This window comes from Leucopleurus acutus (genome assembly GCF_964270905.1).
Source record: "Leucopleurus acutus genome assembly, chromosome: 4".
In the NCBI taxonomy this organism is placed as follows: Eukaryota; Metazoa; Chordata; class Mammalia; order Artiodactyla; family Delphinidae; genus Leucopleurus; species Leucopleurus acutus.
The window spans coordinates 3,487,996-3,773,016 of NC_139146.1; the positions used below are offsets into that span (position 1 = coordinate 3,487,996).

Consider the following 285,021-nt stretch of genomic DNA (forward strand, 5'->3'; position numbering starts at 1 on the left):
TGACAGGTGTGACTAGGGAATTAAGTTTTAAGTTTTCGTTAGTTTAAAGGTCAGTTTAAGTAGCCACGCGTGACTCGCAGCTGTCGATTAGACAGTGCGGACCTGGAAGATTAGACACTTCCAGTGTCCTGAGCGGGAAGACCGGCTGCTGCAGGAGGCTCGGGACCTGTCATTCTGGCTAGTGGAGAGTCCGTTCGGTGCCTGGTGTGTAGGGTCGTTTAGAGTACGTTTGCTGAGCTCCCGTCTGCGCCTGGCACTGTCCCGGGTGCTGGAGGTATGCACAGCCAGCCCGTGTCCCCCAGAGCTTACATCCCCACCTGAGCGCCAGCTGTCTCGGGTTCTAAGGGGCTGCCCACCCCAAAGTCCCAAGCCAAGTCCGGCCCCGTTCTCCACGCCAGCCTTGGAGTCTGCTAATGGCACCAACATTCCCGAATTGGCCCCAGCCTAGGCCTGTGTCAGGAGCGCCGAGACTCATGGGGCCGGGAGATGTCAGCCTACAGGCCTCCTTCCTGGACCCTTCTCCCCAGGGTAGCTATGCCTTCTAAGCCACTGGAATCTCAACCCAGTGCTTCAGAATTCACTGCTTTGAACGTGAGGACGAAGAGAGGCTGGCAGACCACACAGCCCATCCTAGGGTTTGGCTCAGAAGTGACACGTGTCGCCACCAGTCAGGCCCATTGTTCAGAGTTAGTCCCGTGGCTCCACGCAGCTGCAGAGGCATCTGGGAAGCACGGCACCTGTGTGTTAAGAAGGGGAGAGGACCCGCTGTATTGGTGGGCACTCCCAGCTCTACAGCCCAGGCTCCCCGAGGCCTTCTTGTCTCCATGTTCAGCCCCCCGTGCCTTCGGTGGCTCTTTGTAGGAATCGTCAGGAGGCCCCCGGCTGCCCCGGTCACCATCCTCTGCAGGTGAGCTGCTCTCACTCATCAGTACCCAGCTGCCCACCAGCACCACATGGACCCCAGTCCCTCCGAGGCTTTGCCACGTTCCGTGCCCCCTCCTTAATGCGCTTTACCCGCAAATCACCATGTCCTGCCCATGACCTGCTTCCCCCAGCACAGGTAACCAGACCAAGAATGGCCCCTGAGCCCCCTGCAGAGCAGACTCCCTGGTCACCCTGTGTGACATTTCTTCCCCAGGCCCAGCCCGAGAGGCTCCATTCTGCGTGGAGATGGTCTACCCAGTCAGCACTCTCTCAGGGAGCCAGACTGTGAGATGCATGAGTCAACCGGGGGGTGGACAGAAGCAGGGGACACCCAGCCACAGCGCAAGCCAGCAGGGGCCACGCGGTAAAGAGAGGGTGCAGAGAGAAGTCGGTCAGGAGAGCAGGAGGGGGAAGCAGGAAGGAGCTGGAGCTGGAGTGGCCCGTCACAAGCATGAAGGACATCGTGAGCGGCCCTGGGGGTGGCTTGGGGCTGGCCATAAGCCCACCCACCCCTGCGCTAAGTCCTGAGCCGGGTGAGAACCAACAGGAGACGGATGAGGAACCAGGGACTGTATCAGTTTCCTTAACGCACCAGAGTCTGAAGCGCCAATGCAGAGCTTCTGCAGCAGCTGAGTTGGGAGACGCTGCTTAGTGAGTGTTAGCTCAGAAAAGTCTGCAGGAATGGCCCACGCCCTACCCGACCCGCACCTGGACCTAAGGTCCCACCGGCTGACAGCTGGCGGCACAGGGGCTGGTGGAAGCACCCTCACCGGCCAGCACCACCAGGAGGGGACCTGCCTGCGAGCCCGCCTTCCCGGGGAAGCAGAGGGAGAAGGGCCTCCAGGCCCATCCCCAGGACCCAGGCCTGGGACCTGGCTTGGGCACAGCTCCTGCGGGAGGTGAAGAAGTGAATAGCGTCCCTTTACAGATCTCACTGTCTGTCCCGCCCTGTTCTGGGCACCTGAGGTCCTCACAATAATACTATGAGGCGGACCCTTCTGTAATCCCCACTTTGCAGATGAGGAAACTGAGGCACGGGGAATGTCAGATAAAAGATCTAAAGCCCGTCCTCTGCATTTGGATAAGGGGCGTTGTCTCCCGGGCGCCTGACCCGAGATCCCTGGGCAGAGCTTGGGCGCAGGTCGCCCTCAGACCAGGCCCGCAGCTACTCCATCTCACCATCCAGAGAAGCCTCGGTCTTTGTGGACAGTCAGGGACACTCTCGATCCCTAGACAGCCCGCCGGCCCCGGCCCCGAGGGCACTGAGCGTGCCCTGCTGCTCAGTCTTCGGCAAGTGGAGGGTGGGCTCCTTCTGGCCGAGCCCCAGCTGCCCCTCCCACTGCCACTGCCCCCGCCTCTCCCTGCCTCCTCCAAGGCCATCGACCCCACCTTCCTTCTGCTCCTTTCCAGGCCCCCCTCCCCTACATCACCTCCACCCCTTGCCATTGTCTTTCTTAGTTCCCAGGCTGCTGCTGCAGCAGAGGGAAAGCTGTCTACTAAACAGGTGAAATCTGGATCATTCCAGAAGCTAGTTCCCCTGGCCCCTTGTCTCCCCCTCCCCAGCCTCCACCTTCCCCACCTTCAAGAGTGGAAGAAGCCCTGGTATTGGGTAAGTCATCCACCTGTGCTACGCGAGCCAGAATCTGGCCCAGTTCCCAGCCCACGGGCTGAGAGGGCACGTCCCCAAGTGTGAGAGCACTTCTGACAAATTAAATGAGAAAGGAGATCAGTGCCTCCCTGGTGACCGCCAGAGGCTGACAGGCTATTACTGAGCCAGCTTTCATGAATAATAGAGGCTTCCTTTTCTCCTGTCTGCAGCGTGAGCGCCGTGAGCCCTCCTCAGCCGCACATCATTTCTGAGCGCTCCACAGAGCAGGCGCCACATCCTGCCCGTGCTTCCCGCCTCCAACACCCCGAATCTCTCTGTCCTAATACTTACGTGCCTTGTCATTCCTCCAGTCCACCCTGTGCTCAGAGGCCCACAGCAATTGGTCTGTAGTGCAGGCTTGACTGTGCTATCTCCTGCCTGGACACCTCACCACAGGGACCTCCATGGCCTGTCCTCCGACTCCTTCATGGGCACCATCTGGCCACTGATTCCCTCTCCAGACTCTTCTTTACTCCTCCATTCTGGCAGCCTTATTTCTTGAGCATCATCTTCTCACCTCCCTCCCAAACATGGCACCCTTAGCAAGGGCTCTTTTCTTTGCCCCATCTAGCAAACTCCTATTCATCCTTCAATACCCAGCTGAGACGTCATCCTCTCTGCAAAGACTTCCAGGATACGACCCCTCTCCCCAAACTGTTACCACCCTTCCTTCCATTCAGATAACCCTGTTCATGAACAAATATTACTGAGTTGGGTGTGACAAAGCAGAGATGAAGAAGATACTGTCCCTGACCTCAAGAACTGATCACAAACCCATGGAAGAGATGTGCTATGGACTAAATTGTGTCTCACACACACACACACCCAAATTAATATGTTGAAACCCTAACCCCCAGTGTGACTGTACGTGGAGACGGGCGTATAAGGTGGTAATTAAGGTTAAATGAGGTCATAAGGGTGGGGCCCTAATCCAATAGGGTCCGTGCCTTATAAGAAGTTTTCTTGCACAGGCCCTAGAAAAAGGCCATGGGAGGACACAGGAGAAGGTAGCCATCTACAAGCCAGAAAGAGAACTCTCTCCGGGAACTGAATCTGCCGGCATCGTGATCTCGGACTTCCCAGCTTCCAGAACGATGAGAAATAAAATAATGTTGTTTAAGTCCCTGTCTGGGTATTTTGTTATGCAGCCTGACTGACTGGTACAAGGGTCACAGGAACAGGCAACAGCAGCACAGGTAGAAATGCTGTGATGGAGGGTGGGGGCATGGGAAGGACCCTAACTGGGAGCGGGGCAGGCATCTGGGAAGGCTTCCTACACCCAGCCCCACTACAGCTGAGGTCAGAGGGGTGAGCAGGAGTTGGCCAGTGAAGGCCGGAGTGAGGACGGGTGGAAGAGGCATTCTAGGCCGAGGACACAGCACAGCAAAGGCTTAGGACCGGAAGCTGCCTGGAGCCTCCAGGAGCTGCACAGTATATCTGGGGTTTGGGGCCCCCCCTGCCCTGGGCTCCACAGTAGCCTGGCTGTGCCTGGGGTACTTTCCACCTCGGCTCCTAATGACCTGTACACCCTGCCAGGGAGACGCTGCCGGGCCTGCCTGGAGGCCTGGGGCCAGCAGGATCCGTGCATCTGGAGGCTCCTATGAGATCGTCTGCACCTCTGGCCTTGGGCTCTGCTCAGCCTACGTGAGGGGCAGGCCTGGAGCCCCAGGGAGTTAACCCACCTCCGGGGCAGCCCTTAACCACTGAGGCTCCCCAGACCCTCCCCCATGGGTGGGACATCTCTGAGGTTGTCCACACTGGGCTTGAGTTCCCGCTGCCCACGGCGGCCACCTGCTCCTGGACACGCCTCCCTTGGCATCTTCCTTACCTTCCCCGGCCCTTCCCTCCTCCATGCTTAAACCGTTTGTACAGAGTTCTGGTTTCTGGGGTTACTTCTGGGGACACCTGTCTTCCATCAGGCCGCCCCTGCCGGGGGGCGGGGAAAGAAACGTCTACTCTTACAGCCAGCCTAGGGCTCTGGCCTTCCCAGGTGTGAGCAGAGCCACGTGGCATAACCGTGCAGGGCCCCGGAGGGAGCCTGGGTGATGGGCACCGCTGCTGTTGCAGTAGGGCAGGGGCCCTGCGCCGTGGCCTCACCCCCACTGCTGATCCCAGACTCACTAACACACAGAGCTCTTTCTCTCTCTAGCCTACAGAAAACACTTTCCGCGTCTCACGATGGATCCTTCCGGAGCGCCCACAGGAAGCTTGGTAAACTAGGTAGTAGTATGTCCATTTTATAGCTGAGGCAGCTGAGGCTCAGAGAAGTTAGACAAATGGCCCGAGAGCACACAGCTAGTAACTGGCAGACGGATTCAGACCAAAGCCCATGTCTGTATCCTCTGTCATTGCCGTGTTGGAGAACGAATTGCATGTCAGGCGTGGGACTAGGAGTGTTACGTACCTTAGCATCTAGCTGAACAAGCACCCATTTTACAGATGAGCAAACTGAGGCTCAGAAACATTAGGTGACTTATCTACAGTCACATGGCTGCTTAGCAGAGGTGCTGGGATTCCAGCCCGGGACCACCGAGCGCTAACCCTCCTCCTTCCCTACCTCCCGCGCACAAGGCTCAAATTCAGCAACTTTGAATGCTGCCTGTTCTGTGCTTATTTTTTTCGATAAAGAGTCCCAGGGGAAAACTACGTATTGGTACAAGTTTCTGTGTGAATCATTTTCTTGTGTAAAGAGGCACAACTTACCACCGCCAGAAGATGAACATTGAATGAATGCATGCGTGCACCCGTGGGTTCACATTCAATCGATCACATTCATCCTAGTCCAGAGCAGAGTGATGGTGGTGGCGTAGAGGACCTTGGAGACCAGTCAGTCCCATATGGGGATACATTTAGGGCTTGGGGGACAAGGGCACCCATACCTTTATCTTGTCACTGGTAGGCTGGCTGGTCAGAAATCTATGTATGTACCAACCTGTGACTTAAACTCTTTTAAATAGTACAATACAGCTTGGTGGCTTTGGTTGAAGTGGCTTAATCCACTTGCTGGGTAAAAAAAGCATGTAAGGTTCTGGACAATGTGGTGAGAATACTGAGAGATTTAGCAGGTCTCTCCCCTTCTGTACCAGCCCCTTCTCTGCACTCCAAGCTGATGCAGGCAGGGACCAGCCCCCGCTTTACGGACCAAGAACTCCTCTCGCCCCAATTCTGTTCACACAAGGCTAGACTTCCACTGAAGGACAGGGAGAGAGGCCAAGGGATGAGCATCACGCTGCAACCTGGGGTTAGTGGAGGTGCTGGGCGAGGGACTGGCCTCTGGTCATCCCTGTTTAAAAAGTCGCAGGCTGACTATGGAGAACAGTATGGAGGTTCCTCAGAAAACTAAAAATAGAGCTACCGTACGATCCTGCAATCCCACTCCTGGGCATATACCCAGAGAAAAATATGGTCCAAAAGGATACATGCACCCCAATGTTCATCTGTTTTCATTAGCCAAGGCATGGAAACAACCTAAATGCCCATCAATAGAATGGATGAAGAAGATGTGGTACATATATACAATACTCAGCCATTAAAAAGAATGCAATAATGCCATCTGCAGCAACATGGATGGACCTAGAGATCGTCATACTGAGTGAAGTAAGTCAGGCAGAGAAAGAGAAATATTGTATGATATCGCTTACGTGCAGAATCTAAAAATAATGATACAAATGAACTTATTTACAAAACAGAAACAGACTCACAGACTTAAGAGAAGGAACTTCTGGTTATCGGGGTGGGGGAGAAGGGTGGGAGGGAGGGATAGTTAGGGAGTTTGGGATTAACATGTACGCACTGCTATATTTAAAATGGATAACCGACAAGGACCTACTGTAGAGCACAGGGAACTCTGCTTAATATTATGTTAACAACCTAAATGGGAAAAGCATTTGAAAAAGAATAGATACATGTGTATGTATAACTGAATCACTTTGCTGTACACCTGAAACTAACACAGCATTATTAATCAACTCTACTCCAATATAAAATGGAAAGTTAAAAAAAAAAGTCCCAGGCTGTACCTGCCACTAGACATTTCCCAGCAACCAGCTTCCCGCTACGGCCCCTTTCCTCTTCTCTGCCCGCTGCCCTCACCCCTCTGCCGTCTTTATTTCCCCTTCTCTGGGGGTGCTCCCAAATGCAGCTGCCCATCCGTCCTTGTCCAGAGCAGTTTAGCTCTCTTTGTTTCTCTGCCTCAGCCCCTCCACTGATGACCAGTGGGTCTTTATCATCAAAGCTAACCTTCCAGGTGGCTTCCCATACAAATATATGTGCTTTTCTCTGGGAAAGGACTTTTGAGGTTTGCTCTTAAAGCACTATCTCCGCCCCCTTCCTTTGCCTTGGGCTTCTCCCAGGAGAAGCGGTTGGAGGGGCCAGGCCTTGAGGCAGAGAGACTGATAGAGATGCTTTTGCCGTGATGCTGGGGAGAGATGCAGCCTGGGAGGAGGTCATGGCAGGGAGGCTGGGGTGGAGGATATGAGTTCCAGAAGGAGATTCAGCAGGATCTGCTGACTGGGCTGGAGGATGAGGGGCCAGGAGGAGTGCAGACTGGACCCTGCTTTCCCACGTGGCAATGGGAGAGATGGTGGAGGGGCGAGGAAATGGGGGGGACAGCAGGTTTGGGGTGCGTGGAAGAAGACAGTTCTGTCTACTGCATGTCACGCATGAGGTACCCACCTCCAGGGGGACGTGCTCAGGAGACAGCTGGCTGTGAGGCTCAGTGGATGTCTCAAATGTCCTCACGGATGTCTGCGAGGGATGAGCAGAGTCACGGGCTTGCGGGAGACTGTCCCGGGACATGGTACCGAGTAAGCAGAGTGAACCTTTCAGATTTGGTGGAGAAGAACAGAGTACAGAGGAGAGTAAGGAGGGGCAGCGAGACGTGGGCAGAGGACCAGGAGGGTGTGGTGTGACCGAGCTCAAGGGAAGAAAGGGGGTCCACGGAGGGAGGGATTCAGAGAGCAAATGGCGAGGTGAGGGCAGTCCGGTAGGACCCAAGGGCATACTTTGGGTTTACTCCCAACGAGTTCGTTGATGACCTCGACAAGGAGAGTCATGTGAGGTGACCGGGGGAGGTGGACAGCAGGCAGAGTGGACTGAGGCTTTCGGGGGAGACACGTTGGGAATACACATCTGAGTCCGCATGGGGGAGAGGCTCAGGGCAGTGGCTGGAAGGGTGAAGGGTGAGGCAGAGGGAGGGCCTGTTGGCATGGATGATGGTGTAGGGGATGTGTTCTTCTTTTAATGAGAGAGACCTGTGCATAAAAATACCAACGGGAAAGAGACAGGGGAGTGATGGAGGGAGAGAGGAAGTGAGAAGAGAAAGAGAAACCAGTATGGACTGGAATCACGTCCAGTCTTCCAGGCAGACTGGAAACGATTTGAATCTCTTCAACCCTATGAGACTAACTGACTAATTCAGCAATGATTGAGTGCCTACTGTGTGCCAGGCACTCTTTCGGGATCTCCAGATACAACAGTGAACGGGATAGATAAAAATCTGGAGCTTACCTTCTATCTGGGGTGGGAAGAGCAGACAGACAATACACGCGTCAGGAGAGGATCAATACTAAGGAAGAAACAAACAGGCTAAAGGGAGAGAGTGACAAGAGAGGGTGTTTTTTATACAGGGTGGTCAGTCCTGGGGGAGGGGAAGTCCCTTCTTCCATAGTGACAGGGAAGGAAGGAGGAAAGGAAGGCTGAGACACTGCTTAGTTTGTGTCTGGAATAGGCTCAGCAAAAGCACAAGGTCTGGACAACACGTTTTAACCCTAAATTGTTCCAATCAAATAACACATTTCCATCAAGCATGTACAATGGAGCCAGGTGCCTTGTGGGTACCAAGGAGATAAATATGAATCAAACACACCCTGCCCTGGAAGAGCTTGCTGTTACATGGGAGAGACAGATCTGGAAACAGACCATGACGGTGCAGGGTGTTAAATGTAATAATATAGGGCAGGTTGTTCAAGCAGCAGTGAGATCATGGTAGAGGCAAGGAGGCCTTCCTGGGGAGTGGAGGCAGCTTCACAGAGGCGATGACATTTAGCTGGGTCTTGAAGAATGAGTAGGAGTTTGCCAGGTCAGAGCTTCAGCTGGAAAGGAACTTACATCTATAAGGTGTCTACTAGGTGCCAGGCAATTTACATATAGGATCTCATTTAATTCCCAGAAAAATCCAGCATGGTGGGGATCATGCATATTTGACTGTTGTGTCTACTTAGGCTCAGAGAAGCTAAGAGACTTGCCAAGGTCATACAGGTGTTAGAGCTGGGTTTCAAGAGATGGTTGTTATTACTCTCAAACTTATTATTTCTCCAAACACCAAGCCACCATAATGACTTGTTGGACCAGCGTTTGCAAAGGCACCAAGCAGAGCAGGAGAATGACATGCTTAGGACCAGCTGGGAGGTGGCTCTTTTCCCATCATGCCATGTGCATGAAGGAGACAGAAAACAGTGCGTGTAAGTGGTTGTAGCTTTTGGAGGAGACGGATTAACAGTTTTGTTTTGTTTTTGTTTTTTCTTTCAACATTATGAGACTGTTATCCCATTGTCTTTTGACTTCCATTATTTCGGGTAAGAAGTTATCTGTAAGTCTTATTGTTATTCCCCAGAATATGATGGATGTTTGTTTTCTATGTCTGCTTTTAAGATTTTATTTTATTTTATTTCATTTCATTTCATTATTTTATTTTACTTTATTTTCCACCACGTGGCATGCGGGATCTTAGTTCCCTGACCAGGGATCGAATCTGTGCACCCTGCTGTGGAAGCATGGAGTGTTAACCACCAGACCGCCAGGGAAGTCCCAAGATTTTATTTTAATCATGAGTTTTCAGCAGCTTGGTAGGCAGCCTCTGAGAAGACCCCCAATGATCCCTGCTTCCTGGTGTTCCCACCCTTGTGTGGTCCCCTCCCATTGAGTGTGGGCTGGACCTTCTGACTTGCTTCTGATTGAACACAGTGAAGTTGATGGCATCTTCTGGTAACCTGTGTAGCTTCCATCTCAGGTGTTCTGGGGAAAGTCAGCTGCTGTGTTGCGAGTGGCCCTGCATAGCATTCACATCTTGTGAGGAATGTGGCCTGCAAGAAGCCATATGAGTGACTTGGAAACAGATCCGTCCCCCAGTCAAACCTTCACATCAGACCGTGGCCCCAGCTAACAGCTTGGTGGCAACCTTGTCAGAGACCTTGAACCAGAGGCACCCAGTTGAGCTGTGCCAGATTGCTGACCCACTAAAACTGTGAGATAATACTTATAAGTTGTTTTAAGTCTCTAGGTTTTGGGGTAATATGTTATGTAGCGATACATGACCAGTGCGGCAGCCCTGTGGGCTTTCAGTGCCTTGGTGAACTCACATCACATCCTAACCTGGGCTTGGATTTCCCACAGGTGCCCAGTTGCCATAGATGATATGTGCTCCCTCTAGGCTCCGGAATCTAGGAAGACTGCATCAAAGGTGTCATGGAAATGCACCTTACCTTGTGACATAAATAGTTTGTAATTAACTTTCTTCCTCAAGAGATGTGTTACTGGAAGGATCTGGAAGAGATCTCTGGTCACTAACCCTACCTCATAGCCCTTCACAGTATCAAACTAGGTCAGGAACTAGTGTTGGCCCAGCTCTTGGATCAATAAACCTTGATTTATTTTCCCATCAAATGAACACTCTCTTTACATCAGAAGGGCTGTGGTGGCAAAGAGGGATTGGACTTATTTTCTGAGGTTCAAGAGGTCCCAAAATTTCAGTTTTATATAGGGAAAAACTTTCTACTAGTCAGAGCTGTGCAATCGTACCCTGACTGGTTTAATGGGTGGTGAGTTTCTTGTTAGTGGACATAAGCCCAAACAGGATGACCACTGATGAGGAAGGATGGTCAGGCTGAGTTTATTAATTTGACAAACGTTTCTTGAATGTCTATACACTTCAGTTAGGAATTCTGTAAGTAACACAAAACTTGACTAACAGTGGCTTACATCAATAAGGTTTTTGTCTTTCCTACCTAATAGAGAATCTGGAGGTAGATGATTCCTGGTCTTGATTCAGTGGCTCCGGGGTAGGAGAGTCAGAATCTCTCTGATTCTGACTTTTGCTTGTCGTTGTGAGATGGCTGCTACAGCTCCAGACATCACATGTGTGTTCAAGGTACTAATCCCTGCTGCTTAGAAAAAGCTGTATCTATTCCTTTCCTGGCGGAGAAAAATCTTCCCTAGAAGATGTGCTGGTAAATCTTCAATTACCAGCATTCTAGGGGATGGAAGGAAGGAAGAAAGTCCTGACTTGTACCAATTACCAATTTCTGTGGTATAAATTCTCCTACCACATCTGATTTCAAGCTACCAACATGACATTGCTCGCTGCGGGTATGGGAAGAGATGACTGTAGCGCACCATCATATACTATTTCTATCGTACAGTTATGATAGATGTAATATCCTCAGTGGCATAGATCATTGTAAACTGCAGTGAAATAATTAGGAAGGAAGGAATTTTCAGTATTTATTATCTTTGCTTTTAATATGATTTTCATCGTAAGTTTATATAATTTAATTTTTGGGGTAATGATTGGGTTTAACAACTGACTTGCAAAATTCCTAAACAATGAGCAATTGGCTCTCATGGTCTGGTCCACATTGGCTCCAGGCCACCACTGCTGGAAACATTTCTGCCAACTTCCCCTGTGTCTCACTGGCCAGGACAATAACACATGGCCACCTTGGGCTATAAGGGAGGTTAGGAAGGCAGAAAACTATTTGAGTGTCTCTGATGGACTATGCCCAGGGAAAAGGGGGCTGGGAAGGACAGTAGGGCCAGCCGACCCACTGATGGGTTAGTCTACCTTTGACCAATTGCCTTAGAAGAAAACTGTGAGGTCATTTGAAGCACAACACACTCCATTTCTGTTCTCATGGGGATTTCATGCTGGTGGCAAGAGAGCAATGCTGAACAAATTAGTAGAATTGTGATGAATTCCAGAAAGAAGTACAGGGGGCTGTGAATGTATGTATTGGGGAGGGGACCCAGTCTTAGTTTTTTATTGTTTCATAACAAATAACCACAAATATAGCAGCTTCATGTAACACACATTTCTTAATTCAGTTTCTGTGGGTTGGAGTGTAGCCCATGTTAGCTGGGTCCTCTGCTCAGGGCTCACTCAGTGTTTTGTCTGGGCTGCATCCTCACCTGGAGGCTTGACTGGGGAAGAGTCCTGCCAAGCTCCTTTAGGTTGGTTCCAGATGTCGCTTCTGCAGGCCTGCCTGACCGGGGGCCCAGCTCTTTGCTGGCTGTCAGCTGGAGGCAATGCTCAGGTCCTACAACCATCCGCAGGTGACTTCTCCAAAGCCTGTAAGTAGAACCTCTCCTTATAGTCTAAGACAAATTCTTTTTTTAAATTAATTTTTATTGGAATATAGTTGATTTCCAATGTTGTGTTAGTTCCGCTGTACAGCAAAGTGAATCAGTTGTACATTCACATATATCAACTCTTTTTTTAGCTTCTTTCCCCAAATTGGTCATTACCGAGTACTGAGTAGAGTTCCCTGTGCTATACAGGAGGTACTTATTAGTTATCTATTTTATACATAGTAGAGTGTATATGTCAATCTCAATCTCCCAATGTATCCCTCCCCCCCTTACCCCTGGCAACCATAGTTTGTTTTCTACATTTGTAACTCTGTTTTGTAGATAAGTTCATTTGTACCCTTTAAGATGAATTCTTATGTAATGTAATGTGACCCGGGGAGTGACAATTCATCACCTCTGTCACCTGTATTGGCCAGAAGGTGGCACAGGTTCTGCCCGCACCCAAGAGGGGGAGATCATACAGGGGTGTGACTCATTGGGGGTCACCTCAGGGTGTGTCTGCCATGGTTGTACTTGGCGCAGAGGTGGCTACAAAGCCTTCCTGGGGAAATTGACACTGAAGGTGAGACATTGACGGGTCAGTGGGAGTTGGCCAGGTAGAGGGAGAAAAGTGTGTCAGGCAGAGGGCAGCATGAACAAAGAGGTCTGGGACTGGGTGCTGTCCTTTGCAGTAACTACTTCCCTTTCTGAGATTTTTTGTTCCTGATCTCTGAGTACATCCCCCAAACGTGGGGCCTGGCTGAAGGGGCATAGGGAAGTTTCTTATCTCCAGGGAGGAATTTGGCAAATCAGACTGGAAACTGGGCTTTCAGTGGTGTGCGTGTGCGCGCGCGCGTGTGAGTGTGTGTGTGTGTGTGTGTGTGTGTGTAGGGAGATGGGGATAGGGTCTGCCCCAGTCACTGTCAAGACCTTATCCATGCATCCGTTCCTTCTACCAGCAGCCCTGAGTGCCTTCAGGGTGCCAGGCTCTGTTCTGCACAAGAAATGACTCAGACCCCTGCCTTGTCCTAGAGGTCACACTTCACTGGAGGTGGGAGGAAACCACTCATAGGGAAAGCTCCAGCTGGTGCTGTAACTAAGGTGGCCACGGATGCATGGGGATGCAGAGAAGGCAGGCCTGGCGGGTGGGGGGTGGGGGAAGAACGTAGTCCAGGAGGATTTCAGGTTTCAAACTGAGCACCTGGGCGGATGGTGAGGCCATTTACTGAGAAAGAAGAACGTGGAGGGGCAGGTGGGGGGCATTGAGTAAAGCACTTTGTTTTGATGGTGAGACATTTGAGATGCCTCCTGGGCGTCCAGCTGCGTAGGCAGGGGAGGTCAGGGCTGGAGATACAGAGCTGGCAGTCACCGCAGCCTGTGGATGGTTGAAAGCCTGGGAGAGCCTGAGATTCTCGGCAGGAGGGTCCATGCCCGAGCCATGGGCCACCCTAACACCCCAGCACCGAGAGGTTGGGCAGAGAAGGGGTGTATCCTGGAGACTCCCGGAGGAGCCGCTAGTGATGGGGAGGAAAACTGGGAATGCGGGGTCACACGACGCCCAAAGATCAAAAAGACGGCGAGGACAGAGGTTTTATGGTTGATTGGTACTTGGATATACGGGGGGTGACAGGTGGGGAGAGGGGAGCATTGCAGATGCGGAACAGCGTAGCCACAAAAGCTTTGAGGTAGGAAAGGGTAACAGCTCTGCTCTGCGCTGCTTTATCGTGGGTTAAAGTAACTCCGAGAAATCTCTGGTCCTGCCTGGCGGAGCTCCTTAAGGGAGGGCCAAGTTTGCCTCTACTCCACTCCGACCGCACACCTTACGGGCTGCGAAAATGTTTGTTTAATGAATAAAAGATGAACGAGTGAATGGGACTTTGTGACGTGGGGGGCAGGTGGTCTCGCTCCTTGGGCCTCAGTTTCCCATTCTGTAAAGCAGGCCAATCCGATAAACTTGAGTTCCGGGTTTGGGATGAGCACGGCTTGCTGAGCGGATTCCAAGTGGACTTTACGCCCGGCCTCCCCGGGTCGGACCGGGTTGGACCGCGAATCCGGTCGCTCTGGGTCCGGCCCCCGCGGGACCCAGCAGCCCAGCCCTGGAACGGCCCCGCCCCACCTCCCTTTGTTTCTACAGGCCCCGCCCCCGGCGCTCAGCTCCCTCTCCATTGGTTGGGGGGCGGGCCCCGAGCGCCGGGCGCCGCCGGGGGCGGGGCGGAGGGGCGCGGGTGGGGCGAGTGCGCCTGCGCGTTGCCTGAGCCCAGTTGCAACCTCTCGCCGGCAGCTGCTCCTCGGGGAGCGGGAGACGGAGCCGGACCCTGAGCGCGAGACGGGCTGAGACGGCTGCGAGGCGGCCCCGCCCCGGGGCTCCATTGTTGCGGCGACTCCGGCTCTGCGGGCTGCTCGGCTCCGTCTCGCTCGGCCAGGGCACCTCCGGCAAGGAGTGAGTGCTGCCCGGGAGGCGGCCTGAGGTGAGGCGGCGGGCGGCGGGGCCGGGCCGGGCGGGGGTCCCCGGCGGACATGGGTTCCGGGGCTGGGAGAGGGTCCCACGGCCGGGCGGAGGTCCCGGGGCCGGACGGGGTCCCAGGCGGCAGGGGTCCCAGCCGGGCGGGGGGGGTCCTCGGGAGGCAGGGGTCCCGGAGCCGGGCGAGGTTCTGGGCCGGACAGGGGTCCCAGGCCGGGCGGGGGACTCAGGCGACAGGGGTCCCAGGCCGGGCGGGGGTCCCCGAGAGGACTGAGGTCCGCGAGCCGGACGAGGTTGCCGGGCGGAGGTCCCGGGGCTGGACGGGGGTCCCAGGCGGCAGGGGTCCTGGGCCGAGCTGGGGTCCCCGCCGGGTGTGGCAGGTCCGAGAGGGGCGCCGCGAGGTCGCTACCCGAGCTGGCGGCCGCCGCCCTGAGCGACTGTGGGACGGGGACGCAGAGGGGGACTGACCGGGCCGTCGCGCGTCTGGGCGCCGGGCATGGTCTCGGCCTCGGGGTGGCACCGAGGGGGCGCCGCGCCTGCCGCGACTCCGCGTGGATCCGCGCGTGAAGCCCCGCGCGGGGTCCTGGTGACCCTGAGGGTGGGGGACTGTCTCGGTCCCCACTCACTCCGTGGAGTGGCTGGTTCGCTGTGTCACCGAAGGTAGCTCTGCGTGGGCCCTCGCGCGTGGGGATCCCGGACATCCTGAGAGTGGGAGACTGTCTCTGTCCCCCCTCCCCTTCACCCCTGGTGTGACTGGTTCGCTGTGTTTCCTTGAGGGTGACCGCGTGGACCCTCGATTGTAGGGATCCTGGGCACTCTGAGAGTGGGGCCTTTTCTCGCTCCCCACCCCCATGACTGGTTCACTGAGTGTGTGTGTGTCACTGAGGGTGGCTCTGCGTGGACCCGCGCGCGCGGCGTCCTGGCCACCCTGCGAGTTGGAGGGCTGTGCCCCGTCCCCTCCCCCCGCATCTCGTCGGGGTGTGATCAGTACCGGGGGCAGGCTCCCCTCTGCCCCACGCGTGCGTGCGTGTGTGTTGGGGGTTTCATGTGTTTCGGGGTGTCTTTGTGCGGGTAGTGGCGCCCGTCGGGCTGTAGCCGGCTGTGCGTGGGGCACGCAGATGGCCTGCGTCTGACAGCTGACCCGCTATTTTATTTATTGCCTTATTTGCCACTTGAGCAGAAGCGGCTGCACTTCCCCGGGAACCCGCTCCTCTCCCCGGCCCGGTCCCCGGGGAGCGCGGGGCTGTCACCGCGCCTGGGGACCGCGAGTCAGGCCGCCGCGTTTCCTGCTCAGGCGCGAGGCTTGGCCGGCCCGGCGGGAGCCGGCTCTGATTGGAGGGAGCCTGGTCCCTCTGCCCGGCGCTTCTTGATTTCTTCCGTTAGGATTGGGAAAAAAAAAAAAAAAAAAAAAAGGTCTGGAAAGCCAGATTTAACTTTGCAGCTCTCTCAGCGCCTGGAGAGTGGAGGAAACTTTCCCAAGAATTTGGCGGGCTGGAAAGTGCGTTTGAAGGAGGGGAATCCACACCCACGGAATGAGGCCAAGGCAGTTACAGTTAGAGGTCAGGTTTACAGAAGGAATAGCAGGGGTGAGGTTGTGGATCGGGAGACTTGGATTTCAGCCTGATGGCAAGAAGATCTGCTACTACCCTGCAGGCTGTGTGTCTCTCAGCCACTTAAATAAACTGGGGTCATTCACTTACCCTTTTATCAAACTTATGAAAACACCTATTATGTTCCAGGGATGATTCTTTTCCCTGGGGAACGCGAAGTCTAACAAGCCTTGTTAGACTTGCAAGTCTAACAAGACTCTGAAAAGTCTTTTCCTTTTCAGAGTGTTCTGGTCCAAGACAGAAAACTGAGCTATAGGCACAAGTAGCTCTAATGCCCAAATGGAAATTCTTTGTGAACAAGATGGTGTATAAATAACAGGAATGCAAGATGAAAATGTGGTCCTAGCTGCAGCTGTCGCTGTTATGAAGTCCAGACAGCCTGCAGGCCCTTCACTCTGACTTCTCTGCCCTCTCTCTTCCATCTGCCCTACGCCCGGCTCCAGGCTTTCACCCATTCTTACAGTCTCAGTTTAGGTGACTTCTTTCTGAAGTCTTCCCTGACGTCCTCATGCCCAGCCCTCTGAGAGCTGTGGTCTTCAAGGACAGGGTGGTTTGCTGTAGTACCCAGAGAGGAAGAGGTGTATCAAAATGAGAGGTCCTTCTAAATGAGAGGTCCTTTTTCCGTACCACGGAGCCAAGTCTTTCCTGTGATTTAAAATCTGCAATTCTTCAATTCTCCTAAGGGTTTTTAGATTAACATTTGCTGTAACTTCCTAGTGTTTGTTGTACAGTGTAGAGTACTTGATTCGAATTTATTTGGTCTGATTCTGGCTCTGGAATAAAGTTGCCATTTGTTCCTGCAGAACCACTAGGCTTCAGTTTCCTCACCTTTGAGGTTTTTAAACTAGGTAAGAACCTTGTCAGCCCTAAACCTTTAAATTCTTTCAACCAAATAAAGCAGAGGAAAGTTCTCTTAGTGGCAGTTGTATAAATAATCGGGATCTTTGAAAATGTAGATTCTAAAGTAGAAGTTCTTTTTCCTTCTTTTCCTTTTTTTTTTCTTTCCACAGTTGCATGGGTGTATACTTTGTCTCAGAGTTGAAGGAGCAGGGCTATGATGGAAGCTTAGGCAACTATTTTTTTAAAATAAATTTATTTATTTATTTTTTGGCTGCGTTGGGTCTTCATTGCTACGTGCAGGCTTTCTCTAGTTGCGGCGAGCGGGGACTACTCTTCGTTGCGGTGGGTGGGCTTCTCATTGTGGTGACTTCTCTTTGTTGTGGAGCACAGGCTCTTGGCGTGCAGGCTTCAGTAGTTGTGGCGCATGGGCTCAGTAGTTGTGGCACGCAGGCTCAGTAGTTGTGGCTCGTGGGCACTAGAGCACAGGCTCAGTAGTTGTGGCACACAGGCTTCGTTGCCCCGCGGCATGTGAGATCTTCCCGGACCAGGGCTCAAACCCGTGTCCCCTGCATTGGCAGGTGGAGTCTTAACCACTGCGCCACCAGGGAAGGCCCTAGGCCACTTTTTGATATTGTCTTGCATCTTCTTCATAACCACATTTTGCTTGCAGCATCTGTGCTCTATCAAATTGGTTTGAAGTTTTCCTTAATGAAATTGTTGGATGCAGAACTCTTGGCAGGAGCATTTTGCTGATCTTTTGAGTGTCATATGAAGTCGGCCAACTGCAGGCTTCTCTTATGCCGCAGTCTCTAACAGAGATTTTAATGCGGAGACTCTGAAATAAGTGAATTTTGGCAGTACCTTGAGTAAGTGTATGTGGCTTTGTATAATGGTTTCAAGCATAGTTTAAAATTATTACTTGCAAAAATTTACATATGTTAAATGACCTATAAGGAAGCTGTACTTCTAAGGACTCTAGTAATAAATCCTGCAAAATATTAATCTCCCAATTCATCTGTTTGGCAAGATGGGAATTTGGTGTGCTCGGTTATTTTAAAGCCACATGTCTGTCAAAAGGATACACGATTTTCTCTGCTATTCTTTGTTTGTTTGTTTGTTTTTTGGCTGCGCTGCACAGCTTGTGGGATCTTAGTTCCCCAACCAGGGATTGAACCCGGGCCCTCGGCAGCGAGAGCACAGAGTCGTAACCACTGGAGCTCCAGGGAATTCCCTCTCTGCTATTCTTATTTGGATCATTACAGGGATTAAACATAGACGGTAGCTGTTTGGTCAAGGAGTGATGCCATCAAATTATATTTTCATGTTAGGTAGGATTTTTGTCCTTGTCTTGATTTGTGGTCTTTAATTAATTTTAAAAAAGCGCTCTGTTACATACTCCATGCGGTTTGTTCTGTTAGGGACCTTATTTTTTGGGAGGGGTCTTCAGAAACACAAATGGATCTTCTTTGTGGTTTCCTTAGATTGTCTTTTTTCTTTGAATTTTTCCTTAGATTGTCTTAATGTTTTCACTGAAAACTAGTTAATACTTGTTCTGCAAGAAGGCCTGATTTTTATATGGATTAAATGAAAAGGATGTTTCATGGAAGAGAATGCCTGGGGATGGAGAAGATAGCGTTTGAGCTCTGCTTTTCCATGTTGTTCCTCTTGTTCTTTACTGGAGGAAGAGGGTTAACCAGTTCTTCCCTGGTGGCCTAATCAGAGCACTGAATCCACCTCACCTTAAAGAACCGATGGTGCTTTCGCCATTGTTTAGATGATGATATTCTATACATCATCTTGTTTAAGCATTGTTTGCCTAGAACTACAGTGATAAATTTTTTTCTTAGACTATAAATCTAAGTCTTTGCTGTTACTTCCCCCCCATCCCACATCACCTACCAAATTTTTTTTTTAAAATTAATTAATTAATTAATTTTTGGCTGCGTTGGGTCTTCGTTGCTGCCTGCGGGTTTTCTCTAGTTGCGGCGAGTGGGGGCTACTCTTTGTTGTGGTGCGCGGGCTTCTCATTGCGGTGGCTTCTCTTGTTGTGGAGCACAGGCTCTAGGCACGCGGGCTCAATAGTTGTGGCACGAGGGTTCAGTAGTTGTGGCTCGTGGGCTCTAGAGCGCAGGCTCAGTAGTTGTGGCGCACGGGCTTAGTTGCTCCGCGGCATGTGGGATCTTCCTGGGCCAGGGCTCGAACCCATGTCCCCTGCATTGGCAGGCGGATTCTTTTTTTTTTTTTTTTTTTTTTTGGCAGGCGGATTCTTAACCACTGTGCCACCAGGGAAGCCCTACCAAATGGTTTTTTCTTCTTTCTTTTCCATTTTAAAGATCTTATCATGTACGTGTCTATCATTGCTGGCTACATCAAAACCGTTTTGAATGTTGACAGGATGTAATATGAATAGTGTAGTAAAGATAACTTACTCCTGTTCTTTTGCACAGGAAAGCTGGCCCCAGTAAGGCTTTTGTTAAGTCCAAGTACTTCTCTGAACTGCAGTTCCCACACTTGTAAAATGGAGTTAATCGTTGGTAGTACCTGCTCTATCTAGCTCAAGAGATTGTTCTGAGGATAAAATGAAATCATGAATGTAACGTAATTTTGTAAGTTGTAAAATATTATGTTGTCAAGGATTTAAAAAAAGTGCTTCATTAAGAATGTAATGAACCTGGGTTTTTTAAAACTCCAAATGTTTAATGTACAGATGATCCTTAACTTGAAGGGTGTCAGGCAACTTCATTTAGGATCGTTTTCTGTCTTTCATTGGCCCGTGTTGTTTGATATCTTAGCCTTTTGGGGGAACATCAAATTCAAGTTTCAGAGACGTTAATCTTTTGTAAGTAAGGTTACTGAATGTGCAGAAATGTAGCCTTTAACAGTCTGTCTCATACGTTTGTTCCTATGAACCTTTCTTTAATGAAGCATAATTGCTGGGCACTTTAGTTCCTAAGTGCCCTGTCTTGAGGGCTGGCCTGTTCACCTCTGAAACTTCCAGCAGAGTGAGCAGCAGGCATCAGGGTGAACCTGACCTCAGCACCACAGTGTCCTTGGCCTTCTGTCCTCAAGCCACCTTGGAAACTGCAGTGCACTTTATACTTTAGATGCAGATGGTACGTTGCACCGTCACATAGTTTGACAGCCATTCAGATAGATTACCCGTGATGTGCCCGAGTATGGGCTACATGCAGAGATTCGAAGGTGGGACCCAGTCCTCACTGGAGAATCGCTGGAGGCTCACAGTGTAGCGGGAGAAGCAGACCTGGTATCACTCAGTGCAGGTGGTAGGTGCTGCTAGGGGTACGCAGGAGAGTTTGGGAGCCGGGTTCGGTCACACAATCCAGCATTTATTCTCCTACGTGGCACTTAGAGTTTGTCAGGCAAGACAGGCAGTGACAGGTTTATAAATGAACGGAAGGGCAGTGAATTACCTGAAGCCTAGAATATGTAGATATTCTGGGCAATTTGTAATTCCCCAAATCTGCATTTATCAAAACAAGTCTATGGCCTGTTGTTTTGGATGGAGTATGGCCGTCCCTGTCTTTTGATTTAAGGAAGTCAGTTGACTCTTGTTGAACGTTGATGATGTGACAGACACTGCTGGGTATTTTCACATATATCACTGTATGAGTTTCCTGCTTCTGCTGTAACAAATTGCCCCACGCTGAGTGGCTTGAAACAGCACAGGTTTATCATCTTACAGTCTGTAGGCTAGAAGTCTGACTCGGGTCTCACCGGGCAAAGCAAGGTGTCTGCAGGGCTGTGTGCCATACTGGAGAATCTGGAGGAGAACTGCAGGGAAGCTCGTTCCGATGGTCCACCGAAATACCGATAGTAGCTGGCACTTGTAGGACCGGGGACCCTGCTTCCTTGCTGGCTGCCAGCCGGGAGGCTGCCCCCGGCTCCATAGGCGTCTTCCTGGACCTTGCTCTGAACCCCCTGGCTGCCAGAGCCAGCGAGCGCCAGCCAGTCCCGCGCCAGCTGTCTGGTGTCCCCTCTGCTTCATCTCTCTTCTGCCTGGAGAAAGTTCTCTGCTCTTAAGGGCTCATGCAGTGAGATTGGGCCCACCTAGAACCCCAGGATAATCCCCCTGTCTAATCCCCCTGTCTGAGGTCTGTAGCGAAGCCCCTTTAATGTGACAGATGTGACAAATGACAGGTTCCAGGGGATGCACACGGGCCTCCCACAGTTACCCAATCCATTTATGACAGCGTCCAGTGACACTGTTATTGTCACCCTCAGTTCACAGAGAAAGAAAAGGCATAGATATTTTAAGCAAATTGGCAGAACCGTTAAGATCGCTGTTAAATGGTGAGACAGTGCTTCTGACTTGACGTGGAGCTGATGGTGGGATTATAGCAGCAGGTCAGTCAGAAGCAGAGGAGACTTTGTGTTTTGGAGTACTTAAACGGGCCACTCTGATTACAGAAGTTTCGCCAAGAAGTCGTCAGAGTAATTGCTTTCTTAGAAAAAACACCCACCTGGGGGATTTGGGACGTGAAGGACTCTTCCTCACGGGGTGAAGAGTGCATAATTCCATGTCCGGTTCTAGAATGGAAACAGCTGAGTCAACCCAACAGGGATTCACATTCCTGAGCTTTAGAGAACCTGTTTCAAGGCCGAAGCAAAGTGCAGTAAACAGAGTTCATACTTCCGTTGATAGTTAGGAACGAGGTGCATCTTGTGGCCAAGGAAACCGCAGGTGATGGTCACCAGCATCGAAGACCAAGCATGATCTCATCTGATCGTGTAGGTGTTTTTAATAGTTTTTCATTAGGATTTCTCTTTTTTCCTTCTATAAGAAAGCAGAATCTAGAAATCCTAAGGCTTTTAACCTGGCCTTCAGGAATTTACCAACTGCCTGATACCCTTTGCAGAAATGTTGTGTGTCTGTGCCTGCGTGTGTGTGTACTGGGGGGAGGATTTACAGCTTTCCGTTCTTTTTCGAAGGGGTTGAATTCCAAAAAGTTTAAGAACACACCGCTTAATCTGATATTCTTGCCGGTCAAGTATCAGATTTTGTTTAAAAATTAAATACCCCATTTTAAACAAAGTTATACAGGCGCATAGTTTTAAGCGTCAAAAGTTCTGCAGGATTTAGAACAAAAACCCAGCAGTCACTACCCCACCCTTCTCCACCCTGATTCCTGCTCCCCAGAGGCTTCCCCTTTCAACATTTTAGCTATTTCTTCCAGATTTGGGGTGAGAGACATCCTGCTAAGGAAGAAGACGATTTAGGTCTCCTACCCACTCCTTTTTGCACTGCCCACTTCTTTTTTCCTCTGTCCTCTCAGTATAATTACGTTAAAGGTTTTGGTTAAATATTCAACAGCACTTATTATGATTATGGAAACATTATTCACAGCTGAGATATGTAGTCGATTTTGATTACGTTTCCCTTCTTCTACAGTTTTTTTTTCTTTTTCCTAGAGTTGAGAATTGCCCTGCTTTGTTTTGCTTCGTTTTCTGTGCTGTCACTTCTCCCCCTCCACCCCCCACAGTTGCAGTCTCCTCTTTGTATATTCACAGGCCACAGGGCATCATCCAGTTTGTGCTTTTCTTAGGATAATTCTTCCTGAACCGCTCACCAGCCTGCTTTCCTCTAAGTTGGTTGCTTCCTAGACCTGCTGCACATTCCCGATCACCCTGAGAATTCCTTTCACCTCTTTCCCGGGTAAGATGCCTCCTTCTAGTTTTCTCTCTGTTTTGGTTGAGCGTGTTCACCATAGCTTTGCAAGAAATAATTGTTTCTGAGATCTCGTGTAATGTTGGAACATTTTGCTCTCGTTTAATTGATAGTGTGGCTGAGTATAGAATCCTGGGTTAGAAATCATCTTCCTGAAGAATTGGGAAGGCACTGCTCCGTTGACTTCCAGCTTCATCGTGACAGGTGATGTGTCCAGAGCCATTCCTTTGTATGTGACCTGTGTTTTCCTCTGGGTGAGTTTTTAGGCTCTCGTAGATATTCCTCGCGTTTGCAGATGTCGTGGTGGCTGCGCCGTGACGTGGCTCTTGCCTCATTCACTGTGATGGGCACTGGGTGGGCGTCTTCCGTCTATAGACCGCCGGTCCTCTGTTCTGATCCCGAATGTCCTTAAATGTCTTCTCTTTTCCCATTTCTTTGTCTTTTTGTTTTCCTTTTTGGGATTTCTCCAACGTCTCCAGTAAACCCTTCTCTGAATTTTGTATTGCTCTGATTATTTTAATTTCAAAGGCTCCTTTATAGTCCCTGAAAATATTTTTCAAAAATACCGTCTTGCCTTGTTCCGAGGACGTGGTCAGAGGTTTATTACACCTGTATCCTGGGGGAAAGCTTTATCTTTTCATGGCATTTCAGCTTGATTATCTGATAAAGCCCGAAAGGTTTGAGAGTAGTTTCGTGATACTTCCGTAGTTCGAAAGAAAAATTTCTGTTCCACCCATTATCTATTCTTTAATATGGAAAAAAGACTTAATTTTCAGCCCTTGGTGGTATTAGAAGGTAGCTTTTTTTTTTTTTTTGGCGGTGCCGAGTGGCATGTAGGAATCTCAGTCCCCAACCAGGGATCGAACCCGTGCCCCTCTGCAGTGGAAGTGCAGAGTCCTAACCACTGGACCACCAGGGAATTCCCTAGAAGATAGCTTTTGTATGTCCTCAAACACCTCCATTGAAAACACTTCTTTCCATCCATGCCCACGCTGCAGCTGACTTCGCCTTTTGTTTTGTGTACTTAAGATCGTCGCTTAGTTTCCTGTGAGGAGCCGCCGCCCGTGAATTCAGGGTTTGGAAATCCAGTTTCCTTTTACCTGACCCAGTGTCCATGGTCTATGCCGCGTCTCTGGGGGCAGTAGCATTGAGGAGGCTCCTTTTGTGGGTTGTACTTTCATCATAAGTTTATCAAGAAAAGGAAAAAGAAGTAGTAAAAATGATGGATTCTTGCTCTGGACGTTAGATAGTGGTGTGAGAAACGAGGGTTTTTTTTTTTTTTTTTTTTGGCCGTGACGCACGGCTTGTGGGATCTTAGTTCCCCAACCAGGGATCGAACCTGGGCCCTTGGCAGTGAAAGCGAGGAATCCTAACCACTGGACCGCCAGGGAATTCCCAAACGAGGGGTATTTTTTGCCATGGTAGGTGGAGCTAGGTTTGGGGACTGTCATCGAGTCTGGACCTTTCTGTCAGATGGAGTTTACAGGAATGGCTTGTTGGGAGCGGGACACGGTGCCTCCTGGGCAGGTATTTGGTGAAGAGGTTTGCGGTGGACGTCTGAAGAGAAAGGAGAATATATCTGAAAACTGTTTGGGAGCCATACTTTTGGAATGACTTTCGAAACCTGTACAGGGTTTTCCCAAACATTGACAGCGTGTGCTTCCGAGTTACTTTTACTGAGAGTCAGGATGGCTCTTGAGGATGCGGGGCATGATGCTTTCTTTTTAAATCCCCTCTTCCCACGAATACAGATTTGTGTGTTGGGAGGTCCTAAGTTACGTGAGATTTTTCTCTCCAGATGGGTTGATTATTTGAGTTTTCCTGTGCTTGAAGTGCGACCCTCTGTCTTAGTTTGTTCAGGTTGCCATAGCAGAATGCCGTAGCCTGGGTGGCTCATAGACAACAGAAATTTGCTTCTCACAGTTCTGGAGGCTGGAAGTCGGAGATCAAGGTGCTGGCAGATTCGGTGTCTGGTGAGGACCTGGTTCACAGCCAGCATATTCTTGCCATGTCCTCGCATGGTGGAAGGGACAAGGATGCTGACTGGGGTCTCTTTTTTTTTTTTTTGGCGGTATGCGGCCCTCTCACTGTTGTGGCCTCTCCCGTTGCAGAGCAACAGGCTCCGGACGCGCAGGCTCAGCGGCCATGGCTCACGGGCCCAGCCGCTCTGCGGCATGTGGGATCCTCCCGGACTGGGGCACGAACCCGTGTCCCCTGCATCGGCAGGCGGACTCTCAACCACTGCGCCACCAGGGAAGCCCTGGGGTCTCTTCTATAAGGGAACTAATCCCATACAGGGGGACTCCACCCTTATGACCTATTCATTTCGAAAAGGCCCCCTTCCAAATACTGAGACACTGGAGATTATTGGAATTTTGAGGGGACACAGACATTCAGTCTGTAGGACCCTCTGAGAAGCTCAGACGTGCTCTGTCTTCACGATAAGGGAGACCAAATGGTTCCAAAAGGCTAATATTTATAGTCTTTTGGAGTTTGTATCACCACCCCCGTCACTACCGGCACTGTTTGCTGAGCGCTTACTATGTCCTAGGCACCGTGCCAGACACTTTACATCTGTATCTCTTCTAGTCTGTTCAGCAACTTTGTGGGGTAGGTAATGTTCTCAATTTGCAGTTGCCAAAATGAGACGGAAGTCTCGTGGTGGCCAGGGTTAACAATACTGTATCGTGTATTTAAAAGTCCCTGAGAGAGTAGATCTTGAGTTCACATCACACACACACACACACACACACACACACACACACATTGTTACTAAGTGCAGTGATGGATGCTAAGGGGACTTACTGTGATTCTTTCACAGTACACACATATGTCAGATCGTTATGTTGTCTGCCTGAAACTAATACAATGTTGTTAGTCAGTTACATGGCGATAAAAACAATGAGGTGAAGAGACAAGGGGGAACTCGCTCAAGATAACGTAGTAGGTGGGATCTGACTAGCGTGTGGCACGGCCTCTTTGTTAGGACTTTCCAGCGACTGACACCAGGTGACTGGTGTGCCCAAGAGCTGTTACAATGCAACCTCTCAGAGCCGGCCAGACCTAGCTGCACAAAGACGGCTGCCACCAGCGCCGAGAGACGTTTCACCTGAAAAGACAAGACCCAGAATATTTAGTGTGTCCCCCGAATGGGATAACCTCCCGGAATGGAAGGGTTTCTACTGATTCCCACCCTGCCTCCTTCCCGAGACTGGACCATCCTTCGTACCACAGCAGGAGGCATTTCTGAGGCCTCTGAAATACTGGCCATCTGTCAGCATCCATTGGGCCTTAGGGAGGGTGGCCAGCATCACAGGCCCTGTTGGACCGGGGCTGGCGTTCCGGCTCTGCCACCCAGTCATCAACAGTGTGGAATCTTGGGCTGGTCCCTTAACCTTCCATTAGCCGCTTCCATAGGAGGTCAGTGCAGTACCTGTCGCCAAAGGAAAAGGCCAAGATGGCCGGGCTGCCTCTCTGAGGGAAGCGGTGGACGTTGGGGGGGCGGGGGCGTCCGGTGAGCACTGAATGGAACGAGGCTGACTGGCCCTGTTGATAGTAGTTACAGCCTTTCCTCGTGAGGAAGCTGATGAGGGGTTCTCCTGGCCGGGCCACCTTGAGGTAGGAGCCAGTGAAAGAGCTTAGAAGAAGGTGACTTTGGGGAGAGCCTGTCGAGGAGCGAAGGGGTTTGTTACTGTAAATAGGTGAAGGTTGGGCTCTTCGCTAGCGGCCAGATGCCTGCTCTATCTCGGGACTCCCTGAGTCGTGCACAGCAGAGCTGGGGGATTGTGTCAGTGGGATTGGTGGCAATTTCAACTCAGCTAAAGCTGCCGGTCGAAAAATGCATCGATATGATGTGAGAAAACTTGGACTGCAAAGCAGAGCTGAGTCCAAGTTCTGGGTCTGTAACTTGAACTGTGACTTCGTAGGTAAAGGGAGGTCCACAGAACCCAAACGTTTTGTGTTATGACAGTAAGCAAGGGCTCGGAGCGTCTGCGCTGGTTGTGCACCAGCTCATTTAAATGACCTCAACGCATTTACACTGGAGCAAGACTTGATTTCTGGAATTTCGATTACTTTACCTTCCTGGAACAATCTCATTATGGCTCGAAGATTTTGGGGGTCAAAATCACATGGTCCAGCTACCTGTCTTGGAGCAAATTTAGGCACACACATTTGTTTAAATATTTCGGGTGATATAGGCATAGACACATAGAGTAAAATGCTGAAGTTTGCACCCCTCCAGGGTAACCACTGTTACTAGTGAAGCTTATATTCCACACGTTTTTTGTGCATTATAAATATAATGGGAGTATACATATGTATTTAATAATATCTACCGTTTATTCGGTATTCAGGACGTGTCTATGGAGTTCCCTCTCCATGCCAACTCATTTTATTTTTAGAGCAGCCTTTTATTTTTTTAAATTTTTATTTATTTATTTTATTTTTGGCTGTATTGGGTCTTTGTTGCTGCACACGGGCTTTCTCTAGTTGAGGCGAGTGGGGACTACTCTTCTTTGTGGTGCGTGGGCTTCTCATTACGGTGGCTTCTCTTGTTGCAGAGCACGGGCTCTAGGCACGCGGGCTTCAGTAGTTGTGGCACGCGGGCTCAGTAGTTGTGGCTCGCAGGCTCTAGAGTATAGGCTCAGTAGTTGTGGCACACGGGCCTAGCTGCTCGGCGGCATGTGGGATCTTCCCGGACCAGGGCTCGAACCCGTGTCCCCTGCATTGGCAGGTGGATTCTTAACCACTGCACCACCAGGGAAGTCCCTATTAGTCACAGCCCTATTACTGTGACTGTTTTACAGTGAGGAAACTGAGGCACAGAGAGGTTGGGGGCCTTGTCCACATCACACAGCCAGGAAGTGTTGGAGTTGGGTGTGAGCCCAGGCAGCCTGGCTCCAGAGCTCTGAGCGATCATTCTAGATTGCCCATGGAGACCTCATGCTCGCAAACCTTGCCTCCAGCAAGAGTCCACGTGATATTTGTCAAGGTGGTGTGTCTACCTGAGGTTTCTTTACCTCTTTAAGCCTGAGCCTAAATCTTGGAATTGTTCTAAACACTGGCTGGGACCCCTGAAGACTGAACAGAGGTACTCTGCAGGTTAGTCTAGCTGGTTGGAAGGTGGAGGGAGAAGGGTTAATATTGCCAGAGAAAGAGGCCAAGGTGGCTGGGCTCACTCCTCTGACGAAGAGGCCCTGGAGCAGCCTCAAGACCTGGACCCCTTGGACAGAAGAGGAAGGAGACCTTTACCCGTGATGGGTGACCTTGACTGCACGAACAACCTGTGTGCTGGTCCTTTTCCTGGAGCAGATGATACGAGGTGCCATAAACCCAGCTTCTGACCCTGCCAGGGCAGGGCAGGTGTTTGTCCAGCCCCCTGTGAACATAAGTAATGTTCTCACATTCTCACAGCCAGCCCAGTGTTCCAGAACCGCTTTCTTTTTTTCTTTAGACAAAAGTTCAATTTGTCTCATAGGTCCCTTTCTGCTTATAACAGTGTCACAGATTAAAGTTTTGTTTTTGGTTCTGAAGTGGATTTAGAGTTAATAAAGTCTGCTAAAAATACAACTATGGGGTTGTGTAGAAAAATGACTTCCTTATTATGGGTCGTATAATGTGAGTTAGAAGTGACCCATACCCAGCTGAACAAATCTTGTGGAAACAAAGTGGAAACAAATCTTGTCTTTTGGTAGCACTCTGGATACCACTGCGACTCGTGTGAATAAAAGGTACCCAGGTGCGGGGGTCACCAGTCTTCTCTTGGGGCGTCTTGTGTTTCTCCTTGTGGGGGAAGGTGGGCTGGGAGGAGGGGCCCACACCTGCTGAGCACCCAGTACTCGTCAGCTGCCTTGCATAAGTGTCCCATTTGATACAATCTTAGAGGTAAATATTTCTATTGCAGATGAAGACGGGGGCTTAGAGATGTTAAGTTGCTCAAGGTCACATAATTATAAGTGGAAAAATGAAATTCTTGGTGAACTCAGGGGTTTGACCTCAAAGCCCTTGGTCTTTCCTTAACACTTGGTTACTTCCCTGGACGGCGGGGGAGTGACTGAGAGCTCAAGAAAGTGAGGTTTCGCGGAAAGAGGGCCTGGCGGACAGGAAGTCTCTCCAGACTTGGAATCTGCCTCACTGGGCTTCTAAATTAGGGGCTGGCCGCCTGGAGGGAAGCCCCCGGTTTAAGACGTTCCTTTGTGGAAGTAAGGGAGTGGCCGCAATGGCCTGAGCCCGGCGGACACCCAGAGGCAGGCAGCGGCGCGGCGAGCTTCCGGGGGGAGGGGCTCAGGGCGCCTGCTGCGGCTGGAGGCCTGGAGGGCTGGCGGGTCTAGAAGGGGGCATCCCGGGTGACTGAAGGGGGCCGGCGGGGCCTTCTGCGGCTGGTCCCGAGTCGGAGGCAGGACGACGATTAGGGAGGCCGTCAGTGCTGATCGAGTCCCGGCCGATTGTCCAGCGGTGGCTGTTTGGCCTCCTGGCTTGTCACCAGAGACAGCAGCCTGCCCCCCGCAGGTCCGACTCCCAGCAGGCTGGCTCCCGGGGCTGGCGGCTGCGGCCCGAGGGCCAGAGCCCTGCTTTTATATGGTCTGGCCATTGTCATTGTATATTGTCTTTTCTTGCTGGTAAAAATATTAAATGAAAAACTAGATGTGTTAGGAGTTGTTTGGATGTCACGCCTTCAGGAAGAAGTTCTTCGCGCTCACATTCAGAGTGACTCTAAACTGTTGGGCTTGATCCCATTTTAAAGACTAGAGAACTGAAGCTAAGAGAGGTTAGGCAGAGCCCACAGTAGATGGTTAAGCTCAGACCTGAACTTGGTCTTCTAATTGCAAGTTTTGTTTTCTTTGGAGGCAAGCTGGTATGAAATATATATTGCCTTTGACAAGATAATCCTTACTCTCTACTTGGTCCTTCTCCTAGATTATAAGGCTTTTTTGGGGTGGGGATTTTTTGATTTAGAGAATTGTTTTTGAGAGCCTAGGACAGCCCTGAAACAGCAATGCAGATCATAAAATAATGTAGATATGTCAGCTTTTTACTCTCGAAACATATCTAAATTGTCTCTTGATGTTGCAAACCTTCTGCTATAAAGATATATTCTAAGGGAGAAGTCCAGGCCACTTGTCTTTTAAGGATTGCAATTTTCTTGGTAAGAGAAAGAGAACTTTGTTAGTAACCCTTTTAATTTGGGAAGGTCTTCTGTGTTCAGTGAACTCTATTTTCCATATGAGTTAGAAGATTGTCTTGAGACACAAATATAGCTTAGCAATGAAGTTCACTCCCTTGATAATTAAATTATCTTTCCTTCTTTCCTTTATCCATCATAGTGATAGCGTAAAGTCTGCTTCTAAAGCCACTGGGTTTTGCTGTCATCCAGAGGAGGGTGACCCCCAAATATGGAGCATTGAATGCCAAATTATAAATTTGGTCCAAAAAGATTGTGCATGCTTATTTTGATATTGTCAAACTTCCCACATATATGAACTGAATAATGTAATTCATATATGAATTGATTGTGTGTGTATATGACTATAAACCTATATTTATTTATTTATGATGTAGGAATCCAATAACGCTGTGTAAATAGCTTATCTTACAAATTCCAGGTAGCCCTCTTATTCCAAAAATGGGGAAGTTTTGCATTCACCCTTAAAGTGTACAGCGCTTATCTGATGCCTCTGTATTTTAACAATGATGGTACTAGTGTCATGGATCTGTTTTGTATCTTTCCTACTCAGGTGGGGCTTCTTTGTTTGGTTTTTGTTTTGGTTATTGAGCTCGTGATAACCTGTGTGAATTCCCTTGCCCATCTTGGCCACATTCTCTTTGTGATGGGTCATCGTTCTATCTCATTGGACTTTACTGTTTTTGTACCAGTGTGAGCTCAGGGCTCCGGGCCGAGCAGTTTCGCGAGAAGTCATCCTCATCTTCTATAGTGGTGCATGTGTTCAAGGCGGGAGAAACAGCAGTTCTCATGGGGCTGCTTATCAACCTGGGAGTCCCGAGACCTGGCTTTGCCCTGCTTCAAGCAGGTAACTAGTTGAGTTACCAAAAAAAGCCAGGTCCATTCCCTGGTCTGTGTCTCTGTAAGTAGAATGGCAGATGGTGTGTTTCCTAAGGTGCCTTCCAGCGTGGTCAGCCGCTGACCTGTTCTCTGCACCGTGCCAAGTACAGTGGAAACAACAAGGAAACGTCAGGCTCATTTGTAACCACTAGGGTTGCAATCTAGTTTCAGACACAGGACGGAAGCTGACAGCGCTGGGCAGGGGTACAGACCGAAGGCATTTGGAAGGGCGGTTCCAAATCCCTCAGGGTGCTTGATGTGACCTGAGGAAGACACATGCAAAAAGGCACGAGGTTGCTGAGAAAAATCTCAGTGTCCGTGTCCTGGATTATCTCACCAGCGGGAAGGTGGAGGACGGTGTCCTGAGTTTGCAGAAAGATGTGCTGTGGTTTACAGCGGCTTGCCCAGTCTGGACTCGACACTTAGGTTCATTCAGTTTTGTCTTGTGTTTCCACCTTCCTGATGCACCCCCTTGTTTCTCTAGAAAATTTGCAGTGAATTTTTTGGAAAAACTTTATAGAAGGAATAGAGGCTCACTGAAGGTAATTGAAATAGTATGTAAGATGAAGAGCAAAGGTAAATGTTTCTTTTCTTGCTGTCTTTGGGGTGACCACTATTGTTTTTTTTTTTTCTTTTGGCCATGTTGGGTCTCCATTGCTGCGCGCGGGCTTTCTCTAGTTGCGGTGAGTGGGGGCTACTCCTCGTGGTGTGCGGGCCTCTCATTACGATGGCTTCTCTTGTTGCTGAGCACGGGCTCTAGGCGTGTGGGCTTCAGTAGATGCAGCACGCGAGCTCAGTAGTTGCAGCATGTGGGCCCTAGAGCGCACGGGCTTCAGTAGTTGTGGTGCACGGGCTCAGTAGTTGTGGCCGGTGGGCTCTAGAGCGCAGGCTCTGTAGTTGAGACACACGGGCCTAGTTGCTCCGCGGCATGTGGGATCTTCCTGGACCAGGGATCGAACCCGTGTCCCCTGCATTGGCAGGTGGATTCCTAACCACTGTGCCACCAGGGAAGTCCCAGGGTGACCACTATTTAACAACTGCTGTATTTCCTTTCAGCTCTTTTCCAGTATGCATGCAAATATGTATGTACATTTTGGGGATATTTTTACAAAACAAAACAGTATTTGCTACATGCTGTCCCACGGCTCTGCCCCGGCAGTCCACAGGGACAGCCGTTTATGACGTACATTTGGATATGATATACTCCTTTTGCCCTTGGAGAGCCAGGTACTCATAGCTCATGACAGCCGGCACTTACTGGGCATTCGCCGTGTGCCAGGTCCTGTTTGCTAAGCTTGCCACACGAGTTGGGTCTTATGATTTTTCCCAACAACCCTATGGATGAACACTGCTACTATGAAGCATTTCACATGATAAAACTGTCCTCGAGAGCAGCTAAGCTGCTTGCTCCAGCTCGTGGCATTATTTCCGAGAGAGACAACACATTTTTAAAAAGTCTTGTTAAATTGAAGTAATTTACATTTGCTCATTTCAGGAAGTATTTATTGAGCGCATCCTGTGTGTTGGGTGCTGTCCTGGAAGCTTTTCTTGAAAGCACATTTGGGATGGGGTAACGGGCAGATGTCCACAGGCACGGGGCCCCACTTGTGCAAGGAGGGAGGGGCCCTGTGGGGAGCAGAGGGCACGGGGAGGGGGTCTCTGGACAGTGCTTGCGACATCCACGTTTGCGCCGGTCTGGCCCAAGGCCCAGTTCTTGTACAGATGCTTCCAGAGAGACCTGATTTTGATTTCGATTATGGCTCACCTGAGACTGAGTGACCGTTGATTTAAAACTGCCTGAGTCATGGCCTCCAAGGTTAGTGCCGGTGCCCCTGTAGCTGGCCTGCTGTCACCCCCCAGCTCCTATGGAAGGGGAGTCACCCAGGGACTAGCGTGGTGTGCCTGCAAGCAGCTATGTGGGTGTCTCCTCGTAAGTGGATTTGATGCTGTTGTGATGGATCAGACTTTCCTGCTCTTTCCCACTCGGAAGAAAATTTTTCACTTGTCTTTGGGTTTTGCTGCGAGGCTGCAGGGTTAGAGCAGGGCCTGGCATTTTGCTGGTTGATACACATGTTCTGCGAGCGCGATCACAGAGCTCTGGGAAACGTGGAAAGAGGTAGCACTCAGGGCAGCGGGGTCATTGGTTATAAATGTTTCTGTAGCAGCGGCATCAGACTTGCACACGATGGCGTGGGTTTCTGCTCTGTGCTTTCCCTGCTATTTTGGCACGTCTGATTTGGGTGTCTCCCGTACAGAAGCCATGACATCAGCTTCTGCCATCGAGTATTTATAGCAGTTGGCACCTCCTACATGGGTCACTTTTTGTGCCGTGATTTCTGTAAGGAAGTTGTGGCTCTCCTGTCCAAAGCCTGCTGCCCGTTTCAAGGTGTTCCCGACTTCTGAGCACCTTGGGAGACGGTGCTCTGGATAGAGGAAGTACCCCTCCCCATTTGGTGGTCTCTGATGACTGTGCAAGCCAACAAGTCCTGTAATGAGTGTCGTCCGGGCATTTGCGAGGTGCCAGACCCCTGTCCTTCCTGTGCCTCCTCTTCCTTCTCCCTGTTTTCTTGCTTTCTTTCTTTTTTAAAAACATTTCTTATTAAAAATTGCGCAAGTATTTTGGTTTCCTTCATTTGCCGTTCTTTGCTAATTGCATGTAGAGTGAGCCTGGGACAGTGAAAACGTTTTTACTTTCCTTCCATGATGATGATAGCTACTCTTTTTTTTTTTAGATTATTAATTAATTAATTAATTTTGGCTGCGTTGGGTCTTCGTTTCTGTGCGAGGGCGTCCTCTAGTTGCGGCAAGCGGGGGCCACTCTTCATCGCAGTGCACGGGCCTCTCACTATCGCGGCCCCTCTCGTTGCGGAGCACAGGCTCCAGACGCGCAGGCTCAGCAGCCATGGCTCACGGGCCCAGTTGCTCCGCGGCACGTGGGATCTTCCCAGACCAGGGCTTGAACCCATGTCCCCTGCCTTAGCAGGCGGATTCTCAACCACTGCGCCACCAGGGAAGCATGCTACTCTTAACTGAGAGGCTGACCTTGTACCAGGCATTGAGAAGTGGCTTTCAATCCTGACACTCAATCAGCTGGGATAGGTGGTGTTTACCCCCAGTTACTGAGGCGGGTGTTTAGCTCAGAGGGCTCGAGAGGCCCTCCCAAAGGCACACAGCTAGAAAGTGGCAAAGTAGAGCTAAACACAGATTGTCTGCGTCAGACAGATGGTCTGATTCCAAAATGGGCTCTTAAATCCTGGGGCCAAAGAGCTGAACTTGGATTGGAATTGCTATGACGTAGAGGGCCTTTTTGTATCTTTGTTATTGACCCTAGACATTTCCTTGAACTAAACCTTCCTGCCTTCGATAAATACGAAGTATTTGAAAGTTTAAATTTCAGCCCTGAATTTTGCAAGATAGAGAAATAACACTTTAGGTTTGCTTTGGATATAAATATTTATTATCCAGTCACAGGGCTTTACAATGATGACCTTTTCCCCCACAATTAGTGGGAAATAAAACCCTAATTAATAGACACACATACTAATCATTTTAATTTTTATACATTTTTAGCTGTTGTTCAGGCTTTGCTTGTGGTACGCATGTCAGCAGGATCTGATATCATAGGTAGAAATCAGAATATTTAGGAAAAAATACTTAGAGTTATATTTTTCAAACTTTCAAACTAGACATTTTACATTGTTCAGTATACAGTTGGAATTAAAGCTTCACAAAACAATACTTACCTGTAATATGGATGACACACTAGCATATTTTTAATTTCATTAAAAAAATGGAGCTCATTGCCTGGAGCAATTGGACATCCACAGACCAAAAAAACAAAACAAAACAAAACAAAACCTTGACCTAAACCTCATCACACCTTATATACAAAAATTAACTCAAAATGGATCACAGACTTAAATGTAAAACTATAAAGCTCTGAGGAAACAAAAACATAGAAACTCTTTGAGATTTAGAGCTAGGCAAAGAATTCTTCCTTGGACTCGACACAGAAAACACAGCCCATAAAAGGAAAAACTGGTAAGTTGGATGTCTTGTAGACCACAGAGAATATAGCCAATACTTTGTGATAACTTTAAATGGAGTATGATCTATAAAACATTGAATCACTATGTTGTACACCTGAAACTAATTTAATATTGTAAATCAGCTATACTTTAATAAAAATAAATAAATCAAACATGTCAGTTATCTGTGCAGAGGGAAAAGAAAAGACTGTGTTAAGAGGATGTAAAGACAAGCTACAGACCAGGAGAAAATATTTACAAACCACATGTGATAAAGGACTAGTATTTAGAATATATATTAAAAAAAACTCGAAATTCAACAGTAAAATAAACAATCTAATTAGCAAATGAGTAAAAGACATGAAGACATTTCATCAAAGAGGATGTACAGATGAGAAGTATGCACATGAAAATATTTTCAACATCATTAGCCATCAGGGAAGTGCAAATTAAGACCACAGTGAGGTATCACGACCCACCTCCAGGAACGGCTAAAATAAAAAATAGCGACACCACCAAATGCTGGTGAGGGAACATGAAGTGCTGCAGCCACCCTGGGAAACAGCTTAGCAGTTTCTTATAAAAAACTAAACATGCGGGATAGTTAGGGAGTTTGGGATTGACACGTACACACTGCTATATTTAAAATGGATAACCAACAAGGACCTACTGTATATAGCACAGGGAACTCTGCTCAATATTACGTTAACAACCTAAATGGGAAAAGAATTTGAAAAAGAATAGATACATGTATGTGTGTAACTGAATCACTTTGCTGTACACCTGAAACTAACACAACATTGTTAATCAACTATGCTCTAATATAAAATAAAAAGTTAAAAGACAACCAAACAAAAAACTAAACATGCAGCTACCATAGGACTCAGTATTTACAATCCGGGACAAATTTATCCAGGGAAGCGAAGACTGATGTTCACACAGAAACCTGAACCTGAATGTTCATACAGCTTTATTCGTAATACCCAGAACCTGGAGGCAACCCAGATGTTTTCAGGGGCTGAGTGGATTCATCCCTGAAGGGCTGTGGCACATCCACTTCCATGGAACACTACTCTGCAGTAAAAAGGAACATATTAATACACACAGCAAGCTGGATGAATCTCCAGAGAATTATACTGAGTGAAAAAGAAAGCCAATTCCCGAAGTTTAAATAAGTATAGGAATCCATTTATATATAGCATCCTTGAAATGACAAAATTGTAGAAATGGTGAACAGATTAGTGGGCCAGGGGTTAAGAAGGGGGAGTGACTATAAAAGGGCAACGTGAGGAATCCTTGTGGTGCTGGAAATGGTCTGTAGTTTGACTCTTCTGATGCCAGCATCCTGGTGTGAGATCGTACTACGGTTTTGCAAGATGTTACTGCTGGGATAAATTGGGCAAAGAGTATGTGGGATTCCATGTGTATGTATAAGTGAATCACTTTGCTATACCCCTGAAACTAACGCAGCATTCTAAATCAACTGTAGTCCAATATAAAATAAAAATTAAAAAGAAAAGTGTATGGGATTTCTTCTTCTTTCTTATAACTGCATGTAAATCTACAATTATTTCAAAATAAAAAGTTTAATTATTAAAAGCATGCCGGCTGCTACACATTCAACTGATTTCATTCTTTACTGGAAAACTCCTCTAGAGGAATTTAAATAAGAGCTTTTGGCTTTTTGAAAATCATTAAGGCTCTTCTGAGATTTTATTTGCTCATTGTAAAGAAATCAAACAATGCAGAAAAGCACACACGTGAATGTTTTAAAAATCACTCCAGGGCTTCCCTGGTGGCGCAGTGGTTGAGAGTCCGCCTGCCGATGCAGGGGACGCGGGTTCGTGCCCCGGTCCGGGAAGATCCCACGTGCCGCGGAGCGGCTGGGCCCGTGAGCCATGGCCACTGAGCCTGCGCGTCCGGAGCCTGTGCTCCGCAACGGGAGAGGCCGCAGCGGGGAGAGGCCCGCGTACCGCAAAAAAAATTTTTTTAAAAAATTAAAAAAAAAAATCACTCCAATCCCACCCTTCGGAAAGTACCGTAAATTTGAAAAGTGTAATATTTCCTTCAGCACACATTTAATTTGCTTTCCTTCTGACGGCTATCATGGCAGTGATTACTCTCATTTTGACATTAGGAAATCAAGGCTTGGAGAATTTAGATGACTTGATCAAGGGCAAATGCTAAGTGGCCAGGAGCAGAGCTGGCTCCTCTGCGTTAAGACCCTTCCCAGTATCTTGTCTCGGGCCAGCCCTGCCCGTCCCTCTCCTCATCCCTGGGAACCGTGATTCTCCAAGTGTGGTGCGCCGGCCCCCGCATCTCTGTCACTTGGGAGCTTGTTACAAACGCCCCACCTATGGAATCAGAATTTTTGTTTTGATGAGGCCTCTGAGTGGTTCTGAGGATACCCTGAAGGGTATCGCCTTGGTGATGTTTGAACAGCAGGCTGGTGCACGTTTAAAAACAGAAAATGAGGGGCTTCCCTGGTGGCGCAGTGGTTGGGGGTCCGCCTGCCAATGCAGGGGGCACGGCTTCGTGCCCCGGTCCGGGAGGATCCCGCGTGCCGTGGAGCGGCTGTGCCCGTGGACCATGGCCGCTGAGCCTGCGCGTCTGGAACCTGTTGCTCCGCAATGGGAGAGGCCACAACAGTGAGAGGCCCGCGTACCGCAGGAAAAAAAACCAAAAAACCCCCCAGAAAACAAGAATGAACTTTTGCCACTGCTTCTGCTGCCCCTTCACTGTGCTTACTTCTGTTGTGATTCATGGATTGTCTGGTCATGTGTGTCTCTTGTTCGGTTCTGAGCTCCAGGTTGTGTAACAGGTTCTGCGGGGTCATCCAGGCACTCAGATAGCTGTTGACTAGATAAAGGTGCCGGTGAACCTGACATTTTGATGATCGCTTAGTTTCTGTCCCAGCCTCCAGCATCTGGAGACTAGCCACCTAATGGTGGTTGCCACTGAGTTCATTTACGTGCCTTCCTTCCCTTCCACGATTTTAAGTGTCCAGTCTGGTCTGTGCTGGACTTGGGAAATCAAAAATGATCGCACGTGTCCCTCACCTGGAGTTGCTCCTGCATCTCAAATGCAGCCTATCCACATCGTTCTTCCAGACCTGCTTCTCCTGCCTGGTTTGTTTTTACTCCGTTTATGGCATCCTTACTCATCCGTCTTTCAGACTAGAAACCTCCATGTTCTTAATCCCCTTCTTTCACCTCTGGGTCTAATTGGACCTCACCGTACATTTCTTTCCACTGTATTTTTTTCCTCTATCTAGCCTCACTGGTATGGCCCCGGGCTAGAACCTCATCGTGTTGCATTTGTTGTAATAAACATTTAATTCCTCCTCTGCCTCATCAGAGAATACTTGCCGCACTGCGTTTCCACATCGCCACTAGAATGATCTTCCTGAAATGCAAACGAGCTCAGCCTACGTAACCATCTCAACAAGTGTATGCTTTTTGTTAGAAATTTTATTACCTATCTTTGGGCAGCCCAAGGATTCTAGGGAGACAAACGTGCTCATGTCTAAGATCATGTAAGAATCCCTGGAGGGACCATGTGGGATGTTGGCAACAGTACTGGTTCTAGAATTGACACATACGTGCCGCTGTATTGAAAATGGATAACCAACAAGGACCTACTGTAGAGCACAGGGAACTCTGCTCAGTATTCTGTAACAACCTAATTGGGAAAAGAATTTGAAAAAGAATAGATACATGTATATGTGTCAATGTAACTGAATCACTTTGCTGTACACCTGAAACTAACACAACATTGTAAATCAACTATACTCCAATGTAAAATAAAAACTTAAAAAAAAAAAGAGGCCTCTTGTTCTGGTTCTTGTCCTCTTTGCTGGAAAAGTTACTTGATTTCTGTGAGTTTTGGTTTCATTCTCTTAAAATAGGGCTGTGATGAAACATACTCTGCAGTCACACAGGGCTGCTGGGAGGAGCAGAGGAGATGCAGGGCGGAAATCCTTTGCAGCCTGTAAAGCGTTCCGTGCATGTGAGGGGCGGAGCGGTGTCAACAGCATTTCTGGAATAATTGTATGAAACGCTTTAAAGCACGGTCGTAGGTCTGCCTGATGACACCCGTGGGTGCCTGCCTGATGACACCCGTGGGTGCCTCCTATGACAGGGGAGGCCCAGCTCAGCTCAGTCTCTCTTGTTGCAGAGTCAGAGATGCCCAAGAGGATGCCCCCCTCCCCCAGCCCTCAGCCTAGAAAAGAGGCGGCTCTTTCCTGCCTATATTTGGTGGCATCAGCTCAGTGCTTTAGGGACGACGGGAATGAGCAGTGGATTGTGGAGAAGAGAGCTCACTGCCCACTAGCCAGTTAGCCTGCACCCCACGGTGATGGGGCGGGGCGGGGAGAACGGGGAGGGGAAGTCGCTTCATGGTAACTTGCCAAAGGCTTTCTGAACCCGTCTGCGCACAGAAGTGACCAGCGTGGAAAGTAAAAGAGCCGTTAGAGGCAGAGGGACTGTAACAGCCCCCGTACATTTATGGCTTCTGCGGCCTCAAAACAGCCCGTGACAGAGCTGCCAGGACTCGATAGCTTTCTGGGGAATGCTGGGTCAGCCAAGGGGCTGGGGAAGGGAGGGAAGACTGTGCGTGCTCTGCTGCTCTGACCTGGCTGTGGTTACTGAAAAGAGACGCCTAAGTGGGATCTCTCAAGTAATTTTCTTAACCACTTTAGGCTGCAGTAATTTTCATCGGTAACAGCAAAGGGCTTCTCTGACAATTAGATGTGATAATGCAGTAATGTATGTGGAAGTTTAGGAGGCTTGCAGGAAATGAGCTCGAATTAGGGGCGGTGGGGAGCATTTGGCACATAGAAGGTACTTCAGATATTTGAGGAATGAATGAATGAATGCATGAATGAATGTGCAAATGAATGATAATCCCTCAGCTGTTGGGGTGAGAACCAGAGCGTGTGTGTCCCGCTGTCCCAGGCTACTAAGTAGGATGGGTGCTTAGTTCTCTGCTTTCCCTTTGGACTTTTTAAGAATGGGAAAAGGTCCTTCCTTGAGTCATTTTTCTGGTCAATGGCAGAAGCTCCTTTTTATCACTGTTAGACTCTGGAGCTTGAAGTCACACCTGTCTTCTTTTATACTTGACCCTCTCATTTAACTGTTGGCCACCCTGAGACCAGAGAGGAGGATGGACTTACCTAAGGTGACATTGCAAATTGGCCCCGGGGCCAGGACTGGAGTCCCCAGCCCCTTGACTCCCAACAGCTCTGTTTTCTGTATTGTGCTGCTTTTCTGTTTCCATCCTTGACAAGACGGTAAATCTAAATTGTACTGTGCTCTTTTAGCGGGGAGGGTGCACTTTAAGAATGGCAGGTGGCCCAGACCTGAAGTTTTCTTTCGTGCTGTGTTCTCATGGCTCAGAGTTAATCCCCGGCTACTGGCGGGGAAGATAAAGGAAGTTGTTTTGTGTGTAAACTTACACAAGAGTATTTTTCCACCTGGGAGTTTATTTGGTTTCGACTGGAATAAATCTCTGGCACTGGTTTCTTCATCCCAAAAGCAGAAAGAACTGTAAACAATTTTTTAGGGGGTTGAGCCTGACTTGTCTTACTTGACCTGGGTCCCCAGTGCTTAGAGTCTCAATAGGTGTTGGTGAGCTGGGCAGAAGTGTGCGAGCGTCAGGGCGGTGGGTTGCACCGCCTCTCCTGAAGTGGGGGGTGCACACTCACTGCACACCTGTTGAAACAGAATGGCGCCTGGGCATCTGTAAGTTTTAAAAGAGCCCCAGGTGACTGTGGTAGACAGTGAGGGTTGAAAACCCCTGTCCAAGGTGAGTGAGAGTCCTAGGTGACACAAGTGTTGTCTGCTTTCGTCAGCTTCGAAGGGTTTTGGGTGCTTTGGGGTGATTAAAGAACATTGTGCAAATAGATGTGGAACTTACATAAACGCCGTATCCTGCTACCATCTGCCATGGATATGTTTACCAGTCCCTCAGTTTATTCTGATGTCTACGCATTCTACTTTCTCTTCACGAAATAACAATTTGACAGTTAGTTATGCAGGGCTACTACAAGTCTGGTTTGATTGGCATGGAATGACCTGGGGTGAAGTGCTGTGTAGGTATTTGTTGCACTCCTGTCTGGTCCAGCTCTGTGCCCAGCAGGTGATAAATATCACCTCTAAGCAAGGGCTGTGGAGTCAGGCTGCCTCGGTCTTGCTGACCAGCCGTGCAATTTGGGGAAAGTTGTTAAACTTGTCTGAACCTCACTTTCTTCCTCTATAAAATGGGAAAACAGGTGTCACTGTCATCTCACAGGATGGTTCAGAGGTTTAAGTGCAAACATGTATATAAGTGCATAGCGTAGCGCCTGTACCTAGCACATAGCAAGTGCTCAGTAAAGTTGTCATGATTATGTCATCCCATCATAGTTTTTCTTGTTTTATTAGGTTTTTTTTAATAGTTTAGTTTTTCAGTGTACGTATTCAAAGTTAATAAATTTGTCAAAGATAATTCATCCTTAGCCCTTGAACCAAGGATTTCTCTAGTTTAACTGGTAGGGTTAATTCACCACTTAAACACGGGCCTCTTTAGCACCTTGTTTCAAACGAGTGTAGCCAAGGGATTTCACAACTGGAGCCTTGCGTCTGAAAGCAAGGTTCCAGTAATCCGTATGGGTGACCAGTCCTGGAGCTCCATTGTTCCTTTGGTTTCTTCCTGGACACTCGTCTGCGGTGAGTTCTGGTGCGGAGGGGGTGGTTTTATTGCGGCTTCCTTAGGAACCTTCGGGGATGTGATCTTACGCTGTAGGGCGCGCTGAGATGGTGTCGTGTATGTGCCGTCTGGGCAAAGTGATGCGCTTCCCATGGCTACCTGTGCTTTTTCTTCTTAGCTCTCTCATCAAGCTGATATTTTTTTTGTCCGTTCCGCATTAGACTCGAAGTTCTGTTTGAACCAGGACTCTGGTTGCTCTTGTCACCGCCAGGTCCTCCGTGCTTAGCAATGTCTCGCACGTAGTAGGTGCTCACTAAATATTCAGCGAATGATAATCCAGCTGAACACAGGATAAATCCACAAGTGAAGATTCAAGCTGTGTGGTATGAATCTGACATCCACCCAACTTAGGACATCGGTTTTGTTAATGCAAGCTGAAAATGTTTTAGTAGCTAACGTACTTCAGTAGTCATTTATTGAGGGTCATACCGGCCAGGCATTGGGGATAGAAGGACGATATCTGATCCCTGCCCTCATGAACAAGCGGTCTGGTGAGGTGGATGGACACACAGCTGTGATATAAGATGGTACGGGGCACACCGTGTGCCCTTGGAGCAGAGGGTAGGGATTGTGCTTTGTGAACACGGGTGACAAGTCCAAACACAATGGAAGTCACTTGTTACATATTCATGCTTGTATATTTTACAGGAAGCACCTGCCTTCAAGTAGGTGCTAAATAAACTCTGATGGCTTTAATATGGATTGCATGGCTTCTGGCTGGGTCTCGTTTTTCTTTCCTTCGCTAGGAAAAAAAACACAGGGTAGCATTGCTGCAGGAGCTGTGGACCAGAGGCTAGGCGAGTAGCTTTTTTTCTGGCTCTGTCACTAAACCAGACTATTTGCTTCCGTTACCTGGGCACCAGGAGGGCTGGGCCATCTGATGTCGAAGCACCTTTGAGTTCTGCCTCTGAGACTGATCCTTTCAATCCATCTTCCTCGGGAGTGGAGAAAGGACAGGGCAATTTGGAAACTGTTTACCTCCGCTCCTGGGACTCTGCAGCCTAATTTTGGGTGAAGGTCGCCGTCAGCGAGCTCAGGGAGAAGCATCCGCAAGCTGTCTGCTTGGAGCTCGGCTGCGAGGGGTCCGCAGTGTCTTAACTTTCCTCGGCGTTAGTGGAAGCAGTGTTGAGGTCCGGGCGTTAGCGGGTGCTGAACGCATTGAAGCAGAACTCACGGAATCTCCGCCCTGAATGTGTTTTCGGGATTCCACCCAGCGTGATGTCTCTGGATTCAGCACAGGAAATTGAATATCATCATGTGACGTTCGAACACTCTTTTACCTTCGCTGCAGGAATGTGCAAACACAGCCGTTGAGTCTAGCGGAGGCAGACCGCTTCTCTGCTCAGCCCTGCTCTAAGTTTGGGTGACTTGAAGCCCGCGGAGGAGAAAACACGTGGTCTTGTATGTCAGCTTGCTTCTCTCTTGGAGGCCTTGGAGGGTGTGACACAGTGCCAGTCGCGGGCTGTTTGCACCCGAGCCCTAGACCCCGGCTGCATGTTCCGTTGCTTTCGGTTGGGAGAAGGCGGGGGTGAGGGAGGGGAGGCTCTCGTCCTAACTCGGTTTTACATGCTTGTTATTAATGGTAACCATGGTTTCTTACATTTGTGTTTTGCTTCATAGTTCACTAGGAATTTTTGAATCCATTATCTCATCTTATCCTCTCAGCAGTTCTGTGAAAAAGGCAGGTCCGCGTTCATGCCTCTGTTTTCCAGTGACTTTACCGTGACTTGCGGAAGTTGAGAGCCTTGATCGAGGTCGTGGGCTGAGTTAGCGGCCGAGCTGGGAGTAGATCTCGGACCTCTGGTGACCCCGTTCCTTCCTTGCTGTCACGCCAGTGCTCTGCACCCCATAACGGCACACGTTCGGGTTAGTCTTCTGTGGGTCCCTTACATCTGGGGAGGGGTTCTGGGAGGTTTCAGTTCAGTTCAGAGCCTTTCGATGTCCCGTCCTCTGTCTCCTTCCTCCCGATGCGTGGGCATCCCTGAAGGCCGCAGGCTGACCTTGTGTGTGGGGCTGTGTGAACCTTCTGAATGAGCTGTAGACGGGGGACCCCACCCTGTGCCCACCTCCACATGCCCGGCTTGGACTGACTTGAACATCTCTCTCGTTACAGGAATGGGGTTTGGTGTGTGCTAGGTTCTTTTCTTTTTGATTCAAGCTAGTGAGGGCCAAAGTGGAAACCAGTGATGGCAGTGAGCGAGCTGCCTTAAAATCGTGATGTAGAATCTTCCGCTCCCCAGTGTGAGCTACTCAGGGCCATGGCCGGGTCACGTTCATCTGTGTCACTGCCGCAGTGCTACCTGGTGTCTGAGTCGCAGTCAGCGTGTGATCAGTGCTCGCTATGCCTGAGTGTAAGGCCAGCAAAGGTAGTAAATTTGGAAAACGGCAAGTCAGTTAAAGGAATTTTTACTAAAGACTTTGCAAAAGAAATCTTTTTAGAAAAGTGGACCTGCTTCTCGGTTGGGATTTAATTTCAGCTCCGAAAAGCAGCTGTGTGCCCAGAGGGCTCTGGGGTTTCACTTCCTGACACGTGAACTTAATTCGATGTTGTATGACTTTGTTATCCTTTTGTGGCTTTACTGGACCTTTCTCCCAAATGCAGTAGATTTTTTCTATAAAATCACACTTCCTTTTTGAGAAGTCTAACAGTAATTTTGTGGGACGATCTCCTGCTTGTTCAACCCGAAAGATGACGACCCGCCAAGAACCAGGCACACTGCTTTCGGCTCTGGGAATGGGGTCTGGTTTCCGCCTCCGCAGCCGAAGGGAGAGGGATGCTGTCAGAGCTGAAAAACAAGACACGTGTCTGCATCCTGGTCCTTCCCCATTGCTGTTCCATGCCTCTAAGCTGGCATCTCTTTCAGCTTTGAGGAGCTGAATGGGTGTGTGTACACAGGCTGTAGGAAGTAAGGTGTCCTGGTTTTCTCCCGCCCGGATCTCTGACTTTGGATAAGTCACCTGGGGTCACTGAGTGACCTTCCCTTTCTGTCGTGCTTTCCTCGAAGGGTTTTTGGAAGAGTGAGTGAGGTAATATGTGTGAAAGTGCTTCGGACTTTTTAAAAAATTGAAGTATTGTTGATTAACACAATTATATTAGTTTCAGATGCGCAGTATAGTGATTCAGTATTTTTATAGATTACACTTCATTAAAAGTTATTGGAAGATAATGGCTCTAATTCCCTGTGCTTATGTGTATTTTTAAATTTTGGAAAATGTCAAGCCTGTGTGTATTTTTGAAGCATATGTAATCGGCTGGGCTCTGGGCACTTGGATCTCAGGACAGTCCCACCTCCCTACTGGTAAGGGCGCCTCCGGGGCCTTAGCTGTTGTGCGGACAGACAGCATGGTTCGTGCCTCAACGCCTGCTTTCCGTCTGGGCGTCTGGAGCTGGACACACCAGGCAGAGGGGGCCTGTGGGACCAGCCCCCACTGAGCTCGGCACGGGGTCTCTGTCGAGCTTCCCCGAAGGACAGTACTCCACATGTGTTGTCACCGTGTGACTCCACGGGGAGAGGATTCTGGAAGCTCGTGCCTGGTTTCCTCTGAATCTCGCCCCGTGTGCCTTGTCAGTTTGCCGACTCGCTTTGTACCTTCCCGCGGTAACAAATCACAGCTCCGAGTGCGCCTGTACACTCTCTTGTGAGTCCTCCTGGCCGACCGTCGACCCTGGGGGTGGTTGACAGAGGGAGGTCCTTTTCTTTTCTAAGCATTAATAAATATGTAGATGTTTTTAATAAAATGGGTATTGTATCTTTTTGAGATCTCTTTTATTCAACAAATACCAAGGAGCCTTTTATCATATCATTAAATATTCTTTCAAAACATGATTTATAATTTATCTCAAATTGTGTCTTAAAGGTTTATGCGATGTTAGGAGTTGGAATTTTCCAATTCATAGTGCTATTATAGGTAATGAAAATCCTCGTTTGTAGAACTTGGTGTTCATCTGTGATTGTTTTCCTGGGACAGATTGTTCTTGGAGTGAGAAGGTGACGGGAGGTGATCACGTGTGCGATCTGATAGACACGCTACATTGTTCGTCAGAAAGGTGGTCTCCGTCCACACCACTGTGCGCGGTGCACACGGGCAGCGCTCTCCATGCATCCTCGCTGATACTAAATATGATCATTTAAAACAGTTATTTGTCCATTTGATAAATAACTGACGGTATGTTTTAACTTGCATTTTTGAGTGTCAGCGAGGTTGAGTGGTTTGTCATGTGTTCGTTAGCTCTTTTTTCTAACTCATCTGTTCAGATCTTTTGGATCGAGAGTAGTGGGATTTTCCACCTTTTGCCCAGATATTTTCTGCCTCTTATTCTGGGCTGAAGGCCCTACACCCTCCCTCTGCTGTGTCTGCTGTATGCCTGCACAGCTGGACGTCCACGGCCGGTGCTGGAGAAGTGGGCTTTGGTTAGGATGAGAAGCGTGGCATCTGTCACCCACGGACTCAGCGCATCCTTAAGAAAGAAGGCAGCAAGTGTGCATCGCGGTTAGTATCTGCCGTGGGAAAGAGCCAGTGAAATCCCGGGGACGGCATGATGGCGGTGGCAGCTCTTGGGAAGAGACTGGACAGGAGGAGGCCCCCTACGTGTCACTGTGGCTGTAACGGTGTCAGTATCTCCACCAGGACGGCTGCACGCCTTTATCAGGAAGTATGAAAAAGACCCACAGAGCGAGAACCTGAATAAGTGAACTAATCCCGCAGAATTGTGAAGACAACTCAGGAGATGGTTGAGGGCAGAAGCGAAAAGTCAGTCGTGCTGAGGATGTCTTCAGGGGGAGTAGAGATCCCGGTACGGCTGGGTTCTGCGGAGGCACGTGTGGCTGCCGGAAGATGTTAGGGTCGGCGGCAAAGTACGACGCAGGCCTGGACCAGCTGCCACGGCGCCCCCTGCTGGCTAAAGTGGCCTGGCCTTTTACCTCCTTTCGGGGGACAGGCGTCCGTCCCCACGGACCGTCTGTTACTGTGCTCATTTGAGGTGGTCTGGAGGTGCCTCGTGGGTTGTGGGAGTGTCGCAGCTAAAGCCCCCTCAGGCCCCTTGGGTGATACAGCAGGGATAGCGCGTAGTGTTCATCCCACGTGTGTGCAGTTATTCCTGAATGCGAGGAGGACGCGCTGGAGGGACATGTGACGTTCGGTTACCATCAGCTGCCTCCGAGGATGGGATTGGGATTGGAGATTACAGTGAAGGGGGAGATTTCCCTGTCTTGTGTAAGTCTGAATGTTTATTGTGCTGTTTTATAATTCTCTGAGTCTCGACTACTTTTAAGTTTTGATAACATTTGCAACTAAAGCAAGATGTACTTTTGAAAATTTGAAAAAAAATACTGAATAACGTGTGACCATGGAGAAAATACGTGGTTGCCTCGTATTTTCCTCCTCGGTTTCCTCACCTATAACGTGGGGATGATGTGGGACTGATTTAATAGGGTTGGAGCGAGAGGAAACTCAGAGCCTGGCACCTTGTCAGTGCACAGTAAACGTTGTTATTATTTCAAGTTTTAGAGGAAAACGTATTATGGGCTGTTGCCGTGTTGGAAGGAACTTGCACTCGATGCCGTATAAATCGTGTGGTGGAGAGAGCATCACTTTAGGCGTCAGGAGACTGCAGCTGTGTAATCTGGGCAGCTTTCTGGATTCCCTGCTCCCTGTTCTCTCACCTGTAAAAGGGAAGCACGTCTGTGTTACAGGACCGCGGGGGAGGGTTACAGGACACGCGACAAACCTGAAAGTTGCCTGAGGTGATGGAGCAAGAAAACGCAGGAAGCAGTATTTATCGGGAGAGCAAAGTGTTGCCTGTGTGTGTGGCGAGCTGCTGCCTCCTGTTTTTCGCGCGTCAAGGAAAGAGGGGTGGCCTCGTGGAACCCATCTGACAGCCATCTGATTTGGCCACTTGTGGTTTGCTGTCATCAGAGCAGCAGTTGCCGAAGGGACAGCTTGCCCTGATCTGCATACTTGGGTGTTTGTGCTGTTTATAAACAATTAGAAAAGACGCGGAAGCCTGTGTACGCAAGCCGGCAAAGGCAGCAGGACACGGACTGTCTGTTAGCCCGGGTTGCACGCGCACAGGCACGAGGCAGTGAGATAAACAAACACGTTTGCCCCTATTTAAAAGTTTCTCTTAAAAAGAAAAAAAAGGCATTCAGCCATCGACCATATGGTTTCGAGATTTTTCCTTGAAACGTGTGAGTCGGACTGTCAGACATCTGAAATCTGAAGCTGTTTTAAAACCTTGCCCTAATTTTGATGAGTTCCCCGCCACCGCCTCAGCACACATTCACTTTTTTTTTTTCCATTATGAGGAGGGAAGGATGGAGGGGAGGAGAGTGTCAGTTTGAAAAGGCTTTTGTTCCAGTCGGTCTGTCCTGTCCTCCCTCTGGTACCCTGTTCCCTGTTTCCATTTCACACCGTGAGCCTCTCGGTGTCGTGTCCGGCGGTAGAGACATTCGTTCTCCCCTTTCCGGCTCTGTTCTTTCCTAGAGCATCTCTCGCTCTCTAGGGTGTGTTTTGGTTTGTCTGTCTCCGCCTCTCTGAAGGCCGAGATCACTGTCTGTTGTGTTCACGGCTTTGTCACGGTGCCTGGCAGTAGATTAATCAACACTGAATGAATGGGCTAAAAAAAACCTGTTCTTCTTCCTTCTGCCACGTCATGAAAAATGCTTTTGGACAAAGCTGTCTGAAAGGGAACGGGGAACAGTGTCAGCAGTTGGGGTTCTGCGGGTGGCTGCCGGATGGCTTTTCATCCCAAATACTTCACCTGGAGGAAGGTGTGTGGCTGGAGTACAAGCACGGAGAGGGGACCTTTGGGAAATTAGCTCAGTGCCCCAGCTTTTCAGGCAGGGATGCGATGTTGCCGTCTGTGTTATGTGCAGAGCTGCTGGAGCCTAGAATCTCAGGCTTATAAAACCCAGTGCAGGGCTTCCCTGGTGGCACAGTGGTTGAGAGTCCGCCTGCCGATGCAGGGGACGCGGGTTCGTGCCCCGGTCCGGGAGGATCCCACGTGCCGTGGAGCGGCTGGGCCCGTGAGCCATGGCCGCTGAGCCTGCGCGTCCGGAGCCTGGGCTCCACAGCGGGAGAGGCCACAGCAGTGAGAGGCCCGCGTACCGCAAAAAAACAAAAAAAAAAACAAAAAAAACCAGTGCAGATGAAAATCAAGCTTGAGGCACAAGAAGGTGATTTGCCCAAGGTCACCCAGGTAGAGTTGGGACCAGGACCTATGCCTGTCTTCCCAGAACCTTTTAACTGCTCACCACACGCCCTCTTTACTGCTAAAGCCATCCACCTTGGCTCTGAATGTGTAATAACAAGGGAGAAAATGTTCTCAGGTGTCCCAGGATGCAGAGAAAAAAAAAACAAACCCAGCAGCTTAAAATAATGTTCACAAAACTTGTATCCAGAGTGAGTGGCGGTTTTCCACAATTCCTTTACATTTCACAATGTGTTTCATTTTCTCATAAGTTTTATAAAACAAATAAGACCAAAGAAGGAGTTGGGGGAACAGCAACTTTAGAAAAAGGAAAATAATCAGATCAGAGAGTTACAATTTCTCTGTTATTTGCCCCCCCCCCCCCCCCCGTCTAGAGCTTGAGGCTCTGCCTGAGGCACAGCTGGGACCTGATGAGGAGCTACTGTGTGGCTGGTCACCCAACACGACTTTAGAACAGCAGATGCGGCTCCGACCCCGCCCTCTAACGGTGGTCTTATTAATTTTAAATTGGGATGACGGGGGAGCAGATGGCGAGGGGGCTGCGTATTTAGCTGTTTGGCCATCGCTAGCTGTTACTTCCGTGCATTGCACTGGGATTTGAGACTGGCTGAGCGCACGGAGCCCTGGTGGTTATCCGTCCCCTCACCAGCTGGGCTCTTTCATCGCCTACTGGGTGCAGAAGGATTGCTCCTGTAGTAGTTAGTAAAGATAGATTGCTGATCGTTTTGAAAGCATGAAAGTTTATTTGCACCACCCCAAATTCCGAAGCAGAGCTATGCAAAGGTTGTCTTCTCTAGTGTAGTTCAAATCTGGGTGATTTTTAAAAATTACATTAGCAAACAAAAGTCTTCTTTACTCGTTAATTGTGTATATTATTGACGTGAGTGAGGTATACTCCACTGCAGAGGCCCTGGGACTTTGTTGACACGAAGATGTGAAACTTCCAACATAAACTGGATTCTCTAAACGATTATCCGGGCATGACGCCGTGCACCAGAGACATACGTTTATTAAAGAGATCTTCTGTTTTGTCTGTGTTCACAGTTTACGTCAGTGTTTAAAAAACAGCAGTAGAAGTAGTCCAGCCCCCTGCTCATACCTCCATAAAATCCAAAGGAGCTTGCAGGGTGGCGCCTTCCCTGCCTCGCAGAGCTGGATGGCTCAGTCATTTGAAGGTCCTTTCCTGGCCACGCACCTTCCCCCTCCACCTCTGCGCTCTCATCAGAGGGATGGCGCTGCCGCAGTCTTCCGAGGCCCTGCAGGCCCGCGGGGTGAGGCACGGGGCTGCTGCAGCGCCTGCCGACCCGGCGGAGGTCAGTCTTGCCATTGCTGCTGCCTCTGGTCCTTGTGTTGCACAGTAAGCATACGTCGTTCCTCAGAATGAGAGATGAAGGTGGTGGGAATGGGATCTCTTCATCGCAGTGCTCCGGGTATTTTAATCGTGGGTGGAAAGCCATGGAAAAGTCTGTGATACCCGACATTTGATGTCAGAAGGAAGTCAGGGATGTGGAATGAGAATAGAGAAAGTTCCGGTGTAACGGGTGCACCAGCTTCATTAGATGAGCCCTTCTTCCGCCTCCTACGAGGCAGACACGGACGGTTGCTCCATCTCACATCTTACTTAAATCACGTGCAGAGTTACATGATTCAGTGATACTTGTAATCATCAAGCATGTCCTTCTTGCAGGTTCTAGGAGGTCAGGATCTATTCCGTGTTAATTTGGTATTGAGAGCTTTATTCCTGGTCAGATGTGTACGTTAGATGTTCTCCTGGCAGGGTTGTCGCAGGTGTTCGCTGTGGCTCAGACTTAAGGGAAGTACGGGAGTTTGAACACAGTTTAAACCATGATTAACCGAAACACAGCCAGGGGCTTTGGGCCGTATTGTTTACTAATCACTGTCATGCTTCTCAATCAGGCCTAATGAATTCTTTTTTTTTTTTAACATCTTTATTGGAGTATAATTGCTTTTACATTGTTGTGTTAGTTGCTGCTGGATAACAAAGTGAATCAGTTATACGTATACATATATCCCCAAATCTCTTCCCTCTTGTGTCTCCCTCCCACCCACCCTCCCTATCCCACCCCTCTAGGTGGTCACAAAGCACCGAGCTGATCTCCCTGTGCTATGCAGCTGCTTCCCACTAGCTATCTGTTTTACATTTGGTGGTGTATATATGTCCATGCCACTCTCACTTTGTCCCAGCTTACCCTTCCCCCTCCCCGTGTCCTCAAGTCCATTCTCTACATCTGCGTCTTTATTCCTGTCCTGCCCCTAGGTTCTTCAGAACCATTTTTTTTTTTTAGATTCCATATATCTGTGTTAGCATACGGTATTTGTTTTTCTCTTTCTGACTTAACTTCACTCTGTATGACAGTCTCTAGGACCATCCACCTCGCTAAAAATTACTCAATTTCGTTTCTTTTTATGGCTAACAGGCCTGATGAATTCTTGAGCCCTCCTACACACACACACACACACACACACACACACAGTTTTTTAAAAAAGACCATAGCCCCCCCCCCCCCCACTTTTTTAAAAACGACCGTAGCCCGTTGGGTGGCCACTATCATTCGGGCCCCTATTTGCCATCTCTGGTTCAAACGTATCCCAAGCCCAGTGTTCCTTCTGTTTCTCTCCCACTGCCCTGGTATCACCAGTCAGCGTGCCTCTGACATCTGTCCTCAGCTCTTGGAAGCCACGGGGGGGGGGGGGGGGGGGGGGGGCTGGGCGCGCCTTCACGATTACCAGGGTCTTATCCCGCCCTGGGGATGGGCGGGAGTCATCAGAGGCTGGGGCTTGTTAGGTGCATGTGCTATTTGTTAATGATGAGATTTTTTATTTTGTGCAGGAAACTCACAATGTGCTTAGTAGGGTGGGAAATGTTTTGACTTCTGCCCTTCTGAGGGAGAGAGAGCTTGTGAACCCACCCTTGCTTCCCACAAGAAAAATGCGATTTGCGTATCAGCACATCCTGTATTCCTGCACATGACTGACAACTGTTCTTGAGCTCGTCATTCACTCAGCCACTGCTTCTTGAGCAGTGCGTGTGGTCCTCCCATGGTAGGCACTCTGCTAGACTCTAGGACCAACCCGTATGAAACCATCGGTGCAGGGAACTAATATGCACAACAGTTAGATCTTTGTAAGTGCCGTTGCGGGGATGCTGTCGGGTGCAAGACAGCTCAGGTATCACCTCATCGAGGAGGTTGCACATCTTGTCAGCATGCTTCCATGGCTCTGCACACCCTGTAAAGTGCTCAACACATTGTTCTGAAATTTTCTGCTCATGTATCGCTCCTTTCTGTTCAGTTGAGAACTAAGGACAGGCTGTGGGCTCTGGGTCCAGTTTTTTGTTGTTGTTTTTTTATTCATACTGCCTAGCACAGTAGGACAAGATAGGCAAGGGCTTGTTAGTGTTTCATGAAACACTAGATGGACTTAAGGGAGTTTGTCCCCAGGTTGGCTGGGGGGACACAGGATGGGTTCACAGAGGGAGATAGTGGGTTTTGGTTGTTTCACAACTCTTCCATTTGAAATAATCCAGACTTACGGAAAAGCTGCAAAAACAGTGCAAAGAATTCTTGTGTGCTCTTCGCCCGGATTCCCCAAACATTTTACAACACTTGCTCCTTCTCCGTCTGTCTGTCTGTCTGTCTCTCTGTCTCTGTCTCTATTTTTTTTCCTGAAATGTTTGAGAGTGGAGGATAGGTTACAGGGGTGGGGTGCAGAGGTGGAAGAGAAGAGATGAGTCGGGAGCCTTTCCAGATGCAAGAAGGTGATGGCTTGGGCCTGGCTGGGAACAGCAAGGGAAGTGAGAAGTGGAAGTGGTTAGGCCTGGTCCATATTTTGAAGGGAGACCTTGTCAGATTTGCTGATGGGTTGGATGACGCGAGTGAGAGAAAGAAGTTTTGAGGATGGCTTCAGGAATTTTGACCTAAGTAACCAGAAGACCAGAGATGCTGTTACTGGGATGCAGGAGACATGGGGGAGGGGGAGGGGATTTTGGCAGTTTTTTGGGGGGGGCATGCTAAATCTGAGGTCCAAGTGCAGAGGCCATGAAGTGTCGGGGCGAGAAGACAGAAAGCAGGACGCCAAAGAACACGAGCAATTCATAAAGATAGAATCAGCTGCTTTTATCATTAAGCGAAACAATACTCTGCACGTAGAGCGGCTCCAATACCTGGGGTGAAAGCTGCCGTCTCTATACATTTTCCCTCCAGTAGTAAACGGCCGGTATTCAGCTTGCATCAGCCATCGCACTGAGCTCGCTCTGACCTCCTGGTTTTCGCAAGTCGCCATCAGTTTCCTCTGACCTCTTGTTTTCATGATTTGTTGCCACCACCGCCTGTCCTTTGCCCCCCCCCCCACATGTGATGCGCCATCTCCTTCAGCATCCCGAGCATCCCGCAGGAAGGTTAGATTCAGTTTGTTTCCCCACAGAAGGCGGCTGGAAATATGAGTTTGGAGTTGAGGGCAAGGTCTAAACTGAAGGCAGACATTTAGGGGTGACCACTGTAGTTAAAATCATGCGCTTGGAGGAAATCACCCAGGGACTGAGTGTAATTAGGGGAGAAGAAAAGCCCAAACCTGGGTCACTTCAACATTTGGAGATGGGAAAGATGAAAACAGCAGGGGAAGCAAGGCGACAGAAGTAAAGGAAGGGGTGCCCGGAAACCAGGCTAGGACGTGTTTCCAGAAGGGCGGGTGACGGGTACGCCGTCGGACGCCGCCAGGCGGGTGAAGTGAGGGTGGGGCTTGTGGTGGGTGCCACTGGTGGCTCTACAAGAGCTGTGTCGGGAGGGTGGGGACAGAGGGATGATGGAGCTGGACAGAGAGGGGGACGTGACGTAGACGTCTCTGTGGAGGTGGTTGGTTTGACTGAGTAAGGCTTATTTTAGATGCTTGGTCATGGTGGTGTGAAGTATGACTTAGTATATCTTTTAACCTCTGGACCCTCACCCTGGGGAGCAGATCAACATCCTTTAGCCAGAAAGCTAAATGTGTATAAAAAAAATCTCTCCTAATTGTGGGCTGGAGGTCTTTTGGGTTTTGCAAAGAAAATTATCTCTAGAAATGGGCTCTTTGGATTAATTCTAAAAAGAAATATTTTGCAGGAGGATACACATTTTATATGTAAATGGTAAGGTGAGAGAGTGGGTTTGTTTTTGTTTTGTTTTGTTTTTTTTTGTGCTACGCGGGCCTCTCACTGCTGAGTCCTCTCCCATTGCGGAGCACAGGCTCCGGACGTGCAGGCTCAGCGGCCATAGCTCATGGGCCCAGCCGCTCCGCGGCATGTGGGATCTTCCCGGACCGGGGCACGAACCCGTGTCCCCTGCATCGGCAGGCGGACTCTCAACCACTGCGCCACCAGGGAAGCCCCAAGAGAGTGGGGTTTTTAATTGAAGCAAAGATTATTGAGCTGGTAGTTGCTAAAACTGCTAATATTTTTGAGAAAGAGACGTTGTTAATGAGATGTCAGTCTGTTATATATTGGTTCTGTGTCCTTAGGTAAGTTATTTATCCTTTGTGAGAGTTTTGTCTGCTACGAAATGACAGTATCTACCCTGCAGATTAGATTGTTACTAAGTTTTTTTAATGACTTGTTTGGAAGAGCAGTTCTCCTTAGGTTTATTGGTGGTTTGTGGAATATACAGGGACAGTCGATTTGGTTTCTCTGGGGCAGGAGCAGCTATAGTTTATCGAGCGCTTACTATGTGCTGTGAATGCTCTATGTTAGGCAAGCTATTTAAAAAAGAAACAAAAAAAAAACCCAAGACCTGTTGACAAGGCTCTGCTCACCCTCTTTTTTGGGAGGGAGGGATGATAATGTCCCCGTGTACGCAAGGCCGCATCCAGGTAGTGGTGGAGCACAATTTCACCCCAGTCCCTTCAGCACCAGAGGCCGTGCTCTCTCGCTGCACGGGGACCATGCTGTCCCCCAGTTCAGTGGATCCCTCCTGGATCACGTGCATTCTCTGGGCGCCGCGGCCAAACCCTGAAAGCTCTTGTGAGACCACCCACCTTCCTTAATTGGCTTCCATTAACACATGGACATATGTCACCCAGACGTGGGTGCCCACTCCCTCCCCATCCGCACATCACAGTGCCGGGCCCCATCTGCCAGGGGAGCAGGGGCCGGGAGACAGACGGCCGTCCTGCCGCCTCCCTGGGGGTGAGCCCGGCAGCCCCTCCTTCCCCTCCAGTTTGAGCCTCCTTCTGTACCTGCTGTCAGGAGCCCTGGAGGCTTGCCCTCTTCTGCTGTCAGAGAGACCAGGATGGAAGAAGAGCCTGGGGCCTCAGCGTCTCATGCTGGCATGAGGTAGGAACCAGATTAATTCAGAAGCCCAACTTCGGGCTTGTCCATTGGAGGCCTGTCACGTAAGGGGGCCGTGAAGGAAAGGATGATGGACCAGATTTCCATAAGGAGTGGAAACAGTTACGGAGGCTGGTGGATTCAAACACAGATCATCCTCTGTCTCCCTGTGATGCAGAGTCAGCGTTAATAGCAGGAAAACGACTGCACTTGGGCAGTGGACTGGGCCTCTCATTTCTAACTGGCATCCCTGTTTTCTAGCTTTTACTAGGCTTGCCTTAAAATACAGTTCTTCCCCCCCCGCCCATTTCATGTATGCTTTATTGGTTGTAAATATTGGTACATATTGAATTTTTAAAATTACTGCACCATGATTTTTTAAAATGAGTTTTTTCTTGTCCCTCTTATTGGACCCGTCACAAGTTGACTAAGCGCTTCAATTCTGCTGTGTTCCTATCAGGAGAAGCCCCCTAAAATACAACTCTTTTCTGTCCCCGAGTTTGCACTGGTCTAGTTGCTTCTGCAATGTTGGAAGTGTTTCCAGGGTCTTGGATTTCAGGTTTTCCTTTTCGGAGTTTATCTCCCTGAATACCCAGATCAGAGGTGAACAAACTTTTCCTATAAAGGGTCACATTGTAAATGTTTTGGGCTTTAGGTCGCTGTTGCCTCCACTTTACTGTGCTCTCCTGGCGTGAAAGCAGCCTTAGACAATACATAAATGAAGGGGCGTGGATGTGCCCCAGTGAAACCGTATTTACAGAAATAGGCTTCCGGCCAGATTGGGCAGTTTCCCCTCCACCCCGTACCTTGCATGAGGCTGAGGCTAAGCTTATGCACACATTGAAGCCTGGTATCCAGTCATCTTAGATCCGGTTGAGCCTGACCGTTTGGAGAACGTCACCCAGATGCGAGCACGTCCCTGGGGGGCTGTTCTCTGTGGCGCTCTCTCCTCTCCTGCCTGCTCTGCTGGTGCTCTGGATGAGGGTTCTTTGAGGCCTCTGGTGCTCGCGGAGGCTGTGGCGGGAGGGTGAGTGAGGCAGCAGTGTTTCCGTTGTCTCTTTCAGGAGCGTTGTTGCTCTCCGTGTCTGCATTGGACACGCCCTTTCCTGGGTGCGTCAGACTCAGTGTGGCTTAGGGCCTGGCTTCTCTAAGTGGGACCCGGGGGCTGGGAGCTCCTGAGAAATGCAGGCTCTCAGGCCCCACCCCAGACCTGCTGAGTCGGCATCTGCACTTTCACCCGTCCGCTCGGTGAGCTGCAGCCCATGAAAGTTTGAGAGGAACCAGTTTACAGTATTCCCGCCTTGAGGATGGAAAGGAAGCGCTGAAAAAGACCCTTTCGTCTTCAGCTTTTTAGTATTGAAAGTGTAATCAACTGTAGAGCTGTGAAGGCAGTCTTACGTCTTTTCAGACATCCTGTAAGTGTCATAATTGACTGTTCTTCTCCTGACCGGAAGGGGATGTCATGGCCCACTGGTGGCGTGGTGTAAAAATTCTAGACTCGTTAAAGGACCCCCCTCGCAGCATGACCTGGGCAGATCCCTCCACCTCTCTGGGCCTGAGTGTCTCCTGCGTGGTGCACGACAGTCAGGACAGGCCGATGTGTAAAGCTCCTGTTGGTTGCAGGTATTCTGTTTTGTCTTTTACAGGCAGTGTGCTTTGATCCTTCTCCTGCTCCCGCCATCTCGGGGAGATTTGGAGATTTCCGTCCCCTGTTCTCATATATGCCCCCCTCCTCCCTTCCCACTTTTGACTGATGCTCTGCAATTTCAGCACAGCTGGCAGGGGTCAAGGGTGAGATCTAAGATGAGCTGTAATTGTAGAGCTTCAGAATTGCTGAAAGGAAAAGCCAGCATGCCGAGGAGTCGCCGTTTCCGTTTGTCGTTATGACATAGTCCTGGGGAGTTGCAGGCGATCGAGGCTTGCTTACTGGGAAGGTCTAAAGTCTTGGAGGTATCGTCAGCATCCAGGAAGCCTCTGCCTCGACTTCATCCACCAGATCCAAAGGTCTAGCTTCAGATGACTTAATTAGGGCGGGCTTTTTGATTCAAACAAAGTAGTGGCTGCAGAGATGCTATAATCCAGTTGGAAGTGTGAAGTGATGGCGTTTTATAGGAAATACCTATTGCCTCAGTTATGGGCAACACGATATCTTACAGCTGGCAGGGCATCCCAGTGACCCTGGACCCCCCTCCCCTCTGCCCTCAGGGAGTGCAGAGCCCTGTGAGCAGCCTTCTCACCCTGGAACCTCTTGCCGCTCCTTCCTCCACAAAGCCTGCTGTCCCAGTGGTCACTCTGGACATCTGCAGAGCCTTAGGTGTTCCGACTGGGCAGCTGGTGGCCGCAGCGCAGGCGGGCAGGGCAGTCTGTCATTCTGAGCAGAGGGGCCTCCGTGTGTTTTTAAATGACGCTTCTCCATTTAGAGGTGGTGCCAGGGCCCCTTTTGTGCCCGAGGGCTTGAATTAGCACCGTCCCCAGGGGCTTTAGGGGCAGGGCGGTGTTATAGGAAGCGCACTGTCAGAGCGTGTGCCGTCAGCTGGGCTGGGGCCTGGAAGTCCCTGTTCCTCCCTGAGCTCCCAGGACTACATCTGTGAACCCAGAGTTTTAGGTAAGGAGCCCTTGTCGTGTCGGGAGAATTCAGCCAGTAGGATGGCAGACGCTTAGCAAATGCTTCAGCCCCTCGCTGCCTCTGTGTGAAATTGATCACAGGAGGGATGCGTGCGGGGGGTGCAGGGCTGGGGGCTGGGAAGCGTCTCCCTCCCTGCACACCTGGCCTGGGTTTCGCTTCCTTGCCGGGTCTTTGGGGACCCAGGGGTGGCACGTGGCCTGTCTCCCTGCCTGATGGAGAGGGACCGTGAACTCATGTAGCCAGACGTCTCCCCTCCACCTGCCCAGCAGAGAGGCTTGCACTGCAACAGGGTCTTGTCACCTCTGGAAGGAGATAGAACTGGTTGGGGTGGAATTTGTTCCTTCCTCCCAGGGGTGCGGGCTGCGTTCATCCACCTCACAGGTAACACGATCGTAAAGCCTGTTGTTTCAACGAGACCATGTTTGTACGTCCAGCCTTCCTTTCCTTTGCGCTTTGTTTGTATTCCTTCTTCTGATGGGAAGGAAAACTCATTCATGAATAAAGATACAATGCAACTTTATGGTAACGAAGAGAACTCAGCTCATTAGAGCTTTCTGAGTTTCTGCCTAAGATTAGGAACCCCGCTTTCTTCCTTGTAAACGCAGAATTAGCTCTCCATGTACTGAGCCAGTCCAGTGCTCTTACGCCCTGTTTATTGCTGTTGTGTGGCAGAATCTTTTCTTAAAGTTCCATTTACCTAGATTTTCTTACAATTCCATTTATCCAGCATTATCAGATGAAATATGCAGTGTCTTCTGTTTAATTTTACTTCACCTTCACTAGTTAGGTTTTTTTTTTTCCCTCTGACCCTTAATTCCCACCTCGAATGTGCTTACCTTCAGCCCAGGGTCTCCGTCCATGGAGACACAGGAACGTGTCCATCACCCGCTCAGACCAAGGCAGCCACTGACCTGCTTTCTGTTAGCGCAGATTCGTTTTGCTGGCTCTGGAATTTCATAAAAATGGGATCATGCAAGTATGCCTTTTGTGTGCCTAGCTTCTTTCTCTTAGATTCTTTTTTGAGATTCCTCTGAGTTGTGCATTGGGTAGTTTGTTTCTTTTTATTGCTAAGAAATATTCCGTCGTATGAATCCTTTGTAATCTGTTACCCGTGTGTCTGTTACTGGCTGTTTAGGTTTTGTGCAGTTTTTGGCTATGATGAGTAAAGCTGCGAATGTTTTTGTGTGGACACGTGCAGTAATTTCTCCTGGGTAGATACCTGGCAGGGGAATTACTGGATCACATAGTAAACGTCCATTTAACTTTATAGGAAACTGCTAACTTTCCTAAAGTTGTACCTCGTGGACTCCCAGCAGGAGAGTGAGGATACAGCTGCCCAGCCTTGACATGAGCAGTCCTTCCAGTTCCCGCCATTCTGGTGGATGTACAGGGGTGCCTTGTGGTTTAAATTTGCATTAACCTGATGATTAATGATGTTAGCATCTTCTTATGTGCGTATTGGCCATCTGTGTCTTTTTGTGTGTGTGAAATGTATTTAGCTCCTTTGCCTGATTCTTTAGGCAAAGAATTAGGTTGTTTATCTGTATACATTCTCAGAATTGCGAGTATGTGTCGATATAGGTGCTCTGTCAGCCACGTGCATTGCAAATACGATTTCTCTCAAAAAGTCCAATTTATTAATTATTTTCTTTTAAAATGTGAGTATTTTTGGTGTCCTGAGAAATCTTGGCCCACTCCAAAGTCATAAATAATTTCTCCTCTGTTTTCTGCTAGACATTTGAAGTTTTACTTCTTATGTTTAGGTTTCTGGTCCATTGGAGTTCACTTTTGTGTATGGTGTGATGCACGGGGTGAGCTCAGTTTTTCCCACTTTGGGATCCACTCCGTGGGCACTATTTCTTCCAAGACCGTCCTCTCCTGTTGAATTGGCATCTTCGTCAGCAGTCATTTGGCCGTTTGTGTGGGGATGTCTTTCAGGACTTTGTTCTGTTCCGCTCATCTGTCCTGACGCCGAACCGCACTGGTTGGTTATCGTAGGTTGTACTGAGCCTTGAAACTAGGTGATTTGGGGTCTCCAACATTGTTCTTTTTTCTCCCCAGCGTTTGACTGTTCTAATTTGTTTCATTTTCATGTATTTTAGAATCAGCCGGTCAGTGCACTTTTGCAAAAAAAGCTGCTGGGATCTTGACTGGGATTGTGTTGCGTCTATAGGTTAATTTGGGGGGAGAGTCTCTCAAATCAATGACTGTGGCATCTCTCCTTTTGTTTAGATCTTCACTGTATTTTTTCAACAACGTTTCATGGTTGTCAGCTTATAGGCCTCTCCCTTATCTTGTTAAATTTATCCTTAAGTACTTCATGTATTTTAATGCTATTATTATAAGCAGTACTGGATTTTCTTTTTCTTTCACTTTTCAGTTGTCCCTCGCTAGTGAGGAGTTTATTGTTTTATAGACAAATTGAAAAATAAGTAGACAGATGAGGGGCATTCCCTCTCCACTGAGTTGGTTTGGGAAGGCTTTGCAGAAGAGGTGGCATTTGGTTGCACCTACAGAAGTCTCGGCTGGTAGAGAAGGTGAGTGCCAGGGCAAGGGTGTTTCAGAAGAGCGCGCGCTACGGTCAGGCGGGAACACAAGGAATGTTCTGAAAATGAGTGGTAGCTGGATCAGGCCACACCAAAGCACGAAAGGTGGAATATGGCAGGTGATGAGTTTCTAAGGACATTGGGGCCAGATCGACAAGAGGTTTACTGCTGGACAAGGTTAAAACTTTATTCAGCGGGTGCTTGGGAGCCCTTGTGTGTTTGTGAGCCCAGGAGATAAGCCATTCTTTTTTTTTTCATTTATTTATCAAAAATCATAGTAAATATATGTAACGAAATTTACCATTTTAACCATCTTGAAATATATAGTTCAGTGGCGTTAAGTATGTCCATGTCGTTGTGAGGCCATCACTACCATCCATCTCCAGGACTTTTCCATCTTACCCAGACTGAAACTGCACCCATTCAACAGTAACTCCCCATTCCCCCTCCCCCAGCCCCTGGCATCCACCATCCTACTTTCTGTCTCCAGGAGTGTGACTACTCTGGGGGCCTCATATAAGTGGAATCCTACAGTATTTGTCCTTTTGTAACTGGCTTATTAACTTAGCATTATGTCCTCAAGGTTCCCCCCTGTTGTAACATGTGTCAGAAGTTCCTTCCGTTTTAAGGCTGAATCGTATTTCATTGTCTGGATAAAACACATTTCATTTGCTCATTCATCTACTGATGGACACTCGTGTTGCTTCTCCGTTTTGGCTGTCGTGCATACAGAGCCGTTGTTAAAAGCAGGGGACCTCTGACATGAAGTAGGGATTTGGAGCCAGAAACTTTGACACAGAATTGTTGGTGGGAGCTTTTTTCATAGTTTCCATCATAATTTCTGGCTGTTTTTATTTGCATACTGTTTGTCTCTCTGATGTGAACATAAGATCATGTTTGTCTTGCTTAATAACATTGTATACCCCACAATTATGCCCTCAGGTATTTTTGCGAGTTTTTTTTAGTAAATAGTTTAAATATCTTACAATAAATAGAGCATCCATTTGCATTTTTCTTTTCCATCCTCCTATTGCTGTCATTCTCCATATCCTTTTTTTTTTTTAACATCTTTATGGGAGTATAATTGCTTTACAATGGTGTGTTCGTTTCTGCCGTATAACAGAATGAATCAGCTATACATATACCTATATCCCCATCTCTCCATATCCTTTTGACGGAGTGTGCCTATTCCTTCTCAAGCCCTTGACTACACCAGTCCATCCTTAGTGCCGCTGCCAGGATACATCATCTTTTCAGGGATAGAGCTCCATCAGCGGCACTTTTCCTGACAACCCGTGACTCTGTCTTTCATAGGATAATGGTTCTGTGAGTCCAGATGTTTATCTGCTGCTCTAGATTGTGAACCCTTGTGTGTCAGAGACTTGCCTTTGAAGACATCGAGTACAGTGTCTTAAACAAGCTCACGTTTAACAACTTGTTACTAAATTAACTTGAACCGATGGAAGTGGAATGAAACTATTTGCTCTTGATATCTTATTTGAAACTATTGTCAGCAACCAGCTTGGTTTTCGTCAAGTCTTCTTTTTATTTATTTATTCATTAACATCTTTATTGGAGTATAATTGCTTTACAGTGGTATGTTAGTTTCTGTGTCAAGTCTTCTGATAGCAGCCTAGGAATCAGGCTTCATGTATTAGGAAATCTGGTTCCTGTGGTGTTGTCAGGTTACACAGATTATTATGATTAATAAAGAACGTGTCCAGATCTAGGTTTTGTCTTTTACTTTCTACAAAACAATAGCACGATCTTTCTGCTAAGGCTTGCATCATCCATCCCTGTATTAGTCTGACCTTTGAGAATCATGATAATTTCCGGAAAGAATTTGTTCTGTGGGTTTCTATACCAGTGCCTTTGGGGACTTCTTGCTGGCTGCGTATAACCCAGAAGGGAGGAGTCTCAGGACTCAGAACGTACGTGTACGCACCTACCCTTTTAAAGGCACAGACTTTCCCTTAGGATATTGATAAAGCTTTTAAAGATTCAGAGTCAGTGCTGGAACGAAGCTGTGTTTGTCCTAAGTCCTGTTCAGAAACCTGACAAGGAGAGAAGAGACCTTATTTACTTTCTCTTTGCAGATTCAGATTAAACTAGCCTCGATCGAATGTCCCTGAACTCAGGGGCTTTTATTCACAGTGGCTTCTGGGTTCTCCGCTGCAGTCTTGCTGACACAGAACTGTTATTATCCCCAAGTTACAGACAAGGACCCCAGGAGTCAAAGAAGCTTAGTGGTTTGTGCTTCAAGTCATCTGGTCACTCCAACAGTGGTCGTCTAGAGTTTGAAGGAATTTTAGATGTAGTCTAGCCGAGGGAAACTTTCCAGCCAGACGGCATCTACAGCTGTGCGGCTTTTCGGAGATTTCTCAGATCAGCTTTTAGGCAGCCCGCTTGGATTATCTGCGGAGGCTGTGGAAATATTTGGAAGAGTCTGCATGAAGGGTCTTAACTGCAACCCTGTAAGGGAAAGTACGCAAGTGCTTTGCCTGAGTGTTGGCCACTTGGCCCAGTGCCACGCCAGTCCTGTCCCTAAGCCTCTTCCAAGTGCTCTCCTGCCGTGTCTCTGCAACCTTAGCAGAACAGGGCCCTGACCAGGTGCTGGTCAAACTGAGACCGTGAACTTGTCGGAACCATTCTTTTAACCGCTTTTGATGTGCACCCTCTAAGAACATCCCGGGAGACGCAGTTACTAACTGTGAGAGGACGATCCGTGGCCTTTTCCTCTGCGACTTCCTCCTCAGAGCAAAGCTCAGGAACTTTGTCTATTATGGAGATCCAGAAACAAGCAAGTGAAGTCATTCACCAGACGCGCACTGCGTGTTTGCTGTGTTCGAGCTTCCGTGCCAGGCGGTGTGCTCAGCGTTCTAGGTACAGAGAGAAGTCAAACGTGGTCCCCGACTTCAGCCTGCCTCGTGACGGGTGGAGGGAGGCACAGATGAACCCGTCGTTACAGCATGAGGTGAGAACGGCGATGCAGGTGGCCTAGAGTCTCCAGGGGTAACTAGGTGAGGGGTCGCTGGTAAAAGACGTGCGTGGGGTGTATTGGGGACGGGACGGGGGCCAGACAGGGACGCACAGGGTTAAGGCGCGGCGCAGAGAGCAGCAGCGCGAGCCGAGGTCCAGGGCAAGAGCAAGCCTGGTGTATGTGGGAAACTGAGTCGTTCAGAAGAGCTGCGGGTGGGAGGTGGAAGGAGGCGTCTGGAAAAATAAGCAAGGGCGAGCTAAGATTCCGCTCCAAGGTCAGGAGAGGTCGCTGAAAAGAAGAATGGGTGCAGGAGTCAGGGCAAGTTTCTGAGGCGCCTGCAGCGTAGCCCAGCGGTCCTCAGTGAGAGGGATGAGATGGGATTTTATGAAACCAGTTCTCCAGGGTGCTGACCCTGGACGCAGCCTCTGGAGACAGTCAGCGTACAGGGCAGGTGCGTGGCGGGCCAGGGATTTTCCATTGGCCCCAGGAGTTTATGGGATGCACTGTCTGTGAGTTCTGTGCAGGGCGGGTGGAGGGATGCAGTCCGTAATTCAGTCCTTATTCTGGGCGCTCAGACTTTTATTTTCTTATAGTCTCATCAGTCAGTCTTGTCTTTTATGTCTGATTTTGAGTCAGAGTTAGAAAATCTTTTCCCATACCAAGGTTACAAAGGAGTTCACCTACTCTTTTTTCTAGGACTGGAATGGTTTCATTTACATTCTCAGGTATCTTTGGTGTATTTTTCTGGTGTAAGATGTACTTAATTTTATCTTTTTTTTTTCCCCCCCCAAATGGCTACCAGTTGTCCTGGCCCCAGTCATCAAGAGGTCCATCTTTTCCCCACTGATCTGAGATACTAGCTTTATCATAGGCTATATTTCTATATGTATTTGGGTCTATATCTGGACTTTCTTTTCTATACTGTTGATCCTACTGGGGATTTATGTATTGCTGTAACCCCATTTAATGATAGACCCTTTATATTATCTTTTAACAGAGGATATGGCTGGACCCTCTTCATTGTTCTCAGGCATCCCTTATTTTTCCCTATGAACCTTGTAGAATCAATTCGTCTAGTTCGAGACACAAAACAAAACAGAATTTGTTATATATTTATTGGACTCGCATTAGATTTAGCTGTTACCTCGGAAAGAGTTGCCGTCTGTCGGAGGTTAAGTTGTTCTGTTCAAAGGCAAGGGGTACTTTCCGTTTGTTCAAGTTTCCTTCTTTGTCTTTCAGGAGTGTTTTAAAATTTTTCTTCTGTAAGTTTTACATGTTTCTTGCTAAATATAAGTATTTCACTTTTTTAGTTGCTTTTTTAAACAGAATTTTCTGTTCCATTTATACCTTCTGTTTATTGTTTGGTATAAACATCACGTGCAAAAGCAATAGTTTTTATGTATCTGACTTTATTAACATTTTTTTGGCAGTAGTTTTATCATTGATTCTCTTGGGTTTTCTAGGTATACTTTCACATCAGCTGCACATAGAGATAACTTTATTCTTTTCTATTCTGAAGTTTCTAATTGCATTGGCTAATACTTCCAGTGCAGTGTTAGAAGTGGTGGGGGAAATGGGCTTCCCTGACTTGTTTGCAACCTTACTGGGAATGCCCGCAGTGTTTCCTCATTAAGTAAGATGCAGTCTTTGTTTTATGTTAATGTCTTAGTCTGTTTGGGCTGCTGTAACAAAATACCACAGACAGGGTGGCTTATAGACAGCAGAAGTGCATTTCTCACGGTTCTGGAGGCTGGATATCCAAGGTCAGGGTGCCAGCGTGGTCCAAGTTCTGTTGAAGGCCCTCTTCTACAGTCGTTGCAGACGACTGTCTTTTCGTTGTGTCCTCACATGGTAGAAGGGGTGAGAGCGCTTTCTTGGGCCTCTTTTGTAAGGACACTGATCTTGGTCATGGGGGCTGCACCCTCATGACCTGGTCACCTCCCAGAGGCCCCCCCCTTCTGACGCCGTCACACTGGGGGTTGGGATTCAACAGAATGGCAGAGGGGATGCAAGCACTCAGCCTATAACAGTTAGTGCATGTATTTCATCAAACTAAAGAAGTACATATCAGTTCCCATTGTGTTGACTTAAGAAAATCAGGAGTGGGTATTGAATTTTCTTGAAGGCTTTTTCATCATTTGTGGATGATGAGAATCATGATCTTCCTGTTAGATCTGTTAATATGGTGAATGTATGTTAGTAGATCTTGTAATGTGGAGTCGTCCTTGCATTCCTGGAATGAATTTCATTTGGTCATGTGTGCCATTAAGGTAGTAGTGTTGGTTTCTGTTTGCTAATATTTTATTTAGGAGTTTTGCACTTGATATAAGTAAGATTGGTCTTTGGTTTTCTTTTTTGTGCTATCTCTACTAGGTTTAGGCATCATTTTTTTTTTTAATTTATTTTTGGCTGCTTTGGGTCTTCGTTGCTGCACAGGCTTTCTCTAGTTGTGGCGAGCGGGGGCCACTCTTCATTGCGGTGCGTGGGCTTCTCAGTGCAGTGGCTTCTCTTGTTGCAGAGCACGGGCTCTAGGTGCGCGGGCTTCAGTAGTTGCGACACGCAGGCTCAGTAGTTGTGGCGCACGGGCGTAGTTGCTCCGCGGCATGTGGGATCTTCCCGGACCAGGTCTCAAACCCGTGTCCCCTGCATTGGCAGGCGGATTCTTAACAACTACGCCACCAGGGAAGCCCCTAGGCATCATTTTTATACCTACTCCTAAAAAAGAAAGAATTAGAAAATTGTTTATCTGTTTCCATCTTCTGGAACAGTTTATGTATTGATAGTAGTCTTGATGTTTAAGGTTTGGTACAATTCCCCTATAAAACCATCTGGGTCTGGTACTTTTTTTGTGAGGACAATTCTTTGATAACTTTCTTTGCTTTCTCTGTGTAAGCTTTCTGGAATTTGGTAAATAGAGTTTGGTAAATTATATTCTTTTCTACAAAATTGTCTGTTTCACCTACTTTCAAATGTATTTGCATAGAGTTGTACAGAATAGTCTTTCATGACTTTTCTTAAGGAGGAGGTAGATATTTAAGGACTTGCTAGTTTTAGAAGACAGAAGTCATGGGTCATGTCCACTTGCTGTGTTTGTGGATCCCAAGGCTTAAAGTAAAGTTCTAATAAGATGAGCATATGCTATAATAATGGTAATAGCTACCATTTGTGAAATGCTTGCCTCTGTATGGATATCAGCTTATTTTAGCCTCATTACAATCCTGAGATACCTAATAATCATCTCATTTTAAGGATGACATAATTTGGGGGAGTTACCCACTCTTCCAAAATAGAAATAGACTCACAGACAGAGAAAACAAACTTACGGTTACCAAAGGGGAAAGGGAAGGGGGGAGGGGTAAATTAGTAGTTTGGGGATTAAAATGTATACACTACTATATATAAAATAGATAACCAACAAGGACATACTGTATAGCACAGGGAACTATATATAATCTACATTTCCATAAAAAGTTTTAAAAAATGGCCGTAGCCACTCACCAGGCCAGCGTTATCTCAACGTACTCCATGGAGTGATTCTCATGAAATAGTCAAAGCAGGGCCTTCGGAGTCAGAACTGCGTTCAGGTTCGTTCTGTTACGTTCCAGCCGTGTGGCTGTGAGCAAGTATATTATTACTTGGAGAGGCTCAGCCACTTATTTGCTTAGCAACCTTAGGCAACCTCTCCGAGCCTCAGTTTCTTCGCCTGTAAAATGGGGATAAGACCAGCTTCTACCTCCTGGGGTTGTTGGGAACACACACAAAGTCATACGTGTAAAGGGACTAGAAGTGTCCCATGCCTGTGATTGCCGTGTAAACATTTGCTTAAAGACAAGCAAACAAACGGGCCGTGGCTTCTAATTCCCCCGTGTAGGGGGCCGATCACGTCTTTGCAGCATTATTGTGAGAATTAAATAAAGTGTCATGTGTAGATGCCTAGGACAATGCCTTTGACACAGCAGATTCTCAGAAAATATTAATTCTCTTACTTTATTAATTTGCTCGTCAGAAATCCTTGCATGCTTTCTGGTGGCTTGTCCCGCTAGGCTGCTGTAAGGTGCTCGGAGACGAGCAAAGCATAAAGCCTGCTCTTAACCAGCTGACTAGCTATATTGAGAAAAGAAAAAAACATAACAGCTTAAGGTCACTCAGTACCCGGTTATCAGTACAGCTGGTAAGAGACAAAAGAATTCAGTAACTTGGGAGGAGTTTTTTGGGGAGGAGCTTGTGGAGGATGTTGAATTAGAGAAGGCTAGGAGAGAGGGGATGTAAGTTTAGGTGTTTGAAGGGCCTGTTGAGGGTAAAATGTGGTTTGTTTAGTCCATGCAGGTCCTGGAAAGGAGGAACTTTTTTAACAACTGCATCTCTCTGATTTGGGGACGTTTTGCTTTCTGAGGTGCAAAGAGCTTTGTTTGACAAGCTTTTGGGTGCAGTTTCAGGTGAAAAGAAAACCACACAGTAGCTTAATAAACAATGAAGTGAAAAATCATTAGAAGGATGCAGATACCTCAGGGAATTCAGTGCAGTCCAGGTTCACAGGTAACTGAGAAAAGTCCAGGAAGGTCTCAGGAATCCTTCCAGTGCCCTGTCTGTGCGGCGCTTCCTCTCTCTTGCCTCTGAGTATCTGTGTGTGCTCCTGAGGGTGTTAACTTCGTTCTTTCTTCCTCTATTAATGACTTTCCCCTGCTGGCACATACATGCCGAAACGTGGCAGCTCCGTAGCTCCTAGTTTACTCGTCTTCAGTTCAAGAGATCGCAACTGACTAAGAGTTCCTGTCCCAGGCAGTATATACAGGAAGGAGACTCTGATGGACCAGTTTGGGTTAAGGTGGTCCACTTATGACCTGGGAGCAGGAGGTGGCCTGCAGGGCCCGGTGGTGTAGCTGTAGCTGCCGAGGGCCCAGCTTGTAGCTGCGGGCGCTGCTCTCTGAGGAGCGTGGGCCGGGCGGGAAGCTGACTGTGGTTAGGATAAACTCCCAGCCCAGAGGGGTCTGCGTAAAATCCCCGATGGGGGCTCTGTAAGGGAAGCTCAGGTTGAAGACGAGATAGGACAGATGCATGCAGTCTTTGGTCCCCTTCAGATATTTTGATGCTGCTAGGTGAAACCCAGGTGAAATCCTGCAGGATTAATATGATTTGGCTACATGCAAGAGAAGCATTTTTGATGAGTATACGAATGGGATGGAGAATGGGTTCTGGAAGTTTAACATAGACCCATAAGCATTTTTAACGTTTTTGCTTATAGCTTTCAGCAGCCCTTCATTTTTGGACAAGGTTGATTTTGTTTTTATTGTGGTAAAATATACATAGCATAAAATTGACCATTTTAAACCTGTTTGAATATACAATTCAGGGTCGTTAAGTACATTCACATCACCACCATCCGTCACCAGAACTTTTATCGTCCCCAGCTGCAACTCTGTCCCTGGCAAAGGCTCACTCCCCGTTCCCCGCCCTGCCCCAGCACCTGGCACCTGCCGTTCTACTTCCTCTATGAGTTTGGTGACTCTAGCGACCTCACAGAAGTGGCAGCACACAGGATTTGTCCTTCTGCGTCGGGCTTATTTCACTCAGCAGAATGCCCTCAAGGTTGATCCATGGTGTGGCGCGTGTCAGGATTTTCTTCCTTTTTGAGACCGAATAATACATCACTGTATGGATGGACCACATTTTATTTATCCATTCATCCATCAGTGGACATTTGGGTTGTTTCCACATTTTGTTATTACGAATAACACTAGCAGCCCATCATTTTTAACGTATAGATGAGATTGTTTTCCACTTAGAATCATCGCGAAATTGTTCTCCTAATGAAAAAGACCTTAAAGGCTAACTTAATCCAGCCCCTTCATTTCATAGAGGGGAAATTAGGAGATTGCCCAATTAGGAAAAGTGCACAGCCTCGAACACATCTCGCCTACTCTGAACTCATTTGCAATTTCTCTGCCCACTTGTCTAAAATTGTGAGAGCTCTGGTAGCTATAAAAGGGTGGCCTCAGTTAGGATCTTGTATTCTGGAGTGTGTTGTAGGCGTGTGGAATTGTAAATTTGGGAAGAATTCCATAGACCAGTGGTTCTTGAACTTTTTTGCTTAGGACTTTTTGGCCTCAAAATATATGTTGAGGACCCCAAGAGCTTTTATTTACGTGGTTATATCTGTAGATGGTTATCATATTAGAATTTAAACCTGACAGATTTTTAAGGTATTTATTAATATATTTATGAAAAGTAACTGCATTACGAGATAATTTGTGAAAGAGTGGCATTGTTTATATTTCTACAAGTGTCTTCAGTATCCGGCTTAACAGAAGAAGCTGGCCTCTCATATCTATTTCTGCATTCTGATTGTGATGAGCCGCTGTTTTGGTGGAAGTACATAAAGACAATCTGGCCTCACAAAGCTGTGTACTTGGAAAAGAGAAGAGTAGTTTAGTGCCTTTGCAGAAAATGGTGAATATTCTTTGGTACTACACCGAAACTCAACAAGTGGTAGTTTCTTAAGGTTAGTTGCAACGTGGAATCTGGTGCTGTATCAAAGAACACTTCATTTTCTGTTACATGAAGATATTTCAGCTTATTTTACACATTAGATGGACCTTTACCCACGTGGGCTTTTATGACATCATGGTTTCCTGAGTTGTGTAGAGCTTCCAAATGTCAACACACTGCTTTATGCACCAGGAGATCAGGTACCTCAGTGTCGTTCCTGATCTCATTGGAAAAGTCTCTGTTGAGAAGCTGTCATGTTCCTAGTGGTGAATACACGTGTTCAAAATCCTCTTTTCCCGCGGAAGCTCAAATTGTGTCATTGGCAACAAATGCTGTCATTGTTTACCTGGACGTGATAAGCTTACTTTGTTCATTTTTGAGAAAATGTCGCTCACATACTCAACTCTGAATAATCGCGGTTTGTCTATCATTTCTTCTTTGGTGCTGCATGAAAACAGTGGCTTCGTGTAACTCACAGCTCAGAAGGTTGTACACGTGCTTCTTCTCTAGACGACCGTGGTACTTGAGTCCGCAAGAGAAGTGTTTCATGCGTACTTCCCACCTCACCACACAGCACCTGACAGAGGTGTATCCTCCAGGGTTGAGATCTAATGAAAGCAATGATTTTTACTGCTTCATCAAAGACACTCTTAAGTGAAAGTAGCATTTTAAAACTTTTATTTATTTACTTATTTTTACTGCTAGTGTGTAAGTGAAGGATACAGTATAGTATAGTTTGGTGTCACTGCTTTGACTTGCGCTAAGATGCCAGAAGTTTAACCACCCCTTCATTTGCACCATTAGCGCAGGAAAAAGTGAATAATGTCGTATATTATGAAAATAGTTTGACCTCGCGGACACCCTGAAAGGGCGTTGGCATCACTCAGAGGTTCACATCTTGGGGTAGAAATTGCTGACAGCAGCCCCATGGTGCAGTCTTACGGGTGTCAGAGGGGAAGTCTGCTGTAATCCCAGAAAGAAAAGACATGATGGAAGTCAGGATCTGAACTTACATCGAGGTCCTCCCCCGCACCCAGCATCATGTGGTAACTGTAAAGCGCTCACAATCTTCCTGGGGAGGGAACCAGCCCTGCAAAAGCACAGAGTTGGGTGTTGAGTTCCCACGTCCTATAGTAGCTATCTGAAGACTCTTTGGCATTTTAAACTCCCGTCTCCTTCCTGACACTGAAATTTAATATCATGCAGTTGACAGCAGATGATGCTGTCAGGCTCTTGGGTCGTGACTCCATCTGTTGGCAGTGTGGCTCTGGGGCTTCTCCCAGCCGAACACCTCTGCCTCAGAGCAGAAGTGATGGAGGAGCACATTTGTCTAGAAGATGATGCGTGAATCTTTTAGACGCCCCGGTTTCAGCTAACTTGTGTTTCCTGTTGGAAAACAATATTCAGCCATCAAGCTAAAAACGAAATACTTTGAGTAAAATTTAGCATTCCTGTTTTGACATTTGCAAATTGGTGGGTCTCATAGAACCTTCCCTTTCTCCTTTGTTTTCAGCAATGGAAGAGTTAATCGTTGAACTTCGTCTCTTTCTTGAACTCCTGGACCATGAATATCTAACCTCAACTGTCAGGGAGAAAAAGGCAGTTATCACAGACATCCTGCTGAGGATACAGTCATCCAAAGGTACGTCTCGTTCAAACCTCAAGTCTTTCTTCTTCCAGTCTCTTTTTGCCTCGAAGCCATCTTTAATTCTCATCTTTCCAAAACACATTCATGAATGAATGAATGTATTCATTCATCAAGTTGTCATCGAAGGCCTTACTACGTGCCAGGTACTGTGTTAGTCTCTGCGTTTAGAAAGATAAAGACCTTAAGGGGTTAGGCTTAAAGTAGGTGTGTCGGGCGGGTCCCTAAGAGCGCCCCAACACTGGGGGATTTGCTAGCAGGACTCAGCATGGAGTTGTACTTTCTCGTGCCTGGGATTCATCACACGGATAGTAAGGATTCAAGAAAAGATTGTAAGGGGAAGAGACTCAGGCCAAGCCTGGAGGGGCCCATGTGCAGGCTACTCATGTTCCTTCTCCCACGAGGGTCACACAGATCACAGTCTTCCCTCAGCAACAAAAATGCAGCAGCCTGTGTGCAAGGTTTCTGTTCAGGGAAGCTCACTGGAGACTCAGTGCCCAAGGACTTTACTGGGGGCGGGTCACATAGGCACCCTCCGCCTGGCACGTACCAAAAGCCCAGACACCCAGGAAAGCAGGTGTATTAGTCAGGGTTCCCCAGAGAAAGAGAACCGAGAGGATAGAGGGATAGAGATAGAGATAAAGAGGAGATTTGTTGTGGGGGTCGGCTTCTGTGATTACAGAGGCTCAGAAGTCCCACAGTCTGCCCTCTGCAAACTCGAGACTGAGGAAAGCCAGTTCTGTAGTTCAGTTCGAGTCCAAAGGCCTGAGCATCAGGGAGACTGATGGTTCAAGTGCTGGCCAGAGAACTAAGAACGCCAGCGTCCGAGGGCAGGAGAAGATGGGCGACTTGGCTCAAGCAGAGAGAGTGCGCCCGCCCTTCCTCGGCCTGTTTGTTCTGTTCAGGTCCTCAACAGGTTGGATGATGTCCACCCACACTGGGGAGGACCATCCCCTTTTGAGTTCTGCAACGCAAATGCTAATCTCTTCCAGAAACATTCTCACAGATACACCCAGAAATAACGTTCTACCAGCTCTCTGAGCATCCCTGAGCCTGGTCAGGTTGGCACACAGAATTCGCCATCACAGCAGGTGTTTGGCGTGAGATCATGTTGTTTGCCCAAACAGTCTAGGCAGAGTAGAACAACCTTATCGATTAGGGAATGGTGGGAACACTTCTGAAAGCCACATTCCCAGATGCCAGCCCTGGTAAAGACAGCAGCCTCAGGCCTGCTGTGTTAACTCTTTTGTGCACAGTGGGTAAGACAGAATAGCAGGGAGAGGGCATCAGTGTTAAGAGAACACCCAAGAGGAGTGTCCAAACCAGTTTAGTGAGAGAGAGAGTGGGGAGGGGGGCGGCTGGGGGCAGGTCTTGGAGGGTATGGTGTTAGAATCCTGACGGCTGGGTAGGAGATACCTGGATGAGACGTAGAGGTTTATTGTAAGCAGCTTCACTGAGATATAATTCACATACCGTGCACTTCACCCATTTGAATGTACAATTCGTTGATTTTTAGCCTACGAAGCCATGATTTGACGCAGTTAGATTTGCGTTCCAGAAAGCTCACCTTGTCAGTCTGGGCAGTGGGTTCAAAGATCTGGCTGCAGATTGAATGAGAGCTATGTGAGGCCCCGGGTGGATGGTGGGACCAATCCCTGAGGGTAGGAGTGCAGGATGAGGACCATGTCTGAGGAGCAGTAGGATAGATAGAGACAGTGACAGAGATAGAGATGAAGATAAAGACGGAGATGAAAGTTCGCTTTGAAATGATGTTGCCGCTTCCCTGCCTGGACCCTTTCAGTATCTTCCGTTGCCCGTGGCTGAACCCCAGGCCCCTATGACGTGTGGTCACGCCTGTCTACTGTACAGTCAAAGGGGCTTTGCTTTCTGTCTCTGCCTGTTACCCAGTCTGTGACCTCGAGCAGGTTACTTAATCCCTTCAGCCTCCTCACCTGTAAGAAGGGCGGACAGTAGCAACCACCTCGGAGGGATGCTGTACGGATTGACGAGATCATATAAAGCATTTCCAAGCAGTGCCTGACGCACGGCAGACGCTCAGCAGCTATTGGCTGCTATTTCCTCCTGTTGAGTTTACTGGTAGAAGGAGCGTTTCTTGCGACCTCATCTCCCCTGCGTACACCTGTTTCCCAGCCAGGAGTTTGGGAACACTGCAGTTTGGGCCTCCTGCCTCCGGCGTTGCCGTTTGCTTTCTCGTGATTTCCCTTCCGCTCTTGCTCTGCCCAATGAGTTTCGACCCCTTTTCTCTCCAGGCTTTGTTCTGGATGTTATTATCCAATTCATTGATTTGTCTCTTCAGCTCTTTAATTTGCTTAAAGCTCAGCCACTGATTGTTTGATGGTAGAGTTTCCATTTGTTCTTTTTCTTTCTTTCTTCTCTTTTTCTTATTGTTTCCAGGCCTCTGCCAAAATTCCAGTCTTGCTGTCGCTTCCGCAGGTCAGGGTCTTTGTCTTTTCCCAGCCTGCAGCGTCGTGCTTGACCCATCATAGGTGGTCATTGTTGAGCAGTTATTTTTCTAGATCTAGAAAGGTGAGTCCTTGGCATGTAAATAACACTGTGCCCAGATTAAAGTAGCTTCCTCCTCTTTCCTGCCTTCACTGGTACAGTGCTCCCCACGGTTTCTGAGAGCCTGTTGTGAACATGATGCCCTGAGGGTATGAGCTTATTATCAGCCTTGTCAACAATCAGCGTGTCTGTTACAGCATCGGACCTCAGGAGGGTCCTTGGTGCAGGTTTACTGATTCCCAGGAAAGCGTCTGCCCCCTTAGCACGTGGGGAAGCATCTATACTAACCTGAGTGGGCGTTCAGGAGAGGCCGCTCGCCTTTGAGAGGCTGCCTGGCCCTGGAAAGGATGTCGACTTTGGTGCCTGCGCCGTCATTTCTACCTGTCCGTGTTCCAATTAAGTACTTCAGCCTTTCGTTCCAGCACAGATCCTTCCCCTGTAGAATGGAGAAGAAGAATACCTGCCTTGCAGGATTGTTGTGAAGGATTAGAGAAAATAAAGACGTATCTGCCATGTATTCAGTGTGGGGCCAAGGAGGGGATAGCCGCCAGCAGTTGCCACCTTTCTCTTCCTTCTTCTCCTCACCCAGTTCTGTGGTTTTGGTTGGTACAGGTTTTGAAGTGAAAGATCATGCTGCGAAGCCAGAGACCCCCAACAGCCTGCCGGCCCCTCCCCAGATGCCTCTGCCAGAGATCCCGCAGCCGTGGCTGGTGAGTTCAAGTCCCACCATCACAAGAATCACCAGATGTCTGTGTTACTTTTGGTTCCAGGGGCAGGTGATACAAGCCCAATTCTGGAAGAAAGGAGGCCACGTGTTGCCCAAGGCACTCCTTTGAGTGTGTGTTTTGGATGCTAGTAATGGCTAAGTGGGAGGCTGCAAATGTACCTTCTCTTGGGAGGCTGATGGCTCTCTGAAAATCGCTGGAGATACAGGTCCATGGAAGTCTGGTGTTAACTTGGATTTTAAAAAACTCAGATGATTTAGCAGGCAAAATAATGACAGTAGAGCCTAGGGACTTGCCCCTCCTTCTGGGTTAACTCTGAATTTGAATACCTTAGCCTGAAACTTTAACGCTCATGCTTCTTCTGGGATTAAATATTCTTTTCTTCCCCCCAAGAAGAAAAATATGTACATGGTCCAGGAATGTGTGTTTTATTTGATTTTCTGCATTCACAATTGGTTTTGGAGTTCTTTTACTATTTTTGCAATCTGGGGTACTCACCTATGCCATTCTTCATGGACCATTCAGCTTTTTCTGCCTTTTGCTATTTTCTAATTTGCTTACTCAGGGAAATTAGGCTTTTATTCAAAATCAGAGCAAAATCAGTTACTTAGCAACTCTCTTCTTAACATTTGCTTTCTCTATGAATCATCTGATTTTCTCTCTACCAGGAAAGGAACTGCAGGAAAGCAGGGCCCCATCTCATTTGTTTCTGTTCTGCCTGGGCCCCAGCACATGGCTGATGTCCAGCGAGGACTCAGTAATTATCATTGTAAAGGAGATAGAAGGAAATCAGTGCTTACTGGGTCCCTACCACCTGTCGCAGATCATGTTTGCTCTTTTTTTCACTTATAATTTCATTTAATCCTTACAGCCTGACCTCAGGGAACCCCTAAAATACCCCTAAACATGTGAATAGTGTGTATTTCCATTTTCCAGAAAAGGAAGTGTGGGTCCAGTGAAGATGTGATTGCTAAGGGCAGTAGGAAAGGCAAAAATACAGTTTTTTGTAACGTATTCTTTTGATTTCAAATCCAGCCTTTTCTCAGCAATACTATTTGGGGAGGTATGGCAGCAACGCCGATGCCAGCGTGACTCACCGACGGGAGAAGGTTTTCTTAGGAACCTAAGCCTGTTCCCGAGCTGGGCTCTGGGGAGGCCGCGGGGTCCAGGGTGTGGATGGGAGCACGGTTCCTGCGTCCAGGCACCAGCTCTGACACTTCCTGTGTGAGTTCAGACTGTGGCTTTCACGTCTCTGTGCCTGAGATGCCGCATTCTGAAACGAGTGTGATAATAGTGCCCACTTAGTGCGATTCTTGTGGCGATGAAAAGAGTTGATGGACCTCCAGTGCTTGGAATAGATGCCTTGCGTCTGTTAAGCCCCCGTGCGACCGGCTCTCACTTTGTGGGGCTGTGCTTCTCAGACTTCCGGGGAGCGTGTTAAAAATGGACATTCTGATATGCTGGTAACGTGAATTATATTTTAGATATATTGAGTTAAAGAAGATGTATTAATAAGACCAATTTCATCCGTTTCTATGGCTACTAGAAAAATTTAAATTACATATGTAGCTTGCTTTATTTTTCTTTTGTTTTATACATTTAATCTTTCCACTGTGGAAAGCATATTGAATATATGATTTTTATATGCTGTTTTTATTTTTTTAACATTATGTATTTTTCCTTTATAAACTTATTTTTAATAATTGTTTTCCTTTTTTAAGAAATTCTTCCTGTTTCTTGTAGAAACTGTGACTCAATTATAGCTCTTTTTCATTGTCTTATTTGATGTTTTTAGATATAATACAGAATCATAGTATTAATCCTGTTTACTGATATATTGTTTGTCTACAAGATAAAGAACGAGATGTGAGAAATCGGTGGTTCGTGAAGCTCCTGGTCTTCGTGCTCTGGTTTACTTGTATTTTTCTTTCTAAACTGACTTCATGATCTGTCTCAATACGCTGTGTCTCGTACTTCATCAGCACAATGCAGGTTGGGAAAGGTGTTTCAAGACTGAAGGTGAAATGCAAACCTCTCGCAGCAGCCGGAACAGTAGTGGTGGTTATAGGAATGTCACGGACTGTTCTTTAGTGGCACCCAGCCGGCCTGGACTAAAATGCTTGTCTTTGGTGCGCCAGGCCGGGGGGGTGAATCTCAGTTTCAATGCCAGTTTCAAACAGAGTACTCATTGGATGGTCAACATTTTGTACCATTTTTGGCGGTTGAATAGTCAATCCCTTTCTATGGATTTTTCCTCGAATGCAATTTATTCTTCATCCACTATTTTCTCTCCCTCTTCTCTCCTTGTCTCCTGCCCATCTTTGGCTGCAGCGTGGCAAACTGCTGTGGTTTTAAGGTGGACGAGAAGCCGTCCTACCAGTGGCGTCGGAACTGGTAGCTGGTTAATTAAAAATGTTGGTTCAAGTGAGGAATTCTAAAAGGGGTATCATGTGCTTTAAACATTTCCGATTTAAACCAATCATTTTTGAGTAGGAGTTTGACCAGTGGGTAATTCCTCCCTACTGGTGCCCGACATGGGTGTCAAGAGAGTTTTCCAAACTCAGCCTCTAAGCCAATGCTGTTTCTTGATATAAAACTCCTAAGACCTTGATGTAGGGCCAAGAGCTGCGTCCTCTGAGTGTGGGGCTACGGGTTGTCTTTTCTGCATAATCCATACCTGTGATACAGGACTAACAATTCCCAGTTTTTGTTTCCTTAAAGTGGAGTTAAATTCAGACACTTGCGAAACGATCTGGTCTTGAGTCCCTAGAATTTTACCAGGCCCGCTCTTTCACAGCTGGCGTGACCACTCCTAACTGAATAACTGGGTCTTTTCCTTTTTTGCAGTTTGTCTTGACTGAACCTTTCTAAGGCATCTCAGAGAATCGTCAGCTCTCCTCTTGCACTTGTTTTTCACTGATTTATTTATGTAGTAGCTAACCAAATAAATAAAGTAAAATAAATAGTTATAAGTGTAAGGATGTAAAGAACAAAGCTGACTGTTGGTGGTGGTGCAGACTCAGCCGATGGCGCTGTTTCGTAGGCACTCGGAGAGGAGCCCGTTGGCCACGAAGGGTCAGCATTTTGTGGCTACCCGTCAGGGCGTTTTACGGACAGAATGAAGCACGTCTGTCAGCTCAGTGAGTCAGTGAAGTGGAGAGGGGTTAAGACAGCTCTGCTGTATTTTCCTGGTAGTTTATCAGGGAATTCGTCATTCAGCAAGTAAGCCTGTCTTTCAGTAAGTTGCCTTTGATGAGGTGGCTTTTGTCCAGTTGGTCACTCGCTGCTGGCACGGCTGGTAGTGGACAAGAAGTGGGATTGGGTAGGAGGCTACGCCAGGCAGAGGGCGTACCGCAAATTTTAAGGCACAGACCCGAGAAAGACCCCGACGGACTAGAGCATTACAGGCCCCTCTGCGCGGCTGAATAATAGGATTTGGATGAGTCGTCCGCGGATGAGGCCGGAACACGCCGCAGGGGTTAAACCTCGAGGGGCCCGTGGGCCTGCAGAGCAGTTTGGAATGGTCCTCAAGGCAACTGTGAATGACCGAAGGATTTGTTTTTAGTGTAAGACTTAGGATGCTCCAACCGGGTATTATTTCTTGCTCATTTGAACCACGGTTGCATTTTTTACTCTTTCATGGGATGTATTGAAGGAATACTGCCTTTTATCACAGCTCTGTGTGTTACAATCTCCGAGAAATGAGTCCGCTTCTATCTTTTTATCCCTTTTAGTGCCGAACAGTGCTCTATGCAGTTATTGTTAACTATCTCTTGACATCCTTTTTTTTCCCTGGACCCTCGAGAGGCTGGGCAGGAGGGTGGGGTCACACTGGCCGCTTTCCCGAGTACGCTCGGCACCCTTCACCCCCCATTTCGGGCCTGGCGCACCCCTGGCTGAGGGCCCTCACCCGGCTCTCTGCGGCGCTCTCAGGCATCAGCGCTCCCCTCTTGCTGGCTGACACGCAGGTGGGCCCCCCACACAGGTGTGGCAGAGACTGGCCAGGTCTCTGTGCCCCGGTTGGCTGGTGAATTACACTCAGGTGGTAGCAGTAAAAGGAAAAAAAAGGGCCCCAGTGGACCTCTAAAATGTGCCCATTTTGCGCAACTGAGACCTTATACCCGTTGATCCGCAATGCCTCATTTTGACATTCTCTTAATTAAACTTTAACCTTTTGAGGATGATGCTTGTTTCTCTCCTCCTTTGTGTTCCTCATATGACAAAGCAGAAGATGCCGACGGCCGCTCAAGGTCAGGAGCCACATCGAGAAGTCCGTCTTGTAACGTTGATGACGCTTCTGTACAGGAAGGGAAGAGTGCGTGTTTCTATTTTGCTCTTGGAGTCAATGCAGCTGCAGCCCAGGGACCTGGGCGATCCGGCGACCCCTTCAGTGTGGCCGGTGGAGCTCGGGCCGGGCGGCGGGAGTGTGGGTGTGCGCTCCGTGGAATTCAGAACTTCCCTTGACCTTTGAGAGCGAGGTACAGTGTGCAGCGTGTTTACAGACCCATCCGCCTCCCTTGCTTTCCAGGGGAGATTGGAGCGGGCCAAAATATGCATATGCATAATGAAAACATTTCCGGGAAGGGCTGTGCTTCTCGACAGATTTTGGGTTTTGTTTCACACCGAGAGCTGTGCAGCTATCAAAGGGACGGTACTGAGTTAGCATGCAGCCCATGCTGAGGGAGCATTTGCGAAGGCGGCCGGTTCATCCGGAAATGGGTCCCATCTGTGTTGACATTGGCCGCCAGGCCCCACCGCCCAGCCCACCAGCCGGCTCTGATCCAGACAGTCGGGAATTGTGCTTCCTGCCCTCCCCTCCTCCGCTTAGGGGAACAGTGGGTCTACGGGACAGGGAGACTTCAGACCTTCCTGGCTGAGAGAAGAGAGCAGGGAGACCCCTTTGGGGGCTGTATATGCTCTGTATGATATCCCATCAAGGCATTTTCTAGAAATACCTTTATTTGATCATTTAAACGGCAGACAGTTTAGATGTGTTTAGATGGGGTAGAAGACGCAATTTAGTGTTTTGCTATTTTAAGGCCAGACCTTATGTAAATGTGATGCCTTATTATATCAGCAGATAGCAGCAAGGTCGTTTTTTAAAAAATATTTATTTATTTATTTAGGCTGCGCCAGGTCTTAGTTGCGGCATGCGAGATCTTTAGTTGCAGCATGCGGGATGTTTAGTTGCAGCATGTGGACTTCTTAGTTTCGGCATGTGGACTCTTAGTTGCAGCACACAGACTCCTTAGTTGCGGCATGCATGTGGGATCTAGTTCCCCGCCTAAGGATCGAACCCAGACCCCTTGCGCTGGGAGTGCAGAGTCTTACCCACTGCACCAGGGAAGCCCCAGGTCGTTTTTTTATTGTGGTAAAATACACATGACACAGACTTTACCATTTTAACCACTTGCAAGTGCCCAGTTTAGTGGTGTAAGGTACGTACGTTGCTGTGCCACCATTGCCACGACCCATCTCCACAGCGTTTCATCTTTCCAAACTGAAACTCTGTCCGCAGTAAGCAATGCCTCGCACCCCCCTAGCCCCTGGTAGCCAGCATCCTACTTCCTGTCTCTAGGAAACAATGATGTTTTGGTCCCAGCCCTTACCGCCTGCCTGCTGATGGCAGTCTATCCTTCCTAAAGTGCTTTCACAGCAACTTCATTATCTCTATTTGACGGATGGGATTATGAGATTCTTTGAGATTGACTGACAAAATCAGGTATTTTGTCAGTTGCAGAGTTTCGACTAAAGCCCGAGATTTAAAACAACAAAACCATCCCGGAGAAGTCAGATGTGATCCTTTTAGTGGCCGTGAACCATCCTGTTCCTTTTCTCCTTGTCTTTCGATCGCAGAGTTTAGTGTCACGTCTCACTCCCGTGGCGTCTTCATCTTGGATTTATTCCGTGTCCCATTGCCACTGCTGTTGCACTGTCCTGCCTTCCCTGTGGGAGCCCGCCTCCGGGTAGAGAAGGAAGGGAAGAACATGTGCCCCATGGGCTCTCATTCTTAGTCGTGTATAAATAAAACTTGAGAAAATATGTGTGAATAATTTCCCAGTGTTTACTCAAGTGCTGTTGGAGTGCAAATTAAATAGTGATCAGAATGGAAGGGGGTGTCATTTGGATAAAAACTTTTATTTTGCCAAGAAGAGTATCTGCTCAAAATTCTTGACGTTAGGATTGAAACCATGTTTTGCACTTGAGGCCATCAGCTTTTGTTATCTGTTGACAATCCCTCCCTCCCGTCCTCGGGAAGCTTAGGTGATGCTGTGGAGTGCTGCTACCGTATTCTCTCAGCCAAAAAGGGCTTTGCCGATACGTGGCAGAGCTAGAGCGTGAACCCTCCCTGTCTTCTGTCAGATCATATCGTTTTTAGCTGCTACTCTTAACAGATTTTAATCACTGTAACCAGAAAGATAGAATCTGGATGTATCACTGTATGTACAGAATTAAAGTCAGAAAGCGATTCCAAATTCTAGGCTGGTGTTTTTCTCTGCTAAAATTAGGTCTCAAGTTCATTGGTGTGTCTGGTGCAAAGGACTGAGTGATTAATGGGGGCCGGAGGAGGGGAAGGTGGGGGGTAGCAGCAGAGAGGAGAGGGAGGAAGGGCAGAGTGGGCATGGAGGTAGAGCCGGTGTGGACGTGCCTTCCTCAGGAACGCACGGATCCCGCCATGCTGCAGGAGCCGGGAGCATCGGGTTGGATCCAGTGGCCTTGGTGGGTTGCACGGTTCCTTCCCTGCATCCTGTCTGGCTCGGCCGCCGCAGCAGTAAGTGCTCGTCTGTGCCCACCCGGCCGACTCCTGGCTTCTCCAGTAAGCAGCTCTGCAGCACGGGGGTGCTGGGCAGGGTCTTGCATCCCCCTCAGTTTCCTCGTTTGTAAATCAGAATCAGAATACCAATCTCTCAGCGTTGTTTTCTCAACAAGAGAAAAAATATATGAAGTGTTCCAGAACAATGCGTGACACACGGAAGGCAGACCGTAAACAGTCATTATTATTATTTTGTTGGAATAATAGCAATAACAATCATTGTATTTATGCCATATAATTATATCTTAATATTTATTATTATTAATGGAAAATATTTTCTATGAGGCTTTTCCTTAAAGTAGCAAAGACAAATATTGTGTTGGCCAAAAAGTTCATTTGGGTTACGGGAACGAACTTTTTTGGCCAACCCAATACTAATGGGCTTTTCTTTCCAAAAAGATAGAAATTAAATTATGGCCAATACTGTGAGCCAAGCAAGCCTGTCGATTATATTCCTATCCAGTTGTAAGTATTGGTCTTCTCTAATAAGACGCTGACACCTTAGAAGAGAAATTTACAATGCCTAAGGCAGATAAGATTTCCTGAAAAGAAAAGTCACAGTCACGTAAGCATTCATTCGTGGGAGAAATATTTCAGTGAATTTAAAGGTTATCTAGTAACCGGTACCATGTCATTTCTACTTTCCTGTCTAGGGCGCAGCACAGATCAGTCATTCCTTGAGGAAAACAGTTTCTCATCCTTCTTTGTCAGTATCTCAGAAGGCTGTGAGGGTTAGACTTGAGTCCCGTATTCTGTGAGCATGTGTCTTCTGAGAGCCAGTCCGGGAAGACTCTGGTGACCAGTGCCAGACGGTGCCGAGCTTTGCGCGCGGACTGGATCTCTTCTAGCATTGAAGGGAAGCTGTCAGATCCAAAGTAGAGTGGCGTCACGTGGGTGTGTAGCCTTGCTGTCAGAAGGTACCTTTGAGTATGTGCTCTGGCCAGAGATGACAGAGTCATCAAGCAGGTAGCGAGGACCCAAAGTCAACTCTCACTACAGTTTAGAAATGTGTAAAGTTGGCTTTGTTGACTGATGACCTGCAACCTTATGAGGATACTACAGTTGGAATCTTAGAGCCGGGATGGACATCAGAGGTTATATGATCCCACGCCCTCATGTACAGGGAGGAGATTGGTACCCAGATACAGAGGAAGGCTGCATAAACAAGGCCGAGGCTGGAGCTAGGCCTGCCACGTGCCAAGTATTGGAACATTGGTCTTCTTCACCCTACACGCTAGTGTCCTGCCTGTGCTCTGGTTTCCATGACCCCCTTTGGAAACTTGCCTTCCTCATTTTGTACTGTTTAAAATTCCTGTGAATTGTGATTTCAGCGAATTCTGACCTACTGGAAAGGATCTGACAGAAGTTTTTCCTCTGAAAGCAATGGTGCTAAATAGCGGTTCTGATCCACCCATGGCCTCTGTTCTCTTCCATTCTCAGTGACATCTTTCCTATTCGTTTATAGGATATAGGTGGTGTGAACTAGTTAGGAAAGGGAAAACATTTTTTCTGTCTCTCCCTCATTTGCCCTTTAACAAACCATCAGACCTCTGTCTGGAACCCGTGTGGCAGAATTTCAAGGACAAATGGTATTTGGGAGTGGAGTGTGAGATCCTTTTTGGAGAAAGAGAGTGCTTCTCTATAAGTATTATTTTTTGAGGGGTATTACTTCAAATGAAAGTCATTTTTTTTCCTGATTTTAAAAACAATATTATGTAGAAAATGCAAGCTATATGGATGTGCATGAAAAATCAGTAACCTTGTGTTAACATTTTGGTGAGTGACCTGCCCTTGTATAGATGTGAGTGTAAGCGCAGCTCTGATAGAAAGGCTAATAGTGTACCTGTTTTCTTTCACTTGGCAGTATCTAGTAGAGATTTTTCAAGTAAATGACTGCAGATGTGCACTGTCCTTTTACATGTCTGCACCTGGCTGTGTCAGGATACCTAAGCATTCTTCTCTCAGGGAATGTTTAGATTGTTTTTAACTTGGGAGGGAAACCCTTTTATTGAACATCCTTATATGTTTTTGCTTGTTTGACCAGTTGACCTTCCTGGCATATGTTTCTAGAAGTGGAATTGTGGATTTAAGGGCATATGTATCGAGTGGTTGTGTCGAAAGCACGACCACCAGCAGGGTCTGAAAGTCTGCTAAGTCCCATCAGCTGAGAGTCAGCGCCTGCCTTACACACCTTTGCAGCACTAGGAAGGGGCCTGTGCTAGTTCGTAAACATTTGTTCGATCCAGCCACTTGTAATGCTTTTCTAGAAACGTGAATAATCCGACTGTTTCAGCATACTAAGGGGAAGCTGAAACACCCTCGTTTCATGAGGGAATCAAACAGCCCCCTTCCAAAAGCACCACGCGGAGGCTTTAACCCTGGCCTGGACTCCTGTTCAGACCTCACCCGGGGAGGACAGTGTGTCAGGTTACATTGTAGGCACCACCTCTCCCCTCCAGATGATAGGAGTGGATGTGGTCCAGCGTGAGAGCGCAGGGTGATGGCGGGCGGGCCTCAGCCCGGGGAGGGGAGTGCAAGGGGATAACTGCCTTCGAGGACGGGGAGGAACGCTGCGCAGATGACCTGGAGTCAGTTATCTTCCTTCATCTGGCGAGAGGAAGGAGTGGGTTGAGCGCACAGCGGCGATTAGTCATTCGCAGAGGACTTCTTGGCTTCAGACTTGAGTTACAGGAAAAGTGGTGGAGTTTCACATTCTGTGGAGCATTGTTCTTGGAAACTGCACTTGGTCGATCCTCAGTTTGGGGCCTCTGTTCTCTTCCACTCTCAGCGACATCTCTCCCATTAGCTTATAGGATGTAGGTGGTGTGAACTAGTTAGGAAAGGGAAAGAGAGCGAGAAACAGAGAATATGAATATGAAAAAGCTCTTTACCGGACAGACCTGGTGCTCGAGAACCCCAGCTGGTCAGGGACAGTGTCTGATCTTGAGCACGAGGTTTTGGACTCTGAGCCTCGCTTCCCATATCTGTAAAGCATCGGGGGATGGAATATCGACCTGGAAGGGTCCCTGGGTGGATGACTGATGTAGCCTGTAACCAGTGCAGAGGCCGCTTAGGACAGTGCCAGGCAGATAGCAGGCGTTTGGAGGATGTTGGCTTTCGTGCCCTTCACCTGTTTCTGTTGACCTAAGGACCAGTGAGGGATGGAACGAGCAGATCCCATATGTGTTCACGGGAAGAAGAGGTGGGTCCGCTTTCGAGTCCTCAGGGACTTCTGAGGGAGTGGTGCTTCAGCCGGTCTTGCTTGAATCTGGGTGGTCCTGAGCCTGCCAGCTCTCCATGCTCTGAAGTTACGGCTTCAAAATCAGGGTGCCTCCGTCTCAGAGTCTGTCAGATTCCTTCTCCAGAGAATAATTTCCAGTTCCTTTCAGAGGTGGGCTCATAGGTGATTTCCTCTTCTCTTTTTTGAGAAGTTTCCCTGGCACACACGAGGAGTGTGGTGAGATTGTGGACAAACGTACTCACGTGTTCAGTCGCTGTGTCCCTGGTGCTTGCCCTGTGATGAGCATGGGTGGGCCTGAGCCGTCTCTGTGCCCCTCGGGGGTCTCCAGTGTAGGACGCAGGCCGTGAAGGGGAAAGTCAGCTTGGGCATCTGGGAGGGCGGTGGCGTGGGGCAGAGGCGGGGAGAGACGCCTGTCTCTGCTCTGGCGGAGGGGTCTGCGAGGGCCAGCGCGCATCTGGTGACAGCCGGCAGGTCGTGTGGATCGAGTGGCGTGGACAGGGCCAGGCTGAGGGTGGCCGTGAGCGGGCGGGCAGCGCAGATCCCGCCAAGAGCCGAACGTTGGGAGCTCTTTGGACGATGTTCTTTTTCTCCAGAGACTTTACAAAGGAGGGAGGAAAATGCCCATCGACACCTGTTAGGTGCAGACCCAGAATTTCCCCCTAACGATCGTGCTCTGTTGTTTCTTCCTTTCTTCGCTCAGCCGCCTGACAGCGGGCCACCACCGCTACCGACATCCTCTCTCCCGGAAGGCTACTACGAGGAGGCCGTGCCGCTGAGTCCCGGGAAGGCTCCGGAATACATCACCTCAAGTGAGTGGCCCCCCGACCTGCCGGGCTGTTGGGGAGCCCTCCCGCTTTTCGGGTGAAGGGGGGTAGGGGCATTACACAACACCGTGGAAATGTGGACTTCAGGAAATTCTGAACCCAAGGAGAGGGGGCTACAGAAAGGGTTTCGAAAAGTCTAAGGTGTCCACCAAGTACCTTCGGTAATTTCAGATCGTTGTCTTTCTTGTGACTCAGATTTCTTGTGAAATCTTGTTGCTGTGGGGGCATGCGTCAGCCAGTGAAACGTGTTCCCTGTGGTCAGAAGAGAATGACTTTCTGAGGCATGTTTTCATGCGGTCCCTCCCCGCCGCCTTGACCAGGGCACGTCCCTCTTAGGCTGCATTCATGGTGCCTCGGAGAAAGCGTGTCTATAAAATAAACACAGAGCAAGCAGGCGTCTCCTCGTAGCTGTTTGTTTGTTTTCAGTTTATTTTTTACTGGAGCGTAGTTGAATCACAATGTTGTGTTAATTCCTGCTGTACAGCAAAGTGACTCAGTTATACGTACATATACATCCTTTTTCCTATTCTTTTCCATTAGGGTTTATCCCAGGGTACTGAACCTAGTTCCCTGTGCTGTACAGTAGGACCTTGTTGTTTATCCGTCCTGTATACACCGGTTTCCATCTATAATCACAAAACCCCACTGCGACCCTCCCCCACCCCCCTTGGCAACCACCGGTCTGTTCTCTACGTCCCTGTTTCTGTTTCACAGACAGGTTCATCTGTGTCCTGTTTTAGATTCTACATGTAAGTGATGTCACATGGTGTTTGTCTTTCTCTCTCTGACTGACTTCAGTTAGTATGATCATCTCTGGTTGCATCCATGTTGCTGCAAATGGCATCATTTTGCCCTTTTTTATGGCCGAGTCATATTCCACTGCGTGTATGCACCACATCTCCTTTACCCATTCATCTGTCGACGGACATTTAGGTTGTTTCCTGTTTCTTTTTTTGTTCCCCATTCATACAGGTTTTACAGGAATGCTTTGGCCTACGTTAGGGCCGTCATGACACGATCGTTAGCTGCCTGCCGGCGCTCAGAAGTGCCCCTTTGTAGGCAGCCGGCCTTCACAGGCACAGAAGGGCAGTGGCGTTGAGCACCTGTTGTAACTACCTCTGGAGTTTGTTTTTAGATCCTTGCCTTTGCTTTTGCTCCCGATACTCTGGCAGCAGGCAGCGTGCTTTGTCTCGCCATGCGGCAGATGTGGCATATCTGAGTGTGCTGCCTTAGGGAATCCAGCTTGCCTTTCCTGTAGAACATGCGTAAAATGGGGAGCGAAGGCGTGATCTGCTCGTGTCACGGAGAGGCCTCCGTGTCTCCGCATCTTGTGTCCCGTTCTCCCACCTCCTCCCTCTGCTCACGGAAGCGCTCTCCGTTGTCGCCGTCGGCCTGTCCCCTGAAGTCTCTGCTTCGTGCAGACTTGGAGTTTTCTGATCTTTCTTTCCCCTGGCAGCAAACAAGCAGGGCCATTTCAGCAAAGCGGAATCTAACTTGATCGTTCCAGGAAATACCCCAGGATGTTTTCTGACCGTGAAGGGGGACACACAGAAGCCAGGCGAGCGGGACCTTAGGCCCTGGAGGGCAGTGGCCTCTCCCGCTCTCCTGTGCCTGTTTGCTCTGGAGCAGGCCGACACAGCCTCGGCCCAGCATCAGTAGAGACTTGAGGGCCTCTTAGTGAATTCTGAATGAGAGAAGGGACAGTTCTGACAAGGAGGCTGTGAAATACTGGGTTTTGAGATCCGAATATTAAATAGTTAAATTTCTCTTTCATTTTAGAACCATTTAGGAAAAATGCATTCAAGTAATTTCTAAGTGTCCACTGTTTCAGAAGATAGTAAATTAATGAGAAAACACGAAAAATTAAACGGCTTGATATAATTCAAAACTTCAGTGGATTCCTCTCTTTCTGAAAACAATGAATAAAGGAAGAACAGTTGCTGATGAGGGTATTTCCCACCGTTGGGAACGTTGGGTCCCAGCCTTCTCCCACCTTCCTTGTCCCGCTCCAACATACTTTCAAGACTAGAGACCGAGAGTAATTCTGTTTGACTTGCGGGGACCTTCGGTCGTCTTCGGTCCGAGAAGGCCCACGCGACCGGTGTGTCGTGTCCTTAACTGCTGAGGTCGGGCCCCTTTGGTTGAGCTAAGCCCAGAGGGAGGGCCGTGGAAGGACTGCTGCCTGGGGAGGGACAGTGGGTCCGCAGTGCCAGCACTTCGCTCAGACGTCTGTGCCTGAGCCTCGGCTGCCGGCCAGGACCCTCCGCGTGGGGAGCCGTGGCTGGGGTCTGCGGCCGGGTCGGGCCAGGGTCGCGCCGCCTTCGCTTACGCATGGGTTTCTGGCCGCTTTGTCGAGCCCCGAGTCAGGCCCGGTTTACTGGAGAAGCAGAACCACGTCGTGGGGCAGGGGCATGTTGTAGACGCGAGACCCTGTGGGGTCGTGGGAACCGGGGCAGACGCGTGCCGGGGGGCCGGCCGGCATCAAGGGGAGCTGCACGAGGCCCGGGGGCGAGGAAGGATGCTGGGAACCCCCCTGCCTCTCACTCCCCAACGCGGGGCCCCGTGCGGGAGGCCGGACCGCGGCTCCATGGAGCCGCACGCGCCTGGCCAGGACCCAGAGGCGCCGGGCAGGGGACCCTGCAGGAGCGCCGATGAGGAAGGCCTGCAGCCCAGCACTTGCGAGCGCAAGCTGCAGCGCCTGGCACCCTCCCGATGTCCAGGTTGCTCACAGACTTCTCTTGTGGCCAGTCCTAGCCCAGAAGCACCCAGCAAAGGGAGTCTGGGGGGGTGCGTCCCAGCCTTGCCGAGGGGATGCAGCGTAAGAGCACCACCACTGCTCCTGGGTCGGCTTGACATCCACGCACCTCTCTACCCGCAGTGGATTTGCAAACGGAGACGGCGGCAGAGTGGTGGTTCAGCGTAACACGGTTCAACTGTGACTGCTGTGACGGAAACTCCCCGACTCCCCAGAGGGTATGACGTCCTCTGTCCACTTTGGGGTGACCTCGTTCTCTTCTGGCCAAGTCACACTCTCCCCTTTGGGAGCCTGCCACTAGAAGATGAAGCCAGGGTCAACTGCCGTTAGCACTTCTCTGTTAGATGGTAGGGGACGTGAGAGGGAAGAAAAGGACTCGATTATACGTACACACATAGAGCCCTATCAGAATATGGACAAGAACCTCGTAAAGGGCTCAGTCCTCACTTCCACAAACGGTCCATGGTCCCAGCTGGTATTTATAACTTCCTGCACGTCCCCTTTGCCTTCAGCAAGCACCTTGGTTGATGGTCCAATACAGTGGCTCAGCTTTCCTTCCTGAAAGGTCTGGGCTCCAGCAGGACTGCCTGTACTGGACAGTGGCAGCGTCCCGCTGACTCGAGTGCTAAGGACGCCCCAGGGATCTGCTGGACCTGGATGTGCTCTTCTCCCCGTGTGTGGTCACAGCTTCTTGGTGGGCGGGACCAGTCACCCAGTCACTGCAGGGACCACTAGTTTGTCTGTTGTCTCCACTTCTCGGTCAGTGGAGCCATCGCTGTGTCCCTTAGAGGGGACATTCTGCCCCTAGAGAGTAAGACCTGTGCGCAGCAGAGCCAACATTTCCAGGAACGGAAGCAGAATTTTAGTGAGCGGATGCCTAGGGGTAATAGTGAGTGGAGTCACTACCATTTCACCCCTGGGTTCCCAGACCTGTGCTCGGAGATATTCTGGAAGATCCCACCCCCCAACCCCACAGGTGTGCCCAGTCAGGCCGGGCCTGAAACGGAATGTTCCGAAGGGACTGCGCTGGTCTCTGCTGCGTCGGCTGCTTCAGGGTGACGAAGACAAGGCGAGACCAGTGAGCTTCATGAGCACAAACCCATTGCCGTCAACTTCAGTTGCTGTAAAATGAGTTCCGGGGTCAGAAGCAAGGCTTCCAGCCCACGCATGACGGTTTCTGCAGGAGCGTCGTGGGCAGCGGGTTTACTTTATCCCCTCCAGTGAGAATAAAGCGCTGCCCCTTCCATGGTGCACGTGGTCCAGGCATAACCTGTGAGTAGGCGGCTGGCTGACAGCCCAGGGAACAGTGTCGTGTGCAGGCAGGACACTCACAAGTGCCAGGAGTCGGATGGCCCTTGTTGAGAGGAAGTCCATGTTGCCGAGTTCCATGTGTCACCTCCGCCCCTGACACCAGCTGCCTGTGCAGGAGTCCATTCACACAAGAAGTCTGGGCAGAGAAGCTCACTGACGTCTATGTAGCGGGTCGTGTGGTTACCTGATGGTGATTCTGGCGAGGCTGCCCCTTGCTAAGCATCCACCCGACGTGCAGGTGCTCACCTCGGGAGCCCTACTCGCAGCCCCTTCCGCAGACCTCCTTGCTGCCAGTCCCTCTCGAGTCTTGACCGTCCAAGCAAATGCCAGGCGTGCCCACGAACCAGTGCAGAGAGAATAGGGGCACAGGCTTCTGAGCCACTTGCTGACTCCCCTCGCTTACGTCTTCAGGGCCTGATGGAGCCCAGTGGACACACGCCTGCTTCGATGCGATGCCACGTGTTCCTCAGCGGGTTGGATGACCCGGAGCCCTTGCGGGGCAGCTCGGGTTGATGGTAACCTGGTGCTCTGCGATCTAGTGTTTAGACTGTACTAGGGCGGCGGCGGCGCGCCCAAGGCCATCTCTCACAATGAAGTGGTTCTCAGCAGAGGCTGCCAACGCTGCGCCCTGAGGTCCTGCGGGTCGGCCCTGAGCTTCACCTGTGAGAGCCTGCCAAAGGCTTCTGTTTCCAAGTTCTAGAGCAGGGTTTCAGCAGAGGAGAAGCAGCACCACGAGGTGGAACGGGAGATTGATTCCAGGGGTTCGACCTCACACGATGGCGGAGCTGTTGAAGGTGTGCCCGAGCACCTGGTCAGAACGGCCGTCGGGAAGGAGAGCTAGAGGAGATAAGGACACGCCGTCGGTGATTCTCTGCTCTCCTCCCCAGCTCTGTGTCTTTCTTAGCTTTCCACGGGACCCTCGTTACCTCCTAACGAAATCCCGACCCCAGCCCTGACACCGGACCCCTTGACATCCTGTTACAGCCCCCAGGAGGAACCCTGGACTCTGTTGGTCCCAAGAGACCTGCCAGTGAGCGGGTCGTCCTGTGGGCTCAGACTGTGGCCCCCGACTGCTTGGTTTGCTGCTAAGTTGGCTGACGTTCTTGTAACGTGATTCCATCAGTCCTGCTCTCTCAGAAGAAGGTGGGCCATGGATTCCAGGCGTGGATCTCAACCCCTGGGTAGCCAGGGGCACGGTCTACTTTTTCAGTTCAGAATCAGGTTTTCACTTCATCCTTCATCAGGATGGGGTCTCGGATGAGTCACCTGCTCTCTCAGCATCCTCGTTCCTTTCCTCTGAGATAAGGATACTGCTCTGTGCCCGCCTCCGGGCGGCTAAGACGGCCAGCAAGGCAGAGGGTGTAAGTGCAGAGCTGGCTTCCTCTTCTTACAGCCTTATCCCACAGCGTACAGATACAAGCATAAAAAATACTGCCTGACACATAGTGAGTGCTCAATAAATACTTGTTGCATGAATGAAATGAAATGTTCCCATTTCTGACTGATGTAGTCATTAATTCTTCTGTTCATTTGTTCGTTCAGTGTTTACTGAATTTGATGTTCTAGAAAATGAGCTAAGCACTGAGGGGTTCACGGCCCCCCAGGCTGCTGTGAGCAGCATCTTTCCAGGATAAACTAGGACTTGCCCCACCGTCCGTCTGAAATCTCTCAGCGAGCCCTGGGCCATGGGGCAGCACGTGGTCTTTCATGGTTTCGTACTTCCTTCCCCATGTGCCACGTGCCCACTGTGCTAAACTTAAAAAACCTTTTATTATAAAATATATTTATAAAAAAGTGCATAAAATATGACTTGCCAGAGTTACCTCTTCGGTCACCCTAGTCTCTTGCTTAAAATCTTTCCTTGACTACTTTATCAGGATTTAAAATTCAATCGAAACTACCAGTCTTTCCATTCCCCCCCCTTAGTAAATAAATCTTTGTGGGGAGAGTAACATGCAAGTGTGACCACGGACTACAAGTCACAGCCCAGTTTCCAGTGAGTTCTGCTGTGTGCAAGGTCAGCCTTTTCTGCCCCTTCTCCCGCCGTGTGCAGCCGCTTGCTTCATCCATGGTTTCTCCTTATCTGTCGCTCATTCCTCGTTTAGGTGTTCATTCCTCACGTGTGTTATGAAAGCAAATGTATTCCAGATGTGTCCGGGGGTTGAGGGGAGTGCAGAGATGAATCAGACACGGCCTCCAGGACCTCATGATCCAGCAGGGCTGAAATTAATAAGATCGCTCATAGTCACTAGTATTTATTCATCACTTTTAAGAAGCCAGCCATCCTTCTGAGGGCTTTGCATTGAATTTCAGTCGATCTAACAGTTCTCCCTTCTATAAATATTTGTTACTGGCCCTGTGCCAGGTAGTTTGTTAAGTGCTGGGACAATCGCATCCAACAGGGCGGCCTCCCTTCCTGCAGGGGACTTAACAGCCTGATGTGGGACAGGCAGACAAACAGAGGTGACAATACAGTGAGATAAGTTTTGTGTTGGGTAGTGTGGAAGCAGAGGGGAGGGGCATTTCACCTGGTGTCTTAGCTCAGGCTGCCGTAACAAAATAGCACAGACTGGGTGATAAAACAGTAGGCATTTATTTTCTCAGAGTTCTAGAGGCTGGAAGCCCACGATCAGGGCTCTGGCATGGTCAGCCTGTGGTGAGGGCTCTCTTCCTGGCTTATGTACATCCGCCTTCGCCCCGTGTCCTCACACGGTAGGGAGAGAGTGTGGGATCTCCCTCTTTCTTTTCTTCTAAGGGGATTGCGACCTCAGTTAACCGTAATTACCTCCTAAAAGTCCTTTCGCCAAATACAGTCACATTGGGATTTGAGCTTCAGCACGTGAATTTGGGGGCACCCAATTCAGTCTATAGCAGTCAGTGCTGGTGATCCAGGGAGGGCTTCAGGGAGGAGGTGCTGTGAGTTAAGTCCTGAGTGATGAGAGCACGTGCCCAGGCAAAGGCAGGAGTCTGAGTGGGATGAGTGCGAAGCCTGGGTGAGAGCGGCGTGTGAGACCCCGAGGTGAGGGAAAGTGGGATCTAGCTAGGAGACTACAGACAACCCGGTATTTAAGTGTGGGTGCATGGCAGAGCCAGAAGGAGGTGTGAACCTTTCTGAAAATTCCACGGATGACCTGGGCGAGGGGTGGCCTTGGGTTGGATCTCGAACCTTAGGAAGGGTTTGTGCGCGTGGCGATGCCCGGAAGGAAGAGGACATTGCAGACTTGAAAGGACTTTAACGTGAAGGCGTGGGTGGGAGTTTTCTCTGGCGAAACTCTCTGCGAGATGGGGGTCGTGGTGCCCGGCAAGAATGCAGCAAGGATTCGACAGCGTAGGGTCTGCAGGTGCTGGGCCCGTATGGAAGAGTCCAGAAGCGGTTTTTGTAAATATGGCATTCTTAGTCACTGCAGTTGAAAGCTCTTCGTTGAGCTTCCGCTGCCCAAGCCTTAGTTATTTTTCCCCTGTTTTTGCTAACTAACGTTTCCCCAGTTACTTGAAGGCAGAAGCCTCTTTCTCATTTATGAATATAATAATGTGCCCTGCAGCCCGTAGGTAGTTCTCAAGGTAAGGCTTTTGTAACCAGGGTTTTTACTTTTATTTCTTATTTTTGACAGATTATGACTCAGATGCAATGAGTAGCTCTTATGAATCATATGACGAAGAGGAGGAAGACGGAAAGGGGAAGAAAACGCGGCACCAGTGGCCCTCGGAGGAGGCCTCCATGGACCTGGTAAAGGACGCCAAGATCTGTGCCTTCCTGCTGCGGAAGAAACGCTTCGGGCAGTGGACCAAGTTACTCTGCGTCATCAAAGACACCAAACTACTGGTAAAGCCTTGCGACTTGGTTGCTCTTGTGTAGAGTCGGTAAGATGTGGTCGGCCGTCTAACTGGGTGGAATGTACACCCAGGCGGGTGGCGGTAACATCGGCGGGAGGGAGAGGGAACAGCGGTCAAGGGCTGGCCCGTGATGGGCCGTCAGTGAGCCCTGGCCGAGGCTACCATGGCTTTAACGCTGTTGGTTTCGCCAGCCCCCCTGAAGCAACCAGCGGGCAAAACCATCCCCATCTGGAGCCAGCGTCTGCGGTTCATGTCAGTGGAAATGCACGCTGCTTTAACTTGCCAGAGGTCGCAGGGTGGATTTTCTCATTTGTAGTGAGTCAGTGAATTCCTCAAAGCCAGGTCATCGAAGTGGGCCGGGCAGGCCAGGCGAGGTCTGGGGGAGAGTGCCCAGGAAAGGAAATTCTTTTGGAAAGCAAAAGGCTGACTCTTTTTTTTCTTTTCTTGTAACTCAGAGAGGCAGAATAGAAAGACAGAGTAAGTAACAGAGGAACGGAGACAGGAGGACAGAGACCCTTTGCTGTACGTGTTAGTCTACCAGGGAACCCAGTAAGGAAGCAAGAGCCTTTGAGACACACCGTCTGTCCCTCCTCCTTCCTTCCCAGCTGTAGAAACCATGGCTGGTTATTGGCATTGTGAATGTTAAGAGTGTGTTATTGTATTTTGTTTTCCCTTCAAATTAACCTTGAGGAAAAAAAATCACTCAGAAGTATATTAAAACAGAACACATGAGAATGGATGATTCTGTAAGTCACTTTTGGAGCAGATAACCCCCTTTAAAAAAAGAGTCTCATCTGTGAATTATGGGAATCTGATTTACTAGATTCTTAGGACATTGTATGTTTTTTAATTAATGGTTTTGTTAAAAAAAAATTTTTTTTTTAAACAGTGCAAGTACATGTTTTTTCCACATGTGTGGCCTGAATTTCTCCCAAATTTAGAATATGCCAAAAGTGATGATGCCATGGGGGAATTTTAAAGTAAAGAACGAAAGAAAAAAAAAGATGAAAAAGATTAATATGGTCCGTATTTACAATCTGACATAATGGCTGCAAGAAGTGGATATATTATATAAACATTTTAAAACTGCACAGTCGACTCTCATGTAAAACGCACTGTGGGCAGCTTGCGGTGGAGGGTAGGGTTAGCGGACATCGGACCCTCTGCCCAGCCCCCGCTCCACCACCCCTGCTCTCGTCTCCTCCCTCCCTCCCTCCCTCTTCATCTTCTGTTTCTTGCATCACCTACCGGGTTTCCCATCTTCCAAACCAGGATGATAATGCCTGCCATTCATAGGAGTCGTAAATATTTAAGAAGAGATTAATGGAAAGCCATGTGAAAGCACCGTCTTTGATGAAATGCAGAATCAAAGTTTCATTAAGAAGCATTTTTTCGTTCAAAAATGACCTATGATCCAACCGCCCAAATGACCCCTGTTGATGGTGAAAAAAAAAATCGACAGAACAGAAAGCCAGCCTCTTCCCCTAAGTGCTCCCGGCCTGTCTTCGCACAGGCACCACCATGACCAGCTGTTTTGAGTAGCCTTCCAGAACCTGTTCGTTTCTATGCCCAGGCAGCTCTCTGGTGGACAGACCCGTTCGGTTCCCTCACTTGTGGGGACGGCTGCCGGCAGACAGCTACCCAAGGTCACGTCCCTTCCCAGGGCGTCTGCATCCGCTGTGATCCTGAGTGTGAGTGCCCCGCCTCGTGGGACCAGCCTGCAGGCGCGGTCCAGCTCCAGATCTCCCGTGGGGTTCCTCAGGGCCTTGTATTTGGACTGCACTGAAGCGTACCTTCTTCCTGTACCCAGTCCCCGTCCTCCTACAGGTTTAGCTCTTAAATAAATGCCCCTTAATAAATACCCCGTTTTACAGTCATCTTCCCTGGGAATCCAACCTGCAGGGAGCTCCAGACGTTACTGTATGGTATTACTGATAACATGTCCATTTTGAAGTGTTTAACTTAAGCAAAAATATAAGCTATAAAATTTCCTGGGACTTCCCTGGTGGTGCAGTAGTTAAGAATCCGCCTCCCAGTTCAGGAGACACGGGTTCAAGCCCTGGTCCGGGAAGATCCCACATGCCGCGGAGCAACTAAGCCCGTGTGCCACAACTACTGAGCCTGTGCTCTAGAGCCCGCGAGCCACAACTGCTGAGGCCCAAGCGCCACAACTATTGAAGCCCGCGAGCCTAGAGCCCGTGCGCCCTAACAAGAGAAGCCACCGCAATGAGAAGCCCGCGCGCCACAACGAAGAGGAGTCCCTGCTCGCCACAGCTAGAGAAAGCCCGTGCGTAGCAATGAAGACCCAACACAGCCAAAAATAAATAAATAAATTCATTTAATTAAAAAAAAAAAATTTCCTTTCCAATTCCTCCTACTGTTAGTTTCCTTTTCACTTTTTTTTTTGCACATACCGAGAATGTGAAAAGTCTGGTAAATGGTAAACATTCATAGCAACCTGAGATTAGTTGTTTTTGGTGTATTTTTTTTTCCTTTTTAGGCAGGGTGGCCATCAGTTTTACTTCTTAAAAAAGTGGGTATCTTCCATACCTGTGCCATTTAGGAGCCAAGGTCTTAGAACCGTAAAACAGGAAAGGGCTCTAGAAAGCATTTCTGAAAAGAAGCATCTGTTTATTCATTCCTTCGTCAGTAGGTGGATTAGGGTCCTGGGTGCAGGCTCTGCACTCACAAAGTTTGGGGCCAGAGCCCTGGCTCTGCCACTGTTCAGGATGCCTGATTTTGGACTAGTTTCCCAACCACCAGAACCTCCATTTCCTAATCTGCAAAATGGACAAACGTGACGATTAAATGAGATGTATGAAATGCCTCACATAAGGTAGACACTCAATATTTGGTAGCCCCTGTTATTGTTGCTAATTCTTTAATAATAATGTAATTCAATAAAATAATAATAAAAACAGCAATAAATCATTTCACAAAAAAGGAAGCAGGCTCAGAAGTCTTAAACGACTTGTGGGAACCCGGATTAAATTAGTCGCAGAGCTGGGACCCAGACACCTGAACTCTTAGAGCACGTATTGCCATTACGGGCTGTGCTTTTGGTCCCCAGTAATGCAGTGAGCCCTGGGCAGGAGGGGAAGCCTTTGGACAAAGATCTGGTTTGAGAGGTCTAGATCAAGCGAGAGTGATGGGAACTCAGTGTCCGTGTCCCCACAGCACTGAAAGCTCTAGGGCGAATGTCAGTGATGCAGACGGAGCAGCGTGCGTTTTGGACCCTCTACTCAACCAGAAAGCACAGCTTTGCAGACTTTTTTGTCCGTTATATGTTGATATGTATACTCTTCATAAAATCATTCACCTGTCTTTCAGAAGGAGGATAGGGATGGGATAGGAGGACAGCAAACAACATAGGTTGTGGAGTAAAGTATCCAAGGTCCTGTCTGCCAATAGGGCGGCAGCGCCGTTTCAGCAATTCTAGTATCTTCGTGTCGCTTAATGGGGAAGCTCCACTAGAACATAAGCTCCATCAGAGCAGGGACTTTGTTTCCCACCGACTCATCTCCTGGGTGCTTGGTAAATTCTGCTGAATTAATGAGCAGATGTTTTTGCACGCACATGGAGGGGAGGTGCTGGTGTGGAGCGGTGCTCTGTATGTGAGTCCCAGTGTCTGCAGGTCGCTCTTCCCATCTCTGAGTATCTCCACCCTTCAGTCGGACCTCCAGGTGCTTCGCCAGTACTCCTGTTTTCATTGTGCCGGAGTTTTATCAGTGTTTCTGCTTGGACTTCCTTACAGCCTAACTTTGATTTCTCCTGTCCAATGCAGTGCTACAAAAGTTCCAAGGACCAGCAGCCCCAGATGGAACTGCCGCTCCAAGGTTGCAACATTACATACATCCCAAAAGACAGCAAAAAGAAGAAGCACGAATTGAAAATTACTCAGCAGGGAACAGACCCACTTGTTCTTGCTGTCCAGAGCAAGGAGCAGGCCGAACAGTGGCTGAAGGTAACTTGTTGCTTTTGTTTCTGAGACATTTTCTTTCCCAAACCTCTTTCTGAGATCTGTTTTATTGAATTTGTACTTTTTTCCAGGCGTAGGTGAACAATGGATTAACCTGAATAGTTTTGTCTTTGATAGTGGAATATTCTGATTACTTTGAGGTTAATCACTTTAAATTTTGTCTTCAAAAGGCAATATACCCCCTGTTTACAGGCTGCTTCTAGAGGTTTCTTTTTTTTTTTTAACAACTTTATTGGAATATAATTGCTTTACATTGTTGTGTTAGTTGCTGCTGTATAACAAAGTGAATCAGCTATACGTATACATATATCCCCATATCTCCTCCCTCTAGCGTCTCCCTCCCACCCTCCTTATCCCACCCCTCTAGGTGGTCACAAAGCACCGAGCTGATCTCCCTGTGCTATGCGGCTGCTTCCCACTAGCTATCTGTTTTACATTTGGTGCTGTATATATGTCCATGCCACTCTCTCACTTTGTCACAGCTTACCCTTCCTCCTCCCTGTGTCCTCAAGTCCGTTCTCTACGTCAGTGTCTTTATTCCTGTCCTGCCCCTAGGTTCTTCAGAACCTTTTTTTTTTAGATTCCATATATATGTGTTAGCATACGGTATTTGTTTTTCTCTTTCTGACTTACTTCACTGTGTATGACAGACTCTAGGTCTATCCACCTCACTACAAATAAATGAGTTTCGTTTCTTTTTATGGCTGAGTAATATTCCATTGTATATACGTGCCACATCTTCTTTATCCATTCATCTGTCGATGGACACTTAGGTTGCTTCCATGTCCTGGATATTGTAAATAGTGCTACAATGAACATTGTGGTACATGACTTTTTTAATTATGGTTTTCTCATGGTGTATGCCCAGTAGTGGGATTGCTGGGTCATATGGTAGTTCTATTTTTAGTTTTTGGTTTTTTATTTTGCGTTACGCGGGCCTCTCACTGTTGTGGCCTCTCCTGTTGCGGGGCACAGGTTCCGGACGCGCAGTCTCAGCGGCCACGGCTCACGGGCCCAGCCGCTCCGCGGCATGTGGGATCTTCCTGGACGGGGGAATGAACCTACGTCCCCTGCATCGGCAGGCGGACTCTCAACCACTGCGCCACCAGGGGAGCCCTATTTTTAGTTTTTTAAGGAACCTCCATACTGTTCTCCATAGTGGCTGTATCAGTTTACATTCCCAGTGCAAGAGGGTTCCCTTTTCTCCACACCCTCTCCAGCATTTACTGTTTGTAGATATTTTGATGATGGCCATTCTGGCCAGTGTGAGGTGATACCTCATTGTAGTTTTGATTTGCATTTCTCTAATGATTAGTGATGTTGAGCATCCTTTCATGTGTTTGTTGGCAATCTGTATATCTTCTTTGGAGAAATGTCTACAAAGCTACAGTAATCAAGACAGTATGGTACTGGCATAAAAACAGAAATATAGATCAATGGAACAGGATAGAAAGCCCAGAGATAAACCCATGCACATATGGTCACCTTATCTTTGATAAAGGAGGCAAGAATATACGATAGAGAAAAGACAGCCTCTTCAATAAGTGGTGCTGGGAAAACTGGACAGCTACATGTGAAAGAATGAAGTTAGAACACTCCCTAACACTATACACAAAAATAAACTCAAAATGGATTGAAGGCCTAAATGTAAGGCCAGACACTATAAAACTCTTAGAGGAAGACACAGGCAGAACACTCTATGACATAAATCACAGCAAGATCCTTTTTGATCCACCTCCTAGAGAAATGGAAATAAAACCAAAAATAAACAAATGGGACCTAATGAAACTTAAAAGCTTTTGCACAGCAAAGGAAACCATAACCAAGACGAAAAGACAACCCTCAGAATGGGAGGAAATATTTGCAAACGAAGCAGCTGACAAACGATTAATCTCCAAAGTATACAAGCAGCTCATGCAGCTCAATATCCAAAAAACAAACAACCCAATCCAAAAACGGGCAGAAGACCTAAATAGACATTTCTCCAAGGAGGATAGAGCTTTCTCTTTTACTTTGATTTTCTGGTTTCACTTTATTGTATCTGGATGTCAATTCTTTTTTATTTATTCTGCTTGGGATTCCCTGGGATTTTTAAATCTGTGGATTGGTATTTTTCTGTTTTAGAAACAATTTTCAGCCATTTCCCTTAAAATATAACTTTGCCCATTTCCTCCTCTCCCCCAACTAATTTAAATATATGTTAGACTTTTTCACTATATTCCACTTTTATCTTCTCTTTGTGTTTTACTATCCTTTTTTTCCCTTTAGTCTGGTTAATTTTTTCTTGTTACTTTCCAGCTCACTATGTCTCTCTTTAGCTGGCTCTAATCTGCTGTTAAGTTTGTTCCCGTTCACTGGATTCTTAATTTTGTTTATGGTAGTTTCCAGTTCTTGAATTTCTGGTTGTTTCTTTTTAGGAATGTTTGTTTGGCTTTTCTCTCCAATAACAAGCACATAACAGACATAATTGTTTTGACAGTGGTTTTGGTTGAGTTTGAACCTGGTTCTGTTATCTGTTGTGCCTTTTCTTGTTCATGTCATTTTGTCTTCTTGCATGCCCGGTTATCTAATGATCATGCTGGGCATTATATTTGGAAAAAAATATTATAATCATTTTTAATAACAGCTTATTGAAGTATAATTCACATTTCATGCAATTCATCCTTTTAACATCTGATTCAGTGGTTTTTAGTATATTCACAGAGTTGTGCAACTATCACCATAATCTAATTTCAGAACATTTTCATGAACCCAAAGAGAAAAGCTGTCCTCACTATGCTAGCGGTCATTTCCCCCAGCCCCATCCCCAGACAACCACTCATCTGCTTTCTGTCCCTACAGATTTGCCAATGCACTCATACAAAATATGTCCTTTTGTGACTGTCTTCTTTTACTTAGCATAATGTTCTCAAGGTTCACCCATGTTGTATATGGATTAATATCTCATTCCTTTTCATTGCTTTTTGTGTCATTTCTAAGAAACCATTGTTTAATCCTAGGCCTTAAGATTTACACCTATATTTTCTTGTAATAGCCTTATAGTGTTAGCTCATAAATATAGTCTGTGATCCATTTTGATGTAGTGTTTGCTTGTAGTGTGAGGTAGGGGTCCAATTTCATTCTTTTTCTTGTGTGTGTCTAGTTGTCCTTAAAGAAATAATTTGATTCTCAGCGCAGTGCTTTTTTCTATCCAAGAGCATTTGCCTGTGCCACATGCTTGAGGGGGCAGTAGGTCTCCAAAATCAGTTAAATTTAATTTCAGAGCTTGAGATTTTCAGAGCCATCCAGGTGACTTGAAGTCAGCCTGCAGTCCATTCAAGGGCAGGCTTATTTATTATTTTTTTTTGCGGTACACGGGCCTCTCACTGTTGTGGCCTCTCCCGTTGCGGAGCACAGGCTCCGGACGCGCAGGCTCAGCGGCCATGGCTCACAGGCCCAGCCGCTCCGCAGCATGTGGGATCTTCCCGGACCAGGGCACAAACCCGTGTCCCCTGCATCGGCAGGCGGACTCTCAACCACTGCGCCACCAGGGAAGCCCGGGCAGGCTTATTTTTATTACAGTCTTACTCTAGCTACTAATCTTGGGGCCCTAATATTAAGCGTGAGGGTTTTGCCAGGGGCCTTATCCTTGGCGAGCCCTGGACTCCAGCTTTCGGTCCCTATTCCGCCGGAGCTGTCAGGGTGCTACCTAGCTTCTTGGCTCCCTCCTCTGGGGGGTATCAAAGGCAGTCCCGGCTGCTGGGCTGCTTCTCTGGATTCCCGTATACTTTTGGATCATGACCAGGTAATTCCACACTATGATAATAGCTCTTTTCTTGCTCTTAGGAAGATGCTGTGTATATCTCATCTTGCTTTCCTCATTGTCTTTATCAGGAGAATTGGTCCAAACCTTCTAGTCCATCATTGCCTGCTAGTACTTGCTTTGAAAAACCGGTTGGGAGTGGGTGGGAAAGCCTCATGAGACATTTTATCACAATGATTCTTGTAACATGCCAGCATCCTTTAAACTTTGAGCCTCACTTCCCTCTCATCCCCCAGGAAAGTATAAGGGTCAGACTCTGTGATGACAGCAATGATGGTTTCTGTTGGCGCAGAACACATAGATGTGGCTTTTCTCATCTCTGTAATTTGGGAGATGGAGCAGAGCATTTTTTTATTTAATGGGAGTCCTGTGATCAGGAGTTTCTGCTGCTGAATTTGCTTAGCCTTCCAGACACAGAATCTTAATACGTTACATGTCAACCACTGGTGTTACCAAAGTACTTTTCCATCATTATTATCTCTTAATCCTCAAAACCGCTGCCTGAAAAAGGTGTTACTATTGGCCATTTCGTTTTACAGGTGAGATACCAAGTCCCAGGTAGACGGGATGTCACAGTGATCAACCGGTGATGGGGCCAGGAGTTGACCTCTGAATTTCCTGACGTCATTTTCATTTTCATTCTGCTGGGCCATCTTGACAATTTGCCGTTCTCTCTTTTTATTCCTCACTTCTAGGTTCTTAGCACCATTCCTTCAGTAAGGAGGGAGAGAATGAGGAGGTAAACGAGGAGCCTTATATGTGATTCTGTTTTCTTCACCTGGTCCCAGTCTTGGTTACCTGTATCTGGCCTTCTGCATTTTTGTGTTTACCTGTTCCCTAGTGGAGAACCCAAGAAAGGACACTCTGAAACCTAAGCTTTCTTCTCTTTTCCATCTGTTCTCGCAGTCTGTTGAGTATTTTATGCGTACTAACGAGCAGCTCCCTTGTTAATGGTATTGGTCTAACATGAAGTCATCTAGCGTTCACTGGGTTTTACTGTTTCACTGGGAAATAGGAATGAGCGGACAGTGCAGCTCACAAATAGACAAAGACAAAACTTTTTCAAGATGTCAGATGCTGATGGGGTGAAATAGTCTTACACCTTATTGCAGCAGATGTGAGATACAGATCACAGGCCCTTAGCTGATTATAGAGTGATGACTCTGTCAATGGGAGCTTAACTGCAAAAACTCTTTAGCATTTGCTGATATTGCTTTAAAAAGAAGTAAATACTTGGTAAGTTATCTTTTTCTAAAGGGTTTAACTTGATTAATTACTCCACTTAATGTTTGTGCTTTACTTCCATTGCATATTGTAATACAAGAACCTAAGAAGTCTTCATTAGAAATGGAAGTCTGATGACAAAACTGCTTTCAATCTATCAGTTACAGAATTTTAATTTTTTAAAATCAGCAGAGACCTGAGACGTTTTAGTTTAGTTTCATCCAGATATTGTTGTTAGATTGGCTGCCTTATCAGAATCAACTGGAAATTAAAAAAAAAAAACAACCAATAAACAAAAAAACAATCCTAATCCCTAATGATTAGATTCATTTGGGACCTAAGAACTTTTTTTCTTTTTACTTTATATCTTTTACCCTTTTTAAGATCCAAAAAGCCACAGATGTAATTGAAACATGCCTGCCCTATTAATTCTCTCTCCCTCCCTCGATTGTGTCTTTTTATTCTTTTTGAACCATTTATAAGGGCTTTATCATTAGTAAAGATGTTAATCATTAAAAATAAAAATTCTCTCCGTCTTCCAAGGTTACTTGTATCTTTGAATTTGGTCTTTATTATTATCTAGGTGTACTTTAGAAATACTTTTTACTTACAATGTCTGTACTCATAAACAAGAAATGATGTTATTTTTCGTGTTTAAAATTTCCACGTAAATGGCTTCAAACTGCACGTGTTCTGCATCCAGCTTTTTTCCCTCATTTGCTTGCACGCTCACTGTCACGGGCAGTGTTCAGTGAGCATTCTCGTGCGGGTCACCTGGTCTCGGCGTCCTGGTTTCTCTAGGATGGAGACTGTATGTTGGAATTGCTGGTGTTGATATGTGCACACCTTCAGCATTACTAGAGCCTCGCAAATTGTTCTCCAGGGTTGTTTGTACGGTTGTCCTTCTGCCAGCAATGTGTGAGAGCAATCACTTTGTATGTCTCTCTTGAGTTTCTTTGTACCTATGCAGCAAATAGAAATGCAAATTTCAATACCCGTCCCCCCACCCTCATAAAAAGGGTGCAGAAACAAGGTTCTGCACCTTGTTTTTTTTTCCTAAACAGAGTATCTTGGAGATTTTTTTTCTCCAAGTTAGAGGATAGAGCACTTTTCCCCTTTTACAATACATAGCATTTCATTTTATAAATAGAATATACTTTAAAAAAATCTTATCTTCTATTTGTGGATATGGGGTTGTTGTCATTCTTTTGATGTGACAGGGAGTTCTATAATGTTAATCCTGTGCCCGCATCATCTCACAGTTTTGCTAGTCTGTAGACTGTATTTCCAAACAGAGGAATTGTTTACATGAAGGTTATAAGCAATTGTAATTTTGAGATACAGTTGAATCACTTCGTAGGTTTACCAGTTTACCTTCCCACCAACAGTATGTGGGTGCGTTTCCCCCCACCAGTGTGTGAGTGCCTTTTCCTCCCAAAAGCATGTGAGTGCCTTTTCCCGCTACTGTCCTGCCAGCAGCCTGTGTTATCAACTTTTGAATTTTTGCCAGGCTGATAAGGGAAAATGATATCTCATCTAGCTTTAATCCGCATTTCTCTCATTATGAGTGACATTGAGCATCGTTTTATAGGGTTCAAGAGCCTATGGCTGTATTACTGTTTCCGTGAACTGTCTGTTTATATCCTTTGCCCTTTTTGTAGATATTCTGCGCAGTAATCTATTTTTAAGGAACCTCCTGATGCCCGATGCCAAGCCAGGTTTGGTAATCACAGCTCTAGCTCAGCCTACTCATTTCCACTCGGATAAAAGTCCTCATGGAAGAGAGCATTTGAGAGCAAGTAAGTGTTTCTGCAGGCAGATAGGCTGTTAAGGCAAATGGCATTCCACAGCCATTTCCACTAAAGTTTTATTTGACTCTTATAACTGCTTCTGAAGTTCATTATAATAAATATAAAGGAGCCGGGAAGGAGAAGGTGGTGAGCCAGCACTGTGTAGAAAGACAGTGTCACTAGAGCTCAGGTTGGAGTCCGACGCTGAGTTCTGACCTCAGCCCCGCCAGTCACTCGCTGAGTGTCTTAGATGAGCTATTTGACTTCTCCGTGCCTCAGTTTTCTCGTCTATGAAAATGCGAGGGGTTGAAAGTAGTGCCTGCTTTTTAGGGTTGCTGTGAGGCTGCAACCGTGTTAAGATATGAAGTGTTTAGAAGAGCAGCTCGCCTGTATGAGCACGTATGTAGGTGCGAGCTGCTGTTATTGGTGGTGTTAATAAACATACGAGCTCCTGTTGAAATCCGTTTGGAAATCAAGATGACAGCAGGATGTTTTTAGGGGCCAGAGCTACGAGTGTTCACAGCCCTTCCTCCCACCCTCCTTTGCCCAGACCTGCAGGGAGTCTGGGAAACATCCTCCTGTGTGCCCATAGGGAGGAAACCATGTGCCAGTCATCTGCCGTATCCCCTATTGCAAATAAATTAGTAAACATCCCAAAACAACTCTTAAAGGTCTATACCAAAGAGAATGTTCAAGGGAAATTGGCTGCACTGTAGACACCACTGTCCTTTTCTAGTGAGAATCCGTGAGAGTCCTAATGCTGACCTTGGTAAATTGCATCCGTCCTTTTCTTGCTTTTCCCCCCCATTCCCTGCTGGGGAATGTAGGGGTTTTACAGCACCTCCTGGTTTCAAGCAGTTTTAGAGGAATACAGTTGAAAAGAGTTTTCAGCATGATTTAATGTGCTGGGAGAGTATCGTTGTGGTTTTGCCAGACTTCTCAAGGAGGATCACAAACAAGTTTATCGTATACTTGAGCTCATAGAACCTGACCCTGTGTGTCCTTGAAGAAAGGTTGATCTTAGTTCCCCGACCAGGGATCAAACCTGCGCCCCCTGCAGTGGAAGAGTCTTAACCACTGGACTGCCAGGGAAGTCCCAAGAAAGGTCTTTCGTATTCTCCCAGGCATCTCCCCTTACTTTGTTTCTTCCTGAAGAAGGGCCTTCATGTAGTGTCATCATTTCATTTCACCCTAAAGAAATTAATAAAATAAAATGATTTCTTGTAGAGCAGACCTTCTGGAAATAACTCCTTTCAGCTTTTTGTTTGTTTGGTTTTTTCTTCTCCTTTCAGCTTTGACTAGAAATGTCTTTATTTCACCTTAACTTTTGGTGAGAAGTTAGCCATCACTTGTATCAATTGTGCCTTTGAATGTGATGTGTCATTTTTCTTTTTCGTGGCTCCCTTTAAGATTTGCTTTTTTAATCTTTGGTTTTCAGCACTTGACTGTGAGGTGTCTGGGTGTGGCTCTATAGGTTTTTATCTTTCTCAGAGCTTTTTTTTGTTCTGTGGGTTGATGTCTTTCATTGGTTTTGGACCGTTTTTGGCCATTATCTTTTCAAATATTTTTCTGGCTCATTTTTTCTCTCCTCTCCTTTTAAAATTTGTTGGTACATGTTAGGTCATTTGGAATATCCCATGGATTTTGGATTCTCTGTTCTGTTTTTCTTCACTCTTCTGTGTGTTTCAGTTTGGGTGGATACTTGAGATTTACCCATCCTCAAGTTTATTGGTCCTTTCCTCTTCTGTGTCCAGTGTGCCCTTAAGCCCATCTTATGAATTATTCTTTTGTGACATCCTATTTTTCATTTCTAGCATTCTTCTTTGGCTTTTTCAAAAAAAATAGTTTCCATCTCTCTTCTGAAATTCTGTATCTCTTCACACATGTCTTAATGCCTTTTTCACGATCCGTTTTGACTTCCTATCATAGTTATTTTAAAGTGTTTTGTAATTCTGGTATTTGGATCATCTCTAGGACTGTTTCTATTGAATTTGTCTCATGAGTTTACATTGTATTCCATCTGCTTTGTGTAAAAGAACAGTAGAGACTGAAGTAATTACTGTTTCCTCCAGAAAAGGATGTGCCCCTTCTCCCGTCTGCTGCTCATAGGTGGGCTGCCTCCGTCTCACTAGTTGAGGCAGACCTGGACTGGGCTGCAGCTTTACTTTCATTCACTTTGCTATTGCCTTCACATGGTTTCAGGGCTGGATCCGGAATTTTCCATCAGCGTGGCTCAGGTTCTGAGCTGTGGTGGAAGTCTGGAGGTCTCTGTGTGCTACAGACACATGCTAGCTTTCTGGACCAGCTTGGTTTTCTTTTTGGCCTGATGCTGGCCAGCTCTTTGGTTTGCTGGGGTATTCTCTCTGTTCTCTCTGAAAAATTCTCTCTGAATTTTTTTAGAGCTCACCCACCTTGTTTTAGTTGTCAAGGTGAGAGTGGTGGCCTGCGTGCCTTTCTATGTGGCAACCAGAAGTCAAGATACCATGTGCTGCCCCTTTTTCTTCATCAGTCTTGCCAGAAGTTTATCTATCTTATTAGTTCTTTCAAAAAAACCAAATTTTTCCTCTGTTGATTTTTCTCTATAGTACTGTTGTTTTCTATTTTATTAAGTTCTCTTCTTTCACTTTGTTTTGGCTTAATTTTCTGTAATTATCCCAACTTCTTGAATTGTGTACTTAGATAATTGATTGTTAGCCCTTTCCATATGTGTGTGTGTGTGTGTGTGTGTGTGTATATATATGGATTTAAAGCTATGCATTTCCCTCTAAGTACAGTTTTAGCTGCATCCTCTATTTTGATTTTTTTGTGTGCGTGTTTTTTTCATTCAGTTTAGTGGGTTTTTTTGTTTTGTTTTTTGGCTGCAGTGGGTCTTTGTTACTGAACGTGGGCCTTCTCTAGTTGCAGCGAGTGGGGACTACTCTTCGTTGCGGTGGTGGGCTTCTCATTGTAGCGGCTTCTCTTATTGCAGAGCATGGGCTCTAGGCGCATGGGCTTCAGTAGTTGTGGCATGTGGGCTCTAGAGCGTAGGCGCAGTAGCTGTGGCACACAGGCTTAGTTGCTCCACAGCACATGGGATCTTCCCAGACCAGGAATCAAATCCGTGTCCCCTGCATTGGCAGGCAGATTCTTAACCACGGCACCACCAGGGAAGTCCCCTATCATTCAATTGAAAATATTTCCTAATATCTGTTGTGATTCCCCTTTTTACTAATGGTTTATTTGGGAATATGTTGCATAGTTTCCAAGTATTCAGTGATTTTTTAAAGAATTACCTGATTGTTTTACATTTCTAGTTTAATTCCACTCTAGTCACAGAAGTTTATATGTTTCACAAAGTAGAAATTTATAGACTTGGTCTATTGCTCAGCATGTAGTCAGTTTTGGTAAGTGTTCAGTGTCTACTTGTAAGGGATGTGTATTATGCATTTGCTTGGTGTACTCTTCTATGTATGGCTGTTAGATCACAGTCATTAATTGTCATGTTCAAATCTTCTATATCCTTACTAATTTATTTATTTGTTTTATCAGTTACTCAGAGAGAGAGATGTGGGAATATCTACCACTTTGATTATGAATTTATCTATGTCTTTTTTATTTCTGTTAGTTTTTGCTTAGTATTTTTGAGGCTATGTTATTTGTTGCATACAAAATTTAAATGGTTATATTTACTGGTAGTTAAAACCTGAAATGTCCCTCTTCCTCTCAGTGTTTCTTGCCTTAAAGAATTACTCTCTGATTAATCTGTAGATTAATTATCTTCCTTAATGGTACCTTTTGATGAACAGGAATTGTTAAATCTGAAATCTGGTGTACCAGTCTTTACTTCTGTAGTCAGTACTTTTTGCATCCTGCCCACCCCACCCCCCCAATTTTAGCATATTCCAAGCCACCAAGATAGAACCTGCTATTTTCTTCCAGAATTTTACTGGCTCAGTCTTTACATTTAGGTCTCTGATTCATGCATGTTGGTTTTCATGTACAGGATGAGATACGGGAGTCCAGATTCATTTCCTTCCATATGCATAGTCCGTTGTTTTAGTACCATTGGAATGAGCTTAATTGCCACAATTGGAAATCAGTTGATTGTGTAATGCGTGGGTCCTTTTCTGGGCTCCTCGTTCTGTGTCGTTCGTCTGTTTGTATGTCCTCACGTCGCTGCCACGTTGTCGTGATTGCTGCAGCTTTAGAGAGAGCCTTGAAAACGGCTAGGACGTGGCTTCCAACTTTTTTTTCTAAACGATTAAAACCTTTGAAGTCATAGTTTTATGTGTAAGAAGTCAATGCTGTCATCATGTTTTTTTATTTCACCTTGTCAAGGCCACATCTTTATGATTGAAGTAGATTCTTCTTCTTAAAGAACTATCGTAAAAGAAGCAACCCTGCTTTATCTTGATGATAGCGTGTTAGAGTGGCAGAAGATTGAATGAAAAGTCTGGAAATCTGGAGTATATTCTGAGAATGCCTTTAACTCATTATGATATTTTTGGTCAGCAAACTCTTTCCCCTTTATCTATCAAGTGGAAATAACACTGACCAGAATGGTCCAAAAGCTAGAATGAAAAGGTTACATAAACGCACTCTTAGAACTGTAACAAACAGTTGAAATTTGTGATTTATTACTACCACGTCTTAGGATTCCTTCTGTGAAAATTCTGACAACTCTCTGTCATGAATTGCTTTGTAAGACAGATGCCAGGTCTTTTATTCATATAAACTCCTCTTCTCCCGCACTGTCCTAAACCTATTATCCAGGTGTTCAGTATTTCGAAACGTGGCTTCAGTGTAACAATTAAAGACCTTTTTGGTAAGTCACACGCACTCCCTCTGTCAGGTATGAGAAGCCTGGGGCCTCTGTTGGGCCAGTACAGGACTTGACAGACGCTTCTCCAAGGATCGTTACCAAATTTGTTTCTGTCCTTTTGGTCTGCAACTTCCATTACCAGCAGCTCTTGCCAGAGTTCCCTCTCGGTGCGTGTGTGTGCAGATGCTGAAAACATGAACCATCTTGTTGGGGTCACTCAGAAGACAAGAGTCAATATTCCCAGAAATGGAGTGGTCAGATTTCCTTAAAAAATGTGCAGAGATTGTGTTTCTGGAGATGCAGGCTCAAGTTAAAAGCAAACAAAAATACCACAGAACATATAACAATTTGTATTTTGAGGGATTTGTGATTCTGAATTTGGATCCAGTTCTCTTAAATACGTATTGAACTTCTCACAGAACATGGCTCTTTCAAAAGAAGTATATTAGTGTAAAAACCTCATTTGCAGCTATTTGAGAAATCGGGTGATAAACCTTTTATTTACTACTTCCGAATGAACTCTGCGGGGGCAATACGGCAATAAACAGCAATCAGAGAAGAAAGACAGTTCCGTGAAGATAACCTGAAATAATCCAACCGTTTGATAAAACCCATGGAAAGAAAGACTGGTTTCTCTCATTGATCTTTTCAGCAGTGCCTTTCTCTGTACCTGGGATGTAATTACTATTATTAAACAAACAGTCTCATGTTGCTGGGCTACCATGAATAACCCCACCTGGCCCCAGGCGTGCTGGGTCTCCTCTGGTCTACCGAACCCACCTCATTCTGTTCTCTCCACGAGGAATTCAAGTCCTAGACGGGAGAAACTAATAGGGAGGCAGGGGTATAGTTGATCTATGTACAGCATTGTAAGCGTGCGGGTATTTGGGTTGGCTTCATCAGGAAAGGCTTCTCAGAAGGGTGATTGCATTTCGTGAGCTGGCATTGACGGCTCGGTGGGCTCCCCTGGCTTCGGAGCTTCAGAGATTCCTCGGTTCCCCAGACGTTTGTTTGCGGGAAAAACAGGACCTGATATGGGACGGGGGAGAGTGGAGGGGACAGCCCAGTGACCAGGAGTGGGAGGAAGTGGGTGAGGCTGGGGTGTGTTGTGCTGCAGGCGTGGCTTTTAGCTGATGCTCTTTTTCTTTCTCTCTCTCTTTGGTTTTTTTAAATTAAGTAATTCATTCATTCATTAAATTTTTGGCTGCGTTGGGTCTTCGTTGCTGCGTGCTGGCTTTCTCCAGTTGTGGCGAGCAGGGGCTACTCCTCGTTGCTGCGTGTGGGCTTCTTATTGCGGTGGCTTCTCTTGTTGCGGAGCACAGGCTCCAGGTGTGTGGGCCCAGTAGTTGTGGCTCTCGAGCGCTAGAGCGCAGGCTCAGTCAGTAGTTATGGCGCACGGGCTTAGTTGCTCCACGGCATGTGGGATCTTCCCGGACAGGGCTCGAACCTGTATCCCCTGCATTGGCAGGCGGATTCTTAACCACTGCACCACCAGGGAAGCCCTCTCTCTCTTTTATTTTTTAAAACTTCCCCATCCCTGAGGATTTTAGGAATCTATGCAGAGGACTAGGGAAACTTTGTCACAAGGCTTTACTTTTCTCATGTGATGGCCTAGTCTCTTTCCTTCTGTTTTTCATTCACAGCTTTTTTTTTTTTTTCTCATAGGGAATTTCAGGTCGAATTTATCTCTTCATTCCCTCCTCTTTTTCTTTCATCAAACTTTTTTTTAGTCGCTGTTGTGTGCTAGACATTAGGAATGCCAGCCTAAGTGAGACAGAGCCCCTTCTCTCAAAATGAGCCTGGCTTGATAGAAGAAGCAGACCTGCAGGTCCAGGATGCCCGTGACCAGGGCCTGAGTGCAGTGCGTGGCCCGTGGAGGGGCAGCCGCGTTGTGTCCCATGCAGGAGGGTCCGAGCAGGCTTCCTGGTCACGGGGGACCCAGGCTGCTCATGAAGGATGAGTTCCGTCCAGCCGAGAGGGGAGCACACCTTCTCCAGGAGATACCTGAGATCTGACTGGAGCTTCGTAGATCCTTCTCCCTTTGGAAAAAAGAAAAAAAAAAGAAAGAAAAAAGACAACTGTGTTTTGCATAAGAGCTTTTGCCAGAGATAGGTTTCTGCAGGTAGTGTTTTGTGGGGTTTAGCCTTCTAGTCTGAAACAAGGGCCTCGAGACCCTTAGCAGTGTGTGTACAATTGAACGCATTTTCGCGGGAAGAGAGCACACGTTGGCATCCTCGTTGAGCTGTCCCAGTGGGCGTCGCTTTCACACGTTCTGGGCAGAGGTGGAGGCTCACAGCCTTGGTGGCTCAGCCGTGCCTCTGGAGCTGGTGGTGGCACTGGGGCTTCAGCCCTAGCTCCCATCAGATGCGAAAGCCCAGGAGTTTTCCATTGCATTATACTTTTTACCAAGAGGGAAGAAAACGTCTCATCCTTAGGTCAGATAAAAGTGTGCCTTGTCAGCTGAAGGCTTGATAAACACAGGGGAGGTGAGGGAATAAAGACCTGCTGCAGAAAAAGCAGCCGTAAATTAGCATGAAACGCAAAACTGAGGGAAACTTTTCTACTCGGAGACATTCAGGAGGTGCAGGTCACCTGGTTGGTGTCACCTTTGCTTACGTTTTCACACCTCAGGCTCAACAAGGAGAAAAACATTGCAGCAAGCTCTCTGGGTTTCTTCTTTTCCTTTTTTTCCTGTTTTATTCTGCAACGTGGACCTCACTCCATTGCTTTTTCGTAAAGCGGCTGGGCAGCAGGATGGCTGGAAATGCTGTCCCGGCCTCCTGTCCGTTCCTGGCTCCCATCCCAATCCCAGAGCAAGCCAAGGGAATCTGGATGTGTCTGCTGAGATCGTATTGCAAAGTTACTACACAGATAGCTGGGGCTTTGGCATGGCTTTTTTATTTTTTTCTCAGAAGGCACTTGGGTTGAACCCAAATTGCAGCTTAGTTCCAAAAAGAATAGAAGACATTTTGAAAGCTTTGCCTGCTAGCTCTTCATTCACCAGAGTGTAAGTTGCACCAACCCGGGAGCTTGTCTGTCTGGTTTGCTGCACGTCCCCAGTGATCAGAACCATGCCCACCTCCTTGCAGGAGCTCAGGAAGGACGGGAGGGACAGTGGGTGGCCGCAGGGGTGGCCGTGATTGCCAGTAGTGCCGCAAGATGGTCCTGACACCTGCGGGTCTGGGCCAGGATCCCTTTCTGAGCTCTCAGCGTAAACCGTGCAGGTGCTGGCAGTGATGATGGTGCTGGTGACAGTGTACACGTGCAGGTGCTGACTGAGGCATCTTGCATGCAGGGTCACGTTCTCTCTTCACTCAGCCATAAATACAAGGCACGTCATGTTGATGCGCCTTCCTTTGCTAGTGAGGATGCCGAGGTGAGAGGGGTGACGCCTCTCAGCCAGTACTGCTGTGCCTGCCTCACAGAGCAGTCAGGCGCCTTCTCAGACTCCTACTGCCACCCGCCCGCGCCGGCCTTCCTGCGCCCTCCCCCTGCTTCTCTAGAGCCCAGCCCGCCCCGTCTCTGCGGAGTCCTTCCTCTGCTCAGCTCCTCCCTAGGTGTCCCCTCCGGCCATGCCCACCGCCTCCCTCCCTCCTGCTCCCTCTTCTTGGAGGTGAGCTCTTCCGGTTTGCTTCTGGCTTCCCTGTCCATCGCAGCTCAGACTCTTCCAGCTGCTTCTCTCCTTTGGCCCCACCCCATGTACTGACTGGCTCGAGGTCTCCTCCTGGGTCTCCGTCCTGCTTTGTCTCACCCTCCCCCCGTTGGCTCATTCCATCCATGGCCATGAGCACCAGCCTGTTGACAGTGATCCCCTGGCTCCCGCTGGCCTCTCCCAGCCCATCTCCTGGCCCCTGGTACTCTGGGTCTTCCGTAAACTCTTCACATCCACCACAGGGCCTTGCACCTTGTCCCCTCTGCCTACAACCCTTTCTGCCGGTTCTTCACGTGGCTGCATCCTTCTGGTCATTGAGCTCAGCTTTCGGCTTACATGTCATCCCAGGAAGGCCTCTTTTGATCTAAATCAGCCACCCCTTTTTGTTAAAGACTCTCTTCTATCCTTTGTAGCGCTGACTGCTGTCTTACCTCCATTTTTTGGTGATATTCATTGTTTATCGTGGTATCTAACTTTTACTGGAGCGGAAGCCCCACGAGGGCAGGACTCTCACGTACACCGTTCCCTTCTGTATCCCAGAACCTCTGTCAGTACCAGGATGGGATAGACATTTGGTAAATGATGAGTGAAAGAATGAACAAACGAGTGCCTGGCATCCTGGAGCTTAAATCCAGATGCCTCTGACCCCTCGGAACTTTCCTACTGCACCTCCTGCCTCTGCTTGGACCCTTGTGTAACCATCTCTGCCCTTGTGCACTCACCACAGGTGGTCAGAGAGATCTACAGCGGCTGCAGCGGGCCAGCAGACTCGGAATGTCCTCCCCCCTCCAGCTCCCCGGTGCACAAGGCAGAACTGGAGAAGGTAAGGGGCGTGTTTCTTTCTAGGAATTAACCTTACAGTTAACTTGGACGTTCCTCAAAGTTTTCATAACACCTCTGATATTTCAGCACTTCTGGTTGAAAAAAGGAAAAAGATAATGCAGCCCTGCTTCCTCTCTGCCTGCTCTGTACGAAGCTCACACTGGGTGTTTTACAGACTGCATGGTTAGTTTTATGCTTCCCAGCTGTAGATGCAGGAATGGCTGTAAACGTGGCACAGGTTTAAGGTGATCAAGGTCACCTGCTGTTACACAGCAGCGTGAGATCCGCAGGCAGCTCTGTGTTCTTCCGGAATACAGCAGGTGCTTCGTCAGTGCACCTTCCCAGAGGTTTATTCCCAACAGACGGGTAACACTTCCTGTTCTTCTCTGCTCTGTACTTGGGCGCCGTGAGCACGCAGCAGGTGGGTAGGGCTAGCCCTCCTGCCAGAGCGCGTGAACCCGCCACTCCTGCTGTCTGTCCCTGATGGAGCTCTCTTGCCTGTATGTGCAGAGATCTCGTTTCCATGGAGATCCCTGGCTTTGTGCCCCACCGTGTTCTGTCGGTAGCCTCTGTCTCAGGAACTTCCTGAGCGCTCCCTGTTTGGCCCCTGCCCTGCCGGTGAACACATCCTTCTTTGTCTATTCCTGTTTTAGTCAGGGTTCTTCAGAGAAACAGAACCAGTGGGGTGTGTATGTATGTATATTATAAAATATACATAAAATTTCAATAAAGATAAAATTCTACACGCACAATTATATGCATACCGAGAGATTTATTGTGAGGAATTGGCTCACGAGGTTATGGAGACAGGTGAGCCCAAAATCTGCATCGTGGGGCCTTAGGCTGGAGACCTAGGAGAGCTGATGACGCAGGTGATGGGAGGACTGCCCCCCACCACCCCTTGCTTGGGAGGCCCGTTTTTTAGTTTTTTAATTCAGACCTTCAACTGCTTGGGTGAGACCCACCTACACTGTGGAGGGCAATCTGCTTACTCAAAGTCCACCAATTTATTTTTTTTATTTTTTAAAATTTATTTTATTCATTTATCTATTTATTTAGTTTGGGCTGTGTCGGGTCTTCGTTGAGGCGCGCGGGCTTTCTCTAGTTGTGGCGAGCCGGGGCTACTCTTTGTTGCGGTGCACGGGCTTCTCATTGCGGTGGCTTCTCTTGTTGTGGAGCACGGGCTGTAGGCACGCGGGCTTCAGTAGTTGTGGCACGTGGGCTCAGTAGTTGTGGCTCGCGGGCTCTAGAGCGCAGACTCAGTAGTTGGGGTGCACGGGCTTAGTTGCTCCACGGCCTGTGAGATCTTCCCGGACCAGGGCTCGAACCCATGTCCCCTGCATTGGCAGGCGGATTCTTAACCACTGCACCACCAGGGAAGCCCCAAAGTTCACCAGTTCAAATGTTAGTTTCATCCACAAACGCCCTCCAAGTTTTACTTATAAAGTTAACCTCACAGCCCTCACCCTGATATTGTGACATAGCAGGCCTATTTCTCTTTTTTTCCTGATTACAAAACTAATGCCTGCTCACTGCAGAAAATTTAGAAAGTAAAGAACCAGAAATAGGATGGGTAAAGTCACTTAGGAGTCTAGAGCTCCGCTCAAAGGTCTGCATGTTTTTAAACCAGTTTTCTTCTATTCATGTGTTTCTTTTACAGTTTGGATAATCTGATGCATAAAATTTCTTATGCTGCTTTTTCCTTTTTTCTTTTCAGTTAACCTTTATACTATTAGCAGTTTTCCAGGTTTTTGAAAACACATAACATGCAACGAGCATGTTTGCATTTTCATCACCTGAATAATATCAAATTCATATAACTCTATTATTTATATACCCCCCACTAGGCTCTCTTTTTTCTTTTCTGAGTCGTGTAAAATAACCTGACACTTTTGTGTAAATCTTTGCTGCTTCTCTGACTATTACCTGAGAAGAGATTCCTAGAAGCTGGCTTACTAGACCAAAGGATAGAATTTTTAAAGATTTTGATTCACGGGACTAAGCAAGTTACTTTCCGAAAGTTTGATCCTACTCTGTTTCTCATCAGCAACACGTCGGGGCTCTTCTCTCACCCACTCACGCGGGAGTTGGCGGTTCTCTTTTACTGTCTTGGTTTCTAAGGTGGCATTGTTAGTGCCTGGCCGGACCTGTTGACCCAGATCCCAGGGGTGCTTCCTGGCCTGAGAGCTGGGCTTTTAGTCCTTCTATCACTGGAATGTGGCACACACTAGGGTCCCGCTAAAGCCGTAATTCTTTTACTTTGTCTCTTGCCGGTACCACTGGGGGTTACTGGCACCTGCCTGCCATCTTGGCCCAGCACTGCCTGGACCTCTTATCACGAGGTGAGCGCATGTGTCCCTGTGTTCTGGTATCATCCGGGTATTTTGATTGTCTCCCGGCTGGCCAGTCTCTGTGGCCCTGGGGTGTAACTTGAGGTTCTGAGGAGGGGTGTTCTAGACCACTTCCTTCACTGTGACTCCACAGGGTCTCTGGGTGGAATGGAAGAGGTTCTGCCCAGAACTATGTTTCTTCTCCTGAAACTAACCTGGAATCCTAATTAGGCTCCTCAAATCCATATATTAGGATTAAAATAATTACGGGTATCCCTGTGCCCTTTGATGGCTTTGATAGTAACTCATCTCTCTGTGTATATTTCTGACTGTATTGCTGTGAGCAGATACTTGACACTCGCCCAGTTACTGGTGAATGCTGGGAGGAAATTAAATGAATGGTGTAGGATTTATTTCTGGAAGGATAATGTGGCTTGGTGAGGGGGAATATTTTATGTACTCCTAATATTGGGTTGGCCAGAAAAGTTAGTCTGGGTTTTTCCGTAAGATATTACGGAAAAACCCGAACAAATTTTTTGGCCAACCCAATATTTTTTTCAAAATTATTTGCAAGAAAAAGTGATTTGATTGAAACAAGCTTGGTACTATAGCGTGTGTTAGTATAACCTCAGCGACTTTTTTCTTTGTTCTTTCGATGCTTTTAAAGCCGTTGTAGCAAACCACCCTGGTAGCCCGTGTTACAGTTGGGCCCTGTCTCCAGATTATTAGGAATGCAGCCCACGTTTTCTTTCGCTTTTGAGATGACTTTTGATTGATCCATGACGCAACACTTGGTCAGTGTGGCCATTGTAAGAATAACTTAATCTTTTGATCCTCACAGAAACTGTCTTCAGAGAGACCAAGCTCAGATGGGGAGGGTGTTACAGAAAATGGAATTGCTGTGTGTAACGGAAAAGAACAAGGTGAGTTCTGTTCGTGCCAAAAATATATATATATAAAAAAAAACAACCCAAAACAAAAGCACTGCGGCCAGGTCTGTAAACTCTGTATGGAAAATGTCCTCGGTAGTTCAGTTATGCAGATGTCATCGTTCCGTGTTACACTTGCAGAAATCCAGAGAAACCCCTTTGGTTGATATACTCCTCCATGTCTTTCTTTCAGTCCTAGGTTTTCTCCCTACTGTTTTGATATGGGCCCTGCGTATATTTTAATTTATGACTTACAGCAGGTTACTTCCTCACCTGATTTCTCACTGAGACAAATTTGCTCTGGGGGGCCGCCAGCATCTTGCTGGGAGGCGTGGTTTTTAGGGAAAAGAGCTTTGGATGATGAGACCGGGAACCCCCGTGCCCATCCCAACGCTGCCTTTGCTGGAGCGCGAGATTGTGAGCAAGTGTTTCCTCTTTGCTGAGCCTCAGCTCCCCATCCTTAAAATGAGGAGGCCGGACTCACAGATTGCTGATCTTTTTAAAAAAGATTGTCTGGGGCTCCCCTGGTGGCGCAGTGGCGGGGAGTCCGCCTGCCGATGCAGGGGACGCGGGTTCGTGCCCCGGTCTGGGAGGATCCCGCGTGCCGCGGAGCGGCTGGGCCCGTGAGCCATGGCCGCTGAGCCTGCGCGTCCGGAGCCTGTGCTCCGCAACGGGAGAGGCCGCAGCGGGGAGAGGCCCGCGTGCCGCGAAGAAAAAAAAAAAGATTGTCTGAAAATATCTTTATTTCACCTTCATTAAAAAAAATTCTTTTTTAATTGTGGTAAAATACAGATAACATGAAGTTTACTGTCTTAACAATTTTTAAGCCCAGTTCAGCGGCATTAAGTATCTTCATAGTGTTGCGCAACTGTCCCCACCATGGGTCTCTAGAACTTTTCTCATCTTGTAAACTGCAGCTCTGTCCCCATGAAACACTAGCTCCCCATTCTCCCCTCCCCCCGCTCCTGGCAACTGCCATTCTACCTTCCGTCTCTATAATTTTTTTTTTTGCGGTACGCGGGCCTCTCACCGTTGCGGCCTCTCCCGTTGCGGAGCACAGGCTCCGGACGCGCAGGCTCAGCGGCCATGGCTCACGGGCCCAGCTGCTCCGCGGCATGTGGGATCTTCCCGGACCGGGGCACGAACCCGCGTCCCCTGCATCGGCAGGCGGACTCTCAACCACTGCGCCACCAGGGAAGCCCTGAATTCTTGTTTTTTTTTTTAAGTCAGCTTTATAAAGCTATAAATTACATAGACTCAAATTCACCCTTTTTGGTGTACGGTTCTTTGACAAACACATGCATGTAACCTTCATCACAATCGAGATGTAGAACATTTCTGTCACCCCAAAATGTTCCCTGGCAACCACTGGCCTGTTTTCTGTCCTGTAAGTGGAATCATACAGGGTGCAACCTCCCGGGTCTGGCTTCCGTCACTCAGTGTATTGCATTTGGGGTGCGTCCATGTGGTGGGTCAGTAGTCTGTCCCTTTTCTAGGCTGAGAGGATTCCAGTGTGGGTGGACCAGTTAGTTTATCCACGCCCCGACTGAAGAACAGCTGGGCTGCTTCCAGGTTTGAGTGGTTTACAAGTAAAGCCGTCGTAGACATCCACAAACAGGCTTTTGTGTGAACACGTTTTTATTTCTCTCAGCTGATACTGCAGAGCGGGGCTCTGTGGTCACAGGCATTCGTGTGCCTTCTCACCAGCCTTTCATTGTCATCTTTGTTTTGTTTTGTTCTTTTTATTTTAGCCATCTTAATAGGTGTGTAGTGCTGTGTAATTGTGACTTTAAAGCACATTTCCCTACGACTAACAATGTCGAACATTTTTTAGTGTGCTTTTTTGCCAGCCGTTCATTATCTTTGCATATTCTCACTGGATTTCTTTGTTCATACTGATTTCTGAGAATTCTTTATCTATTCTGAATGCAAGTCCTCTGTCACAGCGGTCCCCAGCCTTTTTGGCACCGGGGACCAGTTTCACGGAAAACAGTTCTTCCACGGCCGGGGCCGGGGCGGGGGATGATCCAGGTGGTAACGCGGGCGATGGGGAGAAGCTGTAAACACAGATGAAGCTTCGCTCGTTGCCCGCCACTCACCTTCTCCTCTGCAGCCTGGTTCCCAGCAGGCTGCGGACCGGTGCTGGCCCGCGGCCTGGGGGTTGGGGACCCCTGCTCTATCAGATGTCTTTTGCACACATCTTGTCCCAGTCTGTGGCCTGACTTCTAGTTTCCCACGCAGTGTGTGGGCCCAGAGGAGGGGTGGGGTTAGTGGGTGGTGAGGAAGTTTTCCCTGTGCAAGGCCAGGAGCCTCTGTGCTTCCCAGGTGAGTAGTTCTGCCTGTGCAGTTCAGTTGTACTCAGTTGCCAGGGTGGTGCAGGTGTCTTCTGGCTCAGAGACACACAGAGGTCTCCTGGCCTTAAACCGAATAGCAGTCCCGGCCACTAAGAACCTTGGAGCCTAAATCATCTGGGCTATTGTGATATTTCAAGGTTCACGCCAGAAGGTCGTGGTCTCTGCCTTGGCCCATGTGATTTTCCAACTCGGTTGCATCTTGAGTGTAATTTTAGTTCTTTGCGTCGGAAGTTATTCAGTGGAAGGTATCATCTGTGCCTTCACAGGGCACATTATGTGTAATCAAAGCCAGGAAAGCTATCTTTAAGTTTTGCCCTGAAACAGAACATGCAATCTGAGGGTTCCCGCTCACACGCCGAGGCTCAGCGGGCATTGCTTTGGCTGGTCTCTTTTCTTGTTTGTGATTTCCTCTCCCAGTGTCCCTGCATGAAATTAGGTTCTACAGAATGATATATATATGTGTCTAGATATACAGGTGAGTGAATATGTCTGATATTCTTCTGTTTCCTTTTAACAAGAGCAGCCTTCTGTGCTTTGTAAAGGTGACCTTGGTTCAGACACTTTTTGCCTGGCAATGGTGCTTTGCCTATAGTAGACCCCCAGTGAATAGTCACTGAAGGAAGCTAACAGCTTAAATACATTCTGACCGTCTACCTTAGCTTTTATCCTTGCTGTGCTGTCTTGATTAGTTTGCAGTTGAGAAGTTCTAGTAAAGCTCCCTTGATCCCAGCCATGTCGTGACTCAGACAGATTTCTCTGCATGGAAGAAATCCCCAACTCCTGCAGTTTCTCCTAAATGTTAGACTGTCAACTGTACATGGACACGATCCAGATTCTGTGACCAAAGCCGCAGGCAGTGACTCTAAAACTCTGGTTTCTTCTATCAAGGTGTCAGGCCCTGGCACACAATGAGCCAGTATGGTGTGATTTGGGGTGAATTCAGTAGAGCTGCTACGGATACTGCAGCTGACATGAGCAGAGAGCATGGAGTCCCTAGGGCTGATCTGTGTGGAAGTGACAGCTGTCCCCAACTAGCATTGAGCACGTGTACCATTTAATCACAGGTTAACGGGTCTGTTGGTAGACTTAGCATATCATTAGTTTGATGATATTCCTCCCACCTGCCTAAATACCAAAACACCTAGACTCCCACTTATGTAGGATTAGAGGGAACCCTCTGGGTTTATGACATTTACGGCTTTAAACGCTGCGAATTAGCTTTGCTTCAGTGCCTGTCAACACCGCCTCCACTCCAGCGCGCCACGTTGACAGTGATGCCATTTAAACTCTGCAGCCTTTCTGCTGTACACTTCAGTGAGTTGAGAGTTCTGAGTTTTTAGGTTTTCCTTCATAATTCTATTATATGTGCTAAATTTTGACTTTTGTTTATTGAATGGCATCAACATATTCTTGTGATTTCGTTCTCACGTTCCTACATCCTTTGGCTTTTTCTTCCAAGGACAGCCTCACTTTTGCTTTTGCAAAAAAGCAGTGGACATTCAAGGAATTAAAAGTCTTCATTATGTCCTTTCTTTGTAGCCAGAGCCCAGCAAGTACTTTCCCAACAGGAGCAAATCCTAGTAAAACTGGAAGTAAATCTAACAACTGGCTTTCTCACTTGTCACTTTGAGATGCAGGGAAGGACTGACTTGTGCTGCTGAGCTTCGCAGAAGGTCCCTTCCGGGCACTGAGTGTCCTCGCTGAGAGGATCTTCTTTTCTTAAAGCTTATTAGCTTGAGTGGTTCTGGTCAAAGGTCAACTTCAGGCTCTTTAGAAACAGCTAAGAAAGCTCATCCACTGCTGCTTTCACTGTGGGTTTGGTTGAACTGAAGTCAATGATACAGGTATTCCAACCTCGGACTCCATGTCTGATGGCAGCTGGGGAGGAGATGTGCCTTCAGACCAAGAGATCAAAGTGGTTTCTTGGTGCTTTATTTTACAAGGGGTTGCATGTGGTGGGAGAGTGTCAGGAGCGGGAGGGAGTGACAGTCCTGTGTTTCTAATATGACCTGATTTGTTTAAAATAACATAGAAGTGCTTGTACTCGTCAGCTCAGGCTTCCATAACAAGATACCCCAGACTGGGTGGCTTACACAACAGAAGTTTATTTCTCACAGTTCTGGAGGCCAGAAGCCCAAGATCAAGGTGCCGTCAGTGTCGGGTGCTGGTGAGGGCTCCCTTCCTGGCTTGCAGACGGCCACCCCTCACTGTGTCCTCATGTGGCCTTTCCCCACGAGTACACCAATCCTGTTGGATCAGGGCCCCACCCTTAAGACCTCGTTTAACCTTCAGTGCTTCCTTAGGGACCCCACCTCCAAATACAGCCACACTATGGGGTTAGGGCTTCAGCATGTGAATTCTGGGGAGATGCAAACATTCAGTCCGTAGTGCTGATTACCCTGAAGTTTAGTGCGGCTTCTTTTTAAAACTATAATGTAGCGCCTCCTGCCTCAGACATTGTTAACTGCCGCTTCTTTCTGAGAGGAAGTAAGTGTTCAAGCTCAGTGGCCGGCCTCACAGGGCCTCGCTGAGTCCGTGGGGGGTGGGGGGAAGAAGACCTGCAGAGCCCAGACGAGGCAGACCCGGGCGAGGGTGGATGCGCGCTGGCCTCGTTCCGTGGGCGCGGGGCGGCTGGCAGAGTGGAACTAGAGAAGGGGACGGCTTCCCCGCCCCCCACTGAGAGCAGCTGATGTGGCAGAAAGGAGGGGGGAGGGCGTACGCTTTTAGAGGGTAGGTTTAGGAATGAGGCCCATAGTTTATACTCTCACATCCCTGAATCCTCTTCCTCTGAAGTTATCCTGTGTGATGTTCGTGCATGTTCTGTGTCCACAGGGAGAGGGGTGGGGAAGGAATTCTTGACTTTCGTTACATTTTCCGAAAGGTCCGTGCCACCCTCTGAGTTACAGAGGGGTGAGGGGTCCTCCTGGAGAGGACCGAGCAGGGGCCGTTGGGGGTCTCGGGGGTTCAGGTGATGGTGTCTGGCCTTGACGCTGTGGGTCCCTCCGGGGCCCTCTGAGCGAGGCCCTTGGCCCCAGCAGCAGGCACAGAACAGCCCCAGGTGACAGCTCACCTGCCAGAAGCGCTCTGGCGGGGAGGGTCTTGTCCCTCAGTCCTGGACCATGCTTAGCACCCACTCTGGTTCTGCACCCGGTCCCCACCCCTGGGATTCTGTCGGAGGTCGTAGGCAAAGCCCGCAGGAGCTGGAGAGAGCAGATTGCCGCCACGCGTCAGGCACAGGTTAGCAGCTGGCCGCTGGTGCTCAGTCGGCTGGGGCCCGGGGACTGTCGTCAGCTGGGCACGTAGGTCCTTGCGCACGGCTGCGGCTTCTCAGGCTCTGCCCCCGCCCGCTGGCGCTTCCCAAAATGTGGGTTCAGAGTTGCCAGACCTTCCCGTTTTCCAAGGGGAGCCAGAAGTCATTCATCTTCATGCAGAACATTCATGAGTTTTGTGCATACGGTTTAGCACCGCAGGCCAAACAGAACACACGGGGCTGGAATGCAGGCTGCTGGTCTAACAGCTCTGGATGGGGCGGAATCCCACGTGAGTCTGACAGGTCAGTGAGGGGCTGGTGGAGGCTCGCTGAGTCCCCCTGCCCCCTCACCTGCCGGACCCCTCCCTGTGCAGGCCAGGTTGCAGCTGCCCGAGCCTGTCTTGTGTTTCTAGACGTGTCCGGCTCCTTCCAGCATCACAGGCTCTGTGTTAGCTGATGCTCTTCTTGCCCGGATGGCTCTTCCCTCGGGTTTCTGCACAGATGCTGCCTTGTACTGATACTTAGCTCCTCTGCTTCCTGACGGCCCGGTCACTGTACCATGTAACCCTAGTTTAGGTCTACAAAGGCCTTTGCATCATCCGACCTCCTTCAGGGGTGTGTGTGTGTGTGTGTGTGTGTGCGTGCGAGCACACGTGTACATGTGTGTGCGTGTGTTCTCAGCCTGCTGTGGAACACAAGCTTCCTGGGAGTGCCTGTTTTCTGCTTCGTCCTCTTGTATCTAGACGAGTGGCTGATGCACGGCAGGTGCTCAGTAAGTAGAAATTTGGGGAAAGAAAATCGGCTGTGAGTCATGCTTTATTTTGATGTTTCTTTTCAGTTAAAGTCTACCGTTGAAACATGCTTTTTTGTCGTCACCTTTCTTCACAGTTAAGAGGAAAAAAAGTTCCAAATCAGAGGCCAAGGGAACTGTGTCTAAAGTCACCGGGAAAAAGATCACCAAGATCATCGGTTTGGGAAAGAAAAAGCCGTCGACAGACGAACAGACCTCCTCAGCGGAGGAAGATGTGCCTACTTGTGGTAAGACGGGGGTGCGTGGGGTTGCCAGGTCTGCACCCTCTCCCCGAGCACGCAGAGACCCTCTCCGGGGACACCTCTCCGTCATGTTCTTCTAAGTCTTACTGATTGGGCTCTTTGACGTTGGGCTTGTGATCAGTTAAATTGTGGAGAATGGATTACATTTCACTGCTTATTAATGAAGGCCTTGCAGGCGTTTGAGATGATCTCTGAAGTTCTCTCAAAACAAAAAACAAATTCTCTCTTTGATCCCATGAGGTTCTTCCAAATCCCGTTTTCTTTTTTTAACTTTATCTTTTGTTGTATATTTATTTATTTAGTTAGTTAGTTGCACCGAGTCTTAGTTGCGGCAGGTGGGCTCCTTAGTTGCGGCTCAAGGGCTCCTTAGTTGCGGCAGGGGAACTCTTGGTCGCGGCATGCATGCGGGATCTAGTTCCCAGACCAGGGATCAAAGCCGGGCCCCCTGCCTTGGGAGCACGGAGTCTTCACCGCCGGACCGCCAGGGAAGCCCGCAAATTCCTTTTAAGCGTCTTTAAAGGGAAACATACGCATGGGCGGTTGGCCAGCGGAGGCGGGTGTGTAAGAGCGTCTACAGGGTCCCTGGCAGCCCCTTCCCTTGGCCTGACGTCACACGACTCACCTTTCTGGGGCTGCTCCACTTCTCAAGCTTCCACCTCAAGTGCAGCCGGGCCGGCTGACCCCTCCCCTCGTGGGTCTTCGTCCAGTGAGTGTCCTCTGGGCTGCTGGCGGTGGGGCTGCGTCCGCGGGGCAGGGGACGCGACGACCAGATGACTCCTGCGATCCCACTGCATCCAGCCTAGCGCCCGAAGGGCGGCCTGAGGCAGGGGGTCACAGAGACAAGCGTGTGGTGACTGACTCTGATTACGGGCACGGCGGGGATACGAGAGGGGCAGCGGGAGAGTCTGGCGGGGATGTGACTTACGCGGAGGCGCCTCAGGGAACACCTCCCTGGAGAAGTTAGACCGTACGTGCACGGTGTTTCCTAGGCAACCGCGTTTACGAGAACCGTGCGACCCCTTTAAGGAGAAACGCTTTAGAGGCCGAAAGATGGATATTTAGCCTTTAAGAAAAATAGGAATGGGCTGTACTTTCCCTTGCGGACCACAGGGCGCGTCACACGTCCGTCCCGTAATGGCTTTTATGTGTGCCCGCTGTTTACCTCTCTCTCTCTTCGTTCCCTCTCTCATTGAGCATCTCTTCTGTCCACGGTTCTGGGTTACTGAGGATGCCAAAAGACAGCAGCGTTTAGATGCTGCCTGTTAGTGCCTGAGTTGGGCCACACGCGCAAAAATGCATTTCTTCAGCCAATATCACGTCCCAGGGGGTGGCTTGTGCTGGAAGGGCGCCGTGAGTGCAGAGCGGTGCGGGTGGGCAGGAAGGGTCGGTTGTGGAGTGCAGCGCAGGTAGACTTGGGGTAGGGGGCCTCCCGAGGTGGGGGTAGGGGGCCTCCCGAGCGGAGGGCAGGGTGGACTCCCAGCTCCTCACACGTGTGATCCTAGGAAGTCCTGATAGACTTTTGGTGGCACAGTAACCCCCCTGGGGTGCTGTGCAGAAGTGCGTGTGGAGTGGAAGATGGCTGGGTGGGCAGTGGTCGAGGCCTCTCGGGGTTGAGGTGTCATCCCAGGGAGGCCCCCATGAAGCGGCCGCCTGTGGGTTGAGCTGGGAGGGGAGATGGTGGCTGCAAACGGAGGCCAGCAGTCTGGGAGCCCCCGTGCATGCAGAGGTCGTGAACTTGCCCCTGGTCCGACGGCAGTGGGGTCACAGAAGCACGCTGACTGATGCTCTTTCCACTGAGAACGACCGCCCTGCGGAAGCTGAGCCAGCTGGACAGAGCCCTGGCGGGAGGGCAGCTGCAGGAGGGCTGTGAATGCCGGGGCCTGCGGCCCTCTGCCCTTGCTGGAGCGGCTCACAGCACTGGGTGATCTGCGGTTGTTTCCCGCTGGCATTAGCCCTGGAGAGGAGATGGGAGTCAGGGGTTAGAAATGGAAAGAGGGAATTAGCCAACAAAAAGCGAACTCCTTTTTTAGTTTTTTGGGTTTTTTTTTTTTTCTTAAAACTGCCCCAGATCAGCAAAGGAAATAGAGGTTCTTTCATGAAAAACAATTAAACATTCATATGGAAGGCAACTTAGCAACTGTGGTCCAGACCCCTCATTTTACAATGAGGACACCGAGAACTTGGGAAGGTCGTGGGACTTGCCCTGAGTCACACGGCCAGCTGGGGACAGGGCCAGGCCCGCCGGCCAACCCTGTCGCTGTCCTGAAGCACAAGTCTCCCCCGTCCCCCTCCCGTCCCCCAGGGCTCGCCACCCTCGTGACTCCTAATGAACAGCTGTGTGGGCAGTTGGCCTAAGGGCACAGTGGAATTGCTCAGAGAGCAGGCCTGGTGGAGCTGCAGGCCCGCATCATCACCTGAGGGTTTCTGCCAGGCTCTCCGTGGACGCCTTTCACCACCACTAAGAGAGCATCCTCTGTGCACAAGGTTTTAAAATTTGTCATCTAGTTCTTTGCTGGGCCGGGGGACGGGGGAGAAGTCTGTGGAGAAACTGAGGGGGAGAATGACTGTCTTCAGTTATGTCAGGGCAGCTGCAAAGTCTCAGGCAGGAGAAGTAGCTGGATGAAGGCCCAAGAACCCCATCCCTCCCAGAGTGCCACGCGGATGGGGCACAGACGAGAGCGTCCCCAGGGCAACTGGGAGCTGAGTCCAAATCCCAGCTCTTCTGGAAGATGCGGCCCGGCCAGCTGGGGCTCTGGGTGTGCAGGAGAAATGCCGGCAGGCAGGAGAGGGCTCTCTGCAGGTTTCCCGCAGGCGGGGTGGGAAGAGGTGCCCACACCAGCCCCCCGCTCTGCCTGTCCTGCTTGGCTCTCACCCCTCCCTCGGGCCCTCAGCCAGCGGGTGCTGTGCTTAGCACCAGCCGGGTCCACCCCACAAACAGCCACTTTCACAGGATGATCCGAGACTTGCACACAAACCCCTGAGCAAAGATGGGTCCTTTATTTTCCCACCTCCAGTGCTCAGGCGTTCCGGAAGTATCATCACCGTATAAGGGCATCAGGAGATGCCTTTCACGTTTTTCTGTCTTCCCCAGCCCATTTCTGTCTGTTGTTTGGACTCGTCCGCAAGCCTCGCGACTGTCCACCTTCTTCTCCTCTGGATCCCTGCAGGCTAGCCCCTGGGAGTTTTGAAACCTTGGACTAATCGTATCATCCTGTGCTCAGTCAGTTCAGGGCCTCTAACAATCTTGTCTCACTGAATTTTCCAATTTCTTGTTCCTCCCATTACTGGATTAAGATGTAGGTCGAATTCACCCACCAGCTGTGTTCCCAGCACCGAGCACACAGCCTGGTGGATAATAGCAGCTCAGTAAGCACTTGTTAATTGAATGAATTAACTTAAGCAAGTCGCACACACTTCTCTGAGCCTCAGGTTCCCCACCTATGAGATAGGCTTATACTTAAACTACTTTCTTTTCCTTAGAATTGAGGATAAAATCATGAAACATTAAGCTCATTGCCTACTTCGTAATTTATGCTCAGTAAATGGTCGCTATTATCATTCATTTGTTCACCTGAAAAAAACCTAAGCGTACCAGACATAGTCAAGCCGCCATGAGGGCAATGCCGGATGAGTGGCATTGAAAATATCGATAATAGAAATACAGAAGCTGAGTGAAAGGAGTGGTCCCCAGTTGCTAGGATGGAGGGCTTCCCGAGGCAGGGTAACCTGGGCTAGTTGGAAGGACCTTCCGGTTATCTCTGGGGCCCCTTCTGGCTCTAATGGTCAGTGACTTTGTGACGTTTTCAGCAGTAGGATTTTTGGTGGATGCGCAGGAAAGTTATATGCCTCTCACTTTCTGTCGTAATCCACCCGACAGAAGGTCAGGTGACATTTAATCAAGGGGGAGGGACGCGTTCTTGACGTCAAGGGTGTCTCGGGTTCTTTGGGTGCCCGCTGGAGGGCGCGTGCCTCTGGTGGAAGGGAGGGTTTCGGCGTCGCAGGGCGGGGATCAGCTCTCTGCAGCCCCTTTCCTCTCAGCCGATCACAGTCTGAGGCTGGCTAAGATGAGACGAGCAATTCAGTGAAAGTCCTCACAAAAGTGTGACCAGAGCACAGGAGACGCTGCCCTTCCCGTCCTAGAGAAGAAGTCAGTGGATGCGGGCCCCCCTTCGGCCAGGCGGCCCTGTCTGCTCGTCTGCAGCTGCTGGACCAGAGGCGCCAGGTCCCCACGCAGCTGACCGCGGGACCGTTCACATCTGTCCCCTCCTCCTGTGGTTGTGTGTGTTTCGTCAGCCTCAGGCCGTCCTCATGAGACCTCATACGCACTTGTCACCAAGCTTTTGCAAGAGACCTTAGAGTTCTTTCTTTAGAATTCGGAGCAAAGATAACCTCAGAACATCAAACCGAAATTCCCAGATGGTTACGATACCGTAACATCTCACCATAACATGATAGGTGGGAACAGACAGACAAAACATCAAATGATATTGGAATCGCCTTATTAGCAGGGCGCTGACCTGACCCAGGCGAGCCTGCGAAGGGGCCCGGCTGCTCTTTGGTGCCACCTGGTGGTGGGTGTCTGCTCAGGCTGATCGTCTCGGGGCTGACGGGGTCCTGTGTCGGCAGGGATCCCATCACAGCCTAGCCGTGTCGTGGCGGGGAGAAAGAATATTAGGGGATATGGGCCCTGCCCTCTGACTCCCGGGTACTTCGGTGAGCTGCCTGCCATGTCCCTGCGTGGTCTCTCCCTCATCTGGGGTCCCTACCCAGAAAGTAGGAATTTCGGCCACCTCTTTGGAGAAGGCGGGGAGCCTGCGGGGGGGGAGGCCGCATGCCAGATGTGGGCTTGTTTCCGTGGCGTTTGCTCTTTACAGAAACAGGCCTGTTAGCCACTGTGATTCTCGTTTTGCTTTTCCCTTTTGGGCAACTGTAACTCATTATGAGGAAGGCGTTAAAATATGGTCATCTCCTTTGAAATCATGCTCTAACTGAAGTGTGGATCTGTCCAATGTAATCATTCCTTTTGTGACTCACATGTCAAGAAACCCATGGCATTTGGTGACTTGGTCAGGGAAGAAAACCTGATGAGCACCGTCCCCTCTTCAGGAGATGCGTCATTCGCGTGGCTGGCCGAGCCGCACTCAGAAGCTGCGGCCCCCCTGCGCTGGGGACAGGTGCACCCACGTGGTGAATTCTAAGAGCCAGAAGTCCTGTGGAAGTTTAGAGGAGTCCCCTCACTGTTACTGAGGAGGCAGGTGTGCTTAAATTCCTCAATAAACATTTTGGCATCTCCTTCCCCACTGTGACCCCCGCCATCTTCTGCAACAAGGACGGGCCCCTACAGTAGCTTCCGAGGTTTTCTGTGACCAGGTCGCTAGACGTCTCAAGTCTTAGTTCACCACGCTCCCCGCTTCTCCAGGCCTGAAGGGATCCCCCAACCCCTTAAGGCCCAGGTGAGGACCCGCCCCGGAGCACACGTAAGCCTCCACTCTGCCAGCCCCAGTGGTCACGTCCATCAGTGCCCTGGGCCTTAGTGCTTCCTTCTACAAACTGTTCACTCACCTGTCGACCTTGTGTGCCCAAGAAGACTAAGTTCGTTGAAAGCCATCCGTGCTTCCGTTTGTTTCTTCTTAGTTGTACGCCATCATACCGTCCATAGACCACGTGTGTCCATTCGTGCTCAGAACGTATTTACGGTGGATCCAGTTGCCAGCTACTTCCAAAAAAGCCAAAGATGTGGCCTTCAGCGTGATTAATGACTTATAGACGGAGATACTAAATAGTTCTAATAGCTGTTACTCAGATGTTCAGATATTACATTTGACTATATGTTTTAAGTAGAGCTTAAAAAAAAAGAATAAGTGGATCAGAACTATGTCATTTCCAAATAGTATTTCCCAGAATGAAAACAGCAGCTCTTTCTCTTCCATCTTTAACTGTCCAAAGGGCTTCAGGTCGGTCTTCGCTGCGTAGCCGTGAACAAGAAGGAAGGAGATCAGGGTGTGAGCCTCCTTTTTTTTCTGAACTCTGCTTCTCCAGCCTCTCTTCGCCTCCCTCCAGTCCCTCCTAATTGTGCAAAGCGCAAGGAACTTCAGGTCCCAGGCACTTGAGCTCATGGGCTCACTTCTCCATTTTCTCTGTAATTTTACAAATATGGCAACTTGTGTCCCAAATGGAAGTTTTAGTCCCAGGTACCCTTTAGGATATATTGGTAGAACTGATTTATATTCAACTGAACGTACATTTTTTTTTTTTTTTTTGCGGTACGCGGGCCTCTCACCGTTGTGGCCTCTCCCGCTGCGGAGCACAGGCTCCGGACGCGCAGGCTCAGCGGCCATGGCTCACGGGCCCAGCCACTCCGCGGCATGTGGGATCTTCCCGGACCGGGGCACGAACCCATGTCCCCTGCATCACTGCGCCACCAGGGAAGCCCTGAACGTACATTTAAGTATTATAAGCATTTTCCTGGTGAATTCATTGAGCTGTTATGTATAGTAATGTCTATACATAAAATAGAAAGCATCATTCTGGAACCTCTAAGACCCCTATTTGGGGTTTTGTTTTCGTTTGGTTTTAGCCTTTATAGCATTTATCCATTGCTAATAAAATGTGTAAGGTGTAGAACAGAAAAGAAGCAAAAGGCGTCGTCCAGATCCCTTTTGGAAAAAGACATTTAAAAAATCAGGATCAGAAAGGATTTTATTTATTTATTTATTTATTGAGCTGCGCGTGTGTGCGTGTGTGCACACGTGTGTGTGTATGTGTGTGTGTGACTCAAAAGAGCAGCCGAATGACTTAAGGAATCCTTGTTTCACTTCTTCCTTGTTGACCTGGACTCTATATGCTGTTCACTCACTTCCTCCGTCTTCCTAGCATTATGGACTGGTCAGAAGTCACCCCGTGAAATCTGTTTGTCCTGCCTTGTTATTTCCAGAAAAATGCACTGTATGTTTGTGACAGGTGAAAATGATCAGTTTCTTGTATTTGAGGTGATTTCCTTTTTTTAAAAATGAGGGCAGGGCTTCCCTGGTGGCGCAGTGGTTGAGAGTCCGCCTGCCGATGCGGGGGACATGGGTTCATGCCCCGGTCCGGGAAGATCCCACGTGCTGTGGAGCGGCCGGGCCCGTGAGCCATGGCCGCTGAGCCTGCGCGTCCGGAGCCTGTGCTCCGCAGCGGGAGAGGCCACAGCAGTGAGAGGCCCGCGTACCGCAAAAAAAAAAAAAAAAAAAATGAGGACAGCTCTTCTTGTAATTCCATCACATTCCACCCGTAATGCACTGAGGATGTAGTGCAGCCTCAGAGACACGGATGGCAAAACTCCACATGCATCAGACTCAGGCCTTTAGACTTCAGCAGTCAGACAGCATCCTCCAGTCAGAGGGCGCTGAGGAAGGGCATCTCTGGCCTCCGGGCAGGAATCCCATCCCGAGGATTTGCCGTCATTTGCTGGAATACTTCCAGTGGTGGGGAACTCATCCCCTCCCAGGGCTGCCTGTTTTGTGGGAAGCTTTCATTTTCAGGTAGTCTTATTCCTCATGTTAAGCCCAAATCTGCCTGTCTTGTCACTTTTGCCCTGGTGGTGTCATTTGCAGCTACTCGGAATGAACCCAAACCCTTTCCTGGGTGAGGTCCCTTCAGCTGTTTGAGGACGGCAGTGTGTCCTCATAGCCTCTCTCCTGCCAGCCACTGATGGCTCAGTGACCTCTCGTACACCGGGCAAGCTCCGGGTTCCCTACATGGTCCTCAGCACGCATCACACAGTGCACTCGGGCTCCTGGGTGGTCTGTCCTGTCTCGGCCCCCAGAGCTGACGGAGGTCAGTCGTCTCGCAGTGGTGGCTCTTGTTGCTCCCAGGAGCCTGCACTTGCAGACGTGCTGTGTGCAGGGTTCGTTCCGTCTTCGTGGCCTCCTGGGGCGCATCCTTCCTGGGGAGGCTGACGGGCCTGCTCTCGTTGCAGGCTACCTGAACGTGCTCTCCAACAGCCGCTGGCGGGAGCGCTGGTGCCGCGTCAAGGAGAACAAGCTCATCCTCCACAAGGACAGGGCCGACCTGAAGACCCACATCGTCTCCATCCCGCTCCGTGGCTGTGAGGTCATCCCGGGGCTGGACTCCAAACACCCCCTGACGTTCCGGCTGCTTCGCAACGGCCAGGAGGTGGCCGTGTTGGAGGTGGGAGCCACAGGGCATTCGCTCGCGGTGGTTTGCCTTCTAGGGTCCGGCCTGGGCGCCGCGTCAGGTCCTCACAACCGGCTGATGGCAGCTTTGGTTCTGTCCCGTCCCACGTGTCCTGCTTTTCTCCTCCGAGGGGCCCCAGCTGTGTGGACGGCACAGCCAGTTCTCTGCACAGTGTCCACGGTAGACTGCCTGCCGGGTCACCTCCTTGTCTGATATCCTCTCTGTTGGTGTTTGCGTGGAAGTTCAGTACACGATTCCAGGCAGTAGATTGCTTTCTAAAAGTGGCCACAAAACGACTTGTTTTAAAATTTCCAGTAAAACTTCTCCCCTAACCGTGGTCTGCCTCTGAATTGGTGGCATTTCCTTCAAGCTGTCCTTTGGAATGTTCTGGGCTTCTTCACCGATGGAGCAGGTGTTTTTTGACTACCAGTTGCCTATCGACAGTGGCCAGAGAGCCAGATGACAAAAGAACAAAAAGAACACCTTTGGTTTTTAAGAACGCTTGGCTTTGCATGCATTTTATTGTTTGGTTGCTTTTTCAGACCTCCTTATTCACGAAAGCAAACAAAGGCAATTCAAACTAATTTCTTAGCTACACACTTAAAACTTTCGTTTTTGAAATTTAAAATTTTTATTTATCGTCTGTTATTAGTTTATTTCTACCCAATGTTAATTCAGACCTTTTTTCCTTTGTCTTTTTTTTTTTCACTTAGCATTATCATGATTAAGATACAAAGACACACACACATACATATGTGTATCCACGCATACACAAATATCAGAGTGTAGAATTTCTGGAGTACGTGTAAGTATAGTTATGCTGTACAGTTGGTAGAAATGAGGATATTTTGGGTTTGGTGGCATGGCTCATGTGTGTTCTGAATTAATCAGATGCAGAGCCTAATCTAAATGACTGCAGTGTCACTGACCAGCGAGGGAAAGGGCGTGGGCTCGTGACCAAGATCAAAGGGGCCCCGTTAGCCAACCTAGAAGGTCTTGGTAGGAGATAGGAGTTAGTTTCAGAGACTGCTTTTTTTTGGTGGGGACAAAAAGAGATTAACAACGTAGTTCTTTCTCACACAGGGCTCCTGGCCCGATGGCTTGGGTGGTTTGAGATAACAGGTCGAAGGGCCGAGCCTGCCCTGGTGGCTGACTTCCCAGACGGGAGGCCAGGCCTGGCTGGGATCAGGATATCTGGGCCCCAGTCCTAGTTCTGTTGCAGACTTTGATCACAACCCAGTCTGTTTTTCTCTCTCGGCTTCTTTATTTGTCTGTAAAACAGAGCATTGGGCTAGAGTCGGTGTGCTTTGTAAGCATTTATGAGGGCTGAAAGCTGTAGGGTGGATGAGAGTGGAAAAAAGCCAAAAACGTAAATGAGGAAACTGTACTCTTGATGCAAACAACTCAGGTGTCACGTGAGAGCTCTGGCAGCAGATCTGAGAGGCTGCGAGGACAGGAAGGCACACGCTGTGGGTTGGCACACGCTGGATTCGGGGGTGAAAAGTGAGACGTTGGCCTGGACACCGGGTGGTGACAGGAGCCCCCGTGAGGAGGGCAGGGGCAGGGGCAGGGGAGCAGCTGGGTGAGAAGGGCCCTGTCCTGTCTTTGCTCCCATTCCTGTAGGTGCAGCCTCACGTCCCCAAAAAATGGGGGTTGTGTTTCATTGCCTTTTCCCTATTCCAGTTATTGAATCAAACACGGATACACACGCGCGCGCACACACACACACACACACACACGTAACCACACTCAGTGTTCCAACATAAGCAAAGAGTTTGCCTGAATCAGTTAGGAAATGCAGTGATCCGACCAGGAAAGTTGTATTCTGTACTTTTTCTAAGACCATTTTGTCTTAACTTTTGAGATCATTTCAGAATTACAGAAAAGTTGTGAAACTAGTACAAATAATTCCATGTACCCTTCACCCGCATTCCCCAAATACTAACATTTTACCATGTTTGATATCTCTTGCATGGTCTCTTCCCCTCTCTCTCCCTCTCTCTCTTTCTCTCTCTCTGTCTCTGTGTACATTTTTTCAGAACCTTTTACAGACGTGTTGCCCCTTTATCCCTAAACACTTCAGTGTGAAGTTGCTCAAAATGAAGGTATTTCTTTACTTAAGCCACTGTATAATTATCAAAATCAGGAAATTCACACTCATGCAATACAATTGTCTGACTTACAGATTTTAATCAGATTTTCCCAGTTATCCCCATGATGTCCCTTGTCAGCGGAAGGAAACGCCAGGTGGTGTGTTGCATTCAGCTGCAGTCTCTTTGGCTTTCTCTGTCTGGTTTCATGACATTGATACTTGGGACGGGTACAGACCATTATTGTGTAGACGGTCCCTCAGTTTGGGCATATCTGCCATTTCCTTGAAATTCGAATCTGGGGCGGGCATGCTTGGCAGGGGCACGTGGAAGCAGTGGTGTGTTTGGTACTGCATCACTTAAGCAGGCACGCCCGTCAGTTTGTCCCACGACTGGTGATGTTAACTTTGATCTCTCAGGTGGGATGTCTGCATGGCTTCCCCACTGCAAGGTTACTGTGTTTCCCGTTTGTCTTTAATAAGCTTCATGCGGGAAGATTCTTTGAGACTCTTTCAATATCCTCTCACTCACAATTTCACCCACTAATTCTTAGCATCCGTGAATGACTCTTGCCTGATATATTTATTAAAATGACAGCTGCTAAATGGGGACTTTCTAATTCCGTTATTCCTTCTACGCTTATTAGTTAGTATCTACTATAAGGAACATTTCCCTTTCTCTCAATTAATTATTCATTCATTTATATATATATGTATATCAGCAGGGGTTCATAGATTATTGTTTTAATCAGTGTTTATAATCCTTTATTGTCATGATTTATCCTGGTCATGAACAGAGATGAACAGAGTTGGTCAGCAGAAAGCCCTTCGAGCCATGTGGCCTTTGCTATGTCCCTGTAATAAAGACACCACAGTCCGCGGTCCCCTTCTTTCTTTGAGCTCTTTCCTCATGTTATGATGCAACAAGATGTTCCAGGCTCATCTTGTACTCGTCTCTGCCCCAGGCCTCTTGGAATCAGCCGTGATCCGAAGAGCTCTTAGTGGACAACTCCTAGTGGGTAATGGTGTTTAGAAACCAGGATCTGGGTAGAAGGTGTGCTCAGAGTTACTGGGGTGTCATTGCGCCTGGCCTTTTCAGTAGTCATAGGAAATTGTGTGTATGTGTATGTTTGTACATATGTATATTCAGGCATGTTTCTGTGTTATACATATTACACACATGTATGTGCATATATACATGTGTATACCTGCATGTATACCTATTTATATACTAAAAGCCACAAGATCGTAACTAATACTTCTAATTTTAGTCCAAGGCCACAGAGTTATTATTTTTTAAAAGCCTACGAGGAGATTTCTTAAACAATGAAGAAAATAGTTAACAGTGTAATAGTATCAACCACATCTTAGATATTATGTTAACATACTTTTAAAAATGCTTAAATGAAATAGTTATAGATACACGGATATAGATTCAGTCGTAGATACATTCTTGACATAGATTTCGTTTGGAGGAGGACAAAAGACCAGTGAAGAGAACATATTTGTGATTTTTTTATTATCCAAGTACTCAAATCAATTCATTTCAATTTAGCAAACATTGATTACATTCTTACTCTCCGTAAGGCGTGTAATTGGAATGCATTCACTTTGTCCATGGCCGCATATGATACTGTTGCTTGTACGGTATCAGTAGCCAATTCTATCAGCACACAAAAAACAACTCCTTCCTTGTCAATGGCTCTTCCTCCCGAGAGCCTGCCATGGGGTATATATGATTACTTGTATTCTGATCAGTGTTCAACTCCTCAAGGTTATAATGATGAAACCCAGTTTTCTTTAAGTCTTGAAGCTAAACTTACAGATCTTTCTTTATATAAAAAATTTGTAATTTTTGCAAAAAGCTAAATATTTATTTTTTCTTTGACATTCAGTTAACTCACACATTTGATAGCTCAGTTTCCCCTAAACTTTAAATATGACTTACACAGTTGATTAGCCAATAGTATTTAGACATTTGAAATACCATTATGAATGTAATGTAAGTGATTTTCTAAATCATATAAGAAGGACGGCTTAAAATTTTAATGAACCCAATCTTAAAGATAATATTTCAGACTTGCAAATTAGGCAGATGACATCCGGGGAGCATTTCAAACATCTTAAAGAATGACATGCACAAAGCAGCCCAACGATTATAAACATTACACCTATATAAACACAACTAATATGAAAGTGAAAGTAGGTTAATATTCTGTACCATCTAATCAGGGAAATAAAATTGCCCTTCCAGGCCCATTCAGGAGACCACAGCAGGGGCTACTGGTCACCAGAGTTGGTGACCTACAGGGGCCATGGCCTGGTGTGGTTTCCAGGTTAAGCGGCTATGGTTAGAGGGGCCCTTTCTGCTTCCCAGATTTTGTTGCCAAATTAAGGAGCCTTTCTAAACGGCTTCTTTTAGCTGAGATTTAAATAATTCCATGAATTTCCATGTCTTCCACCCTAGTGCCTTTCCCCAAAATAATTGGGAGGCATCTTAGGACCTCGGGTTTTTATTTCCTTGGGAATAGCCGTTATGCAGCTTCCGCATTAAGGCTTGGAGTGGACGCGGTGTTAATTCCGTGGCTCAGGTAGCGGCTGCCTCCTTGTCTACATCCTCAGGTGCTTCGTGTTCCACCGCCTTTCCTGTTATGTTGTCTCTTTTTTGACATTTTAATGAAAATGTTAAAACTCTTTACTGTTACTTAAGTAAAATGCACTTTTCCCCCCCTTCACCTCAACAGGCATCTTCTTCTGAAGACATGGGCAGGTGGATTGGGATTTTGCTGGCTGAGACGGGGTCCTCCACAGACCCTGGGGCCCTGCACTATGATTACATAGACGTGGAGATGTCGGCCAATGTCATTCAGACGGCCAAGCAAACCTTCTGGTAAGATCCACCGCCGTGCAAAGCGGCACTGAAATTAAACAACTTTATTTTTTCCCTAATTTTCTTTTCCTTTTATGTAAGTGTATAGCCTTCAAGGGGGAAAAAAAAAACAGCTGAAGACTCTCCTTTTTGTATAATATTAACCCAAATTTTGCTGAAATGTTTGTCATTTCAACCATCTGTGTTTTCTGTTAGAACAGGGTTGGGAAACTTTTTCTGCAAAAGGCAAGATAGTAATATTTTTGGCTTTGTGGACCAAATGTTCCCTGTTAGAACTACTCAGCTCCGCCACTGCAGTCACACACGTAAATGAATGGACATGTGCCAATAAAACTTTATTTGCAAACACAGGCAGTGGGCCAGATTTGACCCATGGGCTGTAGTTTGCTGACCCCTGTATTAGCGGAACAGTTCTATAAAGCATAAATAATTCGACATATTGCTGTAGTGACGACTGAGTTTTCAAAGCCATCAATCATATACTTTTAAAACTTAAATGTGATTGTTTTTAAAGTGCTGTTATGAATATTTCCTTAACATAATGATGGCAAAGAAAATTATAGCAGCAGTCCTCAAAGTATGGTCCACAGACCCCTGGGGGTATTCAAGACCCTTCCGGGCAGTCCCAAAGGTCAAAACTATTCTCATAATAATGCTAAGAAATTATTTTTCTTCTTCGCTGTAGTGACATTTGCATCGATGGTGCAAAAGCAACAGCAGGGCGGTGGTGGGGGATAGATTGGCAGGTGCCTTAGGACCATCAGTGGTCACTCCACACTGTGCTGTGACCATTGCCATTCGCTTGTAGTAAAAGGATATGCTGTGTTCACTTAAGATGTCCGTGATGGGGACTTCCCTGGCGGTCCAGTGGTTAAGACTCCACGCTTTCACTGCAGGGGGTACGGGTTTGATCCCTGGCCAGGAAACTAAGATCCTGCAAGCCATGCAGCGCAGCCAGAAGGAAAAAAACCCAAAAAGATGTCTGTGATGAAGCAGTACAATCATTACTTTTTCTGTGAAGGGCCAGATAGTAGGTATTTTTATGAAATCTCTCGAGTACGTGTCTTTTTAACATTTACGTAGTGGGCAGGACACACAAAGCACTTACATTGACTGAACTGTCATGTTGTCTCGAGGAGATGCTCTTGTAAGACTGAGTTGCTAACTCCACTAGCCGTTCCCCAACCCCACCACCATTTTTTCACTTTTACTTGAAAGAACAATTAACAGGTGAACTGTGGTTATTCAGACGTAAGTATTTGCAGACGCTTTTTCAGAAATGAACCGAGTGAGCCTCTCCCCTCGAGGAAAACGGTTGGCAGTGTCTGTTGCCTGCAGTGGAGTTGAGCTTGCACTCAGAAATGAGAATTTGGGGAGACTTGTATCTGCCACTGTGAGCTGACAGCTTCCCAGTACTCAGACTTTTCTGATAAGATTGGTGGTGATATTGAGTGTGGTTTTTTTGACACAGTATAGTGAAGATTCCTACATGGAAATTAATCCTACATGGAAATTAATCCTACATGGAAATTAATTCCTACATGGAAATTAATCATTAAGAAATTACTACTTGTCGAGCTTTGGTGTAGCATCAAAGAATATCTACCATGACCTGGCAAAGCTATGAAAATACACCTCACTTTTACAACTGGATATCTGTGGGAGGCTAGATTTTCTTCATATGCTTCAACCAAAACAACTTGTTGCAACCAGTTGAATGTTGAAGCACGTGTGAGAATCCAGCCGTCTTCTCTTAAGCCAAACGTTGAATAGATTTACAAACATGTATAACTACCACTTTTCTCACTCACTTTCTTTTATTTTGGAAAATATAGTTAATTTTTATAGAAATATGTTTAAATGTGGTGGATTTATTCCCATTATTTTTAAATGAATAAAAATGAATACATTTCTGAGTTTCAATTTCAAATACAGTCAACACTGCTAGCAAACACCCACATAGAACAAAGCTCTTTGGGAGTCTTCAGTAACTTCGAAGGATGTAAAGACTAAAAACACTTGAGCATTGCTGATGTGTAGGAATGGATCTGTGAAATTAAGAAGTGGCTGGTTCCTATTTCATGCTGTCCACTGTCTAAAGCAGGGGTTGGTCATACTTTTCTGTGAAGGGCAAGATGGTGAACATTTTCAGCTTTGCAGACCACATGTTCTCCACTGTGACGACCCCTCTCTGTCGCCACGTTCAGCTCCGCATGGCCGGGCAAAAGCAGCAGGACAGTCCTGAAACCAGCAGACGTGGCCATGCCCGGCAGGAGTTTGCTGATCCTTGGTATAAAGCGGTGCCCGTGGGATTACGAGGGGATGCACTGGGCTGGAGGAAGGAAATCGGGTTCTGGTCCTGCTGCAGTAGTTACTAAATGGAAAGTCTGGGCAAGTCATTCCTAAGCTGTTAGTGTTCCAGCTTCCTTGTGTAGAAAACAGAGAGTTTAGGCGACATGATGTCTGAAACTTCCAGCTGCCATAGCTCTGATCCCTTGATTCCCCCTTCTGTTTCCTTCATCTTTAGAGAGTCTGGATTGGGGCTGAGGAGAGGCAGATTGAAACAGAGCAGGTGATGGAGTTACCTAATCAGCAGGTGATGATAAGCGTTCTATCAACTTCCTACCCTTTGAGTAGGAAGAAGATAAACTCAGATGTTTACGCTGTCATTTGCCTGTTTAATAAGAACAGCGCCATCTAGTTTTTCCACCCAAGTGGTGTTTATGGGAGATTGGAGCGTTCTTCCTTTGTATCTTGAATGGGGTTGTAGAATGAATGTTTATTTAATGATTGCCTGGGACATTCTGGGGCTGAGTAAAATGAAGATAACGTTTGCCCATATTAGGAATCAAGCCACCATGTTACACCCAATTAAGGTAAATAGCCTTGACAAAATGAATTAATCTTGTACGACTTTACTGGGAAATCTCCAGTAATGCTGGAGGACTTCTGAAGTACAAACTGCTTATTCTCGCTACCGTTCTTTTGTGTGAAAACCAGGGTGGCATAGTCAAGTGCTGACTGTTCATCCTCGTTATTTTTTCCATAATAACATTCTATCTAATCAGCAAGGTGTAGGTAAATTACAGTGAACCTCCTAATCGTGCAGTAAATAAAGCACATTTAAAGTAGCTTTTTAAGAAATGTAATATCCTTAAGTCCACTTTTGCGAAATCTACCCATCTAGAGTGACATAAAAGAAAGGAGCTTATGGTTGTGAACCATACTATTTCGGACCTTATTAGTTTCCAAAAAGCCTCTGCTAAGTCCGCGTGTAACTTCAGCGATAATAAGCAAACTGATGACCACATCTAAGAGAAGCCCTGACTAAAAATATTTCCCCTGTAGCACAAATGAGCGTGGAATATTCATCTAAACCAAACGTGGGAAGGTCACATTTTCGAGAAAGGAATGTAGATTGCAGTTCTGAAAACTGATTTATTAAAAGTATGCATGTAATGAGTTTGTGGCTGCGGGAGTCTTTGCTACCCCATTAAAACCTTTATAGGAAAAACCTTTATAGGAGATGTCACTTAGCAATAAAGTTTATTTTTATTTATTAGTTTTCTGCCAAACCTTCTGTAAAAATTGAGAGAAGAGATTTAACAAGGAAACAGTGTTCAAACTATAAAATATGGTAGCTTGCCAATGTGATAATCTGAGGTTGAATTAATTTTTGCCTTTATGTAAACTGTCAGCCAGTTAATGAATCTTCTCAGGGTTATTAGGGGAAATTTTTGTACATTGGATTACGTCTGAGGGAGAAAGGTCAATGGTGTATTTTGGGAAGAGGACAGTAAAAGAAATAATAGTAATGTAAAGTCTCCCAGAAAAAGTGGTCTATTTAAGAGTGTTAATAATGGTAAACATTTGAAACACGCTTTCCTGCGGCCTGTTTTTAAATGAGATGTATATAGATGATACGATACAGGGCAAATATTCTGGAAGTTTCTTCTGGAACTCTTTTCAAGTCATGCTGGGTTGGAGCCCCATAAGAAAGCTGTGACAACATTGATGGTGATGAAAGCGGTAGATCAGTGTGGACACAGAGAGGGGAGCAGGCAGACTGACAGGAAACTTTCACCTTGAGTCACCCTCTCACCTGAATCCCTGGGAGGTTTTATTCTAAAATCTATTTCCTGAAAACATGACTGAACCTTGACGGTATTAACGCTAAGTGAAATAAGCCGGACACCAGAGGACACATACTGGGTGATCCACTTAGGTGAGGTACCAGAGTGGGCGAATCCCCAGAGGCAGGAAGTGGGTGCTGGGTGCTGGGTGCCAGCGCCGGCGGTGGGGAGACAGCGCTTCAGCTTTCTGGGAAGATGACAGGTTTTGGAGGCGGGTGGTGGTGATGGCTGTACAGCGTGTGAATGTACTTAGTGCCCCAGACCTGTACACTTAAAAGTGGTTAAGATGGTAGGGACCTCCCTGGTGGCCCAGTGGTTAAGACTCCGCGCTCCCAATGCGGGGCGCTGGGGTTTGATCCCTGGTCGGGGAGCTAGATCCCACGTGCCGCAACTAAGACCCGGGGCAGCCAAATAATAAATAAATAAATAAAATATTTAAAGAAACGTTAAGATGGTGACATTTCTGTTATGTATATTTTACCTATACTTTTTTTTTCTTTTCTGTCTTACGTTTTTGGTTGAACAAGTGGCATATGGTCTCTTATCTCATTTCCACTTTCCTATCTGGCTAACGATCCTATTTTAGGAAGAGTGCCAGGCCAGAAGGTGAGGGGCCTCTCACTCGGTCTTGGATCCACTCGCTGTTTCGGGCCCAGAGACTTGGTCTGGGGGCCCAGGTCCCTCTCTGTGAGATGAGGGGCAGCCTAGCTGGTGGCCGAGGTCTCTTCCAGCTGGGACAGGACATCCTGCGTGTCTGTGGCCTCCCCTTATGTTCCGTGGGTCAGAAGCGTCCTGCTGGTGTCTGTTCCAAGTGAGTGAGCATCTGCCCTGCCCCTTCATGGTCCACGCTCCTTCCTGGCGTCTGTGTCCCAGTGTGGGTGCCAGGCTGGGCGCCAGAAACCAGAGACACAGACCAGGCAGGAGACAGTCCCTGGGCAGGGGGTTCGTCTGCCAGGACGTGGAACAGATCCAGGTATCAGTGCTCACGGGCAGTGGAGCGTCCTGGGGCCACAGGCATGGGGAGGGCGTGGTCATCCCATGTCCTGCCACTCACATGACCAAACCCTCACCCCCAAAATACCCTCAAACGGGATGTTTAAACCAGAAAACTTCAAATATGTATCTAAAAACAAGGAGAATCTTTTGTTCTTTCTTTTCTGTACATTTTCTTTTCCTAAATATATGTTGATATATATATATATATATATATATATATATATATATTTTTTTTTTTTTTTTTTTTTTTTTTTTTTTGCGGTACGCGGGCCTCTCACTGTTGTGGCGTCTCCCCTTGTGGAGCACAGGCTCCGGACGCGCAGGCTCAGCGGCCATGGCTCACGGTACCAGCCGCTCCGCGGGATGTAGGATCTTCCCGGACCGGGGCATGAACCCGTGTCCCCCGCGTCAGCAGGTGGACTCTCAACCACTGCGCCACCAGGGAAGCCCTGATATATTTTAAGTATAGAATAATGATATACATTTTTGTATCAGAAAAAAGCAGGAAGAGTTATTTTGTAAATTAAAGAGAATACCGTGTCCAGGGTGGGACTCACCGTGCGTGCCGCGTTGTCCCAGCAGAGGGACACCTGAGCCGCCTTCCTGCAGCCAGGGCTGGGTGAGTGGAAACTGCAGCTTGAGCCTGGAGGCTGACCCTTCACAGCCCCTTCCTCTCCTTCTCTTCAGAACCAGAAATCCCAGTGTAGTTTTGTTGCAAGACCTCTTGTCAGAGAGGCAGTTCTCACCTCCCCTCTTACTGCCTTCACTCTTTCTCATTTGCTCTCTTTTATTCATCTAATTACCATAGAAATGTAAGATCCCAAGAAGAAGCAAAATTGGAAAAAAACCCAAAAAACTATTTTTTTCATTTCAGGCTGTCTTAGTTTTCCCAATTAGGAGAAACATGTTATCTGGGTTGTTTCTTCCCTAGGCATTGAGGGTTTTCGCTTATAACATCACGAGCAAACCATTCACACCTTCCTTCCTTCCTTCCTTCCTGTGTTCATTCATTCGTGCAGCGTACTCGCCAAGCACCTGTTGTGTGCTGGATGAACAGAACTGGCAAAGGCCGTGACCTCCTGAAGCTCAGGTTCCAGTGAGGAAAGCAGACAGTAGACACACGATCGTGCAACGTGTTAGGTGGTGATTAGTGGTAGGAAGGAGCAGGGGACAGGACAGGGACGCAGAGGTGGGAGGTTGGGGTGATCGGGAAGTTCCCACCGAGACTGAAAGAAGGAGGGGTCTCAGAGAAGCGCTGTGGGCAGAGGGGGTGCCCTTGGCCAGCGAGCGAGAGCTGCCAGGAGCCTGGGGTGAAGGCAGCGGACGTGGCACTCAGAGCCTCCCAGGCCATGCAGCCCTGGATTGTTCTCGGAGCCGCCGGGGCTTTGAGCAGAGCCGTGACACGAGGGACGGAGGTGGCCACTGTCAGAGGCTCCCAGAAGTTCAGGGCCGTGCAGGGCAGGGGGGAAGGTGGGTAGTGACGCTGAACCAACACAGAACTCAAGAAATGCTGTGGGATAGACGTTCTAAAATGCCTATAGAACAGGTCCGTGGACTTTTCCTGAAAAAAGCCAGAGAGCAAATACTGATACTTCAGTTTTGCAGGCCAGATGGTCTCTGCCTTTGAGAATTAACAGGCTCGTGAAAGAGGCATGTGAAAAAAAAAGCAGCCACAGACGAGTCATCAACGAAGAGCCCAGGTAAAGAAAGGCGTTCCAGTAAATCTCTGGTGACAGAGCAGGTTGCTAACACAAATGGGTTATTTGCTGAGTGCCGGGTGTGTGCAGGCCTTGCTCTGGGTACCCAGCAGGGTCATCATGGGTCCGGGCCGCAGTCCTCCGGGCGGGTGGTGTCCTGTCCTACAGGTGAGGAGTCTGCCCCGCGGCTGTAGGAACACCCGATTCTGCCTGGGTCCTATGCTAACGCTTCTGTACCCTGCGGCCTCGGACAGAGCCTGAGCATCCGTCAGAGCTCCTGGAAGCCTTGGTGATCCATCGGAGGGTTGTAACTCGTTTCCTCTCTTTCAGTTTCATGAACAGGCGTGTTCTGTCCACTAACCCGTATGTAGGGAGCACCGCCAACGGCTACGCACACCCCAGCGGGACGGCGCTGCACTACGACGACGTCCCCTGCATCAGCGGCTCGGTGAGTGCGCCGCGTGCAGAGCGAGGTCAGCCGTGCGGGAAGGCGGGGGTCAGCGGATCTCTGTGACTTACACCCCTGCTTTCTGTCCAAACGAGAGAAAGCTTTCTTACGCTCTGAGGCAAGATGAAAACTCCACCCCATCTCGCTCCTTTTTGACACCCTGTTCATCTTAATCCGCATCTGAACACGCAGGTAATCGGGCGCCAGCAGACAGTTTGTCATTCCTGTCAATGCCATTAAACACCGTCAGAAATCACCATCGGAAAGGAGACGCCGCAGAGTAATGACCGTACTGCCAGCTCCAGACACTGTCCCGCATCCTCCGGGTGGGGTGCGCTTGTAGCTGGGGCCCCCATCTGGTGGAGAAGGGGAGCCTGGAGGAAGGAGCGCGTTCAAGTGCAGATTGACGTGAAAGGGGCTCATGTTAGGACTTGGGTGTCGGGGCGCGGGCACACATTGAAATCCTGTCCCAGCTGCAAAGCCCATGGGATGGCGTCCCCTCTGAGTCCGGGGTGGTCTGGGGTGACTGGGACATGGGTCCTGTCCCACAGCAAGAACACGTTAGGCCCAGTCGGTCTCCTCCTTGCCCCTCCCCGTTCCCACCACCACCTTCGCCTCGGGTCTGCAGGGCTGGAGGGGCTCTGGTACCCACTGTGGCCGTAGCCGTCCACCCTGCAGAGAGTCCTGTGGGAGCCACACACTCGGGGAAAGCCTGCGGTGGCCCGACAGGAGCAGGTCCCAGTCCAGTCTCTGCGCCCTGCGTCCTGGTCGCTGTGCCCTTTCCAAGAGGGCCCGGCTCTCGGCCTCTGCTTGCTGGTCTCGGTGGAACCTGCCCTCATCGTAGACCCGACCGCCACCTCATCCTCGTGGGGCAGTCTGCTCCTCTCAGCCTTGATCTCAGCGCCAGCTTTTTTGGGAGATAAAACACGCAAACCTGTCTCTGACTCTTCCTGCCCGAAGGCCCGCTCGTGTACCTTTCCCCAGAGGGGTTTCTCCCCGTGCACGTGGTTTAGAGAAACCGTGGACCTACACAAACGCTGGTCTAGTTCCCCCATCCCTTCATTCCTGTGAATACTACACAGGTTCAGGCACCCCCAGGAATGAGCTTTCTTTAGGTCATGCGCAGCTTAAGCTGGTTTAGAAATGAAAAGCTGCCCTTCTCCAAGGCTCTGCATTTAGGAGTTGTTTCTGCGTGTCCATCGCTGGGCGGACGACGTAGGTGATTAGACAGAACGTCCAGGGCGCAGCGCTGTGGCTCATCTGCTTGTTAAGGGCTTCCTTGACGTTCAGGCCTCTCTTTAAACTGCTGTTCTACTTGCTGGGCTCTGTGACCGGGCCCTTTGTTTTGCGAGAGCCTGCACTTCTCAGTTTTATGAGGTTCATACATTTGAGCCAATACCTGACATTTTAGCAATGTTTCAACTTCAGTAATTCTTACCCATTCATTGTTCCCCCTGAGGCCTAGATGAAAGTGAATCTCAAAAAAGGATCTTCTGACGGGCACACACACACTTTTAATCTAGAAGTTCTCTGGTGTTTGTTTTCTAAGTCTTCCATGTGACTTAATCCTTTGGTATTTTAGGAAAATGATGGTCTGGTCTAGACCATTTTAATAACCCTGGACACATATATGCTAGGTTGTCATTATGAAACTCACATCCACGTTTATCTACATGTACCATTACTTTTAGGTTGTAGATGGGTCCCCAGCATCACAAAAATAGACACACTGAAGTGATTGCAAAGGAATAAAAAACACTCTTACTATGTAATTTTAAACCTTTTCTGTTTTCATAACAAAAGGCTGTAATTACATCCTGGCAGAAAGGAACTCAGCAAGAAGGATATAAAAATAGAGTAAGATAAATATAGTATATGAATTAATATTTTCTCTTTTTTAAAAAAAAATGAAAGCAATTCCTTTAAAACTTAAAAGAATCTGGCTGTGGTTGTAAGTTTCGGTTTTAATTTATACTTTAATGTCCATGTTCTAAGGTGGCTTGTAGCTATTTTAATCCTTTGTAAAAAGGTTTTCCACCAGAGTAATGCCATTCTATCGTTTATAGTTTGAAACATCCTATTTTCTATGACTATCCGATTTCTCTCTTTTAACAGCCTGTGTCTTTGGTTACTGCACTTTCTTCAGGCATAACCAACTGTGGAACAGGGGTGACGCTGACAGTCACCCGTAGAACTTAAATCCCCGATGCCCGCATAGCAGGCTTGGAAGGGTCCGGAGGTGTTCTGGCATCGAGCCCCTCATCCTATCCTGGAGGGGCCTGAGGTTCAGACCCCAAGCAGTGTGTAGTTATGAGCACAGCTCTAATCCAGCTCTCCCTCTTAGAGCTGTGGGACCTCTCTGCCTCAGTTTCCCCCTACTTTATAAGATTGCTATGAGAATTACGTGAGTCATTTTTACTGTGAAATAAGATAAGGTGCTTTGGGGACTTCCCTGGTGGTCCAGTGGTTGAGAATCCACCTTCCAATACAGGGGATGCGGGTTTGATCCCTGGTCGGGGAACTAAGGTCCCAACGTGCCACGGGGCAACTAAGCCCGCACACTGCAACTACTGAGCCCACACCTCACAACTAGAGAGCCCGTGTGCCGCAACTAGAGAGAAGCCTACGCGCTTCAATGAAAAGCCTGCGTGCCACAACTAAGACCCAATGCAGCCAAAAAAATAATAATAGTAATAAAATACAGATAATAATATCTGTCAGTATTTAAAAAAAAAAAAAAGGTAAAGTGCTTTGCTGGGATCTTAACATGTTTTCTCAGTAGGATCAGAGCCCCCGGTCTCCAGACAGATCCCAGTTCAGCATTCCTTTCGTCACATCACATTGCTTCAGCTTTCTGGGTCAGGAGGACTTCCGAAATCCAGTTCTTTAAAGAAATGTCAATATATATATATATATATATATATATATATATATATATATATATATATATATATATATAGCCTGCTTTAACAAACAAAACAAAAAAAATTATCATAAGCCAATGGCCCTGGGAACGATTTAAGGAAAAAAGAATCCTTAAGTCCCCAAAGGTAGAAAAGTTCTTCTGAATCTGTCCACCTAGTTGAGTGCGTGTGTTTTATTGGGGGTACGTGCACGTTTTTGGGGGGTGCTTGCTAATAACATCTCAATGTGCTTTGCTTCCTGTGGCCGAGGCTCTAACGACAAGCTGTGTGTGTTACAGTGGGGACCCGACGGTGGCTTTCCCGCTCCCCGTGGCCGAGGCCTGGGAGAAGAGGCGCTCTATGATAACGCGGTCCTGTACGATAACTTGCCGTCTCCGAAAATCTTTGCTCGGTACCCTCCTGCTGACAGGAAGGCCGCTAGGCCATCTCCTGACAAGCTGTCCTGTAACCACTACAAACACCCTGCCTCTTCTGGCCCGCCGGCCTCCCCGTCTGTCACTAACACCTCTTCTCTGGGGAGGGCATCTCTCGGGCTCAGCTCACAGGTACAGCATCTCATTCTGTCTTCTAGAATCGCCTTAAGTCACTGTCCTCCCTCAGGGCTTTGCAGTGAGAGTCTGTTCACCAGCTTGTGGGCAGTGAACCCCATCAAGGGTAAAGCGCAGTTTTTTCCCCTCAACTAGAATAGAATCTGCAAATACACAACGTTTGGCCACCCAGGAACGGATTAAATATAGTAAGTCCCCTACATACGAACCTTCAAGTTGTGAACTTTTCAAAGATGCCAACATGCCCCTGTATGCCAGCTGTTGTACTGGGCTACTGTACTTTTCAAGGTACTGTACTGTGAGATGAAAAATGTGTTCTTTATTTTTTGTGTTTGTTTCTTATGTGTTATTTGTGTGATTATAAACCTATTATATAAACCTGTACAAGTATTACTAACCTATTATATAAACCTATACAAGTATTGTAAACCTATTACAGTACAGTATTTTTAGCCGATTGTGTTAGTTGGGTACCCAGGCTAACTTTACAAACAAATTGGACTTACGAACGCGCTCTTGGAACAGAACTCATTCGTATGTAGGGGGCTTACTGTACACCTAACCAGCTCACGGTTTACGTTCTGTATTTCTTTGCCTGTGCCTGGCTCTCTTTCCATTCTTGGGAAGTTCCCCAGTGAATTTTGTGAATTACGGCAATTAAAGGCAAAGATGTTAAAGAGGACAGGGACAGTGGGACAGTAAACGTTCTCAGAAGATTTTTGAGCTGCAAGTTCCTTTCCTGTGTTTCCATAACACGTAAGTGAGGAATGGTGGGCTCCACGTGACAATTGCTTTTCGATCTTTAAACATTAAATAGGATGATTCCGAGAACTACAGTATTTTCCCACAATGTACTCCCCAAAAGTGTACTCCCTAAAACCAAGTAGATAGTAAGGATTTTGGATTATAATTGAATGGTCGGTAACCTTGATATTGAACTATTGTCCATCTCACACCTCGTACTGGTGGCAAAAACGGTAACCTTTCAGTGTAAATACAATTTTGTGTTTTCATGCATGTCAACCTAAGATTTTCTTATGCTTTGAGTAAAGATCTAAGCGCCACATGGAAGAATATTCTACAAACATAAAGCAGAGGGGCACATTTTTAGTTATTTTCTTTTCCTTCCATTTTTGGAGTAATCTTAAGAAAATGATGAATGCCAAGTAAGATTCTCGAATTTCAGAGAATTATAGCAGTTCTTCGAAACCAATTCATTTCATCAAAGTCACGTGAGAAGATTTTTGTTTGTTTGTTATTTATAACAACTGTTAGAGATTCTCATTCACTGAACCTGAGGGGCCCAGGCCGATGTATGGTCAGACATGGGAGCCATTGGCTTCTAGTTTTTTTTGAGTATTTACTAAAAAGTCTGGTAGGTCATGTGCTTCCCCCACTAAGTGAATGTGTCTCTGGCGATGTATTTATCTGTCTTTTTATTGGTATTAGAGTTCCCTTGGGTAAAAATTATGGGACAAAATATACTGTCTTGTACATTTGGATTGTCCCAGATAAGTTTGGAATCAGTCGTTCGATACGTGGTTCATGTATGTTTGTATTTTGTTCTTTTTCATTTTAAGTCGGAAACACATTTGCAAGGCGTTTACCTTTAGCTGTCGTGTCCTCATCTGGCCGTTTGAATGGGGGACCTACTGTTTAATGGAGAGAGCTCACACTCCCTACACACCTGCCGTATGTGTGCTGTAGGTGTGTGTGCTGTGTCGGCTAACCTCCTGAGGAACCGTGTGGGAGACATCAGTATCTTTATATTTTTAAATGAGCACACGGAGGCTCCGAAAACGTTAATGATGTCACAGCGTCTCCTATGACGGAGCGGGAACTTGAAGCTTCCAACACCCAGGCCCACAACAGTAAGAAACGTGGTGCGGCAGAGAGGCTCGGGCTTGGACGTGTACAGTCAGCCTTTGCCGTTCGGCTGGACTTCGGACCCAGCCAAGGTACACGTGCATCACTTACGCAAAATGCGCCATGGGCCGGCTGCAGCCACCAGAGAAGTGAGGGTGTGTCGAAGTTTTAAACCCTGTGGTTACTTGGAGTGTGGCTCCTGCTGTTTCTGTATTTTGCCTCTTTCGCTTCCTTGCTCAGACCCCGTCAGTGAATCAACAGGTAGTCATTTATCCAATTGGGCTATCAGTGTAGAAACCCTGGAAGTTGAACTCTCAAGTGCACGGTCATGCTACTTCCCCGAAGAGCGTTCCACCGAAATGAAAGCTGTTTATCTTCGGAAACACAGACTTTTAGTAAATGTCAACCAAATGCTCTCAGATACCCACCGTCTGTGCCAGTGTCTTGGTCGGCGTGTGTGATCTCCTAGTCCAAGTAGGTGACGTTTGGTGCGTTCCAGCTGAAGACATCCTTAGTGCACCTCGTTTGGTTTGAACCTCGGTGCTAGAACCTTCTTAGCTGCTCTGGGAAAGTCACAGCAGTGCAGTGTTGGGAAACCAGATTGGTTTTCTACTACCCGCATTTTTTTCTGCCTATGCTACGTTCTACTTGAAGAGCTAGGGACTGAAACAATTTACTGCAAAAACCCCAAGGTTTTTGTCTGTCTGTTTTTAATTCTCTCGTTTGTTTATTTCAACAGTTGAAGGGTAAAAAGCCGCCCCCCGTGGCATCCAACGGGGTTACAGGAAAAGGCAAGGCTCTGAGCAGTCAGCAAAAAAAAGCTGATTCAGCGGCTGGCGTGAAGCGAACGCCTTCAAGTAAGTTGATCCTTCGATTTCCCACGTTCTAGCTTTGGGTGCAGTGTGCAGAGCTGGGGCTGTCTAGCCACCTTCCTCCCTCACCTGACCAGGTGGAGAGCGCCAGGTTGGGGGCCAGCTGGAGAGGTGGCACCATTTGCATCCGCATCCTTCCTCGTTTGCTGGATGGAGGAGTGGCCACGATCTTTAACCCAGCTTTTATTTTGTAACTGTTGCATAGACAAGGAAAGACAAAGCTGGCTTAACTGTGGAGCTGGCAGCTTGCGGGCGCGCTGGCAGTGCTGCTGTGAGTGGCCCTGGACGGTGGGTCGGGACACCTCGGCTTGTGTCCCTGATCTGCTGAGTGAGTGAGTGACTTGGGTTGAGTCGCATAGACTCTCTGAAGCCAGCCTCTGTGTGTTAGAGGTGTAGACAGGTGGCTGAAATAGTTGGGGTAACTCGTGTACCTCAGAGCACGGGAGACTGTCAGGGTCTGTAAGGAATTCTTGTCCCAGCTGTGATTTCTCTCCTCCCGTGTCGTTCTCCTGGCCACTTGATCAGGGCGGTGCCGTAATCTACCCCATTGGGCAGATGTAGACATAAGCTCAGAGAGATGGCGTGGCTTCCCCGAGGTCTCACCGCTGGCAAACGACAGAACCAGCATGAGGACCAGGTTTTCAGGTTCCAGACCTGGCGGGGGCTGGACCGGGCAGGGGAGCGGCGAGACCCCAGTGAAAGGCAGCCCGTCAGCGCGCTCAGCTTCCTTCCCGATGTGCAGATACATGACGCTAGGGGTGCTGTTATCGCATGTGTTTGCATGTGCTTCAGCCCTGGCTGTGTGGGGTGGATTCCTCTTCAGCCAGCCAGCCCGGCAGTGTCTGTTCATTCCAGCCCTCTGCTTGCTGAGGGGACAGCAAAGATAAGACAGAGCAGCGGCCGGGTCCCACGCAGACGCAGGCTACGGGCCTCAGCACAGACTCTTACCAGGCTCAGAAGCTCCTCAGCGGGTGTGGGCCTGTCGGGGACGGTTTCCAGGAGAGGAAGATGGGAGTTAGCCTCCAGCCAAGTTTGATGTGAACACCTGGGGAGCTGTGTCAACACTTTCTGAACCTGGTTCAGCGTACCTGGTGGACCAGGCTCCCTCCAGGTAGTAACCCTACACCAGGTGACAGGTCACCTAACTGCTGAGCTCCCTGTGTGCACGGCGATTGGATTTCAGAGTCTGGATTTCAGAGTCAGCACACAGGGCTGGTGAGAGGTGGCTGTGTCCTTAGCCTCACGCATGGACGAGCCCCAGGGCTCCTGCTTCTGCCCCGAGGAAGCCTGTGCTTTCTTTTTTTTTTTTTACATTTTTATTGGAGTATAAGTTCTCTACAGTGGTGTGTTAGTTTCTGCTGTATAACAAAGTGAATCAGCTATACGTATACATATGTCCCCATATCTCCTCCCTCTTGCATCTCCCTCCCACCCTCCCTATCCGACCCCTCTAGGTGGTCACAAAGCACCGAGCTGATCTCCCTGTGCTATGCAGCTGCTTCCCACTAGCTATCTATTTTACGTTTGGTAGTGTATATATGTCCATGCCACTCTCTCACTTCGTCCCAGCTTACCCTTCCCCCTCCCCATATCCTCAAGTCCATTCTCTAGTAGGTCTGTGTCTTTATTCCTGTCTTGCCCCTAGGTTCTTCATGACCTTCTTTTTTTTTTTCCCTTAGATTCCATATATATGTCTTAGCATACGGTATTTGTTTTTCTCTTTCTGACTTACTTCGCTCTGTATGACAGACTCTGGGTCCATCCACCTCACTACAAATAACTCAATTTCGTTTCTTTTTATGGCTGAGTAATATTCCATTGTATATATGTGCCACATCTCCTTTATCCATTCATCCGATGATGGACACTTAGGTTGCTTTCATGTCCTGGCTATTACAAATAGAGCTGCAATGAACATTTTGGTACATGACTCTCTTTGAATTATGGTTTTCCCAGGGTATATGCCTGGTAGTGGGATTGCTGGGTCATATGGTAGTTCTGTTTTTAGTTTTATAAGGAACCTCCATACTGTTCTCCACAGTGGCTTTATCAATTCACATTCCCACCAACAGTGCAAGAGGGTTCCCTTTTCTCCACACCCTCTCCAGCATTTATCTTTTATAGATTTTTTGATGATGGCCATTCTGACAGGTGTGAGGTGACACCTCACTGTAGTTTTGATCTGCATGTCTCTAATGATTAGTGATGTTGGGCATCTTTTCATGTGTTTGTTGGCAGTCTGTATATCTTCTTTGGAGAAATGTCTGTTTAGGTCTTCTGCCCATTTTTGTATTTGGTTGGTTGTTTTTTTTTGATATTGAGCTGCACGAGCTGCTTGTAAATTTTGGAGATTAGTCCTTTGTCAGTTGCTTCGTTTGCAAATATTTTCTCGCATCCTGATGGTTGTCTTTTGGTCTTGCTTTCTTGACACAGCTCACCTGCGCTTCCCTTCTCCTCGGACACACATTCAAGCAGCCGGTTGGGCCAAACCCTCCTCCTCATCCGTTTACTGTGCTGCTTTTTTCACCTTATTTTTCTGGCAAATCTCACTTCGCTCATGCAGTTGGGTGTATTTCTGTTCACTTAAAATTTGAGTGTTGTCCACCTGGGGAGGGGCAGGTGGGGGGAGTAACGTGTCTGGAAAGCTCTCTTATGTGAGGCCTGAAGCGCAGGAAATCTCCGTCTGCATAACGTCCCCCTCTCTCTCAGCACCTGTGCTTATTTTATTTCTTAGACGATGCATTCCTGTATTTTATGAGGGCTTCTGTAGGGAATTTTTATTAACTTTGGTGACATCTGATGACAAAAAAAGGGAAAAATCACTGTGCTCTGGGTTTTCTGCTGAGTTCAGGCAGTTGCATTATAGCCTGGACGGGGTTTATTGCTTGGGGACCAAATGATGTGGAAGGTGGTAAGTGATTGCATAGAGGTTTGTCGGGGAAACATCTTAGATCAGAAGTGAGTGGACAGAGTTTGGACTGTGCTCTGTTTATAGAACATGTGGTTACCCAAGCCACTAAGAGCACTGCTTTTGTTTCAAGTTGTTGATTTGGTCACCCTCCTGCTGCGATCCTTTTAATATCATTCTGTGTGTGGGGTTGGTTGGTTTTTAGAGAGGGGAAGATGGAGCGGGGAGTGATGACCTTGTACCTGCCTTCATAAATGCAGTTTTCATGCAGTCACGATGGTTTGTGTTGTAAGAATCGGGAATTCGGTGTGCAGGACAGGTGCTAGAAATCGTTAGAAGCGGCTCACCAACGTCTGGCAGAGCGGACAGGGTTCTGGGGGCTCCGTTATCACTGCCAGGGATGAGAGCTGCCAGGGAGTGTCCACCACGGCCCGGGTACCACATGATTCTGTAGGTGGGTTTTAGTACATGTATCGAATTTTTTTTTGAACCCCACAAGTTAGGCCTTAGCACTTCTGCTTTATAGAGGGTGAAGCTGAGCCTTCGGGGGATTAATTGCTTGTCCACAATCATGGTCTCTTCCCTGGTCAACTGCCTTTATTATTAACCATTACACCGCCCTCCATGGCTTCTCCCCAGAAGTCGTTTCTAGTCTACTAAGGGAGTCAGACATGCAAATAAACCAGCATGGTATATACCATGGAACGTGAGCTCACAGGTGCAGGAGGTGCAGGAGGCCTTGGGTCGTCATCAGGTTTGAGCCGTTCGCTGTCAGAGGCCGTTGGGAGGCCACAGAAGCTGCAGAATCGTGAGCCCTTATTGCTATTGAAAGGCCAGAATAATCCGAGGACACGAGCGTTGGGTCGGATTTTAGCGCACTATTAACCAGCAGTGTTACGTTGGCCAAGTCTCCACGTTCTCCTTAGGGCTGGTCTCCTCCTCATCCGTGTATCCACTCACTCTATCTAATGAGCGTTTGCGTAGTGCCCACTCTGTGCTTGTTCAGAGCTCTGTATAAGTGTTACTTCAATCCTCCTAACAACCCTGTGAAGCACCTGCTCTTATTACCCCCATCGCACAGGTGAGGAAACTGAGACACGGAGAGATGAAGTGCCTTGTTGAAGGTCACACAGCTCAAGTGGCAAGCTGCGGTTCCCACCTGGGCGGTCGGGCTCCCGACGTGGCTCTGGGTGCCCCTCCATTTTCTGATTTGCTCAGTCACTCACTCAGCGGATGTGTATCGTGTGCTCCGTCCATGCCAGGTACCCGCCCCACTGGAGGTGGGGATAGCGCCGTCAGGTCAGCAAAAGAGTTGGACGGCACAGTTGTAAGGATCAGACGTGGCAGTGTAATGGAAGTGTTTTGAAAACTACAGAGAACTACACACATCAAGAGATTATTTCTGATGTTGGTAGACCCTCTCTTTTCAGATTACAGAATGTTTTGTTCACTCTCGACCTTGCTGAAGATTATATGTTGTATGCCTCAAAGGGAGGCGTTAAAGGAATTTCCTAACATTCTATTTTCATTTTAAAAATTTGTTTCAAAGGGGCAGTGGTTGAGAGTCCGCCTGCCGATGCAGGGGGCTGACGGCAAGGGTTCATGCCCCGGTCCGGGAAGATTCCACATGCCGCGGAGCGGCTGGGCCCGTGAGCCATGGCCGCTGAGCCTGCGCGTCCGGAGCCTGTGCTCCGCAACGGAAGAGGCCACAACAGTGAGAGGCCTGCGTACCCCCCCCAAAAAAAAAATTTGTTTCAAAGAATATTGGGTAATCTGAAATGGTCACTTTTCTGTTTGGTTCAAACCTGTCCTGCTGTCTTTCTTGTTGAATTAGCAAAGTGACTAGCTTTGAGTTTATTCACTGAGTAGGCTGACTAAACAGGCTTTATGAATTACCCTGTCATCTACTTGGTTAAACCTAATTTCCTGTTGATGCTTTTTCTTTTCAAGATGCTGACCAGTACAAATATGGCAAGAACCGGGTGGAAGCGGATGCCAAGCGGCTGCAGGCCAAAGAGGAGGAGCTGCTGAAGAGGCGGGAAGGCCTGCGGGACAGGCTGGCCCAGCTGCGGAAGGAGAGGAAGGGCCTGCGGGCCGCCATCGAAGTGAACACCGGTACGAGGGGCCTGCTTCTGCTGGCGCCAGAGTCTAGGCTTATCCTCTTGCGCCCTCGGGCTCTGAACCTCGCGAGGCTCTCCTCTTAGTGAGACCGTGTCATTCCATGCAGTGCTTCTTGCAGTTCCGAAGCCTTGGTGGTAAGCCCAGGGCAGGTGCCACAATGTGCAATAATGGACCAGGCAGGAGGAGGCCGGGCCTGGACCTCAACTCGCTGGCTGAGGCTGGGTAGGTGCCGGGGAGCCGTCCCAGCCTTGGGGGCTGACGGCAGAGCTCGTTGGGAGCACGAGCCTCCGGGCGCAGGAGTTACGTCACTGTGTGTGAGGGGCGGTGTCTCAGCAGGAGGACGGGTCACACTCAGAAGCCCAGCTGAGAGGTCTGTGCGTGGGTAGAAGGAGCCCTCCGTTCCCTGAGGAGGGATTGGTGAGGGCCAGACCGTGATGGATTCGTGGAAGGGACCCGGGGAGGGGGGACAACCCCAGAGAGGAAAGAAGAGGGAGACGCGGGTGAGGACCACAGCCGTGTCTCTGGATCAGCCCGTCTGTCCTCCTTGGCAGGAGCTGGCCATGTGGTTCCTGGCTCCGGCGCGGGGGCTGCTGAAATGTATGTCTCCTCAGCTCAAGACTGAGTCGGATCCTGGGGCAAGGCCGACTCTCTAGGTTTCAGTTTCCGGCCTCGGGGGGTAAGGAGGAGGAATGTAGAGACCAGGATGATCCCGAGAGGAAGAACCTGCTTTCCAGCGGCTTCTATGCCGGAGGAGTTGGCGTGTTACAGCAGTTAGGTGTCAGGTTCAGCCTTTCCCGACTTCGTGCCTATATGGTTTTTAAGAAAGAAAGTGCTTTCAGAGTTTAAAGAACGCGAGGCTGGGTGTGGGCTGAGCCTGTTCGAGACAGCCTGTAGGAGGGCCAGGAGGTGGCATCTCCCGTGAGGCCCCGCCCCCAGGGGATCAGAGGCTCCGTCAGAGAACTGGACGGGAGCCTCCAGGTCAGCAGGACAGGAGGAGAATTTCTTCCCACTGTTGTTTCCAGTTTGTAGGACAGTGAAGATGCAGAAAGATGAGATCAGCTTTGGGCCTTGAAAAAGAGATTGTCATATGCTACCAGGTGGTCGGCCAGGGCCGTGCTCATAAGTCAGTTAACCCACGGGATCGCTTTCCTTGTCTGTCCTGTGCGCAAATTGCCGGCCTTCCTGTGCCACTGTAACACATTTCCAATAAGATGAGTAAAGCGAGTGTGCTATGGAGATGCAAGCTCTGCTGTATTCTGACCATAGGGCCAAGTAAGATGACTCAGAGTAGAGAAACATATGCGGACTTTCCAAGTCAGTGGCACCTTTGGAAGCCACCTAGGCCAAGTTCCTCATTTTAAAATGAGTGTATTCATATATACAATGGAATATCACTCAGCCATAAAAAGAAACGAAACTGAGTTATTTGTAGTGAGGTGGATGGACCTTGAGACTGTCATACAGAGTGAAGTAAGTCAGAAGGAGAAAAACAAATACCGCATGCTAACACATATATATGGAATCTAAAAAAAAAAAATGGTTCTGAAGAACCTAGGGGCAGGACAGGAATAAAGACGCAGATGTAGAGGATGGACTTGAGGGCACGGGGAGGGAGAAGGGTAAGCTGGGACGAAGTGAGAGAGTGGCATGGACATATATACACTACCAGATGTAAAATAGCTAGCTAGTGGGAAGCAGCCGCATAGCACAGGGAGATCAGCTCGGTGCTCTGTGACCACCTAGAGGGGTGGGATAGGGAGGGTGGGAGGGAGGGAGACGCAAGAGGGAAGAGATATGGGGACATATGTATAACTGATTCACTTTGTTATAAAGCAGAAACTAACACACCATTGTAAAGCAATAATACTCCAATAAAGATGTTAAAAAAATTTTTTTTAATGAAATGAGGGGCTTCCCTGGTGGCGCAGTGGTTGAGAGTCCGCCTGCCGATGCAGGGGACGCGGGTTCACGTTCCGGTCCGGGAAGATCCCACGTGCCGCGGAGCGGCTGGGCCCGTGAGCCATGGCCGCTGAGCCTGCGCGTCCGGAGCCTGTGCTCCGCAACGGGAGAGGCCACAACACTGAGAGGCCCACGTACCGCAAAAAAAAAAAAAATGAAATGAGTGTATTGGGCCCAGACCCCAAACTCCTGGCATTTGTGAGAGTCAAGGTCCCATGCTTCCTGGTCCGTATTCTTCCAGCTGCAGCAAAAGAGAACAGTTAGGAAGGGACCCTCCTCCTTTCAGGAAGAGCTGGATTCGAGTTTTGTGGGAAGGACCCGAGGCAGCGGAGCTCAACCCCCAGATTGTGCGGAGCTCCTTTCGGGGGCACCGCATGGCCGTCCTCTGTTATCTTGAAACCTTTGCCTTCTTCGGCTGAGCAGTCGTGTTTCTCTGGGATTTCAGGCAGGAAGACCCAGGTGATCCTGGAAGAGAAGCTGAAGAAGCTGGAGGAGGAATGCAAGCAGAGGGAGACGGAGCGCGTCAACCTGGAGCTGGAGCTGACTGAGGTCAAGGAGAGCCTCAAGAAAGCCCTGGCCGGCGGGGTCACCCTGGGGCTGGCCATCGAGCCCCGGCCGGGGACGTCGAGTCCACAGGTAACGCCTGCCGCTCCCCGGGAGAGAGATGGGGGTCGCTTCCTCAGGTCACTGCTCCTCCGTCGTCCCCAGCATCGGCACCGCAGAGACGCAGCTCCCATGTCCATTTCAAACGCTCTTCTTGGCTGTGTTTTAAGTTCATGGACGTGGAATTTTCTTTTGTCTTTCACTGAACTTGTTCAAAGGTGGCGGAAACACCGAGTCTCTCTTCTTTCCCCGCTTGCGCAAAATCTGAGTGTAGTGAGTACAGTTCTTTTGATCTCTTTGGAGCCGCGTCCTCATCTGATGCCAGTGCCTTAGACAGAAACCTTTGTTCAGCGTGGCAGAGTTTTACAACTTGTCTAGCATGTCTGTCCTGAGAATGATGCCAGGTGCTGGGGACACGGAAATGAGTGAAACCGTCTGTAACCGCGGAATCTAACAGAACGAACGAATTAGACACGAATTAGCACCTCGAGTGATTTGCTGCCCACTGTCATTGGAGAACTTGCTCTTCTCCACGAGCTGCTCCGTTGAGTCAGACGTGATGGCTTCTGTTTTCCCCATGAGGAGCCAGAGGCTTTTGCCTAAGGGCACAGCCCGGGGCCAGCTCCTCCCGCGTCCTGGGGCTTGGGGGGGCCCACGGGCAAGGTTTCTGGGTTACGGGTGTGTGGCACCACTGAGGTCCTGTCACCCACCCTCACCGCCCCCCCAGGTAGTGGTCACCTCGTGCTCCATTGTCTGCAGAGACCATCTCCAAACTTCTCCAGTCGCCGGTCCCTCTCCAGCGACCGCCCCTCACTCTCAGAGGATCCCCCCTCCACCCCCAGACCTCTTGGCACAGCCAGCGGCAGATTGCGGGCTTCCACCCCCAAAACCCCGTCCTTTGGGGCACAGCGCAGCAGGGAGCTGAGGAAAGCAGGCTCTGTGAGCAGAGGGGCCAGGGCTCGAGACGACGTCCCTTACGCAGGCCTCGATTTTCCATCTGTGAAATGCGGGTGGTGCTGTCGCCTCCTGCGTGGGCTCGTGTGTGCGAAAGCTCTGGGCGTGGTGCCTGGCCTGCGAAAGTGTCCATCCGCTCGTGTGTTCACCAGCTCGTTGATATGTAGTCACCCATTCAACAAATTAGATACATGTGGCTGTGCCCCATCTGTGTGCCGGAAACGGTTTGAGGCGCAGCAGTGGACCTCGTGGATGAGAATCTCTCTTTCCGTGGAGCTCGTATTGTAGCAAGGGAGGACCGCTAGGCCCGGGAAAGACACTCACATTAGGCACTGAAAGGTGCCGGGGGGGAGCAGTCCAGCAGGGGCTCTTCAGCGTCCGGCCGAACCGGGGACCGAGGGTGTACTAAGGTGGCCGGTTCTACCCGAAGAGTGGTGGCAGGGCTGTGAGTGCTGGCCCATGCGGGGCAGGGGTCTGTCCCAGGGTCCCCCGGGGACCCGTGTCGGAGGCAGACTGGAGGCAGGAAAGCCTCTTGACCTCCCAGGAGGGGCCTGAGGATTCGCTGGCATCGCCGTCCTTGGTCCCATTGGATGGAGATGTGGCCCCAGATACGCCCCCGCTGACCCCTCAGGCATCTGCCACGCCCTCCTGCTGTATCTTCACCTCTCCCCCTCCTCGCTTCCTTCAAAGCATCGACAGTCTGTAGTGTGTCCCATCTTACAAAACAGATTCTGCCCCAGTCCCACGTCCCCTGCAGACGCTGTCCTGTGCCCAGGTGTCCACTCACCCACCTGCTGCGGTTCGGCTGCCCGGGAGCTGCCTCCCCTGACGTGACCTCCGCCCTCACCTCCCCAGGTCTGGACGTCTCCGGGCACCACTCACCGCTCTCTGTGTCTGGGGTGACCCTGCATTCTCCGGGGCTCTCTCTGCCCCCCTGAGGGTCTCCCCCTCGCCCCCTCTCGTCAGCTCTCCTTCCTTTTGCCCTGTGCTCTTGAGGGTACGGGCCTGGCTTGATAAAGCGCCTGCCGTCAGGGCCACGGGGCCGCTGCTCCCTTCGCAGGGCCCCTCCTCGGACCTCGTGCCACGCTCTGCCTTCTCCCCACCCTGACCACGTCCTTGGGCCAGCAGCTCATTAGCTGTCCTAGGGGAGCGCCGTGGGCCGCCCTCCTCGGAGCCCAGCTTAGCCCTCCGGGGGTGGGCGGCGTGGTCCTCTCCTTCCCACCGGCCACGGCACCCCCAGCCCGGCCGGCGTGGCCTTTGGAGGCATTTCCAAGTGAGCGAGCACGTGCGGAAAGCTGGCTGCTGGGGACCCGCGGGTAGTCGCCCCCAGAGGGGTTCTAAGCAGCCCATTTGAATGATCGTTAAGACACCATTCTCAAATGACGTTGCGTGTCACCTAACCGGTATTTTGAGTCACACATTAACACAGCCAGAGCAGGGAGAGGTCAGTCCGCGGAGACCTCCTCTGGGGGGGGAAGTACAGCAGATTGTCGACTTTCTCCCCAGAGAGCAGCTTGTCATCTCACGTGGAGACTTGGCGACTGCAGGTTCACTTCGTTCCATCTTAAGTCTTGCTTTGACATGCGGAGACCTGCTGTAAACAGTCGGGAATCCTCGGTCGCTGCAGGAGCCCCGCCCCGAGGCAGTGGATCCCGGGAGCTTGTGCTCCCCCATCCTGGTCAGCGGTGGTTTCTGCCCCTGGTGCCGTAGCCTAGGAGCTCCCTGAAATCAGAACGGGCTTTACAGACCTTCACGTGAGAGGCCGCCCCCGCAGGGCCGGGAGAGCCCGCGCCGAGTGCGGGGCAGAGTGGCCTTCAGCGCCTCCGTCTCTCCAGCTGTAAGATGCATGTTTTAAGGGTGCTTTTAGAGCGGGGCTCTGTGAGGTGGTCCTGTTACTGTTGTTATCGTTTTTGCCTATTTCCAGAACTTGTTTTATTCTTTAAGCCATTTTCCTAGGGGAAAATACTGATGACGTGGAAACCATACCTCACCCAACGTCTTCTCTTTCCATTAACAGTCTCCAGTTTTTAGGCACCGGACTCTGGAGAACTCGCCCATGTCCAGCTGTGAGACCAGTGATGCAGAGGGCCCAGTGCCCGTGAACAGTGCGGCCGTCCTGAGGAAGAGCCAGCCGGCCCCCGCCAGCTCCCCCTGCCGGGGACACGTGCTTCGGAAGGCCAAGGTGAGATCCTGCCCGACCTGCTTGCGGGGGGACGCCGGCACTGCTGGGGAACGGGCATCCCGGGGCGGGTGGGGGACGCCGGCACTGCTGGGGAGCGGGCATCCCGGGGCGGGTGGGGGACGCCGGCACTGCTGGGGAACGGGCATCCCGGGGCGGGTGGGGGACGCCGGCACTGCTGGGGAACGGGCATCCCGGGGCGGGATGGCAAGGTGTGGTGGAGGCACTCCAGCCTCAGACTTTGTGGGTGGGGTGCAGGAGCTCAGTGTGGCCTCCTGTTCCAGTTCTGCAGCTTCTATATTAGATGCATTTCACGAGTATCTACCCAGTTTTTCCTAAAGTCAGACCCTCCTACAGGAATCCTCCTTTTCAAAGGCAAAAAAGACCAGAACTTGTCTCTAGGCCTGGACCATCTCTTTTCAGGAAAACCAGCAGCATGGTTCTGTGTCCTGGCTTCTCCTGCCCTGTTCTTTCACTGGTGCCGTGGAGATTGGCCAGTGACCGCTGGGATCCTTTAAAAAATCAAAAGTCGAGGCAGACTCTTCTCCATACCCTCTGCTTCCCAGCCCCGCCGTAGCCTGTATCCTGTACCCGAGGGGCCATTCTGTAGTACCTTCCGGTCTTCTGATGGGATTGGCCACTAACGAGTTTTGATGCTAAGCTTTAAAATCTCAGAGAATTTTTTAAAACTATAGTTTATCAAAGCAAACAGCTCCTGACGGCTTAACTGAAAGTGTGTGGTGTGAAAAACTCCTGCTTGGTCCAGCCAGGCTAACTCATCCAGATGTGTTTAATTCGTTGTGATGAACGTGGAGGCCAGACGCCCTCCCCTCGCCGTCTCTGGGACCCTCTCGCTGTCATTACCTCCGTGCTTTGGCAGCTTTGAACCCGTTCCAAATTGGCTAGAAACCTGTTGTTTTCTGACAACGGATGTGGTGTCAGATGTGAGTGTGCGTGTTAACCTCTGGCCGCTGTGTTCACGGAGGGTCCCTGCCGATGGGGGTTAGAAACAGCATCCTGGAATACCTGTCTTCTTCGTAGCGTGTGCGTTTGACTGAGCCTGTGCGTCGATAAATTCGGGGAAAAGAAGAATTACTGCGCGTCATTTGTTCCTTTTCCTTGGCGTGCGTCCAGTGTTCTTCGTTTGCAGAGGAGTATGTTTTGCCTGAGAGATGTTTAGAATTGAGCTGTCCCATAAAGTCCCCCTAATTATTGGCAGAAGGGAAACGCAGTAAAAATAGTTCATTTATTTCTCTACTGTCAAAGAAATCAGTTTCCAGTTCTGTCAGTCCAGCCTCTGAAAGGGCTACATTTTCCATGCCTGCCCTCACCGTCCAGAGGCTCAGTACTCTGCACTTCCTGCCCCCTTTTCACAGTAAATGTAAAACGTGTGGTTTGGGCCGGTTCAGATGCACAGCTGGCCGTTCAGACTGGACCACATCCTCCCTGAAGGCGTGGGATCGAGCAGGGGTTTCCCAGGATTCCTGAGAATAGTGGCAGGGGACCCACGGCTGGAGGGCGGGGTGGTGGCCTGGCCTCTTGCCTCTGGGAGCGTCCGTCCACCTGTAGTTGCATCCCACACGTGGCCTCCTCTTGCACCCTGGCCTTTTTTCTGAGGACCTTTCTGAGTCTGATGCGTTCTGGGCTCGGAAACCATTACCCCAGGCTGTATTCCTGGAATAATTTCCCATTCCCGATGAGGGAAGCTCTGGAGTGTGAGAGAGCGCGCTCCTGAAACTCAGAGCGTTTCAAGTCACCTGTCACGGGGTTTCCCAGCCGAGAAGGGGGCTGAAGGGCCCCGATGTCCAGCTCCAGGCCCAGCATTCTCCCCGCAGCCTGGGAGCTCCGGGTGCCGAGGGACGTTCTGGGAGCCGGGGCGTGGTGGCTGCACTGCTTTCAGAGCTGACACACGTGCCCCAGGTCCCGGCGTACCAGGACCGGGCCATCCCGAGCACGGGACACCCGCCTTCGTGCAGCCTTTTCAGTGAAACACACGGTGGCCTTGGGTCCTCCCCATGTCCCCCTGGCTGGGCGTGTCCGTGGAGCGCCCTGCTTGGTGGCCAGCGTGACCTGTGCTTGGTCACACGATCACACGCGTAAATCGTGCGTGTGAGGCTTTGGCAGCGTGTGCAGGCACGTACACACGACTTTTCTCCAAGCCGGCGCCCCCCCCCCCGGAGGCTGGCGGCTGTGGAGGGAGGCTCCCTGCCGCCCGGAGCGTCACCTTTGCGCAGAGCAGCTGAGCATCCTCTCTGGGGAGCCCGGAATTGGGGGTGGGGCAGTGGGAGAGGCCACGAGGCCGTCCATGCCTCCGTAGGACCAGCGCCTGCACGTGCTCACGAGGTGCAGGCGGCTCAGTTTTGGTTTTGTTCCTGCCACGTTGGCTGACGCCATGCTTTTAACCATTAATGAAGCAAGCTTGTAGTTCGATGCTAAAAAAAAAGGGGAGAAATTCCTAATTTGATACAATATGAGAAGGTGTGCAGTGTACACTCACGGCCCAGTTAATGACCCCCTGGGGTTACAGTGGGAGTCAAGCGCTTGCATCAGACCAGTACTGCCGCTCTCGGTGCCCCCAGGGCAGGCGGGAGAGCCCTGCTTGGCGCCTGGCCCCGTGTGGGGACCGCCATGCCACGCGCACGTTCTCTAGATTTGCCCAGAGTCCTTAGTGGGACTCAGGCCCATCTCGGTTTGGGCCGTGTGGTGATCCTCAGCCTGTTGCCGGGGAACCTCGGCGCTGTTTCCACGGCAGCTGAGCCGTCACCCTCTGGGGCACAGGTGTGGATGGGATGCAGCCTGACGTGTCCCAGCCCCGCATGTGCCCTTTTGATCTGTACACGCTTCCTCTTGCCTCGCTTGGCAGGAGTGGGAGCTGAAGAACGGGACATAGAGCTCGCGGATGCCCAGCTCGCACAGCGTCGTCCCATCGCGTGGCCGCAGGGAGCTGGCCCAGGCGCTCCAGCAGCAGGACTCGGGGTTTGCGGCCGGACCAGGACCCAGGACCTGGGTGCCAGGACCCGGGCCTGCCCGCTGTATCCTCTCTACTGTATAATGGTTCCCTTTAAAGAGATTTACTTGTAACACTTTGGCTTCCAACTTTATTTGTTTAAAGTCAGAAAAGGGCCGGGAGGTATTGTGAGAGCCTCCCCTGGCGGATGGAGAAGCTGCACCTTCCCACCCAGGTAAACGATTGCTTTCACCAGTCTCAGCACTCCCAACCCAGACTGAAGACGAACGGCCAGCAGGCCCTGGACGTGCTCCGTGCCCCCGGCGGGGGTGTGAGTGTGAGGCGGGGGCCTCGGGCTGTCCGCCCCTCGGCCAGGAGGATCCAGGGATGTCGCCGCAGCGTGAACAGCAGGAACTCGCACCCCGGGTCTCCGCCTCCCTCTCCGCACACGCCCGGCCCCCTCATCACTAGGGGTGATGGCGCGACAAGAGTTGTGCTGTGAAGCGTTTTTTACCTTTTTAAAAAAATGTTCTGGACAGTTGCTTCTGTCGCCAGGATATGAAAAGCTGCCACTCTTCTTCAAACTTTAAAAACTTTTCTCTTTTTCTCCTGTGCCACGCTTATAGCTGCAAGGGTTTTTCAGAGGTTCTGTGTCATATTGTGTTATTTGTACGGCTTTTGAAAGGCAGCAGTGTTTTCCATATTTCACGCCTATGTGTCCCTCCCGGCTTTTCCCAGCGTCCAAACCCCTTCTACCCCTTCAGAGCAAGCGGGTGGTCCTCAGACACCTGGTCTGCCTCGGGGTGATGGTCACACGCATTCCCGAGGGGCGCGTACGCCCTTTGAAAGGCAGCAGGTTCTGGGAACTGCACAGCTTTAGGGCAGAAGAAGAACCCCCGAGAGCTTCTCTCCCACCCCCGCCCCTGTGACCCACCAGGGGACTTGGTTTACTGTTTCCCTCAGGGCGCGACCGCCAGGTAGGGCCTCTCTGAGTTTCCCCGTTTGCCTCCAGAGGGATGTTTCTCGAAGCCTTCAGGCACTAAGGCGTGAAGGGGACAGGCCAGCTCCCAGGTAGAGGTAATGTGGGTCCAAGAACCAGGCCGGCTCTCCTCCGTCTGCAGAGGGACCTCTCAGGAATTCTCCTTGTGCGGCCACTGCCCGGAAAATCTATCTGTCGCCCCGGAGCCCTCGGCAGACTGACCGATGGGACCAAATCACACGCGGGGATGGGCTCCTTCTGCCTGCAGCTGGTGGAGGCCTGCCGTCCTCTGCTCCTCTTTCTTGCAGGAAGCAAGAAAACCGTGCGCCCGCGAGCACATCCCGGGGCGCCCACGGCCTCCGGGCCTTGCCAGTCAGGGTTGGAGTGGCCCTCGAGGCCCGCACAGGCCCGTTTGGTTTCACTGACCAGAGCCAGAGTGCGGTCTCAGCGGCTAAGAAAGTTCTGCAGCAGGACATGCAGGCTGTTTAGCTGGAGTCCACCTGAAACCTGGATTTGTTGCGAAGCCGTCGGCCAGGTCCGTGGGCTGCCCGCTGGCGGCCTCACCTGCACGTAGCACGTTGGGCCCCCCAACCCTGACCCCGGGAAATCCAAGTAGGAAGCGGGGAGCGAGGGGCCTCCCCAAGCCTCAGGCCTACCTTCCCGGCCCTGCTGGGGAGGAGGAGCCCCTCTCCCCGTGTTCTCCCATCAGCGTAGGAAGCTGGCATCGTAGGAAGCTAACTTTCTGTAAAGGGGAGGAGTGGGGTCTTGGCTGCCTTCCGGTCGAGCGAGTGTTCCCCAGATGAGGCGCTCAGGCCCTCCTGGCTGGCAGCCGGCTTGGCCCACGACAGCGGCCAGGTTTGATGGTTGCTCGGGAGGGAAGACGTGACCTTAGCCCGGGAGCAGGTGGGCGCAGGTGGGCGGGCCGTTAGCAGAGGCCACCGCAAATGTCACCTCGACCGTCGCTGTGGGTCACGCCCAAGGACACAGCCAGCTGGTCCCAGAGCCGGGATTTGCACCCTGGCCTTAAGGCTCCTGGTGTACATATTCTGTGTTTAAAAACGCCAGGTTTTTAAATTCACTTTCACAACCAAAAGCCTGTTAAAGAGGGTGGTGGACTCAGTCCTGTTACGTCCCCCGGAGCCATTTAAAGCGGCCCCGCGGAAGCCAAGGCCGCCAGCGTCACACGGAAGCCAAGGCCGCCAGCGTCGGGCTCCCTTGATGCCCTTGAGGTGTTCCCCTCGATGTCTTTAGATTTGATCAGAAAGCTAGTTTAAAGCATTTGCTTCAAAATAAGTTATTTATTTGTATATGTTCAATAAATATAGTTTTTAATTTATATCTGTACATATTAGACACACCGTGGACATCCTGCCAGCACACTGGCAGTGATCTCATTGCCCCCCCTTATCTCAGGGCAGCCGGGAGACAGCGGTGACAGAGCCAGGCTGCGGGGGTGGCCCGGCCTTGGCCCTCGCTCCGGGGTGCAGGTCACCATCCCCTCGGAGAAGTGGATTCTTGAGAAATGTCCCCATTCCTCTGACAGACAGTCATGGTCACAGAGTGCTGGCCAAACTGTAACAGGATCCTAACTGAAATGAGACACGTGTGGTGGCCAGACCGGGGGCTGGCGTGAGGCTGCCACCCTCTGCGGGCCACGGGGCCCTTCCCTTAGGACAGAGGCCATCGTCAGCCTCAGGCGTCTGCTTCTGGCTTTGGTGAGGGGTCATCAACTTCAAAGTCCTCTCCATTTTTATATTTTTATAATGTTTTTCATTCACTCACGAGCCTTTTGCACAGAGATATATTGATGGTGAGAGGGCGCGCTGGGTCACTCCTGACGTGGGCTCAGGTGCAGGTGACCACCCCCTGCCCAGAGGCCGCAGACGGTCGGCCAGGGCCGGGGAGCCAGCAGCCCTCCCGCCCGGCCCCGGGACGGTCCTCTGTGGGGACCCAGTGGGTCTGGGGATGCTCCCAGCTTCTGGGGCTCTGCACAACGGTCTCCCCGGGGCTCTTCTCTTGGCCGCATGTGTAGAACTAGTCGTGGCCCCTCGGTTCAGACACCTTGGGGTTGTCCAGCTTGACCGTCCACCTTATTCATCTTGCTGGTCCCTGAGTCATTTTGGGCTCCTTCTGAAAACCCAAGACGACTCTGATAGGTTGGAATGTGCCACCTTTGAAAAGTGTCTCAAAAACTGTGTGTCCTGGGCCCTGACGACCGCCCCCAGGGAGGAGTTTCAGATTCCTGTTAATCGTGGCAACAGTTTGGAATTTGTGTACAGGTTTCCAAGGGGACAGCTTTGCAGCTGGGGTAGGCCCGATGGTCGTGGGCAGAACTCCGTTGTTGGCGGTCCCATTTATTCTTTCCAGAAGGGTAACTCTATCAGCACGTAAATTTTGCCTAGGACCTACTTCAGCAGGCAGCGTTCTCTGGTTATTCACCACGTCCTGCGACAGGAACCTTCCCGGGCTGGGCACTTGGGCAGGACCTCTCCCGCCAGAGCAATCAGGCGTCTGCGGCGGCTGCATCCCAGCCCAGCCCTCGCACGGCCCAGGGGATGCCTTTTCCAGGAGCAGGGGGCCTGCCCGTCTCCACCGCGGCTCACGTGAAGGTCACGGCAACACCTCAGTGTTAAACTATGGCCTTCCTCTTTTCTTTCTAAATTAAGTTCCTTAAGTAATTTCAGACTGTGGCATAGTTTTAAAGAGGGTAATTTTATTGTTCTTGTTGTCATTACTGTCTTCTTATCCCCACGATGGGCTGGGTTGATACTGTGAAATAAACTAAAAATAAATAAACTAACATTTTCATGCCCCCCCCCCCACACACACACAGTGCAGCATCACAGAAAGCCCCTCAGTGACCCCCGAGCCATAGCGGGATAGCGTGTCATTCGTGAAGGTGAGGGAGCTTCACGCCCAGGGAATTGGTGGCCTCACATGCACCCTCTTGCCCGTCTTTTGTGAAATAATTCACTTACGTCCTTCCAGAAAAGCCCAGCTTGACAGCATACAAGTATTACCAGGTATTTCTGTTAGTTGCCACGGAAAACATTTTCGAGATGGGATCATCAGATCATAATTCTTAGGGACCAAAGGTGTTTTTAATAAGATAATCTTTGTATTTGATTTTTTTAACGAGAAAGGAAATACTAACTTTAAACTTTAGCATCAGCTTTTAAATTATAGAGATCCAGCGTTAATTGACCATGGCTATAAGTTGTAAAATGTTTGTTTTCATATTAAGAATGTAATTATTTCCTTATTGTATTTTTTAAAAACTAAAGTCATATTTAAAATTCTCTTTGAAAGAAACAGGCAAGAAACAGGAAAGATTTTTTTAATTAATTATGTTGGCAGTGTCCATTTTAAATAACTGTAAATATATTTTCACTGTGTTTCGCAATGTATTTAATTCATAAAGTAAAAAATTTTATCAGAAGAAACTTGCATTGGAAATATTCGTTTTCAGTCCATTTGCCCGGATTTTGTAGCAGCCTTACTTGAATTTTCTGCTTTACTAATGGATTTTTCTACAGTTCTACACGGTGTAGCCCGCAGACTGGCGCCCTCGGGCGTGCCTCATTTGTGTATTCTTAATAAACTCGCTGTTCCAACTCGGCCTCTGCGTCTTGACCAGCTCGGTTTGTGGGCAGACGGAAGGACTTCCGGATGAACGGAGGCATTTTGCTTGCCAAGTAGGGAGGGACGTAAGAGGGATCAAGGTGGGGCAAGCGTTTTATTTCTTTGACAAGAATCTTCTTTCATGAAAGAAACGTGTATTTCATTTCATTTATGTATTTAATTTTTGGCTGCCCTGTGCAGCACGCAGGATCTTAGTTCCCCGACCAGGGATGGAGTTCGTGCCCCTGCATTGGGAGCACAGAGTCTGAACCACTGGACCGCCAGGGAAGTCCCAAACATAGTGTTTTTTAAAAAGTTGCTTTTAGGCCAAGGACCCGAATATCCGGGTCAAGGAGCGTCTGTGCTCCTGCTGAGTGCAGCTCTATGCCCGGTGCCCGAAACAGGACCAGATGGGATGTGACGCTGCTCTCAGGACATTCACTCCAGCCAGGGACACAGACGTGTCCACAGGTAACTCTGAGTGTGGGACTGGAGAGTTCTGGAACCACAGGAGAAAGAGCAGCTGCCTTTCAGGCAGTTGGCGGTGGGGTTTGCGGGTATGGGTTTTTGAGCTGGGTCATGCTGTTTAAATAGGAGTTCAACAGGGAGAGAAGCAGGGGAGGCGCAGCAGGAGCCCAGGGTGGAGGGTGAGAACATGAGCCGCAGTGGAAGGTGGCTCTGGAAGAGCGGGCTGGATCAGCTGGAGACCTCCTGTCTGCAGGTGGTGGGGGACTCTGTGGAGCACATGCAGGCCTTCTCTTGGGGCGGGGGCGGGGGTGTTGGCCAGGTTTCTGGTGTTAGAAAGACCACTGCCAGCGGGACGGGAGCGAGTCACACTGAGACCCAGGCAGGCATATGTGGCCACACTGGCCGGGAGCAGAAAGGCCGCCGCGGATGCACAGCCCACCCGAGGGCTAATGGAGATGCAGGCGGCAGAGCCCCGAGGAGCTGGCCCCGCCACTAGCCAGTCTTGTCACCGACATGGGATACAGGGGAGCAGAGCTTGGCCAGAGCGGCGAGGATAAGGTGGCATCTTGGGCCCTGCAGAGCACCTGTGTCAATATACGGGAGGCCAGGTCTGATAGCGGGAGGCGTGGCCTGTGTGTGACTTGGGGACGTCAAGGTGACACATTACGCACCTGGAACCACCTTTCAGCGGTTGAGGACCAGGTGAGTGGGTGGTGCCTCCTTTGCCCCCATTCTTCTCTCCCTGGGGATGGGGTGGTCATTGGCTGGCCGTGTTCCAGATAATGAGGGGCCTCTTCCATTGGCAGAGTGAAGCAACCGCCCTGAGTCGGAGGTGAGGTCATTTCTCCAGCCCACCTTAGATGACAGGAAAGTCACTGTCTGCGTGCTCTCAGCTTGCCTCAGTGTCCTACGAGCAATCCTCAAAGGCGGTCCTCTGCCCCAGTGTTCGCTGTCCAGTGACGGGTCATTCATCTCAGTGAGGGGCCTGGGTACGCTGCATTAGACCTGTTTTTTGCGGTACGCGGGCCTCTCACTGCTGAGTCCTCTCCCATTGCGGAGCGCAGGCTCCGAACGTGCAGGCTCAGCGGCCATGGCTCACGGGCCCAGCCGCTCCGCGGCACGTGGGATCCTCCCGGACCGGGGCACGAACCCGTGTCCCCTGCATCGGCAGGCGGACTCTCAACCACTGCGCCACCGGGGAAGCTCAGACCTGCTTTTAATTGATGCTCCTCCTTGGGCTTGAACATGGGTCACGTCCCGGTGGGCTGCCAAAGGAAAAGGAAATGCCTCTTTAATTTCTTTTAAAACTCAGCAAAAGGACACCAGAGCTCTCAGTTTTGCTTTTTAGAACCATGGAGATGACTCAGGGATGTCACGCAAGTTATAATTTTGGGAGCAGGCAACACAGCCTCGCCGGCATAAATCAGGAGCCCATCTCTTTAATGGGAAGCAGGGAAAACGTTAGCTGATGTCTGTGATCCAGAAATTTTATGATGGAAGCTTCATCGATTTTACGATGCTGTTTAAAATGGCTGGCTTTTCACACAAAGGGACTGATTAGTTAGAAAACAGGGCAGGAAACGTAGCAGGGATGAAGTGGGTCAGGTATACTCGCCTCCCCACCTGGGGGGCTATTTTGAGCTGATCCTGAGAAGTTGGTCTGTCCTGGAACCACCCCCAGGGGTGGGCGGGCAGGGCAGCAGAGCTGAGAGGTAACCGCTTCCTTCCTCAGGGAGGCTGGCCTCTGGTTGGGGGCGGGGGTCTGCCCATGTGCTGAGCATCTCTTCTTTTTCTGATGCTTTGACATCCTGGGACCTTGCTGACCATGGAGGGACAGCCCTTCCCAGGGCCACCCAGTTCCCGGAGACGTCAAGGACTTGCCTGCAAACAGGCCTTTCATATGTGAGCCAACCAATGCGGAGTCCCCAGCCCAGCCAGCTCCTTTATGAGGTTCGCACATGCTGGACCACCATCCCCTGCCCTAATCACCCCCCGGGCCAGGTGCCCGACAGCTGGGACAGCCCCTGGTCCCAGAGCTTTCACTGAGATTATTCAGACCAGCGCATCCTAAGCCTGTTTGCCCTGCCTCACCCATTCCTTCCTGTGAAAACCACTTGTTCCCACTTTTCCCCCTCCCTCCGCCTCCTGCCCTGCCCTGCCCTGGTGCTTCCCCACGTGGCCCTGTGTGGCCTGGCGTGGCCTGTTGTGGTGTGGCCTTCTGGGGAACGGGGAGTGTGACAAACTTTCCTGTTCGATGGCAGGCATCTGCTGATCTGTTGGCCCTCCCTCCATACTGCGGGATACGGTTTAAACGCCCCTGGTCCTGTGGAAAGGGCATGGGCTACGTTTCCTGCGTATCAAGTGATGGGAGATGACCCGTCCGTGAAATACCCTGCAACACCCGTTAAGACTCTAATTGAGCTGAAATCCTTTTCTCTGGGGGTTATCTTTCCAGCAGGATAAACACTGCCATTTTCTTCAACTAATCATTCATTCATTTATTCATTCGGGGACTACTTATTGAACCCCTACTGTGCTTGGGGCACTGGAGACACAAAACTGTAAACAAAACTGGCAACACCGGCTCCTCACTGCTGCTGGTAATCGACACGCACCTGGCACAGACGACCTGGCTAATAAACGTGTAATTATAAATTGTGAAAAGCCATGAAGAGCGACACCCGGCTTCTGGTGTTGACAGATTCGAGCCGTGGACAGCCCTCCATGGGACACAAGGAGAAGAAGTCTCCCCGGGCGTTATCGTGCTCATTCCCACCCCTCTGCATCAGGGACCTTGAGGGTCCCAGGAACACTCCTGCACCAGTGTTGGGAGAAGGTCCCTGGCACAGGGGGTGTTCTTCAAAAGCTCCGTGGTGGCTGCTTTTTGCAAATCCGAGCTGAGAGTAGGAGCTCTCACCCCTGAACTTGGGTCCCTGAATTCCGTGGGATGAAGAAGATTCTGGAGGAGGAGAGCCCAGGTGATGTCAGGGTGACTCATTGATCGTGGTGTCCCTAGGATTGGGATCCACGGACATCCCACTAAGTTCCCAACTTGACCGCTACAGAGAAAACTGCAAACACACTCAGGACCTGGTGCTTCAAGACCAACTTGAGTCACCACGACAGTTGGGACCGTTAACACCTCCCAACCAGGATGGTCACGCACCTGGAGCCCCGGGAGTCCAGGGGAGGTTGCATCCCCTTGAAGCCTCATGGCGAACTGGTTCTGTAACGTGCATCCCCTCCTAACCCTCCCCATGGGTGCGCACGTCGGGGGAGACTGCGCTGGGGGTTGGGGGAGAGCCCGTGCACCCTGGGGGGTTGATGGACGCTGGCTTCCGTCCGAGGCAGGTTCCTGGGGATCTCCAGTTCCACTGAGACCCTCCGGCCACAGCCTGGGCCACGGGAAGAATCCCCTCTTGGTTTCTAGACACAGTTGGTTCCTGTGGTAGAAAGCCCCCCCGCCCCCCCCCCCAAAGTCCTCTTCCTCCTAAAACAGTAAACATAGCGATCTTTCGACCCTAGAGGAACTGCAGACAGTCCTGCCATCCGGGACCTGAAGGTCACAGGGCAGTGACTCTGCCCACATCCCCATCCAGTTGTCCATTTTCCGTGTGAGAGACGATGGTGAGCACACGGCAGCTGCTGATGCAGATGTGGCACCTTTTACGGCAATATGCACAGCTCCCAGCGCCTGGGATGCAGCTGACCCTTTTGGTTCCGTGCCTGTTGGTGAAGTTGCTCCCACCTGGAGGGAATCAGCGCGTCTCACAGGTCTAGGCAAGCGCTGCAGCTCTTTCTAAGCGGCCAGGGAGGCTGGCATTTCCTCCTTCAGAACCTCAGCAGCATCAATGACGCTGACTGGGTCTGGTGAGGAGAAAACAGCAAGTTCTCTCCAAGCCTTCGTGGGACACAGATGACCAGCGGCTCTGGGCATTGCACACCGGGAGGATTTCGGAAAAGGGAGCTAGAGGCTTGTGCAACCATGAGAAGGGCTGGTGGCAAGTAAGTCAGGAATCACCTTTGATTCCCTAAGTCATTGGCGCTAAAGAGGGCAGCTCTCGAGAACCAGAAGCTTCTGCAAATCTCAGGAACCTCTTGGGAATTCTCCGTAACTGCCCGAATCTATGGCCGCAAAGCAAACGTTCCCAATCTCGTGTCCACCCGTACATCCACCTGTATCCAACTCCTGGGATAACAGGGCCCCAGTCTGTCCAAATCCACACACGTGTCTCTTGTTGGGCAGATGCCACCTCTGTCCCAGCTTCTCAGGAGACCTTCCAAGGGGATGTTAGTGATGCTGGGTGGGTGACAGACAGTGCAGCACGTGGAACAAGTAAAGGCAGCGATGCGCCACCTCGTGGGCCGTTCCTGTCCCGACGCCAAAACAGAAGGCGCGGGAGCCAATCTAAGCACCACCTCTCACCCTGCAGCTGTCCTAAGTCTCACCCCAAAGCTTGGTCTCAGGCAAGCGCACAGGGACCTTTGAGCTTCTTGCCTCTCTGGTTTGCACATTTATTACGATGAATGTCGTCACGCGGTACTGAGGCCACCGCCATCCCCTTCTGCCTCCTAAACTGCCCACAAGGGGGTGCTTGCTTTTGAACCACCCCTTGGTTGATAAAAGGGCGTCTTTGAGGGTTTTTTCCTTTGGAAGGTGCACAAATGACACATTTTTGAACACTTCAAATCTACGTGTGCCCTGCTTCCTTTACCGCTGAGTAAAACCCAGACAGAGCTGAGTCATCACAACCCCCCCTGATATCTCCCGGCCTCCGGAACAGTAGAGAAACCTCAGCGCTACTCATTCCCCCTGGTAAGTATTCTGTTTAGAACTTTGTAGGACTTTTTAATCTTTATGGTTCAAATTCTGAAATTCTTACAGGATGGACTTTGGCCCAACACTACACAGGCCTTTTGATCTGCGGGCTCAGAATTTTTCCAGCTCCGCTTGTGTGCCCTGATTCCCAAGGAAGCCTGTGTTTCGTGCAGACCTCCTTCCCTCTGTCTCTTGCGAGGCTTTCATTTACCCTATCTCTCCTTCCCTTGTTATTTTTAGAGATGCGTAATCCGTTCTCTTCCGTGGTGACATCTCTTCCGCCTTCTGCTCTTTATTACCTTTAATGCAAATAAATGCTAATTCCGCTCCTGCCTTTTCACTTTTCCTTCTCACTCCAGTGACTCCGCTCCTACTCAGCCTGTGAACTTCTACTATGTGGTTTCAAAGAGGGCATGTTTTCTGGCATTCATATCGAGACACGATGCACACAGTTTTGAGCTGTGGCCGTGTTTCTCTTCAGTTACTTATCCTTGAATGAGGTGCACTCCCTCCAGGCCAAGTGTTTTCTGGTTCACGAGCTGTGTCCTGTCTCCTCCTCGCTGCGTTCTTAGCTGCTGGTGGAATCCTTTTCCACGTTAATCTCAAAGGCAGCGTGATGTGCACCCCAGACGAATTGTGGGTATCTAGCAGGGCATCGCTGTGTGTGCACGTCTGGAATCGACCCCGTGGTCTGGGGTTAAGACTACAGTCGAGCGTTTACATCGACATCATCATCAGCAGCAGCCCTCTGCGGTGGTTCCTTGTCCCAAATGCAGGGATACGTGGTGACCCCATCTCTGGCTCGGGGTGAGGGTGGGGGAACATGTAGCTCAAGATTAAGACAGTGAGCTACAGGGATTCCTCCAGGATGACCATGTGACCTGACCAGAGCCTCTGGACTTTATGAGAGGAAGATGCCCAGGCTGGAGCTGCTGCAGCCATTTTGTGACCTGAGGACACTTACATGGCTCTGTATCCGAGCGGTGGACTGTGGCTTGGAGAAACAGAGCCATACCAAAGATCTCCATGTAACACTATGATGCAAATCTTCAGTGGGGCCTCCGCACTGCTGGCAGTTTTAACAACTTCCTTAGCCAATCCACTTTCTCACTCTCCCGATAAAATTTCACACCTTTGGGACTTCCCTGGTGGCGCAATGGTTAAGAATCCACCTGCCAATGCGGGGGACATGGGTTTGAACCCTGGTCCGGGAAGATCCCACATGCCGCGGAGCAACCAAGCCCGTGTGCCACAACTACTGAGCCTGCGCTCTAGAGCCCACGAGCCACAACTAATGAGCCCATGTGCCACAACTACTGAAGCCTATGCGCCTAGAGACCATGCCACTTGCTGCAACTAGAGAAAGCCCGCGTGCAGCAACGAAGACCCAACGCAACCAAAAATAATTAGTTACTTTTTTAAAATTTCACACCTTCTCCTGTTTCCCTGGCCCCTTTCCCTCTTCTCCCTTTCAGGGATGACCTTACCTGTAACTTCCCTGAGAACTCAGAGCAGCTGGAAGAGAAGCTCCCACCCCACGTGCTTCTAAGCCCTCCAGTTCCCCAGGGTCAGTGGTCCCCGCTCCCACCCGACCCGGCCCCTCAGCTCATGCTTGGGCTCTGTCCCACTCACGCCTCGAGGACTTGCTGCTGGGCATTCCCTCCTCTCCCTCCTGTACCTTCTGTCTCTCCACGTCTATTAGCTCATTCTCGTCCACATGCCCCCTTAGCTGCTGCCGCAATTCTCTGCCCTTGAGTCGCCAGAAAATTCCAGAAAGCATTATTACGTGCACTGGCTGTCCAGTTCCTCACCTCCCGTGATTCCCTTGACTGGCCCCCAGGAGGGGTCTGTCCTCACGCCTGCCTGTGCTCTGTCCTCACGACTTGCCCTCTTGGCAGCCCCGGCCCTGCTGACCCAGCCCTGCTCTGAAGCAGCCTTCACGTCCCGACACGGGGTCCTCCCTCTGCCTGCAGAAATGCCGTGGTCAGCGGAGGGCCTGGGCTGCCCAGGGGTGTCCGCCTGAATCCCAACCCTAGATTGCTTTGCACCTCGCTGCCCTCGACTCTGGGGCGCCTATCTGGTGGGCTTGCTGTCAGCGCGGTTTATGGGCCCGTGCTCGAAAGTTGCCCACATCGGACTTGATACACGGTGGAGACTAAGTGGGAGCTGCCGTCACCACTGCGGTCACCTTGGCTTGTGGCTCTGCTGCCGGCACGGCCCCTCCCGCGCCTCCGCAGGCAGGTACTGCTGGGCCGTTGACAGGGCTGAGCCCCGGGGCCGCAATCTGTGACCTGCAAATGATGAGAATGGTGCTGTGTCTCAGTGTGGAGCCAGGGAGCGTTTTGGAACAAACCATCTGCCCAGCCCGGTACCGTCGGAGATTAACAACGTAATTATAACATCATGCGAATGCCAGTGGGCTATGAGCACAGGCTATTAAAACCCCTGGGCTGGTGCACTTAGTGCCTGCAACGGGCAAGTCTGAGCTCGATGGGCTGCCAAAGCCCCCGGGCCTCGCAGGCCCCAGTTGTGGAGATGAGGCAACCACGGGCCACGCGCAGCCGGGAGAGGCTGGGAGTGGCTGGACCGGCCCCTGGGCATCGCTCCGTGGTGGAAACAGCAGCGCATGGTGATCGTTGTAGCAGGCTGGGGCTTGTGAGGTGTTTTCACATCTAATGGAATCGGGATGAGCAGGGGCTGGGCTGCAGTGGCCGGAGCCCCGGCCCGGCCTTACCCTCACCGCATAAGCCGGGTGGGCGCACCTGGCCGCCCTCCTTGGAGCTGAGCTCGGGGGACGTGGGTCTCCCCTCCGGTTGGTCCTGCTGAGTGGACAGCAACTGCCACACAGAGACTGCTCCCCCCGAGGGCCACCCCTGTCTCTAGGACCAAGGATGCTGCCATGGGCACAGCTGTGGCTGGACCACACAGAGACTGCTCCCCCCCAGGGCCACCCCTGTCTCTAGGACCAAGGATGCTGCCATGGGCACAGCTGTGGCTGGACAGCCTGGGCTGGTCCTCATGAAGCGGGGGACCATGCACCACGGAGGCCCAGGGTCGGGTGGGGGTCCCAGAGGTGCTGGGAAGGCCTGGCCGAGGGTGGACCTGGGGAGGGGATTTGGGGAGGATGGAAGAAGCCGGATGCCTTGTTGTCGGGAAGTGGGGCCACGCGGTGACTGGGCGGGTCCGTGACCTGGGCTGGAAGGAGGGGGCTCGGGGCCTGAGCCGTGATGGTGAAGGAGCCGCCCCCGCGTGCTCAGCTGGACGGCGCGTGGTCATCAAGGTCGTCGCCGGCTGGTCTGTGTTCAGATGTGATAACTGCTGGCTCTCAGCTCTGCCGCAGAGGCCTGGTCTGCCGCCGGTGACCCTGTCTGTATCGGACGGGGGAAGGCCCAGCCCCGCGGTGTGTGCCTGGCGGGGCCCAAGGTCAGGGGCCGACGTGCTCTCTCTCTCAACTCAGTGGGGTCCTTCTCGAAAGGGTCCTGACCCTGACTTTACACGAATCCCCACCAGAATGGGATTGGCCTTGACACCAGCCTTGGCGCCTTCCGGGGGAAGCGTCACCGTGTGCCGGGGTGTCTTCTGCAGGGGTCCCTGGGCCGTGCCGCACAGGAAGGAGGTGACCACCTCCCCATGGGGACCCGCCGTGGGCAGGGGGTGCCCCTCCGGCCCACAGAGTCGCCCGCTGGCCTTGCAGCTGCTCCCTGGCCGGAAGGAGGCCCCCAGGTCCTTGGAGGGGGACCCTCTGTTATTGACGACGTGAAACTGGTTGGGTTTCCGTTTTAGCGACAGAGCCGGAGGGACGAGCCCAGCGGATATGTGAGGAGGTATTTCTGCTCCTCTGATTCCAGTTTGTCAAGGGCATTGCATGTTTCCGTCTGTTCCTTTGAGATTCGTTGCTACCTGATGACTCTGGACGCCAGACTTGGGTGTCTTGGGTGAAAACCAGCTTGAGTCTGCCTGGGATTTGGGGTGTCTCTGGAGCTTTAGAGCAACGCCTCTTATTTGGGCTAAAAATAACTTCCCCCTCCAAGCGCCTCAGTCTCCTCTGTGAGCAGGGCACACTCATACCTGCCCCACTCACAGGAAGCTCAAGCGTGATCACAGAGCCTGCACTTTGTAGCCGGCCACGTGGGCATGTTTGTGTCCTCAGAGTCCTACCACGAAGCCGTCACTGCTGCGACGTGGGGCGTCCTGAGAGCCAAGGTCCCTGCGTGGCTCCCTGGCCCCAGTCTGGCCCATCGTTCAGGAAAGTGTTGCAGATGGATCGACATGGGAACAGCAAACATCTTATCACACCCACCAGCCTCTGCCAGGGAGAAGGGCCCCGACAGAGCCGCCACGCACGGAAGTGGGAATCAAGATTGTCCACCAGAGGGGGAAGGAATTCTCCCTGCCCCCCAGCGCCCGACAGGAGAGGACATGCCAGTTTCTGAAGCTCTGCAGACACACCATGGGCGCCAGCTCCCGGGTTCTGTCTCTGTCTCTCCACGCGCACCACACGGACACACACACACCTAGACACACACCTCCCCCCAGACACACACGCACACACCCCTAGATGCACACACACCACACACACACCTAGACACACACACACCCTAGACACACACACCCCTAGATGCACACACAGCACACACACACACACCCCTAGATGCACACACACCACACACACACACCCCTAGATGCACACACACACCACACACACACACCCCTAGATGCACACACACCTAGACACACACACACACCCTAGACACACACACCACACACACGCCTAGACACACGCACACCCTAGACACACACACCCCTAGATGCACACACACCACACACACCACACACCCCTAGATGCACACACACACCACACACACACCCCCCTAGATGCACACACACCACACACACACTTAGACACACACCTCCCCCCTAGACACACACGCACACACCCCTAGATGCACACACACACCACACACACACCTAGACACACGCACACCTAGACACACACCTCCCCCCTAGGCACACACCCCCCTAGATGCACACACACCACACACACACCCCCCTAGATGCACACACACCACACACACACCCCTAGATGCACACACACCACACACACACCTAGACACACACACACACCCTAGACACACACACACACACCCTAGACACACACACACCCTAGACACACACACCCCCCCCAGACACACACACACCACCAGACACGCACACACCTAGACACACACACACCACACACACACACCCCTAGATGCACACACACCACACACACACCTAGACACACACACCCCCTAGACACACACACACACCCTAGACACACACACCACACACACACACCCCTAGATGCACACACACCACACACACCACACACACACCTAGACACACACACACACCCTAGACACACACCCTGGACACACACGCACACACACGCCTAGACACACACACACACCTAGACACACATACATACCACACACACCTAGACACACACACACCTAGACACAAACACACCTAGACACAAACACACCACACACACCTAGACACACATACACACCCCTAGACACACACACACCCTTAGACACACACACACATGCCTAGACACACACACCTAGACATATACACACCTAGATGCACACACACACCTAGACACACACACACACACCTAGACACACACATCACACACACATCACAGGTACATGCATAGACACACACACCACACATCACACACACACACACCACACGTCACACACACGCATAGACACACGCACGCACACACCACACGTCACACACACGCATAGACACACGCACGTACACACCGCACCCAGGCCTCGGCACAGCACTCCCCTCCTTCTCGTCCTGCTGGCCCCACTCAAACATGGCCTCCGATGGAAGGGCTGGGTGGGGTCACTGCCCCTGGCCCTCACCTCCCTGTTGGATCCTGTGGTCATCGTCAGCTTCCCCGCCGGCCCGGGGCCTCCTTCAGGCCCAGGGCCTTCGTCTCGGGCGCTCACAGCCCCGGCCCAGGGCCTGGCATCGGTTTGGAGGGGCGTGAGATTGGCAGGAAGTTTCTGAGGACGTTGATACTGAACCCCACATGTTATGATCCAGAGAAGGAGGGGGGTATTTGTGTGAGTCTAAGTGTGTCTGTGTGAGTGTGAGTGTGCATGTGCACGGGGGTGGTGAGCTGCCCACGTCCAGCCTTCCCCTATCTGCTCCTGACTCCTCTGTCTCCTCAAAGACAAGCGGACGGCATTTCAGGGACAAGGGGCTTCCGTCCGGCTGGGGTGCCCCTGCCAGTCTCTCAGCCCCTGGCCTCTGCGCCTCACCTGGCAAACGGGCTGTGCTCCAGGGCCCCTCAGCCGGCCATCAGGGGAGAAGTGAGGTGACACGGGTGTGAGGATGTGGTGACATCACTGCTTTGGGGGTGGCACGTCCCGATCCCATGATGGAGACGGTCAGTGTCAAGGCACCTGCCCCCCAGAGTGCGGGAATTCCTCCCGGCCTCTCCCAGTGTCCCTGACACCGAATTCTAGGGCCCTGGGTGAGTGTTTAGGGAAATGGCTTCATAATAAGGCAAACGCTGACCGTATTCATTTCATCTTTGTTAAAAGCATCACAAATGATTTATTGTTTCTTAAAAAGGAAAAATAAGAAAGAATCGATCGCATCTCTGTTATGTGCATATACGAAGTATGGGCTCAACCCGGTTGAATGAAACGTTAGCTGCCCAAGCCCAGCCCGTTATTCCCAGGTGCCGGCGCGTGTACCTGTACATCAAATACACAGAACCTCAAACGTAGAACCGGATAAATCCATAGACCTATGTGTTGATTGATACGATTATGGGAATAGGAAAGTATCAGGATATAGGTGCCGACTTATTCCCAGGTTCTTGGGTCCACACACCCAAGATGCTCTTAATAGAAATAATGACATAAAATACATGAAAAACACAAATAGCAAAAGCGAAAACCCTACCCCGACAGAGAGAATGAAGCTGAGGGTCAAGGAAGGGCAAAGGGCTCATCGCCCGCAGGCACTGCTGAGCTGGGGGCTGTGTCCGTGCTGACCTTGACCTTGGACCTGGACAGTGCTGACACATGTCTGACCCTGGTTCTGACACTCACAGGACGGGCCGGGTGCGGGCGGACAGCAAGACACAGGGTTCCTAAGCCGTCTTTGGCGACCTCGGGCAGGCTGCGGAGAACCCAGCCTCTCCCACACAGCCCCCCAGCTCCAGTCTGGGGTCCGCTGCCCCAGCCCTTCCCCGAGGAGGGTCTTGAGGTCGGCTTGCAGGGCGAGCTCTGCGGGGCTGAGCCAGGAGCTCCAGGCGGTGGGCCGGCAGGGTGGGGAGAGGGACGCCTCTGTCGCCTGCCCCGTGACCTGCAGTGACCCCTTCTGAGCTGGTTTCGGGTGGTCTGAGTCCCCGTTTGTGACACAAGGAGCTGGACTCTAGGGGTCCCCCACTCCACAAGGATTCAGGGCCTCCCACGTGTTCTGGGTGTGAGGATGCATCCCTGGTCTCCCTCCCGCAGGCCATGTTTCTTTTCTGGGCAAGTGGGCTAGTGCCCCCCAGGCTTCATTCCGGACTTCCACGGCCAGCGAGTTCCTAGCCTGGGCTGTGGTGTCCCCGCCTCTGAGGGGAAGGCCCCGGCCACCTGAGAGCCCAGCCTGCCGGGTGGGTAGGGGGAGGAGGGAGAGGATGGGGAGAGGATACTGATTTCCAGTTTCAAGGCAAAAGGTGAAAATCTGCCCCCATATATCCCTAGTGTCCCTGATTCTAGGCATCTGAGAGTGAGTGGAATCACACTGCACGGGGAGCAGGGGGCTGGCTCCTGGGCACCTCTGCTGCCGTCTTGCTGTGTGACCTTGGGAAAATCACTCCCTCTCTGGGCGTCAGTTTCTCCATCTTCAAAACGAGGAGCGCACTACTTGGCGCCCTTCGGGCTCTGCCGTTCGAAACCCCGCCTGGTTCCCCGTTCCTAAGTGCGTCCCTCAAGCTATGCGGAAGCACAGAACACTCTGGGCATCTAGAGGCCGTTCCCACCGCGGCCACTAAGACGGGATCCCACAGGCGGGAACCCCCGTGCGAGGGCGCCGCCTGCTGGCTTCCTTCAGAAGTGCAGGCGCTGGATCCCTCGAACCCTGTGTGGGGCTGGGGCGAGCTGGGTGGGGGGGAAGCCAGGGAGAGCCTTTGCCTTGTGGGACCCAGGAGAGAAGGCTGCCAGAAGGGGCAGAGGAGCATCCCTGGGCATTCTGGGAAAGGGGTTCCCGAGAATGGGGCTACTGCCTGGCAATAAAAATAGGAAGTTGAACACCCCCCCTCCCCCCACAAACGCAATCAGCTACCTAGAGAGGTATTTACATTATCTGCAGTTTAAAAAGAGGAAGGACAGCGGCAGGTGTGGAAGGCGTTGCTGGGGGGCCTACCACTGGCTTTCTGGATGCTGGCGGGGCGGTGGACACCCCTGCAGAGGGACGGCCCTGCGGTGGGAGCTGCCTTCCTGGAGGTTATGAGGAAGGAAGCAGGGCCCCGCTGTCCCTCTGCTGGCACGGGAGCCCGCGGCACAGGTGATGGGGCGGGTCTGCGGTGCTGAGAGCCCGGCCTCTCCCAGCCTCTGGGGGACCAGCCTCGGCCACGAGAAGTCAGGCCCGGCTGCGGTGACCAGCCGTGGGCAGCCAGGGCGGCCGTGTGAGGTCCAGAGAAGTGCCCAGAGTCTGGGAGGGCGGGTGGCGCAGCGGGCAGCACGTGGGCCTGGTGTCCGGGGAGGCAGGAGCTGGCGGGTTTCCTGGGCGGCCGTGGGCTGGGCGGGCTTGAGCTGGACAGAGGTGCATCTGTCGTCTTGCGTGGACACAGCTGGAGAAGGAGGCTTTTCCGAGGTCTCTGAGGGGACGCCGGTCCCAGCCCCGTGCCGGTGGCATGTGTGGTCCTGTGCCCTCCACGGGGGATGAAGCGGCGGAGAGGATAGAGCTCTGGGCGCGGCCTCCAGCGGCATCAGCCCACCAGGTAGCTGTGCATCTCTCGGGAGTTGACGCTCAGGACCACGCCGGAGTGATTCCCTGGAGGCACAGAGATGCCAGGTGTGAGCACACGCCCGGCCGAGGGGCAGAGAGAGGACGGAGGGCCGTGCGGGACACGGTGTGGCCTCAACCGGCGTGCGGGTCGTCCCGCGCTTGCTGCAGCCCTGCGGGTCGTGCCTGGACGCGGGCGCGGAAGGGTGGGCGTCTCTAGGTTTCCTGGGAGGAGGGGTGACTGAGGGTGGGCTCTCCTGGTGCCGGCACAAGCAGTGGACCCAGGGGGCCTCCGGGGGTGAGGCCATGCCCGCCAGCAGCCACCATACTCACTGCCCTGCAGTGGCCGGCCTGGCGTCGGCGGCAGGGGGAGGTAGGAGGGGCTCTGTGCTCCCCGGGAAGGGGCACTGCAGGGCGGCGAGGCAAGGCCCCAGGAGGCAGCCGGAGGGAGAAGGGCACAGTGACGGTCAGAAGGGCAGGGGTCTGCCGGGGTCCTGGGCGGGGCTGTGTTCTGAGCCTGGGGGCCGTAGGCGTGGCCGGTGGAAGGAGCCGGCGCGGGCTGCCCAGAGCCCCCCAGACCCCCGGGCACGTGGGGAGGAAGCGGCCCAGAGCTTGCAGTGGGGCCGCGGGGGGCATGGGGTGGTGAGCCCCGCGTGCCGGGGGACACCTCATGAAGGCGCGTCACCTCACGGCCTCGGTCTTGTCACCTGTAACTTGGGGACGATAATATGGCCTCCCCTAAAGGATGGTGGGGGGGTCCGGAAGGGACCGCCCCTGAGGATTTGCGCAGGGCCTGGCACACACTAAGTGCTCCATTAAAAGAATCCCTTATTATTACGCTATCATTGCTCTTCGGGGCTTGACGGCAAAGAGCTGCGGAGGCAGGAGGGCCGCTCTCTCATCTCCCTGGGACGCCCACCCCTCTGTCCAAGCTTGGGAAGCCCGGGTCCACCGGGAGCCTCTGCCACCACCTTTCACGTGGGGTGCGACACCGCCTGATGAAGATGGGGGTGACCACCTGGGAGGCCGCGTGGGGCCCCGATGCTCTCCAGCCACTGCTGGCCTGGGCTGGGGGGTCTTGGGGCGCACGGGGGAGCTGGCCCCGAGCCTGGGCTGCAGCGTGGGGGAGGGGCACAGAATCGGCTGCGCCTCTTCTCGGCTAAGTGACTTGGGAGACTGGGTGGCTGCTGTGAACCTCAGCTGTCCCATCTGTCGAATGGACGCACGGCCAGGGCCTGCCTCCCAGGCTGGCTGCGAGACTGTGCCGGGAAGCAGCGGGCCTGCTGAGGAGTAAGCGCCCGGGAGATCGGGGCTGTAGTCACCGTCCCGGAGGCTGCGGACCACAGCCCTGAGAGGAACCCGGCGGGGCCGGCGGCTGTGGGACACGGTGGGGCTGCGAGGTCGGGGAGCTGTGGCGGACAGGAGTGGTCAGCTCCCGACCACTCCAGGGAGAAAAGAGGGACGTGGGCTCTGGGGTCCGGCAGGCCCGCGTGTGGGTCCCAGGCCAGCCGCTTGTCCGCTGTGCTGCCTGGGTGAGCAACGTCACCTCTCTGAGCCTCACCTCCAATCATTTAAAAGGTGAGGACAGCCATTCCACCTCCCACAGCTCCGGGGACACAGTGGATACGGGGTGGGGAGGGATAAAGGGGCAGTGACAACACAACCCACGACGGGGACACGTTTCTGGAGCGTCCTCCTGGCTGCAACCCAGGGGTGGGGCGGGCGCCGTGTAGGGGGTGCAGAGAGCGGCTGGTACGGGTGGGGAGAGCCAGCGGGGGCGGGCAGGTGGCGAGGGAAGGGGAGGAGCTTTCGGGGCGGGCATTACCCAGAGTCTGTGAGTGGAGCTCGTCATCTATGAACTCCTCGGCCTGGATGGCGCTCTGCACGTCCTGGCTGTGGCTCACGGGACTCGTCATTTCCTGTTCCTTCTCATTGTGCATCTGGGCGTACACGGTCCTGCCGGGGCGTTTCCTGCGGGACAGAGGTGGGGACTCAGGGCTCTGCCCAGGATGCCTGTCCCCAGAAGCCCCCAGCAGATTCCTGGGCCATCCCTCTGTGTGGTGCTGACATCGCTCCTGGGCCTGTCTCCTGCCCTGTCTCTGCTCCAAGCCACCTCCTCCAGGAAGCCCTCCGTCCCGTGAGCTCCGGCAGCCCTGGGTTTCCCTCTGCCCCCGTACACGGGGTGCTCGCTGTCCATCCGTCTCCCCTCGGCATGCTGCAGGGAGAGGCTGTTTTATTTTCTTTCAGGACCCCGTCACCTTGCACCTCAGGGCTCTGGTTGGATTGGCATGCGTTCCCACACGGCACGTGATGTTGACTGGCTCTGAGAGGCGCTTGCTGAGCCCTGCCCGGGGTTCTGGGGCTGGCTGCACCGTCCTCAAGTTCCCATACCCTCCAGGGCAGAGGGAGAGGAGAGCAAGGGCACAGCCCCCTCTGCCTCAGCTGGGACTGGGCTCGGGGCCCCTGGACCAGGCTCCTTCATGTTCAACACCCCAGTTAGTTGGAGCAAAACCCCAAAAGAGCCCATGGTCCCAATTTACAGAAGAGGGAACTAGACTCAGCGGGAGAGTGGGCTTTCTCAGAGCCACTCACCAACACTGGCAGTTCTCTGGAAATATTGAGATGGAAGGATGCACATTCAGGGCCCAGGGTGGGTTGGGCCATGTGGCCAGACCCAGTGGACTGCAGCACTCGATGGCTGTGAGCCTCTGAGACTTAGGGGCTGTTTGTTACGCAGCCGGGCCCAGCCCACGCTGACTGCTGCGTCAGTCAGGAGAGCCCAGCTCCCTGGGCTCCACAGAGCTTAAAGCCTCTGGGCAAATGGGGCATTTCTCTCTGCAGCTGCAAGGTCCTCCCCTTGCTCCTCCCTCCCCGTCCTCTGGGGACAAGGTAGTAGGTTCCTTCTGGGCCATTTACACTGTGTGTGATAAATCTGGAGCAATTTGTGGAAACTGCAATCTGGCCTTCAGGGGGTCTGAAGAAGGCAATCGAAAGAGAACGGAATTCTGCCGCTTTCACTCCTGACCTGCCAGGCCTGCCTTCTGCCCACCCCCAGGCAATCCTGCCGCCCTGCGATTCTCAAGTGCCCTGAGAGAAGCCCAAATGGGTGCACGCAAACTGTGGTCCAAGGGGAAAGAGAAAGGGGTGGGGGCAGGTCCCGGCTCCAGCCATTGCCTCCAACTCGGCCCTGACTTGGGAGGCAGCGTCTAAACCGTTTTCTCGTTCAGCCTCTCAGGACTCACACCCCATGGCCTGCCTCAGCCAGGCCTGAGCTGGGCAGTTTTCACAAGGTCTCAATTAAACACGGCGTTATGGCAACAAGGGAGACGGGCACAGGAGAAGGTCTGCAGGAGCTGGGGGCCTGCATCTGCTCCTGCCCACCCCCCTCCCCTCCCCATCTTCCCCTCCCTGCCCCCTGCCCCTCTTCCCCACCTTCTCCCCCTTTTCTTCTTCCCTTGTCCTATCCTCCTCCTGCTTGGTCTCCTTTTACAGATGAGGAAACTGAGGCTCAGGGAGGGGAAGAGACTGGCCAGGACCACAGAGCTGGTCAGCAGCAGGGCAGGATGGTGGCCCGGTCTTCGAGGCTGACTCAGCCGTGCTGCCATCCGGGCTGCCCTGCAGGCTGGGGGGCTGTCACCCAGTGTGAACGGTGCTGGAGGTCAGAGACCCAGAAGTGTCCAGGGCTCGGGGGAGGAAGGACCCTTGGCCTCAGAGGAGCCAGGGGAGGGTCAGCTCCGTCTCTGGACTGTTCCCAAGGGCGACCCCAACCAGGGAGACCCCAAGGCCACTGGGGCCAGACCAGCAAGACGGGGAGAAACAGCAAGCTCAGACCTGGCAGCTGCGTGTCGCAGGAAATGAGTCTGGCGACACTTTCTGGCCGTTTTGCTCATTCCCAGGCCCTCGACGGGGCCCATGAGTAATCCCAGCACCAAGGGTTGTTAAACCCATTTCACAGCTGAGGACTCAGGTCAGAGGGGGAGAGAGGCACCACGACCCCTCCCAAGGACCGCACGGTGTGCTTGCCACCCACCCAGCCTCGGCTCAAGCCCCCACCCGCTCCCACCCTGGGCGTCAGCCGCCCCCCGCTCCGGCCCTGGGTGTCCCGTGCAGCCGCTCCATCTGGAGGCTGGAGCCCCCTCCCAGTGGAGTGCCTGGCACATGACAGCTCCGGATCATGCTTGCAGAGGGAAGGGGTGGATGGGTGCTGGGGGAAGCGTGGGGACTGGGCACAGCCTGGGGTCAGAGCCCCACTCCGCAGCTGTGTGGCCCTGGGAAAATCACTTAACCTCTCTGAGCCCGGGTTTCCTCATCTGTGAAATGGGTGGGTGGAGCAGAGAGGAGGATGGGGGTGGAAGAGGCTCCTTGGTTGTGAGCGGCCGGCTGTCTCCCTCTGGGATCAAGGTGACTCGGATCCAGGCTGTGGGTCCAGACAAGGCCCCTCCCCACCCCAGGACCCGTCGCAGGCACAGCCACAACCCTCCAAGGCCCTGCTGGGAAGCTGCGCCCCCCCCACCAGGCCCCGCCCTCACGCCCGGTTAGCCCAGGGAGGCCGGGTGACCTTGCCTTTTGAACTTGTAGAGGATGAAAGCGCCCACCGCGAACAGCCCTATGAGGACAACTGCCACCGCCCAGTAGCCGCCACCTCCTCCCAGGCTTGGAGAATCTGTGAGCAAAGCAGCCTGTGAGCGGTCAGCGTGGGCACCGGCCAGCCTCCTGGCACCCAGGACCCCCACTGAGTAAATGCCGGCCCCGGTCCTTCCTCCTGGAAAGTGGACAGAGCTCCTCCGTCTGCACTGATGCTGGCATGGACACGTGGCTGCACAGAGCAGAACGCAGCTCCTGCGGAGATCGTTGCCCAAAGTGGGGAGGACAGTCCACGGTGGGGGGCGGGGACAGAGCCACCTGAGACTCTAAGTGACATAAGTTAAAGCAAGAGCTCCGTGCTGTGTCCGCGGAGAGCACCGTGAGGCCCTTGGTGTGACGGGGTTTTAACCGGAGGCAACCACCCGTCCAGGAGGAGCGTGTGTGCGGGCGGCAGAGGGGGGTTCCTCTGCCCCCAGCGTGCACAGTAATGGGTGTCGTCGGAGGGGCCTGGACACACGCCCACCCCACCCTACAGAGGTGAGCTCCGGCCAGGCCTCTCACCTGTGTCCACGTCCCTCATGGCCACCAGCACCCGGACGCCACCACGCAGGAGGAAGCTGATCTTCTGTGCGTTCAGCACCTGCTGGATGGCCACGAGCCTCTGCAGTAAGAGAGCGGGGAGTGAGGGGGTCCTCGGGGACCCAGCAGAGGAAGCGGGAGAGCCGGGCAGATGTCCGCCCGGACCCTCCAGAGCCGTGGGGCTGGGGGAGGGCCACTCAGCCTCTCCGGGCCTCAGTCGCCTCCTCTGTAAAATGGGAATACTAGCCACCAATGAACTCTCACCAAGAACCTACAGTGGGACACAAGGTGACCCAAATGTGGCCTGCCCTCACAGAGCTCTAGTTTTAGTCAGGACCATGGAGTGTGGTAAAGTTGGGGAGACCCAGGGATGCTCCAGGAGGCCCCCAACCCCAGAAGTAATCAGGGGAGGCTTCTTGGAGGTGGAAGACCAGGAAGAAGACAAGACAGGGACAGGAGAGGTGACCCAGGCAGGCGAGTGAGCCCACACCCGAGGCAGAGAAATCCCAGGAGGTGATGTTGCTGGATCATGGTGGGGGGTAGGAGGTAGCTGGCCTCTGGGGCGCCCAGCTGGTTTGGCAGTTCAGGAGTGGGGAGTTTTCCTGGTGTTCAGAAGGGAACCACTCAGCCCACGTGGGTGTCAGGTGTCACCCTCGGCACAGGTGGGTGCAGATGTGTTGGGGGAGGGGTCCCTCTCAGGGATGGGGTCCCCGTGGCTCTGCTCCCTGGGCCTCGGGGGATATACCCTGGGGACTCTGCTGGCTGCTTCCCTGAGCGGCGTTTCAGCACCTGGGACTCCACGAGGCCCGTTCCCTGCTCACGGAACGAGGGTCCTGAGTCGGGAACTGTGTAAACGACAGGCCAACAGCCCCAGACCTGAAGGGTCCGGGAAGACACCTGGTTCTGCCCCTTGACCTCATGGCCTGGAGGGGTCGCTGCACCTTTCCGTTCTCAGGTCAACGTGAGGCTTCGTAGGAGCCTGGGGGTGGCGCCCGGAGCCCCATGCTCCGCACGCAGAAAGGCAAGGCTGCTGTCCGTGGCCGTGGCGCGCGGCTAAGTTTGCTCGCTGACTTCGGGCACGTGGCAGGCTCTGAGCGCTCAGGACGATGCGGGTGGGGTCCCCCCGTCTCTCACCTCCTTCCCTTCCAGCCCTCACTCGGAAGCGCCCCGGGCGGGTGCAGCCCCCGAGCCCCGTGCTGGCACCCGGGACCCCCGCAGCCTTCCCCTCTGCCCTCAGCTCCTCGTCTGAGAAGTGGGTCGATGCCTCTCAACCCGCCACTGACCCACCTCCAGAGACACCGCATCAGCGGGGGCTGGGGGCTTGGCCGGGAGCCCCCAGGTGCGGATGCGGACGCCCTTTGGGACGGGCTGTGGGTCAGGCTGGCACAGGCACAGGTCCACCAGGAGGCCGCCCGGGAGTGGCTCGAGCACAGTTGGGCAGCCAGAGTGACAGTGGGGCTCCACGCCCGCGCTGTGCTTCCTGGCGGGGGCCTCACTGAGCCTCACTTCCCTCGTCTGTGAAATGGGACGCTGCCACCCGCCCACAGGGGTCCTGCTGGTCTTGCTGTATCCGTGCCTCCGTGCAGGTCGCTCTTCCCAGACCATCTGCGGGAGCACCTGTCTTCTCGATTAGCTCAGAGCTCGCCTGCGGTTCTGAGTCATCTTTTCTTGAGATGCCATTTACTTTCTTCAAGTGTACCATTCAGTGTTTTTTTAGCATATTCACAGTCACGCCCACCAGCACTATCTAATTCCAGAACATCTTCTTCCTCCCAAAGGAAACCCCTAAAACCGTGAGCAGTCACTCCCCAGCCCCCAGCCCCCAGCCCCCAGCCCCCAGCAACGCTCTGTCTCTGTGAATTCACCTATCCTGGACATTTCGTATAAGTGGAATCACACAGTCTGTGGCTTTCCGTGACCATCTTCTTTCACTTTACATCATGTCTCCAGTGTTCATCCAAGTTGCAGCCTGGATCAGAATCTCACCCCTTTTGATGGCTGGATAATATTCCACTGTGTGGATGGCCCACCTTCTGCTCATCCACTCCTCTGTGGGTGGACATTTGGGTTGTTTCCACTTCGGGGCTGTGCACATCCAGGCACACACGCGTGTGTGTGGGCACACATTTTCAGTTCTCTTTGGCACACTCCCGGGGGTGGGGCCGCTGCCTCGTTCGGTAGCTCCGTGTTTAACTGTTTAAAGAACCACCAGACTATTTCCGCGGTGGCTGCACCATTTTCCACTCCCCCCAGCAGTGAATGAGGGGTCAGTTTCTCCGTCTCCTCGTCCACACTCATTGCTGTCTGCTTGGTACAGAATTACAGCCGCCCTAGACGGCGTGAAGTTCTTCCCATTCATCTTTTTCCTTTTTTGAATTTGTTACAATGTTGCTTCTGTTTTATGTTTTGGCTTTTTGGCCGTGAGGCATGTGGGATCTTAACTCCCCGACCAGAAAGCAAACCCCCAACGCCTGCATTGGAAGGTGAAGTCTTAACCGCTGGACCATGAGGGAAGTCCCCCCCCGATTCATCTTTTGATTCCCCGTCCTAGTTGGATGCTCTGAAACTGTTGCCCAGGATCCCCTGGCCAGTGCTCACCCCTCGCAGTGAGGCTGGGGCGGTGTGACCAGCTCTAGCCAATGAAATGGGAGTGAAAGCGGAGCGTCCCCCTGAGGGGTGGTCCTGCCCAATGCCCTGGTCCCCCCCACTCCCCCTCCAGTGTGACCTTGGGGTAGCCACAAGGGGGAGGAGGGACAGTGACTGGTGAGAGATAAGCCTTTACGCGATGACGGGAGGCTGAGGCCCCCGCGCTTGCCGGGAATCACCACCAAACCCTCGGCGGCGTGGGGAGGACCCGGCCCAGTGGCCGCAGGAGATACCTTGTCACTTGTGAGGCTCCTCTTCCTCGTGGGCCTGGCAGGGGGCAGAAGCACGTGCAGGTCAGCCAAGGTGGGCAGCCCCGGCTTTACAACGGTCACCAGCAGCTCCTCGGGGATGCTGGTCTCCTGCGGGGACACAGACGGCCACTCTGATCCACCGGCCTCCTCTGTCCCCTGCCACACTCCAGGGGCCCAGGAATACCCTCCCTCCCTGAGTGGCCTGAGTCTTGGCCTTTCCTGACCCCTGTACACCTGGAGTCATGGCCCCAGCAAATGACGGCACTGCCCTCTACCCCAGCGCTCCTGGTCCCTCAGCCTGTGGCCACCACCCCGGCCTCCGCTCAGCCAGGCCTGCCCTCTTCAGCTCATTCCTCCCACCATGCCCAGGTGAGCAGGCCCCTCCGTGGCTACTGTCCTCCCAAGTGTCAGGGCTCCTGGCCATGCAACTCCCTCAACCCACAAAGCTCTGTCTCCTGAAAGTCCCACCCCATGCATGTTCATCTGGCAAACTCCTATTCATCCTTCAACACCCAGGACAATATTACCCGAATTATTAATGGGCCAAAGGGAGGCATGGCCAGGGTGGGCCTCAGTCTGTGACAGGCTTGGCTGACTCTAGAGGGCTGGGTTTTCTCCCACTGGGGGCCCAAGGGCCTCGAGTGCCCTATGCCCACCCTGATGCACTGCCTTTGCTTTCTGCGACCTCCCTGAGGGCAGCCGTCACACTGACTCATCTCTCTGTCTCTAGTGTCCAGCCCAGAAGAGAAACGTGGTGAGTAAATGAAAATCCCTTTAAAGAGATTCTGTTGTAGGACAGCAGCTGTGTCTTGTGCAAACAGCTGGTGCTCACTAGATGTGCATGGAAGATGCAGTCCTGTCCCTCCTCTGCAAGGTGACAGTCTGGCTGCATGTCCCCCAGGGCCAGGTAAGAGGACCCTACATGGCTTCCAAGCACCACTGTCAGCCGATGTGAAGGACAGAGCATCAGGACTGCAGGGCAGCCCGCCTGCCCTCTCCTGGGGGCTCCACAGCCCCCGCTTCTCTGGGGCACCCACAACCCAGAGGTGGGCAGGTGGTTTTGCCAGTGGTGGGCTGGGGGCACCTTGGAGAGGAGCCGGGACACCACGAGGCCAATGTCCTCCCTCCACTCGGGGGTGTTGGGGTTTTGAGCGTCCAGGTCCTTGGAAAACTGCAGAGGCATGACCTGAAATTGATCTGGAAAGAGGCAGAGATGGGAGAGTGGGTCAGTCCTGGGCGCCCGGCCCCGCTTCCTCTGAGGACGGTGGCCACACCCCCTGGATGGTCCACGGCTGGCCCTGGGTGTGGATCCTGCAGCCCACTTTCAGAAAACAAGGTTCTTTCCAGTGTATGTGCCAGCAGCTGTCCCGGGCGGGGCCCACTACACCGGCTGCCATTTAATAATAAAACAACAACAACAAAGGTGACAATGACGAGGACAGCAGTGCTGCCCCGGAGGGAGGGCCAAGCCTGCTGTGTGATTTGCCCCATCAACTCACAAGGACATACACACCCTACGACGTTGACTTCTCGTCCCCCAGGGATCCATGGACTTTGACTGGGCTGGTTCCCCCACCAGAATAAGAGTCCCTGGAGAGCAGAGCCCCCACCTTCTCTGTCTCTCACATTTCCCAGGGTCTGCAACTCAGAAACCTATTCTAGAGCCACAAGCAGCAGGTGGTAAAAAAAAAAAAAGACCCGGCACCAGGAGTCTCAGAGTGGACGGCAATCTCTCCGCTTACCTCCCGAGCCTTGGTTTCTTGATTTGTAAAATGGGAGGAGGTTTTGCAGGGGTGAGGAGAGCTCAAGGGACGAGTGCCTTGTGAAGTGTGAGCATGCAGTGCAGGTGGAGATGACTTTCAAGGCTCTGGGCTCAGGGCCTGCTGCCCACATGCTCGTGAATGAAGGAATGGCTGAGGGCAGTTCCCTAAATATTTAACTGATGGCTGTTGTCCACAGGACAGGCTGTTCTTAAAGCAAAAGGAGGGTTTATCAGTGTGGTGATGAGGGCAACATGGTGCCGGGGGGGGGGGGGTCTCTTCCATTCTTAGGACTAATTTTCTATCGTAAATGTCTCCCGGGGGGCTCAGAGCCCCCAGTGAGCCAATAAATGGGACACGGATTCAGAGCAGGACTCTCAACAAAAGTGATACAATCACGTGATGATCCTCAGATAACGGGGGTGCTGAGGACAGGCACCCGGTGGGCAGGCAGACCCGGAGCCCGATCCCAGCTCTGTTGCTGCTGGGGGACCGTGTCAAGCCCCTCAGCTGTGTCCTCATTTGTGCCATGTGGAGCCTTTGAATGCCATGGACGTAGGAGTTGTCGGTATTTATTTTACAGATGGGGAAACGGAGGCCCCTCTGCCCCGCTGAGCCCTGCCTGGGATGACCAGGACATCGGTGGCATGTACACCACCTGCCCCCGACCCTGAGCTCCTGAAAAGGAGGAGCTGTGCTGCCTGTCCCGGGGGGCGGGAGGGGGGGAACTCACCCAGCACACGGACCACCTTGGAGTCCTGCAGCACGGAGGTCCCACAGGCAGCCTGCACCGTCACGCGCACGTCCCCTGTGTCCCCAAACCGCGTTGTCACAGAGTTCTCCAGGGACAGCAGGGGCTGCGGGCATGAGCGGGGGTCAGGGCTGGGCCGGAGAGCTGGCCCCGGTGTGCGGCCAGGCCTCCACTGAGAGTGCTCACTGAGAGCCCCCGGGGGGGAAGGAGAGGGCCCCCCAGAGACGCCCGGTCCTGAGCTCCCCAGCACAGACACCGTCTCCCAGTGCCCCTTCCCTCCAGAGGCTCCGAGCCCCCCTCCGTGGATGGTGTCGAAGGCGCATGGTGGCTGCTAGGCAGGGCCTCCGCCCTGATCCCTTTCACCTTCTCGCTCAGCTGGGCTATGGGACCTTCATCCTTGGACCCCAGCGGCCAGCTCAGCATGCACCCTGTGGGGTGGGCACACACATCCGACTGGGCCTCACTATTGCCTCGGACCTTGTAGACGGGGAGGCAGAGGCTTGGGGAGGTGTAGCGACCGGCCCCAAGAGCTCGGCTGCAAGGGGCTGAGTCGCCATTCGAGCCCGGAGCCCAAGCCCCTTCCTCGACCCTCCCCATGCCAGGGAAACAGTCTGGAGCCCAGGGCCCCTCCCGGTCGGGACCTCAGCTGTTGTTTGGGGCTCTCTGCTTGGCGGTGAAGGGCTGCCGTTTGCTGAATAAATGAAGGATCCCCCTTTGGGTCTTGGGGCCCCCCCCGGCCTAAGGGTGGGCAGCTTCACCTGCAGAGGCCCTCAGGGTCTCCTACCAGGCATCTGCCCTTGGCTCCCCACTGCCCACAGGATACAACCCACAGCCCTGGGTGAGGCTTCTGAGGTTGGGTCCAGCCCCAGGGACCCCCTCCTCCATGAAGGCTTCCCTGACTACTCCCATGCTATAACTAGAAATGGCCTGATCTCTTCTGGAACTTTCAGACGCATCACCTGTCTCCTTCCTGTGACACCTGTCACACACTAACTTAGGTCACCTACTATGTTCCCACATCTTTCCCTAGGAAAAGGCAGGGTCTGACCCGATTCATCCCCCGCCCACCACACTCAGACATGGCCGGACCCCAAACAGATGCTCAGGGTGAAGGAAGAGTCGGTGTGTGCTTTCCTCACCGCCATGGTGTCACACACTGTGTCCTGCCCAGTATGGAGGGGGGGGCCTGCCCCACTCTCCACCCCAGAAGGGAGCCTGTGGGAAGGAGGGGCTGCCAGGGGCCTGGGGCCAGCATACCTGCAGGCTGTGACCAATCCACCAGTAGAAGACGGTGAGGTTGGGGTTCAAGGGCAGCAGCACAGCTGTGAGGGTCACCTCCTGGTTGATGCCAATGATAGGAACCACTTCGAGGTAGAGTGCCTGCAGGGGGGCTGCAGGGGCCAGAAAAAGGTTAGAGGTTAGAGGGCATCAGGGCACTGGCCATGGCACAGGCTGCTATCAGTCACCGTCACAATCAACCTCATCACCACCATCACCACCACCATCACCATCACCACCACCATCACCATCACCATCATCACCACCATCACCATCACCATCATCACCATCACCACCACCATCACCACCATCACCTCTATCATCACCACCATCACCATCATTACCATCATCTCTATCATCATCACCATCACCACCACCATCACCACCACCATCACCATCACCATTACCATCACCATCATCACCACCACCACCATCACCACCACCATCACCACCATCACCATCACCACCGCCATCTCCACCACCATCACCACCACCATCACCACCATCACCACCGCCATCACCACCACCATCACCACCATCACCACCACCATCACCATCACCACCACTACCATCATAATCACCATCACCATCACCACTATCCCCACTGCTGCACAGACCACCATGGGTGTGGACTCGAGCCCAGCCTGCCTGCCTCCCTGCCCTTGGGCTCCCCGTGCTTCCCCAAGAACCTGGTCTCTGTCACAGGGAGAGACACTTGGCCTCAAAGGGACGATGGACTTACAGTTGACCTGGACAAACAGCACAGCTTCGTCATGTCCTGCCATGTTCTCCGCCCTGACGGACACGCGGTAGACGCCAGGGTTCTCATAGCGGTGCCGGATGGGCTCCCCGGTCAACGTGAGGTTCACGTACATGGCCTTGAAGCCGTCCCCCAGGTCCACCTGGTACTTGGTGGTCAGGACATCGCCCTGCAGGAAGCACCACAGGGCCACTTAGGAGTGGGTGCAAAGCTGGGGGCCAGCGATGAGGCATTCACTCATTCATTCAATCGTTCTTTCCCTCACTCCTTTCCTCAAAGTGAGTGGCCTGGGGACCCCAGGGAACCAGATCTGTTCTGCCCTTGGGGCTCCCAGCCCGGAGGGCTGGGCTGAGAGCTGTAGGAGGTGGGTGGAAGCAGGGGCCAGGACCAGGTTTGCATTAGAAAGATCACGCAGCTGCAGAGAGGGAGAGGGCTCAGGGCTCACGGGCGAGGGCAGGGAGGCAGTGCAGGGGTGGGGATAGGGGCCAGGGAGGCCCACCGAGGCCTCAGCCAGGAGCCGGGAGGGCAGGAAGGGGCCTAGCACACTGCTGGACAGTTTCAGTAACATGTCTAGGAAGATATGTGTGTGTAGGAAGACCCTTAGCCTCCCAGGAAGTTAAGAAAACATCACTTTTCCTTCTCTGATGCTGCGATTCCTGCATTTTTCTTTTATCTCACGCTATGCGGTGCCAGGAGTGATGCTTGTATGCACGGGCTGTGCGCAGGAAGGGGCTCCCACCCACTGCTGCCTCTTGCAGGCGTTTCCCTGCCCACACAAGCTGTCCAATCAGCCATATACCCCCCGCCACAAGCCTTATCCTTCCAATAACCGTATTTCCTCATAGAGGCGTGGGGAGGAAATTGAGTGAAGGGAACAATAACTTTTTCAACTTTCTGGCGAGAAGTTCTCATATTCAGTCTCATGTTCTCCCTCCCTCCCCCCACCCCGCATCGTCCCTTCCTGCCACCCCTCCCCCTGCTGCAGGAACACCCAGAAAACCATTTCCTAGTGATCAAGAACGAAGAAGATCATCACTGTTTAGCAATCCTCTTATCTTACACCTGCCAAACCTTAAAACTCGACAGGATACTTTTAAGTAAATTATGTTCATCTAACTTTCTTCAGAAATATGGTGTAATAAGTTGAATAGTGTCCACCCCTGCCTCCGCTCCAATTCAGTCCACTTGAAACCTCAGAATGTACCTTATTTGGAAATAGGGCGTTACAGATGTAATTAGTTAAGATGAGGTCACACCGGATTACAACAGGACCCCAATGACTGGGGTCTTTATAAGAAAAAGGAAGGGGATTTGAGACACAGGGGAAGCTACGTGAAGACAGGAGGAAATGCGGCCACAGCCCAGGGATACCTGGAGCCCCCAGAAGCTGCAGAGACAAGGAAGGACCCTCCAGAGGGAGCGCAGCCCTGCTGACATTTTGATTTTGGGCTTCCAGCCCCCAGAACTGTGAGAGGAGAAATGCATGCTGTTTCAAGCCACCCAGTTCGTGGCCACTGTTGTGATGGCCTCAGGGACCTTATACAAGTACGTTCTATTATCCCCATTTTATAGGTTGGAAGACTGAGGCTCTGTGAGCCCAGAACCTGCAGGCTGGCCCACGGGCCGGTGCTTTCTCCGTTTAAGGGCAGTCTCATGGGGGCTGGGTGTCTCAAGTCCGATTTGTTCCGAGAGGGAGGGGTTTCCTGTATTGCATCCTGGGAAAGGAAGGTGCTTCTGGCTGAGTCGGGACCTGCGGCTTTGATGGGCAGGTGCCACCCCCTCCTGGGGACCCTGAGTCCTGCCTGCAAGCAGCTAAGACAGGTGCAAGTTTAACTATTGACACATTTCCTTGTTTAAAACACCTCGTCATAATCAGGAAAGTAATACAGTATCAACGTAGGACAAGGAGAGAATACAAAAGGCAAAGCGAAGGAGCTAGAAAGGAAAAACGGTGACGTCACTGCAACACCCGCCCCCCACACCGTGGTGTTTCCAGGCAGATGTGTGTGCGTGTTAATTACTGAGTGCTTCAAAAACATTCAGCTGCTTCATGCTGAGCCAACTGCCAATTCACATGTAATTGTAACGGATAACACAGAGAGCCCCAGGTCCCTGGTACCCAGTTCCCCCTGTGCTAACATCCCGCAAAACATCACTACCACAAATAGGGAATCCACTGGGGTCCCTCCTGCCGCCCTGTCACAGTCACACCCGCCCTTCCATCACATCCCTGACTCCGTGGGATTAGAACCTGTTCTCCATTTCTATAATTTTGTCATCTTGAGGATGTTCTATACATGAAATCAGAAAGCACGGAGTCATTGGGATTAGCTTTCGCATTCAGTATAGCTCTCTGGAGATTCCCCCAGCTTGTGGTGTGTAGTCTGTTCCTTTTTATTTCGGGGTACCACCCACGGGATGGACGTGCCACCACGTGTTATCCGCTTGTCCATTCAGGACATCTGGTTGTCTGCGGATTCTGACTGTTAGGAATAAAGCTGCTATGAACCTAGATGCATAGGTTTCCCGGTGAATGTCAAGTCTTTATTTCTCAGGAGCATAATATGTTTAGCTTTTAAAGAAACAACCGACTCTTCCAGAATGGCTATAGATGTCACGTTCCCATCAGCCACGTAGGGGGGATCCAGTTTCTCTGCATCCTCGCCTGCACTTGGTGGTCCCACTATTTTTTAGCTTGGCCGTCCCTGCAGGTGTGCAGTGACACCGCTCTGAGGGTTTGATTTGCATTTCCCTGATGGCTTATGACGCTGACCATGGTTTCGTGTGCTCATTTGCCATCTGTACCTCCTCCTCAGGGAAATGTGTCTCCAGGTCTTTTGTCCATTTTCTGACTGCACTGTCTGTCTTCTTCCTGCTGAGTTCTGAGTGTCCTTCATGGGTTCCGGGTACTAGTCCTTGGTGGATGTGTTTGTAAATATTTCCTTCTGCGGCTGTCTTTTCATCTTCTTAGGGTCTGTCGCAGAGCGAGATGTCACCTTTTGACGAAGTCCAGTTTATCAGATTTCCTTCGTGGATGGGGCTGGTGGTGTCAAATCTGAGAACTCTCTGCCTAGCCCTAGGTTCCGGCTGTTTTCCTCTCTTTTTTCTAGAAGGTTTATAGTTTTCCATTTTCCATTTAAGTCTGTGATCCACTTTGAGGTGATTCTGCGTCGGGTGCGAGGTTCATTTTTACCGGCTCTTCATGTGCTGAAGCCCGTCCTCCCTCCACTGAGATGCTTCTGTTCCTGGGCCAAAATCAGCCGGGCCTGCTTGTGTGGTCTGTTTCTGGGTTCTCCACCAGATTTATTTTCAGTGCTTAAATATTTACAGAACTTGGATTCCCCCTAAATCCAGCGCTGTTTCCACACCTGGGTTGGGTGTGTGCGTCTGTGGTTGTGTTACGAACGTGAATGCGTGAACACGTATGTGTGTGTGTGAGTGTCCGTGTGTGTGAGAACGAGTGTGCCAGTGTGTGTACCCACCTCAGCCCTGCACCCACTCCTTCCCAAGGCTCTGACACGGGAGCCAGCGGCCTCTTCTGGACAGCAGCGTGCGCTGGACTCTCTCTCCCAAGAGCATCTTTCTGTGGCCCCCTCACCTCCGCCTGCTGCAGCGGAGAGTGCCAGCCCGCCCGGTGCGCTGCCAGGCGTATCCTGTCCTGGCTCTGGATGGAGCACCGCAGGTGTGACTTAGCTGCTGGGACTCCAGGCTCTAGGGGTCAGCAGGCAGCCGTTTTTCTTGCAAATCTGTCCTGGAGCTCCGGGAGGCAGCTGGGTCCCCTCTGAGGGTCTGGGTGGTCCCAAGCCGGGCAGGGGGCTGCATCCTCCTCTGCTGTGAACGGAGCCCCCCACCACCCCAGGGCTGCCCAAGGCTGCAGCGTTACTCTCGGGACCAGGCTCAGTCATCACGGGGACGGGGACAGGCGGGAAGGGGAGGCCACCCCAGGATCAGCTCATTTCTGGGGGCCGTGGACCAGGCGCAGTCCACACGGAGCCCCAGGCCTGGACCCAACGGCACTCTTACTGTGTGGCCTCAGGTGAGTGGCTCCCCCTGTCTGAGGCTGGGTATCCCCAGTTACAAAGCCGGCTGATGGGAGCACAGCCCTTAGGCATGGGGAGGGATGACACACGGGTGCCCACGAGTACCGCTCTTTGCTCTGGACCAGAGCCCCCGCTTTCCAACATCAAAGACCTCTGTCAGCATCACCCTGCCCCACCTGGGCACATTTTGAAGGACATCTTCTAAACGAAGCACACACAGTTACAAAGCCGCACTCATTTCACGCTACGTATTTGTTAACCGAAGACCCAAATGCACAAGAGAGCCGTGCGCCGGGAGAGGCTGGGACCCTGGGCTGGGAACAGAGGGTTCTGACGTCCCCTTTGTGCTTTTCTGTCATTTTGAATTTCCTGCACGTTTTTCTACAATGAGCATTTGTTACTTCTATAATCAGAAAAATAAGCATGCTGCATATTAGTTTAAATAGACTAGAAGGAAATAAAAAAACCAACAGTGGCTACCTTAGGAGACCAGGATTTTTGGTGATATATTCTTATGTTTTTAATGTGGTTTTCCAACGTTCTACAGTGAGTATATACTGTTTTTAAAATCAGAAAAAAATGTAACACTTGTACTAAAGAAAAAAAGAAAGACTAGGAGGTGGGGAGGAAATTTATATATTTATATATAGGTATGTGTATATATATATTTGTATGTGTGTATATATATATATATATACACAGACACAAAATATTTCTATATCCATCCATCTGTATTTGTATCTATGTCTATCCATTATCTATCAATCAATCTCTCATCTATCTATATCTGTTTATCAACGATATCTGTCTCTCCATTTACCTATCCATCTATCTATCATCTATTACGGAATTTGTCTTTGGCTATGAGATTATAACTAACGGTGGGTTTTTCGTTTTTTTGTTTGCATCATCGCATTTATTTATTTATTTTTACAGTATTTTTTTAAAAACTTCCTGCTTTTCTTATGATTCCAAAATTAACTAACTCAGTATAATGAGAGTTTCAAAAAGTTTTACGGTGCCCACAGGAAGGCAGAAATCTGACGTCACCCGCGCGGTGAACACACAGACACAGAGATGTTTGAAGCCACGCCCCCCTGGGCCTGTGCTCGCTGCACGCTGCTCCGTTCCCTCCCTGCCTCTGCCCTCCCTTCCGACTTTTCTGTTTCATTGTTTCAGTGCTGGCCTGGACCTGGGAAGGGGCCCCCGGCCCACTCTCCCCTCCCGCAGTTCGGAAACCGCTGGTCCAAAGACGCTGCCCTAACCGACGTGGAGGCGGAGAGAGCGCCACCCGGCGGCCCGTGTGCCCGGTTGAAGCGGCGCCTCACCTGTTCCTGCCGTACCACGAACAGCACGTCCTCCCCGGGCCGCACGGCCACCGCCTCGCCGAGGATGCTGACCTGCAGGCCCCGCGGCGGCAGGAGGGGGCACTGCAGCTGCGCCGGGCTCTGCTGCGGGTCCACGCCGCCCTCGCACACGTTGGACACCACCTTCCGGTACCTGCGGCCAGACAGCGAGTCAGACAGGCGGGGGTGGGGCGGGCCCTGCTGCCCCGCCGGACCTGCTTGCCGAGAGGTGGCTCTTGCCTTGGCGAACTCCATTCTTCAACTCCCTCCCTTTTCCCGACTCCACCTGTTTGCTATTTCTGCCCCATTTTGGAGATGGGAAAACTGAGGCTCAGGGGAGGGAATGACCAGTAATGGCAGGACCTGCTTCCGTCACTGGACCTTTCCTTGGTCCGCTCGTATTCTTACAATAATGGTAACAGCTGTTGTTGTTGCTGAGGGGAGGATTGAAGGAGTCAGTCGGAATTTTGTGGCTTTGCTGGGAAATACGGTCCTGGGAGGACAGAGTGCCCAGGAGGGGCCGGGCCTTACCGCTGATGCGCCACACGGCTGTGAGCAAACATGCTCCCAGGGGTCTCCTCTCCCTATTACGTCAAGAGAGTGGGACCAGACGACACCTGATTCACCAGCTCATTCACACAACACGAATTTACTGAGCATCTGCTACGTGCCAGGTGCTGGGGTGTGAGGTCATCACTCACAGCCCTGCCGTTGCAGAGAGGACTGTCCAGTGAGGGAGGGAGCCCTCACCAAACCATCCCCCACATCAAGGCAACATCGCAACTGGGACAGGTGCTGGGGAGGGGCAGCACCTGGGAATCTGGTCCCTGAGAAAGGGGCTTTCAGCTAAGACCAGAAGGGTGAACAGGAGAGGGAAGAGCATCCTGGCCAGCGGGAACAGCATGTGCAAAGGCCCTGTGGTGGGGGGGGTGGGGAGCCAAAGCCCAGAGTGGGCAGCAGGTGTGGGATGAGAGTGGGGAGGGGCTGGTGGGCAGAGCCCGATGGGCTCTCGTGAACGTTTAGGAGGCGACGGGAAAAGCACTGCTCGGGTGGCATCTTCAGACTTGCCACTTGTGATGCTCCCTCGGGCGACACCGGGATTCTGGGTCTGCAAAACTCACATCACTGCCAAAGTGGCTGGATCTGCCCACCCCCTGTGCCTGGTGCCCCGCCTGCCCTCACGGCTCTGCCGCTGAAGTTTGTCGTGCAAAGACGCATGTGATTAGTTTGGAAGAAAATACGCTCCCTACGAGCTACCCAGCCACGGCCCCTTGGCACCCGGAGTGTGCAGGTGGTATGAAATGAAACCCTGGGTCCTGGCTCTGCCGTTTCAGACGACAGTTCCTGCTTGCCGAGCCCTGGTGGGTGCCCTGGAGCAGCTGCTGCGGCTCCCTGAGGGAGGGAGGGAGGGATGGGTGATAGACGGATGATGGATGAATGGTTGGAGGGATGGGAGGATGGACGGATGATGGGTGAGTGAGGGGAAGAATAAACAGAGGGACGATTAGATGGATGGATGGATAGATGGATGAGGGATGGGTGGGTGGACGGATGACTGGATGATGGATGGATGGAGGAATAAACGGATAGATGACTGGATGGATGGATGGGTGATGGGATTTAGCCACTGAGGTCCAAGCCTGCTTTTCTGCTCCAGCTGCTTTCTTCTCGGGCTTTGCCCTTCCCCGTCCCCAGGGGCAGTAATGAGGATTTTCTAATAAGTCCATAGGCGGTTTACTCCCTGTCGAAACTTCCCCAAAGGGAAGCAGAGACTTTTAGATAAAGCTCATTTAGGGCCTCTGGAGTGGCAGGTTCACAGCCTTTACACACCTAACATTTTTATATGACGTTCATCCTTGGCACGCAACGTGGTCAGCCTCTGGTGGAGGAAAAGTGTCATAACGGCTCACACCTGTGGAGCACTTAACCTTCACGTACAGCGTGTGTCCACCACACCACACACTGAGGGACCCGCTATGTGTCGTGGAGCTTACCGTCCAGTCGGGGGGAACGACTGGGTGAGTGTGACAATAACTGGGATATGCGCCCTCACAGGGTAAGCTCAGGGCCCAGGGTGAGTCAGGGAGGCCTTCCTGGAGGAGGCATCATTCAAGCTGAGACCTAAAGGGAGTGTGAGCACCTCTGGCCCAGCTCAGGCCTGCCTCACTCAGCGTTGGTAAATGCAGAAGGGTCCCAGCACTGCAGGGGCTCAGGAGGACCAGGCCAGGAGTGTGACTCCTCTGGAAGGGCTCAGCCTCTGCAGCAGGTGTGAGCTACGAAGCCCTTGGGCCTTCTCTGCCTGTTGTTCTCTGTTCGGAGCCAGCTCAAGGCACCTCTTCTCCCTGACGCTGACCCACATGGGCTCTGCTGGGAGAGCCCCAAGGGCTCAGTGCCTGGGGTGGCTCTCAGGAACCCCGGCACACAGGGCATTCAGCCCGACTTCTCTTTCCCTGACTCCATGCGGGGAGCCATGGGCACCAGGCAGGAAAGCAAGGGGCCACCCTGGTTCTGCCCCACGCTACTCACCCGAGACTGCTGGTGTAGGTCTGGCCCAGGACACAGTCGTCAGGCGGGGACAGGGGGTTAAACCAGAAGTTAGCAAAGCACTTGTCGGCGTCGGACTCGGAGGAGGGGGTGCGCTCAAATCCGTAGTCACTGGGAGGAGGGAAAAACGGACGTCAGGAGACAGCGTGGGTCAGGGGCCTCTTGCTGAGGACGCAGAAGCGGATCCACAGGGCCCTGTCCCAGAGGGAAGACAGGACTGAAGGCCGACAGTTACGTTCCAGGTGAGAAGGGATGCAAAGGGGATTCCAGCAAATCACAGGAGAGCACTGAGCCCAGCCTGGTTGTCCTGGAGGGCTGCCTGGAGGAGGTGGGCTGAATCTCAATGGAAGATCAAGAGGCAGTCAGGGGAAGAGGGGGCGAAGGGCACTGCAGGCAGGGACCAGCCCCTTCAACACTGGTGCAGGGAGACAGTGGTGAAGGTGGCTGATGGAGAGGGGTAAGGATGGCTGGGGAGGGAGGCAGGTTCCAGAGCTCGGACATCCTCCTGTGGGCAGCAGGCGGCCACGGGAGTCCTTGAGCGGAGGCAGGGGAGTGGTCAGGGGGCTTTCGGCAGAGTCTCTGGACAGAGGAGAAGGGGCTGGGTGGTACAGCCGGCCCCCGGGGATGCCCTCCCTGTTCCTCAGTTTCCCCTCCCACCTGTGAGCAGTGCCACGTGCACAGGTTTTGAAACGAGGCGCACGAGTTCTTTGATGCGGGCTGGACCCAGTGGCTGGGTCCTAAGGCACAGCGTAGGGGGGAAGTGATGGAGGGTGACGAGCCCTCCCCCGGCATCACCTGCGGGGACAGCGGCTGCCGGGTCACCAGCTACTCAGGCAGCCCCAGGGGCCCGGGGCAGAGCAGGACCCTCACCAGAGGAAGTCCGAGTCACGGCACTGGCACACGCGGGCCGTGAGCGCCGCCGTGAAGCTCCGACCCTTGATGCACCAGGACGTAGGCTTCCTCCTCCGGAAACTCCTCTGCTGGCCCAGGACGCAGCGGTCGCCCTGTGCAGGAAGGCCGGGGTGAGGGGCCACTCTGCACGGGCTCCCACCGCTACTGCTGTCGGCTCCTCACTCGCCAGCCAGCCGTAGGGGCCGGGAAACCGGGCCCCGGGGGAGGGGTGTCCGTGCCTGAGGCCAACCTAGGGCAGCCTGGCTCCCATCCCACCCGCCCTAGCATTCACTGAGCTCCCACTGTATACAGGCTCTGTGTACAGGGCCCTGAGGGGTGGCAGGGCTGCTGGAAGAGGCCCCTTGCATTCACTCCTCAGGCCTGAGGGTGCCAGGTGGGCCCTGTGCAGCTGGGGTGAGCCGCAGCCTCCAGGACACACAGTAGGTCCTCAGCCAATGCTCAGAAGAGGCCACACCTGTGTGAACGGGAGCCGTGGTGCAGGGTCCCCCCAGCAATTCCAGAGCCCCCCTCGCTCTGAAATCCTGTCTTGTGGCCACACCACCTGCTCTGAACTGCACTGGGAGGCCATTTCGAGTCCTCATTTATTCCTCTCTGTGTGAATATGACACATTTTGCTGTAGAAACATGGATGTGTTTGAGATTATGAGGTGGGGCTGCCCCAGACCCCCTGGGGTGTTACCTAATATATGATACACGTGCCCTGTTACCTTCCTTCGATCTGAAAACTCCTGGACCCCGAGCACACCTGTCTCCAGGCTGGCTGGGGCCCTGTGCACCTGTTCCCCTGAGTATGACTGCAGACTCTGGCCCAGGCAGCCCCAGGCCCCAGAGGGGGCCGGAACACCCCAAAGAAGGACTGGGCATCTGAGGGAGGCCCTCGGTCCCGCAGGACGGGGAATTTGGCAGAGGGGGCCCTGCACAGTGCCCACCCCTGGCCTGCGGCCAGGCCCACCTGCAGGTTGGTGAGGTTCCAGGAGCTGTAGTCTTCCTCGCTGCACTGCCTGGAGAACCAGGGCCGGAAGTCCACCTTGACCAGCTCCCAGTCCGAGCGGAAGCTGATGTGGCCGAAGACGCTGGGGAGGGGGGAGGGGGAGGGGCGGGAAACCACCTTAGTCTGGCCCGTCCCCCAGGTGCCCACCGCTTTCCCTGCGGGCCTCTGTTCCCACTTGCACAGCGGGCCCCGCGGTCCCTCCCCTGCCCCCCCTGGGCTGCCCTGGGACCAGGCACCTGCCCTGGGCCCGGCTGGCCACGAGCATTTGGGTGTCGGCGTTAGTATTCCCACAGTCATCACGTGTAATCTATGGCTCGTTGATGGTGTTGGTGGGGGTCATCCCACCTGGCCCCCCGGTGGACGAGGAGGCCGGCCAGGAGCCTGGACCCTCCCACATCCCCCACGCTAGTCCTCGCAGAATTGTTCTGCAGAATGATTCATGGTCAGGTGTCTGCGTCCTGTGCTCTCTGGCTTCTCCTCGCCTTTTTTCCCACCTGACCACTCCAGGAGGCCTGCGCTGCAGACAGCCAGCTCCGCCTAGCTGGGCCACAGCCTTTTCACCCCAAGCAGAACCGACAATCCAAAGAGAAGTAACGAGTCGTCACACCGGCTCAGAGCGACGGGGTGGAAAGCATCTTAGAGTGGTCCTTGCTGCGTGGCCCCGGCCTCGGTGGGTGGAAGAAGCAGAGGACAGAGCACCATGGGGGCTCTGCAAAAGCCAGCCCTCTAAGGAGCACAGGCAGGGTGCTGGGAGCCCGTGTATGCTGTCTGGTCTAATCCTCACCACAGCCCACTCTACAGAAAGGAAAACTGAGGCACAGAGAGGTTGAGTAACTTGCTCAAGGTCACACAGCTTGTTTGTGCCATTTCTTCTCCCTCAGCAGGCATTGGTGGAGTGCCTACATGTACCCAGATCCCTCGCCCTCTGGGAAGGCTGCTGCTTAAGGGATTTCCAACTGATCCTCCCAACACCTCATACTTGGGCTCCAGATACCACCACAGAAGAGAAGACCAGCCTGTACTTCTCTGGTCCTTCTCCAGTCCACCCTATAGTACCCAGGCCATATTATCAGAGGTCAAGCATCTGGATGGTGGAGGTGAAGCACCCCTTCCACGCACACCGACAGGAGCCGGATACTTGGGGGAAGCCAGTGATGGTCTGAAAGGGTGCAAACCCCGTTCTAGGAGAGTAGTTGAGAAGGCCCTTGGAGTGTGTTCTGGGGGATATGATGGCTCTGAGTGTCTGAGGCTGATATTTGAAGAGGAGTTTTGGAGTTTTGGCTCCATAGGGCACCTCTGAGCCAGGTAGGCCTGGGCTGATACCCACTTACTATGTCGGTGAGGTCCATTCCTCTCTGTACCTCAGTTTCCTTGGCTCTAAAATGGGGACAATGACACTGGCCTTTCAGGATGGGTGGTGGATTAGCAATGGTTTGTGTAGGATGCTTGGCACTTAGTAGGAGATTTATACACACATATGCACAACACACGCTCACCTGTGCACACACACCCGTGCACACGGACACGCTCACACATTCTCACGTGCACACACGTTACCTCTACTGCCCAGAACAGTCCCCCGAAGCAGATACCGTGATCTTTATTTTACAAACAAGACCCCGAGCCTCTGCAGGGGCCTCCTCTGATCTGAGCGGCCCCAGAGCCTCCCTCCGTCTCGGCCTTCACCTCACTCTGTGGTCCGCCTCTCCGTCCTCCCGTCCTGGGCTCCCCGACCGTCGGCAGCCCTGGCCTCTCGCCTGCTCGTGTTTGGTTGTGAATAACCCATCCTGCCCGAGGTGCAAGTCGGAGCCCCTGCCGCTGTTTCTCAGCCCGGGGCCTCTCCTGATGCTGCTGGATGTGGCCCAGCGAGGACCGGACGGCCCGCTTCTCCTCCGCCGGGCCCAGTGGCTCCCGCAGGTTCTGTTTCCAATGGTGAGGTCGTAGGAGGCCCGGATGGTGGCGACCGTGGCCGTGAAGGTGTTGTGCCGGTCCTCTGTCCCGACTCCCATCCTGACGTGGACAGCCCTCTCCCTGGGAGCGTCACCACGTGGGGGTCTTTGTCACAGTGTCCCCTTCTCCCAAGCAAAGCCTGCTGGGTTGGTTACTGAGAACGAGAGGGTCTTCGGTCCCTGAAGGGACGTCTCTAAGGGACAATTTCCGGGTCCTCACACAGCCTGAGCTGCGTCTCTTGCTCTTTTGGAAGCCACGTTATAACGGAGGTGACGGCAGCAGTAACTGCTGGCCTGTACTCTGCACCTGCTACGCGCGCGACCTCCCATCCTCTCCTCACCAACCCCGTGCGGAACGTACTGTTAACATTCCCACCTTACGGACAAGGAGACTGAGGCAAGGGACCCCCTCGGGATGGCACGGCAGCCGCCCACCTCCCGGGGCAGCCAGGGTCGGTCCCGGGTTGGCGACCACAGGGCTGGGTTGCTTTGCCCGGGAAACACGCACTGGCCCGAGCGTGACCACCGCGTAGCCTCCGAGGCTGGCAGCACAGGCCCCGCCGGGGAAGTCCCTGAAAGGAGGCTGGCTTGCTTGATCTAACTAATCCCCTCCGTGTCTTTGAAGTCCTGCCTTCTATGAAACCCAAAAGCTCAGCTGATACTTCGAGAAGTATCTGTCATCCGGCTGACTCTGAGTTTTAGGAAGGAGACGCCAGAGGGAGGCTACTTATTGCTTCACGATTAATAAGGAAAATGTGGGCCGGCCTCTGCAGGTTGAGGAGGAGCCCCACGCCCTTCAAAGAGCTCACTCCCCTCCCCTAGTGCAGCCCAGGGAGGATCGGGGAGCCCACTACCCCCCCCCCCCAAGGCCTGGGGGGCCCTCACCCCTCTGAGGCTGCACTGGTGGGGGTGGGAGGCTGAGCAGGGGTGATCCAAGCTGAGGGAAACATCCCCAAAGGTGACTACGGTCAGCTTGGACGTGACCTTTGGGCAGATTTGGATAAAGAACCATCTGGGGAAATGCTCTCAACTGTGCAGGAAATAGGACAGCGGGGGATAGAGAGAGAGAGGCAGAGAGACAGAGGATGGGGAAGGGAGGGAGACACAGAGAGACACAGAGAGAGGGAGAGAAGGAGAGAGACAGGAAGGGAAGGAGTGGGAGTAGACAGGATGCTAGGTCTGAGCGCTTCCAGCAGTCTGGAGAGATGAACCTTTATTCTAACACGCCAGCATGTTCCCTCTTTCAGAGTTTGAATTATTTCTGTGTCAACCGGAATTTGGAAGTGGTCTGATGATGTGGCACAGTGAAGTAGGAGGCCTGTAGGAACAGTTCTGGTGCTTTTTCAAAAAAAACTTGAGGTTATAGCATCTGGCTCTGAATTCTGCCAAGAGTGTTCCAGGAATAAAACGCCCCATCTGTTGATGAGTGCTGAAAACCGGGCTGTTTCTGGGGCCAAACCCAGCACTGATGCGGTGACAAAGGGCTTGACGTCCTGAAGCTCCTAGGTTAATGCCCTGGGGTAGAAAGTGCGCCCATTTCTCAGCTGGGGAAGCTGAGGCCTCAGACCCAGCTGACTTGTTCAACCTCTGCAAAACCAGCACGGGCCAGCCATCTACCCTGGTGTTTCTGACGCTTCCCTTCTGCTCCGTGGCCTCCGGTCCTGGAAAACTGGTCAACCAGCAAAGGGTCCAGGCTGAGCCCGGCCGCCACACCACAGAGAGTCCTGCATCGGCCCAGGCTGGAGTCTTCCTCCCTCCCCGGCCCACCCCAGAACGAAGCCTCCAAGAGCACGAGGGGAGCATAAGTATGTGACATCCTGAAGGATTTAACTCATTCCAGGGCCAGGGAGGAGAGGAACTAGGTGTGCAGGGAGAAGCACAAGTGAGGCATTTAGGGAATTAGAAAGGTGATGATTCCTGAGCCAGTTTTTATAGGACAGCCTCTGGGGTCCCCCTTCCAGCTCTGGCTCTCCAGGACCCATGCAGAGCTGATGTGACGGGTCCCCCTTTGCCACCACTCCCTCGGTGCAGAATTTTTGAGATTTTTAGCACTTCTAGAAGAAGGGGGAATAAATCCTCCCTGGAGATTTCCTATGAGAATAAAATGAGATAACGTAAAAAAAAATGGACCCATAACATATAGTACGTGCTCAATAAAGCTTCGTTACAGAACTTGTTGCAAGAGGCCATACTGGGAAAGATGTAGGGAGGATACCAGGCTTCCTCAGTCCTGGTGGCAGGGGAGGCCCCCTGGAGGGGGTCACTGAAGCCGGATTTGGGTCTGGCAGGAACTTAGATGGCTCTCTTGTCTCAAACGTCCTGAAAAAGGAGTCCGCACTACCGTTTCCACGTCCCTTTGCTCCATCTTCCATTCCCAGAAGCCTGGGCGGTGGGCACACAGGCGGCCATGGTCCCTGGTGGCCCACGGTGGGGGGCTTACGAGAGCTGTACTCCCAGCCTCCATCCCAGGCAGCCAGAGGAGCCTGGCGAGGGGGCGTTCACATGAGCACCCACAGGAGCCCCAGGGCAGAGGCGGGCCTGGAGGGGTAATGTCCACTCTGGGCGGTTTCCTTCCAGTTCAGGCCTCGGGCTGGGGGCCAGGCACCCCTGGGGGCTTATCCGAGTGGCCCCTCTGGGGCATTCAGAAGGGTGAAGACCTGGCTCCTCACAGGCAATGGGGAGCCGGCCGGGGCAGGGGTGTGAAAGCCATCGTGAGCTGGAAGGGCAGACAGGAGGGCATGAGTTGTTCTCTCACCAGGGACTCACTCCCAGGCAATGACTCCAGCTGGGCACACGTACCTGGACATGCTCTCCAGGCCGAGCGGGCAGGGTGAGGGGTCCTAGCACCCAGCCACTCTGCTGGGAATGGACGGAACCGGCCCGTCTGCTCCAGAAGGGCTGAGCCAGAGCTGGGGCACCGTTCAAATCCTCACGTGGAAAGCATCAATCCTTCTGTACCCACAGCTCGTCCTCGGGCCTGGGTCTCACTGGCCCGGTCCTGGTTCAAAGGTCAGCTGCTCCGAGACTCCGTGATCACCACCCACCCCAGAAGCGACCCTTCAGCCCCCAGCCCCTCGGCTGGCTGGCCCTGTTGTATCAGCATCTTTCACATTATCGAGGAACCATGTCACTCTTGGTTATATTTGATCTGTCTGCCTGGGCCACCAGCTCTGTGGGTCCTCGGGGTCCCTGGTGCCCAGACAGAGGGTGGCACATGGCAGGCCAGGCTGGAATGACCGGAGAAGGGCTGGCCTTGAGATAGGCTGGGACCTGGGACCCTTTGCTGCAGTGCTGGCACCTGGACAAACATCTCCTTGGGCCACAAAATACAAAGAAACTATAAGGGACTAAAAATAACTGTGTGTATGCCCATTTGGGGCAAATTATGGACAACAAGATACAAAAAGCCCGAAAACCCAACTGCCAATTCTGAAGAGCCGGGAGCAAAAGCAGGGTACCGAGCACGCCCCCTGCACTCAACCCCACCTAAGGGGTGGGCAAACCTCCTAAGCCACGCCTCCAGCTGACCCCAGGACACACCCCTACCCTCACCCCATATAAGGAAGCAGCTCGCCCCCTCCCTCCGCCGTCCTCCGGGAGCGAGCACGGGAACCTCTCACTTGTTTTCACTCCCTACTGCTACAGCAGGAGCCTTCCTGGGCTGGGGACTCAGACCCAGCCCTGCCCCCTGGAAGCTTCCTCAAAGTCTGCTGGGGGGAGAGAGGAAGTAACTCGGGAGGCCAACCAGAGGCCGAGGTGTCCACAGTGCCGGGTCCCCTCCCAGCGCCAGCGGCCCTGGCCTACACTGGCTGTCATGAGGGGAATAGAGTCATGGAGCCTTGGGTGGCTTCCTGGGGCCATCTTAACTCATGTCCACAAACTCGTGCTTCAAACAATGGAAACGTATCTCCTCACCGTTCTGGAGGCCAGAAACCTGCGATGTGGGTGTTCACAGAGCGGGCTTCCTCTGCAGGCCCCAGTGGAGGGTCCTTCCTGCCTCTTCCAGCTCCTGGGGCTCCAGGCGTGCCTGGGCTGTGGTCGCATCACGCTGGCCTCTGCCACGTCTTCACACGACGGTGTGGCTGTGTATCTAACCCTAACCCTCTTCGTATAAGACACGAATCATTGGATTAGGGCCCACCTGCCACCTGTGCGACCTCATCTCAACTAAGCACGTCGGCAAAGGCGCTGTTCCCAAGTAAGGTCACATCCACGGGTTCTGGGTGGACGTGGATTTGGGGGGACACTGCTCTCCCCAGTACAGGCGTCATCAGTAAAAGCCAAGCAGAGTGCACAGGGCCCGATCTCCTGCACCCAGTGCAGCCAGGCATGCACAGCGTTGGCGGGGCTGTTAGAAATGCAGAGTCTCGGGCCCCACACTGGCTTGTGAATCAGCCCTGCCTGAACAAGTGTCTAGACGGGCGAATCGCCCAGGAAGGAGGCTTCCAAAGGCGGACCCTCATTTCGTGGTTTCCGGGTGAGCGCCTTGTCTCCCCAGCGGGGCCACAGGGCACAGTCAAGCCCTGGGTGCCTTTTTCAATCCCCGCCTGCTCAGGCTCTGCTCCTGGGCTGTGAGCCACTCTGAACAGGGATGCGCTTGACCTAAGCCAGGGTCAAGGGGCTGGGGTCACAGCCTGGATCTGCCCTTCACTGGCCTATTTGGGTCTTAGGTCCTCTCTGTGCCATGTGCCTACAAGTTCTTCACAGGTGCCAATAGCCAATAATCATCACTACCATTATCACCCTCACCATAGCATCAGCTTCATGATCACCATCATCAACACCATCACCACCATCAACATCACCATCATCATCATCACCACAATTATCATCATTATCACCATCATCACCATCATCAACACCATCATCACCATCATCATCACCATTATCATAATTATCATCATCATTATCACCATCATCACCATCATTATCACCATCATCATCACTGTCACCACCACCACCATCATCCTCCTCACCATCAGCATCACCTTCACTATCACCATCATCAACACCATCATCATAATCACCATCACCATCATCATAACCATCACCAACACCATCACCATCAACACCATCACCATCATCATCACTGTCACCATCACCATCACCATCATCATCATCACCATCATCACCATCATCATCATCACCATCATCATCACCATCACCATCATCATAACCATCACCAACACCATCACCATCATCACCAACACCATCACCATCATCATCACTGTCACCATCACCATCATCATCATCACCATCATCACCATCATCATCACCATCATCATCACTGTCACCACCACCACCATCATCATCCTCACCATCAGCATCACCTTCACTATCACCATCATCAACACCATCATCATAATCACCATCACCATCATCATAACCATCACCAACACAATCACCATCATCACCAACACCATCACCATCATCATCACTGTCACCATCACCATCATCATCATCATCACCATCATCACCATCACCATCATCACCACCATCATCATCAACACCATCATCATCATCACCATCATCCTCACCATCATCATCATCACCACCATCACATTATCATCATCACCATCACCACTGTCATCACCATCGTCACCATCACCATCATCACCATCACCATCATCATCACCATCATCACCATCACCATCATCACCATCATCATCATCATCACCATCACCATCATCATCACCATCACCATCATCACCATCATCACCATCACCATCATCATCACCATCACCATCATCACCATCACCATCATCATCACCATCATCATCACCATCATCACCATCATCATCATCATCACCATCATCATCACCACCACCACCATCATCATCACCATCTGAAAGGTTAAGTGGACAGTGACCCAGAGCTGACCCTTGACTCTTGGTTCCACCCCTCACCAGCAGGTGATCATGGGCAGGTGACAAATGTGCCTGACTAAGGACAGAGTGGCCACTTCCCAGTGGCTGAGGATGAGAGGAAACAGTAGATGGTAATAGATAAGGAAGCAGGTGTGAAGATGGAGGTCAAAGCGAGGAGGCTGGGGGTCAGTGTTGAACCTGCCTAGAGCAGCAAGGCCCACAGTGGCCCTCCGCCACGGCCCGCCTGGGGTTCGGCTCTGACCTGCCTGCCCACCTCCCGTGGGCACTCACGTCATGACCAGCGTCTCGTCCCCCGGCTCACTCAGCAGCCCGTCCACAAACACGGAGGTGCTGGTGAAATTGTGCGTGCTCCAGGTGAGGCCCTCGTCCACACTGAACCTGCCGAGAGAAGGGGAGTCACCACCTCGGGGCAGGTGGGAACACATCCTGTGTCCAGGATGAGCTGCCTCGCTGGACCCAGCCCTGCCCATGCCCAGGGACCAGAGCTGTCCAGCTGAGGCGGCTGGGAAAACAGGCAAGAGCAGTGGCCAACCCCAGGGCCAGGCCAGTGTCTCGGCCACAAGAGGATCCCTGACCTCACGCTCTCCTGGGAGGTCACAGCAGCCACCCACCACCAGCAGATGGCATCCACATCTGCTTGGTGACACCACAGTCAAGGAGTCCTGGGTGTGTGGTCTGGGTCCCAAGCTGCTTTGTACCCCTTGAATTGCAGTTATCCAGGCCTTGGAAACATCCAGGTCAGCCCCACCCAATGCCCGAGGCCAGCCCAGGGTTTGCCAGGTCATTGATGGGAGCTTACTGTCTCTCAGTGAGGCATATCAGTACAGCCAGCTGCAGTGCAGAAAGATCTTTTTCAGACTAAAGTGATATTGGCTTCCTGGCAGCTCCCCCAGCTCTGCCTTCCAAGTCCAGAGTTCATATCTGCCCTCACTTCCCCACAATAAATCTTCACCTGTCTGAAGCTGATGCCAACCCCACTCTCACCTGGGCACACGCTGCTGGCTTCCTTCTCTGACCCCACCTCCTCCACTGAGCTAATTCCTGTCCATGCATAAAAGTCACCTCCTCTGAGAAGCCCTCCCTGCTTCCCGAGGATGAGGTGGGTGGGGGCCTCCTCACAGCCCCAGGCTTCCCTCTGGCCCACCCGACCATGCTGGGTCATCATTCCCCATTTCCTCACCTCTCCAGGCCTGGCCAGAAGCAGCTGTTGGGTGGGGGGACTGGGGACTATTCTGAGGGGTTCCCAGGTGGGGAGAAAGAGCCCCTACCACCCTGCACCCAGTGCTGGCTCCCGATGGCCTTACTTGAGGATTTTCAAGGGGATGGAGGTGTCCTTGATGGCCACGATCACGCCGCCGTGGTCCAGGTAGAGGATGTGATGCTCCTCCTGAAATACCTGCAGAAGACAGCAGGTGGGGGTCTGAGGGCGGGACCCTGAGGAGGGTCGGAGGTTGTTCAGGGTCTGGGGTCGCTCTCCAGTGGGGCAGAACTGCCGACACACTGCCTGGGGGGCAGCAGCAGAGTCCAGTTCCCTGAGGCGGGGCTGGCCTGAGGGCTCCCAGTGTCCCCAGGCCATCCTCGTGCTCCCCCAACCACCCAGACTCAGTACGTGTGGGATGAATGGATGCAGATGGCGATTTCTAGACCATTGACAAGAGAGAAAAATAAACACTGCAGGTGGTCCTGCCTAAAGGAAAAACACATGCACCAAAAAGGCCGACACGTGAGGATGAGAAATAGTGGAATTTAGAAAAGCATTTAGGATAAGCGTCACCAGTAAAAGCAAACCTCTATTTGACATTAAGATAGTCCATGTGCCACCTCCTTCAGGAAGCCCTCCCTGATGCCAGGTTGGGTGGGGAGCATCTCTGGGCCCCCTGCCCCAGCACTTACTGCACTAATTTGTCATTGTTTCCTCCAGCCAGGGAGCTCCTCAAAGGCCGGTCCTGCCTCTGAATCCTTTCTGTGGCCCAGCACATGCCTCAGCTCACAGCTGGGGGTGCCTGTGCTCAGGGAGTGTGTGGGGGATGAATGAGTGAATGAGTGAATGAGTGAATCTCCGCCAAGTCCTCAGGGGACACAAGGTCGAGTGGCCTGGACAGGGCTCTTGCAGGAGGAAATACCTCTGGTGGCCTCGCGTGTCTGCAAACAGCCCTGGGATGGGGCCCCATTTTACAGATGAGCAAACTGACGCTTGGAGCTGTGGGGGCCGAGCCAAGGCCTCAGAGCTGGTGGGCGGCAGAGCCGGGTGTGGCTCTCCAGTCCTGCCAGGACACGGGCGTCCCCCTCTAGATCTTCCACGAACACAGACACCTAGACGGCCAGCCTGGGTCTTGACTCCACACAGAGAAGGGCACCAATGTCCTCTGCCACGTCCCCTGCCACCCTGAACCTCATCTACAGGACGTGGCCCCATCACGACCACCTGCAGCGGGCCAGGGCCCCATTCACCCCCCACCCTGTCTGACCGTCTCAGGGCCTGTGGGTTCTGTAGCAGGGGTGCAGGGAAACTCAGGGGGAGACGGGATGGAGCCAGGTCCCCACACCCACAGCCCCTCGCCGGGGACTGCGCGCTCACGGGTGTCAAGCCGCTCCGCACAGGGGCCTGGCGAGGCCTTCGTGCCTGCGGCTCTGGGGCCCCTCCTGGGCTAGGGAGGCAGCTGCTGCAGGGCTTGGTGCCGAGCGAGGCCGGAATAAGCGCATCTCCAAGCAGATGGAGACCCAGGGCTGCATCCGCACTTGCCCCGGCAGAAAGACCCCCGAAAGCTCCCACACCCCGGGGACCCTGCCTAGAGCAATGAGTGACCAGGAATGAGGAAATCATTAAAAAAACCCTCCCACCCATTAACTAGCACCTCCCCCGATCGTCTATCTCGAGTCTTCCTTTGTTTGAATGTCTGTTTTTCCAGAGCCAGCGGGAGGCACTCGGGGAGGACCCCAAGCAGAGGCCTCACCTCTTAGGAACGGGAACTTCAGCAGAGCTGATGGTGCCTCCAGGCCAAGCCCTCAGCCCTGACATCCCATTACCCCCACACCCCCTAACCCCACCAGAACCTTCCAGTGGCCCCCATGGCCCTTAGAATCACATCCACACCCTTTCCTGGTCATTGGGGCTCTGTATGAGAGGCCCTTGCCCACGCTCTCCCACCTCCCGTATACAAGTCACCCTGGCCTCCTTTCCCCGAACACATCTCAGGCCCTTTGCACATGCTGTTCCCTGCCTGCAAAGTTCTTCCCCAGATATTTCCACCTTCTCATCATCTTGCTGGCTTTCCCGCTGGTCACAGGAATTCTCTAGGAAACCCTTCTGGCTTGACTAAAGAGGAGAGGTCCCTTACGAAGAATGGTGGAAGAGACCTGGATACCTGAGAACTGTGCCCTTAAACATGTCTGATGCGGGGGAGGGGAGAACTGGGTGACTGGCACGGGGGCCTCTGCTGTGCGTACAGAGCCTTGTTTAATAGCAACCACGCTCAGAGGTCACCTCCCCATTTTCCAAAGAGAGACCAGAGGCTCAGAGACACACAGCGACTTGCCTGCAGCCACATAGCTAGCAACTGGCAGCGCTAGGGTAGAGACCCCAGGTCTCTGATGGACCGCGGGCCGCATCCACCAGGAGCTGCTGTCACCACGAGCAGGACATTTTCAGCCGGAGGAGGATCTGTGTCCTGCGAGTGACGAGGTCGCAGGGTGGGGTGAGGGCCCAGAGCACTAGCTTGGGGCCTCCCGGATCCACCCCTGCATCTCCCTCCCCGCAGATTCCATGGCCGCGCCTGCCGGGGTCAGAGGAGTCCCTGGGCCTGGGTGTCCTAAGCTCTGGCAGGTGCTCTGGGTGGCACTCTGGATAAGTGTGCTGCCTGCGGCTACGTTAACTCAGATAGCACCTCCTGGATGAGGGAGGTGACGTCGTGCGGATTTAGGTACTGTGGGGAAGAATTTTGCACAATTCCCCTCCCCGTCTCTCCACTCGTCAGACACACCCAGTGTTTCATGTCCTCTGTCTGGGTCCTGGGATCCAGAGGTAGAAATGAAAGCTTAACGCCCCAGAAATTCATAGCCCAGGGAAACGCCCGCCCGCCCCCCCGCAAGGAGACAGACCACCTCCACCCAGTGACTCGCCCACTCGGATACCAACAAGCAGCCCATCGAACCCACCCTCTCTGCCCAGCCCAGGTTCTGCCACAGTACAGGGCTCCCAGCCCGTGTTCTGGGGGTGAATGATGTGCTCCAGTTAGACTCGAGACCTGAGCCAGTGGGCACCCCGGGAGTAGGGGGGGGTGTCACAGCGCATTGGGCGGGGCAAGGGCATTACGGGCGGGGAAACAGCGTGTGCAGAGGAGGTTAAGGACAGCAGTGTGGCCAAGTGGAGGGGGCACGAGCTGTTTGCTGGGGCTGGAACTGCGGGCAGATGGAGAGGTCCGTGGGCGGGCTGGCGTGGGTCAGCCGATGGTCTACCCTCCCGTAGATGGTGGGGGACACCGAGGTTTACTTGGGGAGTGAGGGGAACAGATTCCCCTTTTAGAAGCTTCCTGGGGGAGGGACGCTGAGGGGGGCGGGGGAGGTGAAGCAAGGAGACAGTCTGCTCCTCCAGGAAACAGTGAGCTCTCTGTCCCGGGGATTATTCAAGGACAAGCTAGAATCCCTCCTGGGACCTCCGGGCTGCCGGGCAGGGTGGCGGAAACCACGCTAGGTCCTGCGACGTGGTCCTAGAGGCACATGGCATGCCGCAAGCACATCCGTCTCTGCCTTTGAACTTGCAGAGGCCTCTGCCCACCCGCCCGGTGGGAGCCCTCCTCCCCACTCCACCGGGGGCCTAACCCGCTTCCCTTCCTGGGGAGATCTGCAGGGGTGGCACAAATGAACGGTAAGCCGGAATTGGGTCCTAGGATTGCTCCCAAGCAGGATTTAGCTCCGGGGCACGGCCCCGAACGTGTGCACAGCCCTCACTTGTGCTCAGGCCCCACATGCTTTGCACCCTCCTCCCGCAAGGACAGGCAGGGGCGCGTTTGCCCTGTCCATCCACTGAGGAGATGGGGTGCCTCCTAGTCATCCCAGGGGACCCCCATGGGCAACTCCACTCTCATTAGCTTGGGACTCAGGAACAAGGGGGCTCCAACACCCACCACTGGACCACAGGGTCTTTGCACATCCTTTGCTATGGTTTTCTGTGCCTTGACCATCGCCTAGGCAGGGGTCCCCCAATCCTTTCTCTCCCACACCCTGAGTTCTAGAGGGGGCTCCTAGAACCCCCTCTGGGGGTTCTGGCTATGTTTTGATCATTCCAGGGAAGTCATGTTTTTAAAATGATACATCCTCCCCCCAAAAAATAAATAAAATAAAATAAAATGATACGTCCCTTAGGCATCACGCACAGTGTTATTTGTAATTCACATTCTAAGAGTTTTCCTGTAGAGACAGCTCATCGCATCCTTGACAAACCGGCCTGAGCTCACCTGGTCGTCTGGCCTTCGTGCCTTTGTCCCACCCTGGCCTCTGCCTACTGCCCCCCACCAGTAATCGCCCTCCCTCTGACACGCACGCGCACACACGGGCACTCCCCGCTCCTCTGCCAAGCACCCGAGCCCCCCCATTCCCCCACCCCTCCCTCATCACTGGTACCTCAGCTCAGTCTTGAACAGACATTCTCCCATTTAATTCTGACAAGTTCCCAAGTTGGAAGCCTAAGCAAATTGCTTGACAAAAGTGGCCACTGTGAATACCTTTCTCTTCTGTTTCACCTGGTCTGTAAAGTCTAACAAGCCGGGAGCAGGGGGGCGGTTTCTCTAATCAGTGGACAGGTGGTGACCTTTAAGAAAGTTTAGACATGTTTCACTAGTTTTAGTGAAATAGGACTATGATAACACAATAAGTCTCTTTTTCCCTTTTCAAAATTACTTGTTCCTTGCATATTATTAAAAAACGCCAGGGCTTTAAACCCAGGGTACAGGTGAGCTTCACACTTTGGGGGTTAACATATTTGTCCAGTGTGGTACCTGGGCAGGAGGCTCTAAGTGGGATACTCAGGGGTGCAAAAAATTGACCTGAAAACGGAGCTTCTTACATCCACCGAAAGAGGAGATGCACACGAAAATTTAGTGCATTTTCTTAAGCAGTTAAAGTAGAAACTGTCACTGAAGCTGGCAGACCAGATCAGGCTTTTTTTTTGCTGGAAAGAAATAGCAAGGGTAGAGGGCGACGGGGCCTCTCCTGGGGCGGAGCGCGTGGGTTCGGCTCCTGGGCTACCTGACTGCACAGGGCGCCGGACCGTCAGCCTTTGCTCCCCACCCGCCCTGCTCTGCGTGACGCCCACTGGCCGGCAGCATCCCGCCCTCCAGTCTGAGAATTTGAGCCGCATGTGGGCGCAGCAGGGAGGGGTCCTCACAGTGCGGCCCCCAGTGCTGGGGGCCGTTCCCTGCATAACTGCTTTCTCCTGTCTCTTCTCCCTTTCCTGCTTTTCCTTTTCTCGGGCGACACTGAGCGTCAAATCATCATCTCATGGATGTGTCCCAGGAGGCCCAACCCAGACTTGCCGTGGCCCCCCAAAACCTGCTCCTCCCCACTTTCTCTCCCAAGTCTGTGCCATCCACTCAGCAGCTGCCCCTGCCAGGAACCCGGGGGGTGTCCTCGGGGCCCCCACTTCCTGGCCTTTGGGCTCAGCCAACCTTCTGAGTCCCCGTGTGGCTTCCTGCCGGAAAGCACCCCCAGCCCGTCCCGGGCATCGATCCCCATTGCTTCGATGTTCACGGTAACCTGTCAGACCGTGGGAAGATGCGTCAGGTCTGGAATTCTCCAGCAGTGGCTGCTGAAAGAACAGCAGCGGTGTGGGCAGCCTGGCCTGGGCTCTCTTTTCACAGATGCTGATGTAACATCTGCTAAAGGGAGCCGTGTGCAGCCCCTCAGGCCAGGGAAGATGAAGAAGCGTTTCTCAGAACTCCTCTGGGAGGGAGGGGACGAGAGAACAGACTCTCCCAGGAGCCTCGGCGGAGTGAGCATGGTGGGCTCCGGGCCCCTCCCTGCCACCTTACCTGCCTCCAGGTGTGCCCACAGTCTGATGTGATGTACATTTCTTCTTTATATTCCACAAGCTGGGAGCCCAGGTTACCTGGTCCGGAAGCAAAGTGGCGGGGTTGCTCTTAGGACCGGCCACTCTCCCCCTTACCAAGGTCTGAGTGCAGCCAGGTCCCCAAACAAGGCTGGTGTCTGATGTGCTCTGGGTCTACACCTCCAGCACCAAAGCCACCGGCGGATGCCCCTCTCTGCCCTCCTTGTATAATGACGGGCCTGCTGTCACCACTACGGGTCCTAGTCTGAGCAACAGAAGATTAACTTTGCCCAGAGAAAGCCAGCCTCAGGCAGCCCCAGCTGAGCCCAGGTGCAGGCAGAGCTTGGGGGCTTCAGGGGGACCCACGGTGACGCGTGTGATTCAGGAAGAAAAAGCATGGAGTGGGGGTCGGGGACAGGCTAGAGAGGATGCTGGCCAGGTGGGCAGTGTGGGGACACGGCAGCCCCTGACGGGAACTGCGGCAAGACACGGCTGGGCCTGCGTCTGGAGGCCCCCTGGGGGCCGGGTGCGGGGGAGGCCAGAGGCAGGTCCAGGGCAGTCTGGGGCAGTCCAGGTGGGAGGCAGCGTAAGCACAAAGTAGGGGCTCATTAAATATCTGTTGAGGGGAGGTTTGGGAGGATGGTGAGTTGGGCACCCAGCCAGCTGGGCAGCCAGGAGGATCCTCCTGGGTCCTGGTTCACCTGAACCCACACCAGCCTGGCAGGTGGGTCATCAGCCTTGAAGGCCACTCTGAGGGGTTGGCACTTAATCCTGGGGCTGCTGCCAGAGGGGGAAGAATCCCCACTTAGCATCCAAGGTGATTCCAGCTCACAGATAGGAAACCGAGCCTAAGTGGACCCCTGCAGATGGCCACCTAGAAGACGCAGCTGCGGGACAGTCTCGGTGGTCTCTGAGCTGGGCTGGATGCCCCTAAACGGCCTCCTGGGAAGGGTCTTGGACAATGGGATTTTCTGATGGGTCAGACTGGGCAGGCTTCCGCTGTGACCACATGATGGCAGGGACCAGGGGCCTGAGCTTCCGGGATGAAGGGGACCTGTTATGAGAACACGGAAGCCATTCTGGACTCTCTCCTGGAGCCCCTGACCTGGGCAACGTGTGCACCACTTGCACTTTGGAGACTTATTCACGTGGTGCTGTCAGGAGTCTCTCTTCCAGAGCCAGGTTTAGATGTCACTGGAAAATCCCAGAGGAGACGGATTATCCTCAGATAGATGAGGCAAAGTGAGTCCAAGGAGAGTGGCAGAGGGATTGCGTACCTGCCCTTTTTTTGAGGTCCAACCAACCCCCAAATCTTCCATCCATCCATCCATCCATCCATCCATCCATCCATCCTTCATTAATTTATCATCTGTCCATCTACCATCCACCCTTCATTAATTTATCATCCATCCATCCATCCGCCATCCCTCCATCCACCCTTCATTAATTTATCATCCATCCATCGGTCCATCCGCCATCCCTCCATCCACCCTTCATTAATTTATCGTCCATCCATCCATCCATCTATCATCCCTCCATCCACCCTTCATTAATTTATCGTCCATCCACCATCCCTCCATCCACCCTTCATTAATTCATCATCCATCCATCGGTCCATCCGCCACCCCTCCATGCACACACCTATCTCTTTTTCATCAATTCCACCCACTCACCCCCTGCTGCACATTCATCAGCATTTGCTGAGTGGCTGCTCTCTGCCCAGCCTCGTGCTGAGCTGTGAGGGATCCAAGCTGAGGAACCATGTGTCTGCTCCCAGGGAGCTCTCAACCTAGCCGGGGAAGAAGGATGCCCTGCATCTGTGCACAGAGCCAGGATGCTGCGAGCCCAGGGAACTGTGAAAGCAGAGAAGGGAAAGCTAACGGACCCGTGCAGAAGGGGAATCAAGGAGAGATTCCCGCAGGAAGTGACCTCTGCTCTGTGCCTCAAAAGACAAATGCCACTGGCCAAGGGAAAGGGGCAGGTGTGCCAGGCAGAGGGACCGGCCTTGGCGACAGCACGGAGGTGGGAGGGGAGGTCAGTCAGGGGAGTTGGGGCAGAGGGCCAGGTACTGAGCTGGGTTCCCTTCTACCCGCCTGGCCACCTAAAGGTGCTGAGGAAAGGCTGCTGAATGAAAAGAGGGAGATGAGTGAATGAACGTAACAGCTGGGCGTGGGCAGAGGAAGGAAGGCGAGCCCTTTATCTCCCCATCCTTCCAGATGCCAGCAGGGACGCCAGGACCCGCGCGTCAAATACAGAAGCCGTGCGGCAAAGGATATGGCGTCAGCTCTACTTCCCAGGCAAATTTATAGTCCATGATTTCAGGGGTGCGATGTCTGTCTTTTAAGCGACGCAATCTGTTTTCCTTGTTCCGTCTACCAAGGCTGTCAGGCTGCCGGTCACCTAACAGCCACCGGGGGAAATTAAGGGGAAATTTACAGAACGCATCCACAGGCCACCAGAGTGGGAGGCTCTGCAGGAACACGGGAGCTGGCGCCCTCACTTTACGGAGGGGAAACTGAGGCCTGGGCATGCGACTAAGAAAGGCCTCCCTCTACGTCCCCTCCGGGCTCTTCTGGGGTCTCCTTGGGCCTCCTCCCCCGACACCCCGACCCCTCCACTCCGCTTCTGTGCTCTCAGGGCCTGGTATACAGTAAGCGCTCACTCACTGCATTTCCTCTCCCTGCTTTCTTGGTCTTCAGGTTGCGGAGTGGCTCAGGCCTCAGGGCCAGAACAGAGCAAAGCGACAGCACGAGACCCACCCCAGGACCCCTCACCGTGGCCCCCACCGTGGTGGAGCAAGCCCTGCGGCAGCTGGAGCAGGAGTAAGGGGGCCGCCCCTCTGGTCCTCCGGGTGCTGCCAAGTCCCCGGCTTCTAGGGCCCGGGTGACCCCGCCTGGCTGATGGGCCTCGGGTCGGCTCCTGACCTCCTCCCGGCCCTCGGCCTCTCATCTGGGATCCATGAGGTTCATTGATGGGATTGATGGGTCCCCGACTGGCTGAGTCACAGAGGAAGGGACTCTGCAGGAGGGCCGGCAGGCTGGGCTCCCCCCGGGAGCCCCGGGGGTCTTCCTGGCACAGAGCGGGAGGGGGTGCTCTGAGCATCCCGTCCAGGCCCCTCAAGGTTTTTTCAGTCACGTGACTGTCAGAGCCGGGGTCCGGGAAGCGTTTGCAGCCTGTGCTCTGTGTGGTCCTGAGGGTTCACGTCCAGACGAGGAGCCGGAAGCAGCGTGTGCTGCGCGGTGGCCCAGGACGGGCGCAGGGCAGTGGGGCAGGGAGGGCCTTCCACCTGCGTCAGACCTTTCAGTGCCCCCGAGTCCGAGATTATTACCCTCACTTCACAGATGAAGAAACGGAGGCTCAGGGAGGTGTAGAGCCCCAGGGCAAGAGCTTGGAAAGGCCCAAGTCAGAATTGGGCCCGGCGCCCTCTGTCTCAGCCATCCGTCTGCGATTTGCTACCTCTGCAGGATGCATTCCCTTGACACGCCCAGTCAGGAAGAACATTCCAGCTGGCACTCTCGGCCCGCTGGGTTTATTTCTGGGTTCACTATGGCTGTTTCTAGACCCTGGCAGTTAGAAGCTCGAGTTCCGGTCTTTTTTTTTTTTTTTTTTTTTTTGGCGGTACGCGGGCCTCTCACTGCTGTGGCCTCTCCCGTTGCGGAGCACAGGCTCCAGACGCGCAGGCTCAATGGCCATGGCTCACGGGCCCAGCCGCTCCACGGCATGTGGGATCTTCCCGGACCGGGGCACGAACCTGTGTCCCCTGCATCGGCAGGCGGACTCCCAACCACTGCGCCAGCAGGGAAGCCCTGGTCTTTGCTTCCTGAACCATCCTTTTCCCTTTCTCATTGGATTCATGGCTCCATTTTCTACCTCCATCTGTGGGTCTGGCCTCTGTCCACTGAACCGGAGGGCAGGTCCCCAGTAGGGCAACGGTGTCCAGCCACTGTTCAAATGACAGGGCCACCTGTAGAACACACCTGGTGTTGATGCTTTCTACCTGGTCCCCAGATCAGCCTTACGATGGAGTTTCATCCTCTGTTTTGCAGGTGAGGAAGCTGAGGCTCAGAGGGTCCAGTAAATGCCCAAGTCCCAGCAGCTGTAGGTGGCAGAACCTGGGGCTTGTAACTCCCACCTGCCTGCCTCAGGGTGGAATGAGGGATGGATGGCAGGGAGATCAGGAGAGAGACTCCCTGGAAACAGGCAGCCATCGCCCATGGCTGCCTCGGGAAGCTGAGCCAGGCACAGGACGTCATGTGGCCCCACTGCTCCTGCCACGTCGTCCAGCCCGCTGTGGGGACCGCCAGTGGGAAACTGGTCCCCGCTCGGCGGCCGCAGGGGTGCCCGAGGGAGCCCAGCTCATTCCACCTTCCCCTCTGTTCCCAGCAGACGCTCAGGGCGGGAGCGGAGGATGTAAAACATTTACAACTCAGTTGGCCCACATTGCACGGATGGATCCGTCTCAGGAGAGCCAGGGCGGGATGAAAAAGCAGCAGAATGAAATATAAATGTAGCATCCTGCCCTTGGGGGGACAGTGAGAGGGAGGGAGGCTGCCAGGTCACCCCCTCCGCTCCCCGTTCTCCGTGTGACTCGCAGACAATGAAGTGAACCTCCTGCAGATCCTCACAGCATCCCTGGGGGGCTGGAATGGTCGTCCAGAGCTTTCAAGGCCTTTGAGCGGTGGAAACATTTGAAATTCCGCCTTTTGTACTTTGGTCAAGAATTTGGGGTTTCAACCCATCACGAACATGCATTTTAAATACACCATTGAGCTCATCTCCCTGTGCTATGCGGCCGCTTCCCACCAGCTATCTATTTTACATTTGGTAGTGTATATATGTCCATGCCAGGTAGGATAGGGAGAGTGGGAGGGAGACGCAAGAGGGAGGGGATATGGGGATATATGTCTAGCTGATTCACTTTGTGATACAGCAGAAACTAACACACCATTGTAAGGCAATTATACTCCAATAAAGATGTTAAAAAAAAAAAACACACCATCGCCTTCAGGTCCAGGGAACAGAGTCCACAAGACAGGGGGTGCCCAACATGGGCGACCCAGCCCGTCCCTGCATGGGACCTGGAGCCCCATGAGCTGCACTGAAATCGAGGCTGATGTGTGACTTTTCATTGATTGACACATGTCCGTCATTGAAGCGGGCAGACCCCGCCCCAATTGCAGTCATTGACGAAGACCCCCTGGGACGTAGATGAACAGGACACTCAGAAGATGAAAGGCTTTACTTGCAGTCTTCTCTGTCTGGTTGTGTCGCTCGCTCCCCTACTGGAAAGCCATCTCTCCAGGATAACGGGAGACGCCCCTCGGATAGCCAAGGTCTCCCGCCATCAGAGACCCACAGAGCAGACAGGGGATCTCACCTCCTGACCCCTTCATGGGCTCTGATTCAGTTGTTCTGAAAAACACGTTCCCGCCTCTGCCTGGAAGGCCATTCCTGCCATCTCAGCACGGCCACTCATTTATTCATTCACTCATTCATTCATTCATTCATTCACTCTCTCACACAGCCAGGCCCGGGCCTCAGTGCTGGGATACGTCTGCTGAAGGGGCGGATGCGTCATCCAGCTCAGGGTCTGGGGCGCAAATCCACCGGGTCGCAGATGGTGCTGGAGTAGACAGAGGGAGGGAGCCCCTGATTCAGGAAGCTGTGAGCCCCGGCCCAGGCCTTGGTGGTCCCCCCCGTGCGATGGGCAGAGACACTGTCTCTCCGACTGCCACTCGCCCCATCTGCACCCTGGCTGTGCAGAGCCTCAGCCTGGCCGTTCCACAGCCCGGATGAGTGGCGGGCCTGATGGGCCCGCCCCAGAGCCTTGCCTACTGCAGGTTCAAGGGGCACAGCAGCCCCTCCTGGGGCTGGGGCTGCCCTTCCCTGAGGAGCCTGGGGTGGGTCTCAAGCTTCCTGTTGGCACCTTGCAAGTTGCGGGCAAGTCTTCCCTCTCCTTGGGCTCCATAAAGTAGGGGTACTGACCTCTCAGGGTTGTCATGGTGATTAGAAGAGTTCAGGGCCTGGCCGGGGAGAAAGGGCCACCGTAGCGACTGTGGACACGACGGACACGGTCCTGTCCTCCCCGCCTTTGTCTCCATGGCATCAGGGACACTTCCCCGGCCTTAGCTGCTGAGAGCTGGTGAGGCTATCCCCACGCTGATGGGTAAAAGGAAAACCAGACGCCAGCCGCTACCTGGCAATGGACTTGTAAAACATGTGATTTTATTTGGAATGATTCTTCTAACTCACATAAACCTTATTTTAGAGTTTTCTTAGATCAGCATACATTTAGTGATACCTGAAGAAGGTTCTAGTTTAACGGGGTAGACAGACACAATCACAATGTATACTTCTTTTTTTTCCCCTTATGTTAGTTGTATATGTGTCTCTCTCTCCCCACTAAACTAGAACCTTTTTTAGGGACCAATAAAAGTCAACCATGATGCAAATTGTCCTCCCGTCCATCTATCCATCCACCCACTCATCCATCCTTCTATGTATTCATTCGCCATTTTGTTATCCATTCTTCCATTGGGCCATCTGACTATCCATTCTTTCAACTATCCAATTTTCCTTTCACCCATCCTCCCACCCATCCATCTACCCATCCATCCATCCATCCATCCATCCTTCCTTCCATCCATCCATCCTTCCATCCATCCATCCTTCCTTCCATCCATCCATCCTTCCATCCATCCATCCTTCCATCCATCCATCCTTCCATCCAACCATCCTTCCATCCATCCATCCTTCCATCCTTCCATCCATCCATCCATCCTTCCATCCAACCATCCTTCCATCCATCCATCCTTCCATCCATCCATCCTTCCATCCAACCATCCTTCCATCCATCCATCCTTCCATCCTTCCATCCATCCATCCATCCTTCCATCCAACCATCCTTCCATCCATCCATCCTTCCATCCATCCATCCTTCCATCCATCCATCCATCCTTCCATCCATCCATCCTTCCTTCCATCCATCCATCCTTCCATCCATCCATCCATCCTTCCATCCATCCATCCTTCCTTCCTTCCATCCATCCATCCTTCCATCCATCCATCCATCCTTCCATCCATCCATCCATCCTTCCATCCATCCATCCATCCTTCCACCCATCCATCCTTCCATCCTTCCATCCATCCATCCATCCTTCCATCCATCCATCCTTCCTTCCTTCCATCCATCCATCCTTCCATCCATCCATCCTTCCTTCCATCCGTCCATCCATCCTTCCATCCAACCATCCTTCCATCCATCCATCCTTCCATCCATCCATCCTTCCATCCATCCATCCATCCTTCCATCCATCCATCCTTCCTTCCATCCATCCATCCTTCCATCCATCCATCCATCCTTCCATCCATCCATCCTTCCTTCCTTCCATCCATCCATCCTTCCATCCATCCATCCATCCTTCCATCCATCCATCCATCCATCCATCCATCCTTCCATCCATCCATCCATCCTTCCACCCATCCATCCTTCCATCCTTCCATCCATCCATCCATCCTTCCATCCATCCATCCTTCCTTCCTTCCATCCATCCATCCTTCCATCCATCCATCCTTCCTTCCATCCATCCATCCATCCTTCCATCCATCCATCCTTCCATCCATCCATCCTTCCATCCATCCATCCATCCTTCCATCCAACCATCCTTCCATCCATCCATCCTTCCATCCATCCATCCTTCCATCCATCCATCCATCCTTCCATCCAACTATCCTTCCATCCATCCATCCATCCATCCTTCCATCTATCATCCATCCACCTTTCATTAGTCAACGCGTATCAGGTGCCCACTCTGGGCTATGCAATCACCCCTCAGGGTGATGTGCCAGGTGAGCTGGCTTCCTCGAGGTACTGTGGCACTGCCCCCAGTGGATACACCATGGCCCCAGGCCCGTGACCATCAAGTTCTACCCTTGAAACTGGAGCGTCCTGCAGGCAGTGATGGCTCCTGACCGTAATGGCAACCTCTTACCTGCGCCCATGATGAGGCCGGGGGCGGTGTCCTTGGTGTGCACAGTGCCTGACACGTAGGGGTTGTCGGCCCAGCGCAGATGCAGGTGCAGGTGGCAGTCCGGCTGCGGGGGGGAGAGAGGGAGCCACGGTCAGCACTTGGGAGGGAGAAGTGACCTGAGAAAAGGTAAGGCTGAGGCTGAATCCACCCCTGTGGCTTTTGGCCGTGAAGGTAGGGCCAGGAGTGCTTCAGAGGGGTCGGGGGAGGGCAGGAAGGAGGCTTGCAGGCTGACGGCCAGGTGGGCTTCTCCAGTGGAGGTTCTCCCAGCCTGGGTGCTGGAGGGTGGGCTCCCCAACGTGGCTCCTGAGTGCAGAGCTGGGCTGCAGAACGGGACTCCGGGAGGGAGACTGCACGGTCCATGCCCACATCCATTCATTCATTCATTCATCCGCCCAGAACATTTACTGGGGGCCTCTTAGGTGACCATGGTAGCCTGGGCATCGGGCGACAGCTGCGGGGCACCCCGTAAGCCCTGCGCCCTATGGGAGGGGCAGGGGGTAAGGCGGGCACGCTAGAGCCCAGTTTACTCACGAGCATCAGTGCAACCCTGACGCAGCCCCGGCTGGTGCCCTGGCTGGAGGGGCAGAGACACTGGTTGTAATAAGACATCCAACGGCAACTCACGTTGCTGTTCCGCTGCCTCTGGGCCGGCACCAGTACTTTACAAGGTGTGCGTCACTGAACGCTCTCAACATCTGTACTATCATTCCTTCTGCGTTGATGGGGAAACTGAGGCAGAGTGCATTTAAGCAACTTGCCAGGGCAGTGGTGGGGCTGGGACCACAGCTGAGGCTGCCTGGTTCCAAAGTCCATGCTCTGAGCCCCGTGGCCGTTCTGGTACTTCCAGGCAAACTGGGCCAGCAGCCCCCAGAACGAGGAAGCACCAGCTGTTTCCTGCCCGGTGTTGCCACACCCCTCATCTGTCTCCACCCCAGCTGCCTGCAGCCCCAGCCTCTGTTGAGATGGCAGAGGCCACAGCCAGCTCCCCTGGCTGGGGCTGGGGGATCCTGGGGGAACAGACGAGCTGAGAATGATGTGTCCTCTGGACTGACCTTCCCGAGTCTCCTCTCCCCTGGCCTCGGTGACTCAAGGCCACAATCCCTCTGTCACATCCACAACAGACCACAAGGGCACGGGACAAGGCCCAAGGTCTCCGCACAGCTCCCTCCAGGCCGCCGGACACGGCACCGGGCAGTGACCCGCCAGCCATTAGCCGGGGCTGCCTGTCGCCCACACCTCCCGGGTCATTGCAGAGCTCCACTGTCATTGCTATAGTCTACTGTCTACCGAAATCCATCGAGAGATGTTTTTTCTCTACAGTTTATGTTTCTTTCACACTTGCTTCTGGTCCGTGAACTGAGTATGTTTTATTCAGATTATCTGAAGTTAAAAATGGAACCGATCAGTACGTTGGATGTGGATCTGGGTCAGATGCCACCAGGGCCCGATCCAGTGTGCGATGGGCTCTATTTGTCTGCACCAGAGTTTTAAAAAAATGTATTTGTTGCATCACATACTGTACGGTTCCACTGACAGGAAATGTCTAGTGAGGGAAACCTATAGAGACAGAAAGTGGATTAGTAGTTGCTCAGGGCAGGGGGTGGGATGGGAGATGGGGGTAGTGACTAAAGGTTACAGGGTTTCCTTTTGAGGTGATGAAAATGGTCTAAAATGGACTACGGTGGTGGTTGCACAGCTCGTGAAGATACTAGAAACCACTGAATTGCACACCTAAATGGGTGAATCGTATGGGATGTGATTGGTACCTCAGTCAAGCTACTAAAAACAAACAAAATAAGAGGGGGGCAAAATGAGCTGAAAGAGGCCCCCTTCTGAAGCAGACTTGGTTGGGCTAGAGACCCTCCCCGGGGCAGCCTGGGGAGCCCCAGGCTGAAGATGGCAGGGCCCCATGGAGGGGGGAGCCTGGTCACGGAATCACCGCGGAGGAGAGTCCCCATCCAGGAGCACCTGGATTGAACGGGACAAACGTGACCCACTGTGGAAGGTTGAGCTGTCCCCCCTTCTGGATTTCTCTTGGTCTCTTACAGCTGACAAGCAGGTTGGTGACCTAATACCTGTGGTGACACCCTTCGGCCCCCTCGCCCATCCAACCACCAGGCACTAATGGGGAGGGCATGTCCAGGGGGAGGGGTGCCCATGACCTCTCTGAGCAGGGCCAGTCTCTACCTGCAGAAGGAAGCTCTACGGCAGGAGGAACAGGACCCTCGGCAGGGACGTGGCCCGCCCTCCTGTGTCCCACTGGCACGCTCCCGGGCTGAGAAGGTCCAGCCCAGGCATGGCCCCGCTCTGGTGCCCCAGAGGTCCCAGGGGGCCAGGCGGGGCCTGGAGTGGCCAAGCTTCTGGGCTGGTCTCCCCAGGCTGCAAGCAGCCTTTTCCACATTCCCTGATGCGCTGTGCACACAATATCCCTGTCTCTGCGTGCAGTGAACTGATGAAGTCAGAGGCTGTGGCTTATAGAACCTGGCTGCCCCTCCCACTCCCCAGCCCACTGCCGCTCTGTCCTGACTGCTGGTTGCCTGTTGGAGCTAGAAGGGAGCACTCCTCGGCTCCCTGCGGCCGGCAGTGGCCCACAGACAGAGCTGCAGTCCCCTTTGGCGCCGTGGAGGGCCACACAGATGCCTTCCAGCCGGTCCTGGAGCTGTAGCGGGTGCTCTGCTGGTATCTGACAAGCGGACGCAAGGCCCAGCCCACTGAGCTGAGCTGATAAAGGGCGTGGAAGGCCAGGCAGGGCTGGAGAGGCCGACCCCCAGGGCGCTGGGCACCTGCACACGTGACGGGACGGGAAGCATCGTGTGCCAGGCTGCTCCCGGGGTGTACAGTCAGACACGGCAGGGTCCCCCGAGGACACCCAGGCCAAGGGTGGGAAGACCTCAAGGACAGGCTGGCGCCCGGGGAGTCGGTGCTGAATGCCTCGTCCTGGTGGGGTGGCCCGGGTACCTGCAGCGCTTGGGTGGATGTGACGCGGACCGAGCTGGGAGGCCCACACCGTCCCAAGGCTCCCCCTTCTCGGCCCCTCTACATGCAGGGGCCGGCTGGTGCCCTCAAGAGGTGTGTGGCAAAGCCTGCCGGAGGGCCGGAGGGCCACACTGCCAGCCGCCCCTGCCGGACGCCCCACTGCTCGGCTCAGCCCGGAGGCTGAGACGCGTTACCACGGGCAGCAACACGAATGGGTTTTCCTTCTGAGCCCAGATGTCAACAGATGCAAAACCGTCTTCCAAGGGCCATTTCTCACCCTAAAACAGGTCTGATCCACACTCATCTATTCCCTGTCACTGGGAGGAAAGCTCCCCAGCCAGAGAGCTGGTCAGATGGCCCGGGAAAACCTTCACGACCCAGAGTTAAGAGAAAAATGGAAGACTCAGAAATCACACACGTGTCAGGATCCCACAGAGGACTTTTTAACGTGACTGTGAGCCGAAGGATGGACCAGAAAGATGCCCGAGGACCATTACTTCTGGGTGACGTGGTTACAGGTGTAACTTATACCCCTTGCTGTACATTTCTGCTTTTTCCAAGTTTTTGGCAATAAGCAGGAATCACATTTCTGATGAGAAATAAACCCTCAAGTGTAGCTTGCCCTGTGCAGTTGGAGGCTGCGCGGCCGAGTGGCCGCAGAGAAGAAACCCAGGAGAAGGGCCACGCTGGCCCAGCCGGCACGCCCCCGCCGCTGCTGCCAGGTCTGCGCACACAGCGTGATGGGCCCGGGGCCAAGGCTGCGATCATTTCTGGCTTTTGTGCCCAGCTGGGTGTCCCGATACTTGTCCTCTGTCCACTGTGCTCGTCGGGCTCTCTGCGTGCCTGCCTGCAGCCACGCACTCACCAGCTGACCCCTACTTTTATTATTTCAAGGCCGGGACATAAATCTTGAAAGGTTATCTCCTCGCTGAGCTGCATAATTGGAGACAAGAATCTATTCTTAGTGAGAACTTGCTCTGACAGATTAACATGGCTTAACTTTGTCGATGATGATACAAAAAGTAGCCCTTTCACAGCAATTTTTTTCTCAGAAGGGCTTTTACAAGGGGCAGGTGATTAATGCTTCCCGGTGGTCGACAGGTGTTATTATCCCGTTATAAGCGGGAGGGGGACTTGCGTAGCGGCCGAGCGCAGGCCCCTGGTCGGTGAGGTCAGGGAGCGAGGGACTGACACTGCCCAGGCCGAGGCTCTGCCCGGAGAGCACAGAGCCCCACCCCGGCCCTGGCGGGTGGTCAGTGGCTGTCCAGGCAGGGTGCCTACCATCTTCAGGGGCCCTGCAGAGATCCAGGCAGATCTCAAGAGGGCGGGATTGTTTGCTGTTTAGTGTGCTGATATATTCCCAACACCCAGAACAGTGCTTTGCACACAGTAGGTCCCCTTATGTGTTTGTTGAATGACTATCCCTGTGAAATAGGCACTGTTATTCTTTCAGTTACAGAGGCACAGCAATGGATGGGAGTCCTTGACTGTGAGGGGCTGCCGGTCGAAGCCAGGGGGAAATAGAAGTAAGTGTGCCCAGTGAAGCCTTCTCAGTGGAGGGGACATCTAGACAGGGTTTTCAGGTGTCAGTAGGAGTTTACTGAATAAGAAGAAAAGGGCATTCCAGCCCTCTCCACCCCCAAGGCAGTGAAGACACTGGGGCAGCCTACACCCATATTCATGTTGAAAGGCACCCGTGGAATAGCTGGACTGGCTTAGGGCTCATGACATTTGGGCTGTGTCCCGGCTCCCCCTCACTTATCCAGCCCCCCACTTCCACAGAGTGTACTTCCTGGCCCTTGACGTTGGCCAACAGGGCTTAACAGATGCATAAGCAGGCTTGCAGTGTTCTTGCAATGTTTCTGCTCACTCTCTTGCACCTCTGCTGTTGCCTGAGAATGTTCATGGGCTGGTCCCAGAAGGAGGATACTAGATCCCTTCCTAAATCGACCAACCCCCAGGTGCATGAACGAGCCCAGCCTCTCACAGATCTCGAGAAGAGTGATTGCTGTTTGGGGCGGCTTGTTACACAGCACTGTTGTGGCAGGAGCTGACTGATACACTCCCCTCTCTGACTTCCAGTTAACTCTTCTGTAAAGCAAGGAGTTCCATGTGGCCCTCTCCACCACACCCAGAGAAACAGGTGGCTCATGTCTCCCAGATGGCCCTTCTCAGACATCAGCATCTCTGACCCCTGGGTCCTGAGGTCTAGTGCCCACCCCGGGGAAGGTGTATGCAGTGAGCAGGGCACTTACAGGCTTGCAGTTGGTTGGTTTCCCGTTCATGTCCGTGCTGGGAGGCCTCAGGTAATCCCAGTCTCGGCCCTTGCTGTAGGTTATAAGCGTCACCACCTTCCCGTCGACTTTTTGGTTCGCCAGAAAGACTCCTTTCACCCCTCGGACCTGGGACAGAAGTACAAGACGGATGGCAAAGCCTGCCCAGCCCCTTGCTAAGAGCTCTGTGTGCACGGCCTCACTTCACCCCAAGAACAGCCCAGAGCTGAAGCTGGCTATACACCCTGGAGGCAAGGGGTCTGCGGGGGAAAAGGGACCAGAGACGCTGGCCTGAGCTTTGACTGGGAGCAGGTACTGTCTGACCCCAAATTCCGAGTGCATTTCACAACACTGAGCTGTCCTCCCAGGTCCAGACCCCGGCTGTCGGACGGCGAGCAGAGCCCTGGTCCCCGAGGTGCGTGTGCATTTCGGTCACGCTGTCTTTAGCCGGAGCTCCTGATTCAGAGCCCTAGCCCCTCGCCTCCCTCCCAGTGGACCCACAGGGCCTAGACCCATGGAGTCGCTCTGGGCTTTCATCCGGGGACTGCCTCAGCTCAGCCCCACACGCAGATGCCACACGCAGATGCCAGACTGTGAGAACAGGGTCCGTGCCGGCCCCAGCCTGCCCTGGATGGGGGTCGAAGTTCCCTGTGCCCCCTTTCTCAGGGTTTCTTGAGGGGCCAGGGCAGTGACCACACACATCCCGTAATCGGTTACTGAGTTCGCGCACAAGAAAGGGTCAGCTATCAGCAATCCCCAATTGTTCAACCTCCTGGTTCCACAGAAATGAACTTTTTCGGCAAGTTCCTTGGGCACGGAAGACTTGGACCCAGTCACCGAGGCCCGCTGGTGCGGCCTGAGTTCCTCGGGGCCCCCGTGTGCCCGAAGCAGCTTTTGCTGCTCTGTAAAGAGCCGGAAGCCAAGGCAGCTGAGGCTGGGTTGTGGGATTTACCTGAAGTTCCACGGCCAAGTGTGATGCTTAGGGTGAGAGTGATAATATAGTTGTTAAGTGCCTTCTACGTGGCGGGCGAGGGAGTTAATGTACCGTCTCATTAAATTCTCAGACTCCAGGAGGTTGGTGCTTTCCTAAGCCTCAAGGCCAAGTGTCTGACAGGTGGGGAGCAGGCCAGGGCGGATCCCAGAGGTTCGGACGCTCAGTGAACTGTGTATGAACCTCCCGTGGCTGCTACAACAGGTAACAGGCAGAGGGGCTTAAACTACACACATGGATCATGCTATAGCTCTGGAGGCCGGAAGTCCAACACGGGTCCCGTCGGGCTGAAAGCAACTGGAGTCTCCGGGGGAGACGCGTGTCCTTGTCTTTCCCCGTGTCTAGAGGTGCTGGGGTGCTTGGTTTGTGGCCCCTCCTGCTTCTTCAAAGCCAGCGGTACAGCATCTCCCTGGCCACTCTTCCACGATTCTGTGTGTTTTTCTGCCCTTCCTTCCACATGTGAGGACCCTGGAGATTGCAGTGGGCCCCATGGAGAATTCTGGAAAATCTTCCCATCTGACGATTGCTATAGCCTCAGTCCCCCTTTGCCTGTGTCTTCTGCTAGGATGCTTCTCTCTGGGCTGGAGACCAGGAGGACTAGGGGATGGTCCTTCTGGGGGACAGCCCCAGGGGCAGGAGGACCGCAGCCCCTCCTCTCACTCATGGTGGCATCACTCTGTCTCTGGCTCACCTGAGGCACCCCCACGGGGCGGGCGCCTGGCCGGCTCAGTGCTGAGCCTGGGCGGCTCCCCCGATGCCCTAAGGGCAGACGCGTTGCTGATTTGCCCAGTGATGGCTTGCTTTATTTGGGAAGTTCTCTTTTATACCCCGACTGTCTCCGTGAAAACACTCAGCAGTAAGTAACACGGACCCTCCCATCCCAGAAGAGGTAGTAACAGGCCGCGTTTCCCTGGGGAGGGTGTGATCAGCTGAGCACTGGCTTCCGGCACGGACGTGCCCGCGTCACATAACCGCCCCCGTCATGGCTGTGCTCGCTTCCTGGGGGCTGCCGTGACAAAAGCGTCACAAACTGGTGGCGGGGGGCGGGGAGGGCTTAAAACAACAGTCTCACAGTCTGGAGGTCAGAGGTCCAAAACCAAGGCGTTGGCAGGGCTGCCCTCCCTCTGAAGTCTCTCAGGGAGGATCCTTCCTCGTGTCTTCCAGCTTCAAGCGGTTGCAGGTGTTCCTGGGCTGTGGCCACATCACCCCACTCTCTGCTCCGTCCTCACAGGGCCCTCTTTCCTGTGTGTCTGTGTCTCCTCTTCTGATCCTTACCAGGACGCTTGTCATTGGTTTAGGGTCCAGCATGAGCTCATCTCAAGATCCTTCAGTTAACGACAGCTGCAAAGATCCTTTCTCCAAATAAACTCATGGTCACAGGTTCCAGGGATTCGCTGTGGCTGTAGCTTTTGGGGGTCCCCGTTCAGCCCACTACAGTGACCGTCTCCCAGCTGTGGCCAGGGTTCCTCAGGGTCAGGGCACGAGACTGGAAGCCCCCTCAACCCCCTTCCTAACCCCAGCTCCAACACAAAGAGGCCCTCAGAAAAGGGGTGCCACCTTGTCTGGAACCAGGACTCATCCTGCAGAGGTCAGAGCTCACAGGCCCTTGAAAGCCCAGGCCTCTCGGGTCAGTGTTTGCCTGTGACGTCTGGGATAAGACATTTTTCCTGGATCTGACGTTGGATGAACGATAACCATGACAGTAATGGAATTGGGGCATGTGTAGAACCTCTAGGCCAGGCCCTTCCCATGCACTATCTCGAATCCACAGAAAAGGCACCTGCAGTGAAAACTGTCGAGAGCCTGCCGAGCACTGAGTTGGCACCAGGTGCTGCTGTACGTGTTTAACGGAAACGGAAGCCTTGAATTCACACAGCAACCCTCTGAGGAAGGTACTACTGTCGTCCTCATTTCACAATGGGGACACTGAAGCACAGAGTGGTTAAGTAATGTGCCTAAGGTCACACAGCAAACACATACCAGAACTGGGATTTGAACCCCGGCAGTGGGGCTCCGGAGTTGTGCTTGTAACCACTACCTGTGATCCCCATTAAGTGGATTTCAGAGAAGCACAGTCACTTGCGAGGGGGCCCAGCTTTGGATCTGACCACTGTGAACTCCCTCCCATCCCCACGGCCTCTCACTGCCTGGTCTTTGGCGTGAATCACTGTTCCCTGGCTCCTCAGCTGGCTAACTTCTGCTCAGCCTCAATTCGGTCTGCACCCCTTCCTCCAGGAAGTACTCCCTGACTTCCACCCTGGGCTGGCCGACTGCCCCTCATGGTGTCTTCTAGAGGCTGACACACCAGGTGGGAGCTGGTCTTCCTGTAGAGTCCGGAGCCCTGTGAGAGGTGGTCTGCTCCTCCCTGTGTCCCGGGGGTAGGGCCTGGAGCCTGGCGTGCGGTACAGGAGCTACATATGCCCGCAGTGGGCCGTGGACGTTCCCGCCCGAGGTGCCCTCCTTACGTGTCGATTACACGCCTGTCCTGTGCGTAACTTTCAGCAAGCAGCAGTGAGCCCCAGGCTGTCCAGCTCGGGAAGAAAACCCTGACAAATGGGCTCTCATTGTAAACAAATGATTACATTCATTACTCCCTTGGTTCTGCTCAGCTGTTGACAACTCAGAGAGGAAGGCTGCAGCCCTGGCTCTGTCCAGGAGGACGCCTCCCACCCGGGTTGACACGCACTGATGCCCAAGGCTCAGCTCGCCACCCACGGGACACCCTCCCCAGCTCCGCAGGGACAGCAGAGCCTGGCAGGACCGCCACCGGCGTTTACTACGAGAACGCACGGCCCCTGCAGGTGAGCCCACTGGCTGGGGGCTCCCTGAGGGCAGGGCATGAGGGAGGAATTTAAGGGTGAATGACCTACCGAGGGAGTGCTGGCCAGGAGGATGGATGGAGCTTGGACCGACAGACCTGGGCCACTTCTGGTTTTTCGCTGACTTCTGGTCTACCTGGGCAGGTGGCTTGCCCTGTCTGAGCCTCAGGTTCCTTACCTGTAAAGCGGCTGAGGGACCCCCTCCCCGGCTCTGGTGTGGGCAAGAACAGAGGAGGTGACCGTGAAAGGCCAGGTCCAGGCTGGGCCCACCGTGGGTGAGGGATTGACATTCGCGGAATCCAAGTACAGGATGGTGCGTGGGTGTTTTCTCGGGGGAGGGAGCCCGGCGTGGGAGCCGGAAGCCCCAGTTCAGAGCCTCTGATCCGCCCCTCGGTGTCACGTGACAAGAGCAAGTGGCTTAAATGGGACACAGATGGGGGTGGGACCCCAGGGAGGGCACAGGGAGGTCTGGGGACTGCAGGCGGGGAGGCCTCAACCCCCAGCCTCAGAGACAGGAGCTGCAGGGCCAAGGGAGAGACAGAGGGAGCAAGAGACAGCCAGACGGACATGGGATACACAGAGGGGAGCGACAAGGAGACCAGGGCTGGGGCCGGGGAGGCCGCGAGGCCGGAGATGGACAGGGGAGGGTCCCAGCTTCTGTCAGCTGCCTGTTTCATGCAGTGGCGTTCGGGGCAGGAATGGCTTTACAGATAACAGATGGTGATCGAGTCGATGATGGGGACCACTAACCTGAACCCCAACTCAGCAGAATGTCATCCCCCCCAAATTCCGTTCTTCTCATTAGCAGACCTGTATCACACGGTACTCCATTGCTGTTACTTGAATTTCATCAGAAAGCAAGTTTTGTCTCCTGTTCTAGAAGCAGCTGCGTAGTACCCTTTTGACCGGCAAAGCCTAAAACATCTGCCCCTTGACAGAATTTTGGCAGGTCCCCGGGTTGGAGCAGTGGAGGTGGGGGGGGGGGGAAGCCGGGGGAGGGGGGGGAAGCCGGGACAGGGGTGCCACCTGGCCCACCACAGCCCGCACTGAGGGTCCCACCTCGAGGATGTCGATGACCACGCTCTCCTCCGCCTGCCGCGAGCTGCGCACGTCCCCCAGCACCAGCGAGTAGCGTACGCCGCGCGGGTCCGACTGGTAGAGGTTGTAGGTGTCGGTCTGGTACCACTCCTGCACGGCCACGAACACCTGGCTCTCGTCTGTGCTGATGACCTGCAGATCCTGGGGACGGCGGGGGAGCCGGGGTCAGAGGCGGGCTGGGGGCCCACGCGGGAGAGGGAAGCTGGCCTGGGGGGGAGGCGGAATGGGGGGAGGGGTGAGCAGGCCTGGGGGGCGGGGCAGGCCTCAGGCCTGGCGGGAGTGAGGGGCTTGGCCACAGCCCTCTTGGAGTCAGGCTGACCTAGATTTTCATCCTGGCTCTGCCTTCTCAGTTCTATGACCTTGGCCAAGTCCCTTTACCTCCCCGGGCCTCCGTTTTCCCACCTCCGAAATGGGGATGACGTTCCCACCCTCTATACTGGGTGGGGCGCAGTGACACCTCCTCCCATCTGCCCCTGCAGCGAGGAGGGGGAGCTTTCCTCCACGCACCCCCAGACCGTCAGAATGCAGCCCAGACCATCACCTCTGGGAGGCGCGGAGGCGTCTCCTCCCGGGCCCCTCCCCCTCCCATCCCGAGGATCAAGCCCGTCATCTGTCCGTTCATTCATTCAACACGTATTCATTAAGAGCCTACTGTGTGCCAGGCACTGTTCTAGGCCCAGGGCTACACCAGGGAGCCCCACTGGCCTCTGCCCTCTGGGAACGTACACTGGTGGGAGGGATGGATTAATTCACTCCAGACTCACGCCCAGGACCACATCACCGGCCTGCCACGGGAGCTGCCCTTTGCCCACAGCTCCCCCTGGCCAGGCCACCATCACCCCTGGCCCCCGCCAGGCACACAGCCAACAAGGCCCCCTCCCCCAGGGCAGTGGGCTGCCCAGGGCCCTATGGGAGCCGAGGGCGGGCGCCTGGCCAGTAGGCCTGGCCTGGGCAGCCAAGGCCAAGGCCCCGAGCCTGGGGTCCACCTGGACCAGAAGGTCGGGCAGCTCCTGAGTGGGCCGGGCAGCCGTCCAGGGTGTCAGCGCCAGATTTTACAATTCAGAATTAAAAAAAAAAAAATTGAATAAAAAGGAAGAAGAAGAAACCCAGGGCTAACCCTAGTTTCTTGTTTTCCTTTTCATTCCCAGCCAGCACCAACTACTGCACGGGAGGTGCGTGAAAAGGCATCCGAACAGGCCCATTTCAAAGCCATAAGGAGCTCTCCTGCAGCCCCTACTGTTTGCCTTCTGTCACTCCGAGACCTTTATTGCCCCTCTGGCAGTAGAGCTGCCAAGATCCAGGAGCTGAAGACGGATGGCGGAGGGAGGGGGCTGGCTACCACCCTCCGTCCCGCCCACTGCAGGTGGCGCAGTTTGGGGGCACACTTCCTTTTGCATTTCTCACCTGATGTTAGGGCACAGAGACAGGAAATGTTTCTCTTTCTCTAATAGCAGATGGGGTCCCTATTCTATCCAGCCAAGCAAGACCTTCGATTGTGAGAAGAAAAGGCCGTCTGGGCAGGGCACAGGCTGGTGAAGGCCCCTTCCCCTCCTGCCTGCGTCCACCCCCCCCCCCCACCCCCCACCGAGCCGTGCAGCCAAAAGAAGGGGCTTTGCAGAAAAGGGATGAAGTGCCGTGAAACACCTGCGATGCACCTCCCAACCAGGGAGAACCCTGCGGCACGAGCGGGGCGTTGGTCCGTGGCTGTAAATCTAACACACGGACATGGGTGGACCAAGCAACTCACAGCCAGGAAGGGGTTACAGAGTCAGGGGTCACAGGCCTGGCGGTCCCAATCTGTGAAATGGGACAGTAGGGTGGTAGGGCGTCTGAGGGACGCCTGTGAAACCTGGGAAGTGAGGTCATCTCGGCTTCTCTCGCCCACCTCCCCTCCTATTTCTCCATGCTCGGCCCCAGGCCAGGCTGCACTGTGTCCATTGGGGTACTGGTCATTCTGTGGCCTCAGCAGGAAAAAGCCTTCCATCAGCCCGAGTTTCTGAGCTCATGCAGTGCCCGGCATTAATCACACGAGAAGCAATCAGTATTTACTGTTATCGTATTAATTCCGACTTTGCCGCCCCCGCACCTGGGTAAGTGTTTACTATAATCCGGGAAACAAAGAAAAATGTGTCAAGGAGCAAAAGTTTCCTGTAGTGCTACCGCTAGAGAGACCTGACAGTAACATTTAAAAATGTTTACTTCTGGGCTTTTTCCCAAGTGGGATTCATATAGTTTTTCATGTACGGTTTGCAGCTTTGCTCTTTCACATTATATGGGGAGCATTTTCCTCTGTCGTTAGCATTATTTATAAACAGCACTTTTATGACTGCATGGTATTCCCTTTTGTGGATGTACCGTATTTCATTGAATATTTCCCCACTGGTGAGCTTTTAGCATCTCCAGCATTATGTGCAAGACAGTCATAAACATTCCCAGACATAGATCTCTGCATCTCTGTATTTCTTCACCATAAATCTAAGAAGGGAAATTGCTGCATCGGAGAGTAGGAACATTTTTAAAGCTCTTGTTACGTGTTGTTCAATCATCGTCCTGAGAGTATACGTTCCTTCCCCACCAGCAGGGCTAGAGGGCGCTCATTTAACTTCATGCATTGAAACAGGCTTTTGAAAATCTTTGCTGATTAGAGAGTGATAAATAATATGCAATTTTTTTCTTAAATTTGCCTTTACATTATTCTTTTTGTAAAAAGTTAGAAGCAGAGACGTTTGTTGACTCCATTTTTAAACAAAAGACATTAAAAGAATTACACATATGTATATGTGTTTGCGTGTATATATAGGTATATGGCCTAGAGAAATATGTGGAAAGAGACACCAGAGTTGCCAATGTTTGATATCAGGTAGAATTAGGTTTGATTGTAAGTAATAGAAACTGGGAAAAAAAGTGACTCAGATGAGATAGAAACTCATTTCTCACGAATGTAAAAGGGTCCAGAGATAGACATTCCAGGATGGAAACTGGAATCACCAGGGACAGAGGCTCCTTCTGGGTCACCATTCTACTGTCCCATGATATGGCCCTTGTCCTCATGGTTCAAGATAATTGCTAGAGCTCCAGCCATCTTGTCAACATGCAAGGCAACAGGAGGGAGGCAGGAAAGAGGGAGAGAAAGGCTTGCCTTTAAAGGAGAACCCTGAGAAGTCTCCCAGATGTGACAATTCCACTTAATCTCACTGACCAGATTCTAGAAACAACCACATGTAGCTGCAAGGGAAGCTGGGAGATATAGTCCTAGCTGGGAAGCAATGCACCAGCTAAAATTTGGGGTTTGTTAAACTAAGATGAAGAAGAAAAACGAATATTGAGATGTCTCTAAGAGTTCCTACAACAGTTACGCTGAGGAATGAAGATGTGAGATTGGAAAGGAGGAACGGAGAGGTAAGCGGGTAGAAATGGTATATATTTGCATTATGCCATTAGTTGTAGTGAAAACTTTTAAAGAAGTAACTTTGGAAAGTTTAAAAACATTTTTAGCAAGCATGATAGGGGAAATTTCCCCATAGATTTTTACATAAAATCCAGGGAACAGCCGAATGAACGAACACCTTCACCAAATTCTTTCCTTGTCTTTCTACAGTTTGATTATGATGTGTCTTGGTGTGGAACTCTTAGTGTTTATACTACTTGGAGCTCACCAAGCTTTTAAAGATATTTGCAGTCATGTCTTTCATCAATTTCAAGGAAGTTTTGGGCCACTATTTTTTCAAATAGTTTTTCTGCCCCTTTCTCTCTCTCCTCTCCTTCTGGGACACGCATTATGGAATGTGTGTTTTGGTCCACTTGATGGTGTCCCACAGGTCTCTTAGATGGTGTTCCCTTTTCTTCAATCTTTTTTCTTTCTGTTCCTCAGATTTCGTAATTTCAGTCATCTTATCTTCAGGTTCTCTGACTCCTTCTTCTGTCTGCTCACATCTGTTTTGGGATCTCTCTAGTGGAGTTTCCATTTCAATTATTGTTCCTTTTAGCTCCAGAATTTCTTTTTGGCTCCATTTGTGTGTTCTATCTATTTTTTTGGTACAGGCATACCTTGGCGATACTGTGGTTTCAGTTCCAGACCACCACAATAAAGCAACTATCACAATAAAGTGAGTCACACAGATTTTTTGGTTTCTCAGTGTATATCAAAGCGATGTTTACACTATACTGTAGTTGATTAAGTGTACGATGGCATTATATCTCACGAAATGTACACACCTTAGTTAAAAAGTACTCTATTGCTAAAAAACGCTAACCATCATCTGAGCCTTCAGTGAGTCATAATCGTTTTGCTGGTGGGGGGTCTTGCCTCTCAATGTTGCTGGCTGCCCACTGATCAGGGCGGTGGGTGCCGAAGGTTGGGGTGCCTGTGGGAATTTCTTTAAAGAAGACAACAATTAAGTTTGCTGCAACCACTCACCCTTCCTTTTATGAACACTTTCTCTGTGGCAGCAGTGCTGTTTGATAGCATTTTATCCACAGTAGAACTTCCTTCAAAATTGGAGTCAGTCCTCTCAAACCCTGCCACCGCTTTACCAGCTAAGTTTATGTAATATTCTAAATCCTTCGTTGTCATTTCAGGAATCTTCACAGCATCTAAACCAGGACTAGATTCCATCTCAAGAAACCACTTTCTTTGCTCATCCATAAGTAGCACCTCCTCATTCCTTAAAGTTCTCTCATGAGGTTGCAGCAATTCAGTCCCATCTTCAGGCCCCACTTCCAATTCTAGTTCTCTTGCTCTTTCCACCACACCTGCAGCGACATTCTCCATGAAGTCTTGAGCCCCTCAAAGTCATCCATAAGGGTTGGAATCAACTTCTTCCAAACTCCTGTTGATATTGATACTTTGACCTCTTCCCAAGAATCACAAATATTCTTACTGGCATTTAGGATGGTGTGTCCTTTCCAGAAGGTTTTCAATTGACTGCTCAAATCCGTCAGAGGAATCACTGTCTATAGCAGCTATAGCCTTATGAAATGCATGTATTAAATCAGAAGACTTGAAAGTCAAAATTACCCCTTGATCCATGGGCTGCAGAATGGATATTGTGTTAGCAGACATGAAAACAACATTAATCTCATTGTATGTCTCCATTAGAGCTCTTGGGTGGACAGGTGCATTGTCACATGAGCAGTAATATTTTGAAAGGAATCTTTTTCTGACCAGTAGGTCTCAACAGTGGGCCTAAAATATTCAATAAACCATGTCGTAAACAGATGTGCTGTCATTCAGGCTTTGTTCCATTTACAGAACACAGGCAGCGTAGATTTAGCATAATTCTTAAGAGCTGTAAGATTTTGGGCATGGTAAATGAGTACTGGCTTCAACTTAAAGCCACCAGCTGCATTAGCCCTTAACAAGAGTCAGCCTGTCCTTTGAAGCTTTGAAGCCAGGCACTGACTTCTCCTCTCTAGCTATGAAAGTCCTAGATGGTATCTTCTTCCAATAGAGGCTGTTGTCTACATTGAAAATCTGTTGTTCAGTGTAGCCACCTTCATTAATGATCTTAGCTGGAGCTTTGGATAACCTTCTGCAGCTTCTACACCAGCACTTGCTGCTTCACCTCGCACTTTGATGTCATGAAGGTCGCTTCTTTCCTTAAACCTCGTGAACCGACCCCTGCTGGCTTCAAACTTGCTTCTGCAGCTTCCTCACCTCTCTCAGCCTTCATAGAATGAAGAGAGTTACAGCCTTGCTCTGATTAGGCTTTGGTTTAAGGGAATGTTGTGGCTGATTTGATCTTCTATCCAGATGACTCAGACTTTCTCCATATAAGCGATAAGGCTTTCTTATCACTTGTGTTTTCATTGGAGTAGCACTTTTAAGTTCTTTCAAGAACTTTTCCTTTGCATTCACAACCTGGCTGTTTGGTGCAAGAGGTCTAGCTTTTGGCCTGTCTTGGCTTTCGACAAGCCTTCCTCACTAAGCGTCATCATTTCTAGGTTTTAATACAAAGTGAAACAAGTGTGACTTTTCCTTCCACTGGGACACTTAGAGGCCATTGTAAGGGTACTAATTGGCCTAATTTCAATGTTGCTGTATCTCAGGGAACAAGGAGGTCCAAGGAGAGGGAGAGAGATGAGGGAATGGTCGGTTGGAGGAGCAGTCAGAACACACATGACACTTATCAATTAAGTTGGCCCCAAACAATCATAGTAGTAACTTCAAAGATCACTGATCAGAGCTCACCATAACAAATATGGTAATCACGAAAAATGTGAAATATTGTGAGATTTACCAACTGTGACACAAAGACACAAAGTGAGCAAATGCTGTTGGGAAAATGGCACCAATAGACTTGCTCCACGCAGGGCTAGGGTTGCCGTAAACTTATAATTTGTGGGAAAAAAATACAATATCTCCAAGGCACAACAGAGTGAGGTATGCCTATATATCTAATTTGTTTGTACTTTGTTTTCTTGACCTTCTCCACATTTCCTTTAGCTCTCTGAGCATCTTGAAGACAGTTGTATTAAAGTCTTTGTCTAGTAGATCTGCCATCTGGTCTCTCTCAGAGACAACTTCTGTTGGTATTTTCCCCTTTGAATGGATTGTACTTTCTTTCTTTGCCTTGTGGTTTCTTTGTTATTGATAACTGGATGTTGGAATCTAATAATGTGGTAACTCTGGAAATCAGATTCTCTCCCTTCCTTGGGGTTTGCTGTTTTTTTTAGTTTTTTATTTAGGTTTTACGGCTGCAGGCTCTCTGCATGCCAGGGACCAGCCTGAGGTGTACACTGGAGTCCTCAGGTCTTTTCTGAGCCTGAGCTCTTTCCTGGGCATGCTTGGCCACTTTCTAAATTCCTCCATATGTGTGGTTGCTTTTGAATGTCCCAGTCCTTAAATGTTGGCTCCCAAAAGGAAAGGAAGGAAAATAAAGGTGGGGTGGCAGTGGAAACAGGTTCTGGCTGTAACTGAGCAGGACCCTGTGGGGACTTCCTGGGACAGACCCCTCCTCCATATGCTCTGCTTAGCTCCTCTCTAAAGGACATAGATAATAGTATCTGATGCACATTTTCTGAGTTGTTTTGCAGATGCTAATACCACCACCAAATGGGAGGAGTTAACTACTTGATCGTGAGCATGTTGCCCCAGAACTACTGGTGCCCAAGGATTAATAACGTTAATCCCTATGACACCCTGCCCTGTTACCTCACCATCAATCATGAGAATTGCGCACGAGCTGATCACATACCCTGGGATGCCCCCCCCCCCCACCTTGCCTTTAAAAATGTTTTGCTGAAACCTGTCAGGGAGTTCGGGTATTTTGAGCACTAGCTGCCTGGACTCCTTGCTTGGCATCTGCAATAAACACCGCACTTTCCTTCACCACAACCTGGTGTCAGTGGGTTGACCTTGCTGCACCTGGGCGAGCGGACCCAAGTTTGGCTTGGTAACATGGCCCTTTAAATCCCTTAGAAGCTGCTTCAGCTGGTGGTGGCTGCAATAATAGCTGTGTGCCTGGGTGTCTGCATGCATGATCAGAAGCAACAATCAACAATCAGAGCACAGACTCCCAATATTGGGGGGCAAGGTCCAATATTTAAGGACAAGGGCCTATGCCCACCCTGGCTCCGGCAAGCTGTGTGCCTGCTCTAGGAATACGTACACAGCTGCCGGCCACGCGGCTGGGGGGCAGGAGTGGGAGATGGGTAGCTGCTTCCTTGGGAAGAGCTAAAACTGTGGATATTAACCTTGATTTATGGTGCAAGCCTTCCCCTGGAAGCTACAAGCCTTTGAATAGACTCCGGCGTTCCAAAACAATTACATCAGGCAGATTCTGACAGCGGATTGTTGTCTAAGTGAGAAGACAGACTCCTGTCCTTCCCACTCCACCCTCTTCCCTGATGTCACTTCCTCCTTTATTCTTACACTTTATGGGTTTTATTTTATTTTATGTAAACATATTACAGATAAAAGACTATTTTTTACTTTAAAGTAAATTTGCATTTACTTTATGCTTATGAATATTTTTATATATTCAATAGTTACTTGGATTTTTCCCCTCTTTTGTCTGTTTATAGCCTTTGCCTATTTTTTTTTTTCCTGTTAGGGAACATGAGTAAATTTTTTTTTAAATCTCTACAAGTAAACAATTTAAGCAAAGGCTGCTGACAAATATAATAAAAGCTGTTTACCCATCATAGGTTTCAGAGGTAGGTGAATTCAAACAGCAGAATGGTACCTTTTATACCTTTTTAAGTACAAGGAAAATAGAATTGATACAACACAAAATTTGACGAAGCTGTGTTGAAACTGGTCTATTCTAACTTTGCTGGTGGAACACTTTTAGAAAGCAATTAAGCTCCACAAATATTTATATCCTTTGTCCAGAAGTTTTTCTTAGACTGACTTGAGAAAATTAAAAAAGAAATACCTGTGGGCACAAATATATTCATGGCAGCACTGTTTATAATTATGAAATATGGAAACAACCCAAATGTCTGAACAACAGGAGTCTGGCTTCGCTGAACAAGGTACGGTCTCCTGAGTTGAAAGTTTTGCAGTCGTTTAAGGTGGGTATCATGTATCATTTGGGAAAAATTCTCCTGAGACGTTGTCATGTGAAAGCCAGGCTGTAGACAGAGTGTCTGCAATGATACAGCTACAGCAGTGTCGCCTTGGCTTGGGGCCCAGGATGGAGGGAAACCAAACAGGGCTCGGGAGGGAGGGAGGGAGGGAGGCTGCGGTGAGCTCCCCTCTGCTCTGATTTCTATTGTTTCCATGATGTTACTTGGGCAATGAAAGAAAAAAAAAAAAAAGATGGTGGTGGTTTGGGGGTAGGAAACAGGCAGGAGTTACAAATTCACCTTATAACAACCAAATCTGATTAGGGAATTCAATTAGCTAGCTCTCCTTGTTGGTGGGGACACTGGCGTCTGGCTGCTCTCCTGAATTTGGTGGAGAGGAAGTAGCCAGCTCCCTGGATGGGCAAGGTTCTCAGCAAAGACCAAATGTGGTCTTGAGGACCCTGCAGGGCTCGGGGTGGGGGTGGGTGATGCCTGAGAGCAGCCTGATTTGTGTATGGTCCTCCACTGCCCGTCACTGGGTCCTGGGCAGGACCCCCGAGCGAGGACACACAGTGTCAATGCAAATGCCACCGACATAAGTGGGTTCCTGGTCATCCCTTGAAACTGGATGGCAGGAGGGGCATGTCTGTTTCTGTCATCACTTACGATGCGGGGGCAGTACTAACATCACAGCCTCACGACTCTTTTCAGTGACCCCTGATTTCTGCAGAAACGGGAAGCTAGCAGGTAGCACGTGCTGTCAAGGGCCTGCAGCGGGACTCACAGTGGTGCTTCCTGCAAACCTCCCCCCAAAGACCAAGAAACACTCACTGCTGTCTCAGCCACGGACCAGGGAGGTGCAGCCAGGGCTCAAGGTCACAGAGGTCATGACTTGTGGCTGCAGTCTCCTCCGAAGACCCTCAGAAATGGCCTGGCCGCTGGTCCAGCCTCCCCCGTCCCAGGAAAGGGGCAGCATCTGCCCAGGCCCCAGTACCAGAAGGGAGCAGGGAGAGACCCAGGGGTCCACTCAACGCCCCCCCAACACTAGGACAAAGGATGCTGCTGATGCTGCAGCCCCCAGTGGCAGAGGAAGAGCCTCTCAGAAGCTGAAAGGCCCCCCACCCTCCAGAGATGCCAAAGGCACTTGTCATAAATGAAACCATTAGCTTTTCATTTATTTACTCGGCCAACACTGGAGGGACTTTATTAAGATTCCTTCTTTTTTCTTTCCTTTCCTTTCCATTTTTTCCCCCTCTTCCTTTTCTCTTTCTAAAGAGATGTTTTTAAAAGGTTTTAAAAGTCTCAGGAACTTTTCCCATTTCTGGCTCAGGAGGGGTCTGTGACGTCCCGAGAGCAGCAGCTCCTGAATCCAAGTCCTTTCCAGCAAGCCACGGCCCCCGGGCCTGCAGGGGCCAGCGCATTCACCTCCTCTCCACCCTCCAGACATGTCTCTCCTGCCCCAGGGCCTTTGCACCTGCACTGTCCTACACCTGAACAGCTTTCCCCCAGCCGCTGGGCTTCAGATGAGACATCCCCTTTAGGGAAGCTTCCCCCACCCTCCGTCACTGTCTGCCTCGGCCTCTCATTTCCTTCTCGGTACAAATCACAGCTTGCAATTATTTGACACATTTGTCGTCTGCTTGACTTTCTGCCTGTTTCCTCCGAAAACCCAGCCAGGGCAGGAAACCGGGGTGTCTGACTCACAGCTGCAGCGTCTGTTCCTAGCTTACATTTCATGCTCGATAAGTATGTGGGGGAGAAGGGCTGCTTCAGTCTGCGCTTCTGAATTATGTACATGGGATGGAGACTGTCCTCTGGAGGGAGATGCGGCAGAAGGCTGGTCTCAGACTCGCCTGGACCTCGGACCTCGGTTTGAAACCTGCTTTGGTTTCTTACAAGCTGTGTGACCTCAGACGGGATATTCAGCCCCTCTGAACATCAATCACCTCCTTTGTAAAGTTGGAATAAAATATCGGTAGGGAGGGGGCTGTGGAGTTCACCCTGAGGCAGGGCAGGGGCAGGGTCTGGACAGCCTCCACGTCCCCCTTCTTTGTCGGCCAGGCAAGGAGAAGGAAGCAGCATTAATTGAACACCTACTATCTACCAGGCACAATGCTAGGCAGCTGGAATGCAGAGGTGAATAAAACAGAAACGGCCCCCCAGCCCTGGAAACTCTAGTTGAAAGCAGGACGGAAACAGGGGGTTCCCAGCACCCTGAGTGTCAGGAAGGAGAAGGGTGGAGTGTGAGCAGGAAACCGAGGCCTGGACCAGCCTGGAGGGTCAGTGGGAAGAGACATTTGTCTGAAACATCACATGTTCAGGAGTCTGGGGAAAAGAAAGACCAGGCAGAGGGAAGAACATTGCAGAGGCTCTAAGACAGAATGAAGCTGGGCACGTGTGAGGATGGAGTGCAGGGGGAGGGGCAGTAGCTTGCTCTTACCCATCCTGACCTGGCCGCCAGCAAGCACAGGTGCAAAAGCCCTGCAGCCCCACGAGTCAGGGCAGGCTCAGCGCCCGGCCCAGGGCCCGGCGGAACGGGGAACCCACTCGTACCTTTGGCAACGCATACTTCGGCAGCTTCATCGGGACAAATTCATTGCGACGATAAGAGATGTAGTATTTGGTCTGGTTTGTTGAGGTTGCCTAACAGGAAGGGAAAAACAAGTTTTTTAGGGAACAAGTTTTTTGCAGTACACGGGCCTCTCACTGTGGTGGACTCTCCCGTTGCGGAGCACAGGCTCTGGCCGCGCAGGCCCAGCGGCCATGGCTCACGGGCCCAGCCGCTCCGCGGCATGTGGGATCTTCCCGGACCGGGGCACGAACCCGTGTCCCCTGCATTGGCAGGCGGACTCTCAACCACTGCGCCACCAGGGAAGCCCGGGACTAGGTTTCTTGTTGAGCCAAATCCTGGTGAAAATGCCCTTTTACTTTGCTTATACATGCTCTGCCTGAAATGGGCAGATTCCTATTCATCCTTCAGAGCCCCACACCAAATGCCCCACCTCTGGGAAGTCTTCCTCCACCTCCCTCAGTTAGAACTAACCTCCTTCCCCATGCTCTCTCAGCACCTGGCTTCCCTACGTCTGAGTTACAGACAAGGTGAAGAAAATTCTGTTCCCCAGAACTCCTCTTAGGGAGAGTACTTGGTGAGCCACGAGTGGAGGAAGAGACAGGCCAAAGGCAAGCTCAAGCCACAGAAGATGACCACCAGACCACGAGGCAAGAGAAACAAAACGAGAGGCAACACTCCTGAGACAGTCATGTGGCCAGCACTGTCCCAAACAGCTAATCGGTATCAAAACCAACAACTCCACGACCTGTGATCATTTCCATTTTAAAGATGAGAAAAGTGAGGCCCAGAGATGGAGTAACTTGTCTCTCATGGGATATAACAGAAGACCCAGGAAAAGAGCAGCATGTGCTTCTTTGGGGCAGCAGCAAGGAGGAGGGGGTGAGAAGGGAAGACGAGGAACAAGGGGGCAAACGGGTGATGGGAGAGGGAGTGGGCCAGGAGCTGGACAGGGCACAGTGGCCCCTGACCTCTGGCCCCGGCCGGGCATGCACTGCGGGCTGCGCCTTCCCCCGTCGGACACAGACAGTGTCACCAGGGGCAGACCAGGCCTCTGTGACAAAGCTGAGAGCCAGCCGTTATCACATCTGAACACAGACCAGCCAGCGATGACCGCACGCCGTCCAGGCTGAGTGCACGGGGGCGGCTCCTTCACCATCACGGCTCAGCCTCCTGAGCCCCCTCCTTCTAGACCAGGTCACTGAGCAGCCCAGTTACAGCGTGGCCCCGCTTCCCGACAGCACCCGATCCGGCATCTTCCATCCTCCCCGAGCCCCCTCCCATGGCCCACCCTCGGCCAGGCCTTCCCAGCACCTCTACCTGAGCCCCGCACCCCATCCTGGGGCCCCGTGGTGCACGGTGCCTACTGCTGCACAAGGACCAGCCCAACCTGCCCAGCCACAGCTGTGCCCCCGGGGTCTCAGGCTTGGGGCGCTGGCAGACCAGACAATCACAACATTTAGAAAACACTCAACGTGAGATACGGTTGTCAAAGAAGCCAATGCTGTCATTGTTCCAACCCTTGGTAGATATTTGCAGAAACACAATGGGAGGTGCTGGGAAGACAGCGGTGCTGAGGACAGACCCGGAGCCCCCACCCGCACCGGACTGCAGGGTCTACGGTAAACAGTAAAGGATGACAGTGTGGCCTGGCTGTGACGGAGGAATGCACAGAGCTGGGGGCGCTCCGAAGAGGCAACCTGTGGGCCTGAAGTAGGGTGAAAGTCAGGGAAGGCTTCCTGGAGGAGGTGGTGCACGACAGTGTTGGGGGAGGAGGTGGAGAAGGGGGCACAAGTGGTCCACGCCCAGGGAACAGTGGGTGCAAACACACAGAAGGGATGGGAAGCCGTGGGGCTGGGCATCAGCAGAGGGTGAAGGAGAATGGGGGCGGGGCTGGGAATCAGGGCCGGTGGTGGCAGAAGCCTCTTGCCTGGCCTGCTCTAATGGGGGCCGTGACACACCCTGCCAGTTCCAGCCCCCAAATCCTCAGGAGGCCCTGGTACACTCTGCGTGTGGAGAAGGGCACCTGGGGTGATGAAATGTCCCTGAGACGGGGGAGCCTTCAGGGGAGAGGACACCAGCGGCTGCCCCTAAGGGGCCATCTTCATAGGAGCCTTTGGAATTGTCTCATGGGGTCCTAGAGGGCAGAGCAGGGGCCACTGGATGAGAGTAGAAGAAACACTTCGTCTCAGTACTGGAATGACATTTCCAAAGATTTGAGCTATCCAGGAGAGGGGTAGGCTGTTTTAGAAGGAGTGAGCTCCTCGTTGGTGGAAGTAATCAAGAAGTGGTATGACCAGCTGCTTCCCGGAGTGTCTGAACCGTCAGACCACATGGTGGTCCCAACTGTGATCTGAGTGCCTGTGTGTACAGGCAGCAGGGCTTGGTCCCTGGGCTGTGGATAGCTGATGCCTGGTGGCCAAGAGAAATGAGCAGAGACAACACCTTTGAATATCATTTCAAAGTCGCCGGAGCCAGATGGAACAAAACAGGTTTGGGCTTGGGGGCCCTGGGCTGCGGGAAGTTCCTGGTGGGCAGAAGGGAGGAGCAGGTGGCATCCCTGTGTTTTGGCCTTATGGGGTTTGGGGGGTGCCTTCCACCACCATCACAGGGGCAGCGGAAACTGAATTAAGTAGCCCTTGAAAGTAACATAGCTATTTTATTGCTTCCTGTTTGAGTGATTCCATTTTCCCCCAAGTGGCTTATACTCCACCTCACCTATTGCCGATTTCCAAGAGCCCCAGCAGGAAGCTCACCTTAACGAAGATGTAATTGTCCTGCACGGTCAGAGAACTGTGGTCAATGGGGCCCGCAAACGGCACTGTCAGCGTCTTCTCGGAGCAGTTGTGGACCTGGCAGGTGACGTACCGAAAACCTGCAGGAGATAAGAGCCAGCCACGCGCTGCATGAAATCTCAAAGACTCAGACTCCAGCTGAAGGAGTCAGACACAGCCTCAGACATGATTAAGTGCTGAACCTTTTTGGCTCGGTCCGCGTTCCGATACCACTGCCGCCGGTTTTGTTTGTGGGTCTGAATGTTCGACAGTGTGCCCTGTGATTGCACCTGCTGCTGAGCGGGGGCAGCTCTGTGCCAGGCGCTCTACTGCGAGGAGTTCTTTTAATACTCAGGACCATGCAACGATGGTCCCATCTTCCAGGTTAGGAGACTTGTCTCCCTCAGGGCCACCCGGACTGCCTCCAGCTCTTCCTAGAGGAAGTTTCACTGGAGCACAGCAGTGCCCGCTGGTCTACGCGTCGCCCATGGCGCCTTCACCATACAACGGCAGTCACTGGCAGCAGAGACCACACGGCCAGCCAGGCCAAACCGTTTACTAGCTGGCCTTGGCGGGAAGCGTTTGCTGACCCCAGGCTAAAGCCGTGCAGGGGAGCGCTGCCGTGTGAGCGCAGGATTTGGTCCACATTCTGGCCCACGCGCCCTCTGCCCCGGGCTTAGGGTTAGCCACGGCACCTGTACATCCGTGGCCACCTGTATCCTCTGTCTGGGAGAGGAACCTCGGAGCAATCCGGAGAGATGGTGGGCAGGAGACACCCCCCCACACACACATCTCCCACCCACCAGCCTTCCCTGGGCAGGCTGGGTGCATGTGGTCACCCAGGGAAGGGCACCCATCACGACTCGGGACCCCTCCCACCCTCCTGGAGTCTCTCCAACTTAAACGGGTGGGTGTGGGTAGGACTCAGGGGTTCTTTCCCCCCTAACTTTAGACAAGCATTTTCATCCCTTTAGAAATATCTATGATCAAGCAAGTTGAACCCCTGTTTTGCCAGGCAGCCGCTGCTCTTATGTCAAGCCCTCTGTTTCCTGGGTTGGGGGCCCCGGTGGACTTGCGCAGAGGCCTGGAGCCTGTGCCCTGGGGGAGCTCGTCTCTACCGCTTTTGGGCGGGAGTGGCATTTAACCACGGGGACCAAATGGAGCCCAGCCAGGGCGCTCAGAGACGTCAGCGCTTTCGGGGCACGTCCTGCCCACAGCCTTGGGTGGCCAGGCAGCATGGAGAGTGCCAGGGGGCGGGGCTGGGGGCCGGAGGACCTGCCCTAACTCACCGGCAGGGTCCCCTGGGTCTCAGCTCCTCCACGGTAACGTGGGTATTAATGCCCACGTCCAAAGAGCAGGTGAGCATCTAGGGGGACCGTGCGCACAGTAGGCCCGCAGTCAGCCACGGCCCCTCCTGCACCACTTCCATCTCCCCTCTGAATGGCCTGGTCAGTCCCTGTGGTCAACACTGAATTTCCTGTCGTGGGCTGGCCTGGCTGGGCACGCCGTGGAGTTGAGCCCAGGCCAGACTCAAAGTGGACCATCTGCTCACTCACCCGTTCATTCATTCATTCACTCACTTGCCCACTCATTCATGCATGCATGCATGCATTCATTCATTTGTTCACTCATCCCTCCCTGTTTCAGCTCTACTGCCAACGGGACAAACAAAGACCCCCTTTCACGGGGCTGAAGGCTTGTGCAGTGGGAGAAACGCCGATTCCCAGAGCTTGCCAATTTCTCTGGTGTGAACCACCGCCCCCCCCCCCGGTGGGGGGGCATTCTCAAGCTGCCGAGATGAAGTTTCTGACCACAGGCCTGAGAAGGGAGGTGGACGCTTGGCTCTCATGAACCGGCACCAGCTGCAGCTCTGGGGAGAGGCAGACGGACCGACAGTGACAACGTGGTGTGACGGGCAGTGAGCGTCCTCGTGTCCACGGCACGGATTGTGGCCGCAGGGTCCCGCCACGTTAGCGCAGGGGCCCAGCATCTGCTCAGGGCGACTGGCACCTGGCCACGTGCTTATTCATTTGGTGGCTGTACTGGGGACACAGAGGTGAATCGATCAGGCCCCGCCCTGTCCCCAAGGAGCTCCAGGACCGGGGGAGTGTGCAGAGCTGTGACAGGGCAGTCCGGGAGCTGTGGAGCCCAGGGGAGGCGGTGGGAAGCCCAAGAAAGACGTTCAAGGTGGCCGGATGGGGAGCAGCCTTCCCGCAGGGGCGAGGACAGGTGTAAGGTGACCTTGGGGAATGGCCCGTAGCTCAGGCCGGCCGGAGGGCAGGTGGGGCGCTGAGTGGGGCGGGTCCCGTAGCTCAGGCTGGCCGGAGGGCAGGTGGGGCCGCTGAGTGGGGCGGGTCCTAAAGGCCCGGATGCTGAACCACAAAGCTTGGCTGGACTGGGTTCTAACAGGGCTCCCGGGGTGGGGTGGCTGGAGGTAGGGGAGACGGGGGAGGGACGCTGCTCCGTCCTGGGGGCCCTTCACGTGCACGTCACAGCTGCTAGGCTCAGGGTCCCTCCTCCCCTGGGGAAGGTGGGCTGCGCGGAATCATCGCTGGGTGAAAACGACGCCCCTTGTTGAGGATGGAGGCCTGGCGTTCCTCCTCGCTGGAGGCGGGGATCACGAGACATCACCCACCTCTGCTGAGTTGAGCCCTGCTGGGGATCAGGCCGCCGTGAGCGTGGCCTGGACGCTTTGGGATTTGTGTGTGGAGGATGGTGGGGCTGTGGTCCGTACCGGCCTGTGACCCTGTGATCTGGGGCAAAACCTGGAGCCTCCGTGAGCTTTCTGCTCCTGGTCAGTGTCGCTGAAGCGACAGTGACGTCCCTGCAGGACGGGGGCTGGCCCGGGGGCTGGCCCAGGGGCTGGTCCGGGGAAGGGTCGAGGGCTTTGGACGTGGTAAAGGGACCCACCACACGCTGACACACGACGTCCCCAGGCTGAGCACCACGTATGGGGCCCATTTCACAGACAAGGAGGCCGAGGTGCAGGGTCACTTCCAGGCTCATGTGGCTGGCACGTGGCGGGCAGGGAGCTGACGCCAGCGCCTCTGTCGCCAGCCAGGACCCCGGTGCCCGGCACCACTGAACCTCCACATAGTATGGCCCAGCCAGGGGGCAGCTGTTTGCACTTGTCAGCTCCCACTGTCGGTTAAGTGTGACCCTGCCCGGGTCTCCACTCCGAGAGAAACCACCAGGACGTCCCACCAGGCAAGGGGCAGGGCTGCGTCTTGTTCTTGACCCTGCTGGGGACCCTGCTGCATCCCCAGCAGGGTCAGCCCTGGGCCTGGTCCACAGGGGACTCAGTCGGTGTTTGTTGAATGAAGGCACAATCTACAGGTCCTCTCGGCTCTGATGTTCTAGAACATTCCATGGTTCTGACGTCAGTGCCACTCCTCCAGGAGCACAGAGGACCTTTCTCACAGCACGCGCGGCCCCTGGGCTCATCGGCCACGAAGCTCCTTGCCCCACTGGAGCGGAGGGGCCATCGGAGGCCCTGCCTCACCTCAGCACTCAGCAAGCTTGGTGGGGGGCAGGGTGGGTGCTGAGAGATGGGGAGACACTCAGTGCTCAGGGGCCAGAGCAAGTTGTCCTCTCAATAGACTTTGCCAGTGGAGTGGAGCTCCTTGACTTCAGTTTATCCCCGCTTGGAAAACAAGCACATTTAAAATTATGCCACATCGTAACACAGCAAGGTCAGCCGTGCAGGGCCAGCCACGAAGGACGAGGGCAGCCGAGCTGGCCACGGGGCGAGCAGACGTGGGGGCGCCTGGCTCCTGTACCCTCCCGGCTTACCTCCTCCGAGCTCCTGGGCCTCCACGTGGACCAGGTCTGGGTCAGCGTCCACTCCAGAGACAGCCCTGGAAAAGAACGGCTGAGGCTGGCGTCGGGAACGGAGCCCCCAAGCCCTTCTCACGGGGCCTGTGTGGTCCCTGAGCCCCAGGCAGCCATGTGGCCTCCAGGATCTGGGGCTCAGAGGACACAGTCCTCCCCGAGAGCCCACCTGCTCCTGGGAGGCCGATGGAGCCCCGGCCTCTGCCTTGCAGGGCCCAGGGTTTGCTGGGCATTCTTCCATTCAGAGTAGTTTAGAGAAGACTTTCACATCTGTGCGCGTAGGTGTGTGTATGCGCGTAGGTGTGTGTATGTGTGTGCGCGTGTGCATGTGTGTTAGTGATCAGAACAACTCCCCTGAGGGTGCAGACCCGGATTCACACCAGGGTCCTTCTCCCTTGTCCCTGCTCCCCTTCGTGCCCCCTTCACAGTACATCCTTGGGAAGGCTCTGCTCTCAGCCACGGGCCCCTCCCTTGACCAAAATGCTCCAGGGGTTCGGGCAGTGCATGGAACACAGGGGGACCGTGGCTGCCCACGATGGAGCATTCAAAAAGGCCCGAGAAGAACGGGACGAAGACACACCCTGGGGGGGCAGGGACTGGGCTGCATCCTCCAGGGGAGCTGGGGACGGCGCTGACCCCCGCCAGCCCAGCACAGGGCCTGGCACCCAGGAGGCGAAGCGCAGGTTTCTCAGCGGATGATGTGATGTGGTCCAGGGCTTCCCAGATTTTCCGGTTCCAGGTATCAACTGGACTGTCATCTCCTGCCGTGTTCTGTATGGCAGCTCCCTCTAGAACCTTCTAGCTACTTCAGCCATCTCCAGAGCAAGGAAACCCGGGGCGTCATGGGTGTGGGAGCTGATTACACTCGTTATAACGTACATTCCAGCCGGTCTGACTATTAAACTCCATCCGCCAAGCCGTCCCTCTCATGGACAGTAACCTGAGGCAGCACATTGACTTTGCCAAAGACAAACTGAGAGTCTGATGCAGAGGTCACTTCCCACGGCCACTCAGCACCCAGGACAGGCCAATGAGATGTCCCCGCCACTGACAGCCCCTGGAGCTGGCCTCTCTCAGCTCTCAACCCGATTCCTAACGGGCTTGGCACCAGCGTGCCTGTTTGCTTCACCTCCTCCAGGGGCCAGGTGGTCCCAGGTGGACAGGGGAAACCCACGATGCCCCCCGTGGCGGGATGTGCAGTCTGTGATGTTTCAAACGTGGGTGTCAGCGTCAATCACTCTGGCTTTCCATAGAGTCTCTTCATCGCAAGATGAAGTGTTGATTTAGGTTTTGTGAATAAACCATTTGTAAGCTCCTTGGAAGGAGGTCTCCTGCCTGACATTTTCCTCTCTTTTCTGAATAAAGAGAGACATTGTTCCCTTTACCAGGAGCACTGACCGGTCCTCAGCTGGGCAGATGGAATTTTAGTTTGACCAGCCATCATCTGTAAATGGGGTCATGACACTCGGCCTGTCACTCATCCACTCACTCACTCTCTCATTCCCTCTGTCTCTCACTCCCCATCGGAGCCTCTCCCCTGCCACTTCCCAGCACGCCCACACCAGGCCCTGCACCAGGCAGGGAACACAGTGGGCCTGAGGTCCCTGCCCCAGAAACCCTTGGTCACGGGTTTTGAAGACCACGTGAAACTCTGTATTTACACCCTCAGATGAAGCCTGGCTCCCCGGGGGAAATGACAAGCATTGAGCCCTGGGCCTTCTTGTTTGTCAAGGTCCCCGAAGATAGTATTTGGGGAAGGCCCTTGGTCTATTGTTTAGGAACAGCAGTCACATGAGAAGACCTGTGGCCACGCAGGCTCGACAAAGCACGGGGAGTGGATTGCTACTCCTTTAGATGCTGAGGGAAGCTCTGATGCAAACAGTTCTGGTCAACCCTCTAAGACACCGCCACCAGGGCTGTTGTGGGGTGAACTCTGTCTCCCCCTCACCTCCCTTCAGGACAGAAGTACCGCCACTTGCCTCACACCTGGGCAGGCACTGGAGCTCATGGAAGTGGAAGGCTGAGGCTTTACGGGTGAGGTTGGGTTCGAGGCGGGAGGAAGAATTGGAAACGCCTGGGGAAGTGCAGGCAGCCAGACTGCCCGGCAGAGGGGCCAAGGGCAAGGTCACTGGCTACGGACAGAGGCAGCCATGGCCCATGACCTAGGACAAGGGCCCTGGCCCCTCTGGGCCGCCGTTTCCCCCTCTGTACCCTAAGGGGAGGACAGTTGGGTGCCGCTGTGTGGATCTCATAAGAGGATGCACTGGGACCCGAGGTCTGGTGCCCGGTGCAGTCAGTGTTCACAGCGTCATGCTGCGGGGCGGTCCTTATAATTTTGTCCCAGTGCCGTTGAGAGACTAGCAGGGAGGCGACGCGTCAGGGCATTCGTGGGCCCAGAACATTGTAGGTCTCCCAACCCCCGGCCACGGCCCCACGAGGCCAGTCTAAGGAGCTCACTTGTTTAAGCTTCTCAAAACATTAAGGGTCTGAGTGTCAGACACAACACGGGGCTTCGGCGATTCCTGCTGTCAGTTCAAGAACAGAGCGCGCCTTGGAAGTGCTGTCAAAACAGCATTATTCACTGCTTACAAGAGGCGCGTCCCTGTGCTGTCACCACGTTCCCAGGGAGACTCCCGGGCCCCGAGCAGACAAGTGTCTGGCTTGATTATCCCTCTCGCATGACGACTTGCAGCAATTTGAGAAACCTGAGGGAAGACATAATTTGATTTGCCCGTGATAACGACGTGTCTGAATGAGCACCAACTTAGGTTTCAGTGTCTGCGGGCTGTTTCTCTCTGTGGCCCCAGGGGTCTCCCTGGGACTGGACACACTGGCAGAACCGCTCCCCGCCAGTCCCCCGAATCCTGATCTGCCAACCTTCCAGGCCACCCTGCTCAGAAACCCCACCTCCCGGCCCCCCTCCCCACCTCCTTGAGCCCCTGCGGGCTAACAGTTGACAAGAATGACAGGGCCTGGGATTGATGCCGCGCTCCAGTTTCCGAGGAAGGACCCGGGACCTCTCGAGGGCGGCCACGTGGAGGGAGCCCTCACCGCCCCCCACCCCGCGGCGGAAGGCACACCCCCAGGCCGTTGTTCCAGAGGCGAGACCGAAGCTTCCCTTCAGCCTGTGGCCCTGAGTCTGCAAACTAGTTCCTGGTCCTGATTAGCATGAAGACGCAGACGGAACAGGACGGGACGGGAAGCTCTTCCCACGGTGTTTGTCCTGGGGACGCAGGGCTGCGCCTGGCTGGGAGGCCTGGCCCTACGTGTGCAGCCCAAATGAGATAAGAAAGGAGAGGACGTGAGTGTGTGTCATTTTCACACTCAGGAAAACGCAATTTGGTGGAAAGAGCACGTGTGTCACTGCATACATCTCCAGAGGTAGTTTAGGCGGGGGGTGGGTGGCAACCGGGTCAGGGGCGCCAGCGCGGGCTCTGAGCCCCGCCTTTGGCTTCTGCTCCCTCTGCAGAAGCCCTGGACCTTGTCCACGTCTCATCCTCGCGGGCCTCACTCGCTTATCCAGGCGTTTCCTGAGCACCGGAGCCTCTCGCTGGGGCAGTGAAACTAGAGCTCCACGCAAATCGATGGTTGAGTGGCTCCCAAGAGATGACACCAACACGGAGGGGGCCCGGGCGTCGGCTAGGGCAGGAGTGAGGGTCCAAGACCGGCAGAGGCCGAGCAAGGCATGGGGCAGGGAAGGCTGCACCGCCGGGCCGTCAGCGGGGGGCTGAGTCGGGACCAGGACAGGAGAGGCAGGGGCAGGGGGGAGGGGGTTCCGTGGTGAGGGGGACCGTAGGCCTGCTGTGTGTCAGGCACTGGGCCAGCTCTATGTGCATTAGTGCCTCTCCCTACTATGGGGGAATTGGAGGCCCAGAGAGGGAGATTCACGTGTGCGAAACTGCACAGCTGGCTCGTGGGTGCGCGCGTGGCCTGAGCGACACCAAGCCCCAGCTCTCAACCCTTTCCTACGCTGCCCCAGCAGAGGAGAGAGGACGCCCCGGAGGCCCCCTTGGGATGAGGAGGGCAGGGCTGGGGCGGAGAAGAGAAGGTGGGGGACCTGAGCTGGGGGCCGAGGGGGCTGACTTGGCCTCGCCGGGGCTCCCCGGGTCCTGGCGGGGGCATGCTCACCAGAACACATGGTCTTTGGTCACTCGCTCCTGCAGAAGAGTCCACTTCTTCCCCAGGTCAGACGATACGTAGAGCTTTAGGGCAGAAGGAGGAGAGAGAAAAGTTCGGTCGTGACATGAGGAGTGAGCCTCTTCTGAGAGCTGCATCACCCCTGGGTGATGACTGCCCCGGGGGAGGCTGGCCGGTCCTGTCCCACCTGGCGAGGACCTGTTGGGGGCAGGCCCTGTGCTCCAGGTGGGTACAGACCAGCCTCCGAGAGGCAGAAGGTCAGGCACGGGGGCTCCATAAAGGGCCAGTCTCGACCCCAGGCTGGCTGGTAGGAGCCCAGAGACAGGGGCAGAGGTCCCTGGAGGAGGTGTGTCTGAGTGCAGGCACCCAGGAGGGACCTGAATGTCCTTTATGCATGTGGGGCGGAGGGAGGGCGCTCTGGAGGAGGGAGCAGGAAAGGTGAGACGGTCAGTTCAGGACACAGCAGAGACGTCTGAAGCCTGGTTGGGGCCTTGACCACTACGGTAGCCCAGGGCCTGTGCTTGGGGTTTAATGCTCTGCGGTCGCTAACTTGAAGGACCTAATTTTTTTTTTTTTTTTTGCGGTACGCGGGCCTCTCACTGTTGCGGCCTCTCCCGTTGCGGAGCACAGGCTCCGGACGCACAGGCTCAGCGGCCATGGCTCACGGGCCCAGCCGCTCCGCGGCATGTGGGATCTTCCCGGACCGGGGCACGAACCTGTGTCCCCTGCATTGGCAGGCGGATTCTTAACCACTGCGCCTCCACGGAAGCCCCTCAATAGCTGCATTTCTCAAACCAAGGCCCTGGGAGCCAGTGTGATGCGCAAGAGGTGGCCGTGATAGGTGTGAGCTTCCCCATCACAGCCCTGCTGCTTCCCCAGATGCGTCTCCACGCCCTGGAGGCCAAGAGAAGCCAAGTACAGCACAGCCTCCCCGGCCCAGAGCTCCGGGGCTGAGCCACACCCGGCCCTGCGTCTGCAAAGCTCGTGGTCCAGGAGGAGAAACGACAGACCCCCAGGCAAAGGATTGTCCCTGAGCACAGACACTCGCCAGACGCTGGGGGAGCAGGAGGGAGGATGGTGTCCAGGACCCTGGGACAGCTCACACAGAAACACGTGTGCGAGCACCCCTACAATGCATACGTGTACTCACAGACATGCACACACGGAGACAGACACACAGAAGCCCACATGTGCACAGATACACGTATACACACAAGCTCACACACTCAAGCATATATACACAGGGAGACACACAAGCGCACGTGCCACCCGGCCCCCAGACACAGACAGGCACGTGCTTACACACATGCACACAAACACAGAGACACAGCTATGCGTGCACGCACCCACAGACACACACGCACACACACGAGCAAACACGTACTTTCACTTGCCCCCTGAACCCCCCAGTCCTCACTGGAGCCTGGTGGTAGGCAAGGAGCCGGCGCCTGTTGGGTCCTGGCCCCATGGGGCTGGAGCGTGCATACACACACGTACACACACGCGCGCGCATGTGGGATCCTGGCCCCCACATACCCCTCCCCTCCGCTCCAGCCCGGGGGTGGCGGGGATGTCTGCAGCCTCTGTTCTGGGGGTAAACCGTCATCCTGTTCTGCGCCTGTTGCCCTTCCGATGCCTTTGTGACCAACTCCCCGGGTTAGGGTCCCTCCGTGAGCCATCTGCAGCTCCTTGTTCCTCCCTGGACACCGCCTGTTGCCTGGCGTCAGTGCCTCATCGGGGTCGTGGGGATGTCTGCAGGCAGAGGAGGGCAGAGGCCCTTCCAGGGGGAGGGAGTTCCCGAGCACAGGCCTGGGAGCAGGAGGTAGGGGGGCGGGAGGTGCTCAGCAAACAGCAGGTGCTCAGCAAACAGCAAGTCGGCCTCCAGGTGCTGGGCCTCAGTCTGTGCAAAAGTGAGGCGCACAGCCAGGTGCTGAGGACGGGGCAGAGCTGTGACGGCACCTCTCAGGCGTGGGGAGTCAGGGACGAGTTAAGCAGGTGGTGGCAGCTCTGCTCACGTGGTGGCCCTCTGGCTGCTCTATTTGGGAGGCTAACGGGATGGGGAGTGGTCCTTCTCCTGCTGGAGGAGGCCTGGCCTCCTCCTCCCTCTCCAGAATGGCTGGGCAGTCCCCAACAGCAACACGGAAACCCAGGCCCCTGTCTCCCAAGCTTGGGGCCGGCACACCTGGGCTCAGATCCCTGCCCTCCCTTCCTGGAGTCACCCAGGTGAACCTCGGCTTTTCTCAGCTGTAACATGGGTGACATCCTCCTTCAGGAGGTCAGGAGGGTTCAAGTGGGTCCCACGTGTCAGGACTTCAGGCAGGCAAGGCATGCGCTGAACTGGGGCTCTGACGCCCCCGGACTGAGCGTCGTGCCCACCGTCCTCCTAGACAGAGCTGCCCGGGCCGAGATGGAGACCGCGGATGTGAGTGTAACACTCCCTCTTGGCCCCGCAATGCTGTTCAGTCCCGCTCCTGCCCACACTGTCGCTCTGGGGTGTCCGAATCGCCTTTCCCCCTTGCCAACAGCAGCCCAGAAAACTACAGATTCCCCAGCTACCTAGGAGAGAAATTTCAGGAAAACGTTCTCTCCCTCGTCCCCGCGGCTGCGGGATTGCAGACCGGCCCCTGCGTGAGTGATTCCTCCTTGAACAGGTCATCTCCTAACCTCGGGGTCTTGTGAGAAGACGCCCCACTTCAGGATGGCTGTCCCCACCCATAAAAATCACCGAGAGCCTCTAGAAAGAGAGTCACTCTGAGTAGTTGTCTGGCTGGCACTTTGTGACCTGGTGGCAATTGCATAACAGTTGCGTCCCTTTTTCTTAAACTTGGGAGTTCTCTTTGTTAAGCTCCTCTCCTCTGCTCTCATCTGCAGGGAGAAAACACTCAGGCTGCGAGATTTTCTTACTCGAAGAGGCTGAGAGTCTGCATCTCAGTCTGTCTTCCACCCGGTGCCAGCCGCTGCCCCCAGCTACCCCTCCAGGGCTCCCCAAACCCTGGCTACTTAGAGCCAGTGTCCCCTCCCCAAATCCCTCAAGCCCCAGGCTCCTGCTGTACTCAACTCTTGCTGTTTTCTCACGTTTGCACAGACTAAGCCCCGCACCTGGAGGCCAACTTGCTGTTTGCTGAGCACCTGCTGTTTGCTGACCCACCTTTTTTCGCTCTCTTGCCTCTAGGCCTTCGCACATGGGGTTCCCTCTGCCTGGAACACCCCTCTTCCCCTCTCCCACCCCCCGGCCGACTCCTTCCTCTCAGGACAGTCTCACTTTACTCATCTGCAAATCGGGAGAGCACAGCTCATATCCTCAGGCAATAAGTGAATAAAAAGGAGTCTGAGGCCATCAGTCTCAGGATTATGTAACCTCCGGATTAACGGATGGCGTTATCGTTGCCATCACCACCGACGCACTTGCATTTATGACATCTGCCCCAGAACTTCATGAAGCCTTTCCAATTTGATCTCATGGGAGGTGATTACATAACACACAACCAACTGCTGCAGAAATAGAACATTTCTGCTGAATAAAGGACAAACACCGGCAAATAAACACGTCAGGGACATCCTAGTTACTGCAGCTAAAACCCGCACAGCAATGTCCTGGGGAAGGGTCGACTTCCTCTAGACCACTCCTCTAAGAAAAATAAAATGATCAGAAGGTATTCTGATCTGATGTAAAGGTAAAACGATCAGAAGTGAGAACAAGGGAGAAATAAAGGGAAAGGAGGAGGGTGAAGTCAGAGGGAAGGTGCATTCCATTCATAGACATGTGTGCCATCAGGCCTCACACAATTATTAGAAGCATTGCAATTCCACCCGGCTTTCAGTGGTAGGTTGGGTATGATGGTTGGAACTCAGCATCCTTCCTTCCCTTGCTGTAGGGCACCTGGGCATACTGCAAAGGCTGAAAAGCTGAGCTCCAACATTGCTCAGACTCCCTTGCAGCTAGAATTCTGGGTCAGATAGATGCGTGCATGCGAGGTTTGGAAGGGGCCATGGAGGCATTTCCCTGCTGCCTTGGGCCATTTATTTTACTTTATTATATTGAAGTACAGTTGATGTACAATGTTGTGTTAGTTTCAGGTGTACAGCACAGTGATTCAGTTTTATATATAGGCATATGTATATATGTATATATATATTCTTTTTCAGACTCTTTTCCCTTATAAGGGAATAGATTACAAAATATTATTACAAAATATCGAGTAGAGTTCCCTGTGCCATACAGTAGGACCTTGTTGTTTATCTATTTTATATACAGTAGTGTGTATATGTTAATCCCAGCCTCCTAACATATCCATAGGTTTGTTTTCTATGTCTGTGGCTCTATTTCTGTTTTGTAAATAAGTTTATTTGTACCTATTTTTTTTTTAGATTCCACACATAAGTGATGTCACATGGTATGTGTCTTTCTCTGTCTGACTTACTTCACTTAGTATGATAATCTCCAGGTCCATGCATGTTGCTGCAAATGGCATTCTTTTTTTTTTTTTAAACCCCACATTTGTTTATTTATATTTTTTTGGCTGTGTTGGGTCTTCGTTTCTGTGCGAGGGCTTTCTCTAGTTGTGGCAAGCAGGGTCACTCTTCATCGCGGTGCGCGGTCCTCTCACTGTCACGGCCTCTCTTGTTGCGGAGCACAGGCTCCAGACGCGCAGGCTCAGTAGTTGTGGCTCACGGGCCTAGTTGCTCCACGGCCTGTGGGATCTACCCAGACCAGGGCTCGAACCCATGTCCCCTGCATTAGCAGGCAGATTCTCAACCACTGTGCCACCAGGGAAGCCCAAATGGCATTCTTTTATTCTTTTTTATGGCTGAGTAATATTCCATCCTATTGTATATATGTACCACATCTTCTTTATCCATTCATCTGTCGATGGACATTTAAGTTGCTTCCATGTCTTGGCTATTGTGAATAGTGCTGTTATGAACATAGAGGGTGTATGTATCTTTCGAATAACAGTTTTCTCTGGATTTATGCCCAGGAGTGGGATTGCTGGCTCATACAGTAACTCTGTTTTCCTGGCCAGCAAGTTCATGGGCTTGTGGTCAGAATCTGTCTTCCAGCTCTGTGGGGTGGAGGGGCAGATGTGGTGGAGGCAGCAGCTGGACAAATCTGTCTTTGTGGACGTTCCCAGGCAGTGTGGGCTGCAGCAGTGGTGATTTCAGATGCCTGGACTCTGGCCTCAGCTGCATGTTCTTGACCTTGGTGACCCCAGTGGAGCTCCCAATCCCCCAGCTTCCCCTGCTGGTCCAGCTTCACAGGCTTCTGGGAGGAGCCTTGGGAGTCTGGCCTGAAGCCGCACCTCTAGCCCTCCCAACAGTTTAGAGAGCACCCAACGCCTCACGCTAAATTCTTTTTCTGCTTAAAATACCCAGAGTGAGTTCTCTTTCCTGCCCTGAGCCTTGTCGAACACAACAGTCCGAGCAAAAAGGAACACACTCTGAGCTGTGAGGTTCTCACGCGCACACAGCTGTTCTCATGATGACGGCACCCTCTCCTCGTCCCTTTTTTTAAAAGCTATTTTTAAATTAATTTATCTATTCTTAAACATTTATTGTACTTTTGGCTGCCTTGGGTCTTCGTTGCTGCGCACAGGTTTTCTCTAGTTGTGGCGAGCGGGGGCTACTCTTGGTTGTGCTGTGCGGGCTTCTCATCGCGGTGGCTTCTCTTGCTGCCAAGCACGGGCTCTAGGCGTGCAGGCTTCAGTAGTTGTGGCATGTGGGCTCAGTAGCTGTGGCTCGCGGGCTCTAGAGCGCAGGCTCAGTAGTTGTGGCGCACGGGCTTAGTTGCTCCGTGGCATGTGGGATCTTCCCGGATCAGGGCTGGAACCCGTGTCCCCTGCATTGGCAGGCGGATTCTTAACCACTGTGCCACCAGGGAAGCCCAAGACTCATCTCTTCTTAAGAGAGCTCTTGCCCGCCCCACCCCACCCCCTTGATAGCACTCCTCCTCCTTTTCAGCCTATATAAATGCAAACGCGGCTTCATTTGGGCTGGAGGATTGCAGGGGTTCATTTTTCTTTCTTTCCTTGTGCGATCATCTTTGTGGTTCTGAAGTTGTATTAAAAAGTAAACTTACATCCTGACTCATTCTCTAAGCCCCTGTTCAACCCCCCACCTCCAGGAAGGCTTCCCTGATTGGCCATCCAAGGTGTGTCGTCTCCTCTACTAAGTTTCTGGAAGGCAGTCTCAGGCTCAGGCCAATTTCTCACAGTGCTGGGAAGCAGAGGAGGTTCTCGATGGGAAGCAGAATAAAACATGAGTGGGTCTATTGATGTTTTAGAGGTAAGTGCCCCGGGCTCTGCCTGTGAGCAGGTCTGAGGTCTGAGCAGAGGGGAACAGGCTGGTCAGTTTCGTGCCAGGGGTCCCCAGCGAGCTGGCGTGGGGAGGGACTGCCCAGCTCTCACATCCTTTTGATCCCAGGAGCCTGATGCAATTTGCTGTGCCTTGAAAGAAAAAACCCACTGCATTCAGCTCTCACCCAAGGAAGCTGTCCAGGCTCCAAATAAGGTAGCCCCAGAGCACCCCAAATTCTAATGACACAGTAAAGGAGGGAACCAGAAGTAGGGAGACAGCGCAGTCTGAGGGGCGGAAGGACAGTCTTTGCTAGAGGAGGGGGTAGGCATCTGGGAGGAAAAGGAAGGGGAGGGAATAGAAGAGAGCGTTTGCTTTTGTAAAAATCTGCAAGTCCTTGTGAGCGAGACATTTCGGTCCAGCCTGTGGACTCTGGGTTTGGCATCTGACTTGCTTTGCCCAGCGGGAAAGGATGTGATGTTTTCCAGGTCAAAGCGGACACACGGAGGTTCTCATGCGGTTTCCGCTGCCCCTCGGAGCCTCTGCCCTCCATCATGAGAACAGCATGTCTGCAAGTGACCGCTGGTTCCAGAGCGAGAGACCTGAAACCTGCCAGGAGGCACGCCTGTCTAGTCAGTCCCAAGCGAGCCCGGCAGGACCCCCGCTGACTTGCAGATGCAAGAATAAGAAAGAATGCTTGCTGTTGTGAGCCACTGAGGTTTGGGGCTGTGTGTTACTCAGCATTATAGCAGCAGACGCCTACCTAACACACCAGGTCTGTTGGCGTCAAAGCCAGTGTTGTCCGACCAACCATCCTGCTGAAACCATAATGCCTAAAAAAACAGCCCTGCTGTCACTGTTATTAATGTCCTCAAATTCCTCATTCCTTTTACAACCACAGTGAAATCTTTCTTCCCTCTTTTTCCTTTCCTCACAGTCACAGAAAAGACCCAAAGAAAATAACTGAGATTTCAGCTCCATTAATGTTTCAGGGCCCCATGAACTGAAGAGCAATTGGAATGCAGTCAGTCTCTGTGGGAAAATAAGTCTCTGTGACTGTGCTTTAGTCTAAACACATGGAAGGCTAAGTAGCATGATTAATACCCGGAACACATGCTGTTCCAAAGGAAAGCACCCAGAGCAGAGGCAGGCTGTGAGGCCAGGGGATTTCAGGGACATCCTGAAATTCAGTCAGTTTGCAAGGACCAGACCTTGGCACAAGACTTGCTTTGGCCAGTGATGTGTGAGTGGGTGTGATGTATTCCAGGTCAAAGCAGATACACTAAACTGAGGACAAGCAAGGAGGCCAGGTCCTGTAGACAGCCACGGCTCAGGCCAGCCAGGAGCCTCCATGTGGACGTCCCTGACCTGGGTGATCCCTGTTGGTAGGAATTCATTCATTCATTCAGTCATCCATCCATCCATCTCCATGATCCATCCACCCCATCCCCCCATGCATCCATCCATCCACACGTCCATCCACCATCCTTCCAACCATCCACCATCCTTCCATCCATCCACCATCCATCCATCCATCCACCATCCTTCCATCCATCCACCATCCTTCCATCCATCCATTCAATATTTTCAGCCAGGTACTTGAGGTAAAACGGTGAAAAAAAACCAGGCATAGCCCTTACCCTCAAACAGCTGACCCCAATGTGTGTGTACGGTGCAGACAATAATTAACTAGTGGCACAAATACATAATTACCGTCCTGGGAAAGAGAGGCACTGGAATCTGGGAGAGTGTGGCACAGTGGGTCCCAAGCAGGCCTGGGGGCTGCCGAGGAAACTCCCGATCTGGACAGCTTCCATGTAGCCCAGACCCAGGCTCCGCCTTCTCCACCTTTGTCCTACCCTGGGGGCTTGCCCTGTGTAGACGGCATCCACAGGCTCCTTCTCTCTGGCTTCTGGTGGGATTCAGACCACGGGAGGCACCAGCAGAAGACCGGAGGGCGGGAGGGGAGAGAGCTGGGTACCATGACTCCTGTTCTCCGACTGCCCAGCCGCAGTTCCTAGGGGCTGAGCGACCCTCTCCTGGACCAGCCTCCTCCTTGCCCGTTCCTTATGGCTCTGGGGACCTGGCCTCCTACTGGGCAAGGTGGTTGGCTGAAAAAGGCCCCCCCAAAACATCCACGTCATAAGCCCTGGAACCTGTGCGTGGGACCAGATGGAGGAAAATAAAGACTCTGCGGGTGTGATTCAGTGAAGATGTTTAGTTGGGAAGATTATCCTGGGTCACACACGCGCGCGGCAACGTGAAGATGCAGCTGGAAGGGTTGAAGACGCTGCCTTAGGAGATCCGAGTGACCCCTCCACACGCCACAGAATTCCAGAGACTGGGAGAGGCAAGGGAGGGATCCCCCCCAGAGCCTCCAGAGGGAGCGGGGGCCCACAGACACCTTGGTGTTCACCCCACGAAGCTGATTTTGGGCCTTTGGTCTCCGAAACTGTGAGAGAATACATTTCTATTATATTGTGGTCATTTCTTACAGTGGCCGCAGGAAACCGACACAGGCCTTTCCTACAGCCAGGGGGGCCCCTCCTCCACGGGCCCTCAGCAAGCTCCCCGCTCAGCCCCAGGGTGTCTCCTAGCCCACCCACGCTGGCCCTGGAGAGAGCCCCCCATTACTCTCTCCTCTGTCGCCCTGTGAACGTGCCCTGTGTTCCTGGGGCCCTGCTGCTCTGCGCCTCAGAGGAGGGGACGCTGCTCTGGGGTCTGAAGGACGATTCACTCTCATGGTGGTGGTGGAAGAGGCCTCCAGGCTGAGGGGAGGGCCTGGCGTGGGAGGGTGCGTGGAATGTTCTGGAAGTAGAGGAAGGCCCTATGGCTGGAGTACAGAGAGAGGGGGACAGAGTGGAAGGGTCCTCATGATCACCCACTATCTATCGACCGGCTCTCGGGCCCATTTGTGCCAAGTGCGCAGCTCACCTCCCCCGCTCGGTTCTCCTGCAAAGCCTCGAGCTCCTGGTGGCGTCCAACCACACGGCCCAGGGGAGAAGGGGATGATGGGGGTCCCGGGCCCCACGTGACGGAAAGGCTCCAGGCCTGCTTACCTTGCCCTCCCGGGTGTAGGCCAGCACCTTGTCCTCTACCCGGGGGTGGAAGATGAACGTTTCCACGGAGAAGGGGATGAGCTGCTTCTGGAAGGTGGCGCCCTCGTCCGTGCTGAGGAAGAGGCTCTGGTCCCGGTCGCTGAGAGCGGAGCTCACGAGGATGATCTGAAACACACGGTGGGGCGTGAGCCTCCCCGTGGAGATCAGGAGATGCGCCCACAAGCCAAGGGCTGCTGGAGCTGCCAGAAGCCGGGTGGGGGGCCTGGAATGGGTTCCCCGCAGCCCCGAGAGGGAACCAGCCCTGCCGACACCTGGCTTCGGATTTCCTGCCTCCAGAACCGAGACGACAGATTCCTGTGGTTCGCAGCCTCACCTGTGGTACTTTGGTACGGCCGCCCCAGCACACTGACCTGCCCGGCCGACAGCTCTACAGTGGGAGGGCTTACTGTCAAGTACACCCAGGAGGCAGGGGCCATTTGGGAGGCTGCCTCGCCCCGCGGTCACTTGGTGGAATGACAGGGCCCCTCGGAGGGACACGCGAGAGCTCCTGTGTCCCTGGTGCCAGAGAAGGTCGACCAGCCGGGTGGGCTGCGACAGTGCCAGGAGCACCAGCACGCGGGGTGGAGGGGCCGCGAGCCGCGTGGTTCACCCTCCAGCGCTGTGGCCCCGACTCCCACCTCCAGCATCATCAGAAGGTCCGTTCCCCACACAGGAAGCCAGGGGGTCTCCTACACATGGGCCTTGTAGAAACTTCATGGTTCCTGGGAGCCCCAAGGAGACACCAACCCCCCTATCAGGGTCCCCAGGCCCTTCCTGGACCGGCCTCCCTCCCAGCCTCCACTTGCACCCTGGCCATGCTCAGCATGGGCCACGGCCCCACCCTGGGGTGGGCCTTCCTCAACCCAGGCTGGGCTGAGCTCCTGCCACAAGGCTGCTGGGGACCCAGGACTTGCCCATCACACGTTCACCCCATTTCATGGAAGCGGCCTCCTCGCCAGGGACTGAGGCCCTGTTGGGCCAGGGGCCATGTCTGTGGAGGTCACTACTGACCCCCTCCCCAGCCCACCCCTGCAGGGCCTGGGCACTCCAGCAGTCAGATGAGTGAATGAGGGAATGAGGGGATGAGTGAATGAACCATGTGTGCTGGTGGAGTAGGGGGCTGGGGGCACACACTCCGTCTCCAGATAACCCAGTTCAAATCCATGTCTCTGTGACCAAACACCCTCTGTGCCTCAGTTTCCTTGTCCACAAAATGGGTGGCTTTCCCCGGGAGGGCGTGGGGCAATGAGATGCCCCCCCCAGGATGGCCTTCCTCAACCTCCGACACTGCTCTAGAAGACAATTAAACACAGAGAGCACCAATCAATGAACTGCACAAAACTCCTGTCTCGTGTGAACAAATGATAACCCAGTGTGTTCTATCTTTCCAGGGAAACCTAATGAGCTCCCCAGGGGTGGTCATTCATCTCCTCTAGCACGAAAGCCTTCTGTCCCCAGAAAACGGCGGGTCGTAGAGCCTGATTCCTGCAAAGATGTGCTCGGAGATGTTCCTCATGGTGTGATTTACATGCAGGAAACATGGGGCGGGGGAGAATGGTCAGGGGAGCCAGAGAGCGTGTACAGATGTTTACAGAGAATGTTTAGTGACAAGAGAGCTCATGAACATGTGACATTTAAAAAGCAGGGCACAAAATTATAAGCGAGTCTAATTTCTGTACATTTCACACGGACAAAATTGTAAGGAAGTATATCATAATTTTGTCAATGGTAGGTGTATAAAGGTAAGTATAATTTTATCAGTGGAAAATGCATAGAAAGAAGAATGGAAAGATTATTATTCTGCCATAAAAAAGGATGAAACTTACCATTTGTGACAACATGGATGGACGTTAAGGACGTTATGCTAAGTAAAATAAATCAGAAGGAGAAAGCAAGTACCGTGTGATCTCACTTATGTATGGAATCTAAAAGGAAAAAGGAAAAAAAAAACCAAGCTCATAGATACAGAGAACAGACTGGTGGGGGGAGGAGGGTGGGCAAAACGGGTGAAGGGGATCAAAAGGTACAAACGTCCAGTCATAAGATAAATAAGTACGGCACGGTGGGTATAATCAATAAAACTATACTGCATATTTGAAAGTGGCTATGAGAGTAGATCTTAAAAGTTCTCATCAGAAGAAAAATAATTCTGTAACTATGGTGACAGATGTCAACTGGACTTATTGTGTTCATTTCACAAGACAAACATCGAATTATTATGTTGCACGCCTGAAACTAAGATAATGTCGTATGTCAATTACATCTTCATTTAAAAAAGAGAATGGAAAGAAACACAGGGGGATGTTAATAGTGGTGGGTTTAGAAGGACTTTTTAAACATTTTTAAATAAACTTTTTAGTTTAGAATAGTTTTAGATTTACAGAAAAGTTGCAAAGATAGCACAGAGAGTTCCCACGTGACACACACCCCGCTTCCTCTTTCATGAATAGCTGACGTCAGGATCATACATCCGTCACCACTAAGGACCCAACCATCGATACATTGGTCTCATCTAAACTACACGCTACGTTTCACCAGTTTTCCCACCAACGTCTTTTTCTGTTCCTGCTCCAGGTTCCCACGTGGCGACATTAGTTGTCATGTCTCCTCCGGCTCTTCCGGGTGGTGACAGTTTCTCAGGCTTTCTTTGCTGTTAATGACATGGCAGCTTTGAGGACTGGCTGGCGGTTTTGCAGCAGACTCTCCCCATTTGGGTCTGTTTGATATTTTTCTTGTGCTGATGCCGCGGTTCTGAGTTTTGGGGGGGAAAGGAGCAAAATGAGGGGTGCCTCCCTCGTTGCAGTGGACGTGCAGTGGACATGACCTGTCACTGACGATGCTGCCCTCGCTGGCCAGGTGGCACTGGCCAGGCGTCTCCCTGTAACGTTACTCCATTCCTCCCTGCTTCCATCCTGTCCCTTTGGGAGGAAGTCGTCTTGCGCAGCCCACACCTGGGGGCGGGGGAGGGGAGAGGCAGGCGGCCCTCCTGGAGGGTGGAGTAGCTACAGACATTATATGGAATTCTTCCGCCTGGGAGATTTGTCTTTTCTCCCCCATTTATTTACTTATTCAATCATGTATTTATATCACTATGAACCCACAAATATTTAGTTTATGCTTTGAGTTGTATTTCAATAATATTTTCTTTTTTTTTTTTTTTGCGGTACGCGGTCCTCTCACTGCTGTGGCCCCCCCGCTGCGGAGCACAGGCTCCGGAAGCGCAGGCCCAGCGGCCATGGCTCACGGGCCCAGCCGCTCCGCGGCACGCGGGGTCCTCCCGGACCGGGGCGCGAACCCGTGTCCCCTGCATCGGCAGGCGGACTCCCAACCACTGCGCCACCAGGGAAGCCAATAATATTTTCTTATTTTGCTGCCCAGATAGGTCCAGCTCTGGCTACTGGGAGGTCTTTTGGGGTCCTGTGTCTCCTTTGACATCGTCCTTCAACTCCTAAATGTTCTGCACAGCACCTGGCTTCCCTGGATAATCAGGAAAAATGAAGTAAATCACCAAGACTCCTTCCACATCTTTCCCGGATACAGCACGGTTCATTCAGTATCCACTGGGCACTCTCGGCCTGGCTCTGCGCCCCACCCCGGGGCAGCAACTCTCACGCCCGGCTCCATCCGGGCCGTCTGGCCAGGGAAGCTCATTTAAGCACTTTGCTCGTGATGCATTTTCCACAATGTTTTTACAATACAACTATTTGCTTATTTACCTCCCCCACTAGACTGTGCCCCTTGATCTCAGGGGTAGGGAATCTTTTGGTTTCTCCAGCAGCCTGCACAGGCCTGACCCCAAGCTGTAGGTCAACCAAGGCCTGCTGGATACACGAAGGAATGCACGCATGCATGCATGCATGCATGAGCAATTCCAGCTCAGTTTGTGACTCTAAGAGAACTGTTTGTTTGTTTTTCTCCTCTGGGAGGAAAACAACCTTGGGGATATTTAAGTAGCCTGGAGAGCAGAAGGCATAAATAATCTCATTCACTTATTCCTGTTCACCACTCCAAGCTTCACACAGCAATGAAGGCTCATTCGTTCGTTCATTCATTCATTCTTCCACAGCTGCTAAAACTGCAAGGTCAAGCAAAGATTTAGGTATGCACAGGGCTTTACGGGAGCAGAGCAGGGGGAAAATACCATCCAGGTGCAGAACAAAAGGAAGGGCTTCCTGGAGGAGGTGACACCCATACGAGCCTTGAAGAATGAATGGAAATTTGATCCAGACCCAGGGGAGGGTGTTTCAGGCAGAGAGGACAGCATAACCAAAGGCAAACAGGCGGCATCCCAGCTGAGACCGTTCACATCCTGACCACCTTTGTGTGTCTTGTCTCCTTTGGCTGGAATGCCCAGCAGGATCAACACACCCCCAACATCACCACTGGTAATTCAGAATCGGATTTTAAAATCTCAGAACGTCACAAAATCCAAGTGTGATAAAATGAAAATGGTTTCTTTGAAATTTTCTGAGCCCTGAATTCTGGGCAACTTCAACAAAGCTGAATGTTTCTCATTTATTTTTGGCGTCCCTGCTTTGTCAGTGCCCCCAGCATGAGTTTAGCCTGTTTTTATGATGGGACATCTTCCCCCTTTTATCTGCTTATCAAACACCTCCTCATCCACCGAGGCACCTTTAGAAGGTCACCTCCTCCAGGAAGCCTTCTGTGATACACATCCTCCAACAGAGTTTTTCTCATGCCTCCTCTGCCCCTTCCCCCAGCATCTTGTACATTCATTTGCTCCAGCCCAACATTCCTAGGGTTCTCCGCAGGGAACCCTCGGAGAGCCTGCCTTTCCCTCCAGGTGGAGAGGCTGTGCAGCCTGGCAGGGCCCAGGTCCTCATCATTGCCATCCAGGCCGGAGCACGGGACCTGGTCCAAGAAATGGGTGTTGGTTTTCCCACACGGAATGAGGACTTTAGGTACCGGGTCACCTCTCCACGAAAGCCCCCAGTGACAGCCAAGGCCCTACCCGTGGTGGCAACTGAGGCGGAAGGAAAAAGAACCTGAGGAAGTGATTCTGGCCGGGGGCCCAGCAATCCGTGGTTGTGGGCTATTTTTGGCCTCAGAGTGGGACAAGCCAGGAAAGACGGGGGAAGGAAAAAGTGCTGACAAGGAAAGGATTATTGGAGCAAAGAAAACAAAGCAATTAGCACCGTGCGGAGAGGAGGCCGGCAGATTGCTCTCCCAAATTGGGAACCGGACTACTTTAAATGGTGTATTTTCACTGCTTACTATTGTGGGGAAACATATGGCGCCCGAGCTAGGTTCTGGGGGCCCTTGAGGCTGGGTGTCTCAAAATCAGAGGCAACACAGTTGCAGACAAATATTTGATAGATTCTTTGGACTAATGGCCAGCCCACCTGAAGCATGAGTTCCAGGGTTTAATCTGCCAGGCCAAGGACAAACGCAAAGGTGGGGCTCCTTGTTCAAAAGGAACTAGGAATTTCAAGATGGTGCCAGTAGAGCTTCAAACCAAGCACAGATCCTCCTGCGATGGCCTAGGTCACACACCCATAAAGTGGGGTCTTTCCAAAGCTACTCAGTTAATAAACTCTGGGACCAGGAGTAGCAGCCTCCCTGGCGCCTGTTAGGAACACAGTGTCTTGGCCCCATCCGGACCTGCGGGATCAGGGTCTGCATTTTCTCATGGCCCCCGGTGAGCTCTGAGCGCCCTCCCCTTGTCCGCGGGGGAGCTGCTTTCGGCCGCAGCTCCTGCTGGGTTCAGCCCTGTGTCCATTAGCTGTGCAACTCCGAGCACGCCGGTGGACCTGGCCTCTGCTCCCCACCAAGAGACGAAGTAATAACCATTGTGAACTAGAGCCCTGTTCTCAGGATTTTACTCCTCCCGGCCCTGCTCTCAGCCACGCTGATGGTGTCCTGCAGGACGGGGGTGCCCATGATGGCCCCGGGAGTCCAGGTTGCGCTGCTCGTGGAACACGTAGCCCACAGCAGAGGCCTGGTTGGACGGGAGCAGTGCAGGCTCTGGAGGCCCATGGAGCTGGGCTTCAGCCCTCCTTGGCTCCTGTGAGCTGTGCAACCTTGGGAAAATTACTTCACGTCTCTGAGCTGCAATGTCTTCCTCTGTAAAATGAAGATAGGAATTACCATGGCAGAAGCGAGTTGAGAGTTAAAGGAAACAAAGTATATAACAGACTCCCCCGGCGGTCTGGTGGTTAAGACTGCGTTTCCACTGCAGGGGGCAGGGGTTTGATCCCTGGTCAGGGAACGAAGATCCTGCATGCCATGCAGTGGGGCAAAAACAAAACCCACAAAGGGCTTCCCTGGTGGCGCAGTGGTTGAGAGTCTGCCTGCCGATGCCCCGGTCCGGGAAGATCCCACATGCCGCGGAGCGGCTGGGCCCGTGAGCCACGGCTGGGCCCGTGAGCCATGGCCGCTGAGCCTGCGCGTCCGGAGCCTGTGGTCCGCAACGGGAGAGACCACAACAGTGAGAGGCCCGCGCACCGCAAAAAAAAAAAAAACCCACAAAAAGACTAGACTTAGCATAGTCCCGGGCCATGGCGAGCCTGCCGTAGATGACAGCGGGTTTATTATTGCAGCGTTCTTCAGAGAAGTTTGCTTCACCAAACACCTCCGCGGTTCAGGGTCCCAGTGCTGAGGCAGCTCAAAGGCGGTGGTAAGAGAGACAGTACAGGGAGCATATGATTCCCTCGCACCAGGAAACCCCAGGACAGACAAGGACAGAAGGCAAAGAAGCTGTCCCCAGGGTGGGTGCGCCGTGTCTCTGGGGGGTGAGAGGTGGGCCAGGGCACCTGAGTTTGAGTGCCTCCCTAACTGTATACCTCAGAGCCTCCCTTGCCTTGCCCTAGGCCTGAGCTTAGCTTGGGCTGGGGGCTTCCCGGAGGGGGTGGCACCTGCGCCACGAGGAGTTCGCTAGGGGAAGCCAGGGCTGGTGGAGCTCAGTGCGACCGGCACATGGATTCTAAGCGGGAGTGGCAGGGCGCTTCTTCTGAAGAAAGTCACCGGCTTGGGGAATTTTTTTCTTTTCAGATCACATTATTGACATGTGCTATATCGGATATGCTTCCCCGACCACCAAAGTGTATCGGCAGGTCCGCAGATGAGATTTGCTTCCCGCTATGCAGGACTCATGGTAGAAATGGGCGGTGGAGGCCTGACACAGGGCAGCGGGCACAGAGGAGGGCCAGTCCAGTGCAGGACACAAACGTGGTACAAGTCACCATGACACGGAGTAACAGGAGCCGCCACGGAGCTGGCATGCAGCACGGATGCGGGCAGAGAGAGAGCGAGCTCCCCAAGGTCCCCTCCCGCTGAGGGCGGGGCAGGGGTGCTCGACTCCCCGAAGGCCGAGCTCCCCGGGTCAGTCTGCAGGCGGCTGGGCAGACAGGCCCTGTCTTCCCCCAGCCTCTGCATCACCCCCACGGAACCCGTGTTAAAAACAGATCCGCTGGGCTTCCCTGGTGGCGCAGTGGTTGAGAGTCCGCCTGCCGATGCAGGGGACACGAGTTCGTGCCCCGGTCCAGGAAGATCCCACATGCCGCGGAGCGGCTGGGCCCGTGATCCGTGGCCGCTGAGCCTGCGCGTCCGGAGCCTGTGCTCCGCAGCGGAAGAGGCCACAACAGTGAGAGGCCGGCGTACCGCAAAACAAAACAAAAACAAAAAAAAACCAGATCGGCTTAGCTCTTTCAGCTGGGATGTGCTGGGTGGGAAGCCTGCAAAGTGGCCGGGGCTCGGATGCGTGGTAATTAACAACCCTTCTGTTATTTCCCATCCAAGCCTGGCAGCCAGCCCCAGGGCCCTGCCAGCATCTGGTTGGAGGATGCAGGAAGTACTAGCAGGGCAGGTCTGAGGCAGTGTAGAGGTGATGGGCAGGGGCAGGTGAGGGGTGGAGTGCATCGCTTCCTGCACTTAATACTCACAGCACACCTGCTAAGTAGGTGCGACCATCCCCATTTCTCAGATGGGGAAGCTGAGGCCAGACAGCCCTTGTGGGTTCACACCCAGCTCTTCCCTGTGTCCCTCATCGGCATCATGTCATGGCCAGTGATGTGACTGCCTCGGCCCGGATTGTAGCAACAACACGGGGATCCTGATGCAACAGACCTGGGAGAGTCCAGACAGATTCCCCCACTCCCATCCCCAAGACTGTTAGGCATGGCTTCCAGACGTCTACAGGTCCGTCCCGAGTTTGGGGGATGATTTCTGACCACATGAAGGGGCAGAGGAGGGCGGGGGGCAGCGCCTTTCTCGTCCCCTTCATCTTTGCTGCCTCTCCTTGGTCCACCATCCTATTCTTTAAGACCATTCACTGACTTATGCAGCTGTGCCTCGGGCCCCAGGCTGGGAGATGAACCTCATAGGATCCTTGCCCCGGAGGAGCTAACAGTAGACAAGGGAAGTCATTTACCGGTGTGAGCAGTGCCCTGGGACAGGGGACCCCGAGAAGGGAGGCCCCTCCCCCAGGCGGGACTGGAGGAGAGGAGAGGCCGTCTGGAAAGTTTCCCCGAAGGTGAGCTGCACGCTCCGGCGGGAAGACTGCGTGAGATGCCCACGTGGGCCTCCTGTCTCCCTCTTGGCCAGGTCGGGAGACCTGCCTGAACCTGGCACCCTGGACGCCCTAACGGGACCCTTCAGCACGGGCCTGACCCTCCCTGCGTGCCCGGATCACGTGCACCTGGCCTCCTGCTTGGACCTGCCTGCACGCACCAGGTGCCAAGTCACCTTCCCTGGTCCCCTGCTGGGCTTCTGACCCATCTCCTCCAAAAGGCGGCACCAACGTGCCAGTCTGCCTCACAGCAAAGCTGATGCAAATCATAGCTGTGGAACCTCCGAGTTAAAAAAGGAAAGCAAACAGCGCCCAGAGACTACTTCTCACCTCCGCCAGGGCTCGGGCTGACTGCGCCACGGATCTCCGCTTTCCATTCAGACTCTTTATCGAGGAGAGGATTTGCTTTTAATCTTCTCTTTACCAAGGGGAGCCCCAAAAGGGTTCCCTCCCCACCCCTGGGGATGGGTGTCCTCTGGAATTACCTTTCTATTTGAAACCCAATCGCCCGGTCTCTTCCTTGCCAGACAGATGTGCCCAGCTGGGGACACAGAAAACTTGGCTTTGACGCCAGGAGAGGCAGACAGTGGAGACAAACAAAGGCAGCAGCACCCACCCCCGGGGCTCAAATTAGAATCCGCGCAGCGCGTCTTAGACACGCCGGTGTGAGTCACGACAAGCAAAAATAACTCTCCTACCCGCTGCTTCTTTCTTGCGGATGAGCGCATCTCGCTGGGCCACTCAGCACAAACGCAGACCAGCCACCCAGAGCTTTAGGAGAAAATCACTCCCTGCGATGGTTTCCGGTCTGAGTAGCCATAAGCAGAGGAGAAGCCGCAGGATATGAGTCTGACGGAGATGCGGCTTTGCTCAGTGACCTTGGGCGAGTCACTCTCCTCACCTTGAAACTGGAGGCAATCCTCTCTCTGGGTAGAGGTTCCAAATTAGGCACAGCATGCGAAACTGCTGCGGAAACAGAAGGGCTCTTCACTACTTCTGTGCTTCCTTAAACCACAAAGGTCTATTCTTGAAGACCTTACGGATAAGGGGGATAGACGTACACGCAAGCGCGCGGTATCGTGTCCCTGCTTGAAACACCTCAGGGCCTCTCCTGCCCCTGCTCCTGAGTCTGGCGTTCACGCCCCCCTCCCATGACCTCACCCTGCTGACCTGACCTCCACACGGCCCGGGGCCAGCCACCCCGGACTGCTTCCAAGTCCCCAGATGTCTGCGGCGCCCTCACACTCCCTTGGCCTGGAAGCCCTGGCTCTCTCCCTCTGACTGCAATGAGGCCTGGAGGGGGCAGGCCAGAGGCTGATTTGGAAGCCACGGGGCTCACCCAGGTGAGAGAACCTGGTGACCTGGACTGGGGCAGAGGTCATGGAGAGGAGAGGGCGGGTGTCCATGACATTTCATTGTCGGAGTTCAGCGGGTTTGGTGAGGAGGAAAGAGATGGAGAAATAAGGAGAACACACCTAGGTTTTCAGCTCAGGCAAGTGTGTGGAGGGAGGTACCGTGGATGGAGATGAGGACACAGGAGGGAGAGCCGGCTTAGGGGAGATGAAGAGGAGGCCAGCTGAGCCTCCCGAGGGTCACGCAGGTGGAGGGAGGGGCTCGGGAGGTTGGGATATGGGGTGAGCTCTGCAGAGAAATCTGCACTGGGGTAGGTATTCGGGGTAGGTGCACAGACATGTGGCTCATGGTCCTGGGAGTGCATGAGTCCCCCTAGGGGCTGCGTAAAGTGAGAAAAGAACTGACCTGGGCTGGGGACCAGAAGGAACCCCACAGAGAGTGTGGAGGGGCAGCTGGAGGGGGGGAATCTCCCGAGGGCCAATGGGTGGGCAGGGAGATTCCGTCTGCCACTGCCCCATCCCCTCCTCCTGCAGTCTCACCTGGGGCTGCCAGCACGCACAGATCTCCCTGCCTGTCCCCCTGGGCCCTCGGTCCCACGTGACTGGCCCTGATGGGCTTTGCTTCACACCTGCCATCCCTCTGTCACTTCGCTCCCGCCAGCCTGGCCTCAGACTGCTCCCGTTCCACGGTCTGGCTCCAGGGGCCCCTTTCCAGAGGCTTCGGGGCCGCTTCCTTCTTCGCTCACCTCCAAGACCACCTTCTAACTCGGCTGTTCCTGAGATCCCACGGTCTAAATAGGTCCTGACCCCAGGGTGCCCCTCTTACTGTCTTAAAAGCAATTATTAACACTTTCCAGAAACATCCATCTGCATTATTTTGTAAGTTGTGGCAAATATACAGAATGTGAGATTTACTATGTTAATCACTCTCTCGAGCAGACGGTTCCGTGACATTGGCATCGTTTACACGGTTGTACCATCGTCACCACATTCCGTCTCCAGAGCTTTTCCATCCTCCCAAACAGAAACTCTGTCCCCACGAAACACTAACTCCCCACCCTCTCCTTGCACATTCCCGTGTCCACTTTCTTCCTGGCCAGGTCCCACACACACCCCGCCGTCAGGGAACACACGCGTCTTGCCCATTGCTGAGTCCCAAGCCCTCACGTGGCACAGAGTAGGTGCTCTGACATTATCTCCTGATCGCTGTGGATGGAACGTATTTAAGTCTCATTTTGCACAAAAGTTTAACGTATAAGGGAAAGGCATTCTGTCTGTGCTGATACTCAGGCCATCTCAGCCCTGCCCAGCCACCCCTGAGCCCAGGAGCTGGACGTGCGGAGACCACATTCCCAGCCTCCCCAGCGGGCGGCCTTCACCTGACAGCCAGTAAGATGAGGAAGCCATAGGCCTCCAGCAGCGTCTGAGGCAGGCGCACGGCCGAAGGTATCTCCGGCATACCCTGGACTACCCACTCGGCTGCAGCGGGCAGCTGACATCGCTGGTGGTGGTTTCCCGAGGTTCCTGGGCTCCTGACGTCAGCAGCGCCCCCTGGCCTCCACCCCCAGCCTCCCATCAACTGCGTCAGCCTCCACGCGTCAGCATTAAATCCCTCCCCACTCCAGTGGCCTCGAGTGTTCCGATCAAGCTCTCACTGGTGATGTATCCAGAACCATTTTACCGAATACAAGTTGATCCCGCTTCCCTTCCTCATACCCCCCGGCCGCAGGCCTTCACGACAGCCACTGAGTCTTCCGAACATTTTTGGGGCTCACGCCTGCCAAAGGTCTTGAGACTTCTCAGCTCAAGGGCCAGGAGCTTGGCTAAGACCCTCCAGTGCCTCCTCAACCAACAGAGGCACATCGTGAGTTAAAGCGCACTTCGTTGCCGACGAAAATATGAATACGATCCCTTGGTGAACTAGAAATCGGGCAGGAGAGGCCTCCATTTGTTCAAACACGGGTCCTAAAAGAGCCTTGCAAAATATACCGAAATAGGAAGGGGAGCCCCCTGTCCCCCGTGGTACGCCCATCCACGGACGCCTCTTGGAAACGTCTTAGGAGCTCAGCAGACTGACGTCAGGGCTTAGGTGGGTGGTCTTCCCCTCCATCCTGGAGCAGCGATACTTAGAGCCTGCCGTTCTGACTGCCCTCCGCTTAGCCGAGGGCATCTGGAAGAACCCAGGGAGCAGGACGTTCAGGAGAAATACGCCCCAAAGACCCATATCACCGAGGGGGGGAAAGACATACATGTGATATGCCTACTTTTCAATTTGTTGATTATGTCAACATAAATTTATTGAGCACCAGTGCTGAAGAGATGATGGTGAACAGGACGGGACAAAATCCCCCTCCCGTGGGCCTGAGCGGGAGAGACAGGGAGGCAAACAAGTGCAGGAATACGATGATTTCAGAGAGTGAGAAGTACCATGAGAAAAAGAAAATCAGGTGATTAAATGACGATATGCACATATGTGTGTCCACGTATACACACGCATAAACTCGCAGTATATATGACACACAAGCTTCCATGTATGTATGGGTAAGGAGGTATACATATGCATGAATATATAGAAAAATAATGAATGAAACAGTCCAGAAGGATGAAAGCACTGTGTGTCTGTCTCTGGCTGATGACACTTTGGGTATTAAGTTTTTTCTTTCTTAGAGTATGTTTCTGGTTCCATTCTTAGTGTGTAATATGTAATCTAAGATGGGAGAGGTACTCAATACATATTTTTGGAGTGAATAAATACATTTTATAAATAAATATTTTAAGATGCAAATGTGTTCAATGTGTAACCAGAAAAAAACAATAGTATACTTTTACGAGAAGAAGAATTTGCTTGTGGGCAAAGGCCTAAGAATGTGTATTCAGTTCTCTATTGAGTAGACAAGATAGGAAGAGAATTTTTTTAAATGAAGGTTTACTTCTAGATAATCCGTGAAGAGTTATTAATGTTTTAGTTCAACTGTATTTCCTTCCCTCTCTCTACCCAACATCCAACCACCCATCCACCCATCCATGCATCCGTCCGTCATCTATCCATCCATCCATCATCCACCATCCATTCATCCCCCACTTAGCCAACCATCCAATCTTCCTTCCTTCCTTCCTTCCTTCCTTCCTCCTTCCCTCCCTCCCTCCCTCTCTCTCCCTCCTTCCCTACCCTAATTCACCATTCATCCTCCATCCATCAACCCACTGAAAAGAGCTCACGGGGAGGGAATGTTGCACACCCTGAGCCCTGTGCACACTTCAGTCGCCAGCTGTAACCATTACCATGCAGCCAGCCCTGAACCCACCCTTCTTGGTGTGGCCACCAGTAGCTTGTACCTCCCAGCCTTGTCTCTGCATAAACTTGAACTCCATCAAGTAGGGGTGGGGGAGTGAGAGGGAAATAACATTTACTGAGCACCTACTGTGTACCCGGCCCTGCACCAGGCACAGGCATTTTATCATTTTATTTTCACAACAGCAACAAGGTGGGTGTTTTTGTTTCTATTTTATAGACAGAAAACCCAGACGCTCGGAGGGGTGAGATGACCCGCTCCAGCCCACACAGTCCGTGTGTCTTGGCCCCGGCATGGACCCGACTCTGATGCTGAGAGCCCTCGTCCTTTCTCTGTGTCTAGACCGACACGCATCCGACACGATTTAGTAAAACATCGACTCAAACACAATTATGGAACTGATTGTCAGGAAAGGATTGGCTCAGTTTTAATTACCAGCCTGACAAGCACTGAAATGCCAGGAAATATCCCTGAGAACATTTGTAAGTGGAACGGAGAGGCAAACCTTTTCCCTTTGGCCGTAGGCTCACTTGGAAGATCTTGTGTCTGATCGATAGTAACCAGATGAGGCAAACGTATTTCAGGACATATAAAATAATTCATCACCAATATTTTAGAGGCTGGACTTATTAATAATCTTGTCTGTAGCATTCGTGAAATGAGAGGCCCCCGCCTCCCCCATAATTACTGATGATCTGAGGTCTCTAAAGGGGCGTACGCGGAGGCTTCGGTGTGAGTAGAGCGTAATTGTGTTCTGTTTGGCTGTCTGAGGACATTTTGCAGACAAAGCTAAAACGCCTTCTTGCTTGGGCAGAGCGTGGCGGACAGTTCATTTTCTGGAGTGACTGTGTTTGGGGAGACTGTCTTTTATCAGGACAGTTGTATTAGCAATGTGTGATTAGATCTGTGAACAACTTATTCATTCATCTGCCCCTAATTGAACAGCAGAAAGCAAGGGACTGGATCTCACTACCTTCGCAGGGTGGCTTTTCCATGCATGCTGGCTTGCTTGGGCAGCCTCCTGGGTAAAGATGATAGCTTTTGGAAATGACTGTGCAATCTCCAAAGGCTCTCTCTTCAAATCTTTGTGATTACAGACCAAGATATTATTGCCGTGCGGGTTTGGCAAAGCATGGCCAAGGCCACGGTCATCAGTGCAGGGACTTGATATTCTGTGCTCGTAGGATCAAGTAAGGACACAGCTGAAAGGTGCGTTGTCGCGGCTTCCTGGTATCTGGGGGAGGAAATTGACTCTCTACCTGGGGGACCCCCAGTCAATGTCCCATAGCTGAAATCACCTGTATCATGGTTTTCCTGAATGAAACATCATGTGGAGCGGATAACAGCATGGTAATGAAGTAATCTACGTGGCATTAATTGAGCACTTACTGTATGCCAGGCAGTGTACTGAATGCTTGACTCCTGTTTTCAACAGCCCTCCGATGAGGTGGTGGCTGTTATTATCCCTGTTTGATGGATGAAGCCGGTGAGTCCCAGAGAGGGCAGTGACTTCCCAAGTCACACGGTGGGAGCTGAGGCCAGGATGCGGCCAAGGGAACTTCCTCCTTGCACACTGCAGAGATGGGCGGGGCGCGCGCTGCCCTTCCCTTGCTCTTTACTTGTGCGTCACGGAACCGATGTCGGCTGGTGATGGGGACACAGTGAGCACAGCCTAGCTGTCCTTGGCTTCAAGGAGCACACAGTGCAGTGGGAAGACAACGACCAAAGAAGCATATAACTGGGCGATCACGGACTCTGGGGAAGGCCCAGTCACTTAACGACGGTGAGGGGCAGGGAGGGCCGTGGCAAGACCACAGAGAGAGTGAGGTGGGCCGGGTCCAGCAGGAAGGGGATGGGAGGCCGGGGGCGGGGAAGGGAGGACCGCGGGAGACGTGGAGAAGGTAGACCTGGGGGACCGGACACCCACTGGCTGGGGCAGCAGGGAGCCTGGAAAGACCCCCTGCTCCTGCCTGGGATGCTGGGAGGGAAGCAGTGAACCCAATCGACCCGGTGCCTCGCCGGTGGCACTGACAGTCTCCCCGGTGGAAGGAGTGCTGGAGGAACGCTGAGCCAGAGAAGGAGACTGAGAAGAAGTGGGCACAGAGGTGACAGGAGGACCAGAGAGCACAGGGCCAGGGGAGCCACGGGCCAGAGGTGACGGGCACAGGGCGGTGCCACAAAGAGCTCAGACATGGGGAGGATCCAGCAAGCACCATGATTGTCAAAGGTGGGGCACTACTGTCCCCAGGCACCACTGGCCGTCACAGGGGGCATTTTTGTTCCCAGAGGAGGGATGGTGTAGGGATAGTGCTATCTGCCATCCCTTTTTTCTGTCCTGTTAACCACATGCCATCAGTCACCAGTGAGTCCTGTGGCTTCTACTCCTTAGGGACGAGGAGTGGCCCTGGGGTCTGGCCCACGGCCCATGTCAGAACAGATGCCTCATAAGTGGTGAATGAATTGGACAAACACGCGGCGATAACGGGAGAGATGAGTAGTCTGTCTAGTCAATTTCTTCTCATCCGTTGGACCGCAAATGAATGATGATTTAATTAAAGTTCCTGGGGAAGGAGCTCTGCAGCAGGAGATCCCCGAGGGCTCAGGATCACGTGGAGACCGAGGTGAGCCCAGGCTCTGGTCTCCTGTGAGAACACCATCAGTGCTGATGTTTCTGGATCGAGAAGTATGGACATCCATACTGCATGAAGGCTCCCGGGACCTCTCCCCACAGCCCTCCAGCTGGGGGCCTGGCCTT

The 285,021-nt window shown here is 51.9% G+C and overlaps 2 protein-coding genes across 2 annotated transcripts in view; one reads left to right on the forward strand and one right to left on the reverse strand.

Moving 5' to 3' along the window:
• The first annotated feature begins 14,223 nt into the window (after window positions 1-14,223).
• Window positions 14,224-163,529, forward strand: AFAP1 (actin filament associated protein 1). Its single transcript, XM_082838332.1, has 17 exons — window positions 14,224-14,382; window positions 71,026-71,154; window positions 74,293-74,390; window positions 85,161-85,269; window positions 92,962-93,173; window positions 96,969-97,148; window positions 113,160-113,255; window positions 116,426-116,507; window positions 123,006-123,155; window positions 131,128-131,339; window positions 136,179-136,324; window positions 143,481-143,598; window positions 149,676-149,793; window positions 154,667-154,831; window positions 157,242-157,432; window positions 160,371-160,535; window positions 163,396-163,529. Exons 2-17 carry the CDS (start codon window positions 71,028-71,030, stop codon window positions 163,420-163,422), a joined length of 2,196 nt encoding a protein of 731 aa, XP_082694458.1. The 5' UTR covers window positions 14,224-14,382; window positions 71,026-71,027; the 3' UTR covers window positions 163,423-163,529.
• Window positions 163,530-182,358: 18,829 nt separating this feature from the next.
• Window positions 182,359-285,021, reverse strand: part of SORCS2 (sortilin related VPS10 domain containing receptor 2) — a gene marked incomplete at both ends in the record, with an annotated part of 481,188 nt that continues 378,525 nt past the window's right edge. Inside the window, 24 exons of the mRNA XM_082837533.1 lie at window positions 182,359-182,423; window positions 184,201-184,346; window positions 186,939-187,038; window positions 187,521-187,620; window positions 190,418-190,543; window positions 191,520-191,632; window positions 192,929-193,052; window positions 194,204-194,337; window positions 194,967-195,153; window positions 200,353-200,524; window positions 202,897-203,025; window positions 203,785-203,918; window positions 204,779-204,899; window positions 212,925-213,032; window positions 213,959-214,050; window positions 219,680-219,756; window positions 227,688-227,790; window positions 232,958-233,104; window positions 237,845-238,024; window positions 248,948-249,037; window positions 251,720-251,838; window positions 255,530-255,594; window positions 259,697-259,770; window positions 269,056-269,220. Of these exons, the coding sequence (XP_082693659.1) occupies window positions 182,359-182,423; window positions 184,201-184,346; window positions 186,939-187,038; window positions 187,521-187,620; window positions 190,418-190,543; window positions 191,520-191,632; window positions 192,929-193,052; window positions 194,204-194,337; window positions 194,967-195,153; window positions 200,353-200,524; window positions 202,897-203,025; window positions 203,785-203,918; window positions 204,779-204,899; window positions 212,925-213,032; window positions 213,959-214,050; window positions 219,680-219,756; window positions 227,688-227,790; window positions 232,958-233,104; window positions 237,845-238,024; window positions 248,948-249,037; window positions 251,720-251,838; window positions 255,530-255,594; window positions 259,697-259,770; window positions 269,056-269,220 (2,871 nt within the window). The remainder of the gene's footprint in view (window positions 182,424-184,200; window positions 184,347-186,938; window positions 187,039-187,520; window positions 187,621-190,417; window positions 190,544-191,519; window positions 191,633-192,928; window positions 193,053-194,203; window positions 194,338-194,966; window positions 195,154-200,352; window positions 200,525-202,896; window positions 203,026-203,784; window positions 203,919-204,778; window positions 204,900-212,924; window positions 213,033-213,958; window positions 214,051-219,679; window positions 219,757-227,687; window positions 227,791-232,957; window positions 233,105-237,844; window positions 238,025-248,947; window positions 249,038-251,719; window positions 251,839-255,529; window positions 255,595-259,696; window positions 259,771-269,055; window positions 269,221-285,021) is intronic.

Bases quoted from the DNA above. Each gene is read 5' to 3' on its own strand.
- AFAP1 (XM_082838332.1), top strand. From the start codon at position 71,028: ATGGAAGAGTTAATCGTTGAACTTCGTCTCTTTCTTGAACTCCTGGAC. The intron at 93,174-96,968 runs GTAAAGCCTTGC...TGTCCAATGCAG, and splicing joins TCAAAGACACCAAACTACTG to TGCTACAAAAGTTCCAAGGA. The intron at 136,325-143,480 runs GTAAGATCCACC...CCTCTCTTTCAG, and splicing joins ACGGCCAAGCAAACCTTCTG to TTTCATGAACAGGCGTGTTC.